General features: G+C 49.4%; 5 protein-coding genes across 12 annotated transcripts; 4 read left to right on the top strand and 1 right to left on the bottom strand.

Moving 5' to 3' along the window:
- The first annotated feature begins 70,896 nt into the window (after window positions 1–70,896).
- On the top strand, window positions 70,897–230,407 carry COL27A1 (collagen type XXVII alpha 1 chain). 2 transcript variants are annotated; one of them, XM_037400496.1, is made up of 62 exons: window positions 70,897–70,991; window positions 72,106–72,404; window positions 81,346–81,416; window positions 86,219–87,660; window positions 97,040–97,093; window positions 105,212–105,265; window positions 110,372–110,425; window positions 112,498–112,551; window positions 117,465–117,509; window positions 118,410–118,463; window positions 120,850–120,894; window positions 123,243–123,296; window positions 124,501–124,545; window positions 136,017–136,070; window positions 140,508–140,552; window positions 144,158–144,211; window positions 144,587–144,631; window positions 152,416–152,469; window positions 153,185–153,238; window positions 153,393–153,446; window positions 155,509–155,562; window positions 155,871–155,924; window positions 157,835–157,879; window positions 159,207–159,260; window positions 160,660–160,704; window positions 167,754–167,807; window positions 170,548–170,601; window positions 171,428–171,481; window positions 174,694–174,747; window positions 183,395–183,448; window positions 184,408–184,452; window positions 184,622–184,666; window positions 184,890–184,943; window positions 185,724–185,777; window positions 188,194–188,247; window positions 189,907–189,960; window positions 190,739–190,792; window positions 192,281–192,388; window positions 206,454–206,507; window positions 206,626–206,733; window positions 208,184–208,237; window positions 208,545–208,598; window positions 213,367–213,423; window positions 213,573–213,626; window positions 214,571–214,624; window positions 216,068–216,121; window positions 217,676–217,729; window positions 217,805–217,912; window positions 218,303–218,410; window positions 219,886–219,993; window positions 222,175–222,228; window positions 222,825–222,887; window positions 223,368–223,421; window positions 224,165–224,200; window positions 225,239–225,256; window positions 225,640–225,675; window positions 226,009–226,035; window positions 226,278–226,343; window positions 226,725–226,893; window positions 227,063–227,172; window positions 227,944–228,162; window positions 228,664–230,407. In XM_037400496.1, the coding sequence occupies exons 2-62, from the start codon at window positions 72,349–72,351 to the stop codon at window positions 228,808–228,810; spliced, it is 5,244 nt and encodes a 1,747-aa protein (XP_037256393.1). In that variant the 5' UTR covers window positions 70,897–70,991; window positions 72,106–72,348; the 3' UTR covers window positions 228,811–230,407. The 2 variants fall into 2 exon arrangements, with proteins under 2 accessions (XP_037256393.1, XP_037256394.1); XM_037400497.1 differs by lacking the exons at window positions 70,897–70,991; window positions 206,454–206,507 and having other exon boundaries at window positions 71,841–72,404.
- Window positions 230,408–233,058: 2,651 nt separating this feature from the next.
- On the top strand, window positions 233,059–235,520 carry LOC119153904 (alpha-1-acid glycoprotein 1-like). Its single transcript, XM_037400875.1, has 6 exons — window positions 233,059–233,210; window positions 233,849–233,991; window positions 234,233–234,303; window positions 234,626–234,727; window positions 234,993–235,093; window positions 235,267–235,520. Exons 1-6 carry the CDS (start codon window positions 233,100–233,102, stop codon window positions 235,321–235,323), a joined length of 585 nt encoding a protein of 194 aa, XP_037256772.1. The 5' UTR covers window positions 233,059–233,099; the 3' UTR covers window positions 235,324–235,520.
- Window positions 235,521–235,607: 87 nt separating this feature from the next.
- LOC119153903 (alpha-1-acid glycoprotein-like) lies at window positions 235,608–241,910 on the top strand. 2 transcript variants are annotated; one of them, XM_037400873.1, is made up of 6 exons: window positions 235,608–236,737; window positions 237,271–237,413; window positions 238,056–238,129; window positions 238,927–239,037; window positions 239,804–239,907; window positions 241,765–241,910. In XM_037400873.1, exons 1-6 carry the CDS (start codon window positions 236,633–236,635, stop codon window positions 241,876–241,878), a joined length of 651 nt encoding a protein of 216 aa, XP_037256770.1. In that variant the 5' UTR covers window positions 235,608–236,632; the 3' UTR covers window positions 241,879–241,910. The 2 variants fall into 2 exon arrangements, with proteins under 2 accessions (XP_037256770.1, XP_037256771.1); XM_037400874.1 differs by lacking the exon at window positions 238,927–239,037.
- A 1,895-nt stretch (window positions 241,911–243,805) lies between these two features.
- SLC25A25 (solute carrier family 25 member 25) lies at window positions 243,806–270,621 on the bottom strand. Of its 6 annotated transcripts, none has more exons than XM_037399203.1 (11): window positions 270,310–270,621; window positions 250,872–250,998; window positions 250,696–250,783; window positions 250,212–250,247; window positions 249,801–249,912; window positions 248,917–249,075; window positions 248,004–248,156; window positions 247,773–247,880; window positions 247,358–247,525; window positions 246,792–246,942; window positions 243,806–246,348 (listed from the first exon to the last, which is right to left on the bottom strand). In XM_037399203.1, the coding sequence occupies exons 1-11, from the start codon at window positions 270,598–270,600 to the stop codon at window positions 246,164–246,166; spliced, it is 1,578 nt and encodes a 525-aa protein (XP_037255100.1). In that variant the 5' UTR covers window positions 270,601–270,621; the 3' UTR covers window positions 243,806–246,163. The 6 variants fall into 6 exon arrangements, with proteins under 6 accessions (XP_037255100.1, XP_037255102.1, XP_037255104.1 ...); XM_037399205.1 differs by lacking the exon at window positions 270,310–270,621 and adding an exon at window positions 259,333–260,038; XM_037399207.1 differs by lacking the exon at window positions 270,310–270,621 and adding an exon at window positions 253,521–254,710.
- Window positions 270,622–270,995: 374 nt separating this feature from the next.
- Window positions 270,996–273,311, top strand: NAIF1 (nuclear apoptosis inducing factor 1). Its single transcript, XM_037401331.1, has 2 exons — window positions 270,996–272,061; window positions 272,742–273,311. The coding sequence occupies exons 1-2, from the start codon at window positions 271,551–271,553 to the stop codon at window positions 273,203–273,205; spliced, it is 975 nt and encodes a 324-aa protein (XP_037257228.1). The 5' UTR covers window positions 270,996–271,550; the 3' UTR covers window positions 273,206–273,311.
- The last annotated feature ends 1,897 nt before the right edge of the window (window positions 273,312–275,208 follow it).

Raw genomic sequence — 275,208 nt, 5'->3', positions numbered from 1 at the left:
CCCGGGGGGAGCGCCCGGGGGCTGCCCCCCGCCCCCGGTCCTGCTGGGGCCGGGCACGGCAATGACCTTGACCAAAGCCCCTTGACCCGGAGGAGCGGTCGGCGGCGCGGCGGGGGAGGAAGCACGGTGACACAGATATTAATTATTTATGGTACCCAACTGGGCGATCACTGGTTGACGCGCGGCGGAGCCCGGCGCAGGCGTGTGTCACCGGCCCTGGCGGGGCCAACGCCGCTCGGATCGACACAGCGGCACGTGGCCGCACGCCGGGATGCGCCGGAGCTGCCGGCTGGGCCATACGGAGCCGTACGGGCAGCAGCCATCCCTGCGCATCCTGCTGCAGGAAGGTGCGGAGCACGGGGGCGTGATGGGTCAGTGCATGGCACTGCCAGCCAAGGGGCTGACGAGTGGCTCCTGGGGATGCTGAGGAGTGTCCCCTGGGGACCAGCCAGCCCCACCTTCACCCACCGCACGGCTCCGGCTGCAAGTCCCCCCACGTGGTGTTTAGGGGCTGCCTGCGTGGGGAGCGCTGCCCGGCATAGCTGCTGTGGGCTGATTATTCTGCAATAACTCACTGCTCTTCCCCCATACCCATCCCCTTCTCAGAAATAAATGGGACTTTATTCCTGCATAATAATATAAATATTATTCCCCAGCAACTATGCTGCGCCATTTCCCCCAGTGAGACAAACCCACCTGAGATTTGCTTTTCACAATGGTCGCCAGCCTCTCCCTCCCCAGCGGGACCCTCCGGTCAGGGGACTGCAGATGGCAAGGAGGAACGATGTTTTGCCAACCAAGGCTCTCCTCCAGCGATTCGCACAGGGTCTGCTGGAGCAGGAAGGAAGAAGCCACACAGAGGAACAACTGCCGAGGAAAGAGTTGTCCAGAACAAAGAAACCCCTTAGTTTTGGATAAAAGCAGTGCAGCCTCGGCAGCCAAAGGATGGACCCTGCGCCCACCTGCCAGCTCGGGGCTGGTCCCCACAGCAGCACAGGAGCCTGCACAGCCCAGGGTGCCCGATCTCTTCCTCCCATTTCTGATACATCGTGTTCTTCCTCTCTGCTTGGGAGGAGCGGTTAAGCATGTCATGGCTTTTCACGGGAAGGTCCTGCCTGGGTCAGACATCCTTGGGGCATCCCCATCCGAGCAGGACCCGTGAAAGGGGACTGGCCACTGTCGGATGTGGGGGTCACACGCAAAGCCAGAGACTCCTGCCCAGCTGCTTATGTCGGTGCTGATTTACCAGGAGATTTGTTACAAAGAGCTGCAAAAATAGACTGTCTCTGCCACGCTGGGGGCACGCAACCCAGAGCCTTCGTGGTGATGCCACGGCCTGGTGGCAGCAGGGGTAAGAACCCCGAGGGGTGAGTGCCTACGTCGGTGGAGATCCCCGCCAGCCCCCAAGGCTGCCAGTCCGCGGTGCAGGGGCTGGGCGAGGGCCGGACCCCGGCTGGAGAGACGCTGTGGAAGGTGCCGGGGGAAGGATGGAGGATGCGGTGGCATGTCCCGGGCCCTGCACAGGGACAGCTCCAGCAGGACTCGCCGCTCCCCCTGTTGATGTCAAATAGAGTTGCAAGTGCTCCACAGCCCCGAGCACCGCACCCCGAAAAAACAAGCACCCAAAAATCCGCTGGCTGCTTTCAAAGGCATCAAGCCGGGGATGCCCAGGGCACGGAGCAGATCTGCCCTGGCACCGCGCCACCGGCACGCTCCTGCCTCCCTTCTTCTTATGTTGCCCTTTTGCAATGAGAAGGTGAGAAACACACGTCTGAGCAGGATGGATCCTCCGGGAACAAGGAGGACTGACAGCCACAAGCAGGCAGCCCAGCCTCCATGCCTGCTTTTTTAGTAAGTTTTAAGGGTATCGACATCCTCCCCAGAATTGTTCCTATTTCATCAAATCAGCAAGATTTTCTTCCCCAGTGGAAGGTTTCCATCAGATATTTAGCAGCCAGCTCTTTCTCTGACCTATTTGCAAGCCCCAAGCCACTCTCCACCACCCACTGCTTGAAAGCTTTGATAATTCAATAAGATGTTAATTCTGACACCCAGTATAACTCACGAGACAAAAGCTTTTTCTTTTTAATTATTAGCATTAATTGCAGTACAGGAGTAATGAATCCTCTCCGCAGACTTAGTTTTCAAAGCACCCAGCAGCATTTTGCTGCACAACTCCCATTAAGTCAATGTGCATTAAGTGGATTCTGGCAGAGCCATGTGCTCCGGGGTACGCAGAGCCCAGACACGATGGGACTGCACGAATCTGCCGCGGGGACCAAGGAGCAAAGTGAAGTCGCAGCCTGGCCAGTGCGTGTAGGTGTTAGTGCACAGCTGCTTCAAAAGCACGCAGAAAAGGGGCACTGTCAGTTTTGAGCATGTCGGGACCATCTTTTAGGGCAAAATTATGCTCTTAAGTGCAAAGGATTGTTAGTGAGACCCCACATGTTTTATCAGGCTGCCCAGCCTTGAGTCCGACCTGTACACAGTGCTGGAAACTGTTCCACCTTCATTTAAGAGCCCGCACCAGCGGGTCTTTGCAGGGCTTGCCCCTGAGGAGCTGCCCTCCACTCCCTCTGCAGACCCCTGTCAAGCATTGCCCCAGCTGGAGGGAGATGGAGATATCCTTTAGGCTGCACTTCCTCAGTGAATATTTTCATTATTCCACATCATATTTATCATTTGTTTGAATCATCTAATAAAGAGTGGTTGAGAGTAAAAATCCCCAGGACCGTCCCTATGAAGCTGTGAATGACATGCAGGAGCTGACTGAACGCACAAGCAGAAGTCATGGCTTTATTTTGACCGCTGGAGCCAAGTGAACAGCATGTGTGATGGGAAGCAAATAATTTTTAAAAATCTTTCTGTTTCCATGACCAAGCCGGTGTTAGCAATGAGAAGATGGCAGTTAGAGTGCAGAGCTCTGCATCTTCATCTCTTTCTCCATGTATTTTAAAAATAACACACCTTCTTTGTGGTTGTTCTGAAACGGCAGCCTTGCCTCAGCTGAAGTGCACGCACTGCCTACATTTATCCTCTGATTTGAATATAAATGAAAGCGAGTGAATTAAAAGCAGAGCCTGGAGAGCTGTCCCTGCGGGCACAGGGCTGCTGGTGGTGGGGCTTGGTGGGCAGAGGCCAGGAGCCCCCCCTTGGATCTGCAGCATCACCGAGCCCCTGAGATGACAAATTCCTCCTCCTTTGGGGCCCAGTTGCCTCGTACACTGTGCTCATGCAGAATTTACCCTTGTACATGTCTGTGAAATCATTATGTTGCTTTAAAACCACCTTTGGCTGACCGCTTTCGGTGCGAGCCCTGCACAGACCCATCACTGCAGTGCCGAGCATCCCTCCCTCTGGGACCCCCCCGGGGAGGAGCCCCGATCCTGGCTCCCGGGCACAGTGGGCAAGGGGCAGCCCTTTGCCCTGGCCACAAGCCGCCCCGCAGCCTCCGCTGGCCTCACACACTTTTTATATGCACAGGGCGACTGTGGTAATGAAATAGCAAATGTTTGGTGTCTTTCTTGCAACTTCCCAGACAGCAGCAAAACTCACATCCCCGGCCAAGGGGGCTGCAGCTGCCACCGCTCCTACCGTGAGCATAAACAAACCCAGCATTAGCACAGGTCTGTCGTCATTTCAAATGAATGCAATTAGCAGCCAGGCCTCCCTCTCTTGCAGAGGGTGAACGTCGACAGCAGGGAGCAGGACATGGCAGTGGCACAGATACCACTAATAGGTCCCAATTCTGCACACACTTAAAGAGCAGCTTAACTTTAAGCATGTCAAGGTCATACAAATGTAAAGCTAAGCTCCTTTTAACATTTAAAATGTCCTACAAATGCAGAAGACCGTATAAATTGGTTAGTGCATGTGTTTATCGCTGCTCTCTGAGAGGTTGGATCAAAAGGGCTGAGCAGGAAGGGGCAGGCGCTGAGGACTCAGATTGCTCAGAAAGTACAATTTCTTCCTTCCAGAGGCAATTGTGGCACTTTCAAATGTGCTTTCATCTCCAAATCCTACTGTCCATCCTAAGTTTCCTGGAGAAGGTTTTGGGAAGCACTGATCAGGAAGGATTGCATTTGCTGCGTTAATTGAAACATGGTAGCAGAGGAGGGTGCCCTGAGCGCCACTGGAGCGCAGCGGTGGTGCAGCCTGCCGGGGCACAACCCAGGAACCAGCGGTTCTCACACACGTGGATAACATCAAAATGAAACCAAGAATTTGTTGAAATGAAATGCTTTGGAAAAAAATTATCCTCTGAAGGTCAAGACAAGTGGTTCAGATTTTTTCCCTGTCAATAATTTCCTACATGTTCCCACAAAATGGTTTGATTTCAGCAAAACTGCGCTCACCAACAAAAATCACTTCCACTGAAACCCCTTCTAGCCTGCCCACTGCCGAAAGAGCTTTGCTGGCACCCGAGTTCCCTGTGGAGCTGCAAAAGGGAGCAAGACCCCCAGGGCTGCTCTGTGCCTGGGGGTGCCAGCCGCGGAGCATCTCAGCCACGGTGCCTCTCGACTGGCACAGGCAGGCTGGGTACGGCTGCCATCACACCCACGTGCAGCTGCTCCGGGCTCCCACACGCACATTTTCCTTCCCACCCCGCTCCTGCACACACACCTCATACGTGCACACATACGTGCACACCCCAGCCCAGCTCCCCTCTCTCGCACACCGTCTCCATCCTGGAGCAGGATGGTCCCACACCAGACACACGCACACACACACCCTGTCCGTGTTGCACACCTCAGCCAATTCTCTCACCACCACGCACACCTTGTCTCACACCCAGTTGTTTTTTCTTGCCCCCGGCACAGCCTGAAACAAGCCTCTGGATGTTTCCTCTCCAATGCAGCCCCAGTGGCCCCCAGCATCACCCTGGCCCCTCTCCCCAGTCCCTGGCTCTGGGGGTGCTGCCCTCAGGACTGTGAGGGGCATCGCTCCATGGCAGGTGCTTTCTGCTTCCCTTTTCATTACTGACTATTTCTGCAAGTGTGGGGCACAAAATAGGTGCAGAGGAGCATCCCTTCAAACGAGATTTAGAAAAGCCGTGTGGGAAGGGTTTCCATCCTGCACATCCACAGACGGGAGCAGCAAATCCCCTCGTTGTTTGACGGCAGATAGTGAAGGCAAGTCCTTGAGTGTGAGACACTGAGCTACCAGGGATTATACAACTCCTTTGAAAAAAGGCTTTTCTTCCAGATCCCTTTAGTAAATCTCCAGCTATTACCCACCCTAAAGCACTGGTAACACTTCCAATCTCTCCCGCTTTCTGCCGCATACGTTTTGCGTTTCACTCCAGGGCTCACGTTTTTTTCATTGAATATTGAAAGCACGTTATTGCCGGGCACGGGGGGGCGGGAGGGGATACAGGGTTGGGGACCCTGCCCAAATTAAACAGCTATTCCCACATTACCTAATGCAGGGGACTGGCCACACAGAGCCAGGTGCTCTCCCCAGAGCCCAAGCTCCCACTCAAAACGCTCAAGGCCGATTTTTGTGTTGGACTTTTTCCATGTGTTTGTTTTAATGAATCCCAGGAGGCTCTGGCAAGGCTGGGGCTCGTCCCAGCTTGCGGTGGGGACCGGTGCTGCAGCATCGCATGGGGAGTTGGGGCTGGGGGATGCCACTGGAGCTGGGATCAGGATAGACCGAAGCCCAGATAAGCGCAGTATGTGGGACAAGACAGCATCAGTGTTTGGCCATTTCAGCTGCCAAACCCCGCATCCCCTGCGCAATGGTAGGGAAGTCTCAGTGTGAATGCAGGACAGGAGGTCCTTCGTATTCACAGAGGTGCAAGTGGGACATTTAGGGGCTGTTTTGGCTTTAACCATGGACAATCCATCAACCAACAAGGTTATTTCTGCTTCTTCATCAAGTGCTTGGGACTGAGCTTCATCGCCATGAGAAGGAGCCACCACATCCCAAAATCCAACCATGCCCAGCTGCTCTCTGCTGCCAGGAGCCGGGGACGTCAGCGAGCAGGTGGATGTAAGGAGCCTGGGAGCAGGCAGTGGGATCGGCTGAGCAGGTGGGAACAGGGCCAGGCATGGCAGCAAGAGCAGGAGCACAGAGGAAGGGGCCTTCCCATTGTCCAGAACAAAAGACCAGATGTGTGCCCAGGGTAGGGAAAATCCCACCCTCCGAAAGCCAGATCTGGCATTTCCACTTGGAAGAGCCTCAACGCTGTCATTACGAGTACATTCTACACCAGCGCAGCTAAACCTCTTCTTAAACTGGTTTCATTAATTCGGGACAGCTACTCATCCAAGCGCTTACAGCAGGTCGTTGGGACCAGCCGTACCCTGGCCAGCCGCCCTGCACCTGGCAGTGTTTGTGCCAAGGGGGTCCCTTTTGACTACCTCTGATTTTTTTTTTTTTTTTCTTAAAAGGAAATAAACAAAATAAAACCTTGTGATGGATTTTTTCCCTTTCTTTTCTTGACTACATTCTTGCTCCCAAGTTAATATTCATCATTAGCCCTGCTCTGAAGCCTGGTGGACAAGGCTGAACATAGGTGTTAATGTGTCCTTTTGGGTGCCACTGCAACGCTGAGTGTATCCCTACCATCATTTTAACCCAATGATCTCCACACGAAGCCCTAGTCATTAAGTGTCCCAGCTCGTGCCTTAACTAACATGGGTCTTTCAGAAAAGACCTTAGTCTTCATTTCAGGACACCAAGAATGGAAAAACCACCACGTTCCTATGTTTTTTTTCCAAAATATTGGACCTGTTGGGGGGTTTTAAACAATGGTGATTAATTTTCATGACTTCATCTGGCTTTTGCTTCCAGCCATCCGTTTGTGTTTTTTCCCCCCTGCTAGATTACAGAACCTGCAATGCCTGCTCTTTTCTCCCCGTGAACATATTTATACACTGTCATCAAGTCACCTCTCAACCTCTTTTTTTAATAATGCAAACAGATGGAGGTCTTTAAGTTCTCCCCCCTGTAAGGCCATTTCTCCAGTCCTTCAATCATTTTTGTAGCTCTTTTCAACACTCTCCAACACCCTCTCTTAAATGCAGACACGTGAACTAGATGCGAAATTCCTGAATCAGTCTCCCCAGTCTCATAAAAAGGTAAAATCCTCTCCCAGCTCCTACTCACTGTTTCCCCTCTCACACATCCAAGAATCTCATTCAGTCTTTTGGCTAAAACATCACACATTGCCAGGAAGATTCCATTGAGCTGATGCTCCACTATAACCCCCCGTCTCGAGTCCTTATGCAGAACCAAACCAGCCCAAAGCTCCCCCTTTGCTGAGGTTGGGGCTCCTTCTTCCTTCCTACGTGTTCCTCACTGAACTGCTCTGATTTCACAGCTATCTGGGCCATAACAGCATCTTTTGGTCTCTTACTGTAAATGCATGGTTTGCTAAATGCTGGATACCAACTCACTGCCTGGGAAAAGCAAATATTTTTGCATCAGATGTTACAATTTCCCTGTTTTCCCTTTTCTCCTGCTCCCTGCCATCACCATTCCTGGCTTTTGGTGCTCAAGGGTGGCGGACATCCATCCATAGCTGGCCTCAAGTCTGAAGACCCTTGCAGCGCAGAGGACTGAGCCGGCTGGCCTCAGCTGGGGCATATCCAGGTGCCACCTGCGCTGATGTTACCTTGGCCGTGTGCTGGGCAGCATGGTGGCAGTGTTGGGGAGCACAGCTGGCAGCCAGGGCAGCCCCAGCCCCATGCCATTTCCCTGGCCAGGTTTCCAAAGTGTTCAGCACTGATAAAAGGGAGAGGTTTTCAGCGAGGGCACCTGGTATGGTCGGGCTCTTCTGAGCAGCATAGTTGCCAGCAGCACACCCAGAGCTCCTGGGAGCTGAAATATGTGAAACTCTTCCCCTCCTGTGTTCTTTCCCAGTTTGTCATTGCAGCTATAGTGTATACACACGCTTTTGCATGCGGAAACAACTGTCCACCAGCACCCTCTGGGCTGCAAGCAGCATGGTCACACAAGAAGTATTACGGGACAGTGTCATAGTTTAGCCCCAGCCAGCAACTAAGTACCATGGTGGGATGGGGAGCAGGATCAGAAAAAGGTAAAACTCATGGGTTGAGATAAGAACAGTTTCATAATTGAAATAAAGTAGTAGTAATAATAACAACAACAACAATTGTAATGAAAAGGAGAGGGAGAGAGGAGAACAAAACCCAATGGAAAAACCCCAAGTGATGCACTCTACCGTTGCTCACCCCCTGCTGAGCGATGCCCCGCCAGTGCCCGCGCAGCGAGGCTGCCCCAGCCAGCTCCCCCGGTTCCTATACCCAGCATGGCGTTCCATGGTATGGAGTAGCCCTTCAGCCACTTCGGGTCAGTGTCCTGGCTCCGCTCCCTCCCAGCTCCTTGTGCCCCTTCTCACCAGCACAGCCGGGAAAACTGAAGAGTCCTTGATTTAGAGTAAGCCTTACCTAGTAACAGCTGAAATACCAGTGTGTTATCGTCATTATTCTCATGCTAAATACAAATCACAGCACCGTACCAGCTACTAAGAAATTTAATTCTATCCCAGCTGAAAACAGGACAGACAGTTTAAAAAAAATCTAAATAACATGCTGGAAAAAAACGTGCTTCTTGCTGGAAAGCTGATGACAGTTCCCTCCCCTTTAACCAGCAGGTGATTTCTCCATGGCAAACATGGCTTTTGTGGGAGGAAGATCACCAGCCAGGGTGTTTTTTCCACTGGGACCTAACTAAATACTTGGGAAGCGATGCAAGGCTTGGCCTGCATCCTTCCCCGGGTGTGGACGGGCCGCGGGGTGGGCAGGGGGAGGGGGGGAGATGGCAGCAGCCGACCACTGCATGTCAGTGTTGCTCCATGCAGTGCGCACAGCTGGGCAACATCTGCCTCCCGCGCTGGAGCAGCTCTGCTCTCACCTAAAGCACTGAGTTACTGGGGGAACGGGGATCTGCGGGCTCTGTGGCAGCACTGCCTGGATGGAGGGACAGTCCTGGTTGTGTGGCACGAGTGGGCAGCGGTGCCCGGCTCCTGCTGAGGGCTCAAGGCGCAGGGGTTGCGTCCCCTGCCCAGGAGAAAGTGTCTGGCCAGCAAGCAGATACCCAGGGGACCATGGCCCTGGGCTGCAGGGACACATCTCATCCCTGTCCTGAGACTCATGCAAAACACAGCACCCCCTGAAATCCCACCATCGGGACTAGCTCAGCACAGTTGCAAGGATGAAGGATCATCTAACGTTCCCACTCCTGGTTTCTGCAGGGGCCAGGTTCAGAAGTCAAAGCCCACATGAGGCTGGGCAGGTGCTCCCCACATCGCCCTCATTCCCCAAGCCCTGCGGTGAGTCGTGTCCCCCCACCCCCCCGAGCACCTGTCAGTCCCCTGTGGGCTCAGCTGCTGCCCGGGGCAGAAGGGATGCTGTGCAGAGCATCCCACTGGGACTACACAGGGCTGCCCACAAAACCCCTCCATTTACACAGAAGAGAGACAAAATCCCTACGTGATGAATAACTATTGCCAGAGCCGGCAGTGTGGGGTACTCAAATGTCCACTCCAGCCTCACGCAGCTCTTGCTGAATTCAGCAGTAACTCATGTTTGTGACTCCCCCTCATCCCCTCCAGGTCCTGCTGGAGAAGAGATATATAATTTGGGGCCTGGATTTTCCATTGCCTTGGTAACACGTTTCCTTGTTGTGCCCGTCACCTCAAAGAAATATATACTGCAGGTGTGAAGAGAAAGGTGAACAGTGGCGTGGCTGCCAGAGGAAACATTGTCCTGGGAATCCAACGTGCTTCCCACCTGCAGACCGGGTCTGTGACTAATGCGCAGGTGGCCAGGGCGGTTTCATGAAAAGGGCCACAAAAGATAAGCATGTTGCTCTGATTTCATGGAATAACAACAGTACTGATGGTGCCTCACGCCAAGGTAGAAGAGGGGCTGGATTTATACAGTGGAAATACAGCTGTCCAGAGGTGAACAAAGCTCTTGTTGACTTTGGGGGCAGAGGGGGGTGTTGAATTCAAAGGCTGCAGATTTGTTGGCTATATGCCCGAGTCCTACAGGCAGCCAGGAGGGCTTGCCCAGGTGTTCCACCAGGCACGAAGTGAGCTGGTTCAGCTCAGGTGTCCTCCTCCTCCTCCATTCAAAAAGTCCAAGATCGGGCTCTGCAGGAGACGCCATCCCCTCAATCAGCAATGCTTCCCTGTGCTTCGTTTCCTCATCTCCAAGAAAGGAGAGGGTGGGAGGCTTTCCAGCCTTATGAGGAGGTCCTGAGGATTTACTTGTCCTGTCTCTCAGGAGCAGCATTTCGTCAGGACTTGCCCCAGGAGACCCCCAGTGCCTGCGGGTTTGCTGAGCCCCACTGCACCCCTGGGGTGAGCTCGACGGGTGCAGCCCGGGCAGCATGAGGCAGCAGCCACCACGACAGGGATGTTGGAGAAGGGGCATGGACATGGATTCAGGGTAATGACCAGCTAAATAGCTTGGGTCTTTTCATGTGGAGGTTTAGTTTTAGCATTAGAGCTTGTTATAGGGCACCATTCGTTGCAGAGGAAGCACAGCAGCTGGCATGGCCATTGCCCTGGAGGGAAAGTGCCATGACGCCCCATCACACCCGCAGCCACACAGGCGGCGCTAGAAGAGAGTTAATCAGCTCTCTTTTTTTCTTTCAAATCCATTTGCCAGAGCAGTATCCACAAAATGCTGCTGTGCTCCAGGGAGATTACAGGCCAGATCCTGGCTCACTTCAGGCCTGAACCCAACAGGGAGCAATCAAGCTGGAGCCGTGAAGGGAGCAGTAATTCATGATCCTGGCCTGGGTGGCCCAGGAGGCTCCGTGACCTGCTAGAGAGGCGCCGGGGCAGATTACTCACACCACAAGTATGAGCAAGCGGGGAAGGACGCTGTGCAGGGCTGCATCGCTGAGCTGGAGATCGAAGGCGGAGGCATGGAGAGCCCGTGGACATGCTGGGAGAGCCCCTCAGCACATGCTGGGCTCTGTGCATCGCCCAGCACTGGCAGCACCCAGCACCCCAGAGCCTCGTGAGCAGCTCCATGGTGGGCAAGAGTGCAGAAAATTAGGCCCTGGGCATGTAGTCCTGCAAGCCTTCCTCACCCGGCCCCTTGACGAGCTGACCTGCATGAACGCTGCGAGCATCAGCTTTGCGGTTAGCAGCGGACTTCCAAGTGCCGTACGGGTGCCAGGGAGCAAGCAGGAGGCCCCAGCCTGACAGCTACCGGAGGGCCGGAGTGGTTTTGAGGCTCAGACCCATGTTTTGGCTGCAGCTTGGCTCACTCTGCTCTCTAAGCTGGATCTGAGCTTCCCCTCCCCAGCTCTGTACTACATGGATGTTTCTGTGCAGCCAAGAGATTTGCTCAGTGACTGTAACATAAATTTGGGAAATATTCCCCCCGCCAGGAAGTTGTATAAAGCGCATTCCCTACACTGCATGATTTCTCTGTTGGCACCGATGTGCCTGTGCAAGGGATATCCATGGTGATGGTGCCCATGGCATCTCGCCTGCACTGTCTGCAAATAGCAGAAATGCAGCTCTGATACTTAAATGGGTGCAGGTGTGTGGAAAACCCACTTAAACAGAGTCATCATTCTGCCGGACGATGCAAGCATGTCAAAATGAAAACATCAAAAGATGTCAGCCATGTCACAGAAACATCATGTCAGGGACAGAAAGAGAAACAAATTGCTCCTACCAAGTCACAACATCCTCTTCCAAACTCTTGGAATGAGTTATCTTGAGTGTTTTCATTTTGAAACAACTTCTAATATCTAATTTTAGAATACAGATAAATCATCATGAAAACAAAAATGTTTTCAATTATTAAAATCTGTTTGACCAAGCACAAAATATTTTTTCCAGCCTAACTCTCACAGAGAGTTTTGAAACTTTCCAATGCCTCTCCCAGCTGGAAGAAAAGTCCTTGCCATATCTCGGATACCCCCCGGGTCTGTGCGCAGCAGGCACAGAAGGTACATGAGCACAGCGAACAGAGCGTTGCATTGAAACCCGCTGGCTCTGCTACCAAGGCTGAGATGCGATGACATTCACCCTTGTTATGAGAATCAGCACAGGCCACTGGAGTTATTTTATTCTTCAGAGCTCATGAGGTGCCATGGTCTTGGATGGGTGACAGCGCAAGGGCCATCATCAGCTGTTCGCCTGAAGAGGAGGTCCTGGCTCAGAGACAGCTTTTGTTGTCACAAAACATCTCCAGTTCCTTGTGCTTGAAGAAAAAGCTCCTAAAATGTGGATTCTTCCTGACATTGTCCCAGATTTCCTCTGTGACTTCAGGAAGCCATTTAATCTGGATGCCCAACCACATGGTGAGCTGGGCTGGAGGGCAAGGAAGGAGATGCTGTTTCCAAAGAGCGAGTGGGTGCTGTGACTGTGCTGGGGGGAAGGATTAGCCCCCTTTTCCAGCCAAAACTCTCATCAAGGCCACTAACATGAAGAACAGTCCCACAATGCCGAGAACCTTGGCTTCATGGACAGGTTGCAAAACTGCACGTGAAAAGTGTGTGCTGGTATTCCCAAGATTTTTCCACTAGTATTTACTTCATGCATCAGCATAGTTAGGGCTTGCAAGGAAAAATGTCAAAACACCTTCTCCTGCCCCGGCCCTTCCCCATGCCTTTTGCCCGTGTTTAAAGCGAGAACAGCAGCCCTGGCTTCTACAAGGGACTCATTGAACCCATGAGCACGGGACTGTCATTTGCTTATTATGTTCAGGTGGCTGAGGGACTCAAGCCATCGAGTTGGTGATGGCTGAGCCATCCCAAAGGGAAGAAGGAAAGTGAGGCTTTCTCTTTTTAAAACCAGGGCTTTGCCTTTCTGCCTCATGCAGACACAGAGCTCTGCCATTCCCCTGATCTGGGGCTCCCCGGTGGGTCACAAGCCCAGATGTTCGCTGCCCAGGGAACAGCCGCATCCTTCTCAGCTGCACTCGGCCAAAGAGAAGTCCTCCCTTCCTGCAGTAACAGGCTCCTTCCAGCCCCTTGCAGTACATCTGTCCATCAGTTCACCCAGAGCCACAGTCTAGCCACATGTTTCTGAGAAAATCCAACCTCCCCTGCTAGCAGCCAGTGTCTCCAGCACTCCCCTGTACATTTTCCTGTGCTACAGACAGGATCGCTTGTTGTTTCCCAGCTCTTCTGGAGCGGTCTCCACATGGTTCTTCTCCTTCCCTACCTTCCCCAGCTGCTCCCACCCCACTGCTCCATCCCCATCCGCTGCACAGAGCCCCGCAGGGGACAGGCACCAACCAAACAGCTCCACAATTCTTTCCTCAGCTTTAAAACCAGAAACTTTTGTTGTTAAACCTCTTGAAAAAATAACCGAATCTTTATGAATGCCATAGGAGGAAAAGTCCCTATTCAAGATCTAAGCAAAATCAGGACAAATAATACAGAGGGGCAGGAGAGGGTTACTGTGTCCAAAGGGCAAGTGAGGGGGGAAAGGCAGGAGAGCTCAGAGGAAAATGCTTCCTTAACTCCTCCTGAGGTTATCTGCTGGGTCTAAAAGCAACTGGCTCCTCCAAAAGGGCACAAGACACCAGCTTGCAGCCCGGTTCATTACAGGGCTGTTCCGTGCAGCTGGAGACGCTTCCAGGGGCCTCCCTTCGGGTTGTCTTTGACCAGGGCCACCTGCGCCCACGCAGCTGAGCTAATGACCTGCCCCTCCGCTGGGCTTTTCATGGTTGCTGGAATCACCCAGCTTTATGATTCCGTTCTCCGATACCTAGGAACAGATCTGAAATTAAAAGGCTGCAGTTTATGGGGGGATATTTTTCTCCTAGTTCTTCCTCGAGTCCTCGAGGTTTTTCAGCTAGACCGAGCCGTTTCGATGAGCGTGGCAAGAAGCCTTGGTGTGGCAGCACTGGGGAGGAGTAGGTTTTATGGGAACTGAGGTGCTCTGGGGAATAACCCCCCCTGGACGGTGTCCTGGAGCTGCCAGCAGCCCCCCTCGTTGACGAGGCCAGGGCTGCCAGCATCCCTCCCGCGCGGCTGTACCCAGCAGGCACCAAATGCCCCAGCACAGACGTTTGTGGCTGCTCCAGGCAGCTCATTCCTGCAGGGTCTTGTCTCTGAAGCCATTTCTTCCTTCTCTCTCAGACAGCTGTTTACATTTTTGTTTGTGTGAATAATCTCAAATATGAAGGCACTGCTTTGCTTTTCACCCCATTAGATAATATTAATTACTGTAGGGAGCCAAGCAGCTTGGAAAAAGAGGTGGGGGGAAAGAAACACTCTGGAAAAGTTGCAGGCCTTGCAAGTACTTAAAGGGCCATCTGTGTCTCCTCCAAGGCTGTAAAGACAAACCAGAGCAGCAGTAGCGCATATTTATTCAGTAGACATCATGGCAACATTTCTGCTCCTGTCTCAGCCAAGAAGTAGCACCAAAAATGTAAGGCTTGTTATTCCTGAGGCCCTCCTCTCCACTGGGAATGCAGCGAAGGGCTTCTCCAGATGCATGGTGGGACCCAACCTAGGGAAGGAGTCACCTCCACTTTGGAGTCAAATGCCAGCTCGGTGCTCTGCCTCCTCCCTCCACACGCACCGCACCTCCCGGCCTCCCCTTCAGGCTGCTGAGCTGGCTCCCGAGGTTCCCAACAGCATTATGGGCTGGCCGCCATCAGAAAGGTGCCTGACTCAAGCAGCATCTTCTGGTGGGCAGGGACGTAGGCAGAAATGCAGGTTTCAGATCCTTACCTACTGCCCCCGTGCAGGGGTGCCCCCCTGCGCACCTCTCACCGGGGGCTTGGGCACCATCCCTGGGAGAAACATCTCCTCCCTTCACATCTGGACACAAATATGTGTTAGGCATAATAAGGAAAGATGAAATCCATTTTAACCTGTGCAGTGAGACAAGCTGTTTAAGAACGATAATAAATAACAATAGGTTTATTAATAATTCATCCATTTCAAGCGAACATCTTCTCCAGCCAGTCATTCCTGCCTATTGCCTCTCTGATACTAAGCAGGGCTACTTAGGCCTGGCCTGGATTTTTCATTTGGATACCAGCCAACAAAGCTTCCAGGTGGATGATGCTGATTTACAGCCCATCTACGTTTGCTGCTATATTTACACTGTTCGGTTTGGGGGTTTTTTTTGTGAATTACCTTTCAGGGCAGTCATCAGTTTTGAAATATAGGAAGGAAACAGCAGCAATTGGAGGAAACCTAAAGTGAAATTCGGTCACAAATCTTGTATATTAATTCCTGTTCCATCCCTCTGCTTCCCCAGCACTTGCCTCGGGAAGTCGTGCCTATTACTGGCATGCTTTTTGCCAAAGATATTATATTGCTATAAATGTCAGACATTTGAAGAACAATACTATCTATTAGCATGTAAAAGAGTATTATTGTCTGCAAGTTACTAGGTTCAAAGGCGGCATTGTGCTTGGCAAATTGCTGTCTGCAGCTCCCAGCAGACACGTCTCCTCATACCCGGCTCGAGGAGCTGATGGCACAGAGTATGGAGAGACCGAGGTTCTCACCCAGCCGAAAACACAGCACTCAACGGGAGGGGAAAATTCGGTACAAAACCCACACAAAGGCCTGCAACACACTTTGGGGATTCTTTGAAGTTACTACCAACTTTGAAAGTAATCTTGGCTTCTAGATCTTTCCTTCTACTTCTGTACTAAAACGAGACACCCCTTCAAAACATAACCTAAATCACCTGTTGCAAAGAGCGAGCTCTGCTCGGCCCCCGGGAAGGAGCCAGCCTGGAGCACCCAAGCAGCTGGCTGTTGACTTGAGGGGCTGGTGCTCTCCCAACCCAGATGTGCTCCATCTGACAGGTGGGTGATGGTTTCCAGCTGTTCCTCCAGCAGTGACTTGTAGCTGTTTCCCACCCCAGCCCCTCGCAGGAGCCAGGGTGTTGCTGTTATGCTGCAGAGCCCATGCAAAGGGCTTTGAACTTGGTTGTCAATGGCATCTGGGCACGCTCTGGAGTGCCACGTATAAATGGTGCTCAGCTCCTACAGTCCTGCTGTTGCCCCATTAAGCTCAAAGCACTTATTAAAGAAGTGTGAGGAATGCTTTGTCTTGCAGAGGGAAGCCTCCATTTCCCTGGCCTCGTAATTCCACAAGGTCTCAGCTCCACGGGCGTCTCTGCTCTTGGGCCACCTGATTCTCCCCCTCCCTTCCTACAGCCCCATTCCTCCACAACTGCCATCTGCTTCTTCCCACTCAGCTAATTCGATTTGTGGGTGTCATGCCCACACTTTAGACTTGAAAACTGACTGTAAGATGCATGAATTGCAAGTAAAACCCTTGCTGTGCAAAGTATGACTGTAAGTGCCCAGCATCGAACGTGGCAGCTGGATGTCTCAGCTGGGAGCAGGTGGCCCAGCAGAAATCGCAGGGTTTGATGCCAGCTCTGGCCACACTCCTGTTGGAAACAAAGAAATGTGGTGAAGGATATATGGCTGGATAAAAAACTATATGCAATGCCTATACGCTGTGGTTTGCCCCAACAAATCAGGGTGGCACAGGCACCCTCCAGAGCTGCACCGGCCCCTCGCTGCACCTTGCAGCAAAGAGAGTGCAGCACTTCACCCTCGGTGTGGCGAGGGGCTGGCGCAGGAGGTGCAGCGCGGGTGGCAGAGCCCCAGTGCAGCGCGGGTGGCAGAGTTTGCGCCTGTGAGCAGCTGATTAGAAAGGAGCAATAAGCCCAGCACCTTCACAGCAAGAGGCTCTGGAGCAGAGGAACCGAACTGGCTTTGAGGCAGGGACTTGGGGGAAGCCAAGGCAGAGCAGGTGGTTAGAAACTATGTTAACAACCCCGTTAACAAGCGCTGCAGATGAGACCAAACAACGGCTCATCAGCATTCAGTCCAAAGGCCACAGGCTGCAGAGGGAAGAGAATAGAGGAACAACAAGAAGGAGGGGAGATGAAAAGAAAGCGGAGATGGGAACTGGTTTTAATAATATTGTTTCCTAATTACAGCATGGCAGAGAGAGCAGATGCAGTCTGCTTTGACGTTTCTAATTCAGCAAAGGATGTGCCAAGAACACGGTGAGTGAACTGCTAACATGCAGGAGGCACCAGCAGCACCTGCAGCAGTGGTGGGGTGGGGGGAGCGGGCGTCCCAGCATTGGACCTGGGGCTCGTGTCACCCCACGTGAGCTCTTGCTGCTGCCCAGCACCCTGCTGGTGTTTCTTTTGAGGCTACAAAATGCAATCGGAGGGCGTGGGCAGGAGGTGCACCAGTGAGGTTTGTAGGGCAGGGGTGACATCTTCCTCAGAGCACCCAGCGTGCAGGGTGGGGGGTGGCACGCGCTGCGCCTGGTGCGGAGAGATGCGCTTCTCCAGCAGCTCCGTGCTTTGGGAATGGGAACACCTCTACAGCCAGTGCAGATCCATCCTCCCAGCACAGCAGGAACCTGTGGCTTTTCTCATTATGTCCTGAAACATTTATGATGGGAATTCTGTATCATTATCCCAATGTGGGAAACCAAAAGGACTTACTGCACAGCCCGGCAGCAAAGTGGGGACCACGGGGTAGAGCCTTGAGCCTGCCCCCCACTGCCCCACAGCAAACTGGGCAAGGATGGGAGGTATGGGGCCAGTCTGGACCTTCCCCAGCACACGGGGATCCCCGGGGCCCATTTCTCGTAGCGCTGTGTGCCTAGGAAGGAGACGCCAAACTCCTGAAAAACTTCCCTCCAGCTTGCTATGGCGTCTGTGAGCCCCTACACTCACCCGAGCTGTACGCTGAAACCCACAGGATGAGGAGCACTAATGCATGTTTTGGTCCCAGTCCAAAATAAACGCCAACTATAATAACCCTCACGGGAAAGCCAAACAGAGGACCCCTTTGTTAGGGACAACTCGGCACATTACGCTTCATTTGGGCCAACAGCACTTCCAGCACGAGGCGTGGGGCACCATCTGCTTGATGTGGGCAAGGTGGGCTGAGGCCAGAAACCAGAGAAAAAGGGGAATCTCGGGACAGGGAGCTTCAGATGATGCCTCTTGTGTCAGCCTGGCCCATAAAGACTCAAAAAAGCTTGGAGGAAGAGGGACTGGCAGGTATGTTGGGCCCATTATGGTCTCTGCTGGAGGTAATGGTTTCTAATGGGGCAGGGAGCAGTGGAGGTGTCTCCTGCCCCACTCTCCTTTTCTGCTCATGTATGGAGAGGTCCTGCTTCAGGAGCCCCTGTCTCTGGCTAATTCCTGTCTGGTTCCCTTAAAAAATAGAGGGAAAGAGGAACAACAGCATCCAATGAAACCCTGTGGCTCCCTGCTAAGCCCAGCACAAGCTCTGGTCATTTGTGGAAGCTTCTTTACTGGTGTAACCATGATGAAATGGGCAAGGAGAAGGTCTGCCCTGCCCTGAAGGGGCCGGGAGGCAGGGGCGACCTGCAGCTCCTGCAACAGCTCCAGCAAGAGCCAGTGGATGCAAGGTGATCAGAGACACCTGTGCCCCATGTCCTGCATCTGGCAGATGGGCTGATGCGTGGGGCTGGCCCCACCTGGGCATCATCTGGCTGATGGCAAGGGGTTGTGCTGGGAGAACCTTTCAGAAGGCAGCCCTTGGCTGCTAGCACGAGCTGCCCTTCTCTCTGAGCCCTGTGCCAGATAAAGGATGTCCTTGCTGTCCCAGCTGCAAGGTAGGGTCATGCGATGGGGGTGAAATGGTTGCGTTTGAGGGAAGCGTGACGTGGGGGCTGCCGGGGTGAGGAAAGCCTGCTGTTGCCAGCTTAGGGGGTGCGAGAATGTATCTCATTTGGTGGCATTGCTGAGTGTGGGCTACTGAGGAGGTAACCACCAATGTATAGCACTAGGCTGTTCCTGGGTGGTTTACCCCAGTGCCTGGTGGGCTGTGGCAGACATAACCCCAGGTGCTCCAGGTACCTGCCTGGGTTGGCTGGTTTTTGCTGTCTGAAACCTGAGAGAGTACTTCAGGGGGGGCTTAATCTCTGTGAGATATTAGAAACGGTCTTTCTGGAGCAGGTTTACAAATGTTGCAGCTTATGGACTTTTGGGGAGCAGTCCCTGAGTTGTGTCCAGCAGAAGTGGCAGTGGTGCTGGGGGCCCTGCCCAGGAGCAAATGTCCATACCAGGACCCCACGCAGCATCCTGTAACTGTCTGTTGTGTGTTGGGTTCAGGTTTGCTGGGGAAAGCCTTGCTGGCTTCAAAGGGAGTAAACCAGTGGGCATGAAGCATGGAGGAAGTGACTGTGGTGGGCCAGCAGCTCAAGCTCCTGCAAAGTCAGTATTGCTCCTCTGCTGCCGAGTGAGGTTTTCACTTAGCCAAGTGGGAACCCAGATAGGTTTCAATCCTGCAGAGAAAAGCAGCAAGAGGTTCATTTTTCTGACAGCTCACTTATGATGTACAGTCATCTGGCAATGCAATTTTTTTTTTTTCCCCTCCTATTTATGAGGGCCGAGGGAGTACAATGCTGCAGAGGAACAGTTATTTGCAGTCAGGATGCCATCATTGATGCTGGGACGGGGTGTCCTTCCCCCCACCCCCCCGGCCCACCTCTGCAGCCCTGGTCGCTGGGAGCAAAGGCTCCTGCAGCAGGCAGGGAGCTCTGACTCTCAATGTGCTACTGTCTTAATTGGTGTATGTGAAAATTGCATTGGCTTCTCAATGGTGTTTAGATTGTTAAGTCATGTTTGATATTGAACTTGTGGCTCAGAAAAAGTGTAGTGCTTGCATCCGTTTAGGGGGAAAGGAGGAGGGGGGAGAGGGGGGTTACTGCTGCTCGCTAGTAGATGTTGCTGCACGTGGCTGCGTATCGGATGGAGCTGGCACGAGCAGGCAGCCGCGAGGAGCCCGAGGATCAGGGATGTGAGTGGTGCTGGCGGGGGTTGGGGTTTGGGCCCCAAAACTGCAGCTTGCCAGCAGCCGCTCTGAGCCACGCTCGGGGTCCACGGGCACGCTGAGCTCCTGAGTGGCTCTGGGGACCTAAGAGTTATGGCTCCTTTATGCTTGTAAAATTCTCTGCTAGCTGGAAAGGAAACATTAGAGATGTGCAGGTATTTAATTACTAATTGGTTGGTAGATTGCTCACAGGGTACAGCCAGAGCCCAAGCAGTATCTGTGGAGTGGGCAATAGGAGATACCTGGGAGACAGAAAGAGGCGCTTTGGGAGCTGGAAGGGAGAACAGATGGCACTGGGAATGGCACGGTGCCCTTCGGGGGGGATAAGAGCAGTCAGAAATGGGATCAAAGACTCGGTCATGGGCATCCTGAATTCTCCTGTGAGGATCAGATTTCCCCAGGGGATCATTAAGCAGAGCCCCATGGCTGCTGGAGGAGCAGGGACTCTTCGGGGAGAGCCGAAGTGGCGTGTGATGATTAGAGGTGAGTTGCCCCCAGCTGGGCTGGGCTGGAGGCGATGTAACACCTGTCCCTGATGTAACACCTGTCCCTGGGCAGCCAGAGACGGGTCTGGGGGGCTGGCTCTTCCGGCAGCCCTGCTCCAGTCTCGCCTCCCCACAGGGGGGCTGCCTGGGGTAAGCACAGTGGCGGTTTAGCTGTGGGAGCTGGTGTGGAGGTGCCCTGGCTGGGGTGGTGCTGGGGTGATGTGCACTGGTGCCAGTATGAGCTCTCCCCCCAAAATGGGGGGGGTAATGAAGAGCTCATGCTAACAGGTCCCCAGAGGTAAGGGCAGAGGTGCAGCCCGGTGGGCAGAGCATCCTCCGGCCTGGCTGAGGGATTTGCTGTGGGTTTGTAGGGAATTTGTTTCCCCCGTGGGAATGCCTGCCCGTTTCACACCTCTGAGGCTGGGTCAGTGGTTGCTGGTGCCGCTAAGGGTAGTGATGGTGAAGGTGACAGAGGACCTGACCCAGTCTGTTACCTGTACATCTGCTCTCATTAACATGCAAAGTTTCCCTAGTTTCTTTATTTATAAAAATCTTTGCTGTTGAATGAACCATCATGCTAAGTTAAACCAATACCAAACTGGTGGCAAAGATGCAAACTTGAAGCAGTCCCAACCTTTTTCTGTTCTGCCGGCTGTGCTGGCCCTGCCCCATGACAGGGGCTGAGCAATGCTTTTCCACCGGTTGTTTTAACCCCCCGTGGCTCCTGGCCTGGTTGCTGGTGGAGGGGATGGCCAGGGTCCCAGGCAGCAGCTGACATGGCTCCTGTTTGAAAGAAAGCACCTTCCAGATGGACATTTGGCTCTGGTTTAACTGTGTCAGTCCCGAAAACATATACCAGCGAAACATGCCCAGCTCCTGCTTTTTCAAGCTGTTTGGTTGCCCTCTGAGGACAGCAGTTGCTTGGGTCTTGAGGGATGTCCTCCGTGTCTGAAACAGCAATGAAAGGTGTTTAGGTTTCAGTGCAGAAAGGGTTAATGCTCGTGGGTGGAGGTTGAGTTGAGGCTGCTTACCTCAGCCTAAACCAGGAGATCTTCCTGCCACGAGCAGCTTCTCCAGCTTCAGTGTGGGAAAGCCGTAAGAGGCCCTCTACCCGTCCAGCTAATGATCTGCAGTAACGAGAACTTGGCCTGTCTGCTCTCTGGGCTGCCAGCAAGGGCAGGGTCTGGGCCCTGGGTGGGTCTGGCAGCCGGTGGTCCTGCCCTGGTGGGGTCTGTGCTGGTGGTGCTGGGCCTCCTCCTGCTCCAGCGCTGACGTGGGGTGGGTGAGGAGGGAGTGGGGATTTTGCAGTGCAATAGGTGGTCCCGATGGGTGGGCTGAGCCGGTCAGGCATGTGGCAGGAGCCAGCAGCAGTGCCATGTGCAGCTGGTGAGCAGCTTGTGGCATCGCTGCCCGGGGCTGGTAGTCCCCAGCGGGCATACCTGCTCCGTGGGTTGCTTGGCCTTAGCTTTGCTTCGTTGAATTTCAGTTTGCTGCTTTGCCAGTGAGGCTCTTAAGCTGCGGTGGGTGTAAATCTCAGGAAGGTCCCTGCAGACCCGGGAGCCAGAAGAAGCGTGTCCCTGCAGCAACCGCCTTCCTGTGGTGCAGCATCAGCTCAGCCTGGGAGCAGCGGTGGCTCGTGGAAACTGCCATGTCCCTGGCAGGGGGTGCAAGGAACCGCTTGCTGTTGGTTGTTTTCCTTGTTTGCCCCTGGTTCTGGCTGACATCTTGGTGGATGATAACTAAGGGTGTAAAGAGGTCCTGCCCGTTGCCTCCTGCCCGTGCGGGTAAAAATCTAAGCCTGTGTGAGCTACCCTCTGCATGCTGAAGCCCCATTAATGTGCTTGGTCAGGTCTGGAGAATGAAGGTCCAGTCTGAACATGTGCGGGACTGATCCTCATGTCTTGTTTGGTCAACTCATGGGTGAAGCTCAGGAAAGAGCCACCTGTGTCCTCCTGCCGGGGCCTGTTACCTCTCCTCCTGCGTGATCAGAGAGGACAGTGCCTGAATCTGGGGAGCAAGAAATGCTCCAAGGAGGTCAGACTGGAGTCCCCAGCAGTAACAGCAGGAGATGCTATTTAGGGAGATCATCCTAAGGACATCGCACGTGAAGCGATCTTCGCCCTTCGCAATCTGCCAGTGGGTTTCTCTAACTTGCAAAACACGTGCAGCATCTGCCAGCAGGTGAGGCACAGGCAGGTTTTCTCTGTGTGCTTTTACCCCGCGCACTGGAGATGGCAGCAGAGCACTGCTGGCTCCTGTGCATCTCAGGTGTTTAAATGTGCTTTTTCTCCCTTTGTGTCTGAGACAGCTAAAAAGTTGGAGTATTGATGATTTTTTTAAAGCCCTTGATGTGCTTGTGATGTTCTGGTCAAAATATGGATTGGCTTTTATGTCTTAAACCATTCATCAAATTGCGTTTCCCTTGATTTTCCTGGGATTGTTGTTTTTTTCTGAAATTCCAAATCTAATAGCAGATCTGAAAGCCAGAGGCAGCTATTAAATCATCTGGCCTTACCTACCGTAGAAAACAGGCCGTGCAGCTCCGTCCTCTGGGCTCTGTGCTGAGCTGGCGTTTAATTAAAGCAGATTTCTCTGCCTAGAGACTGCGTTGTTCTGGGGAATGGGAAGCCACCTGGTGACTTCCCTCATAGGGTTTGCATGTTGAAGTGTCTCACACTGACTTGTGACTGTAACTGAAATGTGCAGCTGTTGTTGGTTTTAATCCTGTTTCTTGGTTGGCTTGGTGGGAGCTCACAGCGTCTGCTGTCCAATCTTCTGGCCTCCAATAGAACCAGTGAAAGGCAGGAATGAAGCGGGTCAGGTGTAGGGCGTCCTCGGGGACGTGCAGGACCTCCCAAAGGCTGTCCAGCTCGGTGGTGTGACTGAGTCCAAACACACCCTGCTTCATCCGCTTGGGTTGTTAGCTTCCCGCAGTGATTGTAGGGTTCTGGAGAAAGCTGAGGAGGCGCAGGGAACTGCGGGTAGGTGCACAGACTTGCTTCAAGGCCTTGCAAACAAGAGCATTGCAGGGTGTGAAGCTCTAAAGATACGATCTCCAGGAGATTTGCCCTACCTCAACCTGTGTTGTGAGATACAAATTTATTTAAGTAGCAAAACATCACATCATGAGGTGCCAAGGGAGGGATGGCTGCAGATGTGCCTGTTCTCATGTGGTTTCTCTAAACATCCATTGGTGGCCACTGGTGGAGAGAGGATGCTGAGCTGGGGACCTCTTTGGTCCAGCTTTTGAGCTTGTGCTGCAGTGAGTGCTTGCAGGTGCAGGCTGGCAGCCTGTCTGGCCCAGCGCTGGGGAAAACGTCCCCTGACAGCACCTATAAATTGGAGGTGACATGTTCAATACAACGTGCTGCCTGCAGTGGTATATCACCTCGGAACTTAGCTCAAGATGCACAAGGCTCGGTGGACCCGGTGTCTCACTTACCCTGTAGAGATGCATTTAGCTCGCTCCGAGGTAGTGCTGCGAATTCGGCTGCCAGCCTCAGTGACAGATCCGGGGTGTCTAACGGTTGCTGACATTGTCCACCTCCTGCCCTCATAGCTTATGCTGCTGAGTGAAGAGAACAACGTTTCTATTTAAAAACAAATTTTAATTAAACCTAGAGCCAGTCCAATAAAAGATGAAGTGTCTTTGTAAGTTGAAATGATAAAAGTGAAAACAAATAATCTTTATTTGTGGTGCAGCTTTCGTTTTTGGTTTGAAAGGATCTAGTGTTTCATAGGAGTTATTTGTAGAGGGACAAGAATAACTTTCTGGTTCAGTTCTTGGCTAAAGCAGAGTTTGTTTTGATTTGTGTTTTTTTAAAAAACAAACTTTTAAATAGTTTTTGGCTTGAGTTTTTATTGGAAATCCAATCCCCTTACACGCAGATTTTTTTAATTGTTTCTATGAAAACCAGCATTGAGTGGAGGAATGTTGTTCTAGGCTGCGCACATTCTGCAGCCCAGCGCAGCCGGCTGTGCACCCCCGCCCCGCTGCCAGCCGGTCCCAGGAGGTACCTGAGCAAAGGAACTGGTGTCACTGGGTCTGGGGCATGCGGAGCCCCCTGCTTCCAGCGCGGGGGGAAATACAGAGCGTTGCTGCAACGTCTCACTTGAGCTGCACCACGAGAGGGCAACGCGAGGCCACGAATCCTCTGCTCCTGCCTGGGGAAGCTGGTGGGAGCCTCGGGAGAGGGAAGCCCCCCCCCGCCCTGTGCAGAGCAGGACCTGCGGGAGGGGGGTGGCAGTGGCAGCCCTGGGTGCCCGCACAGCAGCAGTGCCACTTGCAGGTGGTTTGCTCAGTGGGGAGCAATTTTGTTGGCATTTGTTACGTTCCTGCCGGATCCTTCTCTGTCTGCCGGATCGAGGCGGAGGATGCTGCTGTGGGCCTGGGTAGTGCTGTGGGGCTGTGCCCTGTTAATTAACGTCCGCCAACATCCAAAGCAGCAAAGGGGCTGAAATTAGTGTGAAATGCATTTCCTAGCAGAGCTTGCCCAGGTGCTATTGCTGCAGGTCTTAGAGCAGGCTTGAGGTTTCTGCAGCCGAGACGTTTTACACCATCCCCTGCAGAGTAACTGGGAAGGCTTCACTCCGTACGCAGAAGGCGGCGACGCTGATGTGGGGTCCCTGGCAGCCTACAGCCCACCTTGCCCAAATCGTATTGCAGCCACGGAAAATGCAGTTGGGTGTGGGGTCAGAGCCCCCCCTGCGGAGGGTGGCTGACCGGGAGCTCCGTGGAGCATCCCAGGCGGAGCCAGGTGCTGAACCGTGCTGTGCTGGTGGCATCCGCTGCTTCAGGGCACCCTCCTGCTGCCCTGGCAGGGCAGGGGATGCAACATGAGTGTAGCAGGATATTGAGCTGGAATTGAGAGCAAAGAAGTAATTCCCAGCTCATCAGTGGCAACGTGAGCAGAAATGACCCTGTGGAACCAGGCAATGGCTTTAAACTCTTCTGCCGTGGCTCTGGAAATGGGTGGAGTAGGCTGAAAATGCCTTAAAACTGGCCTTGAATGGTTGGGTTTTCAGAGGGGGGTTTGAAAAAAAGTGTGTCAGCTGGAGGAGGGATGAGCAATCCCTGTGTAACAGCCGCACTCCTGCTGGGAAGGGGATTCCCTACCGGAGGCAGCTGCTGACCGGCACCCCTGGTCACGCTGGGCCGAGCTGTGCCAGGGCCACCATGCTCACGACCTGGCTCGGAACAAGGGCTCAGTTAAACAGTAGCAGGAGCTCAGGCAAAACAGGGCCACTGTCAATTCAAAAGTATGCAACGGCAGGAAAAACAACCCATGATGAGTTAAAGAACTGACTCAGGCCAGCAAAGGCCAGTCCTGAAATAGACCTCGAAAGGGGCTTGTTGAAAACTCTTCCATCAGAACAGTTTCCTGATGGAGAATTTGGCATTTCTGCTCAAAGAAATCTTTCAAGAAAAGCATCTGCTTCTGTGGAAAATTTCATCTTTTTGGGTTGGAAAAATGGAGCATGTGAAAACTGAAATCTTTCAGTCCAGCCATGCGTCGTGCCAGCTTTCAGGCAGGCTCCACCTCTGTGTTAAGCTCCATCTCATTCCTGTGGTCCTCCACTCATCTTCGCAGGAGGGGAAGCCCTCCTAATATTAAATCCACCCCTCCCCATCTCCCCACTTCTCTTAGCAACTGCCCCGCGTGCTGTGAAAGCCTCCCCCTCCACGGGAGGACTGTAAGGTCAGCTTTTGGAGCAGTATGTGTGGCAGCTCCTCCGGGACACCAAATGCTCTCCACTGCCTCCACACCCTGTCCCTTCTGACACAGGCTTCTGGGAAACCCATCTCCATCCCATGGTGATGTTTTGTGCATCCTGGGAGGTGGCTGTGACTGGACAGCCAGGAAAGACAACTCATTCTACTGGACTCATTTGTGACTTTACCAAATTATTTTGCAGCGAATGGTTTATTTTCCAGGTGTCTGTATCTGCTTGCTGCCTCCTTCCTCGTTTCTGTTCCTATCCCTGAGCACCCACCCCTGATGGAAATCTAAGTAGATGGAGAAGTTGCCTACCCAGGTCCATGCAGCAGGGTCCCAGCAAGCCCTAGGACCTGCGCTGGCCAAGTCGGGCTGTTTGCCCTGTGAAGCCAGCGTTGCTGGACTCCATTGTCCCTTCCTTCACCAGCAGTGAGAACTTTTCAAAAAAAAGTCCAGAAAATGGGAAGGCGTGGGAGGGAGCAGCATTACTGGTAGGAGACCAGGGTGAGACCTGAGACAGGGTGTTGAGGAGGGCTCAGAAGAGGCTTCTGCTTTATAAGCATTAACCCTTCCAGTTACAGGGCCTAGGATAAACGTGATGAAAGGGAAGGAGGTCGGTTTGTGCTGGAGATGGAAACAAACAGTTTAAAGCACATAAATGGTCTAAAACCTGTTAACTATGCAACTGCCCTTCAAAGCAGGCTTGCTGCCCCACGGCTGAAAGCTAAGGCTGCTTCTGGAGGCAAGGTGTTGGGCTCCAGCAGTGCACCGGGGTTCACTGTGGTCGGCAGTTCCCGTGTTTCTCAGGCTATCTTCTACTGGTGTGTTGAGCTGGAAAAACCATAGGGCAAGGGCTCTTTGGTTTTTAATGTCAGTTCTGCTTCTGCATTCAACTGGTCCCAAGAAGAGGAAGCAGTCATAAAGGTGCTGGAGGTCCAGAAGACAGTCTGGGTGTCAGAAGCGTTAGTGTAAGGCTTGGGCAAGGGAGGGTTGGTTTGCTTTTCTGACGTAATTCTGTACAAAAGACCAAGCTGTAAAAAAGGAGCTTCACCTAGCCCTGGAGGAGACCTGCACAGGAGATGTGGGTGGGTTTGCGTTCTCATTCCAGTTCCCACTGTCACTTCTGCCTGGTTTTCTCCTCACGGTCATCGCTGTGGGTAGATGCTGCTCACTTGATGGTGCTATGATGTGCCACGTGCCTAAGACTATGCAAAGCTTTGAGGTCCTTGGGCAGAAGGACTTGCAAAAATGTTGAAAAGAAACAATCATATGGAAGGATAGCCATTATAACATAGAATAACCTAGGTCTGAAACATTACTTTGATACACAAATGCTTCTGTCCATTTTTGAAATAATGCCTTCAACACTTTTCCAAGACTGGAAAAACTGCTGGGCACTTGCAAGAACCTTATGTTCACACTTAAGTGCCTGGACCTGAAAATAGTGGGGGAGAAATGCCTTAAATCCGCTGTTCTCCGGAGCCCCCTCGGCGGTGGGCTGGCTGGCTGCAGTCGGCAGCAAGAGTGCCCCATGTTGGGGTCCCCTCACCCAGAGAGCCGTGCTAACAGCATTGCTGTAACCCCTAGCAGCTCTGTGCCTGCAGAAAAGCTTTGTAGAAAGGTGGGTTTGTGCATGTGTGTGGTTCTTCGATGCCTGGGCATTGTTGTGAGATGGGCTCGCAGCTGATGTGAGCCGGAGGCTGAGCTGAAAACCTGCTTGGACCCTGGGACGAATGTGTTTTCCCCACGTGAACTTTATGAAAGGACTTCTCAGTCCATTTAAGAAAACAAAAACGTGTTAGGAGCAGAGGCTTGGCCAAAGCTTGGGGTGCCGGTGTGGAGACTGGAGGGAACAGAAAAGCTTCAGTGGAGAGCATTTTCTAAAAAAACAACCCAGGTACAGGCCAGGCTTGTGTTTCTGTACCAGCACAGGGTCTGTTTACCAGCCTTCCCCTGCCTGTAGAGAAGCAGGGAGGCGTTTGAAAGAGAAAATAGGAAAGAGCCCTCTGTCCCAAGAGCTGCCGTGTCCTGGTTGCTGGTGTCTTGGCTGATGAAGGCCGGCGAGAGCACGGGCACAGCGCTGCAGAAGACAGATGCATTGTTTAACAGCAAGACTGGTGTGAGAGCTGTTGTGGGAGCCAGCGCTGGCCCCGGGGCAGGAGCAGCAATGATGGAGAGCCCTGCATGCAGCTCCCTGCTGTCCCTGTCGGATGTGCTATGCCTGTTGGCAGGAGACAAGGTCTGATGAGGGTCCCAGGAGGCTTCCCTCTCATCCCCGCAGTGTGGGCCTGAGTCTATATTATGATAAAGCCATTCAGTCGATTGTATTTATGTGCCAAATTTCCCTATAGCCCTTGGGAAGGTGTGCTGTTGGTAAAAGCAGCCCCTTCTCTTCCAAGTGGCCAGAGCACCCTCTAACACCGGGGAACTATTGATTCTTCCTCCATTGCCAGGACTTGAGAAATGAAACCAAGACGGAAGGTACCAGCTTAACGAACTGGTAACGTCCCAGTTGATTTTTATCTGCATTTGCTTCCTGCAGGCTCAGAGCGCCAGTTAACCCCCCCACCCCCCACCCCCCCCACCCCCGTGCCCTGAGCAAGGCAGTCCCGAGGTCAGGCTCTGTTGTGCTGGGGGCCATGCTCCCCTTGACAGTCTGCAGCATGAGAAAGGGATTCAGTCCAGTGTATTGGCATTCGTGTGTGGTGGTTGTATTAAAAGTACTTGCTGTCAGCCTAGCCATCACTTATAATTGGCTTTTATTTTTCCGTGCGCCTCCTGGCAACAGCAGCTCTTCCCAGGCTGCTAGTGGGGTGCTGGGTCTGGGAAGGCTGCTCTGTGCATGAGAAGTATGTGGAAGCAGTCAGAAATTGCTCAGAAAGGGTAACGTGGCCCCTTACTACCTGTCTCTAGGTTTGCCTGAGCATCCCACCAGGAGCATTTCCCACTGCAGACTCGCTGTCGAGCACTGGCAAAGGTCATCTGTGTTATGGCTGGGTGGCTTCTGATGCACTGGGGAAAGTGCATCAGGCTTGGGGTGGGCAAGTTTGCAGTTGCTTGCTTACGGTGCAACCAAGTTACTATGCAATCACTTTATTTTGGGGAAGGTGGAGGGAGGCTGCAAAAAAAAAAAAAAAGGGTTTGTTGCATTGCTGCATGGCCATGCTCAATGGAGAAGTGCTCAATATAATGTGTTTAGGCCTGAAAATAGCTCTTTTTTTAAATTATTTATTTATTATGGTGGAGTTATACATCACAGCTACATAAAAAGCAGCAAAATGCGTGGACAGTAGGTGAGTTCATAGTATATTTATACTAACGATGCTGTGCAATGCAGATGGGCTGGGAGAAACTTTTGCAGTTGCAATTTCAAATGTTAAAAGCATAGATCCCTTTGGCTCAGGGCCAGTGAGCAGCACATGGGGGTAAATTTGCCCCCGAGAGGTGGCTTGGCCAGGTGGGTGCCACTGATTTGCACAGTAAGAGTTACATCACCTGGGCCAGCTATGTGTCTTCTGTTTTGAGGAGATATGCTAAGTTTTGGGGTATCCTAAGATACAAATCTTCTACTAGTTCTGAGCTGCTGTCAAGAACCCTTTTATTAGTTTGGGTTTTTTTATTTTACCCCTAATACTGGAGCAACTAAACTTGTGAGCCCCTGAAAGTCAGACCAAGATTTTGTTGAAATAATTCCCAGAAGAATTTGAGATGTCACTGATGTCTAGGATACATAGACTAGACATTACCAGTTCCATTTGATTGAATTTTTATGTTTGCAAATAGAATAATCTAATGACCTAATTTCTGAAGGAGGCCTGTTATTTATTAACAGTGATGTAAATTCTACCAGCATCAGAATAAAGAGCATTGGGCTTTTGAATTTCTGCTATTTTTAAAGATCAAAATCTCTAGGGCAATTAATCATTTTTCTGACATTGAATTCAGTCATGTGTTATAGCAACAAAACCTCATATGGGCAGTTTATGATGCAACATTAACTTGTCAGCAAGAAGGACAATTCATGACTGTCTATGAGTAGCAAGCGGCAGGCATTTGGACAACTGTCCTATAGTTTTGCAGGCATCAGCAAATTCAGTCTGCAGAGTCGATGTAGACAGAGCATAATATACACTTTTGCTCATATATATTAAAAAAAACCAACAAAAAATATAATCCCCTGCCAGGAGTTTCCACTTATTTTCCATAACGAGAGCTGGAGGGTCTGTAAAAGCTAGCCTCATAAAAAGAAATTGCATTGGATTAATTTTTCCTTTACAAGGAAGATGGAAGAAATTTGAGTTTGTTTGGATGCACGAGTCTTCCTAAACCTTCGTTTACCAGCAGTGTTCGTGCAGTGAGGAGGGCCCTTGCTCACCGGCAGGGACGGCGCGAGCAGAGCGGTGGTGCCACCGTTAATGCCGTGATGCCAAGGGCATGGGCAAACGGGGTGTGGGAGCACCAAGAGCCGCGGAGCAAAGTGTGGTTTTCCAAAGAAGCGGTGGTCTTGGCACGCCAGCACAATTGGCTATTTTCAGGAGGGGGGTTGAGATACGAGCGGAAAGAGCCGCAAAAGCACGGAAGGAGCAGAGGGGATGCTTTGCTGCTCTGTGGTGGGGCTTTGAAGGGTCCTTACGAGTGTAGGGAAGTGACTTTGCTTGGGTGCTGTAGAGAAAATCAAAAGATAAATGCAAAAGGAGGAATTACCTGGGGGGAAAGCAAACATTAAAAAGTCTTTATGGTACTGTTCCAAGCCGATATGCACTGAGGCGAAGCTGCTGCCAAGGCCAGAAGAAAGGCAGTTGCAGTAATGTGACTGTGAGCTAACACATGGACCTGAATGGGGATTTTGGCCGGGTGGAGACAGGGATTTTGGCAGGGTGGGGGAGTGCAGGAGGCCACATTCTTGAAGCAGTAAACCCTGTGCAGCTACTGTGCTTGGGTCTAGTCTGGGAGCAGTGGGCAAGCCGAGTGAGTCGGAGCAGCAGCCAGGTCGTTGGCAGGAGGACTGGGAAGGTGGTGGTTCACTGCAATCAAAGACATGGTGGGGAGGTGTTCTGGGATGGGGGGGGCAGAGAGGTAGAGAATATTTAACCGCAGTAAGGCTGAGTTGAAGCCTCTGACTATACTAGAGGACATGGGTGGGAAATCAGAGGCAGGTGAAGTAGCCTGGGGTTGCTTGATGTGTTCCATGAGGCAAGATGTTGAAAATTAAATGTTGATGGAGGTGACTACAAAGTGCTCTTCTGCTCATAAGTGGGTTTGGTCTCAGCCTTAATACAGGAGACGATGAGCTAGTGAAAGTGCGGGGGTAGTGCTGGCCTTCACCCAGACACACAGAGCAGGCTGAAAACGCCCAACCTCGTGGCGCCCACTCCCCGTCCGTCAGTGGGGGGCTTGGGACAGAGTGGAACAAGCAATGCTACGGAAGCCCGCTGTCAGTGGGTAGCAGGGTTTTTGAAACATAGCTGGAAAAGAAAGCATAAATGCCGTAATGGGAGGCGATGTAACGCAGATGCACGCACGATGCCATGTGCACGGCGTGGCTCCGCGGCACTTCTCCAGCGCGCCGAGGTACCTTTGTGGCCTGGGAGGAGGCTGTGCGGCTGCTTCCATGCAAATGGCTGCAGTTTGAATGGGATCCGTGGGCCATATGTATGGCATCTCCTGGCTGCTCCTCCCTGACCACAGATCACACCCTTTTTCCAGCTGGGGGATGCTGGCCTCATTCTGCTCATTGGGAGCAGAGACACAAACTACTTAGGTTTAAGCTGGATAAAAGAGGCTTCTATAGCAGCAACTTATGATGGAAAGCATAAGTTACATACCATTCGGGGACGGGAACATATGGCCTCCAGTGTCTTCACATACCTCCCAGAACACAGTCGTTTTTGTCTTGTTTGTCTCAGATCAGTTGATTGCTGTAATGTGTCGAAGACTGACTTATGAAAGACACAAAAGCAAATTATCCTGATCAAAGGAAACAGAGGGAGCATAATGAGAGATCAGCTTAGTGGAGCTGGGAGCTGCGCAGTGTCCCGAGACTCAAAGAGGAAAGACAAGAATAAAAGTAGAAACTAGATCAAACAAATAGGCATGCCTCCAAAAGTAATAGAAGGAAGAATCATTGTGAATGAGACCAAACAGGCAGCCAGCCACTGCCTACTGCAGCAGGAGGCTGATGTTCAAAGATGCCAGAACATTTCATGACTTCAGCATGTCCATCCAGACCTGCATGGCTGCACTCTGAATTGCAGTTAGTGCTCCGCAGTCACTGGTGATGGTATGGGCTCACACTAGAGGTACTTGGATAGTTGGCTGCGATAAAGTTTACCCTGAAGTACCCGGAATAGGGCTAAAGAGGTTTTTGAGCACCGGTTTGTTCTTGGCTCCCTTCAAGGACTCCTGGGGATGAGTGAGGTTACATGGAACTGAAAGGGCAAACCTGGTACTTGGCTTTAAAAAAGGCAGGAGGGGAGAAACCAGGAACTGCAGAGCAGGGCAGCTTACCTCTGGTTTCTGGAGTAAGGGAATGCCTAAGGGATAACAAGGATTTGTTGAAAACTAAACCTGTTAAATCAAGCAAGTTTGCTTCAGTGATACGGCATGAGGGTTTGTGGGTGTGGAGGAACAGTAGGTGATGATGTAGGCAAGATTTTTTTGATGGTTGTGTTTGATGTTCTTGTAAACAAGCTAGAAAAACGTGGTGTAGACTGTGACAATGCATATATGCGTAGTTCGTTTTTACAAATTACGCTGAGAGACTATCACCAGGCTGGAGGTATGAAGATGCTCCAAGGAGGTCCAGAACAGTGCAGTGGTGCTTGGCCTGGGTTTTAGGACCACTTTATATATGAATTAATGAACTGTGTGATGGGATAGGACATTGTCTTCTACAAGTTGCAGGTAACCCCGAAGTGGAAAGGTCTCAGCCATGCTGGAAGATGGAATTTGTGCTTGATCCTGAGAGAATCCCTCCTACAGGAGAAAGAAACCCTGCGGGTCTCTAAACAAGAGTAAATATATGCGGGAGCGGTCTGCCGCACAACCGCAGGGTGGAAGAACTTGCCACTGCAATCCTGCAGAAAATAACCCAACATTTCTGTGAATCACAAACAGAGCATGAGTCAAAAATGTTGTACCCCTGTAAGAAGGGGAGGGAGCAAATTCAGCGCCATATGGAGGTGTTCCCCACCGGAGCATGGTGCCTGCGAAGACCTGTCCCATGCCCCATGCTTGGGAAAGACTGAGCCAGCTTTGAACTTGTGCTGAAGGAAAAGGGTGTGAAGTCGGTCCCGAGGCACGGAGGTGAATGGTCGGGGTGCTGGCTTCACCGCAGGGTCCCCAGGAACTGCCAGGGGGTGGGAGGGGAGATAAAGGGAAGGTGCCACAGTCAGAACCGGGAAGAGTTCATGGGGATCCCTAGGTGAATGAGCTTTTTCAGCTCTCGTGCTGTCGTTTGGTGGGAGTGTTGGGGCAGGAGGAATCAGTAGTGTGGCAGCCAGTGCTGTCTCTGCTTCTGCTTACCACGGTGCTTGGGCAGGGAGGTGACAGTGGTGTCTTCACCTGCTTTTCCCCCAGTGGACTGCTGGCAATGCCTAGGGTGTAACTCCCTGCACCTGTTGCTTGGGAATTTCTCCAGATCCTTCCCGGTTGTAATGAAGTGGCTCTGCCCTGTGCTTTTCCAAGAGATAGAATAACTGGTGATAATATACACACACTGAGAGACAAGTTAACCTGTATAATGTCAGCGGTTGTCAGGAGGTGTTAACAGTACAGAAAGAGATTTCACTGTAAATGTGATTGAGGGAAGCAAACTAGCCACCCATACGGTTAGCCTCTTTCAAATGCAAATCTAGATACTGCTTTTATTTTTGGGGGAAGCTGAATTTTGGTTCAAAATGTATCAGTTTGGGCTTGCTTTTGGTCAAACCCAATAAATGGCTATGGATTAAAACATTTGTTCTGAGTTGGGAAAGACACGAGTTTTTTCCTGAAGTTAGGTGGTTTTCAAGTAGGAGTCACAAGTGAAAATCCCTGTTTCAGTTGTACTTGTGAGGCTTTTCAGGCCTACCCTTCTAGTCCCAGAGGCAACCAAGAGTAAATGTTAAGTGGTGGATTTTCAGAACAGAAATAATTCTTTCTCTCGATGAGTGTTTCCTTTGTGCACCAGCAGTTTATTGTCTTGTGAAGCCTAAAATGGATTAGATAGAACTTCTTTTTTTTTCTTTTCTGAGGTCTTACCTAAAAAAGGCCTGATTCAAAGCAGCCCATGCTGTATTCTTAAATATAATAAGTCATAAGAGCACCTCCCTCACCCACAGGTTAGTATGGTGTGTCTGTTATTGCCAGTTAGCGAGATCTGTTCTAAGCACTTTTGGAGCAAAGTCAGATAAAAATGTGACCTCAGAAAGCACCGCTGCTGAGACTGCTCCATGGGTTTTCCAGGGAAATGTTACTTTTCAATTCTGCCAGGAAGAAAAAGCAGTCCTCCACTAAAAGAAGAATGAATTATGCTCTCTAGAGCAGTTCTGGTAGAGCCCAGGATAGGGGCATGCTGATGTTGTGCAGATCTTCTTACAGGAGAAGATATTGCTGTTTATTTTGTGTCTGTTTAACAATGTGAGTAGAGGTGCCATCCTGGCACTGCAGAGTATCACCGACAGTCTGCCTGTGTCCACCTCTGTGTGTGATGATGGTGCTGCTGCAAGTGTTTAGGGATGCTAGAGCACCTGGAGGCTTGTGCCATTATCTGCGATTGCAGTGTTAGCTTGTTGGGGTGCAGGCTGGCTGCTGCTAGGAACTGGCTGCAAAGCACAAATGCTGCGCCTTACGTAGTGAATTAGTGTGCAAAACCAGGCACCGTGTACATCTGCAGGAACCTCTTTTTGCACAGTGTCAAAGAAAGTCTCTCAAAGCCCCCATGAAGCTTTGCTTTACAGAGCCAGGACAAGCCAAGTAAGCGTAGCGAGGTTATATTTTAACACAGATGAACTATTTCAGCTTTTGGTATTTCTCCAAGAGATGCCAGCTACTTGGAAACAGAGGAGCTTGCTTATTCCTGCATTCCTCTCTTGTCCTGTGCTTCAAATTCCAGTGCACTGATGGCACAGCCAGAAATTACCTGGCTGGCTTCTAGCAATATAGCAATATATTTCCCTGTCTACATATTTAACGTTATCTGCACATCTTCCCCAGCTCCTTCACCGCCTGTTCCAAAGGGCACAAACGCAGACCCTGTCACCTGCAGTCTGGAACCTTATTTTTCATCATCAGATTCACACTGAAGGCAGTGAGTTTGCACCGCAATGCCTGACTTCCTCGCTGCTCCTGGTTTGTAGCCAGGGGGCCTCAAAAAGCCACCTTGCTGCACGCCAGGCAGCTGACAGCAAACCTCCTGTCAGCCCACTTGTCTCCTCAGGGAGGGTTTATCCAGCAAATTCCATAAAGTTGCCTGTAAAAAGCAGCTAAACAACGTGCCCAGAAATGTGTGAATTTCTAACATTTTGCACTTTACTGTGCACCAGTCACTGCTGGCTGGTTTTGTCTGAAAGCTTCCCCCACCTCCTGTCTCTGGGCAATGGTTGCGCCCTGTGAGCATCCAGCTGGCTGTCTTAGGTGGGATTGCGGGGGCTCCAGTTTGTCCTGATTCTTTCCCTGTTGGCCAGTCTTTTGATAGAAGCCTTCCAGGTTGGAGTAGGAGGATGACCATCTCAGGGAGCTGGCCTTTGCTTAAAGTCCAGTTCTTTCATGATAACCTATTACCCTTCCACGGCTGGCTAACGGCGAGCAGAAGTGCTGAACCCACAGCAGAAGAAGAGAACGTCTGTAACGTGACAGTCGCTTCAAGGTCAAGCCATTTGTTGGCACATGAGTGCTTTCCTGGTGGACGTCTTTTCCTGAACGTGCCTTTTTAATTTTTTTGTCTCTGGTGGATCGTGTTGGAGCATTCCTTGGCTGTAGCATACGAACCACAAAATCCCTTGATCCCCCCCTGTCTAGTTTTGGACTTGTTTATGGAACAGAGTCTGGGTAGGTATTAGTGACTGCATTAGAAATGGAGGAGCAGAAATGTGTCATAGTATCAGACTGGATTTTCAGCAATATTTGGCATAGGTCAAAAAAAATCATGTCCTCGTGATTGCTTGGAGGTTGTTCCAGCCTGATTGCTCTGGAGGCAGAGCGGGGCTGAGCTGGATAGCCTTAAACACGGAAAGTGAAATTTTAGCTATGGTACCTTGGCCAATTATCCATGTTGACTTGACTGTGGGACCTGATGGTGCAGCCGCTCGTTCAGTAAGGTGGCTTCTGTCATCTGACAAGACAAGGGTGGAAGTCTCATCTAGCCTTGCACCCTTCCCTCCGTGTGTGTACGAAGCCAGTGGGGAAATGCCGTGTTAACCATCAACGTATCCGTTACCAGAGCTGTTTTCCTTTCATGTAATTCAGACATTTCAGCCTCCCTCTGTCTAATGGAACAGCTTGTGACGACGCATAGCTAGCACCTTCTGAGAGAGGTGATGTGCTTGGGAACATGTGAGTTTCTGCATCATCTACCATGGGCTGTTGACACAGTGTCACTGATGTATCCAGCTGATGGATCTCATGCTTTTCTATCCAGCTCCACAATACATTCAGACTTGCCAATAATATTACTGGGAGGCAAGCTAATGCAGGGGGAGGGGAACCTCTTGTGATCTGATGACAACACATCCAAAAGTTGTGCTGCTGCTTAGGCATGCCATGAAATGGTGGTGGTCTCTGAAATGTCAGAGTCTGTGGCCTGCTGCAGGTGTTGGGACAACCTGGGAGAGCTGTTCAGCTGATTTGGCTGAACCCCCTGATGCAGCAGGGAGGTAGGAAACACTCTCCTCTGAGCAGAGATGCCAAGTCTGTTCATGTTCTGATTGGACTTAACTGGAGCTCCCTGCTGTCATGGTTCAGCTTTAATTATCCTGAATCTTGAAGGCATATGTTAATTTCTGAGTTTGTGTTGCTCAAGAGAAGAGCCCAGCATTCCTCTATAGGTTCTCACTTCATTAATGTATCATCAGCCTATAACCAGAGCATTCTCTGGTATTAAAGTGGCTCCAAGAGCAAGACAAAACCCTTTGCGGATACCAGCAGGGCTGAGCCAAGAGCCAGAGGAGTCCCCAGTCACCTCCCTGTTAAGGGAGTCTCAGAACAGAGATGGTCACCTCTCTGCAAACCCTTTCCCCCTCCTTTTCCTCCCTGTTTAAAAGAATTTTGTGACAACTAGGGATAGAGAAAAGCTCCTGCAGGCCTCGCTTCTCCTCCCTGCGTGATGCTTTCGTGCAGTTCATTCCATCTTGGTGTATTTTGGGTTTCTGGGTCGGAAGCAGTGGGACATCACCACCAAAGGCCCCTGTTGGCGAGGGCTTTGTCAGCTATAATAGAAGGATGCTTTAGGTGTCTTCTACCCCTCCCACCCCAACCTTCTGCATAAATCCTCTTTTCTTCCCAGACTGAAAGAGCTGCCTGATGAATGCTGTGGGGATTACCTGGTTGTGGTCATGAGCTGGGTGATATTTTGAGCAGGGGCACACGAGGGCTGGGTGCGGTGGGGCTGGGGTGAAGGCTGTTTGCCTGGGCGATCTATCGTGCCTGTGTAACTCTGCAAGGACCTCGCCATGTTACACAGCAGCTTTGTGGCTGAGCAAAAATAAATGAGCGACTTATCCCACTGCCAAGGACCGTCAGTGGGAGGTCAGTGTTTGATATTTCCACACCCAAAAAAGCAGCCCCAAGCTAGAATTACAGTACAAAATACCCATTCAGACCTCTCCAGCCTTCTGTTTTCATTGACTTCCATCCCCTGCTTGTACACATAGAGTCCCTTCCTTTCCAAAAGAAAACAGTATTGCTGATAAGGGACACTTATCTCGGCAAGTTGTTACAGAACAAGTGAGCTTTTGTGTTTGCATCTGATTCCTGTCACAATGTTAACAAACTCCTAGTATGGAAGCTTTATTTCCACTCTAAAGATGGCCCTTAGGGTACTATGTGAGGTGCATTATATGTCTCATAAATACTTCCCACAGATGTTTCTTCCTTCCTTAAAAAAGAAAAACAAAACAAAACAACAAACTTAAGGTTTCAGCCTTTCATTTGTTCTGTAAAGGGCTTTGAAACAATGATCCTTGGCTACATCGCACAGGGATATTTACCCTTCCCGTCCTCTCTGCTGAGAAATCACTGGCCTTTGTTCCTTTCAAAGGATTAGCTGGTGCTGGAGTCTCCTCTCCCATCCCAGTGGATTCCCATTACAAACCGAACACTTACCCACAGCTGCAGGAGGTTGAATTTAATGTATTATTTCCAATCGAAACTGTCAGGGCACAGCACTTGCCGCAGGTAGGAACTGTGGTACTGTGAGACGGGTTCCTCAGCCTTTGCCCTGGAAAGGCTTTTGGACCTAAGTGAGGTGCTCAGTACCTTCCAAGGTAGTCCCTGACACAGAGGAGTTTGTGGCAGAAAGAGGTTTTCCAGGGCAATTTCCAAACTACATCAGCCTTCTGTAATTCCGTGGGCTTCCTGCCGAAGGAGGTTGGACTGCTTCCTGGGTGCCAAGGAAATAACTTCCTCGCCCACCTGGGGAAGCACATCTTATAAAAGTGTCACCAAGAACCTAGAAGTCTCAGGGGTGGAGGTGGCTTTCCTATGGACTCCTGGTGAGATGACAGCGATGCTCAGCAGGCAACGCTTCTGCCCTCGTGGCTGGTGCCCCAGGCGTGCTGTATGCTGAGGCAGAGCGGGGCTGCCCTGCGACTCCCCAGAAACCCCCTGCAGCCGCACGGCATGGAGCAAAGTGTGTTCAAGCTGAATGGCGAGTTGGTTGAAGCACTGCAATAGGAGGGTGGGAGATGGCTCTCCCAGCATGGTGTTGAAACAGTGACTCTGTATCTCCCTCCTGCAGCCAAAATCTGATGCAATTCTAATTTTGATTATCTGCGCCAAACAAACTGGAGTGAGCTGTAACTATCCTTGACAAATAAACTAAAAATGAGCTAGTTGGAAAATGTTCTCCTTCCAATCAGATATTTTTTTTTTAATTTTTTTTTTAGGGAAAACTCAAACCCAGAATATTCTAACTCTTCTGTGTCACTTTGTGTTGTGCTCTTCCTGTTCTTCAAGCAACCTCCTTGCTTGCGCTGAGTGTTCCCCAATGCGCTCCGATCTCCGCTCGTGTGGCACGGGAGCCCAGGCGGTAGGGTTGTGCGGGATGCTTTGTGCCTGGGAATGCTGCCTGTTGAGAAGCAGAGGGATTTTGAAGAACTGATTACAACTTCCCATGAGATATTTCATGTTTTGGGTTTTGTTCAGAACTTTTTTGTTTCTCTGGAAGGAAAGGTCACACAACTCTTAAATCAGAAATCTGATTTTCCACTGAAGAAGTTAAAATGGGTTTTCTTTTCTATTCTGTTTTCCTTTGCCACCTTTTAATTAAAACAGCCCAATTTAAAACAAACTACTCTTTAAAGAAGTGCTGTTGACATATCCGAAATATCCCCCATCTTTAATCCTTTTTAAATAAAGATTAAGCCTGTGGCCCTTTCCAGACACCTGCCCAAATACGAGCCTTGCAGTATACTCAAGGGTTCAATCATTCGGACAGTTTTGGTCAAAGGAGAATTTCTATAGCCATCGTTAAAGTGTCTCTGGTCAAAGGGAATGAGAACATGAAGTCGTTCAGAGGAGTGGGAGGCTCAGTGCCTGCTCGGGGGTCTCTTTGGTGTTGGCTGGAGCAGCAGACAGAAGCAGGTCTTAAACTGCTGGGGTCCTACGAGTGTGCCCACCTGGCTGGTTATTCCTATGGCCCGCTTCGTATTGGGTGTGCATGTAAAGGTCTGAGAGACTGAACTAGCTTTCTCTTGTACTGGTAGTTTTCCCTGAGATATATTTAAAAGTACAAATAATTTTAAACATTTAAGTAGTCTTCAGAGGGATTACTTGCATGTCATGGCATGTAGGTTGTAGCTCACAGAGCTCTTCGTGAGGAGTTACGTATATTTTGGCCTTGCACTGTAAAAGGGAAATTGCAAGTGTAGTAAATGGCAGAGCTGGGACTATGTCCCAGATGACTCTATTGCTCTCGCTGCCTGTCCCTCACCCAACTTGGTGCCTGCATGTTGCCCTTTTCTGTCTGTAGCTAACTGCTGCTGCTGCTCAGGCTTTGATTGACGAGTGAACCTGGAAGAAGCTGACTTTTGGAATCAGAGCTATGAGGAGATGCTGGATTTCTGTAGTCTTCTGGCAGATGTTTTATGCCTGCCTCAGCGTCCCAGTTGTGCTCCAAGCCCTTTCCCAGCAAGGGGAGCTCACCCCTGGGCTGCAGTGGGAGCAGGGCTTGTTTTGGGGGCAGTTTCTTGAGGTACCGGTTGGAGCTCAGCAGATGCCTTGTGCTGAAAGCCAGGGCGTGCGTTGGCAGCTTGCAGTATTCAGCAGAATAGCTTTGTTTGTTTTTAAAAAACAAAACCAAAACAAAGGTCTGTGATACTTTTGAAACAACTCCTTTGCTAATTTTGACTGTTTTGGCAGAAACAGCTTTAACACCCTTGTACACACTGTACTGCGTTAGCTGTAATGACTCTGCTGTTGTATAATCTAATTGCAAAAATGGACCAAATTCTGCCAGTGGCGTGAAGCCAGAGCACAGAACGCGGGAGCCCTAATCTCCCCAGCTTTATATCCTCCCCTCTTGCATCTACTTTTTTCATCTCCAATGAATAGAAGGCTTCATCTTTTTAAACTCCAGCAGGACAACACACATGTGGGCTGACTCTACCACAAACTCCTCAGTAACACTCTCACTGTTTGGGGGAAGTAAATACACAAATTTCAAAAGTCTTTCTGTGTGGAGAATCTGTTTGGGTTTGCACAGGAAGTGGGGAGCAGGCATATAGGTAGCAATATTAATGAAGTTTTTTATAAAGACTTCATTCAAGGCTTTCAAAGAAAATATAACTCTTATGGGACCCACAGTTTATCTGCCAAGTCCAAGAATCTGGTTGGAATTTAAAATATATATTTAAAGGTCTCTGAGAAGTAGAAGATTAGAAGTCAGAGCAGCTTGGGAAGGGTACATGGGAAATTACTGCTGGAAGAGGAGGCTGGTCCTTGGGGGCTGAGCCCTGCAGTAGGGTGCACGAGCCATCAGAGAGTCAGCCCTTCTGGCTGCAGAGTAGCAGGAAGAGGGGGTGACTAGTTCAAACTCAATCACCACCTTAAACTGTTGTGCCGTGTTAAAGTGGGGAAGTACATAGAGAAGTCCTCCTTCAGCTGATGGACACACATATGTGTGAGACCTTGAGTTCAGATCTTTTCCTCCTTCATCCCAGGTGGGAGATGGCGGTGTTGGCTCATTTGCTGCCTTCAAAGTGCTGTTAAATGGTTTTGGTTCATATCCTGCATTTCCTTGAAGGGTCCCCAGGATGCTTGTTGGAGGGATTAGGAGAAAAGAGCATGCATCGGTCAGGTAAACTGGTTGGAAAGGGAGGAAGGGATGCCCAGGCAGGTGGCAGCCCAGGGCAGCAGCTTGGCATTTGTAACAAGCCTTTTCCATCCCTGAAGTCCCTGATGTGTCTAAATCCTTTCTCTGGGGCGAGGAGAATCAATCTGAGAAGCTTTTGCTTATTATTTGGGGAAAACGGGTCCCCTGACAGGAGCACATAGGGGTCCAGTCATCTTGCCCAGGATTAGGCGGCATGTTTTAACGATCTGGGAGGGTCAAGAGGTTTTGTTCCCTTCCAGCCTTGTTTGTCTCCTGGGGACAGTAAGCTGTTTCCTAACCTGCGCGGGCCAGTGAGCAGTGACCAAGGCCGGCTCGCCCACCCCGTGTTCAGCCGGGGCCGGGGCTGGCTTTGCTCAGGGGCCGTACAGATGTAACGCTCGTGTCTCCTTTGGGACATGAACCTGTGACTTTCTCAAAATCCAGTTCTGGGGCCTGGGGTTTGTCTGTGTGCTTGCACCGTACGAAAGGCGATGTATTTGTTCACTGTCATGGGACAGATTGTGTTAGCCTGGACAAGAAGCAAACAAGTACAGCCTGTGGAGGATCACTGTTAAAGTTGGCTGTTTACAGTAAAAGGAATACACGTGTCCTATAGCCGGGCGTCCAGGCAACATGTGTGAGATGTCAGGCGTCCTGTGCCAGCAGGATGGTCCCTGCCCAGAAAGCTTTACCAGATGATGTGCAAATGCACTGTTTATGATGATTCTGCTCTTACCTGGCAGTGATCCCCTCTCTATTGCCCCTGCGCTTTGGACTCCTCGTGCAGGCAAAGTCCTGTCGATTCAAAGTCAAAAGGCAAGAGCACAAAGCTGTGCATTGACCTTAATCTTGTTTAGAAAAATCAGCAATGCTGATTTGGAGTGAAGGCAGTCTCTCAAGGGTCTTTGACCCAGGGACAGAGTGTAGGAGGACTCGTAATGTAGGTCTGTCCAGCCTCATGCTCCCCCTCCTAGCAATAGCAACAGCAGCTAGGAAAGAGGGTAATGACCAGTATGTAATGATAATTTTTCCCCTGTGTATGTTTTTCCAGAGATCTCAGTCTTAAGGGGTTTCTCAGCTGGTGATAGTGCCTTTTGGATTTAACACCCATTGATGGATTTCTCTGGTTGCTTTCCACGATGTTCCGTAACAGAGGGTTTCACAGTTTAATTGCACGCAGTGCTTCACTGTGGGGCTGCTTCCCACTCGGTCAGGGTATTTTTTTGAAAGCTCTGCCCAGTTTGCAGGCTTGTATTGATATCATCAAATTAGTCATTCTGTATACTGGATGTGAAGCTTTATGTACATCAATAGCAGTTTAATGTGGTGGGAAGGGCCCTGTGAATCTTGGCTGTGTTGGTATCACAGCGTTTTTTCACATAGTATCTCTATTCTACCTATTCCACCACATTTTCACCTTTGCTGGGTCCTGGCCAGGTGTCACTGGTTAATGCAGTGGCTTTGTTGACATGTTACTGATAATCCTCTTTTCTTCTACCAACCTCAAGCCTTGCTGTTAGCAAAACAAAATTGTATTTCTGCGACAGAGGGATTTGCAGGAGAATTCTGGCTCTGTTTAAGCTGATGACAAAACTCTCAGGGATTTCAGTGTGACCTCGGTACCATATTTCCATGTAATCACGAGACTATTTCAGCGGCAGCAGGAATAACTACCTGGAGAACAGAATCAGACTCATTCAAAGAATTTATCAGGCTTTAAATAGCAACAACAAAATGGGACTCCTGTTTTTCTGGGTTTGGTGAGGAGGCATCAAACAGCACAATCCAAAGTATATCTTGAGTTCCCATCCTTTCCTGACCTTCTTTTCACTGAAGAGCAGATCTGTACACTTCAGGTCACTGCAAGACCAAATATCAGTGTTTACAGAACAAAAATAACCCATGGGTTTTTGCTGCAGCATCAAATGAACAGAAATGATTTCCAAAAAACCTTAACTTGGAAACAGATAATAAAATTACGAGGAGGCTGCTCTCAGGAGCAAGTCTACAGGGAGAATTCAGGATTCTTTTTCTTTTTAAAGGCTAAAGCAAACTCTGAAAATGCCCACCCTGTTGAAGAAGGGTTTTTTGGTGACTCGAGTGGCTGAAACACCCAAAAGAGGGTGGATATTTTGGCATGCAGGACAAGCAGCGGCTAACAGGAGCAGCAAACTTGTGACTCTCTCCGTGTATAAACTGGAGGTGATTCATCCAGGTTTTTATTTTAATAGCAAGGCCACCAAGCCAGCTAAAATACATCTGAGGTGAATGCCATGGAATAAAAGGATCAGCTGAGGACAGCGGAGAGGTGACCGGCTGCCCACGCCCCGTGGTGGGTACCAAGACTCGAGGCTTGTCCGACCAGTGGTCAGGTTGCCAGGCACAAAGGAAAGAACGGGCAACTGCTGCTGCTTTGGCAGGGAGGGAACAAAAACAAGCACTAAACACTCCGTCCCTTTGGACTTTCATCACTTTTGTGTGTGTTTTGTGAAGTTTCCATAGCCCTAAAAACTGGAAACAACCTGAGGCTCTTTTCTCCCCCAAACCCAACTACTTTTATTATTTGGCTGGGGAGAAAGGAAGCTATTTCAGTAGGAAACAGTTATTTTAAGACAATCTAGAAAAGGCAATGGCTTTTAGCCAAATTAATAACATAATGCAACTGAAATGTTGCTTTTCGTGCAATGCTTCCAGTGCTAACACAATAACGCAGCACGGTGAGTTTATGGAGCTGCTGGTCATTAGCCTGAGCGTAACTGTGCTCCCTGCTCAGCTGCTGCGGCATCCCTCTGCGGGGGCAACGCTGGCCAGCAGAAGGGTGAGCAGACGTACACAAAGGGCTACCTTGAGGCTTTGGACCTGCTGAAAAACAGCAGCTTTCCTTTGGAAAACTGAGCACAGCTGAGAGCCTCATGCACAGAAATTAATTTCTGATTTAAAAATAATTTTAAAATCATATTTATTTCAGTGGACGCATCTGTGCTTCTTACTATTGATAAATAACACCCAGGACGGGTGGCAAAAGGGAGAGGCAGCTGTGTCACGGGCTGTGTGGCTGCTGGCAGCTATGCCGATCCACACTTCAACCAGCTTTTGAGGGATCTCTTTTTCGTACTGCTTTGCAAGTCAAAAGCACACCAGGATTTTGAGGGTAAAATTAATATTAAAGATTAGAGACTGAACCCAGGTCTGCCCAACCATTCTGCCTGGACACGGGCTGATTGTGAATATATCTAAATGAGATTTAAGCTCCAGATTCCTGGCTTTTTTTGTGTGTGTTTTTTTCTTAAATATATATAAATGAAGGTGTTTATTGCTGAAGGAAATGCAGTGGGAAGAGCACAATTTTTTTTGGCTTTCTGTCTGGCCTCCACAACAGGGGGAGACTGTGAAAAATACAAATAAATCTTTATTTCTGGACTAATTGCTCAAAGCCAGGAGCTTACAACAGGCTGAGAATAATTTGATGCAAAATACAGTTCTGTCACCCTGTTTTCACACTCCTCGCTGCTCTGCACAGCTCTCTTCCCTCTTTCCTGTTAGTTCTTCCCGTAGCCCTGTCCAGGCTATTGAAATCTGTAAGCTCATCCAAAAACTACTGAAGGACACAAAGCTTTCTTTTGACTTAATGAACTTTAGGTACCAAAGGCCTAAACTAACAGAGTCTTGCTCTCAACCCATCTGTGGAAACAAATTCAGACACAAATTCAAATGATGGTTTGGAAGCACTTTTGACTGTAGAATATTCTGAAATCCTCAGAATTCTGGTTTTTGTCCTTACTGCTGCACAAGAGTCTTCAGTAACAGAGGAAGATGGTAGTTGATCTGATTAGTTTTGGGAACGTACCTTTTGCCTGGATTTTCAGAAGCTGGGCTTGCAGCTGGTGCAGCCGATGCCCTGTTCCTGCTGCGCGAGGGGCCGTTGAGTTGTATGCCAACCACCCCCAGAACCCCTGCTGCTTCATTTAAATAGTTGCACTGGAGGGAATAAATAAAAATTTAAAAAGTGTTTTTCCTCCCTGTCAAAACACTGTCTGATGTATTTGGCCTCTCCATCCTGCCTTGCTGCAGCGTACCAAGCCGGTCCTGCTGTCTCTCACCGAACAGCGCAGTCACAAGTGCAGGCTTTCAGCCGAGGACAGCTTTTGCAAACGCTTCCGCAGGGACCTCTTCCATAAGAGAGACGGTGAATGCCCAGCTTAACCTAGTGGGAGGAAGTGGTGTAATTTAATAATCAGTTTTCTTTTAAATGCATCTGTTGAGAGTCATTTGTGTACATTAATATCTCATCATCAGTTTAATAACTGAGGTGGAGACCCACATATAATTTCAGATACGGAACAAGGATGAGGACAGATGGGAATTTTCCCAACAGCCCCTCTAAATCTTCACCTTGGTTTGTGGCACAGAAGCAACTCTGAAGGCGGAGAGCAGTCTCAGTATCGGGTGTTATTATGGGACAGACTTGCAGAGTCATTTAGGCACCGTAGGAGGTAACAGAAATATCCCCTGTGATTCTGTTCCCTTGCCTCTTCCTCTAGCCTCCTCCCAACCCATGCACTAAGTAGTCTCCCACAAAAGCTCTGGAAGCACCAAATGGGAGTTTGGTTTTGAAATCTAGATCTACTTTTCTTCCCCCCACCCCGGCCCCCTAAAGCACGGTCTTCCACCAAATATTATAGGTCATATGGGCTTTGGAGATTCAAGACTGGGAAAAGCTTTATGGTTTAGAATTGTTTTTCTAAATGATACTTTAAGAGATCTTTTAAATTATTTTAATTTTTTTTTTTTTTTTTTTTTGCTTCTGCTCTATTAGTTTAATGTATTAATTTGGCACAGACGAGGTGGAACCCATAATATCCTGTTCCTGAGGAAGGAGTGCTGGGTAACACTGTGAGTCACTGTTCCAAGCATGGGCTTATTTACTTTAATTAGAAAGTGCACTTGTTAAGTCCTCAATTAATTAGGTAGAGCAGCACCTATTGAGAGCAGATGAAAGAGCTACTGTGTGAGAGGAAGAAGGGAGGGGGAGATGTGAAGGACGAAAAGAGAAAGATAATACTAATGCTGGAAAGTAAATGGTGTTAGAGAAGCCAGAAAGAGATCACAGGTACAGCCCTGTTGGACCCTAAATTGTAGCCACTGCTCATAAATTGGCTTCAGGTATGGCTGCTGGTGCAGGCTTTGTGGGATTATTTGGAGTCAATCTGCAGTTTTAAAGCAGATCATTGACCAGGGCTTTGAGATGGATTTACTCTGAGGTCCTGCTCTGTACCCTGCACAACTGACCGTGTTCTAGAGGCTGTAGGTTAGTCAGGGATATCTTGATCAACCCGTAGTCTTTCACAGAGCAAAGAACACAGCAGAACAAGTGCAGTATTTTTTTTCAGAGAAGGAATAATTCATTCCAGTTTAGAAGACTTCTGAATGTTTGCTGCTGTTTCATACCCCTTTCTCTCCTTTCGCTTTCTTCCTTGAATTAATAGATTCAAAATTTCAAAGCAAACAATGTCACATTTTCGAAAGAAAATTTTCATGTTGTGATTCCAGAAACACACTATTAATACCAGATGTCTAAAAAGTCATAAATAAGTTTCCCAAAACGGAGGAGACTTAAATGATACGTCATGTATATCTGACTTCTGAAGGTCTGTAGAAGGCATGTCTCAGGTCTGCAGAACGCTTACATGGAATAGAGGGTTTGGGGTTTTTAAGCAGAAGTGAATTTCTTGCACAAGATTCCAAGAGCTGGGGTTTTAAGCAATATGCCAAGCATCATGAGACTTTTGATAAAATCAGGCAGGGTTGCCAATTTTAAACTTAAACCCATCTCCCCATTTAGAGGTTCACTTGAACTTCAGCCCAGAACCAGTGGAACAACTTCGTGAAGCTGGGCTGAGTCTTGGGGCTGACCCTTTGCCTGGCAGCCCAGTGTTTGCTGTAAAAGTTTGTGGTAGTTTTAAACAACGTGGCTAATCAAAAATCCATTTAGTGAGTGGCTGCAATACTCTGCAAAAGGTTCTGTGTTGACAGATCAATGCTCTGGTGCTGTAGATGGATAATAGGTTTTCTGTGATCTTCTGTGCATATGAGGCTTTTTTAAACTTCTCCTGGAATGTATATGCAGGAATGTTTCAGAGGCTTCTGATGAAATTTTATGCTCTAGCGATGACTACGTAGCAATTTCCAGGGAATTGTAATAACATAATAAGCCAGTCTTTTCAGAGGTTGAGGGAATCTTTCCTCAACATTTCTGAGGTTCACTGTAATTCCCTGTCTTTTCCATGTAGGAGTGCAAGTGTGGTTCCACGATGGATAAAGGCAGTGTTCGTGGTGGGCAGCAGGGACACTGTGAGCTGTTGTAAGCCTTTTCCTAAAAGCTTGGAATATTCCTAACAAATTTGTGTAATGGTACAGGATTAGGTAATGGCAATCTTTGGAGCCTGACTCGACTTAATAGTCATTTCACTCGTACTCCACTCTTCAGTGCCTCTGAAAGCAGAAGCTTGGTGTGAAGCAGAAGCTTTTGGCAGCTGAGCCAGTGAAACAATTACTATGAAAATATGATTATTTGAGGGAGAGGAATGAGGTTTGTACATGTTAAAATACACGTTTAACAGGCACCTTTGGAGATGTGCTTTCTGTCCCTGAGTGTAAGAAGGACTTGCTGCACTATTCCTGCCGCTGTTCTTTCATTTCTTTCTTGGCTTTCTGAACGGTAAAACAAAATCTGAACACTCAGATCTGAAGAGTCCCTGCTGTCTCTGTCTGTTTCCATGCTTGGTCCAGCTGCTTTCACTCTCTTTGGTTTTATGCCCCTGTGCTGCTGGTGCTTCAGCCCCTAAAACACTGTGCTCCCTTTTACTGACTCTGTTCCACCAGTCTGTCCTAAAATCTTTCCTTTCTTTCCCGCCCCCTCCCCCACAATATGCAATTTAACCTTAAATAATAATTGTGACTTTAAATATAATAACTAACTCGTGTGCAACTTTGTAAATCATCCTGGGAAGTTTTGTATGACAGGCAACTTCTGAACGATAATGACTGAGGTTTCTGAGGCAGCATCAGCATTTGAATATAAACCTTTCATTAATTTTAATGAGGACCAGAAGTCTGTGTGTACATCTCCAAAATTGCTGCAAAATACTTAACTGTTAATGTGTGAACCGTCCTGTCGCCCCTTTGGTACCATGGTCTCCTGAGCTGATGCTGCTCTTTTGGAGAGCAATAGCCAATGTCAAAACAAGGTTTGCTTCCTTTGTGGAAGAGGAACTTGTGATGTGGGCTTAGCAAGTGGCTTTTGTGTCCCCACCAAACAGGAGAGAGATGCAAACAAACATGACTGCTGGGCGCTTCAGCCTGACGGTGTTTCTTGGGCTGCAGGCATTAGCTTTGCCTCAGGAACTGACTCTGAGCTGAAGCCAAGGCAGCAGGGGAACGATCTTGCTCCTAACGCCGGTCCAGAGTCTCGCATGTAAGTAGTAAATATTCCCACCACAGATATTTCTTCCTCGCTGCAGGCCCACCTGCACTATGAAAAATAACGTGGAAGATATGTAGCTCTGGAACTGGGCAAAGAGTTCTAGATGAATCGTTTACATGCTAGAAGTTTTTCGCTTTAGGTCAACCAAAGGTATTTGTGAATCTTGCCCAACTCTAAGTGCTTCTCTGCTGGAGAAGGAAAAGTTGAAGCAAACCCAGGAGGTTTTCTCCAGCATTTGCATACTGAAATGCTACCTTTTTTCATTTCAGAATTTTCTGAAACAAACTTTGAGAAGTGATTAGAAAGTTCTGGCTTATCATGAAATGCTTGGGGCTTTACAGTACACAGAGTATTGTCTGTTCTCAGCACCACTTTGGCTACAAGAACAGCCTGACTGCGCTATAGAACTGGTGAAAAACTCTAGAAATACTTCCCATTGGCATTCCCATGTTTCTCAAGGGGAAGCAGTTTTTCAGCTTTGTGTTAACTTAATGTGACTAAAATGTTTTTACTTGCACAAATGCTGACGGAAAGCAGACATCCTATGGGATGGCAGCGCTGACTGGTACGATTTCAAAACTAGTTTCCCCAAACTTCTCATTGCACCTTTTGCACCAAGGCAGTGCAGCCTGGGGAGGGTCTGCCGAGCCCCGTAGCAGCTAAAGCTACGTACCCATGCAGTAACTTTGGCGATGAGAGACAGAGAACCAACCACATTTTAAACTCAGCATTCAATAGAGTTAATCTTTGTAAGTTACTGGTAAAGCAACCCTAACTTTTCTAGCAGTGACTGAAAGGAAGCCTGTTTGGTGAACTAACAAATTATAAAAGCAATGTAAAATTCCCCAACACTGTTTCTCTGATTTGTCTGTACTGAGGGATTCAAACAGCAGGGGAATAGTTCGGGGGTTTTAGAGTGGTTTTTTATTTTTGGTGCCATTCTGAAGAGCTGCCTTTATTGAAGTACCAAAGCTAGACCATTGGGCTTGTGTAATTGGTCACAGCTAAATTCAGCCTAGACTTCAAATCTCAAATGTTGAACTTGCACGCTGTGCAGGCTTTTCAGAGACAGAATATCTATTCATGTGTTCTAAGATGAAGGAACTGCCATGCCTTCCCAAAATGATAATAAGCAGATTGAGAGGCTGGGTTTACATTGTTGAGCTTTGCTCAGCTCTCATGAACCAGGCTGGGTTAAGGAGATGCTAAAATGAGTTTGTGTAGATTCAGCTATAGATGGTAGCGAATGACGTCTCACAAAGGTTATCTTGTTCTTTCTGCTTATTTTCAAAGGCCAGCGGCAGTATCTGAAGATGTTCTGCTTTAAAGATGTTTTGATCAAAGGCTAGAAAATTGAGCCCATTACAGTATTGATTGAGGCTCAGTACTGAAGTGACTGTTGTTGGATTTGGAGGCGCAGTGTGACTCTGCCCCTTTCTGCCGTGACGTTCAAAGCAGAGTGAGCTAGGAGTGCTAGTACTGGCCTTTCTGCAGCAGAAACAGCAGAAGGGAGACAAACAGCCCCAGTCAATGCACTGCCAAGTAGTGGAAATGGAAAAATCCATCTTTAGTTGTGCCAGAATGCTGGAGACCTTGAAGGGTGCTGCTGCAGGACAGGCAGCGTGGGCCGGGGGGTGGCCATGGCCCCTCTTCGCCCCGGCGTTGTATCGGTCGTGTTACAGCTGGATGCTCGGCTTCCCTTCCAAAGAGAGAGAGGGGATCGCTGAAAACAAAGTAAACTGACGAGTCTAGGGAGAGAAGTTGAAATACAGGAAATGCACCCACAGAAAGGCACTTAGCAGGCTGTTGTCTCGGTCAGAGATGCCTCATGGCGTCGGGTCTCTTCTGCATCACCTCAGGAGCGGCGGATCCCCTAGAAACATGTGGGTTGCTGCTTGGAGATGCAGTTGTCCGGGGAAAATGAGGCGGGGGGACCAGCTAACCAGCTGGCAGGCACAGCCATGGCCTTGGGCAGAGCGAAGGGGGCTGCGGGGGGCTGCCCGCTGCTGGCAGCCCTTCAGAGCACTCACCCCATGAGGCAAGACCTCAGCCCGGTATGACCAAACTTCAAAACACCAACATGCCGCGCTGGCTGGGAATGCCGCTGCGCCTTGCTGGATCCCCACAGGTGCTGCGTTGGACTGGCTGTGTGCGGCAAAGCCCAGTTTGGAGACCCGTGCCACCACCGGGGCGGCTGCGGGCTCGCCAGCCCCATGCCTCGGCATGCCTTCACGCTGCCTGAGGGGGACTCGCTTAGATTCCTCCAGAATTTTGCTTCCTCTGGAAGCATAACTAACGTCTGAGGGTGTTTCTATTCTTGTCTTGCAAAGACAAGCCAAAGGGGACAGGAATGGTCTGTCCACCAGCAGCGCTCGGCCGAGGCAGCCAGGCAAGGCCGGCATCTGCCTTTGCGGGTGGGTTACAAGGCTGGGGAGTGGGTCGTGGGCTGCCCCCGGGCTGCAGCCCCCCATCTAAGGGCCGCTGGTGGTGAGGTGGGTGTGGGACGAAGGACAAGGAGGAATAGCTGCAGGTGGAAACGCGTGGAGCTGGGTTGGGTGAAAGGGGCAGCACCAGGGACTTGTCCCCAGCTGGTGCCTGGCAGGTCAGGGCAGCCCGGAGACCCTCGGGATGAGGTCTGTGGCGCTGCCCACTTCCACCCGAGCTCCGGGCAAGCCGGCACATGAGTGTTTTCCAAACCCTCTTTGCTTCAGCTTGAGAATGAGTGCTGTGCATTGAGGTGAGAAGCTTAAAAACAGAAATACCTCATGCTGTGGGGTGGTGGGATCTGCACCGTGCCGCCATGCAGCCTGGTGGGGTCCATCCTGCACGCGGCAGCCTCCTTTGGTCCCCAGCCCCGACGTGTGCCAAGGGGATGCCACAGGCAGCCGCCCCGCAGCCTGGCAGCCGGGCAATGGGCACTGGGCTTGGGCTCGCTGGGCAGCACCTGCGCCTTGGCTGGGGGGTCTCAAACAAGCCCCCATGGGTTTGTGATGTGCCATGTCAAACTCCATCGGCTGTGATTAATTACTCGCCAAGGCACAAGGGGGCACCCATGGCTAAAGCTTTAATTACTGAGACCCGGGAGCCCTGATGTCCCGCGGGGTTTCCCCTCGCCCCCCTGTGCCTGCCCCTTGCAGGGGCCGGCTGAGGCTGGGAGGGAGGGATGGGGAACCCAGAGGGTCTTGGCAAGTTGAGGACATTTCCAATTCCCTTCCACAGGGAAAAGAGGAGGGGTACGAAGACATTTCCCTTTGTCTGGAGATTTAACTAAAGTCTGCTGAACTCATGAGATATTAAGGTAGGACCACCAAAATAATGCTTTTAGGCATTTTGCTTTGGTTTTTTTCTACAGACGCTGTTTTGAATCCTTGCTTGTGACATGTTCAGCACCAACTGTTGCACTATCAAGAGACAGTCTTTTATAATTAAAGACAGGTTCATATTTTTCCAATTTAAGGATGAAATTAGATTTCTGGGATAAAAGTAAAGCTTTTCAGGATTTTTCTTATGATGTTTACAGAGCAACCTAGAATTTTATAGTGTCTTTACAGTCACATGAAAACTTCAAAATACTCATAAGTAAGCAGGTACCTCCTGTGGGTTGTTATTGTTTTGATTTTTCTGTTTATTTTCAGAATTGTTGATTAACTCTCAAAATTGCCAAACACCTTTATGGCCTTGTGGCCTTCAGTAAGAAATACGATGTTCTGCATTTCTAATATGTCTTCTAAAATGGAAGATTGAATGGAGATCCTGGCTGTCTTTCTCCACTTTCTTCCCTTTCTGCTCTCTGGACTGTGCTGTTTCCCCACCTGCATTAGTGTGTCCTTCCAGCGATGTTACCCCCCTATACATCCTTACAACTGCAACTTTAGAAACTCCATACACAGAAGATTAATTGTATTGGTGAGCAATGCCAACAGCACTAGCAGTTGTTCCCTCCCCTGCACCAAGAATGGAAAGAGCCTTTCCCACTTGGATCAGGAAAGGCCTGAGCAAACAGATAGGCTCTGCAGCACACCCCAGGGTCAGGGCGCAGGGGCAGGGATGGGGGTCCATGCAGGGAGCCTCCCCTCTCCTCCTCCCAGGCACAGACAGCTAGAGACCGCAGCTGTCCCGCTGCTGCTGCTGCTGGGTGTCTGTGCAACAAGGGAAATGAGCCTGGAGAAAGTATTATGTAGGGAAGAATTCCTGGAGCTTGCCAGTAAGAACTTCGCTAGCTGTTGGGTACCTGGAGGCGCCTGTCACCCCACAACCTGCCTCTCTGCCTTCTCACCGTTGTTCTCACCTGGCACACAAGAAGCCCAGCAAAAGCAGAGGTTCCTAATTGCCCTTTTTTTAAAGCAAACCAGTCTAATCTCTGCTGAGTGAGCAGAAAGTCTCATTAATTTGGAACAGGGAGGGAGGAATGTGTAATGGGTGAGGAAGCATGGGTGAGCTCAATGCTTGTCTCCACAGTAAACGCACCTGCGGTGAGGGCGAAAGCCCCATCACAAGATCTGGAGGAAGGTGCCGTTACTCTCTGTAGCTGTGTGGCACGCTTGCTGTGCGCAGCACCGGACCTTCTCCCCCTCTTGCCCACAGCAGCTTTGATTTTTGCAATGGTGGAATGTTGTCTATGTTTATATTTTAGTGCCTTTTTATTTGTTGCTATTCTTTAAATATGCTGGTACTGTGAATAAGGTTTTCTTTGGGACAGTGGATCAAAGCTAAAACTATTAGCTTCTACCAGACACTTCCCAAAAATAAGTTGGGAAATTTGTGGCGACTCATTATCTTCAGCACATGGTTGATGTGTCTAGAGCCTGCCAGACTTGCATGCATACAGCCTTAATGATGTTAAAACAGGCAATAGTCACTGTGATATGATACTCTTGAGTGGCCTGAGGAAGTTATAATGTGTATTTCTTACATGTCAGTGTGCTAAAAAAAAAAATGTGCTGGGCAGAGCTTGCTCAGTTTGTCAAAGTCTTAGGTTGTTTCTAAGCTTGCTTCGTCCATAAGTACGGAAGTGAGGTAGGATGTGAAATTTGTGGTTTCTGTGATCTGGGGTTAGTGTCCCCTCAGGACTCTTTTCCCTGTTTTCTTAAAAATTTCAACTGTGAAGTCTTCAGTGCTGGGAACATTTTCTTTGCACTTGTCCAGCTTGAGCACAATGAGGGCCTCAGCTGGGTGCCTGGGATTGCTATAACATGTCAAATAATAGAGGGAGGCTGGACATGACCAGGCATCTTTTGGTACAAGATAGAGGGGATACGCTTCGCTGTATGCACACACATGTCCTAAGGAAACGAATAATTTCTATTGATGTGTATGGTGTAAGAGGACATTAAAAAACAAAAATATATTGCAGTTCAAAGGATGTGTGGAAAAGATGTATATAATAGAAAAGGTGTTAACACAAGGATGCAGAAGTGAGGAAGAGGCTTGTGTTAAAACAACCATAGTTATTGCAAGTCCAGGAAGAAGGTGTAAGTTCTATTTTGAGCCTCCCGAATCCATTGTGAATGACTCTTGCCATCTGGTGTGATCTCTGAACTGCAGAAAATCCTTGTTTGTGTGTTCTGGGATGCTCCAGCCAGGAAGAAACTTGTAGAACCTGCAACTGCTGAGCCTTGTACTGAGGAAACACCTGGGTCACTTCAGGCTGAAATGCAGAGATCGACTGATATTCTGAAGTGAAACCCTGGATCCAGTCTGAGCCGATGAGTAATGGGTCAGAGTATGTCCTGGTGTCCCAGGACAGCCCCAGACCCGAGCAGGGTGAAATGCTGTTAGTTTTACCTTCCTGCTGCGTTTGGTGAGGGTGAGGATCGGACAGTCCGGGAGGAAGGAGCAGCGTGCCCAGCATGTGAGGTCCGGTGCGAGTCAGCACCGCAGGCTGGCAGTCAGGGGATGTGGAAAATCGAGCTGGATATGCCGCTGTGTGCACGAGTCTTTCATTCCAGAGCCTGTGTTTGTCTGGTGGCTAAAGGGAGGGCAGAAAGCCAGGAGGGAGCGGGGATCTGCTGAACCCAGCCAAGGCATTTATCAGGGCAGTTGTTGTCTTCATGTCAGCCCAGTCAAACCAGGGGGAGCATCCAGTTGTTTGGGGGGAGTAATTTGTAAGGAGGGGGAGAGAGCAGCACCTGGGCAACAGTCTTGGAAATGACAGTCATTTTAGCTTGCACCTAAGCTCTAAGCTATTGTGCCTGTTGCATGTAGGAGAAAACTGAGGAATCTCAGATCCCAAAATTGTTAAAATGATGCTCAGTGTTTGCCAATCAATGTTTTAGAATCAGAAGAAAAAAATATGGGATGAATAGAAAAGATGGATGTCTTTTTAGGATATCAAATGAGTATTTTTGGGTGTAGGAAACCCTCTCCTAGGTACAGGAGAATTTCTGGGTGCGGATGCGGAGTGCTTTTGAAAAATCAAACTGTTGGAACAATGGGGTTTGTTCTGGGATTGAAAGTGAGGTTACAAAGGTGGAAGCACCTTGAACCAGTTGTTTTCAAAATCTTTGGCATTAGCATGTTAGCCTCCATCTGTGTTTACAAACTGAGATTAAGAGCTTTATTTCCATTATGTTAATGAAAGCTGGTTTTAAAAGCCTTACAAACAACAAAGACCCAAAAGCCCTTTGTCAAATGCAGGTCTGCGTCCACTCTCCATTCGCAGTGACTTTAGAGTGAGCTGTTGCTCTCCTTTCCCCTTCTGGCTTTCATCCCAATGTAAAACAGTGGTTTAATTATCCAATGCCCTGCACCCAGGGTTTCTTTTTCATTTTCCTTGATATTTAAAAGCAAGTTGGGCAGGACATTAACATGTCCCACCCCCTTAGTTTATTGAAAGCCCGTCTTGCTCACATTTCAATGAAACTTAGCAGAAACTCTCCCCTTTGGAACTGAATCATGACATACTAACCTCAGGGGTTTCAGCTGAGATTTGCTTGTTTGACTTTTCCCTGGATTCAGTGACCTAGTTCCTCTGTGCTCCCTCCCTGATGTGAGGAGAGTGAAGGGCACTTGAAAGAGAGATCTTTGAAAGTTGCCCGATTTTCAAAGGGTCCCCTGAAATTGTTTGCACTGGCTTCTGCTTGTTTCTTACCTTCCCTTGCTCCTTGTGAGTCCACTTTGAAAAAGGACTGTGTAAACAGGAAATAATAATATCAATAAAGAAAAAGTCTTTTTATTATAGTTGGAAGAATTAATGGTGAATTCTTGTAGAGTAGGCACTGTAACAGCTACAGTTACTGAGCAACAAGCCCTGAGCTGCTCAGGCACCCTTTTGCTCATCTGTCCTGAACACTGTAAAAGGCTTATCCAAATCCATCCCCCGTTTAGTGCCACAGGGCAGCCTGTTGTACTCTGGAAACATAAAAGCGTTCAGGAACCTAACTTCAAGAACTATTCCCAAACTCCCAGGCTTTGTAACTTGAAGCATTAAACCATTATTGTAAAATCTTATTTGAGAAAGGTGTTGGAGCCAGTGGGCACAGCAAGGGCTGGGAAAGTGTGCTAAAACACCTGCCCAATCCCTGGGTCAAAGGGCAGATCTCAGGGTTGGCTTTGTATCCCCACGTGGGAGCAGGCAGTGTCGGGACAGGAGCCACGGACCCAGCGGTGGCTCCGTGGGCCAGCGGCAGGGCACGGGCAAGGGCGGGCAGGACACGCTCCGCTGGGCTGGCCGGGCTGCTCCCCACTGGTACCAGAGGGGCTTCCTGGAGCCTCCCAACTGCCCTTTCTGCTGGGAGTCGGGATGTTCTGGGCTGGTGTCTAGCGGGGAGATACTTGGCAATGCTGATTTTCAGATGGGCTGAGGTCATGCTCACAATGCCATAATAAAGACAGTCGATCTGGGGCTGCTTTTCTTTGCCTTCTGGCTTGCAACTTTTGTTAGTAGTTGTCTTTTCAAACCTGACTTTTTCATTTCTCCCCTCTAGAAATACAAATTGCTACCAACACATTTGGTTTTCTTTGAATGAGTAACGGATGCTCACAGTCCCAGGGCCTTAGGAAACCTGTACTATTGCACACTAAGAGTTAGTAACAGAGCACTTGGTTACTTCTAAGTGTTAGCAGCAGAGCGCTTTTGATCCATAACACGTGGCCTGCAACCACTGCTCTTGAGAAGATGCAAGGACCAAACCAAACTGTTGATGCTCTGCATCGGCATCACCTGTCGGCTGCCTCCCCAAGTGCTGCATGCAGCTGCTCTGCTGGCTTTGGCACTTCAGGACGGGGAACACTGCTAAGATTCACTTTTCTCTTTTGGATGGCTGCTCGAAGTCTGTCCAATACTTCCTTGCAGGGCTGAGACAGACTTGCAGTCTTCTCACAGACATGTGGAGATAGCCATGCCTGTTTCTCAGCCAGATTGCTTAACATCTGGTGATCTTGTTTTGCTAGAGTCTCTATTGAGGACTTACAGGTACAGGTGGCCTCAGTTCTTGGCACCTTTGGCACATCTGTGTTCAACCAGGTGCTTTGCTCCTGACTAGAAATCCCAGCAGATTGGATTTGCCCTCCCAGACTCCCTCTTCCTTGCTCTGCTTCTCTGCTTGATGCCTGGGAATCCTGCTGCCTCGCTCAGACTACACTGGGAAGTCTCAGATGCTGGCTGATGCCGGGAAGGCAACCGGAGCTGGCAGAACTGGTTGGTTGTGATTTGTGTGGTCCATATTCTGCTGCCTATCGCCAGCAGCAGGCTCTCCCTGCATAGCATGCCATATTATTTACATTTTTGCTCAGTGTGTTCTTCTCTGGCACAAAGAACAAAAGCACACTGGTATGGATGGGTGAAAATGCATAGCTTTGTTATTAAAATCGGGACTTTTCCTGCTTGGACTTTTGCATTGGAAATAGCATCCAGTGATTAATCTCCTCCTGGCTTTGTTCTTTTTATGACTGAGGGATTGGCTTTTGGAGGACTTCCTGCTTTTTTGGAGGGGCTTTGCAAGGTTGATTAATCTGTAGTAACAGTGGCTGAAGTCACCAGAGTTTCTATAGTGACCAGATGGAGATAAGAAAGTACTTGCTAGTGGTAGTTGCTGAAGATGCTGGATGCCAAAATTGCAAACTGTTTTTAAACAGACCAGCCGAGCAAAAGAGTTCCGTGGCTCCGCAGTCAGCTTGGACCTGAACGTCCTCTTTGTTTGGCTGAACAAAAACCAGATAAACAAAACACTGAAGGCAATTAGCTTTGTTTGCTCGCCTTTGTCCCCTCTTCTCCCAAATCATTGTAAAATTAGGAATAACGCCAGTGAATTCTGTAGCTATTCAGTGGACTAAAGCTGGTGCACAGAGGATGAGAGACAAATAAGTATAATACTGCTGTTTTCAATAACCAGCCCATTCAATTTTAGCTCTTAGTCCAGCTATTTCTCTGTCCCAGATTTAAGGAGACGTTTTTGATCACTCTTGTAAATGAGAGTACAAGCATTGCTGTAACCATGTAGCTAGGTATTGGTACCACACTTATCTTGGGAAGGTCTCTGCTTTGCTCAGCTCTGGCCACCCCCTTTCTTTAGAAGTTTTACTGCAGCCTCTTGATTGTGTCGGGGGTTGCAGATGTCACCTGTGAATCAAATAGCGTATCAGCAAGCGGATGTGCTGGGCACTGGACCGTGCTGTTAAGTGACAAATTTCCTGGATGTACATGCCATGAAGTTCACTGCAGAAGAGTTAGTATTAACCTCCCCCTTCTGACAAAAGCTTTTTGTCTGCTGTGTGCATCAGCTGGAGAACAGCTCCCATCAAAGCTTGTCACAGGAACACTGCTGCATAAAACATACAGTGTGGAAACCCACCCGAGGGGACCAGTGCTGGCTGAAGCAGTGCAGGTAACACCCACGCTGTACAGCACAAAAGGCAAAGGCAGCATCCCTGGATGGGAAACATGCGAGTGTGTGGACTTTCTGGGTGCTGGAAGCACCCAGGGTGACACCAAGCCTGCCTGAACTTGCTGTCCCTGTAGCCACGACCCTCGAGCACCACGCAGCCCAGCCTGCAGTACCGTGCATCCAGCCCTTGCTCTGTACATGGTCTGTAACCGGCACGTGGGAGAGGTGTGAGGTGCTGGGGCTGAGTGTGGAACGTGTCCATGCAGTCAGCTGTTTATTCCTACAGGTCCTGAAAGCTGCACTGTAGGTTTTTGTGGGAATACACTCGCTCCAGCCTAAATGAGGGTTTTGTGGTCCGGCCTGTTGTTGTTTGCAATGAGCGCGGGGAACTGCTACGCTGCTGTGGCGAGGTGATGCCGTGGAAGGTGACAGGCGTGCAGCACCCTGGGGCAAATGAAGCCCGGGTTGAGCAGCCTTCCCCATCCCCTCAAAAAACATTCTGTGATTTGTGGGGACAAAGATGGGGACTTCCCATGCTGATGAAATGAAAATGAAAGAGGTTGTTTGGCTGCGTTGTTTCTGGTAGCTCTGTGCTTTGTCTCCCTGGCTCCGTATCAGTCTTTGCCTGTGACAATGACCAAGCCCTTGCTGCTGCCTCCGCCTTGTCTCCCTGGTTAATTGGGCTCCTCCCTGCCTTTCCAAGGCTGTCACAAGGTCATTTTCACAGTTTGAGGGGCTCAGCATGAGCAGGGCAGCAGGACGGGCCATAAATCACCGAGAGCTGTGGGGCCGCTGGGCCCATTCACAGCACACTCAGCCAGCGCCGCGTGGCGATGCTCTGGGTCCAGGATCCATCCAGAGGGGACTGGTGCTCTGTAGCCTCCTTGGGCTCCCTGGGAACACCCCAGTCGATGCTTCACCTTCTCTAACCCTTTTAGCATCGCTTTAGACATACGGCCTTTGATGTGACTGCAGCTGTCGGAGGCTGGTGTCTGCCCGGAGGGCAGCAAGCTGCCCACGCGCACCATTCCTGCAGGATCTGCCAGCACAGCCTGAGAGCAAACAGGGCTGGGCTGGGGCAGACCGGTCCAGGCATTTTCTAATTCCCAGGAGTGTTGCACCTCTATCTGCAAAGCTTTCCTGTGGCTGAAGGCTGCTTCCCTCCAGCGGCTGTCACGGGTGCCTGGGAGGATGGGGCACGCACAGCATGGGTGCAGCACGGGTCCAGCACAGGTGCGCTGCGCGTTACTGGTGCAGAACACGGGTATTGAATCTCACGGCAGAGGCAGGAGCTCTTTCAGGCCATTTCTTGGAGAAAGACATCTGGAAGAGGGAACTGGTGCAACCCTACTCTACGGGGGATGAAACCCCTTAAGCAAACCAGGTCAATACCGCTGATGGGCTGACAGCAGCAGCTGCCCAGAGCGCGCCATGCCTGCCTGCCCCCTGCGCTAATAAGCTGTCCCTAGCTGAGGCTGTTTGATGTCACTTTGCTACCTTCACTTTGTGTGGTTATTTCTGGCCAAGGCAAGATTAAGCCTTCAGTGGGCGTTTGGTATGTCAGTAACTATAATTAAGCTTTTGTGGTTCTCTTGCAAACTCTGGAATCTATAATTTTCAGGACAGTCCCCTCCTAGTATTGCTAGGGGGAAAGGGTGGTCTTGTTGGACTGAAAAAAAATAATTAAAAATCAAAGCTATAAAATAAAACGCCGATCAGTATCATTTACAGGTATTTTAGTTCAATAATATTTCCCCTTTAAAGGAGGAGGAAATAAAAAAGCTCGTCATTTCTTGCTATCTTCCACCTACTTTGGGGAAAGTTTTACCCAGAATCTGGTTTGTTCCTGTTGCTTAATAATGACATGTCAGAAAAAAGAAAAAAAACAGCTCAAGACAAAGGGGTGAGGAGCACAGAGAAACTTTATTTATTCTCTGCAGGGTCCCTTTGACCACGTATGTAGGACCAGCGTGTTTTACCAAGGGCAGTGATGGCGAGAGGAGGCTCTGTGGACTTGTGGCCTGGTGGGCAGAGATTCCTGGGGTCTCCTTGCTTTGCTACTCACTGTGACGGGGATGGGACAGGTTACTAATGGTCTGATTTTATTTCTGAAGTTGGAGTGATGTGGAGTTGCTGGGAATGTGCAAGTGCTCAGGCACTCTTTCAGAATTGCACCTTGATGTATCTGTATATCTGTATATCCAGCTGGTGAATGAGGGAAAACTGCCTGGGTGGGTGATGAATTAGGGATCACATTAATAACTGCAAAGTGCTTGTAGGATGCTATAATGAAAGGCACATTGGGGCATCAAAGTGTTTTTTGTAGTAACGACCTGTTCATCATGTGTTTGATGGGGATGGCTGGTTTGGGTGTTTTCTGTGTGTGTTATTTTGAGGAAGGCAAAGGTGAGAGCCGCATTACCCACATCAATTAATGGCTGAGGCTGCATCAACCATTTACAGCGTGGCTGTCAGGTGCACTGCACCAGTGTTACAGAGAAAATAAGAGCAGGAGTACCTGCTCCCTGCCTAGGGCGTATACACTGACAGGAAGATTATCAAAGTATTGTTGCCTATTCAAGATTTAAAGGATGTAAAATATTAAATTGTCTCATCTCTTCCATTCTACTGATTAGTGCAAGTCTTGCAGAGGTGAATGTTGGTCTGGTTCGTGGGCTAAATGTGGGATTCGATCAGAAAAGAGCCACAGTCAGAGCCATTTGGAGAAGACCACCTCAAGATACACTGAGCAATGGAATGAGATTAAAAGTTGTCCTTTTTAATCTGAACAAGAAAGAGTGTAATGTTAGCTCATAATGAAGAAAAGCCAGAGAAAAATAATGTAACATGAGAAAGGCAGGTGTTCAGGCTGGCTGTGAAGCAAGATAACACTGAAAAAACACAAATTTTGTTTGTGTCGGAAGCAAATATTGAAACATGGCGACTTTGCCAGTGGAAAAGTTTGCTGATGACACATGAAGGAGATGTTCCATATGAAGAGGGATTTAACTGTTTTCTGAGAAAGTGGAGAGTAAACAGTGTTCCTTCCCTGGGTTTTGGAGTGTAGAGCTTGACCCTGAACTAACCCTCACCAGTGACAAGGCTCTTCTTCAGTCCCACAGACTTTGGGGGAATGGCAAATGGGAAGCAGGTTAAAAATGTCTTGATTTGGTCTATACAACGGTATGCTCTGCAGTGATGCCACTGGATGCTGCAAATGAGGACTTACCCCTTTGGTTACGATTTTGAAATACATAAAGGCCAAGCTCTCTGTGCTATTCCACAAACATCAACTTCAGCTGAACACATAGAAATTCCTTGCGGTTCTATTGCTGTAACTGTGAGCACTGGAAGTTCAGGATTTTTATGAATTCTTTACTAACATTCGGCCCTTGCTTTTTTTTTTGCTTTTTTTTTTTTTTAATCTCCTGAAAGCATGGCGAGGGTGCTATTGAGTCTTGGCAGTATTTATTTATTTATTTCTATTTGCAAGTACATATAAATCTGCTCCCACATCTCTACATGGCGAATGGGGGATGCCCAGCTGCAGTCAGTGGCACGCTGTCAGTTTATATCAAGAACAAGTTTGGCAGTTTAAATCCCCCTAAAGCACACGAGGAAGGTCGATACACTGCCTCCTACAGAGCAGCTACTCCAGGAAAGAGTTTTCTGGCAGCTTAGTGAAGTGCGTCCCAGTGACTTTCCTCTGCAAAAACTTAAGCTATCTTGTGCAAAAGGATTTGGAATTCTTTTTTAAAACAACAATAATAGGAATAGTGACTTCATTATGTAGGATTGAACAACAGATACTCTTGACAGAAAAATCCTCACTAAAAAATCCTAACTAAAATAAAGGCTTTCCTGATTAACCGTGCAGGGATGCCAATCACGCCGCACACATAATGCTCTGGTTGGCTGCTGTGGGGTAGCTCACGCTGGAAACTGAAGCATTGCAGAGCTGTGTGGGATTTGGTCCAGGTATATAGTTCAGGGGGATTTGCCTTTGGCAGAGAGAAACTACCTTCAACAGATGTGTTGATGGGATCAGAGCCCCTGATGCTCTGATTATTGCTTTAGTAAAGGGATTTACAAATCACACGGAACAGACAAGCTCAAGAGCCTGAGGGAGAAGGACCAGCAAAGCAGTTTGTCGCAGAGCAAAAACCAAATCTGTTAGTGGTGATCTTTCCTGTTCAAAGGTTACCCATGGGCAAGTCCTGGTGAAACCAGAGCATGTTCTGGAGGCCTGAGAAGTCAGTATAAGTCTTTGTGGTCCCTGACAGGCTTTAGGCAGGATCTCCATGCTGGGAGAGCCATAACAATGCTGATTAAATTGTTTATACTGTATCTAACTTGCTGGAACGTTAACCGCTTTTCATTCAGCAAGTTTGGCCCCATCAGGGCTGAGCTGAGTGCATCCCGAAAGGACGTTTAGTGGGGATGGAGGTGGTCCAGCCCCTGACACTCCTGAGTCTTGTGCCCCCCAGATCCAGTGATGAGCCCAGCAGTACACAAGGGCTCCTCGGCTTGGGGTCCTTAATGAAAGGCCCTATGGTGAAGCCGCTTTGATGCACTCTGTACAGTACAATTGCATTTGAATTACAATAAAATTAAAAAATACCCTAATACCTCCCAGGCTCTGAAAACAAATAAGCAAACAAAGTCTCCTTCCATGAAATCCCATATCAGTCACTTAATTTTATTTCCCCCTTCTTTGGGGAGGAGGGGATTTATTTCACCGGTAAGGTGTATAAATATTGACTTTAAAAAAAAAATAAAAAATTGGAGGAACAGAGACACAACCAGGTCTCTCATTAGTCCTTACCCAAACATCAGTAAATACAGTCTTTCTGCAGTGGCACCAGTTTGGAGAGCTTTACCAAATACTATTGCTGTTGAAGTGGGGAGAGAGCGAAAGAGTGCAGATATGCAGAAGTGTGTTTGCTGGAAGAAAAAAAGCCTGTTAGCTTTGAAGCAGATTTGTATACTGTCAGTTAACATACTGAGTATGTCAGAAGAGAACCTCTCTGTGAAAATGGCCTGTGTTTCTGCTTTATGTGTTAACAATTCAAGCGAAGTATGAAGAAATCAAGCATTGTTCTGCTCTAAGTGGCACAGATTGCGTTTCAGTCAGTGCAGATAAAGTGCTAAGGATTGTCTGCTGTGCTCCAGAAGATGTATTTGAATTGCATGTTTAATCGGCAGGGTTTTTTTACGTGGGCCTTTACAGCCAGATAAAACTGAACAATCCCTAATGAACTCTGCATCTGGATGATGGCAGGTTGTGGCGAATATAAAAGCTGGTTGGGAAATAGATTTACACTTTCTCCTTCAGGAGAGGCTGCTGCCAACTGCACAGTAAAGTAATAACAGTTCACTGGCAGCACTGTATGTCTGAAGGTCTTAAACCTCTTTACACATAAGATGATCTATATCACAAGCTTCACTCTAGAGACAAGGAAATAATGGCACAAAAGCAATGGTTTAAGTTGCTGCAGGTCACGCTGCAGGTCACTGGAATAGTGAAAACCAAAACCGAGCTCTGCTGAGCTCTGGGGTAGTGTGTGATCCTTCGGACACAACTGCCTCCCCGCAGAGGAGAGCTGCCTCCTTTGGTCTGGGACATCCAGGACCAAAGAGCTGTTAAGCAATGAGGTGATGCCTCTTTCCAGCAAACGAGTTACATCACTTTTCACCAGAATAGTGATGGCCAACTGGTTGCAGAAATGGCTGAATACCATTGCTAAAGGAAATGGTGTCATGGCAGTACACTGTAGCTTAGATTGTTAAGCAATCCCCCTGTTATGGCTGTGTTGTATCTTAGGCTACACAAAATGAATTGCAGTTATTTTGGTGCTGATAACTCAGAACTTGGTGAACTACAAGATTTTGCTTAACGTACACATGTGTGTACATGCAAAGGGTGTCTCATCCTCGTCACTGCTAAAGAAGCTTTTTTGGTGTCGTTAGTGAGCCCAGTGCAGGGTGGAGCACAAGAGATGCTCACCTCAACTCTGTTGAGTCTCACCCTTCGTTCATTTTGCCCTGGACTTACCATTTCCACTTCAATTGCTTCCTGACATAAGGCAGATATGATTTCCCTTTGACCAGTAAACTGCTCCCACAGGCTTGCCCAACACCAGTACACAGGGTTGTCTTTCCTACAGCAGCTGAACTGGTTGTCAGTTCCAAAACAAAAAATACATCTTGTTTTACTTTTAAAAAAACCTTTTTGTTTTACATAGTATTACCTTAAGTGTTACTCATAACAAAAAGTTGTTTTGATTTCTAAGCTCTTCTTCCTTTCCCCTCCCTGTTGAAACTACTCAGAATCTGACTCAGGCTTAGTTTCTGTCTGTCTTGCATGAAATCTTTGTACCAGGCATTTGCATTGTAACATGCTGTCTCTTGAAGGCCAAGATCTTGCCCTGATTCCTGTCTCCCTTTTGAACTCGGCCCTGAGGCTTGCCGGGTGTGCAAATGAGCTCCAGCTGCTATAAGCACCATGTTCTCGAATTTAAGCACATGCACCCGCGGAGCAAACAGCACCTATTCTCTGAAAGGACGTAGCGTGACTCGGTAGCCTGTACCTTCGGGTGCTTGTTGCCTGCAGCCACCTACCCGTTGTCCGAGGTGTTTGGGACAGCTCGGGCTTGCTGCTCCTACCTTCACCAATTCTGCATTGCCTGTGCAGGGACTCTGGCACGAGCACTGACCCACACCTGAGTCAGTGCTACCGGGGTATCCAGAAAGCTGACAAACCACACTAGAATTTGGCAGTGCTGCCTAAAATTCATAAGCACGATGTGTGTGAAACCTGCAGGGTCCAGATTTACATTTTACATGCTGGTTTATGCTTCTGCCATAGTAATATGCTGCTGTTGTTGCTGTTGCAGTAGCAACCACAGCAGCAGCTGTCCTTAATATGCAGGAAATTATTTAGATCGCCAGGCACTTTTCCTTCCTGGTGTAATGTCCATCTTTGCCACAGGAGAAGGCACACTCAGGGTGGTTCTGTTTCATGAAGAAAAGATGTGCTGTTTCTTTAGAGAGAGATCACATTACCTGCACTCACGCGGGACAGCACACCTCCATCTGCACCAACCCAACAGGGTCCTTTAGCATGTGGGTGGGAAAAGCACTTGTGGTTGCTGATGCATTACTGCATTTAACTAGCAAACTTCCAGACTGTTCCAGAGGAATTGCTGCTCCACGTGCAGCAGCCAGTGGGGATTTTGATGGTAAAAGGGGGAAACTGGCTTTCTGCTGTGCAGTTCAAAATGGAGCACAGGATCCCCACGCTACGCCAAAGACAGCCTGCTCTGCTCTGTAGGCTGGAGGGCACTGCCCGCAGCTGCCCTGTGTTGCTGGCTCTTGTGTTTTCCAGTAGCACTGGTGACTGAATAGGTCCTAAGCAAGGGATAGGCTGAACACAGCTTAGGAGCAGATGGACAAACACAGAAAATAAAGGGTTGTTAGCAAAACCAGGCAGCCTTTGCCTGGTATCTTAAATACAGCTGGGATTCAGGAGCTGTAATACCTTCCTGTCAAAGTGTGCCGATGCGCTGCTCCCATCACGGCTTACCTGCCAGCTCAACACTGCTTGCCTGGAACATCTGCTGGACAATTTGCTTCACAGCCATCCTGTAAAACTGTAGTTCTCTAAATACCTAAACAGAAGTGCGTGACAGAGTTGTAATCAGCAGGCGACATTTCCTTGGGAAGGGTGGGCTTGGACTTGTATCGCTGCATGGCGTTTCCTTTCGTTCCAATGGAAAAAGGTTCCGTTTAACGATTAACAGCCATTCCTGCCTCTCGGCTGGCTGGGCAGCCCGGTGTGATATGGTATAGTGGGAAAGCACAGAAAGATCAGTCTTTGCCAGACATGGCATCCCCACAGCACCAGTCAAGAGACAAAAGCCTTTAGTGTTCCCGAAAAGAATTTAAAACATTTTACATCAAACAGCTGCAGAAGTTCAAACATGTCACCGCTAGCCTGTGGCACAGGATGGGATAGGGTCTGTTGGAAAGGCTGCGGAGAGGGGAAAATAGTGCTGGGCAGTAACTTGGTTACATACGTGATTTCTGAGCTTTCTGTACCATCTCCTGTATAATTAATGCCCTCCCTAGTGAACTGGGAACCAGAAACATAACCCACAGCAGCTTTTGTATCACCAAATAGCTGTCAAACAGCAGTCTCGGAAATCAGACGTGCTGCGTGTTTTGCTCCTCAGCTGAAACCTCCTGTTCTTGCGGTGGTGGCTGAAGCCAGAAGGTGAAAATGAACAGGAGCACCAGCTAACTGGGCCCAGCAGGGCCAGCTTCTGCTTCCATGGAGATGTTGGATCTGCCATGGGTGGAGAGACTTCTCAGGAACCAAATGAAGCTCATCAGCAGGTTTTTGCTCATGACCAGGTCCCTACGGGGTAGGGAAGGCTTTAGCCCAGGGCTTGAACTAGTGCCAGGATTCAAACAGTGTGGGAAGTGTCCGTGCAGTCATGTTCAATGCAGGATCCGAACAGAAAAGTCATGTAGGGATTAGGGGAATTACATACCTGGGAGAGCGTTGCAGTGGAGCGTGGAGCACGTATAAGGGTAGAGGGCCCGAGCTGCTCTCGAAGGCAGCAAGAAGGGACAGAAACAGTCGCTTTGGCACGAACGTTTCCGCACCGCTCCAACAGCCGCGGGTCGATACCAGACCCCCTGCCTAATGCTTTGCAGGGGTTCTTGCTGCCAAGGCTGCTGACATTTGCAGTATAGGTGCTAGTCAGCCCTCAATAAAACATCCCCAGGAGGTGGAAACCAGCGCAGCCAGTCCCTCCCGTGGGCTGGGGGCTGAGCCCTCTTACTGTGGATAATGAATTTTCTGTTCCTGCTGGGCTTACAGGTGTGGATCCAGCCCTCGAGCAGCCCTGCTCCATGTGATACGTGTTCCTGGGCCATGCCACATAGCTGTGTCCTCCCATGATTGCAGGGACCATCACCCTTTCGTGCCGGTGGCACTTCGCACAGAGTGGGTTCCCTTTCCCTGTGGCTCCAGCAACTCTTAGCCAGGTACCAAGTTTAGATCCTCCCGCCCCAGGCTGGGCACAGCATCTCAGCCCAGAGGGGAGTGAAAGGCTCTTTATCCCACCTCTCCTTCTTGTTTGATCTCTCCCACAAGCTTTTCCTGTGCCTTAGGCTTCACGCTGCCTGTGCCTTCTGCCCGGTTTTAAACCTGAATAGGGTATTTATCTAAATATATCCAAATATATTCCTATAATTTCTTGTGAGTTCTGAGGGCAGCGAGTGATTCAGAATACTGTTCTGACTTGTGCAAAGGTAAAAACGATTGAACTGTAATCCAGCGTTGTCCTTCAGGCCAAGCCATAGTGGGAGGACAAGCCCAGGTTGGTGTCTGGGATCCTTCTGGTCCTTGAAGCTGGGTGCTGTGAGCCGTGTAGCACAGCTGTAAAGCACGCTCGCCATGCTTCTACATGCCCTCACGCTTGGTTTTCCAAAAGGCGCAAAGAGACAAAATCATACTAATAAGAGTCTTGATGCTAACCAAGCTATGGATCCCGAGGAGAGGTGGGTACTGATCCTTCTGGAAACTGGCTAAATATGGATGAATGCTTTAAAAGCTGTATTTATTCAGGCAGTAATGACATGCTGCTTTTTTGGAGAGGTGCGTTTTGTCAAAAGCAAGTGTTCTGTTCCCTGTTCCCGATGTTGTGTGGCGTGTGGTGGCATTTCCTCCTCCCCTGTACTTTTCTTATTTTGGCTAATTAAACTAGAACAGCCAATGCCAATTCCTTTTTTTTTATTTTTTTTTTTTTATTTCACTGCTGTGCTGATTTACTTCAGTTTATTTAGTGTTTTAAAATGGCTTCTATTTAAATCTGGAAGGGAAGAAAAATAAATCTGCTAAATAAATTTCTATTCAGATCATATGTTGTGGCTTTTCTCTTTTTGAAGAATGAGGTCTAATTTTTGAACCTGAATTCACTTGGCACTAGTCTTGGCTTGAGCAACGTTGGGTTTCCTTTTGTTTTAAACTAATTCCCTTTTTCCTACTGCTGGGCTACATTTATGTCTCCATGCTAGCAAAGCTTTTCTGCATGTGTTTGGTTTGAAAGTGCTCATCTGAGTAAAGTATGGGCAGAGTACTTGAGGATGGGGCTCTTAGTGTGTTTTAGGGTGGTCCTTGGTGCAGTGCTGTGGACCTGAAGCATTGCCAGTCCTTACCAGCTATCCACCTGCATCCCGTTGGTGTATGTCTTTGTGAAAAGATGCGGCACACCTTTTTGCTTTGTCTTTTCGCTCTGGTAAGCCAGGGCCTTGTTCTCAGGGTAGAGCGGAGCTTTTTGTGGGGAAGGAAGGTTATTTAAATACTCGCTGCTTTTGGAAGAGAAAAAAGGTGTAAAAAGAGCAGGAGGATGTAAAGTGTATTCAACAGTGTAGGAATTTCCACGCGCTTTTTTGAGAAGTGTTTGGTTTTTTTTTTATAGATTAAAGCTTTATCTTAAACACTTAGGCTTGGCTAGAATCTGTTTCTCAGCGAGGAATGAATGACTGAGAAACATGGGAAAAACAGCTGGGGAAAAAAATAGCTAAGAAAAATAGAGATTTTATGTGCTTTCTGACAAGCTATGTGATTGCCTCTTGTCCCTAAAGTCCCAGTCCTCGGAGCTGGTGTGGGTAGGTTGTCTCAGCTCCTGGGCCTTCAGATGGTTTTGGGACAGGTTTGTCTGCACAGAGGAGTTTCTTATGAGTATCTGGGTGTGTAACTTAGCTGTACTCTTCTGAAAAGGTTTTTTTGAGGGGATAGTGGATTGTGAGGCTGTTGGTTATCTACCCCAGTCACAACACTGCTTGTTTCAAACTTCTTTGTTATTGTTACTGAAAGCTTTATCTATTATAGCAAGCAAGGAAGCAAAATGCAGATGCCTCAGAGCAAAGGTATGAATAAAATCTTATGCCTATAGAAACAGGGAGATGCAAACCCACAGACTAAGAGAGCAACCACAACTAAGTCAAATACATGTATTAAAGCAGGAAAGTCCTTAGCATGCATGGTAACAGAAGACATCATGTGTGCAGATCTGATTTATGGGGGAAACCTTGATTTTTGGCCACATTCTGAGGTCAGTTTTTTGAGTAAAACCTGTATTGCTGAGTCAGCCCAGCGGCTCCTTGAATTTTCTGCTCCGGGTGTTACCATCGTTCCCTTCTGCTTTCATCTTCAGGTACTTGGTGGGGTGACCTTGATCCTACTTGTGGCTCTATTTTTATTTTTTATTTCCTGAGGAGTGTGTAAGTTTAGTGCCCATACCCGGGTTCGAGGTGCTTTAGTTCTGCCTGGTCCTTCCCCCTGTGCCGGGAGGGGGGCACAAAAGCCCTTTGTGGAGCGAGACCCTGGGGTGGCTCAGCTCCGATGCCCAGACCCACGCAGGTGCCTCAGCCTGCTCAGCACCTCGCAGGACCTGTCCTTCGCCCTCCAGACCTCGCAGCCCGCCCTTCCCCCCCGGAGCAGCCGTGCCAGCGGAGCGCTCCCCCCCCGCCCCCAGCGGCCGCCCCCGCCCCCCGCGGAACCCCCCCGGCGGAACCTGCCCTGGGGCTGGGTCTGCGCCCGTTACCGGCTGTTTGCTGAAACCGGACACCTGGGGCACCCCCGCCACCGCGGAGCCCCCCGGCTGCGGCTATTTAAAAGGACTCGGGCAGCCTCGGAACTTGCACCGCTTCCACATCCATGTCCCTCCCAGCTCCCGCTCCCAGCCTCGCTTCTCTCCCGGATCCCTGCAGCATCCATGACCCACGCGTGGAGCGACGGCCCGAGAGGGACCTGCGGGCGCGGGGGGAGGGTTACCTGCTGAGCCCGGGGGGGTGTCGGGCTTGCCGGAGCGCCGGGGCTGGCCCCCCGCCTCGCCGGGCAGGCGCCCGCTGGCTCCCCGCGCAGGAGACACCTTGAGCCTGAAGGGGAAGGAGGGAGGAACGGGCTTTGCTTTGGTTGTGGTTTTTTTTTCCTTCCTCCTTTTTCTCTCGCTTTTTTTTTTTTTTCCAATCGTTATTATTTTTTTAAGAAGTAGAAATCGCCGTAAGCTGCCTGGGCAGTGAATGCCCGTGACCACGGGGCTGCGGGGAGATGTTGCACAGCTTCTCGTCTCGCTGCAAAGTAAGTGCCCAAGGCAGAGCTGCGGTGCAAGGGCGAAGGAGCAGGGCCGGGGGGCACCCAGGGGCGCCCGGAGGAGGCGGGGGGGCTGGGGGGCGTGGGCTGCCCTCAAGTGCCTGGGGAGTCCCGTAGAGCTAAGGGGGTTTGCTGTGAACTGGTGTGGACAAGAGGGACCTGCCGGTCACCCTGGGGTGCTCACGGTGCTGGCCCCCAGCTCGGTGGGACTTTGCAAGAGCTGGAAGAGGAGGGGGCACAGGGACGCAGGGTTTAGCCCATGCAGGAGTCGTCCGTGCCCCCCCGGCAGCACTGGCCAGGTGGGACCAGGTGGGCTCTGGTTTACTGTGGTGGGCGCTGCGTAGGGAAACTCCTTCCCCGCCGGGCTGCAGCTCCCATCCCTCGGTGCTGGGAGGAGACGGGGGGGGGGGGGGGTCTGGAGATGCCCCGCACCAGTCCCCTGTCCCCCCTCCCTGTGGAGGCAGGGCAAGGAGGGGGAGGCTTTTCTCTTGCGAGCCTGACCCCCCCCCAGCCGCCTTTGCCAGGCGCGGAGCCCAAGGAGAAGCCGTGTCGGGTACCCTGTGAGACGGGTCCGTCGATGGGTCGGGCCCCCCCGCCGGTGAGCCCAGGCGGGCAGCGCCCCCCCGAGCAGGGCCCTGCGGGGCATGGAAGGGTCTCCCTTAGCTTCTCGGCAGCTCTTCTGGCCAAAGGAGTTTCTTTTTTTAATTATTTATTTACTCTGTATTATTTTTTGTAAGTGCTTCGATATTAACAGAGGAGGGCAGCAGAGAGAGGCGGCGGCGACATCCTTAAATAATTTTCATTTCTCAAAATCTGCCTTTTCCTCTCCTCTCTAAGTCCAGAGGAGAGATCCTTGGGGGGGTGGGAGGCACATCTGCACTGCAAATAAAAATAATAATTACAACCACCAATCAACCAACAACAACAAAAAGTTAACAGCTAAGAAAAAACACTTTAAATCAAGGACTTTGGAAATCAGAGATCACAGAAATTATACTATTAATAAGGAGGGGAAAAAAAAAAAAGAGGCAAGAAATCCAGCGACCATGGGCCAGCCTGGCTTCCTAGCGTGTACTTTGTGTTCTCTCTCCTTTTTCCCAAGGTAATTGCAGTCTGCCGAGAGGGAGTTAAATGGGATTAAAAGATCTGTGTAAGCAAAAGGACCCAGAAGAGAAGGAGGAAGGAGTGAGCCGTCCGGGCCAGGGGGTGTCTTTGACACAGCTGAGCCCCTTAGAGAGGCAGAGAACTGAGCTCCTGGGAAGGATGTACCCACAAACCGGCCTGTCCCCCTTTTTCTGATGGATTGCCGCAAAAATTGCCCGAAAGAGACAATGCACTAAACGTGATGGAGCCGGAATCAGAGCCGGTCTCCAGACTCAGAGCTACAGCAGCAGGCAGGGGGTGAGTACAAAGTCCGACTTCTCCCGGGCTGGGGAAGGGCATCCCGGGCGGGATGGGGGTGCCGGGGGGTCCCGGGAGGGCTGCGGGAGGGGAGCGCCGGCCTGAGCGGGGAGCTCCGCTCCCGGAGCCCCGGGATGGGGTGGGGGAAGACATTCCTTCTGCCAGGGGGTGATGTGAAAACTCCTGCGCTGGAGAGGAGAATGGACTGGGAGAAGGGAGGCCACGCTGGAGCAGGAGGCTGGGAATGGGGCTGGGGTGTGCGGGAAGGGGTGAGAGCCGGGGGCAGGAGGACCCCCCCCACCCACCCCGTTCCAACGCTCCGGGGAAAGGAGCCCCCAGCCCAGGAGCTGGTCCGGGGGTGGGCGCCGGCTGCACCCACGCGAGATGCAGGACGGGGCAGCTCGGCGCCCCGCTCCCCTCGCACGTCTCCGGGCACGGGCGGGGGCGGCTCCTCGGCTCTCCTGGGGGCGGGGGGGGGATGCTGCTCCTCGACCCCGTCCCGCGGGGACGTGGGGGCAGGAGTACCTGGAAGTCGGCGCCGCAGTCCTCCGGGAAGCGGTAGAGCCGTGGGGAGGGTGAGGCGCGGCCGGGGGGAGCCGGGTGCGGGGGGCACGTTCTTCGTGTGCCCCCGGGCACGCGCACAGACCCCTGTTTCCCCGTGGATGTACAGACGTGACCCACTGCAGCCCGCACCCCGCCCGTCCGCATTCACACGGCCGGGATCGGCTTTTCGATTCTCATTGTTAACTTCGCTGCTGCTGTGTTGTTATTTTCCCGGGGACCAGCAAAGGGTTAATCCCTCTGGTTGCGTTGTCGGATGTAACGAGGATTTACCGACACTCCCTTGGAAGGGCTGGGAGGCTTCTGCCTGGCAGCCGGAGAGTTGTGTACAGGATCCCTCTGCTGCTGCCAGCCTCAGCTGGGCTGTGAGATGGGGTGAAAGAGTGGGAACGGGGTGAGGGGACCTGGGGCGCCCCCCCGGCACCCCGAGGGTCACCCCGCTGCTCCCCCGCCCCGCAGCGGCCGGGCGGGATGTGCTGTTCCCTTTGGGGGCTCCCGGCCGGGGCCCTATGGGGAGAGACCAGACCCCTCCCGGGGTGCCAGCCGGCTCTGCTGGAGGCCCTGTGTGTGTGTTTATATACTCACAAAGACTGAATTTCAGTGCTTTTAGGTTTTTTTGCACAGACGTGGCTGCGGCATGTCTGGAGATGCTGGTAGCTGCAGCGTCTCCCAGTTGTGCCTTCTGAACGTCGGGCAGGGTGCAGAGCGTGCTGCCTGCGACCCTGTGAGGGTGGCTGCTTTCAGACCCAGAGAAGCCCAATGGGAACAGAGAGAGAAAGATCCGTTTGACAGACCAAGAGCAGCGCCACGTTGTAGCGAGGCGAAGGGCGCCGATGCTGGGGAGCCACTTGGCATGAGGCACAGTCGCGGCACAGAGCACCCACTCGTGAGCATGACGGAGAAGGTGATGGCAGTCATGCTACAGATGAGGACCGGGAGGTCCTGCTCGAGTCCCAGGGCAAACTGGACCCTGCTGAGGACAGGTTTAGGAAATGGGAACCCAGGAGAAGGCAGCGTGGCTGCCTGCTCACTGATCTAGATCTGGGTTTGTATCTCGGTGTCCCGGGCTAGCACCGCGTATGGCCTCATGGGTTTGAATGTTGCATTGCCATGAGAAATCTGTGCTTTGGTCTCTTCTGGTGACTCTGAACATGTGTGCCTTTTGTTCCCAGGATCTCCTCTGGCTTAAATACCTCACCAGCATGCTGCTGATCCGTTCCCTCCTCAGCAGAGGTCGCTTGCTACCCTTCACATTATCTCCCAATGGGCTTTTTTGGTGCTGGGTTTTGATTTGCTTGGCAGAGTGCTGTGCATCCTACCGTTTCCCGCAGCTGGATGTTCCTGTTGAGGCCATTAGTCTTGGAGAGGGTCCTCTGAGCCCAGAGCTGGCTTGTGCCTGGGTTCACCAGGCCACCCCTGTGCTGCCGAGTCTTTGTCAGGGCGGGTGAGGGTTGTGCTGCCTGAAGGCAGCTTGTAACAGGAACTTTCTGGTGCGTTCCCATGTGGCACTGGGGGTCCCGCTTGTCCCAGCGCTCCTGCAGCATCCTCCGGAGCAGGGCTGGTGGCTGAGGAGATGCCAGGCATGCAAGAGAGCCATGGACTGGAGCAGGAGGGCTGGCTCGTTGGGGAAGGAGAAGCAGTTGCAGAGTGTACCCAGGCCTTGTCCCCACTTGAGCAGGCAAAGCTTGTAAAACCAGAACGCAAAGTTTTACAGGCTCTGCAAGCTTAAAATACCCCTCTCGATCATTCCCATTGATGCATTTTCAGTGAATGCAGGTTCACTAAAGCACAGAAGAAGGTTTTGCATTCAGCTATTTATTGAGCACATGTTCAGACCGTAGCATTTGTGCAGTTCAGCTGTGGTGGTGCCACTTTGGCCTCTTCCAGCCCTGGTGCCACATGCTGGCTGTGGAGGAGAGTTGCTTGGTGCTCCTGGTGGCCTCCGACAGGAGCCTGCGTGCTGTCACAGTGCCATGGTGCTGGCCTAATGCTGTTCTGCGGCTGCCTGGCCCATGTGCTGGCTGAGAAAGCTGCACGCACAGTGGTACAGCACCCGCCTGGCACCACCAAGGTTTGTCAGCCCCTGGGAAGACATGAAAGGGCTGGAGGAAGGTACGACTCCTGTTTTAAGAGGAAAAGACCACTGCATGCAAGCCGGGCAGGTGATCTGGGCACAAATTATGGCACTGCTAGACAAAATCAGTAATGGGAGCAACAGGCAGTCAAGTGGTGTGTGTGTTCTGGGTGCCTTGGGGTAGAGAGGAGGCAATTGCACAGCTCCCAGGGCTCCAACTTTATTCCCTTTCTGCAGTGGGTTGAGGGGATAAAATTTGCCCTGCTTGAAAAGAGTGTTTATGGAGGTTACGTTACTGACTGAGGGTTGCCCAGGTCTAGTGGTGAGGGAGTTGTAGGAAATCTCTGACCAGAGGCGGGCAGACGGTATGGGGTTTTTCCCCCCCTCTTTCTTTGCCAATTTGTTGGGCCATAAGTAGAAATGATGGACGCTTACTGAAGTGCAAATGGAAACAATGGGGAATTCTATACGGCTCTGCCAAACCCCATTCACAAAATGAAGGAATGCAAAGGCGTTTGTTGGAAGGACAAAAAAGGAGTTAGATGACAGACCATGCTTAGCACTTCTGTTTGTCGAGGGCTCCAGTTACTAACTGAGAACACAAAGGCAAGGGCCAGTAGTGAGTGTTGTCACTTCACACAGCAATGAAGTCAAAAACCCAGACAGGCAAAGGGCGGTGAGCAAAGAGGAGACAGAGTAATGGGTTGTCAGGAAAGTTCCCCTGTTATGGAATGTTGCTGGGAGGTATCGGTGAGGGTATTTGAGGCATCACAGCTGTGTCAGTTTGGCATCTAGAGGTGAGGAAGCAGGTTGTCACCAGCAGGAGCTCAGAGGAGCTGGTTAGCTCTGGACCAGCTTTGTGCAATGAACACGCAAGCTCTAGCTCCCAGTAAGGAGGACAAGGACCAGTGGTTTGAAACCCGTCAGCCCGCTGTCTGCAGATAACAGCATAGACCTGTGAAAGAACAAGGCGCCAGGTGTCTGCAGGAGGGAGGGTTGGCCAGGCTGACACTTCACGTTCTGTCTACCGCAGATCTGCATTTCCCTCCTGGAGAAATCCTAAGGGGAGCTATAGGTGCTGGGGGAGCAAATACCAGCCCTTTAAGCATCCTGACTCTCCTTGTGCCTGGCTGATGTGCAGGCTTTCAGGAGAGCAAAGCTCCTTTGCAGGACTTGAGATCTGCTGCTGTACCGCTGCCGGAGCTGGGGTCCCTCCTCTGTGAACGCCCCCCGCTCAGCAGGCCCCCGTGGGTTGCTCTTTCACTACCAGGGGCATCCTCCGAAGGAAAGCAGCAGCTTTGTCTGTGCCACATTGCCAAAGCCCTGAGATAAACCTTTACAGGCACAGCACTAAGGGTGTTTTTGTCCTGCATTGAGATTAGATTTGGCAGAAATGGAGCCAGAGAAACCCTAGAAATTTCCGGGTTTGCATGCATGCTCCAAACTCTGGGGCAGGGTGGAGGAATTCAGACATTCCTGCTCAGGATCACCGTGAGGATGGGTTGGAGTCTGGCCTAGAGAGTTTCCCACCCTCGGGAGTTTCCCCATTTGGGCTACTGGAATCTCCAGTAATAACAGTGAGACAATCTTTGAAACCTTTGGCTTCGAGCTGCGCTCAGCGTGCTGTTAGCTAGAGCTCAGGTGGCCGCAGTGATGTCCCAGTTCAGCTTCTCCCCTTATGACTGTGTCTGCAATGAATTCCTCATTGTCATCTGAAAATCTATTTTGATGAACATGTACCTAGGGACAGTGGGTTGAATTCTGGATGTCTTGTGTACTAGATGCTGGGTGATATTCTGGGGGAGCTTTTTTGAACATTAAAATCATGTAGAGGGGTGCTGAATTTCATTCTTCCCTACTTAATACTGACAGTTTATAGATCACTCTTAGACTTCTCAGTATTTTTAAATGACCATGGAAATGTATCTATCTGGGCTGTACCTGCTTGTCTGCTTTCCCCTTGTTCTTAAAGATGTAGATGCTGAGTGGGGGTTAAATGAATACCATTTCAGTAACTGCCCTTAGCCTGTTGGGGAGAGCATGTGGACGCCACAGCACCTGCATACACCACACAAAATCTTTGACTGGAGGTGTGAGCTGATAGCTGGCTTATGCTGCAGAAAAGGTCCAGCAAAGGATGATACAGGGTTGATATGGGCACATCTACATAATCATATGTTTCCATCACTCTCTCCAAAAACTGAGGGTGAGAGGAGAAATACCATAGTTTCCAGGAGCCCTGAAAAGGGAGCCAAAGTCTGATCTGCAAAGGATGATACAAAATAAGATTTGTACCCCAAAAAGCTGGGAGCAGAATTGATGCCATGGTGCTTTTTAATACTCAGTATGTAGTCTGTGATTTTTGTTTCCTGTTGACTGTCAAAACTGCTTGGGAGTCTTATAAAATATCACCTCCAGACATGTGCAAAGGATTTTAAGCAACAAAGACATTTTCTCCTTTTAAGACACACTGTCTGATCTACAGCTAGAAATGTAGATTTGCTTTTCTTGAAAAGCAATTTTCAGCATCCAGCTGTCTTTTCTGGTCTTTTGGACAGAAAAAAAAATACATGCATCTGAATGGAGGAAAGTGGGGGGAATGGTTTTTCCACACTGCAAGAATGTTTGCAAATTCAAAGATATCTCCCCACCATAAATGAGGGAGAAAATAAAAATTAAATGCTGCTTTGAGCCCTTATAACATTTTCTTCAGCTTTAACCCAAGCAAACAACATGTCAAAATTGTTTGGACTTCTTTTTTTTAAGGCAGGGGCAAGTCTTTTAATTTAAAAAATCTGGAGTCATTCCAACCAATTCCAGAAATTGTGAAGTGGAGAATTAGCTGATCACAACTATTTTACAGATTGCTTCAGCTTTGTCAAACTTGCATTTTTTTGAGGATAATACCTGACCAAGTCTACCCTAGAGGCTATTGTCTTGCTCTTGTCCTTAGTTCAGTGTAGTGCTTTATCTTATTCCAGTGGCTGTCACATAGGAGCCGACACGTTCAGCAGGATTTTTCCTTTACTTTTGCCTTGAGGTTGCCGTGCTGAGCATGACTTTACTGGGGCAATAGCAGCAAGACATACTGCACAAGCCACCTGGAGGGACGATAACGCTTCTTTAGCCTCCAGGTTACAACTTGCCACGCTCAGGAGTCTGATCTTTCAGTGCTCAGTAAGAAGATGGCAAGTGAGTCTGGAAGCTGAAAACCCAGGGCACAGTTGGGCAATTGTATGTCAATTAGCAGGCATGATTTCATCAGGTCTCCAGTGATGCAAGTCACCATGTGCAGGGACCTCCTGCCTGTCCTGAAGCCCCAGCAGAAGTGGTGCCCAGATCTTCTGGTTGCTTTTTGCAGCATCCTCAGGATGTTCATTCTTGGCTGTTACCTGCATGCCTGTGGTCCTCACTGCGAAGTTGCTAAAATCACCGTTAAGGCTGAGAAGCCTCATTACCTGTCTTTGTGCTTCTGTGTTGTCCCTCTCTGTTGTCTCCTGCCTTGCACTTCTGGCACTGGTTAGTTCCTGTGGACTGATCACAGGAGTTGGCAAAAAGTAGTGAAGCAAAACTGACCTGTAGTCAGTAGCTTTGGTTTGCTGTAAAGGGAGTTTGTTTGCACTGGAAAACTTCTAAGGTTCCATCATACATATTCAGGGGCACTTCTTCACCTAGCAGCTATAGCAATGGGATACTCATTCTGGTATTCATAGACCCTATGCAATAAAATAAGTAAATGCCTTTATTTGGTACCTCTTGATAGAGTGTCTGCAGAAATCACTGGTTGTGGGATAAAGCTGAGATAAAGGCAAGGTGGGTTTGATACTGAGATAAAGGCAAGGTGGGTTTGATACTCTGTATAAGGAGGAAGATGTCCCTTTACTATTGGTACTCAAGCTACTTATGCAACCCTGTCACTGCAGAGTTGTAACGGAAAAAGAGCCTGTATTATAAAATTCTGCAATAATTAACAGCCCCATCAGTCACAGGTCTGCCATTTGGAAGCTCCTTTTGCTTTTTCCATTAAGTTGGTAAATTTTGCCAAAGTGTTTTTCTTCAGCGTTTTGGCTCTCGGCCCCACTCTCAACTCTGAGAGTATTGGCTGTGTGAGGGGTCCAGGAGCAGGGCTGAGGCCAGCTGGATCCCACGCTGCGCATTCGTCTCCTTTATAGCCCCGTCAGTGTCACTGGAATGAAATTACGTGCTGCATTTTCCCCTAAGGCTTGTTCCCCTCACTGTGTTGGTCAACTGATCTTGGAAGCGAATTTGGGTTGTGAGGGTACCCCTTCAAAAAATCTGGACTTAAGTTTGGTGTGTTGTGTGCACCAGCATTTGTACGTAGCTGTACAAATGGGATCCTCACCAGAGAAAAGGCGTTCTTGACGCTTGGGACTCCTGCTGCCCTCGGTGTCCATGTCATATTGGTCACACCCTTCCCCTCGTCTTCCCGTGCTCTCATCGGGCAGTCAAACCCAGCTGATGATACTCAGCAAGGTCTTTGCTTCATGCACACATGGAATTGAGTCTCTGCATCTTAAAATTTAATTGTTCCTGTACTCCTTCCCTTCCCACATCCTCTGACTGACCTGAGACAACAGCTCAGCCTGGTCTCAGCAGTGTCTGTAGCCTGACAGCTCTGCCCCCCGGGATGGGGTGGGCAGACAACCACCAAGCCCCCCCACTGGAGATCTCTTGGGCATAGTGAGCGTTTCCTGGTTAGCGTATGGTCGGCTATAGGGCATGGCGAAAGAATACCGTGATTTGGCTATCCAGAACTCCTGAAATGTGCAGCCCAGTGTCAGGGTAATGGAAACAGCAAAGAATGATGTGATTAATCTCATTTTGTTTCCCAGCCGATGCGCGGCCGCTCCAGTGTTTTGTCCCCTCAAGCCTTAAAATATTAGTTAGTGGCTGGGTTCCCGCATGGATTTTTACGTTTAAGGCCAGGTTTCCCCAAGGATGCGTAAATCACTGTGGTTTCATTTTAGCTGTGGGAAAGGGTCTCCTGCCCTGAGTGAGGATCTGGCCCAGGGTAATACATTCTCTCAGAGGATGCTTTCATGTGCTAAAGCTGAGGCTTGATGGCAGGGGAAGAGTGGTCTCTCATCCCACTGGACAAATTCTTTGTCTTTGTGGGATCTGAGGAGACGAGCAAGCTGCACTTTGGCATCGCTTTGCACACCCCAGCATTCGGGCTGGCTTGGTGAGGTGGAGGACAACCTGTGGATGTCCTGCGATGCTTGCTTCTGGCTGAGGACTTTCTGTAGTTTACATTCTTGTCTCCGTTCCCTCAGCAGCCCTTGTTGATCAAGCTGTTAAATATCATCTCTAGAAGATGAGGGAATTTAGTCTTCAAACTTTCCACTGACAGTTTTAAGTGAGCTTAACCAAGGAGTTTCCTATGTTCGTTATTTGGCTACAAGTCAAGGAAGTTGGTGGGGGAAGGGGGGGCTTCAGCTACATTTCTGGCAAAAGTTTTGCTCTCTGCTGCTGTTTTCAATGGCATTTCAAAGCTTAAAATTGAGCTAACAGAAAGGTTTGTCCGATTCCCTCTCAGGCATGAAAGGGTCTGCGAGAGCACTGTTCTCAGGAGTCTGCAGCTCTCATGCTTTCTGAAATTTCCTGCCATACCAAGCTAATGAAAAAGTTATTAGTGGCAACAGCACGGGGTGCCGAGTGGTTAGAAGCTGCTCCCATCTTTTACATCTGGGTGTAAAAAGAGGAATAGATCCATGTAGGATTTTGTATGTTTAGGATACTTTTTAAGCATTAGAACTCGGAATTCGTTGGCTGAGATGCAGGTGATATGTCGCTGCCTGTCAGCCCATTTTCCATCTATGTCCTCGTAGACATGCACATGCACTCCTGGCATGTCTTTTGACCTTCCGATTTTGAATTACTTCTCCATCCTCTTGCGTTTCTGATGTTCTGTCCTAGATGGAGCGAGTGCCAAAGAGCAGCAGCAGTAGCAAAGGGGCTGCTGACCTGGCGCTGATGACCCTGCATCTCAGAACACGGCTCCGGTCCTTGTTCAAGGCTTGATCAACAGCTCCTAATACCAGTGGGAAAGCAGACTACTGAATTCAGTGGGCTTTAGATGACTTTAAAGTAGCAAAATGAGATCTCAGTCAGAAGCAAGTGCGGTTCTGCTGAGCACTCGCTCTCCATTTTCCAGTGGACACTGCCACCAACTGCTAGACTTGTGATCAAGGAGAAGACCCTTAACAGGGGCAGGGTGGTGGTGGTGGTTAGTTTTTGTTAGTGATTTTGTAGAAACTAATTATTTTTTTTCTTTTCCAATTTTAGGGGATTCTGCTTTCTCTGGGCTGTATTATGTTTTACCTGGTTCCTGGGATTCACACAAGGAAATTCTGAAGGTAAATTACTTTTTTTTTTCTCTTCGCCCCGCCCCCGCCTCCTCTTTGAACCAAAGTAAAAGCTAAGTGCTTTGGTATCACTTTAGGACCATCAGTTAATAATGTCTGAGCCTACTGCACAGTCAGGTGCATTTATTGCTGATCATTGCAGTAATGATGATATAGATGATGCAGTTAACAGCTGGCAAAAGAACCAGCTTTTTGCAGGTGATTATGTGCCCCACAGGGTTTTCAGAAGTGCCTGCCTGTCTGGTAGAACTAGTGTGAACGAAGCACTTTGTGTCTAAAATGTCATTGGCATCCACCTGCACTTGTTAGGACTTAACTAGAAAGTGCCCCTTGAGGCTGGGGCATTAAGGAATTAAGCGTCTCTGGCAGACGGCTCTTTCCTTGACTTGAATGCAGCCCAGTCATGCCTCTGCAGGCACATAGGATGTTAGGCATACAGAAGTGATGGGAATTCTAAAAGTAAAAGCAAGTTTGAGGACTAAAAATCCCAGAGGAGTGGTTAATAGTAGAATGACTATGTCTGGTCCAGTCCCTGTGCTGTAAGGAAAGCATTCTATAGGGGTGTGATGAGACCCCTCCACCCTGCCTTTACACCCCTTCTCCAGGCATCGCCCCCCTAGTGCTGCTGGGGGCAGGACAAAATTGGGGTACAATAGTCAGTAGCCCCACAAGAGGAGATACAAAGCTTCAGAGTATACAAAGTAAAAAAAAAAAAGTAATCTTTTACAGTTGGTAGTGGGAGCTGAGCATCTCTGCAACATGTGTTTGTAAAGGAGATATCTCCTCTTAAAACAGCAACACCTCTTCCACATGGATGCTTTAGATAGATACGTGCTAGAACCGAACAGTTTCCTCTGCAATCAGTAGGCAGCAATAAGCGGACTAGCAGGCTCCAGGGCTCTCCTCTTAGCCTCTGAAACATGAAGGAAAAATAGAAAGTTGGTCAATGCTCAGCTGTAAGCCAGCCCACAAAGCACTTTTTACGTGGGGGGGAAATACATCCCTGCCATCAGCAATTTTGAAAAATGTAATATTTTCCAAATTCTGCTTCAATGCAAAAGAGGTGAACATCTGGCTGAATTACTTAGTCAAGCAGTTTTCAGAGCAAGTTTTATGTCAGCTCATAAAGAGGCAGAATAAATACTGTGTCTTGGCGTCCCTCTTTTCAAGCAGATTTTAATACGCTGTTTAGATTCATCTCTATCCATCGTTTTACTCCCATGATAATTACAGGATGGTGCCATGTCTTTTGTTACCGTCAGTCTAAAGGAAACTCTTGCTTTGCTTTTATTGCATTACCTTAGCATGGTACATAACTTCCCTCTGAGATACTTTCTTTGCAGTAAAAGACTTTTTTTAAAATCTTGCTTGGTTTCCTCGCAGTCAGAGACAGGCTGTTCTCCTGGGTACCAGAAAGGAAAAACTTTCAAGGAAGCTGTAAGGAAACGCTGGTGACTTGAGACTGTATTCTCGCTCAGGATTTTCAAACACAAGAGTTACAAAAGCAGTAAGAGCTTGTTCGTAGGTCTGTGTAAGGATGAAATGAAGCCAACACTGTGGGCTTTGGAAAACACAGTAGTTCTTACTGTAAGGCTTAGGGGTCTTCCTGTGCACTGGAAAATCAGGGAATGCAGAAGATGATTTTTCCATAAAAGAAAGATTGTGAGGTTAGTGAGTTCATCTGATGTGCACTGACTAAGGGTCTGGGCAGTAACTTTTGGAAATGTGGCATTTGTTCAACCCCATTTTAGCTGTAGGCATCGCATCTCAGCTGCTGGATTCTAGGAAGCTGCAAGTTATTTCTCTCCCACTTTTTGGCTTCTTTTTCCTATGAAGCTTTTTGCATGGGGAAAGGGGGAAGGAAAGAAAGAGTTGGGAAGGAAAGCCATAAAACATTTTATCCCCTCTTTCAGAGATGGTCATGTGGTTGTTCAGGAATCTCTGCATCTCACTTCATGCACAGAGTCTGCTAGAAAAGTTTTTCCCAGTTGCTCAAATGTTGCTACAGGAGTGTTGCAACTAGCTTTAAGGCACCTGGGACCAGGCAGCTCTAAGTGAACGTTTTTTTTTAAAATGTGTTTTGATGGAAAAATCTACAGAGGAAAAAATTTGAAGGGGAAAAAATGCTTTGCTAAACTTGGAGCTACTTAAGGAAGCCAAAATTACCTTGCATCCTGTCATCCCGGGGGATGTGTCCCACCAGCCCAGGACAGTCAGCATGGGATGGAGAGGCAGATGGGCTGGGTGCACAGGAGTCCTGAGCTGTGTGCCTGGACCTGGTGCTGGAAAATCCACATACATGTCCGGCATGAGGTCTCTCTTAATCAGGTTTTGCGTAGGCATCAAGAATTTGGCTCTACCTTATTGGGTTGTGAGGGAAAGGAGTGGTTGAGTTGTGATTTTTTCTTTTTTTAAGCACTGTTGGATGCAGCTGCTAACGAGGCAGTTGGCTTGGTATTGCAAACAGGAGCGGCATCCTCTGAGCAGGGAAACATCCTCGTGTCTTTGAAGAGCAGCTACCAGATGAATAGCTCCTGTGGTGTAAAGCATCTCTGCCTAGTAGAGACGCACCACTGTCTGTCTCTGGGAGAGAACCTAAAAATACATGTAGAAATTGGAAGCTGGAGTCTAGCTCCTAGTTTAAGTGGTAAATTTATTTCCTTAGGGCTAAATCCTGATGCCTTTGAAGTCTGTGGCAAGGGTCCCACTTAACTTCACTAAAGCCAGGCTTTGGCCTTTACTGTTTCGTGGGCTCTGGAGATTATCCAGTATGAAGATATTGCTGTGATTGCTCCATTCAGTGCAGAGAGGGGAAGCCTCCACCTCTGCTGTGCTGAGGGACAGCCCTGTTGGGCAGTATGGCAGAAAAACTGGGGGGGGGGGGGGGGGGCAAGGATTTCACAGTATGGGAGAAGCACTGTTATTAACACTTGCAGATGCTGTGCAGTAAATGATCCCCTCTGCCTAGAGTGGGAAAATTTCCATCCCCTTTCACATCTGACACAGCTTCTCCAGGGTAGTCTCTGCTAGGAAATGAGTCAAGCTGCCTTAAAAAAGGGAGGTGGAAATAAAGCTCAGCTCAGACAAAGTAAATATTGATTGACTTGTTCTTACATACAAAAATGGCCAAGGTTTTTGCCAAAGTCAAGGAACAGAGGTTTTGTCATTATTCTCTTCCCTTCCTAGCCAGCCACATTACAGACCTCAGACTGGCTTGAGTCTACGACCCTTATGGCCAATGCTGAGGATCTCTTTTAAATGCCAGTTCTCCAAATATTGGATATTGTGCTGAATATTCAATAGTTAAGGGTGAAAGAGACCAAATTCCAAGGCCCCTTTACAGGAGAAACTTGTTTTTTCTTTGGACAACCTTTGATTTACTTTTAATCTAGCAAAGCAGCAATCCCATGGTGTTAGCTGACGTGCAGCCATGATTGACACTGCTGTATTTCTGATTGTTAAATACTTACCTTGTGAGGTCAGCATCTGGGTTGTACAGCCCAGGCTAGCTTCCCGGAAGAGCACTTAAATACAAGAGTTAGCTGGTCATCGAGTAATGGGGATTGCATTTGGGCAGGGAAGAGGGAAGGAAATCCAGTTATCCTAGCTCATTTTCAGCAGCAGTGGTGTCATGGTAATCATTATAGCGTTACCTACGTGGTATAGATGGATAAAGGTAAGATCTTTTATTAGACAAAGTGATTGAGCTGGATCAAGAGAACAGGCTTTTGGGTGCATGAGCACCTTTGTCAGGTCTGGGCATGTTCACCTTTGCAGCTTTTCTCACATAGAACTCTGCATCTTCCCCACTGAAGTAGTTCAGCCGAGGCTGCTGCCAGCTGGCTCTGGTTCGTGTTGCTGTTGCCTGCTAATCTGCCTTGGACTCCAAGCTGTGTGTGACTCCTGTTAGACCTCAGGGCCAGAAACCAGAGGATTCTCCTTGTCTGTCCATTGCAGACTTCTCCTGGAGTTGATGGAGAAAGCTGTCTCTGGGCATCGGTCCCTCTCATTCTGGCTGGAGCAGGCACCTCGCCCCTAGGTGACAAACACTGGAGGCGAGTCTCACCTGCTCGGTGGCAGCCATACCTAATTTCTCAGCTCTTCACAAATCAAGTCTGGTTCCTTCAACCTATTAAAATAATTTAAGGATGTAAGTTGATCTGCTGGGAAAAAGTACTGCTCTTGAGAACCTTGAGTGGTTCAGCAAAATCTAGGTGCAATTTTTTCGTGCTGGGGGGCACCTTCGCTTCCCTAAACTCTTCAGACTCTCAAAGATCAAAAGCTGCTTCTTACCAATTTGGAGAGAGACAGATACAAGGCTTTTGCTCCCTTTGAAAGTTCTGTTACTTGCCTTCTGGGGATATAAAATTTTGCAATCCCAGCTCAGTCTGTTGTTCAAATTCCTTTCCAGCTGTGTGGTCAGTACTCGGAATTAAATCCCAGAGAAGTGGACCATTGGTGCTCAGTGGGAAATTTCCTTCTGGTGAGGTCAGCTCCCTCCAGACCATCTGGAGGTGGTCTCTGGTGGGACAGGATAGCTAGCCACATGCACCATGGGCCTAATGCATTTCGGCAATCACTGGTAACTAAGTTGAGCGTGCACTTGCACCTCACGCAACATGCGGAAGAGCTACACGCTCTCCATTCTGATTATTTGAACGTATACATGTGAGAGGATGGTTGGGTGTTCCTGCAACCTGCTGCCTTTTTGCATGGACTGGTTTGGCCCCCCCATACCCATCCAGACCTTGGGTTGCCCAACGCCTCACGTTTTCTTTGTGCTTCCCTTTCAGGTGTGGATGTTCTTCAAAGACTGGGCCTGTCAGGGAAAAGGCCATCGAGCGGATGGTCCTCATCACGTACAGTTCCTCAAGGAGTCATTCCTTTCAAATCAGGGGTCATCTTCACTCAGCGGGCACGTGTCGAAGCACCAGTCAGCACCATCCTCCCCGCAGGCTCCAGCACTGACCTGCTCCTAGTGCTGAGCCTCTGCTCCCACCGCATCAACAATGCTTTTCTCTTTGCTGTCAAGAGCAAAAAGAAAAAACTGCAGCTGGGGGTCCAGTTTGTGCCTGGGAAGATCATAGTATATGTGGGCCACAAGCGCTCTGTATATTTTGATTACAATGTCCATGATGGCCAGTGGCACAATATGGCCATCAACATCCGTGGCCAGACAGTCACTTTATTTACTTCTTGTGGGAAGCGCAGAGTACATGCGGATTTGCATTTTAAAAAGGACGAGGCTTTGGATCCACATGGATCTTTCCTCTTTGGGAAGATCAACCAGCACTCCGTGCAGTTTGAAGGAGCCATCTGCCAGTTCGATATTTATCCTTCCGCCAAGGCAGCTCATCATTACTGTAAATACCTGAAAAAACAGTGCAGGCAAGCAGATACCTACCGGCCGAACCTGCCCCCCCTCATCCCGCTCCTGCCCAGGGATCCCAGCACCTCCCTGAGTACCCCACGGCATGTGGAGCCCTCGCTGCAGGGTCTGAAGAACCTGACCACTGCTGCCCCATCCTTGGAGTTTGGCAGGGTCACTGCACCCCTCAAGACTCGGGGTTCAGGTGCAACAACCATCACATTGGCATCATCCCCGCCATCACTGCTCAGACTGACAACCAAAGCCACAAAGGTCACGGTGGCCTCATCTTCTGTTCCATCAAGTACTGAAACACAGCCACCCACCCATTCTCTCCCTCGGGGGACAGTGACCACCCCCAGGGTGTCTCGGCCCACTCCCAGCATGCGCATGGAGAAACCCCCCCTTCCCACTGCCAAAAAGGCCCCACCAACAAGCCAGAGCCCTGCCACAGCCAGCAGGAAGGAGTCCAAGCAAGAGACCAAAAAGAAGATCAACCAAAAACCGACCCTGGAGCCCTCCGAAGCACCCATTACTGTAAAGCCAATGAAGAGGATGACTGATAACACAACCAGCAATGTCCACTTTGTCACCCTGAAGCAGACTCCGCAGAACCCAAGCAACGGGCCTGTTCCAAAGAAGCACGTGCCATCACCTGCCAGGAAGGTGGATCCTAGCAGTGTCCCTCTGGTGTACAGCAAACCAGCCCTGGGGTCTGCCCGTCCCACCTCCAGAGCCAGGGCTCTGGCCTTCAACCTCACAACCCCAGCTGCGACTGATGGCTATCAAATCTTCGATCCCCTCGGGCCCACTCCGTTTCCATTTTTACTGGGATATCCAGGAGTGAAAGGAGAGAGAGGACCTCAGGTGAGTTCAGGCTCTTGATGCTGCTGTTCAGTCACAGCTCAGCCCAGCAGTGGGCAGACCCTCACCTGCGAGGGTTTCTGTAGAGCTTAGCGGAGTGGGACAGCTCGACAGCTGGAAATAGCAGCAGCCAGGCACTGTGACACTTCTGATGTGCACAATTTTAGCATATATCTCGGTGTAAACTTGGGTGCTCTTAAAAAGTCTGTGATTAAAGTTGCTGCTTAATGTTAAACTTAAGAAAAAAAAATTTCCTTCCTTCCTACAAGTTGCTGGTTAAAATTTTGATGGCCAGGTTGGGGCTCTGTTCCACACCCCTGGTTTTACTCAGGGGCAAGAGGGCAGAACTGTTGGTCACCTTGCAAAGAAAACGCAGGTGCCTCAAAGACATGCTGAAATTAACTATTAGTAACACACTGCTTATTAATTTGTGTTGTGCCTGAAATTCACGTTTCCAGAAAACTGCCCTGTTTGAGCGAATGCAAGTACAGAGATTGCTTCAGGAATTATTTTTTTAAACAAGCTCTCTTCTATTTTTATGATATAAGTTTGGTTTTTTTTATTTCTTATAGCCTGCACTTAAAACGTGCAAAGAGTTTCCCTTATAAATTTAACTGCTGCATTCCACACAATAACTACTCTCCGGGTGTATATCTTGGCCATCATAAAAGTATATACACATTTTGTAATGCTAAAAGCAGTCAGACCACACTAATTATCTGCTAGCTTTTTTTTTTTTTTTTTTTTTCCAAACACAAGAATGCAAACAGGATCTTTAAACTGGCCAACTTTTTGGAGGATTTGGTGTTCCAGCCCCAGCCTTTTGCTATATTGTGTATATGAGAGAGAGGGATTGTACATGTAAAATAGGTTTCTCCCAGACGGAGACTTTGGTTGCCAAGTTCCAGCCTAGAGCAAATTTTTACAGCTGACTTCTTAAAATAGTGAAAGAAGGGTTTACAATGGAAATATTGAGACTGGCTTGCGGAACACAATCGACAGCACTCGTGCCTGCAGATGTGCCGCTCGTGTTGTGAGTAACACCTGAAGTGAAACGTGGGGTTTGCCTCCCCAGAGCCCCCAGTGGGTGCTTACCTGGATGGTTTACATTTCCCGCCCGTCCCAGTTCAAAGCAGTGTGGTGATTTCTCTCCTTGTCATTTGGGTAGGGAGTCACTGAGGGGGTGTTTTGCTGGAAGGTCCCCCTGTGGGAGGGGTGGGCGTGCTACGCGGGCAGGGGATGGGGCGCAGGCTGGCGCAGGCATGCGGCCCTGGTGCGGTCTGTCTGCGCGGAGGAACCGTGGTAAATCCCTGAGTAGACGGACTGAGCTTCGGCGATTTTGTCTTTGGGCAGCCTGCTGTGTTGCATGGAGAGTTGTTTTAGGCATATTTCCAAGAGGAGAAATTTGGTAACTGTGAACTTCTCTTAAAACACGACTTACCTGTAGGGGTGGGTGTGGGTGGCCTGCTCTGAGCCCAGTGAAATCCCGACCTTTTCCACCCTCTTACCCTGCAAGTGTCATGAGGGTGACCGAGCTCCAAGCCCCCGGTTCCCCCTGCAATGTAAAGTGCTTATTATTGAACTGGAGTGGAAAATCCCTTTCAGCTTGTGAATCATAGCAAAGAAACAAATTCAGGCTGTAGAGGGCTGAGGGAAGAGATGGCAGGGTTTTTCCATCCCGTCTGAGAACAACGGGAGTCCTGAATTGAGGGAAAGGAGAACATTTTGAGGCTCTGTCTGGCCTTGTTATCCTCTTTGACTGCTGGAAACAAAAGTTGTCACTTTGGAAGGGAAAGGTTATGGCTTGGCTGCAGCTGGCTGCCATGCAGAGCTTGATAGCTCCTGTGACTCACTCAGATCTCTGCACCGTACTTCGCTGGATGTCTCTGACGTGTGAAGAAAAAGAGGGGAAAAGACTGGAACAGGGATGACATGTTGAGAAATTAATGTAGCACTTCTATGGCCAGACGAGCATGTTTCAGAGCAAGTGCTGATAAATGTTCTGTGCTTGAGTAATTACCTGGCGCCGTCCCCGCGGTGCTGGGCAGCCGTTGTGGATGAGGTCAGTGCAGCCCTTCCTGCTCTGCTGCGTGGTACCGCAGCCCGGCGCTTTGCCAGGACGGGACAGGTGAGGGGCTGGGAACGTCACCCACGGTGTCTGGTGCACGGGTGGAAGGGTACGATGATTCATTAGTTTTCCCATTTGTGTTGCCTGATACAAGGTCTCTGAGAACGCTGTCCCTCTGGGCAGAGAAGCGTGTATGGGAAATTGCCTTTACCTTTTCAGCAAGGACTGGGGCCACCTTGGCGAGGTTCTCTGGGGCAGAGGCAGGCTGGCAGCCGGCAGCACCCTAACTGTCTGGCTTCTGCTTGGAGAGGAAGGACCGTCTTTCATCTTGATCATCCCATCCCAAAACCAGGATGCGAATGAGAGCCACGGTGCGAGGCAGTGATGACTTGCACATTGTGGTCTCTGCAATTCTGGCTTTCCGAATGCTACCAGAGTAACTGGTATACCTTAGCTGTGCAGAAGGGCTCCATCCCCACAATGGAGGGAGGTGTCCACGTGGTTAGGGGAGTGCAAGCAAGGGGCTAAAAGGATCTGTTCACCTAGCAATGAAAGGCAGCACCCTGGGTGGATTTATCTGTCCCGACAGACCGCCACGGTGCTGCGCAACAGGAAGCAGAGATGTTGCATCCCACATGCAACCAATGGTAGAGGATTAATTCTTCAGGAATGTTTGGTTTGCTGGGTGGCTAAGGAAGGGAGGATAATGTGTTCTTAAAAAAGAAAAATTTCTTGGGAACAATTAATAACCACAAACATTTGGGATCTCGGTTCTACATTTCTTTTGGAGCGGGGGAATAGCAAAAAGAACACCCAAACATCATGCTAAGTCAGTAACACAGCACTGACTCAGCAGCTGGCAGATGTTCCTCTGAATCATCCCCACGGCTGCCTGCAGCACCTCTGCGGAGCCTTGCCTGAGACCTCCAGCCCCTGCGCGGGGCCAAACGCACCTCTGCGCAGCTTGCAGAGCAGCGTGACCCCAGCGCATGCCTGCAAATAGCTTGGACGCCCACAAAAGGAAAATATATTGAAAAAAAGCATTTTGTTGCCAGCATGTCAAGCCCTGGAACCCTTGCAAAGCTGCGATGTGCTAGGTGTTTGACTCCTGTGGCGGATGAGGTATCATTTGCTTGGCTATACCAGCAGCAGGTTTGACGGGCAGGTTTAGGGGGCGGTAGCCGCTCCCTGCCCACCAGCCCTGCCCGCTGGGATGTGTGTACTCGCCGCAATGTGGGAAAGCTGGAGCAAACCCCTTGCTCTGGGCACAGCTGGGGTCTGGCTGGGCCGCCCACAGCGTACCCCAAGTTGGACCTTTCTCCTCCTATATAATAAGGCTGTAATTCTATAGCTTTTTGGACCCGACAACCAACTATTGACTCTTTTGACAAGTGCTTGAGGGTTATTTTTAGAGCAAGAAAACCATACCTAATGCTGAGCGCGCGGAGGAGTGGGCTGAGTTCGCTAAGAGGCTGTGGAAGCACTGAGTAACGCAAGAGGAGTGGGGAGGGAAGGAGGGAGCATGTTTCAACCAACTTCACGAGCATCTGAGTGGGAAGAGCCCACGGGTGGGTGTGCCAGCGGCCCCTGTCCCCCAGCACAGGGTGGTGTGTGGCCAGGAGACCCAGGTTCGAGCCCGCGTGGCAGCAGCCCCCTTTCAAAGGCGGGTGTGTTCTGAATGTCCCCAGTCTAGACTGCTCCAGCTGCCATCTTCCGCACCAGCAGTTTGTCTTGGAGCCCAGCTCCTTTCATAAAGGAGCAATCCTTGCCAATTCAATCAGCGGGTAGGGGAGAGAGAGGTGATTGGGAACGCTGATAAAATACGAAGTGCCTATTTCCAGTCCTCCTTGTACCAGAAAAGGCTACTCGAGCTGACAGCCGATGATAAATTGAGGAACACACAATGTGTTTGAATGTCTCTTAATGAATGAGTCATAAAAAAAAAGCGATCACATGCTTTGTATAATACATGGGAAAAGTTTTAGCCTCACACACACAGTTGGATCACAATTTTTTGCTAATTTAACCAGAACTATCCCCAAAGGGAAATCTTGTTGCAAGCAAATGACTAAGCATCAGAGAGCTCTGTTTGTGTAAAACAAAGTTCGCTTTGACGAGCAGTAGTTGGAAGTGTGATTGAGATAAATGTGCTGCAAAGAATGTGGGGATGTATTGTATAAACATATACAGGTATGTTTATAAATCTTTAAAAATAGAAAGCGGGTGATAGAACAGGCGATCCTTTATTTCTTCACGCCCGTTCAGACTTCTTTCCAAGGTCTGAGATTGCTCGGGAGTCTGAAGCGTCTCATGCAGAGACTGTTCCTGAAATGTCTCTATAGAAAAGCTGCTTTCATCAAGCTGGAATACTAGTGTTTTGTTACGCATTGTACTGCCACTCTATCAGGAATCCAGTTGTGGACAAGGACTTTTCTGTGATAGGTGCTGTATGGACCCAGGATAAACATCTGTGTCTATTGAAGAAATCATATTACAAGACTGGCTTTCCACCAACGTGCCTGTCCCTGCCAGAATTATGAGGCCTTTTTCTTTTCAGACTGGTTGAAACCCAGATGTGTCCAAATGTAATACGCTGAGTCTGTATGGCAGAAGAAAGTAACTGAAGTGCTGGATTTCCTCCCCCGCCCGCCCCCCCCCCAAAAAAAAAAAAAAAAAAAAAAAGAATTCCAGATTTTTTTAGGCAGTATTTTAAGCCAGGTTTTAGTTTAGGTCCTGTCTCCCTCTGTGCGCAGTTCCTGGCAAGGTCGGCACGGTGGGGAGGGGTTGGCGTGTCCTTCGAGGATGAGGTCTTCTCCTGTTCTCCTGAGCGGGGTATTTGTAGTTCTAGTGCTGCCCCTGTAGCTGCCTAGCACCTCTGTGCTGGTGCTTTCCAGACGTACAAGGCTGAACGGTGGGTTTGTGGCAGTGGCCTTGCCTATGGAATGTGCCTTGTTTTCCTCGGGAAAGAAAACAAGACAGGTTCTCTATCTGCAGGGGTAACATCACTGCTCAGAAATTGATGCCAATGTGGGGAGAAGCTTTTGATGCATTTTCTGAACTCCCTTTTAAGTTGTTTTTTACCACATGCATTAGCATCTAAGAAGGAATGTTTTGTCTTCAGTCCTGGCAGTGTTTCGCACAGTGCAGGATGCCCACCTCTGGAACAGCCTTTTCTGGGATAAAGGAGAACTGTGGCAGTGATGCTGGGGGGGGGGGGGGCGGAGCAGATGTACAGTGGAGAGACCCTAAAGCAGAGTATCAGCGTGCACTGGAACATGAGCTGAATTGTGTCCTGGGTAATAGTCAGCTGTTTGCTACTAGTCTGAGTACTTGCCCCCTGGGAAACTATGACAGGAGTACTTTGCTATCTGAGTAAGTTGATTCAGTAGTCATTCAGAAGGAAGCAAGTCATTTCCCAAATCACCAGCACCAGTTCCTGTACCGATTATGCTTTCCTTCAAGCTGTCTCCCAACAGGTTCAGCCTTGCTCAGGTTTGGAGATCTGAAGGCACACGGCTCCCAGTGGCATTGCCACAGGCAGAGGAAGCAGTGTGAGGAGGGTCACGATGTGGGAGAGGCAGAGGTATAAACTCGCTGATCTTGGCAGCAAGAGGAAATGGTGAGATTTCTCTTGTCCTCAGGGTCCAATGTATTTCCCTTTCAGACAACTTAGCTTAATTTTCCATTTGCAATCTGAAGCTCAAAAAGCTAAGAAAAAAAAGTCCCTTTTGCGCCAGAAAGTTTCCCAGCAGCAGCTTAGAATAAATCCTGTAATCATTTAGCGGGATCAGTCATCGTTGCTAATGCTACCGTGGGAAACTGAGAAGGGTTAAACTTTTATGTGGCTGCCATTAGCTGTTTCACAGAACTGTTCGGGCTGGTTAACAATTCAGCTGTTTGGCTTGAGAAGAGAGAGAGTATCTGCTTCTGCCATGTTTCTCCTTGATCTCTGATTTTGCGTTGTGTGATAACGGGGTGTGTGTTCTCTGCCATCGGTTTGCACAAAGGAGTAGGCAAGAAGCCAGGCGCTGCGGGAGGCTCTCAGCTTTGCGGTCATGGGGTGTCTGTGCGATGGGAGGGCAGAAGCAGAGAAGTGGTATCTGCCTCCAGGTGCCAGGCAGAAGGAGCCTCCCTGCCTCTCGGAGCACTTCCCGCTGCTCCCTATGGAATTCCCAGGGGATGCTCTAAAGAGAACAACGGAAAGATCCAGACAGCCTCTGTGTGATCACTGTAACTCTTCCCCGCACCCCTGCGTTAGTGGCGGGGGGGGAAGATGTCTCTGGTGAGCGTAGGGACTGCGTGGGCACTACCTCCAGGAGGACTCCTAGCAGCTTGCTGTGCGGTGGCTCGTTGATGGACGTCTTGTACTCTCCATGTCTCGGAGCCTTATGTTTTCAGTGGGACTGCATTCATCATCTGTAAGTAGCTGGGCCCTGCTCCAGTCTTGTTCTTCTCTGGCTGCCTCTTCGGATGTGCATTTTTCTTCATGTGTATTTCAGTGTTGCTCTCCCCAGGCAAAGGCAGTTGTCTGATGTGGGCCTCATGCTCGAGAACCGGAGCTGGATGCTGTAGAGGCGTACATACAAGGCAGAGGAGAAGAGAGTCACTAGGAGGGCACAGTGCATGTCCCAGCCAATCCATCTACCAAGGAACCATGTGAGGAGCTAGAAGGTGGTCTTGCAGCGTGTCATGTCTCACAGCTACCCGTGTCCATCTAGCTACCCCAGTCCTCTTCCACCTTGGCTTGCCTGTGATTATATGTGGTCACGCTCTCGCCTTATGCAGTCACTGTAGCGGCTGGCACCTTTTGGCCACTCATCCCACAGTCACCTTATTCCTCTTACCCTTCAGGGGAGGAGAGAAAAAAAAAAAAAAAAGCTGAAGGAAAGGAAATTTAAACCAAAACAAAGTGATAGGGGCTTTTGAATTACGCACTGCTCTTTCTGTGCTATTCCAGCTAGATGCCTTTCCCTTAACTCCATATTCCTACTCCAGTGCAGGTATTAACTCTCTCCTTATTTTTATGTTAGCTTTAGTTTATTCTGAACAACCCACATTTTTGGAGAAGGTTTTTACTCAAGTGGCCAAGTACAATTGCAGCTGCTGTTAGCAGGAAGGTGGAAAAGGTCACCTAGATTCTGGTACGCAGGGAACGCAGACAGTTGCGCCTTCTCTTTTACTTCTCCTTCCAAGGGTAAACGGGGATGGGTTTTGATGGAGAAGAGGTTAAGGACTTGAATTAATCTTTGGTAAACTGTTAACTGTCGCTGCATCTGTTGCATTGGATTCACGTTTTGATAGTTACCTTCCCAACTAAAAGGGCAAGGGGGATTTTTTTAATAAAAGCTTGGATTCTGGAACACAATTATACATGAGGCTTAAAAAACCCTACAATCATGTGTCTATTTGCACAGCTGTATAATTGCATTATGCACGGGGCCCTGGGCTAGCACAATAGCAGGTTAAAACGCTGTGTATATTGCTAAAATGAAGGTCAGCTGTATCAATGAGGGTTGTTAATACAAGGACCAGTAATACTGTGTTAGCCAGCAATAAGAAACTTGCAAAGGGATCAGATGAAGTGTCCCAGGCTATAGAGGCTGGAAACCTCCAGAAGAGGCAGCAGCGTTGGGCAGTAGCAGTGAGTGAGACAGTGGTAGAAGTCCCTCCCCGTGGGGCATTAGCTGTTCTATGCTGTGTAGGCTCTTAACGCTTTTAAAACAATCCTCTTGTCATCTTTACTACAGATAGAACTAACTACAGGAAAAAAAATGTGGTTCGTTTGATGTCCTGACAAATTGGTAGCATAGAGAGATCTACTCTGGGTTTTGCTTACTGCTCCTCTGGTTTTTTTTCTGCTGTACCAAGTTTGGCTGAATGTCTGGTTTTTATAAAGATCGCTTTTATACAAATTAATTTGCTGCTTTTCTATAGGAGGGTTCGTAATATTAGGGGAGTGTTTATTCATCAGTTACCTGTATGGTTCAGGCAAGTTTTCTCTGTTCAAAGTCTTATCCTGGGCATGAGATTTAGGGTAGGGATCTCCAGGGTTTATTGTTGTAACTAAATCACGCCTTGATGGCTCCTGAAAACCACACTGTAGATCATGAACTTTTTGCTCTTCCTCGGGGCCGGTAGCCGGCTGCGGAGCCTGAGTGGGGCGGCTGTGCCTGGCCCTCCCGCAGCAGGGGCAGCCCCGCGGCAGCTCCTCGGGGCGTCGCACACGGCAGGTCCCGCTGGGGTGGCCCACGCTGCACCTGCTGCCAGCGCTGCACCCATCTGCCCCGCAGAGCATGGCTCCCGGGACCTGCTCTCCTGCCTGCCGCACCATCCCAGAGCTCGGGCTGCCTTCCAAGCAGCCGGCAGTCTGCTGCTCTGAGCCGCTCTCTCCCCTGGATGCAATGAAAGGTCCTCTTTTGTAACAAGCTACTAGAATATAAATCCTCTGGGAGACACTTTAATTAGCAGTTATTCTTGCTAGGCATGTTTTGCTTGGGGGGAAAAGAAGTTTTGAAGAGTTATGAGGAGCAAATGGCTCTCCAGAAATCTGAGTTATCCAGTCCATTGAAAAAATGAATAAATAAATTAATAAATTCAAAGGGGTTCAAACTTCATTGGTTAAGTATTTTTTCTTAACCTGTTTCAGATCAGTGCACAGCTGGGCGCCTGATATCTCCACTTCGTTCTCACCCTCTTCCAAGAACCCCCACTACTCTGACGTGCATGAGTTGACCTCTCTTATGTTACAGAGCCGTACTTAAGAATTTCCAACATTGACACCAATTTTATTATGTTTTATAAGACACCACTTTGAAATATGAAATGCTGGGATGTGATTATGTGGTAACTCATGTAGGAACCTACAATACCATGAGCTATATATCCTCAGCTGATACATATTACAAAACACAATGTTCTTCCATTGCCAAGATGCTAACACGTTACTTCTGTGGTGTGCTAGCACGCAGCAGGAAACTGAAGCGGAGAGACAGTTGTGTTACCCTGTGTTACAGCACGGGTCCGGGAGAAGTGAAGGCATGAAACACAGCTGTGATCACGGGAATGCTGTCCACAGCAGAAAGACGTGAACGCTCCCTCTCTGTGGAAATACACACTTCTGCAGGTGTTATTGTGCATGGCTTTTTATCCCTTTCTAGTAATAGTGTGAGTTGGAGGGAAATTCTGGCTATGGTGTTATAACTGGCCCTTGTCCTCAGGTCTTCTCCAGATGGTCGTGTTATGGGTCTCTCTGAAACTGCCAGGAGCACCATCCTGTTATACAACTGTCATTAATACTTGATTTTATTTTTCTAGGGTCCACCAGGTCTGCCGGGCTTACCAGGACCACCTGGCAAGAGAGGTTCCCGAGTAAGTGATTTAAAAGTTTCTATCCATTTGTGCTTGCGTCTGCCTGCCCTACTGTTCCAAGGGCTGTCGTATGTTCCTGTGGCTGACTTACGATCACTGCAAGCCCCACTGTTGAGGTCTGGCCAGCCTCCTTTCTCTCATTCCCCGTTAAAGGTTTTCAGGAGGCCACACCGGTGATTTGCAGCCTCCCTGTGCTGTTTGGCACCAGGAAAGGCTGGGGATGAATGTTTCCCAGTGGCTGTCAGAAGTATGAGCTCTGTCTGTCTCATTTTGTTTCCGATATCCGTTCCTTCTTGCAAGACCAGTGCTGAATATTAGTTTTGCTTGCTTTTTGTTCTGTCCTTCGCTCTCCCCAGCTTCCCAAATCGCTTCCTTCGAGGTCCTTCACTGGCAGTATGCCTTCACATGGGACCATGATCTAGGACCAAGGACTCAAACACAAGGATGAGCTCTTCTGTTCCCCAGACTGAGACCTGCTCTCTGACTCCTTTTCAAGATCTAGAGCAAAACCTCCTAGCTGTTCTACGAGGTCCATTGCAAATTCCTGAATTTCTTCCTCCCCACATTAAATTCTGATGCAGATCTTTGAACGCTGAGTGCTATACCAAGGAAACATCTGGTGCTGAGTGCTGCAGTGAGCTGTGGGAAAAGCTTCCTGCACTGGCCTAGCTGCAGGAGCAGCCTCCCAAAGCTGGGCAACGTGCCTGACCTGGATACGGTCAGTGTTGGCACCGTTTTCATGGTAGCATGGTGCTGTCCCACAAGGTGCAGTCATGGAGCCCATTTCCTGAGCACTGAACTGATGTGGGTTGGGAGTCAAAAGATGCAAGTGTCTGAGGCTGGAAGAAGGGAATATTTGGATCCGTGATCCAGGCAGCATCCTGGCCTGGCAGCAGAGGGAGATTTCCTCACACATACTTGGCTAAAACTCAACCCCATGTAATGTCTTTAAAGAACAACCAAGAGGCTCAGAGCTAGAAGGCTGTGCATTCCCTGAGGACACTTGTTACAGTCCTGTGAGATCTTGCAGTAACCAGGAAAGATAAACGCACCTCCTTTCTACAACAGTGAGATCCAGGGGGTCTGCAGGGTGCCCTGCAGCCTGGGATGGATGTCAACAGTCCCAAACACTGACTCGGGCTGTAAGTGTAAGGTCTTCGACAGCACCAGGCTTTTGTGTTTTACAGACAGAACAATCTGCCCCCCATTAGATACGTTCTTTAGTGAAACATCAGTACGACTGGTCATACAACCCTGATGCCCTCTGTTTACAAATACCTGAGCAGCAACCACATCAGCAGGCTGTCTGGAGCTTGCAGTTCTTAGCGAGTCCCCATTAAGGCTGAAAGTTTGTTCTTACCCCAGCTCATTACTCCCAGGAGGTGTTTGGTGTTACTTCTTGCAATCCTGTGGTGTCTGGAGACCGCAGCTGCATACCCTGCCTGCTGTGTGAGTGACCAAATTTCAGCCCTACATCTGAATTCTACTGCCTACCAAAACCTGAGTTTTTCTGAAGAAAAAAAGCATTGTGGAAGCAGTGTCATAATTTCTGTTATTCCCCAGCTGTGGCCTGCTCCATCCTATATTTAAGATGAACCTCTGAAAGACAATAAGCAACAGAGGATTTCTGAGTCCAGTCCCTGCCAGAGGTGCTGAGAATCGGCCCAGGAAAGAGTTCCCAGTTAGCAAGTGCTCGGCACAGCTGAGCCTGGCTTGGCTCAGACCTCTGCAAAGAGGCTGTGCTAATTTTGGGAGGGGGCAAAAGGGTCACTCTGCAAATGTCTGGCCTGAGTACTGGAGACAGAACTGCTCTGTGCATACATTGTTTTGACTTTGCAACGTGCTGCTTCTACTATTTTATTTTTTTTCTTGTGGTTCTTTGGGGTTTAAGGATTTCATTGCAAAGAAGAGGAGCTGCCAGAAACTAAGACAGGCTTAGGGGAATTATTGCATCTTCTGCTTTTCTTGTGCATGAGCCACTTAAAATTAAACATGCAATACTGCAGAGGTTACGTTCTACCTCTGCCTAACCTGATCTCAAACAAAGCAGCTGCAGAGTTCTTACACCAGCCCAGCCCATGGGTAACCCATGAGGTGTCCCATGAGGCTCTAGCCCAGAACTGGAGCTCCTGAGGGGAGGTGGGTATTGCATGCAACTTTGCAGTGCCAATGCCAGGGGGAAGGAAGGATTTTTTTCTTGTCACAAATGCAGTTTATGGCCTAAAGCGTGAGCCGTAATTGCCTTTGTAGCGTGCATAATTTCTGCATTATTAATGCTTATGCAATTACTTGGCTCATTTGAAAATATAGTAGCAGCATTTGACTCATGACCTTCTGTAGCTGTGAGACCGTAAAGTTGCTCTCTTGCTGATGTAGCGCAGCATTTCCACTCCTTTGAATTCTGTGTAATCTCTGGGGGTTTTCCCCCTTTCTCCTCCCAGATTGATCAGGGTAAATCAAAAGCTCTGATTAGCTTCTGCTTTGAGGGTGGGATGGTGGTCAGTGACAGTTTGTAAGAAAAGTTGGCTCATCCCATGGTTCTGTCCCCTTGTTTCCAGCAGGTGAGTACCGTGAGGCTGGCCTGTGCAGCTGGAATGTTGCTCTTCCGTGTAAGCAATGCTACCCTGGTTGGCAGTAACAAACGCTTGTCTTTGTAGCAGCATGAAAGAGGTTGTGTTCAGGGTGCATCTCGGTGTTCCAGTGCAACCTGCGGTGGGGTAGCTAAGTGGATACGGGCAGTCATCTTGAAAATGGTAATTTCTCAGGTTTAGTTTAAAAGCCAAACCCCATTTTAGGAGCATGGAATTAATTTTACACCCTATCACACAGCATCAGGGACCCATTGAGACAGATGCAGACTATACCTGTGCTCCACTCTGCAACTACGAAGGCAGAGATATATAACAAGTGAAAGCTGGGTGTTTCTCCTTCTCATTATTACCTAAGGGACTCCAAGGGAAAGGAGTAGAAGTGTTGCAGTTCTGATGACTGGAAATGACGGCTAATAACACTTGCTCAGGAGCTCAGCAAACCTATGTAGGTGTTGCTGTGTTGGTCAAGCATGCCTGACAGGAAGGTTTTCTCTCTGTCCCTATCCACCCGCAATTGTTTGTGGCTTTTATGTCTGCATTAAAGAATTTGAGGCATAAGCAAGAGATCTGTCCACACCACTTCTCAAATAAATGTGCCGTGTGCCTTCACAAGTGTCTGTGTAAGATCTGAGGTGCCTCTCAGGGGAAAGGCAGATTTAGCAGTGAAGGCTTTCCCCAGCTTTACGTGATGTGAAAGCACTTTGCTGGGCATGTAGTGGGACCGCTCTTCCGTGGCTGTGTGCGTGAGTGGTGGCACTTGGGTGCAAGCACAGCAACTCGAGCAGAGCAGTTCCGTGCAAGCGACGTGTGTTGTGCTTCATTTCCGCAGATGACCTTTGCATTTCTTCAAACACGGAGGTTTAATGGGGGGGCTGTGACTGAGGCTGGGTTTTGCTAGCAGAGCTGTGCTAACATAGCTCTACAAGTAACTGTCAACAAAGGGCTCCCGGTGGAGCAATAACTTCTGTGCCATTGTAGCCTACTCCTGCCTCACCCAGGAATCAGTGAGCTTCGCTCCCACACTGGCTGTATGAGGGGCTTTTGCCAGCACATCTATGTCGATCGCAAGTTGTGACTCATTCCAGTCCTCACCAGTATGGTTAGAGCAGCAGGCTCCTCACGATTTAATCAGGGCTGCAGAAAAGTACCGTGAACCGTGATACTTGGTCTTATGTGCTGCCTTCCAGACAAGTGCTGGATAAATCCTGGTTATCTGCTCCCCTCCTACGTGAAGGAGACAGCAAGCTTATTCGTGACAGTCTGGTTGTTGGCTTTGCTCCCAGGACAGCAAGAAAAGAGTTATGGTCGAACTTTCCAAAACACTTAAATAATTTAGGAAGCCAGGTCCCACTGGAAATCGATCTCCCTCTCTGAACAGGTAAGCAAACTCAGGTACAAGGGCTGTGTTTTACCCATGTCCGTGCAAAACAGGTCAGCGGCAGAACTGGGAGTAAAGAGCCTGGCATGCTGCAATCGCTCTTGTTTTATTTAACCCCTCTGCTACAATACAGGAGGGATCCACATGGATGGGTAAAGAGAATGTGTATGCGCTCCCTGATGCTTTGGGATGCTCTTCCCATCCTCCTGTGAACCTTAGCAGCTTGAAAGATTGCAGGGTCCTGGTGTAACATGTCCCTGTTACATTTGGTCTGTGGCTGCATAAAATCTCCCTTTCCTTCAAAATGCAGGGCTTCCCTCCTAAAACAAGCAAGAACTTAGTCAGCTGTAGAGGTTCCCCGGTATCCTCATTCCATTAGGAAGATTTTCCAATTTCTGAAAAGAAGTGTTTAAAGAAACAGTTTGTTTGGCTTCACTTCACATATTTAGCTCATTTCTCAGCAAGCTAGAGGTCAGAGTGGGTTCTCTAGGTCAGAAGCAGAAAAAGTTGCTTTACACAGTGAAACCCCAAGACATAATGAGTTTTGAATGAGTGGTCATTACTCTGACTGAAGCTTTCTAACATTTAGCAGGAGTTTGGAGGATTTTTTTTTCCCCCTCCCTGTGAATGCTGGAGGGATGGGGGGAGCTCTGCACAGTTACACTTTTGTTAATTTTTGAGAGCTGTGACCATTACTCATAAAAGCGCTTCTGTGAGCAGGGTCCCATCTCCAGGCACGTCACTGAGATGAACTGGATGGCATAGTGTAGTTCTGGAGTAGCATCGCTCACGTAAAAGACATTCCAGGGAGATTATGAACCCCTCACCTTTGGGAAGCCCCCCCCCCTCCCCCCACTTGGAGAACACACTCGGATTGTTCTGGTCTCTGTGCCACAGAGCCTCGGGCTACTGCTGTCCCATGGTAGAATTTTCCATGAATTTCTGGTGCAAGGCTTGGAAGATTTCAGATGCAAGTCTGCTTGCCGCTAGATCGGATTGTTTCAGCAATTGTGAGGGAGCCAAAGCGAGTGGGAAAGCAGGCTCACGTGCAAAGAGTAATACATGCTGTGGGATGGTTTTAGTTAGTGGCCTCAGCATTGTCCCATCCTCTGCATAGAAAAGATGAGCAATACTAAGGTATTGGTGATAAATATGTTCAGGAGAATTCTAATTTCTAGATACGAGTGGGAAACTGAATTAGATCAGGATAGCATGGGTAAAATATAGCGATTACCTATAGAACTACAAAGCAATTAACTCTTGAATCGCTTCTCCACAAAGAGAGAGCTGTTTCTGGGAGCACTGTTTGGAGATGGGTGATTCTGCTGGGTGCAGTAGCAGAAGAGGAATGAACATTGGCTTGGGTTAATAAAACAGGGGTGGGTAGCCTAGGGGCATGATGACTGTTTTTGGGGCTTGCAGATTGGTGTGTGCATTAATTTGTAAGGCCTGCCTGTTCAGATTTTCTATTGCTAACAGCTCCTGAGGCGGATGCTGTCCTGTACCTTTTGTTACTCAGCCCATCTAACTGTACCACACCGCATCTTTCTACTCTGCCAAGAATGTGGGTGTAATCACAGATTCAGGACTAACCATGTTGGAACACATCAAGATCAGGTTGGGGTTTTTTTACCATTTTTAGGTCTACTGCCAGACTACGCCCTTTTCTCCCTACAGTTAGGAGAGCAGTTTAAAACGTCTAGCACAAGCCCCAGACTGGGTTACAGCAGTTTCTTGTGCGCCAGACTGGACTTCCCGCTGTCACTTCATCAGCAGGATGTGGCCACTTCTCACTAGGATAAGACCACGCTGGTCTGGAACAGGATGGCTCTCTGACCTGCCTTTGCCTGAGTTACAGGCTGTAAGTCCCATCGAGTTCAGTGGTAGGGCCCCCCCCATCTTATGTCAAGAGCCTGTGTTTTTCATAGTCACGTGTTTTATCACTGGATACAGGGACTAGATTCTTCCTCCCTTCTTCCATCCTTTTGCTTAAGGCATTTTATAATTTTGATGCTGTGCTTTGGTTTAGCTCTGGAAGAGACTGCATTAAATTTTGCTGGAGGTGTGATTAGTTGCTTATCCAGGAGCTCTTGATCGGGAGCTGAGCTTCCTACGCTCCAGGTTTCCTCCTAGAAACTCATTTTCAGCTAGGAGTCACACTAAACTGTGCTGCTCCCCCCGTCTGACACTGTTTTAAGCCTGCCCCAGGCTATGGTGGAGCATGGATTTCAACTAACTGCGCTGAAATGGGCTTTGAGCCAAGCTGCCCGACTCCAAAGCTGAATAGCAGCTGAATTCCCTCTTCATATCTAGCAGCAGTCTGAATTTATGAACCCTGTTCAGAGCTACCTAGATTATTGCTTACGTGTAAGAGCTTTTTAGGAACTCATCTTTTATAGAGACGTTACTGTTCTGATTTCTGTCACTTAATATTAAGTTTCGTATGTATCTGAGACTTGGAAGACTTGGGTCGAAGCGCTTTTGCTACCACAGATTTGTTGAATTACCTTAAGCAGCACATTAAGTCCCTGTTTCAGTGACCCACCCGATGAGCTGAACGGATGATGCCGTAGTTCGCTGGGAAGATGGATTTATTTAAGACTGCTCAGCGCTCAGTTACTCTGGTTACAGCAGCTGTATTTTTGTTTAATGGCAAGCTGATACTCAAATGCCTTAATTTTAATTAAAATTGTTTCAGTTTCATTGGAAATTCACAGACAGGCTAAACTATTGGAGAATTTCTGGCTGAAAATTTGGAAGGAAATTAAGAATGGGGCAATAAATATATTTGGGTTCAGGATGAAATTTTTGAAGGAATTTAAGAATGGGACACAAGATTTATTTGGGTAAAAGATGCCATTTGAAAAGTTCATCCTCGGCCTTTTAATTGAACAGCCTCTTACAGCAGAGCAGCGTGTGTTGTAAAATAGCACTGAGCACTCGACAGCTGTCTATGCCACAAGATACAATAGCTAAATAAAAAAAGCCATCATTTTATAATACAGTGCAGTAAAACTAAACTGACTAGACATCAGTGCACTGATGTTCTCTCAAAAGAGAGCAAGGGCACTGAACTTGGATGGCAGTCATGTCTTTAACTGCAGTGATTTTCCTTGGGAATCAAACCCTGAAGATTTTGGCCCCACGTGTGCTGAAATGCTCATCAGAAATACTACAGCTTACCGAGAAAGTGTGTGAGTAGCTTTTTATCCCCTAACCTGTACTCCTCCTCACTAGAGGGTACGTTGAAGTGCTCCTCGTGGTGGTGTAAAGCTCACATAGAGCCTTGGCAGAACAGGAGCCCTTGGAATTGGATCTCCAGGTTGTTTCATCTCCCAGGAACATGTTCAAGAGGACTTAGAATTGTTATTACTTCTGCCTGAAAGGTTAACGGATCTTCTGTGCTGTGTACAATCCTAGGATAAACTATTCGTAGCTGCTTATTCCAGATAACTCCTTAAATAGTCTTCGGAAAATATGCAGGGTGCTTTCAAAATACGATGTAAAAGGAGATACTGCTCTGTGTGATGTGAGGTAGGTACTCTGACAGTGCCATTGGCTTGTGAGACCTATGCAAAATACAGATTTAAATGGTTTAAACAGGGACTGACTTCTGCTCCCCCTGCTTTACTGTCTGGCCATCCATTCTCCTAACCTCTAAAGGCAAAAATCTGGTTGCCTTGTGGGGGAAATGAGTTCATTCCAAATAGCTGAAGAATTTCCCATTAGTAATTACTTCTGTTCTCTTCTGTTTTGGCCAGAAAAATTGTTAGCACCCCCACGTGCTTCTGCTCCCCTCTGCCCGCCTCCACCTCTTTCTGCTGGGGCTCTGTGCAGGGCTGTGACTCCCCGCACCCCCAGGCAGTTTCTGTTCTGGTTTTGCAGTATTTGGTGTACCCAAATTCTCTCGTTGTCCTGACAGTCTCACGGTGACAGACACACATCCCCCTCCATTACGGCAGGTGGGCGCTGGCAGCCGAGTCTCACCACTCCAAAGGCGCGAAGGAGGCCCCGCTGGAGCTGCGTCCCTGCCAAGGCACAGGCTGCTGGCGCTGGCCACGGCGCCACCAGAGGCTCTACCACTCCCAGGGCTAACGCAGATGCTACCGACTCCTTTTGACTCTGTTTTGTGTTTGTTGTGTTTTTTAGGGTCCCCCAGGTCCCCACGGAAACCCTGGCTCACCTGGCCCCCCAGGCCTGAAAGTAAGTATGAATCGGCACAAGGGGGTTTTGCCTTCCCATCTCAGAGGGCGTTCTGGGTGGCGTCCACCTTGGCTTTTATCCTGCTCCATACGAAATGTTGAGTAGCTGAAGCCATTTCTCCCCTCCCCTCCACTCGCATGCGGGCGCTGCAGCGGCACAGCCAAAGACTTTTCTTGTGCTTGTGTGAGACCCTGCCGTGCGCCTCGGTTCTCGGGTCTCCCTAATTTCAAAGACTGCCTAATTAAGATCCTGCTTCAGCTATGCCTGTGCTAGGGAGAAAAGTATGTTGAGATGAGGGCAGTGGAATCCTCCTACTCCAGAGCCTCACCAGATCTGGATTTCTTGGCTTTCTCATTTCTCTTCTCTGGGTTTGGCAGCCTGCTTCTCCACCGTTGGGTCCCGATAGCACTGGGGGAGCTGGCAGCACCCGGCGGCTTCCCCTGCCTTCCTCCTCCTCCTGCGACTCACTCGCCTTTCCTTCCCTCTGCAGCATTTCTGGGAACCCTGACCTCCATCAGCCCTCCCAAACTGTTCCCGTTGCTTCCTTCTAGAAGTCCTCATCTCTCCGATAGGTCTCTCGCACCTCCCCGCGCAGTGCCAGGGCCGTGTGGTCTGTCCTTTCTCCTTACGCCTGCTTCCCAGGGGTGCTGCAGCCAGCAGCAGCTGGGGCCGTGCAAGGGGGGAGTCACCCCCCGCAGCCAGACCTCCTCCCTCCGCCTGAGCCCTCGGCACAGACGTGGCTCCAGAGGGGAGCTAATCCAGCGTGCTGCAAAACCCTTCAGAAAGACGTTTTAATTCCCAGCTCATTCCTGTGTGTAAGGCATTGTGTTACCTATAGACTGTGAAGTTCCTGGGAAACTGGTTTGGATTGTTTTGGTGTCATTGTTTACACAGACATAGATTTCTATTTTATAACACCTACCAGGGGCTGAAGAACAGTTGTTTTGAAAGGCAATGCTTGTGATGCTTCATAGAGGTTTTTGCTACCAAGGAAGCTGTGGGATGTCTCAGCCAAATGTAGAGAAAGGTACAAGCAAGAGCCTTTCTTTTCATGATCTCATGAGTAGGCAGAGATGTTATGAACACTATTGATGCTCTGGGAAAAAGATTCTGGAAACTTGGCATGCTGCCTCTACGTGATTAAAAATTAGGCACTGGAGACATGCTGGTGAACAGCAGCTGTTTTAAATTCTGAAGTGCAGTTATATGGCCTGAAAAGTGAGGCTGTAAAAGTTCTACATCTTAGTGTTCTGCATTTATTCTCCATCAATGACTTCCAGATCACACTTGTTGAGTTTTATAAGTCAAATCAAAGTTCTTTTATCTAACTTCCAGTCCTGCAAATTCAGCCTGGTCCAATCCGTAGAGTCAAACTATGTTCTATGCTATAACATATTTTTTTTAAAAAAAAACACTTTTAGCCTAATGTCTTGTCATGAATTAATCATTTGGCTATAAAGTTGTATTCAGTTGGTCTCCTACTAGAAATAAAAACTTCCTGTAAGCATTTTTCCTCCATCCTGATACACAGTCTGGCAGCAGGAAGCCCTCAGTGGATGGATAGCTGTAATAGGTTGCAGCAGAGATCTGATGTCATCAGTCCGTGCAATATATTTTAATTTTGTCCAGCCACCATTTGCAGCATTAGGTTGTTCTACATGATGCTTCATCAAAAGAAGTATTAAGTCTGCAATGAGATGTGAGATCTGTAGCTCGGCCCAGGCCTCAACATAACTTCATCTCGAGCAGGGAGTCTGGTAAGCCATGACTGCAGGATCTTTGCATAAGAAGCACTTTTTTTTTTGAAGGTGTGTATCAGATCCCAGAGTTTTGACTTCCCTCCTTGCCTTCATTTCTCTGGTGTTACACCAGTTCCAGACGATGGACTTTGCACACGAAAAAAGGTGATGTTTCACCCCCTTACATTTTAAATGCCTCTACCCTTCACCAGGCTTGACGAGCCTGTGTCTGGGACCTGATAGCTTCTTCGTAGACCCAGCCCACTGCTGAAATCATGGACTTGTGAAAGCTCAGCCTGGGTGACAGGGCAGAGCAGCCCCAGATAGAACTTCTCTTGCTGAGAGCCTTCGGGTGGCTGCTGGGCTACGTCTTCCCTAGATAGCAGTTAATGCCATGGAAAAAACAAGCAATCCAAGCAAAGGAACTGAAGTTTCCCAGATAGATACAGCCTGGAAACAATGACTAATGCCAAGTCATTGTCACTTAGGAAGTAACCCAGGAGCATAATTTTTATCAGCTGAATTAACAGAGCACTCATGAGATCAGGCGATCAGCTGTGTACGGGGCTGTACGTGATGTGGCACTGCAGCCGTGCGTGTTTGTGCACATCCCTTGTCTGCTTGCACCGCGCTGGGGAGCACCAGTGTCGGGCTGTCGGGCTGCTGCTTTTCTGAATCTATCCCGTGCAGAGTCCACCTTATTCTCATGGCTGGAGCTGAGCACTGGTACTTGCTTGTACTTGGGAAGCTGATCTTCTGCACAGAGTTGCATGTAGCTGTTGAGCCAAACCCCGCTGATCTGCTTGGGCATGGTTCTGCTGACTTCAGCGGCGTGTTACACCCACTCGTGCCACCTGAGAATTCAGCCCATGGTGCTTTTCTCAGCAATTTATGTGCAACTGCTTAAAGGGGGCTCTTTCCCGCTTTTTGCATTCTGTTTGTTGTCCTTGGCAGTTCCAAAATTGCTCTTATGTCTAGTTAGCAGAGATTGATTATAGCAGATAACCTCTCAAATGGCTGTAGACATATGCTGGGCTAGATTTGTGGTTGGCTGTGCGACCTGAAGCTGCTGCAGCGGGCAGGAGGGGCGGTTTTGTTAACAAGTAGACATAGCTCTGAGAATGGCCTAATAGACTTCGGGCTTGGGAGGAGGGTTAGCTGTCAGGGTGTGTTTTCGAAAGCCATTACAAGAGTTGGGTTTGCATCTCTCATCTGGAGGCTTTTGGCGTCAGGCGTCAGTATGGTTTGCGTGGTTAGCTGCTCTGGATAAATCTCTCTTGTTATAGCACTAGGAAAAACTGAATTTTCTTTTTAGTGAGTGGTTTGGTTCCAAGATAGCTCATCAGTTTGGCTCACCAATGTTTAAAATACTATTACTGGGATTCTAAAGCTGAGGTGTTTAAATTGCACAGTTCTAGACTTCTCTCAGGTAGGGAAAAAAGAGAAAACAGTTTTTTCCTTTACAAAAAGGAAGCAGTGTGCTCAGTCAGTTGGGATGAGAGATAAGCTTGCGGGCGAGGTGCTGTGGCTTAGTGATGAGCACGGCTTAGACTAATTCCCGTGTTGTGGTTGCTGTGTGAGAAGAGTTGGGCAATTAATCCACAATTCCAGCCCTCACATCCAGGCATCCCTTCTCTCTAGCCCTGATGTTGTCTTGCTGATTAATCTTAGGGACATGTGATTCTGCTTGTGGCTGACTTCTCCACCTGTGTGATGGTCTCGGCAGCGTTGAACACAGAACCGTGATGCAAAGCACAGCTTTTGCTAATGTGTTCTGGAGCTTCCCAGGGAAAAACGCAAGAGGCTTGTATTCCTTCATGTGGCTCAAAGTCATTGTGTTGAGCACATGGCGGGATTTAGGGAGAGTGGTGGGTGTCTACCTGCTGCAGAGTAGAAAAATTAATTTTGTGGAGTAGAAATTAACACCCTGTATCCTGAGGACTGCACTGATCTGTTCCAAGCAGTCGTAGTACCCACTGACTGCTCTGAAGTTCAGAGAGTGGGAGAATTGCCCTGATAACAGCTGCATGCAAAGCAAGATTATCTGCATGACTTCATTTACTGTTTGGAAACCAGGCTGCCTTCATTCAGAACTTGTGCAGATACATCTGCCTTGAATCAGCAGTGCTCCCTACAGTCCATAGCCAAGTAGTCTCACTCCCTGAACCTTGCAGCTTGTGGTGGCTGGTGGAGGAGGAGGAGAAGGGGAGATTTACGCTCTGTGCAAGGTGGGAAGTACGTGTTGAATGTAGTCGCAGTGAGGCTACACGGAAAAGCTGTTCAGCTAGCTATAACTAGACCTTTGTGCTGCTAATGAGAAATGCCAGTTAATAAATACTATTACTCCTTTGTAGGGCCTCACCTTCCCTCCAAGCACTTCACTTGACAGCCAGTAATTAGCCCTCATACCTGGCCTGTGCTAGGCGGTTGGACTTGAATCCCGTGCTGCTGATGTGGCACACAGATGTTGTGACTTATTTATGATCCCAGGGGTGTTAAATAGCCAGTGGCTGATACTGGGATACCTGTGCCCTAGCTGTGCCAGAAGACCTAAGCTTCTTTGTGTGCTAAGCTTACCTCTCCCCTGCCAAAAGAATCTGGCATGCTTCAAACCTCTTCTAATTTTTCCTTCTTCTATCTCTCACCCTGTTAGGTGCACACATTACCTTTCCACCTTTTAAGAATTTGGACTGGTATTTTCAAAGGATTTTGCCTGAATTAGGTGTTCAAACACTGCTGAAATTCCAGCCTGTGTTTGTCAGAAGATCACAGTCTTAAGTTGTAATTTCTGTCATCACAGTTCTTAAAAAGAAAAATAAAGAATACAGCCAAGAATACAGCCACTTAAGATAAAGTGTGCCTCTCTCTTTCTGCCAGCCTGAAAGCCTCACAATTGCTCCTGGCTGTTGGTAGTGCCTAATTAGTGTAACTTTCTCTGCAGTTTCATCCGTTCCCCACAGTTTAAAAAGCAACAGCATCTAGCAAGTTGTTAAGAAGGATGGTTTAGCCACAGTAATAGGCTTGGTAATTATTTTTGCGATGGTAGTTGCAGACAAGGAAGAAATCGCAGCTGTCCTGTCTAATAAGCATCAAAAGTCCTGACATTGCCTTCTTCCAGTTATCCTTTCTTTAGTCAATTTAATACTGTCAAATGGTATTTAAAACTCAACACTTCAGCAGCCGCAATCACTCACTGAAATCACCCCCAGCAAAACAGCTATACCTGGGGACTTCAATACATTTGGGATGTTGGGGCGAGGTGGAGATAAGCAAAATGTTTTCCTGATTTGGGGGCTTGGTGGAAGCAGAACAACACCTATGGTCTGGGTCCTTGGATTATGTCATTAATTTAAGTTTTCCATTTCAGGGCCAGAAAGGTGATCCTGGGCTGTCACCCGGAAAAGCTCGCAATGGACAGAAGGTAAGACTGGCCCAGAGTGCAGAGGCATCAAGACCCCCATGCGCTCTGAGCTCTGTGCAAACACATGGAGGGATCCATGCTGCAGCCACAAGCATCACAGCTACTCAAGTGGACCTAGGACTGAAAATAAAGCTGTAGACCCCAGATTCAGGGCTAAATAGTTAACTAAGGTATTGACCACAGTGCACAGACGTGCCTGCCGCCACAGCTTATTGTTGTCCAAGTGTTTATCCATTTTACGCACAACCTGCAGCCCAAACTTAAGTCCCTGCTACTGCTTGCACGTGGCTGCTTAAGCTGAGTATTTAAACAAGCACATATGAGATCCAGCCACATGTTGCCAGCTCTGGGCATGCATCTGTAGAAAGAGGCAATCCCAGTGTAAGTAATAAACCCCTTGAAGGCAAAGGGAAGGATGTTCTTGCCAAGGAGCTGAGAAGCAGTGGTTTGCCTCGCATCGCATGTGCAGCCCTCAGCAGATGGCTGCTGACGAGCAGCCTCGCTGTGCCGCCGGTGGGGAAAGGGAGGGAAAGGGAGGCTGCTGGGGCCATGGCACTGCCAGCGCATGGACCCTGCTGGGTGATAACCAGAGACCTCTCCCCCAAGCTCTACTCAAACCCACACAGAGCGCACAACTGGGAAGTGTATCTTGTTTCTGGATTCAGCACTTGTTAAGGATCAGAGTTCTGCTAATTCTTTTCAACAAGTTACGACTCCTGTTTTCGCTGTTCCACAGCTGAGTGATTTTTACTGGAGCAACAAGGCCTCACAGAAGTGTAGAAATGAATAGCAGAGCAATCAGGACTCCACAACATCTACCTCAATTAGTTCTTTCAGTGGTGTTTGCACAATACTTCATAACTCATGTCCAGGGCAAGAAGCCTGGTTCTCTTCCTTTCATCATAAGCCTTGCTCTAAATGCACAGCTAATAGAAAGTGTCAGCCATGAAGAACTTGGGCCCTTTATTTGAAATCAGATGCCTCCACAAAGCACACACAGCAAGCCACATGAATGCAAGATGGAGGGTGATGCTAGAAAACATTGAGAAGGCTAAGTCTGAAATGATGCTTTTAACCTAACAGCACGAGATGCCTTTTGAAATGTCTGGTACACTACATCGGCATGGCATCACACGGAAATCATCCACCCGCAGAGTCTGGAACTGTTTTCTTGCAAGCATGCTCAGTGTAAGCAAGGGAGAGATCCACATCCCTTTTAGCTCATGTTAACAAGGCTTTATTCCTGTTAGCAGTAATAGAAACAAGGAGTTTCCAGCGGGAGTTTGGAGTGATGCCTAATTTTCAAGCCAGATACTCCAAACGCATTTTCAGTAAGCAGGCACAGCACAGTGTTAAGAGACTCCAAAGGGTTTTTTGATCCTAATCAGAGGGGGCCAAAATGGGCTTGTACAAACAGATTGGATGCTAGAGAGGTCTCACAGCAACACACTTACCCGTTCCTGTGATGATCTGGGTATGCCAGCTGGGATGCAATGCAATCAATCCCTGTTCAAAAGTACAGGCCACTGAAAAACCCTCCCACCCACAGCCTGCAAAGGTTCAGTCCCCGTCGCACAGGCGGGTTAAACACTGATACCCTCAGCACCATCTGAGCTGAGCTGTGGGCTGGGCTGTTGCAGTAGTGTGGTGTGAGCACAATCACAGGACTTGGCAGGAGGTACCTGTTGTTTTTATTGCATTTAGAAACTAAAATTTTCCTGCCTTGGTAATTTAAATGCCTATCAAAAGGCAAATGAAGCATGTGACTGAATGAGATCATTGAGAAAAAAAAAGAAAAAAGACCAAAAAAAAAGCATTCATTCTGCTGGCAAAAAGCTGGACTCTAGCAGCAGCTGCCATTAATTAGTTGGGTTTATTATTTTATATGAGCCTGTTAATAGAGATGTTGTTTAAATCTACACTTCTTATCCAGTCAGTTTTTGAAGAGTTGTTACTGAAATTAGAAATATCAATACTTGGGTGCTACCGGCAGCAAAATGATTTCAGTAACAGTATGCTAGTCATAGAGAAAATGTTGCTGAAAACTAATTAAACTTGCTTGCTTCCTACAGGGAGATGTGGGCTTACCTGGTTTGACTGGGTTCCCTGGACCACCTGGTAGAAAGGTAAGAGTATTCTTTTCTAGTGAATTAGATCAGTACTTTTATTTTAAAATTTTCTCCTCTGACTCTACCTAAAGATTTAATTAAGTCATAGTACCAAGCAAAAAAAGTCTTATGCCTGTTTCGCAGATGTATAAACTGGGATGTAGGCTGAAGCAACTGCCTAAAGATTGTACCAGCAAGATTATGTAAGAGTGTGAAATGAAATTCTGGATCCAGATTTCTGTTGCTTCTTTGTATTCCATGTCCCACTGCACTGCGTCATCCGTCTGCCCCCTGGCACTGGCTTTCCATCAGCAAGCTGAAGTTAGGTCTGGTTCAGCCAATATGGTAACGAAAGGGGTCTACAACCAGCATCAATACTCAAAGGCTGGATTCAGAACAGGTTTAGACATTCCAAGGAAACCTTGACGTTTGCACAGCAATACCTCAGCAATCCATTCCTTGAACTCACGTCTTTTACATATCGAGGACATTTCAGACCTTCCAGATCCAGGCTATGTTGGTAGGTTGGTTTGGCTTCTTGGAAGCTGGACCTGTTGCAGGGACCTGTTTGATGGTTGGGCTCAGTGAGCATGACTCCCCTTCCCAGCAAGCCAATATTGACATAGCTAAGCTGAACAGTTAAAATTAGCGTCTTGTTTCAATCACTTCATCAGTCAATGGGCGGTCGAAGATATACTGTTCCTCAGGCCAATTAGCTGCACACAAACACACACTCAGGTATGCTTTAAGACTCTGGGGAGAGAAAGGAGGTGTGGAGGAGTCTGAAAGGAGCCCTCCCTCTCCATGATTGTTTGTTGTCTGCTTTATATTGGAATAAATTGCCAAGAGTAAGGGCTGGGTTCCGTTTTCTACTCCCAAGGCTGATCACGCTTGGGGTGCTGTGCAGGCTAGGAGCTACAGCGTGATTAATTACCGGTCTTTTGCTGTCACAAACAAGTTCTAACAAATAGGGTGCAAAGGATACCATTCTCCTGGTATAACAGCTCATAAAACAAAACCTTGTGGTTATGATCAGCAAAATGCAGTGTCAGGAGTACAAGGACTTATAGTGGAAAAAGTCAAGAAGGAATAGGAGATTGAACAAACAATCCTGAGCCCAGCATATGGCCTTCGCATCTGATCTCGGCTCTCCCCGGACAGGGCAAAGGCAGGAGTATGCTTCTGTTTCTTCAAGTAATGAGCAGGTTGGATGCTGAAATTTTTCCTTTGGTGGAGCTTAGAAAAAACCACCTCCCAGTAGCACTAGTCTGGCAGTAGTTTTGGTGTAACCTGGCTTTTATTAGCATCCTGCATTAAGAATTTACAGTTGTTGGAGAAACGTTTGGAAGAAAATCTTTTTTTATCTGGATTTCCTGCTGGCGTTTTCCCAGTGAAAACATGCTGGTGTCTGGCTGAAGGTGGGCAGCACATCTTGGCTACCAGAAAACAGCAACACCTTGGAAATGGGCATCCCTCCTGCTCACACCATGGAGGGACTGTGAAAAGAGCTCCAAGGGCTTTGATCTCAGAACGCCATGTAGAAACTTTCAAATAGGCAAAACATTTCACCAGAGGAAACAAAATACTTTTCCCACTCCATGAAACTGCTTCGGCAGCGTGAGCTGGAGGCACAACCACGTAGCACATGGTTTTGAATAGCGTGGCTGCCTTAGAATGCAGAGCTTTGCTCTTCGTAGGATTGGAGAGTCTGATCTCAGCGCACCCCAAAGTCATTTTGCCTGCACCTGTCCACAAGTAATGAAACTGCCTTTCAGCCCCTAGATGTAATTCCCACCCTCTCCACCCAGAGCGAATGTGGCTGGTGTTGCCCAGCAGTTTGGGACCAGTGGCAGGACATGGCTGCCCCCCCGCCTACGAGGGGGACTTTGGCTGGGGGCTGTGCAGACCCCCCTCAGCAGGGCATTGCGGCGCGGCTCCCAGCCTCAAACGCTGGGCAGGAGAAAGTGGTTGTAGCAAAGTACAAGGTTGTAGAAGACGGCAGCAGTGAGAGAGAAGAAGCTTTGTTGAGGTCACTCAGAGAGTAAAGACAGAGCTGGGAACTGGTCGGTGCTTCAATATACGTGCTGTCCTGCAGATCTCGGTCGCTGGCCTCTCTGCTCTTCACATTTCCTCTCAAAGTGCAGGATGATCCTTTTTAGCTAGGAGAGAGTGGATTATAAATATCATCACAGATGAGTAAATCCTTCACTGGAGTGCAATTTCCTTTCTAAATCACAGCCCTTTTTTCTTGAGCACCCTGTAATCATCAGGGAGTGTTTGGATAAAAGAGCAAATGCAGTTGTTTTCATAGCCTCTGCCCTGTCATTTTAGTGCTATTTGAAGAGGATTTTAGCAGGTAAATATTTCCACGTTGCAGCCAGCTTCAGCATAGACAACCTTTTCTGCTCTCTCCTTGCTATAATTAACCTGAGGCAGAAATAACTGCAGCACACTATGAAGAAACGCAAATTTGAAGCTTCCCAGAGCTCATTATTTGTAGTGAGGAGGATGTTTAATAGGATGTAAGAGTAGTAGTCTACCTATTTAACTTAAGTGCCATTCACTTACCATTACAGAGCTACTAATGCAGTGTCTGGGGCATGTTTTAGCTCAGGCCATGCTTTGAGCATCTCAAAGGGCTGTCATTACCCACCTGCTCTGGGTGGACTTGGCAGGCTTGAAACACCTGAAACACCTGTCCTGTGGGAGCCCAGTCGGAGCAGAATGTTTGGAGCAGCCAAGCTAGGCACCTCTTCCTTATCGGTGCTGGAGTGAGACAGCCCAGTGTTTGTAGCCATGGAAGTAGGTGCTCCAGCTCTCTGGAGACAAAGGTAGTTCTGCTGTAGGCTGTGGCTGGACAAGCTGGGCAGCAGCTCCAGGAGGAAAGCCCATGGGCTCTGAGCTGAATCCCAGGGCATGTCTGGAGATGCTGAACCCAGGGCTGCTCCCGTTGGCAGCACTCTGGTGGGGCGAGGGCCAGAACAGGCGCCCCCTGCTTGCACAAGTGCCCCGCTGGTCCGTGCTCCAGGCACGGGTGGTCCAAGTGCTGGGCCTCCCACAGCCAGGTGGGTCTGGACCTTCACAGCGTGCCTTCACCTTCGGGCCAGACACCTGGCCAGGTGGATCATCCTCCCTTCTTTCTGCTGATGCTGAGCCTCTGCCGAGGAGCCAGGGAGAGGATAGGCAAGAGGAAGATATCACGGGGCAGGTTCCTGGAGAGGAGCAGGGAGTCCTGTCATCCAGCCCTGCTCCAGGAGCTGCTGAGGCACTTCCAGTTAGGAGCCCCTGGCCAAAAGGCACTAGCAGCGTTCGGAGAAAGGACCTTCGGGGTGGTTCAAGTAAGGGCCAGCCAGTAGCCAAATGGTCTTTCGGGTCAGCCGCTGCCTTCTCTGGAGGTGCAACTCAGTCAAGAGTGGGGCATGCTACCTCAGCCAGGTCAAGCAGGAGAGAATTGAGAAAAAGGGAATCAATGTTTTTCCAGGCCAAAATGTCTGAAATAACGAGCGAGGAGGAATGCAAAGGGGAGAGGGTAGTAGCCAGGATGGCTGAGCGCATTGCATACCTCCGCCAGCGAAGGCTTAGGCTGCGGGTCTAGAATAGCCCATGGGAAGAATAAAAAAGCTGTTAAGCAGAGGTGTGGACCTGGGAGCAGAAACAGGCCTGGGTTCATCTGGTGAGTGAAGCAAAAGGCCGAGCCTTCGGCCAAGCCTGGGTTCGGTTACGGCTGCCAGAGCAGGGGATGCTCCCTGTGGGCTTCGCAGGCAACGCACGCCAGGAGCCCTGGCTGGGGACAGGGTGAGTAGCGGAGGCTGAGTTACAATTCACGGTTGTAACCCACCCTTAAAGCATTTTGTTATTTCTGTAGTATCTTTGCAAGGATTGTTTCTTGTTTATTTTCTCTCTCCCATTTGTTTCAAGTTAAATTTTCTGCCTTTTTTTAAAAATCTTGCTAGTAGCCCAGCCAAACAGTCACCTCTGTAACTGAACTCAATCTTCTGATCTGCTCTGACTGCACTTGATGGAAATAAGTTTGTTTCAAATAAGTGAAGCAAGATAATAAGGGGGGGGGGGGGGGGGGGGCGGAGGAATCTGAAGTGCCTGTCACTTGCAGAATTGACTCGGTGTTTGAAGAGAGATCTAGGTAAATCCTGGAGAAAGCAAACTCTTAAAATACATACTGATCAGTCTGCAGTGGAACAGGCTACCTTTGTCCTGCTTCTCAAAAAAACCCTGAAAAACTGAAGCAGGTTTATGAAAGACTGTGAGAATGATTTGAAGCCTGCAACACTTGCCAGCTAACAAGCTGGATTAAGAAACTCATTCTAATTAATTCAGCAGAGAGAGAGCAGGTTAAGAGATGGCTTGCTCCCTGGTTTAGGTAGCTTCATAATGAAAGACTCTGAATCTTGTCGTACCTTGTAGTAATTAGATTAGAAAAGCTGGAAGCTAGACAAATTCAAGCTAAAAACAAAACTGAACTTTCCCATGACAGTAAACAGTTATTTTGATGTTTCCTATGGTATTTCAAGTTCTGAAGTGAAAGTGAGCACTCTGAAATGTGACTCATGTTGTGTAGTCCCCCAACTGGCCCAAAGCCAATATTTCATCCTACAAGCCTGTGGTTTCCCAAGGATTAAGGATCACTTTGCTAAAGGTGTAGATTACAAGTAGACAGATCTGAGTGTAGATACAAGTCCAGGTCTGTTCATGGAGCGTCCTGCTGGACCACCCCCAAGGGCAGACCCCAGTGGGTGTGGGCTGCTGCTGCCACAGCCTGATTGTGCAGTGCTATCCCATACCTAAAACCTGCTTCTCCTCAGAACTTTACTCCCCCCTGCAAAGAGGAATTCAAAACAAAATCAGAACATTTTATTACTCCTTTCCCCCCATCCCCTTCCTTCATATTCATCTCCTCCATCCTATTTCAACAGGGATATAAAGGCTACCCTGGACCACCAGGCCACCCTGGACACCAGGTGAGTCTTCCCACTTTCCAGCAGTGGACCTTTAACGAGGGGTGGATTTGCTGACTCTGATGCTGGTTTGGATGCCATACGTCCCGCTCGGTGTGGACAGCCAGCTGCTTCCAGGGGCAGCCGGGGACACACGGGGGATGCGCAGTGAGCTCCCGTACTGCCGGCAGCTGTGCGCGTAGGCTGGCTGCGCATCAGCAGGTTGGTGGGAGGAGACTGCCTCAGAGCTTCTAAATTTAATTTCTGATTTTTATTGCTCAGCCATGTTAAGTTTACATGGTGGAAGACATACCAGCTTACTCTGCTCCCCCTTTATTTCTCCTTTTACATTAATTTCGTCTGGAGTTAACTAACCACATCATATTAAGTACTAACATGTAATTCCCCTCCCAAAGCCGATTCCCCCTCTCCCCATTTCTCCCCCCTTTTTATTTGGTTAAGTCTGATGTTTGCAGTTCAGAAAAAAAAAAAGGCAATGAATAGCAGGCCCTGTTAGCAATGATGTTAAAGGATATTATACATGAATCCATTTAGTTCTGAAGAATTTTGGCAGAATTTCCTCACCAGTAAAACGGTTCCATATGCCAGATATAGATGTAGCCTTACACCTTCTCTTAGCCTCCTTGTTTCAAACTATCTGCTGCTTTCACTGCAGATGGAGGGAGGAGGAGAAATAGCGACACTTGCTTAATGCATGGATCCTATTGACTTGGCTTCTATGTGTTTCCCCCCTCATTAATTTATTCCACTGTGTACCTGCAATGTTTTCTTATTCTCTATAAATTTGCATCAGGTTAATCTGTTCCACCCTCCTTAGCCCCCAGCTCAAAGAATGAAGCAGCTAAAAGGGCTTCCCAAGTGTGACATTCACCTTCTGTGCCTTTTCTTTTTTTCTTTCCGAAGGGCGAACGAGGACCAGATGGAAGCCCAGGTGCCAAAGGTTATCCTGGCAGGCAGGTGCAGTAAATCTCATCGTGCTGTGCACAGACTAGGGATTTGGGTGTGCAGGTAGCTGAGTACGTGCCCCACGAAAGACAGTGCAGACCTTTAGAATACGTCTGAATATTTTCCTTCTTCCCTCCCCAAGCTGCTGTATCAACGACATGGTCTTTCAACTCTGAGGGCACTAAGGTTGTTAGAAAGTATTTTATGCTTGTGATAGATAAAACCTGAATTTCTATAGCAAAATCTGACAGATTTTTGCTTCAATATAACAACAGGGCAGGGGAGGAAAACCCAAAACAGCAGAGCAGAGAAACGTACCTGCAAGCTGCTAATAGAATCACAGAATGGTGATTCTCGTCACTTTTAGGCACATTTTGTATCTGATGTTGAACAAGTTAGAAATCTGAGACAGCAAAAGGTATATTACTTAAAGAAATTATTTAGATGCCCTCTCACTAGTAAATTTCACTAGCATAATCATATATATATACACACACATATAAAATCATGCATGGACCATAAATATATAGAACATAATATTTGCAGCTGCAGAAAAGATGATGAAAGAAAACCAAGTCTTTGTTTTCATTCTGAAAAAAATGAAAAATGGTGACTTTAGGAACGGAGGAGTGGAGATTAAGTTTGGATACTTTATTGTCTTACTGACGTAAGATACTGAAAAGTAGGAAGAAAAATTAAGAGGAAGAATTTGTAAAACCCTAAATGGAATCTGTTAGAGGGCAGAAGACCTGGCCCTGTAATGTTTTAGAGTGAAATGAATTTGTCATGGTTTTCTGAAATGAACACGTTACTGTTGGGTTCCGTCCCGTTTATCTGTCAGTGCATGGCGGAGAGGCCAGGTGGGTGCCAAAGACCCCAGCAGCCTGTCAGGGGTCTCTCAGACTTGGCATGAGTTTGTATGTGTGTTTTTACGCAGCTGTGCAATGTGAACTAGACGTACAGAACAAGTCTGCATCCCCCTGCCTCAAACTATCAATAATGTATGATCCATTTAAAACTGAAAATTAAGTTGATACCTTGCTTAGCACACTGGGGAGTGCAGATGGTAGGACTGGAGGAGAGCTTTATACACCTGACTAAATGCTCCGTTCATACTCTGAAAGGCTCTTCAAGATTTGCATACCAAAGAATCTGTGTTATATGACCAATATATGACCAATATGGAGAAGTTCAAGCTGTTTTGGACATACAAGGTTAATGAACGCTGCTTAACATTTCACAGCAGTGTTGTGCCCATCAGATAAGCAGGGTGAAATATTTGTGCCCGACATAGGAAGAACAAAAGTGCTTTCTTAAAATGTGGTTTGGGTCAGGAAAGTGACTTCTTTTTTTTTCTTTTTCTTTAAGTCACCTTTTTTCAGTATATCTGAATGCGGTGTGTATCCAGCATCAGAGCTGTTTACTTTACTGAGATTTTACTACTTGTTACTGCTGTCAGCTGTGCTGGCTCTGCCACACGATGGGAGAGAGAGCTTGGCTCTGTTTTGATTTGCACATCATAGGCAGAATTGTTAACTTCACCCGGATGGCTGAAATCTTTGGCGATGGTGCATGAGCCAGGAAAGGCACAACCTGACTTTCACATCCCAGGCTGAGTGTGCAGTGCTGCCAGCTAAAGAAAATGTGGGCTTAGCCTTTTTTATTTTTTTTTCTTTTTTCTTCCCCTTTTCCAGAAAAGCCCGACAACATTTGGAACTAGAAAGAAATTGACCTGGAAACTTGCTAGAAGACAATAAACATGAAAATTCATTATGCATTTTTACAGGGTTCTTTTTCACAGTACTTTTAAGTGAGCAGCAATAGGCATAGCAGTAGAATGGGGAATGTATTTTCAGTTCTTTCTATAGCTGTTGATGCTGCAAAGGGATAGAGATATTGCAGTTCCAGCACTGCTAAGTGACTTTCTAAGCTGTAGAAATTGGAGAGGCTTTCTCACTACATCAGGGCCCACCTGTGCTCCCTAAACAGGTATTGAAATACATTTGTCATTTGTTGTGTGTGTGTTCACTTAGGCAGGAAAATGACTCGAGAGCTGCTGGGTACAGAGCATCACTGTACATCGCATTGGAGGTGTAACGCAACCTCCGTGCACCCTGCTGCGTTAGCTCTTTCGGTCTTTATGATCAGAAATCTCGACTTCAGCCCCGGGGAAGGCTCACTATGTGCAGCAGTTTCAGGTTCTGCAGAGCCTCAGCTCCCCAACAATGGGAGATTTGTTATTTGTATCATTTTGTCCTTTTTTCTCCTTAGTTGATAGGCCTTGGACTTGGCCCTGAAAGCAGGACCACGCAGGGACGGTGCTGGGGATTTGGCACTGCTCGTTGGGTTAAGTTAAAGCCTGTCCACATTTGTCTTTGTTTTTTCCCTTCTGTTGTAGGGTTTACCTGGCCCCATAGGGGAAGCTGGCCCAAAGGGCAGTCGGGTAAGCAGCCTTTCATTTGTCTTTTCTCTGCTTGTTTTTACCAAAGGCTTCTCAAGAATCTTTATGCTGAATTTTGCAATCTTGAGACTAGTTGCTTTAATTTGTTGAATTCAGGGGATTTGAACTGTGCACTGCTTGTTTATTAAAACACTGCTAAATATTTAAAATTAAACATGGAATATGTACCAAGATGAAAGTTCACCAATAGTGCTGATGATACGAAGCCAACCCCTTCAGAGCTCACATTGCAGGAAAGAATGGCATAGAAATTCCTACCAAAGACCAAAGTCTGAACTTTCTGTGAGCCCCATCTCCCAAAGGCCTCTTTAGTTTCACTAAGTGTGGTTCAGCGGTCTTCGACCATGCTGAATATGAGCTCTTTTGGGTATAGTCCTGGGTTTGGGAGTGATTTATATCATTATGCAGAGTAGCAAGCCAGCATCTTGAAGCCATGTGCAAATACAAACATTAATATCTCTGTTCTGCCTGGTTTTGCTCACCAAATTGAATTGCTGGGGGTTCATTCTCACTGCAAAGAATTTTTATTTTTATTTTATTTTACCAGTTGAGACTCTAGTTAATCACGTTTTGTTCTTTTCCTGCAATTATAAAATCACAAAGAGATTCAGAGCCAATAAAATCCCCCATTTCTTTACCATGTGATACTTTCTCTATATGCAGTGAATTCAACCAGCTGGCTTTCATCACTAGGCAAACTGCAAGGAATAAACAAATGCTGGCCCTGTAGCTAGCTGCACTGCTGAGCTGGGAGGGGAGATGGCCTGTTCGATGTCCTGCAGGAGAGAGGCAGATCTGAGATAGCGCAGCTCACCTGGCTTCTGCAGGTGGTGAAGTTTTCCCTGGTCCATCTGTCTCGCTGGCCTCACCAGAACTTCACGTAATTATCATGTGGTAGATGTGCAGAATGTAAGACTTGAAAATTACTTTCCACTTTGCAGCCCTGAGTGCTGAGGACTGAAATATCGATAGCTACCCGAGAAAGCCATTTTTCAGTTCAGCTGCAGTCCATCAGAACTGAGCACTAAGGTGCACGTTGTGGGTTGAGGGAGCCAGCTGTGGGCTCTTCTCCATCCCTCACCTCTGCTTCTGCTTCTGCAGGGAGTAGTTCAGGAGCTACCTGCTTTGTCTTGGGATCTGGGAGGCAAAGGCATCGTTTTGACATTAGCCGTGTTGCCTGGCTACATGTTATCCCTAGAAGGAGCGATGGACTGGTGAAAAAGTTTGGTGGGGTTGACAGTAGGAGATTTAGTGATGATGGAGAAAGAAAGATGAGAGAAAATCAGTGTTAACACTTGGCTCTTGTAACAGTGAGGTGCCACTGTGAGTGGGCTCCCTGCTGAAATTCACTTCCTCTTGGTTCTGCATGTTTGGCACAAATTAGTCCTTTGCAAAGGACCAACACACAAGGTAACTTTGTGCTAACTGCTGAGCAAAGAGGATTAAACACAAGGCTTTGATTGTTGCAAGGGCAGGGGAATGTAGCATTTTATGCAGCATGTCTTGTCTGAGCAGGATCCCCAGGCGGTAGGGAAACGCCGCGTCCTTGAAAACGCGACGCCTGCGGATGAAAGGAGCAGGTTTTGTGTGAGACACGCTGGTGCGAAGGAGGCTCCTTTGTAGCTGGGTGTCGGAGGTCTGTGTGTACGCACTGGTTGAGCCTCCTACACCGACCCGAAGAGCCTGGAGCAGCATGCTCAGCCTCTCCCTGCCGAGGCAGGGCCCTTGCTGCTTGGGCTGCCAGTGTGTTTGCAAAAGGTCTTGGTGTTGCAGCAGTTTGCCGAAAGGCTCGAGGCAGAACGGTTTTTGCTCCTCCTCAGCAGCAGGGTGGTCGGCAGCCTGGCACACTTGGTGCTTGGGTGAGAAGGAGCTGCAGTGTGCCACCACTGAGTGACACAAGCAGAAAGGGCTCGGTGCAACAGGACATTTTCACAGCACAGTTTGGAATGAGTGCGAAAGGCAGGAAAAGAGCCCTTGGAGAGATGAAAGGAGGTGTAGGCTCATGGATTGCTTCTGCTGTTGCTCTTGCTAACTTTGAACAAAGCTCCGTTTCCCTCAGGTACACTTAGAGCCAGCCCAGGTAAGGTTCCTTCTTGCTGGCCTCTTCCTGCCTGGAGTCCTCATGATCCCTGGTGTGAGGGTATGTGCCCTTGGACTACATCGTGGAAGCCAGCACCATGCAGTCCATGGGCATATACACTTGCCTCAAGGTTTATTTCATCATGCTGCCACTGACCAGCGCTGGAGGATGCTCTGCTGCTCAGGAAAAACAGACTGCCTGCTAGCTAATAGAGAAATGTATCTGACTAATTATTTCCTCTTTTCTTTAGGGATATATTGGTCTCCCAGGATTATTTGGGCTACCAGGGGGTGATGGAGAACGAGTGAGTATTTTGCGAAGAAAACCTTGGTGTGTTGCTTCAGTACAGTTCTTCAGAGCTCATTGTAACCTTTCCTTCGGCAAGCATGCCGAATGTTTAACCATGCCTTCATTAGCCTCTTTCTGCCCTTGCACGAAGACCTGTGTCCCTGTATAACATTGACGTTCAGCTCAGGAAAACCTAGGCTTCAGGCAGAGCCATCAGAGCTCACTGTTGAGTAGGGAGGAGTTTTTCTGTATTGTCCTTTGCTTAAAAATCTGCCTTCCTCCTCCCCCTTAATAGCTGATCTTAGTGGGATGGGACAGGGGGGGAAATGTATGTGGAAATTCCCTGCCCCCACAGGAGTGACATTGCAGCCACAGTGTCCCAGCATTTTGGGTGTCTAGCTGGAGATGTCTGGAACGAGCCGGCTCTTGGAAAGGCCAGTGCCTGGGGCTTTCTGGCAGTGGGCTTTCCTTCCAGTCGTATCGAGCTGGGCAGTCAGGAGAGGGACCTGTGGACGGGCAGCTGTGGCTGCCGTTTCCGTGTGTCCTCCCTTCCCCCCCCCCCCCTTTTCATTGTGCCTTCTCCAAACCCACGTGTTCAGAGCTTTGCAAGACCACCCTTGCTTTTTTTGCTCTTCTCCCCCACGTCCCCCCATCTGCCTGATCTCTAGCCATCCAAGGACCCCTTCTTCCCACTGCAAGAGCTCCTAAGGAAGGTTGCTGTAAGATGAAGACTGTTTTATTCCAGCTTTTTCTCCCTCAAACACAAGCTCCAGAAACAAGAGAGGCCCCAGGAGTGTGTGGGAGCGAGTGTGCATGTGCCTGCCTGGGAGGGGACTACCCTGCGCGCTAGAGTCGCTGATTTAGTGCTCGTATAACTAAATAAGAAACACAAACAGAAGTTCTCCAGCGAGTGCCTTGGCGGTGGCCTTCGTTCGGTTCCAGACCAGTAGCTTAATGACTGCTCCTGCTAAACACAGCTCCAGCCAGTTGCCCTGGGTGTGGACGCTGCCTGTGTGTGTCCTCAGGGAGGGCCGTAGTTAGTGGGTGAAGGTTAATTGTCTTCTGCACTCGCAGCTGACATTCTGATTCCTGAACAATGCCGCAGTCATTAGCCTGTTTTGCATTCCCCTTTCTCTTCTAGCTTTGTTTTTTATTGTTGGTTGGCTGTTTGCTTTCTCAACCAGACCTTTTATTTTTCTCTCTGTGTGTTTTCCTTGCAGGGGATCCCTGGAGTTCCTGGGAAGAGGGGCAAGATGGGTAGGCCGGTAAAGTTTTTCCTCATCTATTATGCAGACCTTGTTGAAAGAAACTGAAAACAAAACATCTGGCTTTTGGCTGGATCCCTTCATATCTTCTGATGGGAACTAAATGGGGAGATCAAACAAACCTTTCCGTGTATCTCTTGTCAAGCAGTAAGAATACTGAAGACACATACTGTTCTCTTCCTTTCTTCCATGCTCCGCATGCTTCACAGACATTTTTGTTCTTTCTTGCACTGTCTCCATGGTCCCTTGGATCTTAAAGGTTCTCAGATTCTCTTCTGCAATGTCCTCCCCTCTGTCCTTTCTCTGGCCAGCCTTTTCCCTGAATGCACTTGCTGATTCCCCACCGTGGCTGGAGCACCCCAGGTGTCTGCACTCGCTCTGTTACATCCACTGCTCTGCACTCCCACCAGTCCCATTCACCGTCACCTCTTTTTGCTGTGATTGTCTCCAACCCTGGTACCATCCTGGTTTGTATAATGCAGGTGCACTTTTGTGTAGCAACCCGTTTGTCCTTGGTGGTGGTACAGAGTTAAAGCAGTGACAGGTCAGGGGAAGACGTGTTTGAGGAGCAAGGAGGCCAGGGAGATTGGAGAGCTGGGTCAGGAGGAAGAGGTGTTTGCAGGTAGGGCTGGATACAAGGTGCAAACTGAGAGAGCTGCCTAGAACGGGGTTTGTGCTGACTGTAGCAGAAGGCGAAACAAAAGCAGGTGAGAAAAGTGCTGAAATGAGCAGAAGAAACAGGGAAAGGAAAGCCTTTTTCACATCAGCTTTCTTCCAAGCAATTCTGTGTGCCTCCTTTAACAAAATGTCTAAAGTCTTTTGCTGCAGGAGTCAGCAATCAGGCATGTTCATGCTCTGGTGTGTCTCATGGCTTTGCACCTTGTCATTCACGTTAGCCTGAGTTTCTCTTGATCTCCTGACACCATTGCACTCACAGGCTCCTTGTGAAATGTCCACTCACCCACACACAGAAAAATCCAGTGCTTTCCCCTTGTCACCCCTGCTTGCGAACACATGCTTTTCAAGAGTCCCACACCTACCTACCGCTCGCTGGCGTTCTTGCAGTAAAAGCCATGCAAACATCCCGACAGTGCCACATTCATGCTGCCTGGCTGTTCTCTCCTTAGGGTGGGGGGAGATCAAGCAGATTTTTTTTTTTTTTTTGGGGGGGGGTACTGGAAATCTGTACAGATCTTAGATTTTTTTGTAAGCCACTGGTTGCACCAGAAACCTCTGTGATGAATAATTGCAGAGAGTCCATCGATGTAACGATGACTCATTGACCAGAGTAAAACAAACAAAGCAACTGTCGTTAGGTGCAGGGTTTCTGCTCTCTGCCTTGTTCCTGCACAGAGCACGCTGGAGGCTCAAAGTGTTCCAGCTGTTGTTTGGCTAGCATGTGCAATCTTCCAGGCAAGGGCTTTTGTCTGGCGGTCACTGTTACAAACAAGGGGCTCCCCTGAGATCAGTGGGGAATCTCTCAGCCATGGAGGCATTTGGGCTGGGATCTAGAGAAGGGATTAAATGGCTGTGCATGAGCACCTTTGTTCTACTCAGCTCTTTCAGAGAGTTCTGGCTCCATCCCCGTCTTATGATACCTGGTTTAATAAGAAATCTTGAATGGACCGATGCTGATGATTTGTACTTCTGAGCGTGAACAAACGGATTAAGTGACATCCAGGGTTATTCAGGAAGTCACTGGGAGAGCGGAAAGTAGGAACCAGCTGACCTGGTTCCCTTCCCAACACTTATCTCCTGGCCCATGCTGTCTCCCAGCTGGTTTGCAGTGTTAGTGAGCCTGCTGTGATTTTCCGGTCTCTCGCATCCCCACGCTGCTAGGTTTGCTGGCGCAGCTACTGTTCCTGTTCTATTTCAGTGTTGTCATTGCAATGGAGAGCTCTTGGAAGCCCTTACTAGCTGCCATCCCAAGCTGGTGAGTGCTCTGGAGAACAGGGAAGGAGTTGGTATTAAATATATTCCTCTACCTGGTTTTGTTTGGGGTAAGAGGCAGCAACAGATTAAGTGCTCAGCAGAGTAGGAGTGGGGGGGGCAGGGGGAGTTTGCATGTGACACCATGGGCCTCCTAGAATGATGTAAGAGGGAACGATTAAAATAGAAGAACTGGACATGAGTCAGATCTTGAATTCCTTCCAGGGAAGTTAAGTTTTGCAGAGCTGTGAGGGACATAGTGAATCTGTCGTGGAAGCATCTGGCTCCACCTCCCGCCCTGCTGCATCGTGCAGCGAGCGAGTGCATTGCTAACGTACGGCCCTGCCGAGCTCCTGAGCGAGGAGAGGGCTGGGGGCTGTGGTTGAAGTACAATGCACTAGGGAAACTGAAATAATGTGAGTCTGTATCTCCAGGTCTGCTGCCTGGTTTAGAGGTAGGCTGGAGGTCTGGAGCTAAGGCAGCTGGTTGCTTAAACCTTCAGCCTTGCCAATGCAGTGGCTGAAAAGAATGGCTCTTTATGGTGGTTTTGTGGATTTTTATGGTGTTCATTTGAAAGGCTGGGGGGGGCGGGGGCGGGGAAAGGATTTCATAAAGGCCTCATTGCTGTGAGGGCAGCAGGGCTGTGGTCCGCGCTGTGCGGGGGAGAAGGAATGGGAGAAGCTGTTGTTACCTGCTATCTTGGCATCCACAGGCAAAGTACCAGTCCTGGTTTGTCCTTAGAAAGGAGATGCACTGGCACCGAGGGAGCTGGCCCACAGGAAGAGGAGCTATAGCTAGGCATCAGTCAAGAAGCGCAAAGCTGAAAGCGATATGATTTTCTCACACTGTGGGAGATGGGTAGCTACAATCAGAAATGTCTGCACTGCAGGTTATATTAAACTTTAAATAGAGCGTAATATTTTCAGACCTTCTCAAGCCCTGTTAGAGAAGGATGCTTAAAGGCAAACTTTCAGGAAACGTATCTGAAGAGCTTTGAGCTCTCTTTTCATTCACCTTTGTTGTTGGTATGTGATTATATCTTTTTTTTCCTGTGGAGTATCAATACTTTACCAGCTGTGCTATCTTATGCCTGATTTTTGCTTACAATGTCTTTTATTAGTGGTATTATTTTAAAAGAGATAGAAAGGAAGGAGCAAAGTTCAGTTCCAAGGCATACTTAGTAATTCTTGGGTTTGTCTGAGCTCTATTAATAATTTAGACAAACACAGCTGAGATTTCCTTATATTTTTCCGAGAACCTGTTGGTGCTGCTGGTCCCATGCCCCGTGTCAGGTACCTTGCAAATACCTTGTGAAAGAAAAGCCCGAGCCCAAAGGGTCCATCAGTTGGAGTTACACAAGCAGCACAGGACCAGGCCATCCCCAGGGCTGAAAGGTTTAGGGAACAGCAGCATGAACAAGTCATTAACACCACAACCCGTCATTTTGGCTTCCCTGCCTGCCTAGCTGTGCTCATCGCTGCTCTTCTTTCTTTTGTCCTGTAGCTCATGTTTGTGAGCGATCCGCAGCTGTGTCCCACCAGCTGTCGGGTGCCGTGATGGGGGCTCCTGCCCACCTGCTAACCTCAGGGAAGGGAGGCAAACACCTCCTGACACACAGGCTCTGCTGTCGGGCTTTGCACCGCCTGTGGCAAGTGCCAGCGTGTTGTGAAGGGCTGCTCCGAGGGGATAGCCTGGCAGGAGGAGCAGGCTGTGTAAGCAGCAGGCATAGAGGGAGGGTTTGTGCTCAGGGTGCGTGGCCGGGAAGGCTGACACTGCTGCCTGTGAGAGTGGCTGAAGCCTGCCAGGGCAAGGTGGGGAGATGCTGCATCGCTTGATGACTGCCCACGAGGGGGAAGAGGATACAGGACCTGCTTTCTCCCCGTGGCATGCAGCTTCAGACAACTTGTTTGTCTGTTCTTGGCTGTGTGCAAAACAGGGATAACAGGCTTGATTCTCCTTTGAGTTTAGTAGTTGAAACTTTGCATGTAAATCCCGAGGATTACTGCTCAGGTGTCAAGGAAGAGGTGCTATAAGGTAGCATGTGGATTTTATGTATTGGGGATCAGCACACAGGTGAGTCCAGAAGTCTCCTTTCCCTTTGCCCATCATCCACAGCGTGGAGGTTGTGGGAGCCAGCAGAGATCTGGCAGCCACTCTAACGTAGCCTCAGTATTTGTTGTGAGCATCAACGTGGTGGCAAGCTGCCGAATCTGGCATCCGTTTTCCATGAGCTGACCACAGGCGGGGTCCCCCTTGCCAGCTCTCAGCTTGTAATGCGGCGGCACTTTCTTGCCAGGCTGTTTTTCATGTCTGCTGTCGTCTTCCATGTTGACTTACAAAGTTAATGTCTTAACTCCTGCTTCCCAGTGAACACCAAGTCTCAACATACTCTTTCCTTTTCATCCGATAAATTGTTAGAAGTGCTTGTGATACCTCTGCACTCCCCACCAATATAGGTGGGCTGCTGCATCGCGTGAAAAGGCATTGCCTTGTGGGAGACACCGGATAGCAAAAGCGGGGCTGCTTTTGGGTTAGGAAGGTTTCGTTTTGCAGGTTCCCCCAACCTTTTGATGTACAGCTAAGATAACTTAGTGGTGAACGTTAAGTGCATGGGACTCTGCCAAGGTACGCAGCCTCAGCTGTCGTCCACACAGACAATGGGGGCACATGGTTTGCCATGTGTCTGGAAAGGCTGGCATAACCACAGATCGCTGAGAAAATAAATTTTGCTCCTCTCTGTAGGGACTAAGACGATAAACAATTCCTCCCTTCTTGCTCCAGTCCTTTCTGTGCTTTGGATGCAGCCGAGGCCCTTCCTTGCATTTGGAGTGAACCAAGCGAGAGTCTTCTGCACCACACAAGTTGAGGTTTGGGAAACTGGTAACAGCATTTCACAGTACCTCTTCTTTAATGAATAACTGCCATGCTCCAGTGATGTTTGGCTGAAGGGGCTTCAGGGGACTTTTGCTTGTGTTTGGGTGGAAGGGCTGCCCTGGAGAGCTGTGCCCCCACAGATAGAGGGATAGTTATGTTTAAAAATGCCATGAAATCTTTATCAAAAGGATGTGTCACGGAGCTGTGAAGCCTCCTGGGGAGACAGCAAGCAAACCTGTGGCACAGGAGCAGCCCTGCAGCAGGACCGTGAGCCCCGTATCCAGCTGGGGATGGCATCTCCTGCTTTGCAGGGGTGGAAACTGCCACGGTCCCAGGTCTAGGCTGAGAAGAAGGCAAAGGCTCTTGTGTAGCGGTGTGGAGTAAAGGCAGCGAGCAGGGGTTTGCCAGGCTCCCTTTAGGGTGACTCTCACCGCGCCAGGGACCGGTGCTGGGTCCGAGCCAGCCTGCCGGCCTTCGCGCCCACCTGTGGAGGGGCTCACGTCTGCGCTTTCCACCAAGAATGCTCTCGGAGGCGTAGACTGCCAACATAAGCTACACTTGTTTATTTTATTCTCCTACTTTTTTTTTTTTTTTTTCCAGTGAATGCCTTCTCTCAACCTCAGCCCTGCTTCACCACCACCATTTTTGGGGGTGGGGTTTTTTTTGGTTTTGTTTTTTTTTTTTAATTGTTTGACTTGCAAGCTCTGTCCCTGGGGAGACTCCTGGGCAGCGATACACCTGGCCAGAGCCAACTGGCAAATAGAGTCTTTCACAGACAAGACAGGAGGGCTGGTTGGATTGAGCAGCTTCACCTTCAGCCAACAGGAAAATAAAATCCTATTTTTGGAGAAGGATTCTGTTGGCGTGAAGATCCGCCAGGATTCCTCGGAGCAGCAGCTGCCAGACTGCCTCCCTTACTCCATCAGGGAAAGTGTTTTAAACTGAATCAGATGCTGTATACATACAACACACCCACCCACATGTGCACACCTGAAAAGGCCTCGGGGAAGCAAAGGACACAGTGCATCTCGCCGGTCTCTGCTTCCCCAAGTACAGCTGCTTCCTGGGACAAGAGGCAAGGAGCAGTGGTGTCTGCTCGGACCAGGAGCAGCCTTTTAGCTGACAACAGCAAGGAAGGGCAGGCTGCTTGGTTTGTTTTAAGCAAAGCAAGAAAGGAAGGGGAGGTGGGGGGGATGTAATCCCCTGGTGCAGGAGGAGCTGGTTCCAGTGTCTGCCTGGGTCTGGTTGTTCTCAGCAGGAGTCTCCTGGCACATGAAAGGATGCCCTTTGCAGGGAGCGTGGGTGAAAAGGAATTAAGGCACTATTGTAGGATCTCAAAGACAGAGATTTAGTTACTAGTTCAGCTTCAGACATCTCAGTGTTACCTGGGACAAATCAGTTTGCGTCTCTGTCTCTGTTGCCTCGCTAATTGTGGTTCCTCGGCTTCACTGAGTGCAGTGAGGACACACTGTGCAACCACTGCAAAGCTCTGCTTGGGGTGGGAGCAGCAGGGCACAGGAGCACCTGGGTCTTGCTTAGTGCAAAGCATCTGCTTGTATGCTTTTCCTCCAGCTCCTCTTCAAGCTTCATCTCACTTCTTTCATTGAACTTCTCCTTCAGACAATGTGAAATCCATTCAGCCCAACCCTTTTTCCCTATCTCTTTTCTGTGTTTCCCAGCTGTGAGATAGAGCCAAAAGTTTTGTCATAACCTGACTTCAGCCGCTGTGGAGGAGCACCCCGCTGGCTCTTGGCCAACAGAGCTTGTTAGCTGAGCATTCTTCTCCTAGCTTTGCTGCCCTTTGCCATCCCTTCCGTGTCCTGGTCCTTCTTGGCATGTCCTCTCCCTCCCACAGAGCGGGCAGGGTGTGTGGCTTGATATTTTTCACTAGGGTGTTTTTCCTCGCTGTCCCAATTCTTGAGCATAATTTCCAGGGACCAGTCGTCCTGGAAAAACAGCTGCACCCTGAAAAACGGTGGATTTGCTGTACCAAAAAACCCTCTGCACTCACTTTGGGAAGGTCAGGAGACTGAATGTGCTGGGCTCTTCAATCTCTTTCGCAAGTCTCCTGTAATGGGCTGCCAGTTGCGACCTGCCTGTCCGCCAGCACCGTAAAATGCGCTTCCTGCCCTGAGTGTTCTCCCTCAGTTTGGGCTCCTCGGGCTGCTGGAGCAGTTCACAGGACAGGAGAGGTGGTGTTGCTTACAGGAACGAAACAAATGGAATAACAAGGTTGACTTGTAATTCCTCAGCTGCTTGTTTCGGTTGAATAGTGCTAGTTTTGGTTTGGGGGAACATCTCTATCCTTTAGGCTCAAGCAGGAGGAGAGGGTCACTGGAAAAAATAGCTTTTACAGACATGTGAGATCTAGTAAATTAGGACACTATGGTCGCTGGAACTGTTATTGTGGTTTAAACTGCTACTGCTTACCCCATGGAAAGAAAGTGCTTGCTCTTTCACTGGGGGCTTAGAAGATTGATTGTTTCCTGCTGTGCACAGGGCTGTGTTGGGATAGCTTTCACAACCTGGTTTGGGTCTTTGGAAACTGTACGGATGCTGAAATATCCTCCTTAATGCCACAGTCACTAGCTTTGGTCCCATTTAACATGCAAAAGACTTAATACATGTGTTGCCAAGCTCAAATATTGGGCTGGGATGCCTGGGGTTAGCTGAATTGAAGCTACTCTTTCCATTTGTCTCCTCTGGGTTTGTTTTACAGCTTGGGCCAAAATCTACCAGGGGACCACCCACCACCCCAGAGATCTGTGAGCCCAGGCTGGGAGGGGTGCTCATGCCAGCGGAGCAGATGGCGTGTTAAGGACAATCAGGTGTTGGCAACGATGGGGCTTCAGTGCCGAGTGTTGTTGTGGGCCTGGCTGTTGCAGCAATGATGCCAGCCCACACTGTTCTGGGTTTCCTCTGTTGCCTCCCGCTCTGACCCTTTGCCATCCCATCCTGAGGATGGGCAGAAACCCTGGCTCTGTGGGGACAGTCACGGTGTGCTGTGAATGGGTGTCATCGCTGAATCTTCTGCTTACTGGGTAGCACTGGCCAAGTGACCTCAGGTGCTCAGCTCTCTGCCTTCCAGACAGGGGTAATCTGCTTTTCTAAATACTTGGAGATACACTGTTGGAAAGCCTGTTTAAAAGCTAGATTTTTTTTTTGTTACCTCTATTACCAAGCACCTCAAATCTCCTACATCTTTATCTTTAAGCAACAAGGTCAGTACTAGACCCTGAGACATAAAAAGAGATTAGTGGGAAACATGAATTTAAGTAGCTACTTATCCGGACACTTTTGTTCTGGCAGAGGAGTGCATTGTTTGTGTTGTGTTGGAAGAGGTTTAAACCAAATTTAAAAAATACTTTTAGTCTGGAGGAAGCATTCCTCTAGACGGTATTATGCTGCTGCAGCAATATCAGTTTAATTGTACTATTAAAAGTAGTAAAACCTTCCCACATTGGCAAGACCTTAGCTTGACAGAAGACACCTCAGCGGCCCCAGGGCCAGGCTGCTCAGTGGTTATCCATGGGTCACTCTGCACCCAGCTCTGCCCTCGGAGAAAGGAAGGATGCAGCTGGGGGAATGCTGAAGGCTGGGGCTGAAATCTGCAGCAGCGTAAGTACAGTATCAGTCTATGCACACTCACATTTTCCTTGGCAAGTTGTTTGACTGTAAACAGCAAAATATTCCAAGGCAGTCTTTTTTTTTTTTTTTCTTCCCTGAGCAATGAGTTTTTCCTACACATTGCTGTTCTGATCTTATTGATTCAGCATGTAGCAAAGTTACTTTTCCCCTTTTTTTCATTAAAGAAAATTGTAGCCCCCCCTGCCTTCTTGTTATATTTGACGTCTTTGTCTCTAGATGGCAGAAGGCTGTTTCCAGTGGTTGCTTACCACAGCTTCTTGGCATGTGCACAGGCTTGAGGGATGTAGTGCCCAGCTGGAAAAAGGCAGACAACTTTCCTATTTGCAGTGGTGCCTATAAAGTAGACATATTGAATCCAAGCAAGCAAGCGATAGCTTGTGTCCGTTCAGAAGTGCATACTGACTGCTCTAGGGGATGGGTACAAAACAGGCGCAATGCTGGCTCTGAAGTTGGTGGCAAAATTTTGGTTGTCTTAAACAGATCTCCCATCTCTCACTTTAGATTTGACCAAGTATCTTTTTACCTAGTTGTGTTGACCAGGAGTTGTAAACCCTCAAAGGTGAAGGCAGGTCTTGGATGACATCTTTGACTGCAGAGCTTCCCAGTATAGCTTTTCCTGTTCTGTCTGTTGTGATCATTTCAGTTTCCAGCACCGATGGGTTTCTAGATAGCATGTTTCTGTTGGCTGTTGCATTTTGCTTCCCTCAGGTTTGCTTTTCCAAGGTGCCCAGTGTTCATATAGTATGCAGAGGAGCAGGCAGGAAGAGAGAGCATCCTTCTGGCTCGCAAGGGCTGTCCTCTCCCCGTCTGCTCCGTCCCTGTCTCTTAAGCTCAGTTAGCCCAGAAGGTGGTCATGTTGTCCTTTGTGTCCCGTGGTCTGGTGGAGCCAGAGAAGGGTGTAAATCACTTTTACTGTGTTTGAGTCAGAAGTAACTCACCCGCTAGCAGTTGCAGCTTGTTGGTGTGTCTCTGGAGCACATCTTCTGGTGTAGCCTCCCCTAAGCAGCATTGCCTGCTGCCCAAGACTGCCCCACCGCGAACAGAAGAGGGAGCAGGGGTGATTAGGGCTTTGCTTCACAAGTTCCTGCTCTGAACTGAAGCACAAGGTAGACGCTCTGGCTAGGAAGCCTTTTACATGCAAATATATCCCTTAGCTTTCCATCCTGATGGCCACAGCCAGAACAGTGTGGGGAACAAAGCAGGATTTTAACCCTGGCCAAATTAACCGAGTCCAGGAGTCAGAGCCTGGGGTTAGGCTCTGCGTCCGCTGTGTCCATGGGGAGCTCCTCCAGCAGGGAACGAGTCCCCTTTTGACTCGGAGTCGAAGGAGGTGGATGCTGTGTCGTGTTTTATCTCACTCCATCTGAAGGGGTATGCAGGGAAAGGCAGGGGAGAGTCACAGCGCTCTTACCTCAGTGTCACAGCCTCCCCCAAGCACCCTCTGCTGCAGCTGAAGTTCAGAGTCAGCCCTGAAGCTGCTGCTGTTTGAGCTGGTCCCTGATCGCTCCTGGCAGCCTGCTCCCTGCCAGTCATTTGCTGAACGAAGTTCAAGCTCAGGGGAAAATTGAGGCCAATCCATCTTAAACTCGACTGCTTCCTCCTTGAAAATGCCGCTGCAGTGACTGGGAGGGTTTGCTAACACCGGAGGTTGTGTACCCCGCTGCTGAGCGTCCTGAGGGAGGCTGAGCACAAGAGGACAGGGAAGAGCGAGCTGCACGATGGTTTGTTTGCAGAAGGGAGCTGGGGGGGCTCGGGGGAGCGCAGGCCCCGTCTACAAGTAAGAGAGAGAACGTGTTGCACCACCATGTTCTGGCTCTGGCTCAGTACCTCCACTCCCTTTTCTATAATTGTTTGAAGTCTTCCAAATTTGTATCGGATATAATGAGATGATGAAGAAGTCTTTTGTGGTGACTTTTTCATGTAGTAAACATGGTCTTTCACAGCTCTGGGGTGTGGACCGTAATGAGCTTGGAACCGTTTGTTCCTCTGGCAAGCTGGAAGGTTGTGAATGCATTGGAGTGAATTCACTAGGCATCTTTGATCAGCTCCATTAAGCATCTGCATGGGCTCCAACAGGCATTATGCTATTCAGCTATCCTATGAGAAGGGAGTACTGTTAAAGTGATTGTGTTAGTAGACAGGATGAAATAATTCAGATTGACAATCCATTTTTGAGGATAGTCATTGCAGTGAGGTTTATGAATTCTGTCAGAACATCAAGGGATTGGGGACTGACTTTTAAGGAAGTATTGGCTTTTAAGGAAGCATCCTATCAGTAGGATATTTCTTCCTGAAAGAGGCTAGAAAGCACCGTATCTTCCAATACAGAGTTTGATCTTCCAAATGTGCAATTGTCATTTCATGTGTAAACTACACAGCGTAATCTTCAGGGCTGCATATTCCTTGTTGGACATACTGGAGTACTTGGGTGAAACAAAAAGAGGACAGCAGCGCTGATTTCCACCCCTTCTCTCTTCTGTGCATACTCCTGTTGTCTTCCTAAAACGATGCTGCAAAAGCCTTGCCTGCCGTGTGGAGCGTGCCCAGGGCTGACAAGGGTGCTTAGAAAAGGCATGGCTGATCGAGGGCTGGACATAGCCTGCAAGACAAGGTGGGAACAACTCAATCCAGCAGCCTCAACATTGTGCACTTCTCATAGTGTGGCCAAGGGAAATCCTTCCTGTGTCCTCACTGATTCTTCCTCTCCAGGCTCCTGTTAGTTAATGTGCAGCTCGCGGCTGAGCCTTGTAAACGGTACTTCTGGTTACCCTTCATTGGCCCCAGGAGAGAGCAGTGAGTGAATCAGAGCTTTTGGCCTTGCAGAGCTTCTCGCTGAGCACATGTGCTGGTGGAACAAGGGTGGTTTGGATGAGGACAGGCAGGCTGGTCGGCTCACACTTCCTTGTGACCCGCTTCTACCACAGTGCTGCACTGAGCGCAGGGGGAGCAGTTCTTAAGCTGACTGTCATTACACCAGGGTGCGTCAATAACTAATACTTGTGTTTGCCTCCTCTCCTCAGGGTTTTCCTGGTGATTTTGGGGAACGAGGACCTCCAGGCATCGATGGGAACCCGGTAAGTTGGTAGCTTTTTCCTTTCTTCCTTTCTATTGCAACACACAGCACACTGTACTGCATCACGCTAGTTAGTGTGGGAAGAAGCTTTTAAGTTTGGGTTTTGTCCCTCCTGAAAAACAAACGCACATCCCTGCCCGGCTCAAGCATGCTGCAAATTCTTACATTCAGTTCAGCACCCTGTAACTTCAAGGTCATCATGTTGCCATTTGCTTTCTGTCTCCACCTGTTGCCTTTCTTGCACCTTGGTCTGGATAGATACTTTCTCATCCTGAGGGTATGACTGGAAGACAGATCAGGAGAGAAGAGGTAGGGCTGTTGCTCCTGAGGAGCAGGCAGTGGTGGGAGCGTGTTGTCCGTGCCACAGGGCCTGGTGCAAAGCCTGTGACAGCTGCAGGGATCACCTTGTTGACTGGTGTGCTCTGGGTGAAGCTTTGTATGAACGTAGCAGGGAGACATGGGCCCACAGGCAGAGGGACATGTCATCGTGAGGCACCACAGATGGCTACTCGAGTGCACACGATGCACGTGAACCCTCAGAGGAGCAGGCCATGCAGGCAGGTGCGTAGAGGTCTGAGGTACACAGAGAAGGAGGCGTGTTCCTGTCCTTTTTGCCACATTCCATTTTGTGTTGCAGGCTGGTACTGCTTGGTTTGCATCTCGCGAGTCTGTAGGAGTAAGCTGCTGAAGTACCAAGCTTGGTACCTTGCCTCATCCAAAGTGGTTGTTAATACTGGTGCAGAAAATGCCACATTCCCTGCTGCAGTGCCCGGGAGCGCTGGGAGACAGGCACCATAGCCCAGGCTTCTGCTGCCCTGCCCTGTGCCCCAGCGCCCCGACTGCGCGGGGAGAAGGCTCCAGGCTCTCCTCGTGGCCTCTCTCCGATCTTCACCTGACCCCTGCTGGCTTTCTAAGAGTGGGAGATGTGTCTCCTGGGAATTCGATGAGGATGGTCACAGAGACCATTTAAGCAGCTGGATGCTGATAAGTTTATTTTGCTCTGTCCTTGTAGCACTTTGTGCCAAACAGTTGGGTGTGTGCTGTGTTTTCCACTACTCACAAAACATGCCCTTGTGGATTGCAAAAGTTCTCAGATGTATTAATTATTCTAAATTGTTTTCTGAATTACTTTGTTGGTTCTCCCTCAATTAGCACGTGAGCAGTACTGACCAATCTTTGAAATTCCTGCTGTCTTGGTTATTCACACGTAATCACAGTGCTGCTCTGGGTGTTTGATGGAATCATTTGTTTAAAGTAATCCACTCCGCATGTGTCTTCCAAGTTCCCATTTGTCATATATGCAGCCTAAAAGTTATTTTCATAAGCAACTGTAATCACCGTGCCAAGCTCAGCTACACTCCAGCCTTTGTGGGAATTCAGCACAAGAGTCACACATGCAGTGAACTGAAAGAATTAGATTCCCAAGGAATACTTCTGTAGGACGTTTCCCATCCTTCAGTCAACTTAAGTCGTGGGTCAGAGTGGAATCACTAGTCTCAAAGCAGAAGACTTTCTAGATTGTATTGCTATTTCCAGCCAGCCCACCAGGAAGAGAAGGAATCCTGGAGGTCAGAAGGACTTTTTTTATCCAAATAACTTGTTTTGTTTTCTTTTAAATTCGCAAGTTGTCTAAGCCCCATTCAGAAGATGCGCTCAATGTTAGCTGAATGCCAGTTCCCAGAACATCGGAGAGAAGCAAATGTCCCTTCCGTTAATTCATCCAGAAGGATTGCTCTTCTTTCATCTTATCAACGGCTTTTAAATATTAATGTGCCTTGGAGATTGTAGAATGAAAACAGACTGTTTCGGCTGACTTAAAGGGAGGTTCACAGGGTCACAAGTGGAGTCACAGACGCAGAAAAATGCCAGAAAGTCTGTTTGTGAAACACACAAATATGCCGAGTTTGCTAGGTAGACTGTGCAGATAAATGGCAGGCGGGCGGGCTGCCACGGGTCCTGGGCTGCCCCGTCCTCTTCTGATCCGCTGCGCGCTTACTGCCACTGCCGCTGCCTCTGCCGCTGCCTGGGGATGGCTGCAGCCAGCAGCCTCTGATCTGCTTTCCGTCGCGTCCAGACAGAGCAAAGACTTCCAGCCACAGGGATGTTTTTCCCTCCTACTAACTTGCTAAGAACTGTTGAGCCATCACATTCCTGATCCCCCGTTCCCGGAGCACTTTAGCCACTCCAATTAGTCTCTTAATCATAGGAATTAGACATGGGAAAGGACCGTTGATTCATCTCCTTGTCTCTTGTCCCAGTGCCCGGTTCACACACTGAAAAAAGAAGAACAGAGCCCGGTTTCCCTTGCAGGTCAGGGACCAGCCTGTCGTTACTGGTAGCCAGGGAAGAGCACCTGTAAGTCTTCCACTTCCCAGGCCAGGGAATGGCTCGAATTAACAACTGATCCTGTCCACATCTCCCAGGGGAGTCCCCCCGTCCTCTTCCAAGAGGAAATCCTCTTGTGCTAGGCGTGAGGCCATGCATTTCCACATCTACCCTTTCTCTTGAGGAATACCCACATGACATAACTTGGAAATCTAGGCAGTCCCTCCTACGTCTGGTGGGACCAAGAGCTGACCGTCCACCCAGTCTGCATCCCAGCCACCCTCAGAGCCTGCAGGACTTACTGGGAAACCCAGGCCACCGTGCAGCTCCAGTGCTCAGCATTCCCGGGGACGTTTCCTCTTCTTGCTGAGCACAGTAATGCCAGGCCTTGACTAAAAGCTTGAAGCCGACCTTATTACAGTAGCTCAGAGGATGCAGAAATCCCACCCATGAGGAACAATTGCTCCACAGATGTCCCAAGTATGCAGGAAAGGAACCAGCCATAAAAAAGCAATTTTAAACTGGTTGAGATTATGAAACGCTTTTTGTGTGTGCTTGCCCAATAGTCCTTTACTCCACTTCCCATAAAATAAACACACGTAACCCTTTACCCAAGGAGGCTGAGCACGTTTAGTCACGCTGCGTCCCCTTCTTTTTCATTCTTTCACCAGGCAAATCTTTCCATAAAAGGGGAGCTTTATTGCACCGAAGGGGACTCCACCAGATGTGCACCATAAACTGAGCTGGTCTGTCAAAGAAAGTAGCCAGTGTGATCCAGAGCAGGGGTAGGGTTGCCTGAGTCAACGGGAAGTTTAGTATTTCCAGTGCACTTGTTCTGAGAGGCCCTGCTGGAGACGGAGGTGTGCGAGAGCAGGTCTGTGCCCTGACAAGCATCCCTCCACCGAGGGAGACACAGGGACAGGCTAAGCATCACATGTTTGCTAAAGTACTTAGGGACCTAGACAGGTGACTTGTGGGTCTGGCACAGCTTCTCTGCTGCACTTCACCTGGAAACGCCATCAGGCACCTGCCAGCACTCCTGGCACCTGTGTGTCTTCGGGAAGCTGGCACAGAGGGAGTTTGTGGTGAGGCTGACGGTTCAAACCAGCCCCAGAAGCACAGGTAGCAGTCTGTCCCTCAGAATGGTGAGCTCCGAGGGGCTCTTGAAAAGCCTCTAAGAGGAGCTGGTGCTTTCCAAAATGCCCTGCTTGAGAGCAGTCTGTAAGAGATGGCAAATGAGCACAGAACCCGAGGTGAAATCCCTGCAGTCCATCTCCTGCTCTCTGCAGTGTGATTAAAAGCAACTTGTCCTCCAAGCAGGCGCTGGGTTCCCTGCAGATTGCTCCCTGCTCCAGGGACAGGGGTACTGAGCCACCTCCCCACAGACCAGCTGCAGCCTGATGTCTAGAGGCTTTTTCTGAAAAGGAAAGAAATGGCAAGTCGATGGTCTGGGCGGGAGCCCAGATGGTTGAAGCAAAGTGCCGAGGATGTTGCCAGTTCCTCACCCCAAACCAGCTGTTAGATACAGGAGGAGCAGCCTCAGAGCATCCCATGTGCCAAACACGCTCCAGGGCCCATCAGCCAGCACCAGAAGCTGGCATACCCTCTCCCCAAGTTATCCAGTTTAATTTCCATCCAAGTACTCCTTTTCTTATGAGTTTTATTGTTCCTTAACCGTTCCCCAAAAACCTCACCTTTCCCATGGCTAAGCAGCTTCCCTCTCCTTCCCACCTTGGCTTTGCTGCCCCATGCCCGCTCCCCACGCTGGTCCCTCTCCCTGCCTACACCTTCCCCCCACCTGGGGCAGGCTCCCACCCGCTGCCCTGCCTGCACGGTGAAATGCGGCTTTTATCCAGCCCGCTGCGGGGAGGGGAGCTCAGCCCTGCGAGGAGCTGCAGACCAACAAGCAGCCCTGTGTCTGGGGATGTGCTGCGAGCAGGCTCGCTGAGGTGGAAGCTCTCCATCGCTTTGGCTGGGGAAGGGGCTGGAGGGGGGACGGAAGGGGGAGGGATGATAGTTTCCCTTCCCTCGAGCTCCTGAAACACTGAGCTGCCTTTCAGCCTCTGTTTGTCTACAAACTGTCCTGACCATGTCGGTTTGTCTTTCCTTTTAGGGAGAATTGGGAGCCCCAGGTCCTCCTGGAGTCCTTGGACTCATTGTAAGTACAAAAAACAAATGGAGATCTGGCTTCTCGGGGCTTTAACCCTTCCAGCCGGCATAACTACGCATAGATTTTCTTCTTCCCGTGGCAGGGCAGCGAACAGGGTGGCTGTTTGCATGGGGGGGAGTGACGTCTGGGGGGAAAGGAGGCTGCCTGGTGGACTGGGAGGTGGAGGAGGGCAAACCCTTGCTAAGCAGAAGGAAACAGATTAAAGGTTTGCTGTTAGTGCCCTTATTCCTAGATAACATACCCTTTTGATAACATTTACCAGGGTATTTCTTCAAAGGCGCAATATTCATTCCACACCAGGGACTGTTGTCTTTTAAAAGGCGAGTCCCTGTAAGCAGTAATCTCAGGAACATACAGTTCCTGCTCACTGGAGAGGCCATGGGTAGGAACCGTCTGTCCTCTGGGTATACAGGAATTTTATGTGCACTCTCATCATCCCATCACTAATCCAGGTAATTATGTACACAGCCAAATTCCACCCTTCGTTGCACGCTTCCCCAGCAGAAGATAAATGGCTGTAAAGATGGGTGGCAACTCATCCTCTGGCAGCTGTGCTGGGGGTTAGTGAATGCCCAGCTGAACATATTATGGTTTATTTTTAGGTCTCAGTACTTGTTTCAGGTTATTTCCTTCCACTCACAAGAAGTGGTAGGCTCTGTTAGTATGACAGTATTCTTTCAAAAGTATTCCTCCTCGGCTGTGATGATCCATGAAAACCTGACTTGCAATGAATGGTTAAAAACCTTCTCCTTTTGCCTTTCCATAGCTTAAATTGCAGGATTTCCATCAGCCGACATGGAAACCCCAATTGCCCTAGACGTTGCACAAACATAGAACAAAGAAATCCAGAAATCAATCACAAATAAACCCAGAAATCTTAGAGTCCATGAAGGAAAAGCAGAGAATATGGTGGAACAAGTATGCCTGTCTTGCGGGTGGGAAGCTGGGGCACAGGTGGATTAAGGCTTCAGAAAGTTTTTCGCGGAGCCAGGATTAGGTCTGCGTTTCCCCTTGTTAGCAGAGCTGAAAGCAGCTTCTTCAGCTGCAGCAGCAGAAAGGATGTGCTCTCGGCAAAGAGCTGTAAGGGGAAGGTTGCTGTTTAAAAGGACACGACTGGAGGTATTGTCCGAATTGCATCACATTTCTCCTAGTGTTTGGAAAGATTTATCTTAACCTGGTTGTTGTTATCTCACAGATACTTGTTAGAAAGTGAAAGGTCAAACACTGTAAATGTGATTAAGATCCTTCCAGAGATGATGGAGCCAGGAGGCTGCTTGTCCTGCTGTCCTCGCTGGCCCAGCCAGTGCCATGCTGTGATGTGCTTGGGGCAGATCACAGGGCCAGGAGGGACAGGTTTAGCCTGGAGCTGATCTGAAATGAGGAGAGGCAGCGTGTGGTTTCTAACCTGTCTTTGTGATCGCGATGTTTTTGCTCCACATTGGCTCCAGCTACCCAAATGACACCAAATTCTTTGTGAGGTACAACTAAACTGGTTTGGTTTTTCCCTGACTGGCCCCAAGATCTAGCATTGCATGTCCTAGACCAGGATTCAGCTCCATCACCAGATACCTGGAATCTGTTACCTTTTCTGTCTTGACCTTTTGTGTTGGTCTCTTACTGACATCCCAGGTTGTAATGCTTTTGCTGGAAAAGGGCAAAACCAGCAGTTCTTATTTTGCTGCTAAGCCTGGTCTGTCTTAAACTTTGAATATTATTTCTCTCTGCCCATCCATGGGAAGAAATAATCATGCCTGTTGTGAGCCTCTTCCTAGCTTTATTTCTAAGGCAGAAAGTCGTTCCCTTGCAGCTGTTTTTTCAGGAATCACTTGCTGCAGCAGTAGCAATCAGCTGCTGTCTTCCCCTGTTGGGCTGCTGGTACCACCCAGAGCTGATAAAAATGTCAATCTGTGATTCAGGTCAGACTGAGTCAGATCATTTGTCCCAGGGTAATATGCTACTCCTGAATTCAGGATGCTGAAGCATCTCTAGGGGGACTGATCTGAGAGTGACCTCTCCCATCCTGAGGAGAAGGGAGCGCATCCATCCTCCATTCTCTCCGTAGGGCAGCACCAGGCTCCTTCCCCGGGATGCGCAGCACCGGGCTCGCGCTGCGGGGCACGGAGAAGGCGGCCGGGCGCCTGCTGCGGGCTGGCCCTCCTTCACTCGCTTCCTTCCCTCCCCACTCCAGCGGTCCCCAGGGCACCAGCCGCGTTCCCAGCTGCTGCCTCGCACACTGCAGGTGTTTGCGTTTACTGTTTAAGAGAGGCTGAAGAGCAGAATTAGATGTAACTAAAGCCTCTTGCTCTCCTAATTAACTGTGTGGGCAAAGCTTTAAGTAAACGTGTTTCTACAAGAAGCCTTTATTCTGGGAGGTATGAAAAGGGCGTCTGTTCAGGCGGCCAGAGCCCAGCGTGGCTGCGGGCCCAGCAGTGCTGACCAGAGGAGCGCTCCTTCAGCTGAGCCCTCCCTGTTTGTTCACAGGTGGCAGGCGAGGCTGGTGCACTCCGTCACTGCTCTCCTCACGGGCAGAAGGCAGTCAGAGCGTGCCCATGCCAGCCACTGAAGGCTGCTTTTGTGCCTGTGCAGGCAGGTCCCGGCAGCCGCCGTGAGCTCCTGTGTCCACCGGTGCTGCAGGTCCCTGTACAAGCCCTGGGGCACGATGCCATGCTGACTTCTCCCTGTGGAACAGGGGCCACGCTGATGAGACACCTCTGCCCTTACCTCCTCCCCATATCGCTTTTAGACATCAGAGCTTGGCAGTGACCCGCGTTTCTTGGCTATTGCTTTTTTTGCTGTTTGGGTCTGTCCTCTTTTTAACACACCCTCAGACTCCCTCCAGAGAACTTGGGAATACTGCAGTAGTTTCTTTCTGATAACACAGATAACTTCACCAAGAGTAAACAAACTCCAGGATTGTCCAGCCAAAAATTTTAATTTTTCAAGTAGTGGAAGATGTAAATTAATTGATTCAAAAGTTAGGAAGAACATGAGAAAAAATTCTTGGATCCTACCACAGTGGCAGACTTCAAGGTGGTTTCTTAATTAATTTTCCACTATTTTGCCATTAATTTACCAGCCTAAATTCCTTATCTAATTTTTTAAGTGGATCCAGGAACTCAGGCTCCTGGTTTTGGAGTCTGACCATGCTGCCCGACACCCGTATTGCCTGTGGGCAGGAGCGGGATGCTCACGTTCTCCAGGCACCGGGCACTCTCTGCCCGGCGGCCGTGCTCAGGCACAGGAGCAGCAGCGCAGGGCGCTGGGTGAGCCGATCCCGGGGACAGCTCACATCTCCAGTGGTTACTGGTGGGGCACTTTGGGATCTCTCTGTGGCAAGAGCAGGGTGTGAATAGGAGCTGCCCTTCCTCCCTCACATGCCTGCAAGGCAAAAAGCCCTGTGCTGCTTTTGCTTAGAGGTTGTCTACACATTAGAAGTCTCTCAACTTGTGCCAGGATGCTGCTTCTGCTGCTGTCAGTGGTGCAATTCCTCAGGGATACCAAGAGACCAGATAGGAGAATGGAATTTCACACCACATACAGCTGTCTGTTGGGTTTGCACCTAATGACGTCAGTAATTTTCTTTCTCTTACTAGGGTGACATGGGCTCTGTTGGACCGATAGGCTATCCAGGACCAAAAGGCTTAAAGGTGAGTGATGAGCTGTGTCAGCTCTTGTCCCTTCATGGCAGGGCTGAAGATTTTTCTGTCCTTCCTTCGGGTAATGATAACTGTCCCGAGAGAAAGGATGGGTAGCAGCAGTGCTTGCCCATTGACCCAGGCACAGGACTGGCGAACACAACATCCCACTGGTGGTCTGCAGTAGGTCTAAGTGAATGGAGAATCCCAGGGGCATTTTCCCTGCAAACCTCCAGGCCATGAAGGGTGTTGAAATAAGGTGTGATGGAGCACGCTTTGGGAGCAGTCTGGCTCTGAGCCACCAGCTCCATCAGGGACATCGATGCCATAGACCTGAGCAAGTCTTCACGGTGGCTCAGTCTCACTCTGAACTTTCTTTTGTTTCAGGGGCTGATGGGAAACCCTGGAGAACATGGACTGAAAGGTGATAAGGTGATCGGAATACTCCCTTATTGCACTGTGTTTTAATTTTGCATGTGAAATCCCCTTTCTAGCTTCTCTTTCTTATTCAGCACCATGGTACTGGTTCCACTCTGGCTGTCTCTTTGCCCCCACCCTCCCTCTTTCTTGGCACTCCAGTTTTGATTTTTCTTTCCTTTACGATATCTGCCTCATCCCCCTTTTCATGGAGTTCTAGTATAGACCAGTTATGCTCAGATCCTCTTTGGAGCTTCTGTCCCCCACTGATGATGACAGTAACTGTAAAGTTATCTGGTGTTTCACTGGTCTTTTATGGTTTTATATTGGTTACATGATGGGATGGGGAGGGGAGGACAAGGATGAGGACATGACAGCACTGACAGTGAGTTTGCATTAATGCATCTGGGGGAAACACATGATGTGACAAAGCAGCACAGCTCATGGATCAAGCAAACCAGCTGGATGCCCAGGAAAAGCTGTTCCATGTTAGGTACCTCTGCTCCTGTTCAGAGGCTCACCTCGGTTCAGCTTCTTGCTGAGAGGAAATTGCCTTGTGCCAAACTGATACAAATTACTTTAGAAAAAGAAAAAAGGAGAAGGGCATTGATTGCGATGATTTAGTGCTGCTGGCACAAAGACATGCAGCTTGAGCTAAATCAGCATGAAGCTGTGTGTGTAAATGTCTTACTGTCATGAGGACCATCATCCTACAGATACTCGACTCTAGGGTTTATTTAGTCTAAAAGAGTGGGAGGTGCAGTCATTTATTGTTGGCTCTGGTTGCTCAGGAGGGCAATGGAAAATGACCATTAAGTGTATTTTCCTCCTCCTGTCTGATGTTTTAATCTTTTGTTAGATGTGTGCTTTTAAAGAATGATTTAGCAGCCCAGAACTGCACATGGGGGAAGCAGTGTTCAAGCCAGTTGATTCCACTCTCCTGATACTGTAGCAGCACCTTGCCAGGGCTCCTGTGTCTGCAGTTTCCCTTCCCCCCCCCCCCCCCGTACCACCTTTTCACTTTGGCAGAGAGGAAGGACAGGGCAAGAGAAGGACCTTTTCTTTAGGACAAGCTTAAGACATTGTAGCTGGTTTCTTGACTCAACACCTGTTCCTAGAGCCCGTAGGCTCTTCTGTCTGCTCCCTGGAGTAAGTGGTTGAATATCTTAAAAATTGCCAATATTTAAATCATTGTTTAGCAAAATAAACCTTCCTGGACATTACAGTCTCCATCACTTCACACATACTGCTCTGTTCATCCTCAGCGTTTCTCCAGCCACTGCTTTCATATTAACCAAATGGTTTGCAGCTCTTCCTAGAGTTATCCTTAAAATACTCCCAAGTGCAGAATTATCCATCCTCCCCCAATAATTCCATGCTCAGTCTTGCAGCTTCTCTCCTGAGGTGCAGGAAACCTTCCCTCTCCCTCCCCAGCTACCTCTCCTACGGCATTTTCCCTGGACAAGGCAGATTTCCTTCCTGGCTTTCATTGCAGCCCTCCCCTAATCCAAGACTGACAAACCGTCCCTCCTACTCAAGCCTTCTCTGTCCCTATCAGTTGACTTTAGTTCAAATATCCTGTGTGCTATCAGACACTCAGATCAGACTGATGATGATTTCAGAGTCAGAGAGAGCTTCCAAACAGCTTGCGTGTATCCTTTCCGGAGCCCAGCAGCCAGAAGGCTGGGAGATGGAAGGCAGGAGGATATCAGACCTACCCAGGCGCTGCTGGCCACAAGTCCCAGCCGCTCGGGTGAAGGCACGCAGCTCTGGCATTGCAGTTTCTAGCCAAAGCATCCCAGTTTGCTACACTTCTTTGCATGAGTATAGACAAAGTTCATCAGCTCTCCTTACATTTGGGAGAGAATTTGGCCTGAAATAGCATTGTGGTTTTATCAGTTATTTGGTTTTCTGACTTGTTGGTCTTGCTGTTCAGCTCGTCGGCCCTGCTTATAATACATCCCTTCTCCAACTGATCAAAAGGCTGTTGTGTTCATTTACTCGCTGCCACATTTCTTTAGTGAAGGGCACCTTTAAGCCTTTTTATTTTCTCTCACTCCAACTGGAGCATCATGAGAAAAATGCTCATCCCTTCTTGCAGCTTGTTTACATTTGTGTTTTAATTTACGTTCTGGTACCATGAGGAAATTAAGTGATATCTGGTCTTGCTGCTTTTGCTCAGTTTGTAGCAAGGGAAAAACTCGGCCTTAAAAGAGCTTGTGGTCTAAATGCATGTGCGGTAAAAGGAAAGGACATTTATGCCCTTCATGTCATCTGAGTGCTCCTGAGTTGCAGAAGTGAGCGAGGAGGAGGTGGCTGGAGGTGGGGAGTACCCCTGGCCTCTTGGACCCTCTTCTTGCCAGGACCATCTTTTGTCTTGCCATTTACCTTGTTTCAATGAAAATGTTTCCTATTGCAGCCTTTATTAAGAAACCACATCATAAATCTTTCTTTGCCCCTCTTGGTTTTGGCCACATGCTTTTCAATTGAAGCTGATCTTAGAAATCTCTGACTTAAGGAAATCCCACATACAGGAAAGAAGAGCCAGGATCTCTGTGTTCACTTAGTGCCTGGCTGGGCTTGGGTCACAGGGAGGACCCTGCCTAAAGCAGAGGGATTGACTTGTGCTGGAGGCTTCCTTCTGTACTCTCTCTCCAGTCCTGTCACTGTTAGTTTCTGCTGCTATTTCTATTTTCAGGCTGTGGCATCTTATTTGAAGGCTTTGTCTGGTTGCCTACTATTCTTTTCCTCTCCATTAGATTTTGACTTCATTATAACCCTCCATCCTCTTCTTCAAACAAAATTGCCTTACTGCTATGACCAGAGGAAACATAAGCAGCTGCCCTGAATCTTGTATTTACTCTCTGTCTGTCAGTTTGAAAGTTTGCCTCTTGCCATTTTTGAAACAATTCCAGACCGCGGTTGTATGCAAACTGCCTCTGCAGAGATCCTTATTCATGGCTTGGTCACCTCCCAAGTAACAGAGTTCCCCTCTCTGCTGGATGTTGAAGATGCAAGTACAAGGCTGAACTTAGCTAAATAGTTGGGGGTGACAGTCCAGCCAGCCTGCAGAAACCTTCTCCCTGCACATCTGTGTCCATCCCACTGTACCACTCTATGAGCATATAAGGCCCCTGAGTTTCCTTCAAAGAGCAAATTATTTCAGAGTTCCAAGCTGGTGCTGCTTTCCTGCGGTGCATTCAGCAGGAGTGCTGCAGGAGGAGGAAGGGCTGGCAGCGTCCCGTGCAGAGCCGATGCGCAGCCCGTTCAGCAGAAAGCAGTGCTAGAGTCCAGGAGCCCTGTTTACACCCTTGAAGACGCATGATTTTTCGCAGGGCTTGAATTGCCATTAGCCAACTGTGCAAGCATCTTTCCTGAGACTGTAAGTGGGTGCCTCAAATGCCTCTGAAAGACCCGAGCCATATGCTAAGCGTGGTGAATGCATGAGATGAATGAATCCAGGTACTAACGAGCAGACACGATGCCCAGGCTCAGCCAACAGTAGCTGTCAGCCTTACTAAACGTGCCAATTCTGGCAGCAAATCAACCCCTTACACCAGAGAGTCCCAGCCTACAGAAAGCTAAATCTTGTACGAAGATTCTCTGGAAAGCAGTTTCTGATAAGCCCATTTAGAAATCGAGGCTTTTCCCAAAGGAATGTGAGGGATTATTGCAGTAGTGCTGTTCTCTCCCATTACAAGGCTGGGGGGGGGACACATAAATGTACTGGCTCTCCCCGCTTCTCCACTGTGGCTTTCAGAAAGCTGTTAAACATAGAGTTAAACTTCATGTTTGGGGGGCAGGGGAGGTGGGGGGAGAAAAGAAAAAAGAGAAGCCCTAGGCACTTGGCAGCATCTGAAATGCTGGGTCAGCAGGGGCGGAGAGCAGCAAACCTCACTGCTCCGTGCTGACAGTAATCAGTAACCTTTTGTAATTAGTAATTCACTAACGCAGCAGATGAGAGCAGCCTTGGGGGCCTCACACCTTCCATCTGCTGCCACTCACGGACCAGCTCAGGTCTGAGGGGGAACAGGGATTTCCAGAGTCCCCCGCCTCCTCCCTGGCAGGGGATGGGCTTTTTCCTCACGCTGTAGTTCTGCAGAACTTGGCCTCTTCTGCATGCCTGCATGTTGCTGCCCATGCTGAGCCCAGCGCTGCTCCCCTGGGACCCCGCAGGGCTGCGGGAGCTGCCGTAGGTGCCGGTGCACAGGGTGCCTGGAGCACAGCCCACGCCTGGCCGCCCCGCCACTCCAGGGTGCCACTCACGGTGCCTGTCTGAGGGTGCGCTGATGAATATTTGGTTAGATGTCTGCAGTTCCCTGTGAAATCCACCTCTCCTGGTCACATCCAAGCATGTGGCCTTGTACAGGTTTGTCTTTTTGTAGCTGAGGAACACCCCCCTCTCTCAGCAGCGGTCAGGCCAAATGCTGGCGAAGCCTAGGCATGATGACTGGGGGCTGGGCGGCAGGCACGTGGTGACTGAGGCTGCCACCTCGGTCAAGCCGGGAGAAGGTCCTCACGGCAACGCTGCATGTTTCAGAAACGCTGCTACCATTCCCCTTTGCCGTGGCAGGAGGAGAAACCTACCTCAACACTGAGAGGGTTTTCCTCTTCCACGAGAGGGTGTTTCTCACTGCTTTTTGGACTTTGTTTCCTATGTTGCATTGCTCACTATTCCACACAGCGCAGCTTGTTAATCCCAAATGCACGCATCATATGGTGGAGCCCAGGCATGAACTAGAATAAGGGGCAATGTCCCACTTCTCCTGCAGAAATCACATCTTTGTAGCTAGCAGCTAGAGCAGCAAGTACAGAGCACGCCGATGCTAGCCAATCCCTTCAGCATGACCCATCAAAACTTGGTACCGCAGAATTTAATGATGTTTTTCACAGCTTCACTTTTCCCACAAAATGAATCATCCTTTTATTTCCCTTTATATGTTTTCATGGAGGCAAAGATAGGTGGCAGAGAGTGTTCCATCTGCTCTTACAATGAGAAGTGGAATTACTGGATAACCCTGAAATAAAGAGTGGTCTTGAGAAGGCTACATGATGTGATGAGTGCAGAGGAAAGGTGGAGGAAGGGGAGGAAATCCTAGCTACTTGTTCACATAAAGGAGTTTTATGAATCCGAACATCTGTAACTAGTGAAGGACACGGCTCAGTAGTTTTGCTGTGTTGGCCCCCCTTGTATTGCTAAGCAGAAAGTCTCGGGAAAAGAGATTTCCAATTGAGAGCAAAATGAGGCTTTTGCACAGTGACCCCCCTGCATCCTATGGACAGCAAACACACCTCTTGCAAATCCGTCACTTCCCTCGCAGCCCCGTGGTGCCGTGTGCCGTTAAGAAGGGCCTCAGGGTCTCTGAAACTGCATTTCTTTTTATAGGTGAAACATGAAACATAGGCAATATCCCATGGGCAGAGCCTGTTTGTAATTTCAGATTGTGCATTCCTCCTCCTCCCCACGAGCAAAGTCCTTGCAGCCCCTTTTCATCATCTCAGCGCTGGGTTTTTTTAATAATAATAAACGCGCTGGACCTCTTTCCTCCTTGTTTTTTCCTTCACATTAAAGGCTCACAGCCTGAGATTTACTGTGCTCAAGGCGGGTCAGAGGGGATGCCCTAGTCCTCAGTTCTGGTTTAAGATATTAATGGCCATTGCAGATGGATCATTCATGCCGTGACATTTTGCTGTGCTATTGCAATAGCATGTGACCATCTAGCGTGGAGCCCAGCTACAGCTGAGAGATGTGTTTTGTCTTTCCTTCTTACCCTCTCTAATGCCCGTTTCTCAGAGTTGTTTGAAAACTTTTCTCTGTCATGCCGTTGCTATCCCGCTTTGCTTAAAGGTTAGTGATAAAGGTTTGTTCCTGCCTTTTGCTATGCTCAGGAAAATCTTATAGTAGTCATTTCTTAATGTCCAAGTATTTCTTTCAAAACAGTATTTCAGTGTCCACTTGTACTGTCAGGGTAGAAAACTGCTTAAAAAAAATAATCTTTTTTTTTAACCCTCAACATAGGTGATAAAGACAAGGAGTTTTCAGAGCAAACCTCTCGCTTTCAAAAAAAACTGTTTTCCTGCTGTCTTCTGGCAGGAGCCAGAATTAGAATAGATTTCAGCATTTTAAGCTGTGGACTAGACAAAATAAGTAGAAAATTCAGAGAAGATGAGAGAAGTGTGGCAGTGGCTGGAAACGAGCTGGTCATACAGTAGTTGTTTTGCAATCTCTGTTCTATCTAATACTTGGGGTTCATCCGAACCGAAGCTGTGTAAATAGCTGATTGGTTCCATTTGTTTGCATTGCCAAAAAAAAAAAAAAAAAGATGGAAAATAGTTTGAAGCAAAATGTTGGTTATTTGACTAAAATTAAAATATTTTAGGTTAAAAACCAAGTGAGTAAAATTAATTCAATGTTTTTAAGAGCAACATTTCAATTTTGCTATATAAAAGACTTGTTTTGAAGATGGTTCAGTGAAATGTTCCGGGAACATTTACCAAAACATTTAAGGAAATTTAGCATGAATCCATTAAATGTTTCCATCATTGAATCTGCATAGTTCTTAATTATTTTTCTTCTGAAATAGTTGTCTCCAAAAAGTCTTTCCCAACTCAAGCCTTAACCATCCACAATTTCATTATCCCCTGCATGTCACTGAAGTAGCCAGAATTATTTCAGCTCTCTGATAACCAGTGGGTGGCTTTTGCTGGGGTAGAAGCAGGCTTCCTCTGTCAGCTCCGTGCAGCCTTTGGCTCTGTTGCAGGAATCCGTATGTCTTCCATGTGGACTGTGTTTAAACATATAGCTCTCTGCTCTTGTATGGCTTGTTCCCTTCCTAGGAGGCCAAGTTTGGAGGCGTGTGCTTCGCATGGGACAGAGTTCCTCTAACAGTTATTTCTGTTGAGTCTTGTCATTGTACCAAGTTTTTACAGTCATTCCTCCTTTGACTTCCCAAGTAGAATTTCCCTTTCTCTACCCCCTCATTGACTCATTCTTTAAGTAAATTGCTAAATAAATGAGGGTGGAAGGGCCATCAGGGGGTCATCTGGTCCAACAGCCTGCTAACAGCCAGGCTAAGAGGCAGTGGAAGGTAGCCCACCGCTCCTCAGAAAACCTTCAGGGATCCTTATTTCCTACTCGGGGAGTCAGAATCGGCTACCACGGTCCGAAGAGGAGAAGGAAAGATAGGTCCGTTGGGAAATAACTGTCAGTGGTGGTGTGCTCAAAGATGGGATCCCCGTCCCAGTGAACACCAGCCCACCCCTCCCAGGGAATCAGCCTAGATATTGGCAGCAAGCTGGTACTAAAGCATTACTAGAAGTACTCTTGTTTTCTTATGGAAGAGGATTGATCTTTGATGCCAGCACTAGGATATGTTCACATAAAACCCCGAGTATTTTTTTCTTTTCTATAGAGCCTTATGAGAGGAAAAGGTCTGTTCATTGAAACCTAAACTAGCTCTTCTGTTCAGCTGATATTTGACGCTTCACCACCTTCACGGTTGCTGTTAGCCAGAAGAACATGGTCTCTCTTCTTGCAGCTTCTATAGAAACACAATGCTTGGGAATTCACATTTTTGTCTCTCCTGCAGTTTCATTTCTCACTTTAGAATCAGTGTTGGCAAATACATTTTTCGTTCGGGATTGTTGTTACAGTTAATATGATCTACGGTTTGCCAGCAGTTCAGGTTTGAATGGGGGTAGCAATGAGACTTTTGCTGTACAACGCACCGTCTAGCATCTGCCTGGGCATTTTGGCCAATGCTGTTGCCTATTTTAACTCTCTGGTGATGTGTATCCAGGGTGATCAGGGAGGAGCAGGTGTTCCAGGAGATATCGGCTTCCAAGGAGACAAGGTAATTGTTTTTCTTTCCTACAGTTCCGCCCCCCCCCCCTTATGTAGTAGTATGTGTGGCCACCAGCTTTCTCAGCTCATCTTAAACCACAAGGAGCTGGAACTAGCTGCAACCTGCTCTCAGGTTCCCCTGCTCGGGTAGCTCTCATCTGGGGTCGGCTGTATCTTTCTAAAGATGTAGATTTTGTGGTTACTCCTAATAAAAGCAGTTCTGCTGGGGGCTTTCTATAAAAGGGGCCACATCTTCATGCAGAAATTGGAAGTGATGGGGTGGGCTTGATGGGGATGGGTGTGAACGTGGGTGGTCCAGCTGCTGCAGACTCAGAGATTTTCTCTGCTCAGTGCAGCAACTTAAACCCTGACCCAGTAAAGCACTGAACGCCGTGCATAACTTCCAAGCAAATTACTTCTCCCCTGTGACTACAATATGATACTGACCTCAGCAGACTACCACAGTACTGAGCACTGCACTGGGGCCGACATGGCGCTGAGCCGTAACTGACTGCAGCAGCCCCTGTGTTCTTCGGGGCTAAATTCAGCCCCAGCTTTAGCAGAAACACCTCCCTGATGTTGGTGCCGTTAGTCCCAGCTCCCTGGCGGGCTGATCTCAGCCTTTAGAAGGTGCTCCTTGCTCTGCTGCGGAGGAGCTGGAGCCTGCGCAATTGGTATGTTTTGATGCTTCATTGTGTTTTCTGAAAAAAATGTGTCTCTCTCAGGGCAGCCAGGGTTTGCCTGGGGTCCCTGGGGCACGAGGGAAAGCAGGCCCCCTGGTAAGTAACCAAGCATCCTCTGCTTCCTAATCTCCCTTTCTAAAGGTTCAGCGCCCAGCTGGGAGGGCAGCTTGGCAGGGGTGTGCTGTTCTGATCAGGAAAGCAGTAGCCAGGAGCCAGCTCACTTTTCTCCATGTTCTTCCGATTTCTGCAGGGAAAAGTCGGTGACAAAGGTCCAGTTGGGTTTCCAGGACCACCTGGCCCTGAGGTATGTCCCACCCCTTCCTTCTCACATCTTTCCTTTCCTTGGTAACTTCTGCAGTATCCTTTCTTCCACAAACCCACGTGATACCACCTCTCTCCCATCTTGTTTTGCCTCTGCAGCAGTAGTTACTGGATGTCTGCAGCTTGCCACCCCACTGAGAATCAGCTGGCTGAGCAGCACCCGTGTGCCATTTGAGAGGCTGTTAGAGATGCCAATCTCCTTTCCCACTGGAGGCTTTTAGCTCCCGAGCTCTGCACAGGCAGCCCCACACAGGGTTTTGATTAGGAAGCACATGTATATAGCTGTTGTGAATTCACATGGAAAGCAAGAGCCAAACACCGCCTCCCATGTGGGCACCCAGCCTGACAGAGGGAGGGGACAGCTGCCACCGCTGCTGCTCACCATGACACCTGAGCTCTGATACATCTACCAGCCCCAAAGCGGTGTGTTCTGGGGTCAGAGCCTTTGCTAATGACAGGCAGATGGATTGTTTTAGGACTAGGTCCCACCAGGCCTCCAGAAATGCCGAGACAGAAAGAGCTTTGCTGTGCTGTGGGATTTACTGTTAATTAATGAATTGAGGTCCACTTTTGTTCAAACTGGGAGACAGGGCAAGCTGTCCATCTTGTACCTTCTGACCACCTGTGCTCAGATTTCCTGATCTCCAGCTACTTTTCCAAGCCTTTTTTTTTCCAATCTTCCCGTGCAAATCCTATATGTAACAGCATGTTCTGCTGTTGTTCAGAAAGGTCGGTCCCCAAAGATTGTCTTTAACCTGGCAAACAGCATGTCACAACCTATCACCTCCCCCCATCTTTCCTTTTTTTCTTTTTTAACACCTTGGCAGACACTCACTGCAAAGCAGAGCATCCTATCATTTTGTGGAGGGAAGATCTCAAGCCCGGGAAAGCAAACAAAGCTTCCAAAAGATGTGAGAGAAGCTGGTGATGCACTGGAATAGAGTCCCAGACGGTGTTCCAGCCACCGGCTATCTCTGTCAACACTGGTGTTTCTACTCACTGTGGTGTTCTCTGGCCCTTTTTGTTCTTCAGCAGCTTTTGTGGGGGCAGCACATTCATTTCTTGAATCTTGCATCTCACTTTCCACCCACCCTCTATTCAGGCTAGGGCTTCTCTTCCTTGCTAGGGTATGACGTACATGAGTGGTGACAAGGTAAGGAGGATCAAGATGAGCTCATGACCCATCCTACATCTCATGGTTTCCTGGCTTTTCCTTCCACATCTTATCATAGACATCATGGAGGGTTTTTTTTTCAGTTTTTCCCCCACAAAATACCATTTGAAGTAGAAAAAGACTTACTGCCCTTACCAAAAAAATTGTCACAGTGATACATTAAATGCAGGGTCATCATCCCCCAGCGCGTTGCCATTTCTCTCCTTCGTATCCAACCAGACAACATCTGTAAGATGCTTGAGAGCCACTTCCAGCACAACTGATGGTCTGTTTTCCCTTCATCAGTGCTCTGGTATTTTGCTGGCTCTGGAAGGGCTCTTGGTCGAGTGCTGCCACTTAGCAATCGTTCCTCTTTGTTGCTGTTGGAAGTGAGCACAGACTCCTTTGTTTCCTCAGCGAAGGGCTGGTGGGTGGAAAGGAGTCGCTGCCTGGCTGAAGGCAGCAGCTAACGAGCATGTCAGCACCTTTCCTAATTCCTCACCCGCTCCCCTTCGTCGCTGAGGCGTGCAGTGCAGTTCGCTTCTTGGAGCCAGTAAGATTATGCGCTGACTCATAAAGATTAATTAAAACCCAAATTGCTGTTTTTAGCTGTGTGATGACAGGGAGGCCCTCACAGCAATAACTCTTGCAAGAAGATGGACCTAAAGGGAGCTGCTGGGAAAGGCTGCTCTCGAATCAAGCCCATAGCGCTGCTCCCGTTGTCCTGTTTCGTTCCCTCTGGAAGATGTGCAGTGGCCCACGCGCGGACACTGCCGGCACCTAACAGATGTCTCAGCCCTCAGCCTTGAATTAAAACCCTGGCGGAGGGTCTCCTCTGAAGCTGGCTGCAGGGGTCCACCTCCGCACCCTCACTGTCTCTCGTTTTCTTCAGGGCTTCCCGGGAGACATTGGCCCCCCAGGAGAAAACGGTCCCGAAGGCCTGAAGGTGAGCGGAGTAGAGACTGCAGCTCTGTGTGGGGTGGGAAGCAGCCAGGGAAAACAAAGTAGTGGGAAGGGGGGAGAGAGAAAGCCCTGGAGATTCCTAAAGATTGTCCTGGCCAGCGCTTCAACTTGGTCTGTTTGGCTTGAGGTCCCTCCAAGTGCAGGGTTTTCTTTTTTTCATTATTTTTTTTCTGTAACAAAATTGACATTGGATGATTTCCTGTAGCTGTGAAAGAGACTTTCTCTTTTTAATTGCCCTTCTGAGCTTACGTTTCTGTTTTCTGAGTGTCTTTTCCTTTGGCTTTTTCTCAGGGAAAGCCAGGAGCACGAGGTTTACCTGGGCCGAGAGGACTGCCTGGACAAGAGGTGAGTGTCTTCAGACTAAGAGCAGATTGGGTCTAAAGAATAATGTTGAGTTTTGAAGATTAATACGTGCTGAAATGGTGCCTGTGACTTGAAATCCCCCCGTCCCTCTGCATGTGGAAGCAGAGGCTTATATTCAGTGATCAGAGACCCACGGAAGAGCTTCCCCAAACTGCAGTCCTGCCATCTTGGCTTGCGGTCACTGCGGCACCTGCTGATCCTGACCTCTGCACCGCTTTGTGTTTAAAGCCTGTTCCCCTGCACCCCAAGTGGGTGTCAGCGCCCTGTTCCCTGCACACCCCCTCGCCCAGGCAACCCTGACCTGGCTTTTGCTTCCCGCTCCTTGTAAATGCGTTTTCTTCCAGCCGTGAGCCCTGCAGACCCCACTCGCTTGCACGAGCAATGTCCTTTCGTACTGCAGAGTCTGTGAATTGAAATCGCTGCTCTGCAGAGTCACCTGCGCCAGCACCTTGGAGCTCGCGGCTTGCCCTTACCGCTTCACCTGCACACGTGAAGCCTCATTCCACCCGCAGTTACTGAGCAGGGCAGTTGTCATTGAGCTCATTGTCCGGGTGCTGTGAGTGCGGCAGCGGCAGCAGCAGCAGAGGCGGCCCCAGTGCCCTCCTTTACCCCACTGGACTCCAGTGACTTCAGCGCAGTTTTGTCTCATTTACTCCAGCGTAAGCTGTTTGTCCAGAGTCGTGAGACATTTTGCAAATAATACTTGTTGCACGCGTGGGCAGGAGCTTGTTCTAATAGCACTAATAATCTAACTTTTTCTGGGAACTCTTTTGCTTGGTCTCTAAATGGGATTAATGCAAATCAGCTCATTTATTTGCACTGAAATTGGGGGGGGGGGTCGGTGGGGGAGAGAAATATTCTAGGCAATTTACAAAGGGAATCGAAGCCTTGCATTCCAGATTCAGGCAGGCATGACCAAGCTGCCTTCAATTTGCTCTAGTTAGTGAGTGTAAAAGTAAGACTGAAGACATGGACATGGAGTTTGACGTAGCTGCGCTGAAGGACTTTGAAGGCGCAGCAGACCACACCACCACCTCTGCCTATCCAAGGTTGAGACTGTGGGTTACCTCTTCTTTAGAAATGTAGCATATGGGGGTGGGGGGGTGGGGGGGAGTTGCCTGAGCCTGCTGAGCTGGGCTCCTGACTTCCAGTCCCATCTTCAGCCCGCCAGCTCGTGCCACTTCATTACCACGGCTGACCACCTAAATGAGAACAGCCAGAACTGTGGCTGCCAAGGGCGCTTTTAATTTCTCTCTTGGCAGTTGGTTTTAGACACTTGAGATAATTTTTGTGAGGCTTAATTGAAGGTCTCCTAGAAACTGTAGTTCTGATCCTATCACATTAGGATTTGGTGCAGAGCCAAGGGAGAGGACCGAATCCAATTGCTGTGTGAGATTTTGAGATAGCTCCATCCTGCAGCATGTGTAGTCCCATTTGAAAGCAAAAGGGAAACCTTCATACAGTTGCCAAATGGTTCTGTGGGAAATTTTGCAACACCCTTTTTGTGGGGCAAAAAAAAGAAAGAAAAAGAGTAGAGCGCCCTACAGCATTCGTATCCTTGCCAAATCAAATGAAGCAGAGTCATGTGAGCGTGTCCACAGTACCCTATGGGCCAAATCCACCCCACGATAAGCCAAATCAACTGGTGTAGGCTTTGGTCAATTTTTTTTTTTTTTATTTTTTTTTTTTGTGAGATGAGGAAGGGAGATGAGAAACCTGAGATGCTGAGCTCCCAGCTCTAAGATTCTAAAGGACTCTGTTGTTAAAAGTGACAGCTGAGTACACAGCCTGTGTTTAACTGCTGCTCATGCTGCAGACCTTTCATTCTTGCTGCTGGGTGGGTGCGAATTGTGTCACTACTTTCCTTTTATTTTAACTTCTTTTCACCTCAGGGAGATGAAGGACCCTTAGGACCACCAGGAGTCCCTGGTCCAGAGGTAGGTTTCAGTCGGTTACTCAGTTACTACCAGCTCTGACCTTGCAATGGAATTGTAGTTAAACTAGCATAAAGCTTCAAGCCTCTTGGTTTGGGGACTGATCTGCCCTTCCAAGAAATATTGTCTTGTCCAGGGCTTGGTCCAGCTGCTTGATCCAGGATGGCTGAAAGTCAAGGAAGTATCTTGCACAGGGCATTGAGTGGGACTCTAATTTTGTAGCCTGCTTAAAGTCTTCAAACCTTGAAAAGCCCTCTAACATTTAAATAGTTCATCCTCAGGATAAAGCATGTTGACTGGAAACCCTCTCTGTAACCAGCCCTGGTGTTTCTTCCTTGATTTACGGTGCTTTTCAATGAGTAGAGGGAAAAGCAAGAAAAAGGACCAGACAGTGAGAGAGAGTCCTTTTTGACCTCTAAGTCACTCTGAACACAGTGATGTATCACAGAAACAAAGTTAGAAGAAGCAAAAAGTTTATTACCATAAATGCGAGCTTGCCAGATCAGGCTTTGGTAATGGTTGTGTACATAATTGTCATCTCAGGTTAATAAAATATCTTGAAAATTGGTAAGTGTGCTGGAACTTCTCGGTGGATCAGGAAATAAATGTTTTCTCTTGAATTTTCTCCACTGTTCTGGTAGACACGTTCATTCCTTTCCAGAGCAGCATGTGGGACAGCACCATAAGTGTTCTAGCCAAAGGGAAGGCTCAACATGAACCTTTTGGTCTGCAGGGGTTTTTCTGCTTTTCAGAGCTGTAGCTGTGAATGCTAGCCTGGCTTCCCCCCACTGTAGGGACAGTTCGGCTCCCAAATCCTCTCTGGATGCCGGGATGGAGCCCATAAGAAGCTTACATGGCCAAGTCCCTGCCAGCGCTAGGGAAGTACCATCTTTGAATGCTCAGGCTGCTGATGTCCTTGTTGGCATTCCTACAAGAAAATTGCTGCAAGTGGGGTAAATCAGCTGAATGCAGCACGTGATAAACCGAAGGGTAGCCACGACGCCCTTGATATGGTTGGTCATAGTCCAGGCGTTACGTTTCGGAGGCAATGTTTAAGTAATGGAATTGAGCTGGAGGGTCAGAAACGGGCTGGACCTTGGAGTAACTGTCTGGGCATGTTCCCTGTGGAGCAAAACTGGTGCTGCTTGAGGCACAGCACTTTCCTCTTGCTGTCTTGCCTTGGCCTCGGTAAGGGCTGCTACATCTCCAGCACCCTGAATTCACAGGAGGCGTTTGGTTGTAAGCTGCACCACACAGGTTCACAGACACGCTGCTGTGACCAGAGGCAGCTGCAAGCTTTTTCTCTTTATTGTTTTTCCATGTATTTCAGGGTCGATCTGGCCAGAAGGGATTTCCGGGAAGACCTGGTCCCAATGGTCCAAAGGTGAGGAAGGAGTTCACTCATGATCAGAGAGGCAGCGGGTGGAAGGGAGGAAAGAAAGAAGGCAAATGGCTTTTCTCTCTCAACTTTACCGCGCTTCGAGCCTGGGGTATTCATTCCAGAGAGGACAAGGGGACCTGAGAAGTTTCTCTTTTTCTCTGAATTTTGGGGTCTTAGCTTCTGTTTGGTGTCTTCAGCAAAAAGAACGATGGTGCATTTTTTTTTAAGCCATGTGCTTTATTATAAACAAGTGTGTTCCTCTGATATTAACCAACTCCCCTCTCCATCATCTCATCTTATTTTCCATTGCTTCTCCACGGTTTTGTTCTAAAACAATGCACATCATTCCTATCTTTGCTGCCTAATTAGCAGCTGGAGCCATCCCAAGGCAGTTCGCTCCACAAACCCACACTCAAAAGGAAAGAGAAAACCCAACAAAAACAACCTCTTCAAACAATAAATAGCAAAAATGTGGCCTGGCAGCACATCTGGAGTATCTGCCTACTGAGAAAATACAGCTGCCATCACCCGCAGACAATACTGGTTAGCAGGGAGCAGCCACTGGATGGCCCATCCAGGGGTGCTCCGCTGGCCTCCGAGCACTGCCGCGGCTGCCCTCATCCCTGGTGGGTCTGAAATTCTCCTCTTCACCCCTCATGTTTCTTACTCTCTGAACTTCTCTCATCCTGCACTGTGATTTATCTTACGTAGGGTTTTTTCTGTGTTTTTCATCCGGATGCTCCACGTGATAGTAACATGATTATGTTTGATATTTTGCAAGAGCAGAACCAGGATGCAGCATTGCCTGGGAATATTTGGGTTGTCTTTCCCACTAGCAGGTGAATTTTCTTGGATCCTTTCTCCTCTGTCATTCAGGAACTACACCTCCCCATGGTGTCTGCACTCTTGCTTTCCTCAAATCCTTTGGTTGATCGGGGTCCTTCCCTACTCTTCCCTGCTGCTGCTGGTTTTGTCGTCATCTATTTTACATAGTCTTTCAGGTTGAAGTGTTATGGGTCAGAAACACCCTGCTTCAGGAACATCCCTCTTGAGTGCTCGTGCCTTTTCAAACATGGGGATAAAGCAACCAGGACTGGGCTATGCCACAGGGAAGCAGACAGCTTAGATTTCAGTATCTGAGTTTGGTTTTGTGGGGGTTATTTTACCACAGCAGGACCAGCTGCTTTTGGGGCATTTCAATCCAGAGCAGCAAGGTTTTGCTCCGTCTTTATCAGCCGTGTTTCTTGCCTTGGGTTATCGTTCGAGTCACAGCTGTTTTTGTCAGGTGGTGTTTCTTGCAGATTTTCCACACTCACGGCAGCAGCCCAGATCACGGGCTGCCGGGAGGGTCTGGCTGCCAGCCCCAGGTAACCCGTGTGCCTTGTCTCTCCTTGTCCTGCAGGGTGAGCCAGGAAACCGTGGCCGACCAGGGAAAGTTGGTGAGCAGGTAAACTTCCTTTTCCTTCCCTGTTTGACAATCTCCGACGTACGGTGTCTCCTAGCTGACCAGAGTGCAGGCAGAGGACAGGGGCCAGGGGCTTTTTGCCACCCCAAACCTGTCCATAGCCCTGGTGCTACAGCTGGGGTGCTCTTAGTCTGGCTGAAGCTCTCTGTGAACACACGGGCTGTGACCATGGTGTCTGATTTAACCTGGAGGTGTTTCCATAGGCAGAGTGCTCTGTTACAGCCACAGTTCAAGCAGATGTGCTGTCAGGGACAGCAGCAGTGTGGCACGTGCAGCCAGATGTGCTCCTCAAGGAGGCACAGCCATGGTCAGGAAAAAGATTGTGGATTTCTGTATACTCCTCTTACCCCTAAAAGGGCAATTTCCAGACTTTGCCTAGGTGTGTTTTAAGGGTAGATTCCTCTGCTTTGGGTGCTGTGCTGCTTTGACTCCCACTGGATTTTTTGGGAGCAGAGGAGATAGCCGCTGAAGAAACCAGACCCTGGGGAAGAGAGGGACTGAGCTGCATTTTGTTGTACCGCAAGAGAACATTCTGCTGGGGTAGCAGGGGACATGTATCATTCCTGTAGGCTTCAGGGGAACCACAGGCATCAAGGAAAAAGAAACAATTGTTCCCATGTCTCTGTGATCGAAACCAACCTACTTGTCCACCACCAACCCTGAAATTGCAGCCACGGAGCCTCCAACATGTTCCATGTATTGCTCCATGACCACACCAAGCTGGCTGCAGCAGCTGGCCCTGGCAAAAAGGGTGTTGCTTCTCAGCACAGCTGCCCTTACCAACACCTTCCCTGCCGGATCGTTAACGAGTTTGGTTTGGTTTGGTTTGATTTAGCTCATCAGCCTCTTGGGCTCTTCTTTTGCCATATGCAGCGATTGAAGACCACTGCTCCCATGGGTTTCTGACCAAACGACCAAAAAACCAAGGTGGATCCCCTTCAGTACCAGCACTCTGATGAGCCTTGGTATATAACAAGGGTAGTTATTTGTATTTGGAAATTAGTCATTTCTATATTACGGTTAATAATTTACTCCATGAAGAGCAACAACTGAATAAGCAAAGTTGTTCCACACATCTGAGTTCTAGTTGCAGCTTTATCAAATTCTGCACAATGTCAGGCAACATCTTCCAGTGCTCTGTGCCTCAGTTTCCCCTTCTGTGGAAGGCATGAGGCAGCTCTGAACAGCGCTTAGTACAATGTCTCCTATTCTCAGGTGGCACCTATGGGCGCTGTTGTATATACAGTTAAAAATGAATGTTTGAAGAGCTTTGAGATCCTTAACAAGATTTATCCTTGAAGGACAAAACATCATTAGGATTATTATTCTTTAACATCCCTCAGGACTAACCTTGGATGAAAACTGTAGGCACTGTTCACCAAAAAGAAAACACAGCTGGCCTCCGCTGACACTGAAACCAGCCCAGCGGTATGAAAGCTGCCTGTATTAGTCAATTAGTCTCTGTCTAGAAATATCACCCAGAAAGAATTTCCGTTTCCATACCAGTCAAGTCATTAGAACAAAAATGTTGCACCAGGTTAGTGAGAAATCACCTCCTTTCCCGTCACACCTTTGCTGAACGATGCTGGAGTGTTGGGGTTTCATCCCTCCCTCCACCTAAGCCTCAGCGTGGGATTTTGGGGCTGGGCTGGTTTTTTGCAGAGCTCTGAGAGGTTGCGCTCCCCAGGTTGCTTGGCACTAGGAGACCCCCTCGCCTCACCACTGGTTTTTCTTGTGGAAGCCTTGATGTTCTCTGTTCCCTGCGCATGTAGGAGTGGTCAGACCTTTCAGACTTGCTGCTCTGCCCTCCATATGGGCTCCCTCTGGGCAGAAACCCTCAGCGTAGCAGCATGAGGAAAGATCAGCCGTCCACGTCCATCTCATTGGATCTCACTTCCCTTTCGCTGGGACAGCTCATTAGGCAAATGTGGGAGTTTCTGTGAGGTTTCCAGTGACACTTGAGCTCTCATTGGAAAAGCCACAAATTTAAGCCACAGGGTAGTCCCTGGTGTGTTGGTTTTTATGTTCCAAGGACACTGACTCAGGAAGTTCATTCATAAGGTGCTTGATGTCTTCACATGCTGGAAGGATTTCAGCTGCTGGGCTCCCCTGTACCCTGGAAATGTGTGATTTAACCCTTCCTTGCCAGTAGATGGAGGCAGGAGAGTATGAAGAAGAATACGGGACCTCTGCTCCAGGCCACCAGCCTTCCTGTTCCAGAGCTGGGAATGCAGAGCAGAGAATTGACTGAAATGTCCACCTTGGAGGTCAGACAGCCCTGCGGGAGAAGCAACACCCTGCAGCAAATGGGACAGCAAACTGAGGAAGGGTGACACAAGCCCAGAGACACACACCCCCCGCACTAGAGACTGAAACTATCAATGGAGTGTTCCAGCTGAAAGAGGCCATGGTTGACCTACATCCTTAACAGGAATGAGGAGGTCCTGTCATAGCAGGAGCAGCCTTTTGAATCCCTCCTCCCGTACAAGAAGTGACAGCCCTGCTCACTCACGTGGCCATGCCAGGGTCACCATGCACCCATTGCACCGTGCTGGGCAGGCAGGCACTCCACGGCCCCCTGGGGGTCTCTCTCCCTGCGAGGGAAAAGCATATTGTCCCAATAGCAGATTTTATTCTAAAATAATTTGGCAAAGGAAACCAGCGGCATCAGTTGTCACCTTAATGTGTTTTCCTTGCAGTTCTTTTACAAAGGAGGGCTGGGCTGTAGCGGCATTTTGCCGGTGGGGTCTGACCTGCAGAGATACGGATTGACTTGACCAAGGTCAGACGGGTCACCGAGACCCAAGCAGGGAATTGCACCGGCGTTCCCCACGTCTTAGAGCAGTGCCTTTCCCAATGCACTTGCCTTCCCCTCCGGAGCGTCTTTCTGAGCTGCAGCCCCCTCGTTCAGGGATTTACGGGCACTGTAGTGCATGGAGCCTCTTTGATCGCACCCGGTGTTTCTCCCCTCGCCCCCCAACACACGGTGGGACCCCCACGCAGCTGCAGGGTACAGCTGAGCCCGGTGCACAGGGGGTTAAACCGCATGGCTTTTCTTTGCGGGTCAGAGCGTCCTCCCTTAAACTGTGATATTTACTGTTTTACTTTCCCTTTCTTTCATCTGAATGGGAGAATTGTACATTTACTCCCTCCCGTCCTTTGTCCCTGGTTTGTTTTGTTTTGAGTTCTAGCGAACCAGTAAAACAGAAAGGCCATGATCGGTTCCTGCTGGGAGCAACTGGCGGTCCCGTCCCTGGGAGACCCTGCTCACGCTGGGCTCGCCTTTCGGTTGTTTCTCTCAAATGGGCTATGATTTATGCAAGGCTTCATTGCTGACTTGCTCTCTGTTGATGCAGCCAAGAGGGGGGGCTTAATTATGACAGGGCTGGACAATAAATGGGGAAAGCCAGACAGGAGTTAGGAATTACAACCCACCAGTCCCCCCCCTTTCCTTCCCCCCAAGCCCCCAGCAACTTTTTAACAATCTCCATCCCTTTTCCACCATGCCCTTGGCTGAGGAATACAGCAGACTGAATCATGAGCGACATGCTGAACTCCCCATCTAATATAAATGTTTTACATTCTTTCCTGTATACTGTGGGCCTTTATCTGGGCAGCCACCGCTGCTGGGACTTCACGTGCATCATTACACACATTGCCTGGAGTCGCGTTTGATGCAAGGCTTCTTTTCAGCCCTGGGAACCTGGGAAAAATATGTTACGCCGCAGCCATTTTAGCGTAATGGCCACGATTCAGGTCTGCTTTGATTTAATGTTTGCCACTGGTGGCTTTTCTGGTTCTTAAAACCTAAATCTTTTGCTGCTTGTGTTCCCTTTAGTGTTGATCCCATTTTGGTCGGTGAAGAATATCGTTACCCAATCTCCCTCAGTTGTTTCATATACTCCCAATAATTTATCAAGATTTATTTTGCCTAGACATATCTCTCTCGATTTGTGTCTGCTTGCAGACACAGCAGCATTCGTTAATGTAGCCCAGAGCAGGCAGTATTGGCTGCAAGCACTACAGAGCTACTGTGCTGGAAGCCTGGCCACGTCACAGGGTCCCTGCTGTGCTGCCTCGCTTCGGTCCGTACCCAGCCACGGACGCTCCCCTCGCCGGGTACGCGGGTACTGCCACCCATCTGCCAGGCACCTGCGGGCTGGCAGGGCAGCACAATCAACGTGCCTCACTTGGTGACCCAGATTCCTTAGGGAGTTTTTAGGGTGGTAGCTGCTGTGGGGGGCGGGAAGGTTGGCCTTCAAGCCTGAGTCTGGATATGTGATGTCCCTCAGAGATGTTTTTGAAACAGTCTTGTTCTCCACTGTAACATTTGCTTGCAAGAGCAGGGATCTCTCTTCTGCAGGGACTGACCTAAGTAACCCAGAAATATCTTAAAGAGAGCATCTTCCCTGGGGGGGAGAGAGTTTTGCAGCTTTTCTGAGAAATTCTAAATTAAGGAACATATTTATTTTTTCTTGCTTTATTATCTTATTTTTGCCTAGCAGTGTGTTTTCCTGTTTCATCTCATTGCTTTGCCATTTTCTCTCTGCCTTAACGTTTGCTTTCTTCGTGGCCTTGGGCTACTGGAAAACTTCAGTAACTGGATGCAGTTATCAGCTATGCTTCTGCACTTGTGTCTAATTGAAGAGATAATTGATTCAGCCGCCTTCAGCAATGCCACCCAGTGGCAACCTTGAGCGTGCAGATATTGCAAATTTGCCTGCTCTCCCTTTGGCTCCTGCAGGGCAGCCTGCTCGGAGTCCAGCACCGCTTTGCCCCCACGTGTGTGCGCCGTGTCCGTGCTGCCTGGCCACAGCAGCACGCTTGTGCACTGGGACTACTTCAGCTGCAGCAAAGCCCATTTCAGTGCTGGTATCAGAAGGGTTGGTGACATCAAGTCCCAGGTGGGGTGGTAGAGATTTCCTGGTGGTCGCTGTCTTCCTGTGGTTGATCGGTATTCCCATCACGGCGCAGTGGTGTGCCGGTTTCCTGGGACATCATCTCTGGATGAATTTCTAACGCAAGCATTTCACTCCATGCTCTGACATACCCACTGAGCTCTTTGCCTTCTCTCATGAGTTTTTTCAAACACTTTTCACCTGGGTGTTGCTCCCATACCAGAGTGTGACACGGGCTGCTCTGAGCAGAGAGTGTGTGGCTGCTCCCTGCAAGAGGTGAAGCCAGCTGAGCGTCCAAGTGAGAGATGCTTTTGTGGAACCCATCAGCATGCCTCATTGAGGAGCCTCTGTCTCCAGTGATGCTCAAAGGACGGCATTTAATTGCACCATGTGAGGAATGTTAATGCATGAAGTCTCTCAGTGTTTGGAGTCATCGTCAGAAGCTGTTCCCTCCGACGACTTTTAGAGAGGGGATCACATTGTGTTTTATGTCTCTGAATGGGTCTGCTGAGCCTCACGCGTATGGGAAGAGCAATGAGGCTGGTCATTTTATGCTACAGCTTTACATTGTGAGTGTAACTTCATGGAGAGAGGCTTTTGGTGGCAGGAGGAGCTGCACAGCCTGCAAGGAGGCGGCTCTCTGATGCTGGATGCTCCTCTGTAGCTGGGTGGTACATGGTACATATAGGTATATGTAGCTGTGAACAGACCCACAGCGATGCAGAGTGCAGAGAGCTCCCCTACAAACTGCATGCATTAGGCCAGCTGGGAACAGAAAAAGCAATGAAGCAGGAGTACAGAGGAAACTTTTGCTTCTTTTCTTGCTGTTCCACCAGAAAGGAGATTGCAGGGTGAAAAGCTCTCCTTTTTTTTCTGAGACCACTCTCCAGAAGCTGCCTTGATAACGTCGCTTTTTTCCCGTTATGTTTGTTCATGCTGAATGTTTTCTTGAGCGTGTCATTTGAAAACTTCCTTGATGTTGAAGTGAAAAGTCAGATGTATTTGCATCGACGAACTTTTACAATTTATTATGAAGGTTTCAAATTATTCTAAAAAAGAGGAAAAGTAGGATGATACCACTGGAGAATCCATCTCCTGTCTCTTGACTTGCTCAGCAACCACCTCCCAGTACCCAAATGAATCTGTTGCCTCAAATCAAACAAGCTGGGGTATGGCTTCAATTCACACCACCCATGCAAACTGTGGGCAGGTTATGAAGTGTTTCAACAGGAGATTAATCCCTTTAGCTACAGACTCATTGGACGAACTAAATATACGTATCTATCTCTGAACGACCCTTGCTGGGTCTAGGGATGAGACTAAGAGAATCACACAGTGGGAGAGTGCCTACAGTGGCAGAGAGGACAGTCCCTTGCACGTCTAGAGCCAGAAACCCACTGAAGCTGGTAGGGAAGCTGCTGCATTTCAATTCTCAGGAATCTTAGCTTGAGATTCCATCTATTTCCATCTTCCTAATTAAAAGCAGTTCTGTTTGTTTCTTAGTTATCCCAAACGTTGTTAAATGCTGACAAATCCTGAGCTTAAACTGGGGTTTTTTTTCCAGGATAGTTTCTGAGTAGTGTGACAGATCTGCTGCCCTGCTGGCCCCTCTGGCTCTGTCCTCAGACCTTTATTTTCTGCTGACATCGCAACAGCATGACACTGTCCAGGGCAAAATTAGTTTGCACAAGGGTCTGAGGCAGCTCAGATTAACCCAGAGGAAGCGTACCCAGTACAGCAGCTAAAATGATGGCAACTCTTGGAGCCTGTGCAACCCAGGAGCTCCCGCTATCGATAGTCTTGGGGAAGCTGCACCGATGTTTTGGGAAAACAAAGCCATGCTATAGACTCAGCCTTTCTACGAAACGTGCTTAACTCATCCCCTATACTGTGTGTTGTGGCTCTTGCAGATCCTAGTGCTGCTGTTCCAGCTGGCGCCTAAAGCAGAACCAGCTGTGGAGTTAGACGTTCCCATGGCCGGGAGCAACTCTGTCCGCTCTGGTAGCCAGTAGGAATTACTGAGCGGTGTACAAGGGATGCGGTGCTATTTCAACCAGCAAGGTGGACCAAAGAAATCATTTACTTTCTCAGCAAATAAAACTGAAAATTAATTGTGCTTTTCTCTTTCCTCAGGGTCTAATGGGTTTCATTGGTCCCGTAGGGGAGCCTGGAATAGTGGGAGAAAAGGTAAGAACGCTTGCAATGAATCGGTTGTTAAAACTTTTGCAGGATGAGGGAGACTGGGATGGGAGGAATATTGCAGATTAAGTTCTCGTGTCAGTGCAACACCCAGTGGGAACGCAGCGCATCCAGGGTCATCCACTTTGCATTTAGGAATTAACGTGCGTTTGCTCTCCAAGGAGATGCTGTCAAATATCCTTTAAAAATCTATGCTTTATTCATTCAAAATCTGCCAGAAAGCTTGTATCTGACAGTCAATTCTGTTTATTCTGGGAATGGGGGACCCATCGGCCCTGCATTCCTGGTCAAGGGAGGAGTCCAAGGAGCTTAGCCTACAGGCGGGTTTGTGCAGAGATGTGCTCACAAGCCCAGGCTGAGTTGCTGGTGGGGTCACACAGGACCAGGGCTAAGCCTGTGTTCAACAGGAGCTTTCAGCAATTTCTCAGGTACAGGGAAGGCGCAGGAGTGCAGCCACCCATTTGAGCGAAGGCTGGTTCAGATATTTCCCTTTTTGTTTGATGAGGACCATCCTGTCCGGCTGCCCCGGTGGTTGCATTGGGCACGCTGCTAAGGCCTGGTGCCCTCTTGTGTGCAGTACAGATACATGCTTCTTTTGGGAAGAAAAATGGTTTTATTTTCCATAAAAATGTAAATGGACATTAATTTGTTTTCTATTAGCGTAAAATTTTATTCAGGGGTAGCTTCCAAAGACAAATCATCTATGTCATTCACTATATCTCAGTTGCAGACTGCTGGTTTTCATTGGGGGTTTAATTATTCACAGTCCAGCTATAAAGATAGTAAAGAGCACAAAATGATGCATTCCACACATCGGTTCTCTCGCTCGCTTTTATTACTTCAAGCCCTGTCCTCTGGGTAATGATGTCAGGACTCTGTGACAGTTATACTGTGTTCGCTGCAGATGCATTTTATTGCCTGTCTGCAGCAGGCTTTGGGCAGCCCCGTATGCTGGATGTGCTCTGGTGGGGCAGTAGCAGAAGCAGGCTCAGTCCAAACTGTCAAGGCACACAAGAACTGCAAGGAATGACACGATGTGGGCTGTGATTTACAGAAGGAAAACGGAGGAATAAAGAGTCTGTGATGTGTCCAAGGTGGTTACGCAGAAAGCTGGTGCCTGAGTGAGCTGTCTCAGTGGCAAGTGCAGCCCTGAATCCCATGAGGAGTGGAAGGGTTTGCCATGCAAGAGGCATGGGGAGATCTTTTCCCCTACTCCAGTAAATTCACACCTGGCCCCATGTTTTCCATGCCAATGCCTTGACCGCACGAGCTATCCTCATCTCGCAGATCGACTCTGTAACATGATAATGTGATAATGTTACATTGGTGTCAAGGCAAACCTGGGCTGTCCTTTGAAAATCTCCCCTAGGAGATCCTCGGCACAGCTGCAATTTCTATCAGACTTCTTCTCTACCAGGAGAAACTTGCAGATGACAGAAATAACTATCATCAAATCAAAACCTCAACCAGGCCTCCAGTTGGCATAGCATCCTGCAGCTTACTATGCTGTTGTGAGCTAAATGAAGTGGGAAATATGCTTTCATTAGACATAGCTGAGTCAGCAGTCTTCGTCCTGAGAGCTGCAAAACTTAAGACTGAAGCCAGTAGAGTCCAAAGATTATCAAAGAGAACAATACAGTTAATACATACTTAATAAAATCCATGCATTCAGGGAGAAAAAAATCCTTATGCTGGTTTACGAGGGCCAACTGGTGACAACACAGACTCTGGGATTTGTTTTTAATAAGATGCTTAGAGCCCAAGAAGTATTTCCCTTTACACTTTAGCTCTTGGAAGGTAGGTCAGATTTTGGGTGTAAACTACTTGGCAGCATTTGCTAACTCCTCCTTCCTCATCCCCCCAAGCGCACAAGTGTAACACACCTAATTCCCGGGGCATTACCAGGGTTGCGAGGGAGGGTACAGGCAGCTGTGGTGGGAGCTGCCACCGCCTCCGAAAGGAGCGGCTGATGCCCTGCCACTGAGTCTCCAGCTCACCCCGGTGGCAGCAGGTCCCGGTGCTGCTCACAGACATCTCCCGTTCTTGGCTGAGCTGTAGAGCCAAGGATGCGCTTGGGAAGTGAGATGTTCTGCAAGTGGGGATAAGTAAGACTTTTGGAATTTGTAAGTGATTTTTTTAGTATGTCGTTTTTTAATGCCAAATGGTGGCTTGTTTTAGAAGGGGCAGTATCTTTAGGGTGGGCCATGGAGGAACCCCTCATAAACACAGGGTCATTGCAGGTTGTTGTTGTTTGCACTGTGGTCTCAGTATGAGCCACAGGATAGAAGGTCCCCCAGAACGCCTACAGTCTCCTTCTGAAAGCACCAGCCGCCTGTTCCGGGCAGCAGCGTCCGGTGCCTTGGGTGGGAAGGGCTGGAGATCCCCTGGGATCCAGTCCTAGCAATGTCTGGGGTTGGGGGTGGTCTCAGGTACATTGCTTGTTTCTTGTTCTTTGGTGGTTTGATGGCAATAGTAAAGTCCTCTCTCTTGGATATAGAGGATTAGCTAATTCTCGCTGTAGCCCTTTAACTACTTTGATGAGATGGATACTTGAAAGAGGATGAAGATTATTCTATACTGGGAGCCTTTCTGGTAGAAATCTGGTGGCACAGGCTGCGATTTACGGCTATTTTAGTTGTTTCCTGGCTCTAGATCCCTGTCGCTGCCAGCTCAGAGTGCTTGTTAGCAAAAGTCCTTACTCTTCCCCATGTGCCTGTGTCTCTTCTAGGGTGACCGTGGCTCAGTGGGACCCCCAGGGCCTCCAGGAGTCAAGGGGTCGATGGTAAGGAGTAAGTCTGCATTCTCTCGCTCTTGCTGCTGCCTCTTTCTCTCTGCCCTAGTGAAGGGTGCAGCTTCTCCCGGCATTTAGTTAGGTGACAACAGCTGAAAATTCTTCCCATCTCTGTGGGGATGGGAATGGCCATTTGACTGACTGGATATTGAGGTGTAACCTCTCCCCAGCAGCCATCTTCAGCAATTCCCAGCCCCAGTGCCATGCTAGGCTTCAATGTCCTGCACCTCGGCCAGCTGAGGACCTGTTGTGTCCAGTAGAGATAACCAGGCACGGCAAGCTGCAGCTCCTGAAGGGTTGCCTGTTTCCGAGCATCCTGGCTGATGAACAGGCGGGGCCGGGCAACAGGAGTCTGTTGTTCCCATCTCAGCAAGTTGCAGAGGGAGCTGGAGACACGTGGCCGCTGGGCAGCACAGCACGCTCGTGGTGGTTTGCTGTGCTGTGTGCACGGCCATGTGGGGATCAATCCTCATTTAGGAGTTTACAGGGGGGACCTCAGCAAGGTCTTGTCTTGCTCTGACACCTCCTGTCTACCCTAGCACAAGAGCCAAAGACAGATTTTCATATTAATTCAGCCCATTCTCTTCCGGGCTGTTGGGAGCATCTCGCTGCTTATATGGCTGGCAAGGTTGGAGCTGGGCTTCTGACAGTTTGGCCTTCTCCATCTGCCCCTGCACGATTTTACCCTCACAGATAACAGACCTGCCTGACCTTGCCAGCAACCCACAATGGCTTTTTTCCTCTCTTCCCACTTAGAGGAAGAAGGGCTGAGCAGATCCTGGGAAATCACACCAGGCATGTTCTTCTTCCCTTTCAGGGGCACCCCGGGACACCAGGAGGAGCAGGTTTTCCTGGGATCCCTGGACCAACAGTAAGTAAAGGCTACCATCACTTCGTAATACCACAGACCAAAAATCAGCATCCCCTATCCCGGGCATTTATGGGCTGAGTCAGGCAACCGTGTCCCAGTTGATGTGAGTTTGATGTGAACAAGAGATATGGGGGAAGAGATGGGGCATGGGTGGAGCAACATGGAAAGAGATGCTAAAATCAGAAGTGGTGCTTAATTCAGACTTCTGTAGCCCATCTCCCTAATGGGGGATCCAAAACTCACAATCCAGACTGAGTCTTTTAGCAGGACACAAGCACACTAGCTCAAGGTGTTATTGCAAGGCCCTCTGTTTCCTCTGGGAGCTGTTGGCAGCGTGGTGATCACATCACGCGCTGCAGCGGCTCTATCATGCGGTGACTGCATGGTGCATTTTCAGGGATGCTCGCTGGAGCGAGAGGAGCAGCAGAGCAGCTGCCCCCAGGTGCACCCTCCCTCTGGATGGGCTCATTTGGTGCACGTGCAGCTGTGGCTGGAGCCTGCAGTTGGTGTGGAGGTAGAATTCAGTGTGGCTCCAGTTTCCCACAGCCCTTGCTCGGATGCAGCCCTGGCTCTCCTAGCAGCACAAATGCTACTGTGTGTCGTTTGCTGGAACCAAGAGAAAGGCAGCTCTAGGCGGGTACGGGGAATGGATTTTGGTCAGCGTGTGAATTCCCACAGTGTTGTTAATTGGGAGGGAGATCACAGCAGTGAAATGCCCAGGCAGTGCCAAAGGTCTGGCCGGCAGCTCTGCCCACAGTGGGGAGCTCGGTGATGCGCTGGGCCCACCAGCTGCAGCCAGCTGCTGCCTGGGGAGGGACTGCACAGCTGCAAGGAGCAGCTCCAGGCAATGGACGTGAGGGAAAGAAAATGTCTGAGGTCAAGCAGCACCTCGGGTGACCCGTCCATACTGGCAGAGCAGCAGCACGGCACTGGCCAGGAGCAGATGCTGAGGCAGCCCCAGCAGGGAGCTGCTCTGTGGCCCCTCATGGCAGCGCCTGCTGCTGACAGAAGTCCAGGAGGCAGCAGATATCTCTAGATGTCCCTTTTTTAGCAGCTTTCTCAGCATGTTGGCTGCTGCAAGACTTAGGGATAGCTGGAGCATAGGCAGGCCCCCTGCTTGCTGCACGCCTGTGAGCTGGGGAGGGGACCGGGGGGTTCTCTGCACCAGCCCTGGGCAGAGAGCTCCTGGGGGTCCTGCAGCACTGCCTAGTGCACTGCTATCTAGTACCATGAGTTGGGGCTGAGTTTTGTCTTCCTTCACTGGGGCATGATGACGGCAGTGTGAGTTGAGGCGTCAGCTCCAACTGGAGATGCCAAAAGCTCTCTGAAGAGCTCTGGGAGCTGAGACCATCCCCAGGTCCTTCTGCTTCCTTCGGTCCCCTGTTCTCCTGCAGGCAAATAACAAGTTCATCCAAGCAAAATATTTCCTCCAAGACTGCATTTTAAAAAGTCATAATTCAATAAGTCAAACTTCCACACAAAGCCAGTAAATCAAATAATCCCCTAATATCAAATCCCCGCTCATTAACTCCAGCTGTTTCTGCCTGTTTCTCCACCAAAAAGTCGTTATTTGCTTTTCAAGCCAGACCTGAGGCACGCTGCTGTTGTTTGTCCTAAACTGTTAAAATCTTTGAGATTAAGTTACCCAGTGAGCCTTAGCAGCTCTGATGGCTAGTTCAGCAGAGGGTGACTGGGAATGGGACGCAAAGGTATAGTCAATGGGAGGAAACTTTGCCCTTAATTTCAGCTCGCTGACACTTGAGAATTCCTTTTCCCCTCTTCTTGCTCACCATCACGGTACATCTTTTGTCTTAATACACAGTTTCGAAAATAACGCATATGTATAGGTATATTAAAGGTCACTCATCTTCTCCTAAACAGTTCCTTGAAATTCCCAGCATGGTATGTAGTTATTCCCTCAGCATTTTGCCATCACAATGAATGTTTCTGTGCTCGTATTTCCATAAGCTATTTGGGATAGGCTGAGGCTTCCAGGAGGATATTCCAAATACCAACAAAGAATTTCATTTCAGTGTGTGTTTATCATAAAAAATCTCTATAAAACAGGCATCTGACACATCTACTGCTTGTCCGTGCCAGTTGCTACTGACCTCACTAAGCAAAACCAAGATTTACTGTGATGACAAATATAGTTACAGTCAAGTAACTTTTCCATCTTGAGTGAGAACAGCTAAGCATTTGTATTCTGAACTTACATGCCATGCAGCAAGATGCCTCCATTCCAAAAGCAAAAGCTTTATTAGTGGCAGTGGTACAAGCAGTAGGAAGATCACAGTCCAGTTTTGTTCTGATCCTTGGTGAAGCTTGCAGGGTTGACAGTTGGTAAAAGCTATTAATATATAAATAGCAAAACTTGATGTGGAATGTTTGAGAGAATAAGAATGGAATGTGTCATTTTGAGGTTTTCTGACAGCAGAAAGGCACTAACTTTAAATGTGGGTTTTGAAAGTTATAACACAGAAATAATTCCCGTTAATTGAACATATCCTTCAATATTTGAAACATAAATATTCTAACAGACAAAAAAGCTGTTTAATTTTCTTCTGCATTTTCTGCATGCACATTAATGAATCAAGTGTGTACAAATCCTGGTTAAAACCTGAAACCTTTCTGTAAGCATAAGAAGAACAGGCTCATCCACAACACCAACAGTCCAAATGAAATTAGCATCTATCTGCCAGTATGAATATTTATGCAGCACTAACAGGGCAACAGATACTTGAAGATAAAATCATCACTTGGCTAAAAAGGTCAAACTTGGATACCTAAAATGAGGTGTCTGATTTTGTATTTGGACAACTGAAAAACAGATCCTGGTTGTTATTATTTTTGTACAGATACTGAGCAACAGCTGTTTTTAATAGCTTTGGAGGGAATTCTGGATGTTCGACTTCTCTTCAGATCACACCACTTGTACAGACAACAGGCTGCAGATAAGTTAAGCATACAAAACTCAGCCAGGATCCTTGGCATAAATGTTCATAACCCAAAGACAATCAGTGCATTTAAAAAGATACCATTTATAGAGAAGTAAATATGGTAATGTCTTTGGCAGGAGTTTAATGAACCAACCTGCTGGTCAGGTGTCTGCGCCTGAGGCCCCTGCAGACCACGTAGGGATGTGGGGTCTTACCAACAGCTGCTGCCTTCCTCTTCCTCCATCTTCATTTTGTTTCCCTTTTCCCTTCCAGGGTCCGGCAGGAGTCCGTGGTGCACCAGGGATAAGAGGGGCGAAAGGCCGCAGGGTAAGCGCTTTTCAAAAGCTTTTATCTCTCTCCTGTTTCAGCCACTGGAAAAGTAATCTGGTGGATTCTTTTGGGGGTGTGAAGATGAGCAGCAGTGGGGGCAGAACCCCGCAGCTGTGTTTCTGCTGCGTGCAAAGGCTGCAGTCGTTGAAGCAAGTCAGACCAGGGTTGCAAATGCAAGTGATGTGTATGGGCAGAGGGGTGTCCTGGTGTAGAGTTTGTCATGGAAGTGGTCCAGATTGTGTTTTCCAGCCACCTGCAATGCCAAGGCGGGACTTATGGACACTTCTGGCGAGGATGGTGAGGATTTAGCCATCTGAAGATGTATCTGGGCAGGGTGAAAGGATGCGGGTAGAAGACCAGAAAAGATGTCTCTGCTGCCAAGGGAGAGAGAACAGCTGAGACGTGAAGTGTTGCAATTTAACTGGAGGCAGATAAAGGAGGAAATGTTCCTCCATGTCATAGAATTAAGAGACAAGGCAGGCAGAAACAGAGCTGACACGGAGCTGAACAGCCTACTCTTCCTGTGTCTCCCCTTTCAGTCTCACAGGGTCAGTGTCTTCCGGCAGCGTTCCGCAGGGTTATGACAAAGGTGTGCTCCACGCTGTCAGCAGATCAAATTGTAAGAATGTCCTGTGTCTTTTTAGGGTTTTTTCCAGCCCATAACACAAGGGCCTGATTTTACCTGTACATATCTAAACAGTACCACACTATAAGCGTGTGTGAATCCTTGCTGTGCCTGGAAAGGGCAGCCCCCCAGCCTAGTGCTGGGTAACGGTACTAAATAGCATCACTGACAGTGCTACAAGTACACATTACACTGGATAAATGTTTCATAAGCACTCTGTATCAGTTCATGGCATGGTTCTTCCTGCTCTGTTTGGGTGACAGCCGACAGCAGAATGACCTCTAGACCTGCCAAAGCTGCTTGTTTTCCTGCCTATGACATCCAACCCATGTCCCGCTGAGCTCTTCAATCTTTCTTCTTCTTCAGCGGGACATTTATTGCAGGAGCATCCTTGCTTTGGGTTGTTTTTCCTTGTCCAGCTGCTTTGCAAAGTATTAATAGCGAGCACGCATGGGTTCTACTGAAGGCCCCAACAACAACATATTTTGCATTTCTCCCTCCAAGGATCTTATACCTGCTTTCATGTTTCTTTTTCAAAGATGTAGTTTGAAGTAAACTATACATTTTACCCACCCCCAGTCTCTGCTTCTACTGTAACTCCTGCTTGGGGAACTAGGAACAGCTAAAGATTGCGTGTTTCCCTCTGCCAGAGATAATACTGTCCTCAGATAGCTGGGACTGGCAAAAGGAAATGGAATAACCGACTAGGAAGCTCTATAACCACAGAGTTACGTACCCTGGAACCGCTTTAAGCTTTAAAAGCACAGCTAGGACACCAGTAACGTCCATGCCTGGCAGATGTATATTAGCGTTCAACTTCTAACTTGTGGCTGGGAAAAACATCTTCCCTGCCTCTGTCCTCCTTGGTGGGAAGAGCCATGGATCTCATTCCCCAGTTCCGCTCTCAGAGGGTCCCCTGGGGAGCAAGGTTTCTCTGTGCTCCGTAGCACAATTGACTGAGCTGTCCAGGACATCCATGACCCTGATGGATGAGAAACTGGAGGCGTTCTTTCACGGGAGGCTTTGAATGGATGGCGGAAAATATCTGAAGGTAAATCTACAGCGCAGAGCCAAACGGGAAACACCTTCTGAACAAACCCAGGCTGCCGACCTGGCGGGGTCCTGGAGAGGCGAGTCCTCTATGGGGATCGGACATTTCTGCCCGTGCCTTTAATGTATGCAGTGGCAGAGGAGGAGTCCCAGCCCTGCCTTCTCCAGCTGCCAGCCAAGGATGCAGCCGCATCCCCTGGCATGGAGCCTCTCCTACAGCAGGCAGCCGCGTGCAGATTGTGGCGTTTGGCTCTTGGGCTGGGTGAGATTCGCTCGTATAAATCTTCTTTGGCTTCTTACATCTGCGTTAGCCTTAAGTCCTCACCCCACAAGGAGAGCACAGCTGACCAGGCTGTTTTCAGCTCCACTTGTACTGCCAGGAATGACAAAGGTGATATTTGTTATCACACAAGGTAAAACCAAGAGCAAAGCTGGATGCAGCTTCTAAGAAAGGAGGTTGGCTGGCACAGCAGGGACCTGCCTTGGGTGTAGCTAGACCCAGAGCAAGGGTGCCAAACCCTCAGGAGAAATCCTGCAGGACGCCAGCTGCCACCAGCACTTTCTATCCTCAAAAGGACACGGCGCGTGGTAGAGATGTTCAGCTTCATGGCCTTGGACTGTGTTTCCTCCCCAGATGTGGAGTCCAGCAAACCCTGTGCCAGTCGCTCCCCCTGGACATTCCTCCACTGAGGAAGCCCAGACTTCAAAGTGCATCCCAGCCCTGGAAACCAGAAATGCAGCAGTGGCTGTGCCCCAGCTGGCCCCAGAGCCCTGCAGAAAGTCACCCCAGGAAGCGCAGCACGTGGAGGTAGAACAGGAGGTGATGCCCGGGGAAGAGGGTCTCTTACAGTCTTGGTCTTGCCCTGAGGACACTGGCACCGGAGAGGGGTGAGCCTCTGCCAGCGGGCACTGGGCATCTGGATCTGCTGCTGGTGCCCTGCACTGGTCCTGTCCTCAACACCCGCTGCTGGGCTGTGGCAGCATGGAGGTTCAGTGCATTTGAGCACCACAGTGATATAATCCATACAGAATTTGCGAGACAGACAGGCATCCTTTCTCAGGTCCCCAGCAGAGAGGAGGGACTTGGGCTTTGCTCTGCAGTCCTACAGATTTCAGTGAATATGATGTGGGAAAGTCGGTATTGCAGGGACCAGCAGATCTCCTGCCTGGTGGATTTCTGGTTTGTATGTATCTCTCTTGCGCTTTCCTTCTCTTCATACTCTCAGAAGATATTCCAGACACATAGTATTCTTTGTTTGCTTAGTTTGTCCTGCTATGCCGGCTCTTGGTTTTCTCAGGATGGGGAAATGATCCCCCAATTGTAATTTCAGGCATTACCCTCTGTCTATCCTAGCTTACAAAAGGGACGTAATTCAATTCAGAGTGGAAACATGAATGCAGCCTCTGCCAGATGTTTGTGGATTCCATGAGCTCTGTTTGTGGATACTTCATTAATTTTGCTTTTGAAGGAAACGTAAATAGCAAATATGGTTTTGATTGTAAAGAACAATGGAGACTTTTTGGGGTCTGCATTTATGTTGTGATAGCTTTTGTATTGTCAAGATATAAGTACAAATTCTAAAAAGAAAATTCTTTTAAAATTGTAACCTTCTTTTTAGTCATAACAGGGCTATGGTTCCTTCCCAAGCCTTTGTTTAGCCCATCAGACTGATACTGAACAATCTTCCACAAACACAGTTTCCCCTCTCCTCTTCCTTAAGGACAAGAAACTTGGCCATGTGAGCCCAGGCTTATCTCCTTTCATCTGTACTCAGTGTAGCACTTGGACATGTGCTTAACATTCAGCTAGTGACAACAATGCACATGTTTAAACCTAATTATTTAACCAAATCAAGGTTTAAGTTTGGAGGCAGCTGATTCAGCAAGACCCCTCACCCTATCTCACTTAAATGCAAAAGTACATTTCTGTTCGTCAGCTCCTCGCAGCAGGACAGCATATGGTCTCCAGCACACTCCAGTGAGGATAGCGATACCAAAAATGCTGAGAATCTCTGCAAAGGGTTAAATATCAACTGGAGCCATGGCTTTGGAACTCAGATCCTAAAGCTGGACCCCAAATCCTGCTCTGAAGTGACGTACCTTGCCCCATGCTTCTGGCCAAGGAGTCTGTCAGTATTTCTGGAATGTTGTTCTCCCACTGGAGGGGATGCTGAGTACTGACTCAGGCGACGGAGAAGCTTTTCAAATCCCAAAGCATATTTCTCTCTTGCACTGTACCATTCGTTCGCCCAGCTCCTGCGTTAGCTGCTGCCCAGGTGCAGCCTGCAGAGGCAAGATAAGGCAAAGACACCTGCCCTCCCAGCGCCCTGCGGGCGAGGGGACCGCTATCTCTCCGCCACACGGACCCAATGCTTCCCAGCATCACCGACTGCAGGAATTTGTAAATGCTAGGGATTTGTAAAGTGGTGTTATCTAAGCAAACCTGAAAAGACTTGCTTTTTCCCCAAACTAGCTGAGAAGTTGTTCATGGAGGAAAAGCAGAGGAATATTGTTTTGCTCCCAGCGATCATCTTTCTAGTTGGCTGAAAAAGCACTAGAAGTGTTTGAAGGAAAGTTAGCTACAGATCTATGGCCAGCGATGTCTCCCTTCAGCTCCAGTCAAGGCATCTGCTTGCTTTTCTTTTGGCCAGATGGTGATAGTGGAATATCAATATTTGGATAAAGGGGTAAGGAAGAGGCTTTGGATTTCTGGAAGGGAGCTACTGACTGCTTGTTCATGCTCCTGCTTCTGCAGTCCAGAGGCTGGTTACTGTCTCTGAGCTCTGAGTATCTGTTTGAACAGGGCAAAATGCAGCACTGCTTTGCGGAAACACCTTACTGAGCATTTAGCTGTGTCCTCGGGAGCGCTGTCAGTGCGAGCAGCAGGTGTATCTCTGCTCCCTCACAGGGACTGGCAATAGACCTGACTGGCGGAGCCTGGAGCTGAATTCCCTTGCGACTGTGAGCTGACAGTGTTCATATCTAGCCGACATCGTAACAGTTTATTTAGTCTGGGGTTGCTGATAGTACTGCTCAGTGTTGCACTCTCTGAGAGAAACACTGTCTCGGCCTGTGTGCCCACTGTCTGTGTGGCACTATCACCAGCTTTGCTGCCGCTGCTGGAGCCTACGTTAAAAGTAACTCATGGTTATAGGGGGCAGAATGTGACTGCAGGTGAGGCTTGCGAGGAATTAATGCTAGCTTCCACCTACGTAGCTCCCTACGCAGGGATTACAGCACAAAATGTACCCACATAAGACATTGAAACTAGAATTTAAGAAATGCCGGCTCTGCCCAGCCCTGAACGTCTCGCTGCCTGCTGAGACCCAGCACCTCTCAGCACAGCGATGCTGGAGCATCGGCGTTCAGCCACAGGGCCGCAGAGCTGCCATTTCCTGCACTGTTCCCGTTTGGCAGCTCTTGCCTGACAACACAACCAAAAGGGAAAACTCATCTGTTTAGGTAGCAGTGAGTGATGGCACTTGGTCTGGCAGCTCATGTGCTGCAGTGGGACTGCGCAGGTGCATCCCTGTGCTATAACGCTCTGCACAGCCTCGGGTGAGCTGCTTTGAGATGGGCATGGCAATGCCTTTGAGCTGCACATTCATGTCCAGCTGGCTTTGGTGAAACAGTTGAGCAGGTTCTGAAATGCTCCAGCAGCCATGAACCTGTATCTCTCTGTGCCTTGGCTGCCCACATGCAAAGGAGCGGGCAGATCTCGATTTAATCCTCCTTTTTTCCTGTTTACATTTTAAAGCTACTTGGAGCTTGCACTGTTTGTACAGTCCTGGCCCAGTGGGACCTCTCCTGAGCTGTGTACTGTCATATAAATACTAACACAGGCGGAAGAAAAGCTTCTTTCTCTTTTTCATGGGCTCCTAGAGATGCTGACACCAGTGATAAAGCCATGCCATTCTGAGGATGGGTCCCTGCTGCATGTGCCCTTAGGATGATGTTCCCCAAGACCCTCTGTACACACTCACCCTGGTCCCTCTGCCCTGCCGTGCTCAGGGTGGGCACGTCTGGCTGTTCAGTTAATTCTGAAACACTGAGAGCCCAAGGGGAGCCCCGGGAGCTCTGCTGAGCCCTGCGGGCAAGGCAGAGCCGCCAGGTCTGCAGGGGGAAGGTACCACGCTGTGCCTTGCAGCATTTGGCACGGGATGCTCCCTGGAGAGCTGCCAGGACCTCACTCGCTCATCTCTAACCAGCGTTGTCAGTAAAAGAGAGTTTTAAAGATTTAACTAATTGACTAAATGTAGCCTTGCCTGTCAGGGTGAATTAGGGGAAGCCTTTATCCTGGGTTTCGGCCCAGGAGGCTGGAGAAGATGAAGCTTGCTACATGCATTTGTGAATACAGGGTCACTTTCTCCTCCTTTAGGTCAGATGCCGATGAGATGTGTTGTGATGGGATTAGGCAGGTGACTGCTGTGAAGTGAGATTGCCCTGGCAGATCCTGCAATGCTGGTGACAGGGCTCTGCTGGAAGAAACGAGGATACCATAAACACTTCCCCAGCCAGCCAGCCCTGCTGGGTGGGACTGCTGAGAGCCACAGCCATCGCTGCCCTTGCTGCAGCGCTGCATGAGGGCTCAGGGCACCCAGCAGCCTGCACCCAGCTCAGAGCAGCCCGGCACTGGCAAAGGGGCTGGGCAGGGCAGGGCAGGCTACAGAAGGTGGGTGTGGAGGGGCCAGGTGCATCCCACTTTCCTTCCCTGGCAGCAACAGTCCAGGAATGGAAGGAAAACCTCTAACCTGAGTCATCACTGTCGCTTCCATGTCCCACTTGCCTCTGATCCCTGCTCCCTCCTACCAGTGCTGAGCTATCGCCTCCTCCCTCTCTGCACCGCCTTCCCCTTCTTCACAAGCAGGTCACTCCATCGTCTTGGCTAGTAAAGAGGTAATTGCACAAAATACCTGAATGGCTGCTCAAAGAGGGGAACAGTTTGTTTTCCAGGGAGGATGAGTTGGGTGGCCGGGTGCTTTCCCAGGGTGCCAGTGCCATACACTCGCTGACGCCTCCCTTCTCTTTGGGCAGCCCAGTCCCCAGCCCCGGGCAGGTCTGGGTTTTTGCTGGGTGTCGCGGTCACCCCAGTCAGCTCCCCAGACGCCCCCAAGCCCTGCTGTCCCCCTGCTCCAGCTTACAGCCCTGTCTGACTTGAGCTGTCCGTAGCTCTGCTTTTAAATGACCTTCTGGTTTATGTCATTGTGCTTTGAGGTTTATAGGGACATGGATTAATAAAACTTTTGGTCTTCACTGCTCTCTGATGTAGTGGCCAGCATGAGCCAGGGGACTTGGGGTCGAGGGCTGGTGAGAGCTGCTGCTGCTCTAGTGTAGCCAGCGCCAACCTGTGAAGCGCCCCGTTGGGCTGTGGTGTTCCCATCTGGTGCACAGTCCTCCGCTGTCCATCTGTCCTGGAGACCAGGCTGAGCATTCTTTAGAGCTGTGTCTTGCTGGCATGCAATGCAGGCTGTTGGTTACTTAATCTCTGGTACGCTCAGCGGCACAGGGTTTTGCCAAGCACAGTAGAAGTTTTTGCATAATTTTATATTGACAGTGTTTGTCTGGTGTAATAATTTGGCTAAGTTTCCTATACATCTTCTGCTGTTACACTGCCTTTCTTTGTGAGTCTCTCTCTCTTCGCCTGTCATACTGGAGCTGCTTTTCTGACGCATTGGCTCCCTAGCCCTGTTATTACTTTTGGCACTCAGTTTGCATCCCGATTAAGCACATTGGCTCCTGTTTTCTCTATTTCCGCATTGGCCTGCTCTCAGGATTCCTCTTACCACTACATTCTAGCACCACTCTGTGTTTTTATTTATTATTTATATTGCAGTAGCGCCTAAGAGTCCCAACTGAGCTCATGGCCTGATTATGAGCATGACATGCATTAATAGAGTCTCTTGATATGCCCTTTTTTTACTGTTTTATTTTCCCTGACTATGGCTCTGTTTATCCTCTGTCAGTGTGACACACAGGTTTCTGGGGTTTGAATCGTGCAGAGGGCTCTGTGTTCAGCTCAGCTGAAATTAGCTTGAAAGCTGGGTCACAGCTAACCTCTCTTCCCAGGGCTCTTCTTGCTTAGAACCCTCTGGAAGAACAAGGACCATCCCTTCCTCAAGGATGCCCGAGCCGTACCATGAACTGTGCACTTTTAGCTTATCACATCCAGGATCGCTCACTGTCGGGACTCTCGTACGTGCTGTGAGTGTTTGCAGCAGCGTGCGTGTCCCGTACAGCTCCCCCAGGTCCTCGTGCCTGGTGCACGCACGCCCAGGAGCAGATGCCGGGTGTAGGACCAGACGTGCCAAAGCAGGCACGGCAGGCTGCGCTGCTCCCAGCACGCACATGCATGAGCACCTGCCTGATCCTTCACAGCAGCCGGTTCCTTAAATAGCAGGTAACTCCAGCAGAAGGCTTGGTCCAGCTGCCAGCAAATACACCTGCTCCTTGTGAAGGTACTAGATGGTGGGGGCTTGTGTGCCTCTACGTTCTGTAGGTTTATTGCCTTGACTGTGACCATGAGACTGCACGGTATGCCAAGAGTTAAGGGCAGGGGCAGGTGGAAAAGCAGAGTTTCTAGGAAGGAAGAGGTTTGCTATCAATAAGACCAGAACTGCAAGGCTGTGCATTGCAAAACTGCTGTCATGTAACTGTTCTCTGGAAATAAGGCTGTGCCTGGCCTGCTTTTCTCCTCTGGCTTTTGTTTGTGGCTGGTTGTTGGTTTAACGGAATAAAAAATATTTTGGTGCTGTCTGCTGGTAATGGTGAGAAATGAAGCAACAAACTACAGAAAGGATCTTTTGAGTCCTGGGCTCCAGGCTGCTGTGCTCAGCCCAACCAGGTATGGCTTGGCTTAACCAGGACTGAGCTCATCAACTTTGCTGGTGGCCAAAGCTAGGGTGACTGCTGTCTTTTCCAGTGAGACATATACTCTGTGTTCTTATTTTTGCCTCTCTTGTTTTTTTCCAGGGTGCCAGAGGGCCTGATGGACCAGTAGGCGAGCCAGGGTCACGAGGTGCCAAGGTGAGTGCCAGTGGGTGCCCGGGCTGGCCAAGGCTGCTCTTGGCTGTGTGGTGAAATGCTCTGGGCAGGATTAAGGTCACATCCTCCTCCAGGAACAGGGGATCGTCAATAACGCCATGAGGGTCAACCAGCAGGGATGGGTCTTTCGTGCAGCCAGAGTAAAATCTGTCCAACACGGGCATCAGAGCCCTTGCTGCTGGGGTCTGAGACGCTGAATACAGAGGCAGTCCACAAAGATAGAAGGGCCACTGCTAAAATAATAGAATCCCTCACAGGAGTGGGAGTAACTTGAACCAGCGATTGAGTGTGCTTGACTGTCACATCTGAACGTAGCACTAAAATCAGAACAAGTTAACAGTACTGGTTAAAATATGACCTAAGGAAATGAGTGTCTGTTCTGATGCACTTCATGTTGGTCACGATAGGCAAAATGCAGGGCAAGAGAAAGAGAGCCTGGCAGGCACCCTGCCCAAGCAGACCCTCGTCCAGGGTGAGCCTGCTGCACCATTGGCTCTGAGATGGGTGCATGGGAGAGTTTCTCTCTTTGGCAGCAGCCTGATGTAGTAGTGTGGCAGAGCTGGACCCTTGTCCTACCATTGAAGGTCGCAGACTCCATCCCCTGCACAGCACGCATGGCCCTCTGGATGTAGTTTTGATGGGGAGTTCCCCTTGTTTCATGCACCGCTAGGCAGGGATGTGCCAAGTCTTCCTGAGAATCCCAGCTTCCTCCAAAGCCGTGTTTGCTCAAAAAAATTTGAGTCATGCAGCTCATTGCCCACACTCCCTGCTGGTTGGGGTGTTCCTCAGGGCAGGATGCTGGGCAGTTGGCCTCTCAAAAGCTTCAAGGAACTGGAGGGGATATTTGATGCACTAAAATCCAAAAGCAGATGGGCTGGGGCAGAAGAGCATCACCAGTAGTTTGTGCCCCTGCCACGTGTCTTTGTCTTTTTGTTTTGCAGGGCCGCCCAGGGGAGCCAGGCAAGCTGGGGCCCGAGGGGCTGCAGGTACGTCCTCCGTGAGAGCCAGTGCCTGCCAGACTTGGCCTGGCGTCACTCCCCTGGGGGGCACCCACATGTACACAGTGCCCAGGGGACTGCAGCTTCTCCGGGCCAAAGCGCCGCAGGTGTCTCGGCACACTGCCGGCTGCTGACTGCTGTAACTGTGTGTTCACAGGGGAAGATGGGTGAGACTGGGGAGACAGGAGCACGTGGCTTCCCAGTAAGTGTCCATCCCTTGCGCTTCCTTTTGTTACCTCAGTTTCACTCGAGTCCGTAAGTTTTGAGTCCTGGTCCAGGAGGAAGCATCTGGACAGTGTCTCACACTTAGGGGGCCATCTCTACACTCCTTTTACTGGATCGCGTATGAGATGCACGTTACTGCCGAGAGGCACGAAGGATTGCTATGGGGTTGGAGCTGACCTTGGTGCTTGTAATTTTTCTAGGGTATCCAAGGACCTTCTGGACCTCCAGGAGCAAAAGGGGCTCCAGGCGACCCGGCAAGTGTCTTTTCACTCTCCCTTTGTCTGTCTTTCCTTAGACACACACAGAAACTTCATTTATTTCCCTCTGTCTTCCCCACCACTTACCCCATTCCCAGCTTCTCTGTCCTTGCCAACTCCAGTGTGGTCAGAGAAGTGAAAGGCTTGGCTAGAGTCCTAGGATGCAGAAGGGAAGACAAGGTCAGACCCCTGGAAATCAAAAGGGGGCCATGAATCAACCGAGGAGAGTGTAGGATACAGCCTGGGCTGGATTTTGGAAGGGAAGGGAGAAAAGAAGGTCCAGGTTGGGTCAGATGCACAGGAGGAGTTGGACTGCGTTGGTAGGTAGAGCAGAAGGGGGACCAGGAAGGAGGCTGATGGTGTCAGAACTGAGCCCACAGCTTTGGGGGAGGCACTGGGAGATGACAAATGAAGACAGAGATCCCACGGAGCGCCAACAGGACCACAGAAGCCAGAAAAGGGTCATCTCCTGCTGTCTATGTCTGTGGGAACTGACCTAGACTATGAAGGGAGAGGGTAAACAGGTGTTTTCAGGTTGCCAACTGCAGTTGTTTTAGATGGGAGCCAGAATGACAAAGGGCCTTCTGAGCTGTTTGCCTGCTAAGGTGCCCCAGCACACCCATTGCCAGCCTCTCCAGCTCACTGGCCATCTCTTGCATGCTGCATCGCTCCCTGTGATGTGGGAGGGAACTGCTGTTTTATCTCACAGACCATGGAAATGATAGCCCTTCAGAAATGAACACTGTGTGAAAAGAGCCTTGTGTCTCTGTTTTTCAGGGTCCACAAGGACCACAGGGGCCACCTGGACCTTTGGGAGAAATTGGGCATAAGGTAAGTCTGATCTTTGCTCCTATTTGTTTTCCCTGTGCATCAGGAGTGGCGGGACTGAGGGAGGAGTAAATGTGCAGTGGCACATCCTTCCACACCGGGGGATGTGAGCAGGAAGGATTGCCCTCAAGCCTGAAAGTCAGCTTCCAAAGTCAACAGCGAAAATCAGAAATTTGAGTATTGTTTTCATCACAGGCTATAGACACCCAGTTGGTAGATGCACAGACCCATCTTCACAACAAGAGACACATTTCAAAGCTGACCACGCTGACAAGCATGTCCCAGGCATGGCTCTGTGACCACTCCAGGGACCACCTTTCTGCACTAGCATGCAGGGTCAGGGACCTAACACGACAGCAATTCAAACCGAAAACTGGCTTTTCCTTTCCCATGCGCTGGTGCTGGTGCTGACCAGCCGCAGTTCTGCTGGCCCGCCTGGATTGCTGTGGCAGCCCCATCACAGCCGCTGCAGCCAGCGGAGGAAGCTCAGAGAAATGCCTTTGCTGCTGACTCTGCTCTTGGGTTGCTGTTGCCATGAAGCAGTGGCACAAACACACCATAACCAAAGGAGCAGCAGCTGCCAAACAGTGCCCCGATGGAGCGCAGGAGATGCCTCTGTGGTTTCCCCCTAACTCATCCGCAGTCTTGGCTGGATTTCACTCCCCTTGAAGTATTATAGTCTTGGCTCTTTAGACCAGATGTGCCAGTTCCCCTTGGGTAGCTCCTTTCCATAGGTCCCGCATGGTAATATAGACATGATGTTTCACTCGGTTGTGGAAACAGCAGCAAAGGTGGCTTTTAATGTAGTCTACTGCAAAGTGTATGAGTCATGAAAGTTTCCATTCTCATGGCTGCTAGACTGGATGGAGCAAGCTCTCAGCGTGGTAAACCACACTAGGGAGCTGGAAAGCTGCTACCGAGCCGCTCTGGATGTTGCCAACCAAGAAAGCACAGAGCTTTATTCAAATCTGTGTCTCTTCCAGGAGCCTTTCTCTGCACTGGCACCTCTGGAGAAACCAAAGCAGGATTTTTGCTTTCATTGGAGCTTGAATTTTCTCATTGCGTGACTTGACCATTTGTTCATAAACCCAACGTGCACCCTACTCCCTCCTCTGCTTGAATCCATTTCAGCAAGCCAGGAACTGGCTTTATTCCCTGGGCAGCAGAGTGCTCCCTGGACTATGTGCTCTTTTTTCCTTTATTCCCAACTGTAAAAAGAAGGGAGGTTGTTGTCCGGAAAGCAAATACCATAAGTAAATAAACCACTCAAATCCTTTAAAGACAAGCTTTGCTGTCCATCTTTGGGCTTGTTTTACAGATCCTCATTCCCCATGCTTCCCAGAAGTAGTAGAAAATGTACAAAGATTAAAGCTCCCAATTGATCTTGATACTAAAGATAGCTGCTGAGCATGACCCCTCCATCACAGGGCTGCACGTGGCGGCTGGACACTGTGTAAGAACAGTTTGCAAGGTCATTCTCTCCTCTTCCATCTTTTTGTCTTACTTCCCATAGTTTTCCAGGTCAGGCATTTACTTCAGGCTCTCTGAGGGATGCCAAGCCCCTCTAGCAGGGTCCGTGACCAGGCAGGAGCCAGCCACTTGCTTTCAGCTAGTGCAGCCTGGCGACAGCCCTGGGCTGTGGGTTTCTGGTCCGAGCCCAGGCGCTGGCATTCCTGTGTTTGCTGGCCCATTACAGCCAGGGAAAGCGGGTGATGGATGTCAAGACTAATCTGGCCAAGGTTTGTGCTGGAGGGTTTGGTGTAACCTTGCTGTTCTTGGCTGCTTTAGCTGTCCTGGAGCTGGCAGCGCCGTTGTGCCCCTGCCTCCCACAGCCTGAAGCTGTGTCCTCTGGGGCAGCTGCTCCTGCAAAGGCAGGGACATGCAGGGCGCCTGCGAACCCCGAGGCTGTGTTAAGGCTTAACCCTGACCAAAACGAGACCGGTGGTGAGGAGAACGTGCTCACACCAGCAGTAGTGGAGAAGCGGGGCTGCAGGGAGCAAGAGCACAGCTGAGCATTTTTGTTATCCACTGTGTCAGCCAACCTGCTGAGCCCTTGTGAAAGGGCTTTCAAGTATAATTCTGGATCTTTTCCCTTCCTTCCCAACTAGTCCCAGTGCTGCTCCCCAGTGTGATTGCTAACATTAGAAAGCAGAGAGGCTGGAAGGAGTTAGAGGTGTTTGGCAGAGAAGGCTGGGGAGAGGGAGGGGGCATGGCCGATGAGCAGAGCCCTCCCAGGAGCCAGGCACGAGGGGTACTGGGCTGCTTTGATGCTGCGTACCCTGAGCCAGCTCCAGGGAGGTAATTACATTGCAACCAGGGCTCTGCTGTCCCAGGAGAGCTCTGCTAAAGGAATTATGACTTTGATCTTGCTTTCTACTTGGTTACAATGGGGTTTTTTCATTATCTTTGTTTTTTCCAGGGACCGCCTGGCTCAATGGGACAACCTGGCCTTGCAGGTGAACCTGGCATGAAGGTAAGAAAAACCCTTTGTGCAATTTCTGTCCAACTGGGGAGATAATAGCAACTGCTGTTCCTGCAGGACTGGGTAACATTGCAGGTTCACCCTCCAGCAGTCATGGCAGACAGCATATTCAACGAAAGATAGATTAAAAAATAAAATTGGGTAGAATTTAAGCTCTTAGTTACAAATTCCTGAGCCCCATAGTGAGGGGGTTGCTGTCGGTGCTGGGGAGAAGCACCGTCCCAGGGGTCTTGTGCCTCAAAAGCTGGGAAGGGGCTTGGAAATGAAGCTTGACTCTTCTGCAGATCCAAAATCTGAGGGGAGAGGGAAGTCCTCAAGACCCAGAGATCCCAGCAGCTTCTAACTTCAAACAAAAAGAGTCTTAGGAAGGCCTCAAACTTGAAACTACCCTCAGACAAGGTCCTGCCACAGTTTCCAAGCCTCAGCAGTGTGGGGACTGAGCTCCTCTGACAGTTATGGGGGAAGGGTGCCCTGCTGAGAGCCATGAATGCACCTTCTTGTCCACATGGAAAGGCCTATAAAAACCATCTCTTTGTTTGAACAAGGTCCCTGTGCTGAGCAGTTCAGAGGTGTTTTTTTTTTATCCTAAGCCCCTTTCCGCTTGGTTTGAAGGTTCGCTCCTGTGTGCAGAGCTTTTGAACAGACTCTGTGTGGGGATTAAATGCAATTTCCTCTTTGCTGTTCTTCACTCCCCACCCCCAGCCCCATCCTTTGCCATGTTTTCCTTGGCAAATCATCTGACACTTCTCTGGAGCTACCGTGTCTTTGGCGTCCTGATACTGCAGGAGCATTTCAGCTCCTGTGCTCCTGGCTGCCCTCCTTGGGAACAGGACGCGATGATTTGCACAGACACCCCTTTACCCGCTGGCAGCACAGCACATCACTGCTGGGGAGTTGGGGGGCAAGAGTCCCATGCTGCTGCTCCTCCTAAGACGGGAGGTGTTGGGACAGGCTGGGGTTGCTTTGGGCAGGCATCACTTGCAGACCAGTTTTCTGCAGGATGAGATGTATGGATCGGTCAGACCTTTTTCCTCTTTATGCCTCTGTTTCCTGAGCTCTCTTCCTGGCAAAGCAGTTCGCTTGGACAGGCACATATGGGAAGTAGCTGCCCTATGGCTATTGTACCCTCTGGGCTAAACTGCAACCTTGGAGCCTGTTGCCAAGATCCGTTTGTTTGCCAGCTCCAACTCCTTTGGTTCCCTCGTTTTGGTGCCATCAAAGATTCATGTCCTTCTCCGCCCTCCTCAGTCGCGCTGAGGTTCAAAGAGCAGCCAGCTTCCTGCCCCCTTGCTCTGGCTGTGCCTGCTCCCAACATGGCGTTGCACCCGGCATCGCCGCTTTCTTGCTGAAGGGCCATGCTGAGGGAGCATCTCCTGGCCCTGCAGGTGCAGGCAGCACGAAGCGCTCCTCAGCCCCTGTTCTGCTGAGCACCACTGCAACAGAGCCTGTGAGCTGTGTGCTGGCCCTGGGCAAGCAGAGGTGCTGGTGATGCCAACCTGTCCTTTGGACACCCTTGCAAACTGAAGTGAAGGTGTTTGTGTGGCAGAAGGAAAGAAAAAGTCAGAGTGAGGGGTGCAATGGGAAGTGCTTCATTGCTGGCTCACCGTCAGTGAACAGCTTGTCTCCATATCTGTGGTTCCTTCTTTTTAGGGTGATCCTGGCCAGCTGGGAGTCCCTGGAGAGCAAGGCCTTATTGGACAAAGAGTGAGTACGGTCACCTTCTGGTAGGGCTTCTGTGCCTTAGCAGTTCCCCAGGGGCTCTGTTTGCCGTTCACCCTCAGCCTGGGCAGCCAGACTCAGCTCGGGGCATCCCATAACCCTTTACAGCCCTTGTTTCTTCTGCGGGTGGTGGAAGCACCTTCCTTGCAGAGCCTGTCAGCTTGGGCTCACCACCCTATGTGAGCCTCCCCGGTGCTGCAGCGCTGCTTTGCAAAGCGCGGTGACAACCTCGCCTATGAAAGGGGCAGTGTGGGAACAGACCCGTCCTGTTCCCGGGAGCCTGCATCCGCGCGGGGCAGGGAGCCGCCGGAGCAGGAGCAGGCATTAAGCAGGGAAACACTGGCTACACTATGCAGGCATGGGCAGGAGCCAGGGATGGGATGAATGCATGGATTGAAGCCAGCAGTGGCTCATGTCCCTTCTCAGGACTAAGGTCAGTTGTTGAGGCAGGATGGGGAAGCCCCAGGTTAAATGAATGCAGACTGAGCCCCCTTTTCAACGCGGGGAAGGAGGTCTTGCTGCAGGACCAGCAGCGGGGGCTGTGGAGCAGGAGCTATGGCTCAGAATCAAGCGAGAGGTTGTATTCATGCTCTTGCTCCAGGAAGAGCTTGTTCAGCACTAGGGTATGAGATGGGACATGTGTCAAGGTGCAGGGCTGGGCTCCTGCCGCGGCAGCCGCACTTGCTGCCAGGACTCAGCCGCAGAAAGCATGGGGAAGGAGCACGCTTAGGCACAGCCTCATGGCGCTGGTTCTGCCTTGCAGGGAGAATCAGGGCTGGAAGGGGACGGCGGGCCACCCGGGCCAGACGGCATCAAGGTAAACCTCACTCTCGTGGCACGTTGCGGCTCTCACACATCTCTGCACTCAGGCCCCCGTGACTCCCGGGGCCAGGCTGAAGCCGAGGGGGTTATTGGGTCCTCTGTGCAATAAGCCCCTGCCCTGCTCCCACCAAGGATTTTTTTCTGCAAGCACGCATAATGGACTCCTCCTGTTTGACTCCTCTACCCACATTTTTGGCATCTAATCAGATCTCCAGAAAGGTCAAGTTCTTCAAAATATACTTTCCAACAATTTGTCTGTTCTATTTGAGTTGTTACAGATTAAATTTCCAACCAATCAGGAATTCCTGGGCCTGGCAGGGGAAATCAAGACTTGTCCATCCCTCTCCCCTGGGCCACTGACCAGAACTTCGTTAGCAAGTAGAGAAACCAGAGCCCCTTCCTCTTGGCAGAGCCCCAGGTGCTCGCCCAGGGCTTGCCCTGTGCTCTCCATCTGCTGCAAGCTGCTACCTTGCCTTTGCAACGGGGCTCTGATTTCTGTCCCTGCACAGCCGGCTTTCCCCAGCAGGCCAACAGTTTTGTTCCATGGAAAGAAAAAGCAGCCATTCCCACAACAATGCAGTTTATTGCTTCATTCTAGTTAAACTGTCTGCCATGTGTCTCTGCTTCTGCTTATCTCTGCCCGTTAGACGAAAAGACTCTTCCTTAAAGACTGACTTCTCTATTCTCTTGCCACTGCTACCTGTCCCGAAGGGCTCTTGAACCAAACCAGGTCTTCTCGACCTGAATGTGTCCCTGGGCAGTAGAAGAGCCCAAGCTGACTGCAGGAGCATTTGTTTAACCAGAAGAGACATTGCTGTGCTCTCTCTAACGCAGGTGCAAGGGGAAAACAACTCTGTCAAGGCTGGCTGGTTGCACAAGCGTAGGTCCTGCTGTCAGTACAGAATTGCCCTTTTTTATTGTCTCCATAAAATTTTGTGCCATCACTTGTAAGAACAGTGATTTGACATGATACCTACTGCTGGGACCACAGATTCTTCGCGGGGCTAGATGACACTGTTTCACAGTGTTCGTCTGAGCCCTGGGCTGATTCCTATTTGGCAGCAAGAGCCAAGCGGCTGCTCCAGACAAACCCATCCTATTAAAAACCTTTCAGCATCCCAAGCTCAGGGCTTCTGGGTGAGGCAAGGGAGACTTTCAGGTCTTGTCTGCCTGTCTCATTCATGTGGGAGGTTCAGGCCTTGTTGCAAGAGAAGCAAAGTGGTTCAGATTACCCTGTGTAATGAGGGAGTTCCTTCTCCTCCAGCCAAGAGTTTTTTTAAAAAAAAGAAACCTGGTTTTGCTCATTTTTTAAATGTCAAGTGTATTATGACTCATCCTCATTCATCCTTTTGCTTGCAGGCTCTCTTCCTCTCAGACTCCTGAAATATTAATTATGTGGTGGGTTTTTTTCTTGCAAGAGCCATGTACAGTGACCCGTGTGTTGTGTGGGTATGAAAAGCTCCCATCCTCCTCTCTTCCGCAGGGAGACAAGGGGGAGCAAGGCCTGGAAGGAGAGAAAGGAGAAAAAGGCAACGAAGGACTGAAGGGAAAAGAAGGGCCTCCTGGATATCCCGGCATCACAGGTGTCCGAGTGAGTCTGCGAAACCGCTCGCCCCCGTAGCCAGTCCCTGAGTTCCTGCAGCACTTGGGCTCCCCTGGCCAAGGCGCACAGGCAGCGTGTGCGGACCTCGGGTCACCAGGGCACGGCTCTTGGTCCCGCACAGCTCCTGGGCGCTGCAGAGGGCCACCTGCACCCTGGTTTCCAAAGCAGCCATTGCATCTTGCCCCAAAGTGATCAGCAGGGTGCTGTATGCTTTTGTCAAAATCCCTGCGTGCGGGACGATGGTCACCTTCCCAATGGCGCAGCGTGAGCCAGAGGTGCGGTGCTGCTCCCAGCTGGGGCATCGGCGCAGAGCTGGCACGCAGCGAGCTGAGCCCTGGGCGGCAGAGGGCAAATGGCTCCTCTGGAAAGATGTGGTCCTTTTGCAATAAGAAGATGAAAGAAAGTTTGCAGTCTTGTATCTGAGAGGCTGGATTGCATTTAAACTGGATTGCATTTATTCCAGTAAGGAATAAATAAGGGAGGTGGGGGGTGGTTTTGTTTTGGGGTGGTTTTTTTTTTTGACAAGGGCAGTAATTGCAGCAGACATTAACAATACTGCCACAGGACATGCTGCGTTGCAGCAGAACACCTGGGGGCAGACCGAGAGGGAGATGCAGGCAGTGAGCCACACACTGCTTAGGGCAGGCAGGCATCTGAGATGTGACTTGTTGCAAATGTTGTAAAGTATGATATTTTGCAAAAAACTACATTCAGGAGATGGTTTGGTCTTTCAGTCAGGATACACGCTTGAGATGTGGATCGCTTCTCTGGTCTGCCATGGCCTTTGGGACACTGTGCCTCTCTGCTGCGTCTGTAAAACGGACCACCTGCCAGCGTGTTAGAGAGGGATGCACAGGGGACTGTGAGGAGCTGAGTTTCCTCTGGCTGCCACAGCTGACCTTGGCCTGGAGTTTGGAAATGGCCAGCTTTTGCCTTCCTTCGCTTCTCTTTGGTGATTTCTTGCTTGTTTCTGGTTTTCCCTTCTGAGGTTTCCACCTTAAATAGAGAAAACAAATAGAATAAATTAGCAGGACATTATTCCTGAATCCTCAATGAATATCCTAGGCATCTCTGGCTTGCTTGGAGGTCTGATCTCAGTGCCATAGAAAGAAAAAGTGTGATTCTGGCTCTGGGGTGAGAGCTGCAGGGCCGGAGGAGTCGGTCAGGGTCTGGCCTGGGGCTCATGAGGTGGTGTCAGATGGAGGATGGCTCTGCCCAGCGCCCTGGTGGCTGCTCTGCCAGCCAGCTCAGGCCCTTGTGCTTGAAACGTGGAGTTTATCAGTTTGACGACATGATTTATTCATTGTGTTTGTTGTTGCGGATCACAGTTGCCAGCAGCTCAGACTGGCGAGGCTCCTTCCATGAGGGGCTGGCCAATGGAGCCGGGTGCGGGAGCCTGGCCAGCGCGGCCGTGCCCCCCCGCCACACGGGTCTGACCCCTCGTGCAGCCAGCAAGCACGGCGGCTCCCACCCCATCCCATTCCCGGGAGGCAGGCGGGCATCCCAGCACCTGAGAAGGAGCCAGTGGCACAAGTGTGATGGTGGCTCTGAAAGCCCTTCCCAGGCTGGGTGGTGGCAGCAGAGCAGGCAGGTACCTCTGAGCGCTGGGTGGATGCTTGATGTTGAGGCATGTTGTTTTTCCCTTTAGTGACATTGTGGCTGGCTAAAAGGAGAACAGGGAGAAGGGTGTGAGGGGATGGAAGCAGCAAAGGGGATGGATTTATGTTATTTTTGGGCTGAGGTTAGGATTTGAGCACTGACTCGACTAGAAAGTGGAAACATTGGCTTAATACTGCAGTGCAGCACCATAAATGTGCATAATAAGGCTGTAGTCCTGCCCCAATAAGGCCATCCTTGGCCACAGCCCCCTGTACCCACAGGGAGCTCTGTGCAGGATTGGAACCAATACCGGGGCGAGGAGTGGTCCCCAGTATCCCAGGTCCCTCCCAGCTGCAGACTGGCACGGCCAGTCAGCTGCCCTCAGCACCGGGTCCTCCATGCGCAGTGCTTCTGGCTGGTTCACGTGTTTATATTGTGCATGTTTTAAGAACCAATAAAAATACTAAAATCATGCAAAAGCCATATTAAGTTATAGAGTATAAAGTATAGATTCTCTCAGACTCCATCCCTGCTGTTTGCCAGCATGTCCCTGGGAACATGATGCCGTTTTCTGTTTTATTTAAAAAAAAAGTCAATAGAGCCAAGATTCCTGCTCATAATCACTCCCTTTTGTTTTTTTTTACTGCGGAGTGCTATATTTCCATCTACTATTTTAATATGCTGCTTTGCTTGAGTTTAGACATAAGGCTATACAGGCTTTGAGACCTGTGCGGGCTCCAGACAGCCCTGCCTGCCCTGCCAGTGCCTGGCGTTACCTCATCTGCAGGCTGCTGTTCCTGTACTTGCTGGGGGAATTTAAAGATGGAAGTCTTCTGACAGAAGTACAAACAGGTTTTCTCTTTCCATTTTTTTCTTTGAGACTTTTCTCCTGCCTTTCCGTGGAGAAAAGGTACAAATATTACTGGCATCTTCCTTAGATTTCTGCCGAGATAAAGCTTGCAGCTCCGAGATGCCAGCTGCTGGAGATAGCTGCAACCCGCTCCTTTCCAGCTGAGGACTGGAAGCCGGAATACCAGGTCAGCCCACCTCTGCAAGACATGCCCAAAAGCCACCATGGGCACAGCCCACCACAAGCGTGTACGATAGACAGGTTTTTAAGGCTGCTGGACAAAGATAACAAAAATCTTGTCAGGGAAATATCCTGAAGGTTTTCACCCAAAGGCGAGTGCCAAGGTTACACGGTGACAAACTCCTGTCCAGGATTTGTTGAGCACATGGAAATTGCCTGGGGGAGGTGTGGCGGCACTCGCATGGCAGGGAGGAGCATGTTGGGTTGGGTGTGCTGCAGACACTTTGTTTATGCGTTATGTGTGTTGCATATGGTTTCAATACATTCGATACGATAGTGTTATGCTGTCCAGTACTCAGTTTATAGATGGTTTTAAAGAGAACTTCGTCCTTAGCTATTGCGTCTTCATTTGGTCTCTCCTGGCATGACACCCAGGAGTCCTTACACCTGGGCTTCACGGCATTCCTCCCTGGATCCGCTGACTCCTCCCTGGGCTGGAGATGTTTGCTTCTGCTCTGATACTGTTGGGATACCCCGCACAGCTACGAAGGGGACAGGGGAGATGCTGTCCTTCTGTGCCATTAGCGGGAGGCATGCACAAAGATCTGCCCAGTTACCTGTGCCACCAAACTGACCTCCATCTGGGAGTGTGTAGCTCCTCACCTGCTGCTGGGAGACATTTATATTAGCCTGAGGAAGCCCACCTGCAGTCACAGACGTGTAGGCAAGCTTTTCCTCTGCTTGGCTCGGCCCCGTGTTGCCCTCTGCCTCGCCGTTAGAGGGGACCCACAGAGACACCCCCTCCACAAACAGCGGCAGCCTCTGCACAAACCCTTTCCATCACAAGTCCCTGCAGCTACACCACTTCTTGAAGATTTTTTTTCCTTAGGTTAAACATAAGGATATGTTTAGTCTTAATCTTTATTTTGCTTATGTCTAAAGGAACTGACACTTCACTATGGAGTGTCCTCTTGGCAGATGTAGGAAATGAGGTGCCTAATTGCTCTGAAATGATCTGCCTTTATTGCTGGTACATTTTCAGCCTGTTTTGCACCTCCTAGCCTGGGGCAAAGGCCTGGTGCCGGCAGCGGCCCGTGTAGCCGCAGGTAGAAGCTGGGGAACTTCGCAGACGTCCAGCCGCGCACACGGCGTGGCGAGAGGCCAGCGCCAGGGCTGGGGAGCAGGGAGCTGCTCAGTCTGCACGTCATGGTGCTCCCTGGGAGGTGGCCGGTGCAGGGAGGTACTGGAGCACCTTCGCCGGTGCTGAAGCTGGGGGGAGCATAAAGGGTCTGTGCCACCCTTCTGGGTCACGCAGGAGAAGAGACGTTCGCCCAGTGATGGGTCCCTGCAGCAGGGACACGTCTGGCTTTACCCAGTGAGGTTGCATTTTGCAGAAAGCCACCCTGATGCCGGTACCACATTACCGACTGAGCACAACCAAACTTTCCTTGGTGCTCAAGGAACGTTTTTCAGAGATCATTAGCTTTAACTTGGCTCAGCTGTTCCCAGCATTAACCTATCTGAAAACCAGTTTCCACTGTGGTTTTAAATCTCAAACAAAAGCAGCAGGGAGGCCCCAGCCGAGTCTCCAGGGGTAGTTTGTACATGTTTCAAAGCCAGTGGATTTCAGCAAACAAACCTGGCAACTGAGATGGTCCATGAGTCTCACAGCTGTGGCTGGCAGGAATCGAGGCAGCTGGAGCTGAGATATGCAAGTATCCTCTATCTTTGGTCACTTTGTCCAAGTTCACACTGCTCCGTTCAGTTTTAGTTCCTGCTCAGCCCAGGGATGGGCCAGTTGTCCCCCTGGTCATAAGAGAGAAATCTGAGTGCCTGAAGCATGAACACACAGTGGAGTGCAAGAACCCCCTGAGACTTCAAAAATCTCATCAGAGATGTGCACCTTTCCTGAGCTGCTGTCTCACATATCATCTCCTCCCAGCAGTTTCCATCTTCTAATACAAACTTGTGGCCTTCCCTTGATCTTGACTCTCTTCTGAATTTGGCCATTTGACCTCTGGTTGGCTCATTCGACCAGCAAAGAGCTGAAAATCTCTTCCCCTTGCAGAGCAGGGACCCTTTGGGCATCTCTGTTCAGAGAGGCAGCCTGAAGATGCAGATCCCGGGGTCGACAGTGCAGGGAGCAGGAGTTGCCTGCTGGAGATCCCGACTTTCTGTACAGGCAAGGCAGGACAAGGGTATGTCTCCACAGCTTGTGGGGAGACGGGAAGATACGACGGCCCATCGAACCCTGGCAAGGCATCCATCAGCAATGCAAGTGTCACGGTGTAGTTTGCCAAAATAAAAAGGTAATTTATCTGCCGACCTGTAAGTGTGGGAGAGGCTAGTGCTACAGAGCCTGAAACACCCAAGGAACGTTGCTGGAGAGTAACGTGCGTTTGCAAAGGACCTGGCTGCCAGTCAGCCCTGCTCTGCGCAGCACGGGTTGGTAAGAGCCAAAGGTTGAAGTCACTGGTATGCAACCAACAACCTGGACGCAGGCAAGCAGTCCCTTGGAGCAGCCCCTGCAGAAGTGCTCCTCTCCACTGCCTCTCCTCTCCACCTACAGAAAATACGACATTTCAGCCTTTCCTCGGAGGACAACTCTCCGCCGGTGGCTGTGCGAATGGCCCAGGCCAGTTGGCAGGAGGGAGGCGGTGGGTTTCCAGCTGCGCTCCGTAGCTGTGCGTTGTGGTTTTTGTAATGTGCTGGTTGTCGTACAAGGCAGACATCTGATAGCGAAGTTTTTACAGTTCCAGGAAAGCAATTGGAGAGCCTGTAAGTAATGAAATACAACATGCTCTGAAACAAGAAAATCCCTCGTTGTGCAGCAAAACTGGGAGCTGAGTTCTTTTTCCACTTCCTTTTTAACCTGAAATCCTATCTGCAGTGTCATTCAAGCCACGTCAGGACTCGGAAGGCTTTGAGCCAGATGCTCCAATAGTATAAATCGCCATAAATAATTACATCAGAGAAGACCTGGCTGCATGTGCCGGCACTGCTGCCTGGTGCAGATGTGCACCAGCAGACCAAAAGAGCTCTAAGGGCTGGTAAATCATTTTGCTCTGATGCGACAAGGTCCAAAGTCCTTTGGTTTGCTCTCCAGGAGTGTAGAGTGACAGAGCTGGGCTGGGGTGGAGATCTGAGAAGGTTTTTTGAGGGAACTCACAGTGCTTTGAAAAGGATAAAGCCACGGAGCAGTGGGTGAACTCGTGGCTCTTGGCTCCAGCACTGGGGTCTCGGCCACATCGCTCCCCAGAGCGGCTGCAGCTCCGCACACAGCGCTGGGTGCTGTCCTGCAGACAGTAGCCTTCCCATTGTGTTCTTGTTTCTCCATCATCTACAGGCTACACTCCTAAAGTGGAAGGAGGACTTGCTGGCCAGGACGGACCTTCTGCTTGGAGCTAGCAGAGTTGCTCCAGAAACAGCGTGCTGTGGTGACAGCTGAGATGGGGCTGGTTGCCGAGCCCTGTGATGCCAGGGCAGAGCAGGAGCTCATTCTCATCCGACACACAGCTCTATTACTAAGTTGTCCAAACATCATCTACAGCAGAATTTGTCCCAGAATGGTTTTTTCTCTTTGTTCTTTTCTGTTTCCTGCCACTGAAACATGATTCAAAGATTTTCTGCAACAAAGTGCCTCGCTCTGCTGTTGCTGAATCCAGCCATTCACTCCAAACACATGAGCTCAGCGACAGCTGGCAACGCCACACCAGTTGCATGGCATTCAGCCCCCTGAAAACACTGGGGCTGCTGAAGGACAATCCTGGAGTCACTGCTGGTTTTAATCTCTGCTCTCCACGCAGGAATCTATGCTTTTTTTGATAAAATGCTGAGCTGTTGTTTCCTGGATAAGCTGGTTTTCATGCCCTGGTCTATGGGCTGTCTGTGGAGCTCTTACTTGAAAAAAGTTTCTTAAACTCCCTCAACTGGAAGGCATGGAGTTACCCTCCGACTGAGCGAAGGAAGGGATGGAAAATACTGGGCTCGGTGTGCAGGGGGGGCCTGTGCCAGCCCCGGCAGCGTGTCAGTGGTGACAGCGAGCTCCTCACACCCTCGCTCTAGGAAATGAGTATTGTTACTCCTGATCTTGCCCTTGAATAACGTGTGAACAGTAGGCACACAGAGCAGTGAAGTGATCTGCCTGGGGTCGTGCAGGTCAGTCAGTGGCAAAGGGGGGCCGGGCGCTCCCCAGCCCTGCTCCCATGCCCCGCACAGGGTCTCGGGACAGGCTGTGTTGGCTCACGGGCCACACAGCTCAGTAGATCTTTCCAGAGACGGCTGTGCCTGCCAAGGGGAATGGCCCTTTGCTGCAGAGCTGAATGTCTCCTGGGCTTGGGCATGATCCATATCCTGAGCCACAGCTACCCCTTCCGCACAGGAGGAGGGGACACAACAGGACAAACTTTTCCTGCCCTACAGCCTGTCCTTTCCTGTTCCTGCTACATCAGCAGGGCCGGTTCCTATAGCTGAAGGTGGTTGCGCTTGGCCGTGGTGTGTCAGTGTGTAACAGCCTTGGAGCATCATTGCTCACGTGGACCAGTATCCAGAAAAACCTGAAGCAGGTATTTGCTTCGCACCAAAAATCAAAGGCAAGTGAGGTTGTTGCTCAGGAATGCGGTCAGGCTGCTTGAGCTCTGCTTGGGATGGGGCGAGGGTCAGTGCCTCTCCAAGTGCTGTAGCTGCAGCCCACAGGCCCGTCTTCCTTCCCCTTCTAGAAGCCGTGTTGTCATCCCTGGGCAAATCTGCCCTTAGCTGCAATCAGTTTCTCCTTCTTTTGCTTTAATAATCAGTGCATCGCTGATATCCCCAGGTTCATTCAGCCTTTTCCGTGGAAACCTAGCCATCCCATTTTATGGAGAGATACATGCTGGATTTTGTTTGGGAGATTTTATTGCGGGGGGGTGGGGGTGGGGGTGTTCCCTTTTTTCCTTGTCTGCTATGCTGGTATCTGTGACTCAGCCCACCAAATCCATTGAAACTTTTGGAGCAGACCAGGGCTGCCTGTGAGCCCTGGGAATCCTGTGGGGAATCACAGAGCTCTCCCAGTCCTGGGGAGCCGCTGCCTGCAGCCGGGGTGCTCACCCTTGCAGCGAGTCAGCCAGCTCTGCCTGCTCTCTGCTGCTGGGGCAGGCAGGCTGATCCCAGCTGGTCTTCGTTTAGAGTTAATAGGAGTCAAAATGAGCCAGAATTTGAAATAAATCCCATTGACTTGGCACAGTTTCTTTCCTGACTCAGACGAAGGAGATGCACTTTTTGGGCAGTTACGCCGAGATTCCCCTCCTTATTGCAAGAGAGGATTTCATTCCCCTCCTCTTCCACAACCCCAGGGCATCTGTGTCCTTCAAAAGGAAGATATTAACCCTTCGTCTCTGGGGGAGGAAGAAAGGAGCACAAGCACTGCTGTCAGTGTAAATCAGAGCTATCCTGCCCAAGTGCTCCCGCTATTCCTTTCTTCCCAGTTGTCAGCTCCCAGCACTGGGAAGTCTTCGGAGCATTTTGGTGTCATTGAGTATGAAAGCTTCACAGCTCAGTGGGGATGTGAGGGCTTGCACTTTTCCCACACTTCCCACCCAAACATCAAGCTTTTTGGTGGCACTTTTTTCTCCTGTCTTCCTTAGAAATGAGGAAATAGGCACAAAGGAGGGGGGGGAAAGGTATTTTCCCAGAAACAGCAAATTAGAGGCAGTTCAGGGCTATCAGACTGAACCAGACCAGCTCAGAGCACACAGCACTACTCTGTACCTGATGCTCTTTGCTGCCTTACACTGGGACTACTTAGAAAAACCAGGTTAAATAGACCTCCTCGTCCACAAAATCAAAAGCGATGTATTTCAGAGCAACATCTGCATGCAGATAAGAATTTGCACTAAAGCAGAGAGGTTGGGATAAGAGATTTTGGGTTGGATTCCACATTTTAAGCTGAAGAACTCAGCTGAAAAGAAAGTCATAGTGCCGCTAGCTGTAGTCTTTCCATCTGAGATCTTTTTATAGGATTTCCCCATCACGCTTTTACTGCGGGTTCAGCCAGCCAGCTCTACCTGCACTCACCACTCGGGTTTCTGCAGGCAGGCCAAGAGCCCATTGCTTCCCAGCGATCCCATGAAGCCCTCTGAACCTCGCAGTACAATCAGGTCTTTCTTCCTGAGAACAGTTGAGTCTTTCTTCTTTCCCCAAACTCATTCAGGAGCTGCTGCCCTGTCTCCTCCCCTTCCAAACTACTGCTAGGCAGAGTGATTATGAAATGTGTTTCTTATAAATCTGAAACATTTATGTCTTCAAATGCCCAGCCCCAATAATCCCGCTAATTTCCTGAGTGCTTGTGAACTGTCCTCCATGGGGGGAGGCTTCTCTCGATCAAAGTTTATTAAGTAGGGGTTCTCATATGGAGACATTGCTGAGCAGTAGGAAATTATATGGGGCTTTTTCATTTCCCTTTAAATGAGCTCGCTGGCTGGGCCCTGAACAATATGGGCATGCTCGTCCTATGTTTCATGGTTCCTACCTTTATTGCTGCTTTAGCTTTTCTGCCCTTTCTACATCCAGTGCCTAAACTATCACCTTTTTTTTTCCCCATCACCATTGGCACTTTCTTTTCTTTACTCAGTAGCTGCCTCCTGGTTCTTCTGTTTCTTCCTGCCTCATTTTTGGTAGGGAGGAGACACCTCAACCCTTTTTGGTAGGGAGAAGACACCTCAACCCTTCACTCAATGATACCCAAAAAAGTAGAAAATACGCTTCTGCTCCACAATGGTCCCAAGTAATCCTGAGCCTGCCTGAGCTGGGCTTTGGGAAGCCATCTCGTCAGTACTGCGCCCTCGCAGAGCTTCCCTCCCGCACCGTGCTCTAAGTCTGCAAGCAAAGCCGGAGCGATCTATCCTCCGGAGTGCCAAGAGCCACCGTTCCCCTTGGGTCAAACTAGGACGGTGAGTCACATCGTGTAGCCGCTTCCCCGGATGCAGGGCACGTAACAGCATCCTGGCGGTGGGGAAGTTTCGGGTTTAACGCTGTTTGATGCTTGGCTCCGTTTAGGGCATATCTCTCCACAGTTCATTCAACTTCCTCCTTTTGTTGTTGTGGATGTTGTTGTCGTAACATAGATTGGAACTGTTGATGTCTTGAGAATTCAAAGCTGGGCTGCTCATCTCTTTGCTCCCAATAAACATTACTGCTGTGCCGTGCAAGAGACTCGACTTTGCTGCCAAGGCCAGCAGCAGCTGAAAGCCTTTTTTTACCTTGAAAATTAATCAATTTGCATTGGAAATTAAACCATCCCGCTTTTCCCTTAGGGGAATATCTAAGACCATACTAAAAAATATATTTGTAGAATTGTGTTCTTATCAAAGCTGGCAATGAAATTTAAAACTTGATTAGACCTAAGGTGATAAATTTTTTGCTTTCCTTGGATATTTTGGCATACCTGAAGGCATGTAACTTTGTAAAACCACTGCTTTCCACTGTCCCTGTTCACAAATACCATCACCTTCTGGAGGTGCTGCTATGCATCTGTAGTGAAGAGCACAGTATACAGAGAGAAATAATCCCACTCATAGAAAAAGCTTGGAAAGATCTGTTTTCTCAGCAAATGAGTAACCCAAAGCATACAACAAAATGTGTACAAATTCTGAGAGTAAAAGCAACAAATGTGTAGTGCCTTGGCACAGTAACCCAACTGGTTGGAACCCCACAAAAAGAACTTAGAATTAATTATTCTTATTTATAGACTTTTGTACATTTTCTGCCCTTCGTTGCTGTCTCTGCTAAAGAGAGTAAGAATACTAGGAACTTCATGTTGCAGTGACAGAGGTACCAAAAGATGCTAGATTCCTGATGTACATTGGAGACCCTGAATGAAGTTAGAATCTCACTGAAGTTTATTCTTATCCTTATTTTTTCCCCCCCTGTTCTGGCTCTGATTTTTCCATCCCTCAACAGATGAGTTAGAAGAATGGAGAGAAAAATGATCTGACCTTTTTTGAAGGCTGCCAGAGTTGTTGCTGGGCTTGTCGTTGCCTGTGTAACGTGTGGCATGTGAGAGTGCTGTGATTTCTGGGAACCGTGTAAACCCCACTGCGTATGTGCCCTGTGAACATCTGGGATTGCGACAAACAGCAACCACATCTGGAACATCACAACTAGAGATATCACATATCTGGGAACCCCAGACAAGTGTTGAACTGCCTCTGAATTCATCTGGGCAAAATTCCTGCGCCATTGGAGAAAGCACATCCAGGAAAATCAGACATGTGGTAGGCTTCCCGCTCACCAGCAGAGCTCTGCTGGCCAAAGTCCTAGAAAGCGTGCTGGTAGAGCACAGAAATACCCTTTGCTGATAGAGCTTTCTCCGTTCGAGGAGCCGACTCAGGCTGTAAGATCCAAGCCACGTCTCTGCTGATGGCGTTGCCAGCGGTTTGACCCATTTATTTATACCAGCAAAGCTTTTAACCAGCAGACGAGAGCAAAGAGCTGTGAGGGAGGCTCAAAGGAAGATCTCCATGGCTTACTGCAAGTGACAGCTGGTCTCACTATCACTGACAAGAGCTGGAGATGCTGCCAAATTTTTTTTCTCCGGCAACGTAGAAGGAGCCACACCCCAGCTGGAGGACCCAGGAGAGCCTTCTGGAGTGGATGAACATCCCTCTCTATGAGGCCAATGCGTCATAAGGGGAAAACCCAGTACAGGGAGTTTACTGGAGCCCGTATCAGTGTTTGCACTCCATCACCAGGGAAAGGCAAGCTGAAAGAACCCAGATAAAATTGAGACCCTCTTTGAACATGGCACAGTCTTCTGTGGATCAGGTTTATTTTTGTGAGCAGGGCTTGGACCATCAAGGACCCCATCAAGTTGGGGTTCTGTTTTGTTTTTTTTTCCTCTCCCAAGTGACTTTTACCCAGTGTCTACTTCATGATTAGGGGTACAGGTATGAAGTTGAATGATGGCAGATTTTTAGGAGCAGTGTGGAAATTTTGTCTCTCAGATGGGAAGATTTAAGGCTTGAACCTGTCTTCTTAAAAAGCAAAGACATTTTCCAGTACAGGGCAGAAGCAAGTTTCAGTCACTGCTTCCAGGGGAGCTGTGTCTGGGTGCGGGGAACCAGGCTGTACTTCAGACTCTTCTGAAGTAGCTCTGAGATCCTCATGACCTCCCCCTGTGATCAGGGTCCCTCTGCCCTGCACAATAAAAGGGAACCATCAGTGCACTGGTGTCTGCATTTTTTACAGACAGTGTAACGCAGCATCCTGGGGATGGAAGTATTTGTTTCAAGAGCTGTTACAGCACCGCAGTTCAGGAGCATGTCTGAGTGTGCAAAGTTACTCTGCCAGAGAAGATCAAGGCCTTGGCCATCACTGGGGCCAGGAAGAGATTTAGCTTAAAACCGGCTTTCTCCCATTTGCAAGAAACATCTCTTGCCCGTGCTTCCAAAAGATCTTACTGCACAGCCGAGGGAGGCCAATGGAAAAACACTATGCAACTAATTAGAAATCCCAGTTGTTTTCTTATTTGTTCACATCTTGTGTTGACAAAAAACTTTTGTGAGTGATTCCACTATTCGCTTTCCAAATTTTCAAGCCACTAAGCATCATGGTCTTGCTGCAGAACAGAGTCTGTGAGCGTTATGGCTACTTCACTACACCCATCACAACCAATACATGCAGGGAAGTTGAGCAACCTGGTACCAGGTCCAGTGGTGAGCCAGCTGCGGAGCTGCGTGGGCATGGCCATCCCTCAGGCTGATGCTTTCCTTGGTGGGCATTTCTCTGTACTCATGACAAAAGTGTAAATCACGTGGGTAATGCTGGAGGCTTGGCACCCACAATTCATCTTGTATCGCAGCTGCTCAGCATCAGTGGGAAAATAATTCCAAAAGCAATCTCTTGGAAAGGCAGCAAAAACTAGCAAACAAAACCCCCGAGCAGTATGGAAGAGATGACAGAACGGGACTTGTGTACTCCTCGTCACAGACCTGTCCTTTAGGAAGCTCTAACAGTGTTGGCAAGGTAGGTTCTTGAAATGTTTGACTTAGATAAAATGGAGCTGTTCCCTTTGGGGAAGTGAAGGACCGGCACAATTCTTTAGGGCTGTAAGTCTAAATTACTCCTTTGTGTCACAAGCAGGCACTTAGGAGGCCCAGGTTTCAGATCAGAGTTGGAAAACCCTCCGATACGGCTGCCTTTGTAAGTTGCTTTTGTTCAGCTGAGACTGCAGCATCAGTGGCGGTGACAATTACACCTTAACTGGGAGGCGGGAGAGCAGTGGGAGAGATGCCGTGCTGGTGTGGAGATGCTGTTGAAAAGCTTGTTGCAATTGCCAAAAAACATGAGTTATTTTCTTCGGTGATGCTTGTGCTTCTTTCTGTCAAATCTAAAATATGTTGTCTGCCTCACAGCCAACGGGGTCAAACACTGAAGAAATGAACTCCCTGGGCTCCCTGAGGAGGGTGTGCTATAATTAGCTGCTCATCACAGCTGATTGCTGCCATGTGCGTGCAAGGAGGGGTGGCAGGTTCTGCTGCCTGTGAGGCACCCACACTAGGTGTGCAAAGCCAGCCAGCATTTCCGTCTCTCCTTGCTGTGGGTCCCGCCTGAAGTTTTGCACCCCGCTCCGTTTCTAGACACCTGATCAGTATATTGCAGTTTCTATGTGCTGTGTGTTGCAGTAATAACAATACAAATAGAGGGAAGGGTTTTGCACTGTGAGCAGAAAGCTGTGTGTGGCAGGTAGATGGAAAATGAAAACATTTTACAAGGTAAAAACAAGGAGAATTGCTGTTGAGGCAATGGTCCCATTGCCAGTATCCTGAAACCCTGCAAAAAGCATTGATATCCAACCCAGCCGTAGCTGAGGGTGAAGGATACAGCTCTGTACAGCAGCCGTGCACAGCTGGCAGCTCTGTCTGCAGACCAGAGGAAACGCTTTGTGGGGGGCAGAGTGAATGCATTTTCCACATTTCAGCCCTTTCTGTAGCAGTGTCTGGGTAGGTGCCATTTTGCGGTTCAGCGGGTGCTGTCTTCAAGGAGCACTTCTGAAAACCCTCTTTTGCATCCCTGAGGACAGAAGGGCACATCAGATGAGAGTTCTCCATCACCCACCTATATTTGATGTGTGATCTGATGATGAAGAACATCACCTTTCAGCCATGTAGCCCTATAGCCACGTGGGCACAGAGACCTTTCCACCGTTAAGCAATGGGATTTCCTTCTGCATGGGTTGAAGCAGCTCAAGAACAAACTCAGGCTGTGGTACTGTGAATCGTGGCCTTAACCTTGTGACTTCCCAGCCTCCTTGTTAGCTGCCACGGGAATAGCGTAGGATGGCTGAGGATGCTGTCAGGGTTGAGTGTACCAGGGAAGTGGCCTGGGAGTGGCTGGCTGGGATGGGACTGCTTTGCTTTCCCATTCCAACAGCTCTTTTTGCTCTCCTAGGGACCAGAAGGGAAACCAGGAAAACAGGGGGAAAAGGGCAAGCCTGGCCAGAAGGTAGGAACATCTGCTGATAACGTCTCCTCCTCTGGATCTCCCTTTCTTTGCTCATCTTTGATATTTATCTGTAGAAGTGGTTTTGTCCTACACTGATGCCGCTGCTTTTGTTCTGCAGGGCAGCAAGGGCTACCAGGGGCAGCTCGGCGAGACAGGATCTCCAGGGAAGGAGGGGCCAAAGGGAAACCAAGGCCCCAAAGGATCCCGAGGTACCCTGGGACCTATGGTGAGAAGAGCTCTGCGAAGGGTTGAACGCAACACACAGAAACGTGACTAGCAGTGGTGGACACAGGCCTGAGTGAAGCAGAGAGCCCAGCAGGGCTTCAGAGCACAGAAGTGCTGTGAGCTGGGTTTCACCAACCCGCAGGGTGAACCCTTGCGCAGTAGACCCTCTGTGGGGGTGGTTCTGGTGGTGCCCCGTGAACCCAGCTCACGTTGCATCGTGGCGGTTCTTCACCACTCCCCAGATGGGCTGGAATATCGGGGATTTTTCTTGAGAAGGGAGTGAGCTGATAAGCTATTTTTTACTAAGATCTTTCCCTTTGAGACTGCACACTCATAGCAAGAGCTGCTTCCAAGTCAAACTATGTTGTTATAAGGATCTCTGCCTTGGACTTCTGCCCTGTTTCTACACCCACTCTTGATCTACTTAACTAAAACACTTGCAGCAAGAAGAAATACAGCATGGGAAAGGGTTTGAGTTAGGGACTGAAGGTGAGGCTTGCAGGGAGAACAACAGCAGTATGGCGGAGAGGGAAGAAAGTTTATTTGCTTTAGGCACATGAGGCACTGGGACAGCGGCAGTGGTGAGTACCTCCTCACGCATTACAGGCTGGTAAGGAAACTAGATTTGGTAAACTTTGTGAAAAAGCAGGAGTTATTTATGAACAAGGAATCATGGTGATGTTTCAGAACAGTAGCAAATGAGTGATATGAGTGATGGAGTAATGGTTCTGCTCATAGTGTTTTCCTGCACTAAAAATTATGGCCTCCTTATATATCCTCCCTTCATATTCCTTAGCAAAGCCTCCATGGATTATTTCATAAGGAAGCGAAGCAACATCTGAGCAGCAGTCTATTGGACTGAACACGTCTCTGTCTTGTGGAAAGAGCTTTCTTCCACACTAAATGGGATTACATGGAAAGTTTGCGATTCACTTTAATCTGATGATCTGACTTTAAACCCTTTTGTTCTGTCTGCTAAAGGTGCAATAAACAGCTCTTGCAGTGCCCTCATCACAACCCAGAAAACTCCTGGCCTCCGAACCACCACCAAAAGTTTTCTTCCCAACAGTTTAGGATTAGGTCATGCATGAGAAGGGTCTTGCTGGTGGACTTCCTAGCACAAAGCTAATTCGGATATAAAAGCATCCAGAAGGGCAGATGAAGGGCACACACTATGCAGCCATTTCTGGTAGCAAATGTGAATGAGGTGGGGGACCTATTGCTACAGCCTGGCAAAGACATAGAAGGGACTCCTAGCATCACTCCCCATGTATGAGTGGGTGAAGCCAAGCAAGAGCACTTCAGATGGCCGCAGCAAAGCTCACCCGTGGCCAGGAGAACAGGTGGCTGCACTCCCGTGTGGAGCTGAGCTTTGCATAGTCCAGCGCATCCTCTTCTTAGGTCATACCCACAGGCTACTCTCATGGTGCTTTCTGTGCTTGCCTCTCCAGGGTGCTCCAGGAAGGATGGGTGCTCAAGGCGAGCCTGGCTTAAAGGGTTACCAGGTAAGGATTTCATTTTCATCCTCCAGCTCCTGTCTGTTCTCAAACGCAGGAAACCTGCCACCCCAGAATGCAAAATAGTTCTTAACCCATGATTTATTTCTGATCTTGAGTTCAGTTTAGTTCTCTAGTCTCTGTTTGCACCATCACAACTTCCCCAGATGTGTTTGGTTCAGCTCTGCCATGACCCACATGTCCCTCCAAAGCTGGGATGCACAGCACAGGGCTTGCAAGATCTGGCAGCAAAACAGGGAGGACCTTCAGTCAGGCAGCTCTTTCCATCTCCTCATGTGCTGTCTGCTCTCCACAGGGGCATGCAGGACCACCAGGGCCAATTGGACCACCAGGGCCGAAGGGGGAAAAGGTAAGTTCACAGACTTTAGCCATGTCCTCTTCCATGGCATGGAGGCTGAGCTGAAGACTCTGTCCTGCTGCCGTAACACCCATGCGTCCGCACCCTCCTCCTCTGCCTGCGGTAGAGGCAACACCCCGACAGCAGGGCCACCTACACAGCTTGTGCTGCAGCCTTGCTGCTGCAGATCCGCACAGGACACCCACGCCACTAGCACGCGCTTTCCAAACACCACGTGCCCTTGCGCGGCTGGCTGAGCCAGCCAGCATGCGTTCTGGGGATGAGTTTTTCCTGCATCCGCAGAAATTCTGCTCAACCCCCAAGCCAGAAGAAATCAGGCTAGTAGCTTTCTGTGATGGAGCCAGAGCAACACCCTGCACAAACCAGCTTATCTTCAGCTGCCCATCTGTGCTTAAACCAGCTGATACTGTGTCGTAAGCAAGGCAGAGCTGGTCTCCTCTCTATTGCCCTCGCTCCATTTTCCTCATTGCCTGCCGCCCCCTTACCTTGCTCATCCCCCCCAGCCACTTGATGAGCTCCCTTGCTGCAGCTGGCCTGAGTCAGAGCCCTTTTCCCACAGTGGCTTTCCCCTTGTGTTTTTCCCTTTTTGCTGAGTCAGCACAGCCATAACCAGCTCAGGCTGGAGAAGTGACTCACGCTGTAATGGTTTCCTGTCGGAGCTGGCTGCGGGGCGCTGAGGGACAGCCCAGCTGGGCTGGCCGGACTTGCCGGAGCCCCTCGCGTGCCTGCAGCAGCGACGCTCCCTCCCTCCGTGCGGGAAGGGGAGCAATGGTAACTGGGACTGCTCGGGGAAGCGATGGTAATTGGGACTGGTCGGGGAAGCGATGGTAGTTGGGACTGGTCAGTCGTGGGGTCCTCATGAGGAGGAAAGGTGCACAAACTCCTTTCGCACATTTTCCACACCCCAGCACCAAGAGCGCGTTCGGCTTTCCCTCGGCACACGGTGCGATTGCAGCTGTACATGTGCAAGCCGGAGCTTCATGGCTTACAAAGGAGTTTGTGGAAGAGATCCCAAGGGCTCGTCTTTGCTGGGGCTGTGAATGTGTCCTTCCAGCTCAGGCTCCTGGGTGTCAGGACACCCTGTTCACGCTGCTGCCTGTGCTCTGCCCCCAGACCCCTTGCGCAGCAGTGGATCTTCGTGCTGATGGCTGGGAGTCCGTGAGGCAGGGTGAACCGTTCTGTTCCGCTAAGATATTCACAAGCCTCAGAAATTTTGCTTTGGGGATGAACAATGGTCATGCAGCTTTTTCTCTCATTTCCTGCTGCTGAAACGCATCCATGGAAGAACAGCTGGTGATGTTCCTGCTGCTCCACACCTCCATCGCTCCCTTGCTGAATTTCCTCTCCTCCCCCAGCATTTCTAACGCTGTCCCATCCGCTTCCTGAGCTGCACCGCTTGCTCTCCCAGACTTCAGCAGCATTCCTCCTCAGGTGCATTCTGCTGAGTGGCCGTGTGGGAAGTGGCAAGTGTTAACCAAGCACTGCCAGCCCAGGATAACAATGCCAGAGCTCACGACAAAGCACGTTGTCAGTTGAGTGCCTGGCCAGAAAGCTCCCATGGTTTCAGTAGCAAATGATCCCCAAATTATTAATCTAAAGTGCTCAGTGAAGCACTCTCCCCTTCACCAACAAAATACTCTTCTGCAAATGGACACTAGAAGAGCACTCCTCAGAAAAAACATGTATCTGGTGTCATCAGAGCACAGCAACGCTGATGATAAAATGAATAAACTGAAGCCTGACAAAGACACTAAAGCATCTAACGCATCCTGCTGAGAACAGGCAGGTCCATTAATGACCACTGACAGCCAGATCTCATGTCTTCCTGGAAGGTCATCAGGTCTGCTGGCAACTTGCTGGGGAGAGCTCTGTCTGAAGGAGGAGAGCACAGCGTGGCATGCTGAGCCTCCAGCACCGTTTCCTGCAGCATCCAGGTGCTCCATAAAAGTCTTGCATCTAAGTTTTCTTGTCCATTCTTCCTTCTTATCTCCTAAGAGTTGCCTGGATCCCAGCCTAAGGATAGATGGGTTCCTTCCCTCCAGACATCTGTAACTTTGCACACACATGTGAACATGAAAATGGAAGCCTGAATCTGAGAAGTGAAGAGGAAAAAGGGACCATGACTGCTCTGTGAGCTTCAAACAAAGTGGTAAACTTAGCTGTGCCAAAGGAGGATGTATAATGGTGGGGAAGGTCTTCCCTTTTCCAGAGAAGAAAGCGCCTTAGTGAGAGGCATGTATTGTGGAATCCAGCTCCCTTGTGCCATGCCAGCCAGCTACTCCGCCGCATTTAATACATTTACAGCTCCTCAAAGAGGCCTTGCTCAGAGCAGACGCCTGCACTTGGCAGCTGCTTAAAGCAGTCCAGATGGGATCCTTTTAAAAATTACAAACTGGTGTATCTCACTTTGGGAGAGGAGCCAACAACAACAAGCTTTCCCTTCTCCATGCATTTTCCATTTGTATCCCAACATGTTTACTTTGCTGCCCTTTACTCTAACTTTTTTTTCACTGCAACTTTCCAAAGCATTAGCGCAGACCTTTCATCTCCCTCTTGAGCAGTTGAGGCATCAGGAAGTCCTGGAGGAGCTCAGTCTCGCAGTCCTAGAGCTGACCAGGCTGCAGGATTTTCTCAGTCAGAAGACAAAGGACAAGGTAGGAATTAGACTCAAGAGATCACGAAGCCACAATTCAGCTTTGGGGAGAAAGTCTGTGAGTCTTGATGCTCTTCAAGGGTCTCCAGAATTATGAGCTTTCTTTGTGTTCATGGTGCTCATCACAGCTCCCAGATGGCAAGGTGTTCACATCGCATTTGGGAAGAAGCAATCGGTGCCAAGACTTCTGCATAGTAGCACGTATACTGGGATTTTTAATTTTTTTTCTCTGAGTCTTGAGAGAAGCGGTGGCTTTGTTTTCCTTCTAGCCTACATTCCTTTGATAGTGGCTAGAAAGCAAACCAGTTGCCAGATATTCTGCTGCTGACTTCAACCGGCAAGTTCAGTAGCACTGGAAACTGTTGGCAGAGCCTGTTAGGCATTGCTTTTCCTTCTCTCTACTCTGCTACCCAAATTTCTCCATCCATGTTGCTCAGTACTATGTTCTCAAGCCATCCTGGCACAGTTTCTCCCTATATATTTCTTCTACCGTAATACCTCCTCAAAACTCCAGGCAAGCATGCTGGAGTACCCCACCCAGCACACGATCTCTTAAAGGCAATAACCGGTGCGTACATATGAAATCCTGGTGACATTCATCCAACACGTCACAGCTGCAGAGAAAGAAAATGCCGCTGTCATCAAGCGTGTAATGAGAGGGGTGCGCTGAGCTCTTTGCTATCTGTCAAGGTTCACTGCAAGAGATTTTGCCAGATCCTAAGCCTCATTCCACCAAGCTGTGAACATCAATCCTAGTGCTCAGCTGTGAGAAGTCAGTGTGGGTCAGCGTGTCCCTCAGCAGTGGCACAGCCCAGATTCCAAGCCGTGACCCAGCTCCTACAGAAAAGAAGATACGGGCTCCACTCTCTGAGCTTTTTCACAGAGGGTTATTCACTGCTCCAGGTGTGCATTACCAGACATCACATACAAGCAAAGCACCCTAAATGCCTTCTGCCAGAGCCAGGATCACTGAGAAATTGCTGAAGCACCCTTACTGTCAGCAGCTGCAACTCAAACAGAAGATGAGAGTAGCCCAGAGAGAAAGTTAGACAGTCGTAAATACACCAGAAAGGGCTGACACAACCACTGAGAGTTACAGAAGTCTGTGGAAAACTTGGCTCTGCATAGCTATGGAGATTTGGATGTTCAAGGCTCTAGGTGAACCCCAAGCACTCCAAACACAGCAGCTCTGCTGTGCCAGAAGCCCCCCAGACCTCCTCTCTCCAGTAGCTGCAACATCAAAGGAGCTCTGAGGCATGTTCATCCTAAAGAGCCAGAGTGCCGAGGACTCAGAGATATGAAGTAGCCAAAAACTGGAGGAGCTGGAATGTAGCAATCCTCTATGGAGAGCAAAGAAACAGCCGCCTCTGAGCCGGACTCCAGAGAAAATAGGACACCATGACCCTAAGTGACTTATACAACAAAATTAAAAGAAATAGTGTCTGTGTTAAATCTTGAGGGATCTCTCTGTGGATGTTTTAGAGAGACCTCAGTTATAAACAGTTTGGGTGACGTTATCTGCCAGCCAAACCATGAGCTCTGAGCTCTTGCTGGGGAGCAAGTGGAGGGGCTCATGCAGTGAGTGTGCAAGGGGCTGACCCTGTCACCTGAGCAGCCTAAGAGAAGCCCACAATGGTGACACAACCAGGGAGCCCATCCAGACCACCCTGGTTCCCATGACAGCCTGGACAGCACTCAATGAGGGTGGGGAAGTCCTTGATGAAAGAGTTTGGTTTAACTGTCAGCAATAAAATTCAGAGGCAGAGAACCATTTCCCATGTTGTTGTAATTATGTGCTTCTTGCTTCGTTTTCAGAATTGCTGAAAATAACCCTTTGCACCTGGTTCCTTAGGGAGGATGGTTCGACCGGGCAGAAACAACCACTGTGAAAGCCATGTGAAGAGTCCGTGTAGTCTAGGTTATGAAAAGTAAAAAAAAAAAAACAAACAAAAAAAATTGTTTAGACTTTCTTTGGATGAAAAGTTAATAAGTCAACAGAGACTTTGACTTAGAGGCCCACAATATGGGAGGAGTGAACCGGGTCTGTACAGAAGCACCTGCCATATAGATGCTGCCTATATTAATAGTAGCATTTTTTTTTCACAGGGAGAACAAGGCGATGACGGGAAGGTAGAAGGACCACAGGGACCACCTGGAGACAGAGTAAGATGTTAAATCCCTTCCCTACTCAATCCTGGCCTGATTTTTGCAGGTGGATTAGTTGGGTTTCTTCCTTACTTGTGGAACATGCACAAGCCATTGCGATATTGCAGATTGCATTGTTTCCGTCCACCTTAACTCTTGTGTTGTAGGGCCCTGTTGGTGACAGAGGTGATCGAGGGGAGCCTGGAGACCCTGGTTATCCTGTAAGTATTTGCAATACATGATTCAGAAATGTTTGTCTTGAGGAAGTGCTTCCAACCTGCATCAGCCCGCAGAAGGTCCACCTTTTGCCCAGTAGTCACAATTCGTAACTCCCTGTTGTCCCTTGTCAGCCGCTGCACGTGGCCGTGTTTCAGTCGAGTAATTCAGGTAACTTTACCTGAAATGGTAAAAATTTTGCTGAAGGCAAATGTAGGTCCTGCAGGTCAGCACCTCACAAGGCCATGCACCTGCCTAAGCACACTAGACTGAAAATGAGCAGGACCATCTCATCAGAGATATCTGTGATTATCAAGAAAATACCTTGGGGAAGATGTGCACAAGAGTGGTCATGTCGATGCTGGACAAAAGTCAAGACTGATGTGCCCATGGCTGTAGACTTTCTTGGGAAGATCTCTGTTAACTTGGAGGTTTGGAAGCTTCCGAAATCTTACCGAGATTTCTCTCAAAAGCAACACCAGGGGTATGAACTGATCCCCTGTGCTCCTGATGCCCTCTGTGCGGGACAGCTCCAGCCAGCTGGTGCTGATCTGCAAAGGCTCTATGGACTCCTACCTCCATCCAAAAGCAGCTGGTCAGAGCGACCCCTTACAGGAATGTACAGAAGAGTTTAAATTCACCAGGGTAGCAGTGCTGCTGCCTGATTTCGTAGAACAGCAGTCTCCAACTGTTTGCTGACATTAGTGCTTGTACTTAGGGGTGCATTGGAGAGCCTTCTTTACTGCTTAGATGGTGATTAGCAGTTCCTCTTAGCTAGTTCTTTCCAATGAGAAATCATGGAGGACGCACAGTCCAACGTTTCTGTGTTAGCAGGATGCAGATATGTACACCTTCTCCTGCCCCGTACAGCATGTTGCATCCATTTTTGTTTCCCATTGCCACAAAAGTATCCAAGAACAAACATGTTCCCTCTGTTTTTTTATTTAAGGGTCAAGAAGGGCTTGATGGAGAAAGAGGAAAACCTGGACAGCAAGGCTTACCTGTAAGAGATACTGCTTCATTGTAAGCTACCCTATGTCACGTGCATGTGAAAAGGAGATGCAAAAGGGAGGGAAGGTAGGAAGGGCTGCAGTGAGGGGCGTGTGGTGGCTGTGAGACACAGCATTTCTGTAAGCCAGGCCCACGGAAGGGGCATTTGGGGCCACATGTTGAGACTAACAAGTGGGTGACGGAGCAGGGGGTGCTCCCAGAAGCCTGTCTCCAAAACTGTCTTTTCTGAACGGTCCAAGAGGGACTGGAAATCTCAGGTGATGGGTGGTGGGAGGTGACAGTGACAGTGAAAGGGTCTGCTTGGAAATGATACATTTGGCACACTGCTGGTGAGAGCTGGTCCTGCACAAGGTGAGAACGTATTATTCTGCCCGCATGGTGTTCCCTCTCAGACCAGTACATTTATGAAAAGCTCAATTAAATCAAAATTTAAGGGAAGGACTTTTTATTCCCTTGCTACCCATGGCAGCACCTAATTTGTGTGAGGGACTATTGCAAGTGTGAGTGCAGCAGCACATTAGACATGGTTTGTATTGAGAAATAAAGTTGAATCTATTCCCATTCTTTGTAGGGCTGCTGGGAAGAACAAATGCTATTTTGGGGTAAAGCCTTAGTGCTCTGTCTTACGGCCTAGAAATGGCTAGAGCCACTGCATTCCCCAGTAGATGCAGTTTATCCTGAGTGGTGGCAGCCCCTCAGATGTCACTAGTTTAGATGGAAGCGGGAGCTCTGGATTGTCTTTAGTAAGAGTCACTAGAAACACATGGCTCAGAAGCAAGCGGAGGAAGGAGAGCTCTGCAAGTGGGTCCTGGCTTACCTCTTCTTTGATGTTAGTCCAGAAGTTGCCCCTGACACAAATACACACAAGAAATCCCTGGATGGCCAGAAGAAAAGGACATGAGGGAGGACATGCATGATGCGGAGGAGACCACTAAGACAGCAGTGAAATATCCTCTCCACTTTACTCCTCCGTTGGCAGCTCTCTAATAGCTGACATCCAGGCGAAATAAGGAAGGGCTGCAGCGTGCAAGAGGGAGGTAGTACCAACACTGAAGATGCCATCCCTGTATAAACTCCTCACTCTGCACGTAGCTTCTGCAGTACCTTTCTCCAAATGGGCTCCTTCCTGCCCACTTCTCAGCACTGTTTTCCAGGCACCATCTGGGAGTTAGTGAATGATTTCCACGAATGCAAACACCACCCAAGTGAGGGGGTAGCATTGCTGCTTCCCCAGTTGACACCCTGTTAAATGCTCTCTGGAGACAGTTCCCTGCTCCTTTTTCCCCAGGGGCCCTGTCTGAGCACAGGCTGTTCCCCTGAATTGTTTCCATACAGTCAGCATTGTTAGGGCACAAAAAATGCTGTTCTTTGTACTTCGTGCAAGGTCCTGCCAGAAGAGAATTTCAAGCAGATTTCTCTTGCTTATGTTTTGTAGGGGGATCCTGGACCACCAGGCCAGCCAGGAGCAAAGGGATCCAAAGGTGATGTGGTAGGTTTCAGTAGGGTGGATTTCTAGTGTCCCAAGTTTAAAGAAAACGTCTAAGAGGACTCTCATGTTTTTCCCCAGCATGTGTGATTTGGCCTATGGTCTACGCCTTGAAAGGCTGTGGAGAACCTAGTGGGAGGGCTGTAAACATGTATGTGAGTGTCCAAGCCCAATAGTTTGTTGGCTTTGTGGAGCTGGAGAAGATCAAGAGAATTACAGCTCCAGTACGATGGGTGAATCTTGGGCAGGTCTTTAGTCACTGCCATGGGTTGTGTCCCTTTCCCGTATCCCTGTTTGTGGTGCCTCCAGCCACAGCTGGCTCGTCTGTCCCTAAGGAGGTCTGAGCCAGGCAAGTGTCTCTCTCTTTCACTTGAACTGTAAATTTTTCTGGCTTGAAACCTTCCAGATTTGGAGCCCATTTATCCATGCAGTTATGTTTCTTGGAAAAGTCCCTCTAACTTCTTGCCTTTATTGAGCAAGAAAACACAGTACACTTGGGTCCTTCAGGGTTTACTGGGGTATCTCATACCTACTCCTGCCTCCACATCTGGCTATAATGACAGCTTGCTAATTATTCTCACAGATCAAGGACATTATTTGCTAAAACATAAGCATGTGATCTCAATACTCAGCAAATTCTTGCACCCTTTTGGCAGATGTCAGGATTTTTAATCTGACGCTGCTGGGGTAATGCCAGAAGATAGTTTAACCTACAGTAGGCGTTCTTGGCAAAAAGTGCACCAGGTGATAAGATAAATAAACTCAACGCATCGATGGACAATGTGGAACTGCCTTTGGGTCTAATGAATAGCAGAGAAAGCACCCCCAGGAGCATTTCTTTCGTGTAGCTGGCCTGTCTGGTCCTCTGCAGATGGAGAAACAATGCACAGAAAATGCAGTGCTTCAATTTAAAAGTGCTTTAGTGCATGACCTCACTCAGAGAGCTCTGGTGAAGGTGATGAGGCTGAGTTTTCCATTCATTCTGCAGAAATTAATCCTTTTTACAGCTAATAAACCTCAGGAGTATTTCTTTTATGTCTTTATTCACAAAGCAGCATTGCAAATTTTAGACACAAGATAGCCTTTGCATTTCCATTAACTTTCCAAAATAGAGGGAACTACCTCGCAGAGAAAAGCTCTTTACTGAACGGCCTGCAGAAGAGTTGCTGGGTCCTTGGTTCAGCACGGTGCTGTCAATGAACTGACAGAGGATGCAGGTTTTAAGCATCTTGTTCTAATGTTTGCCAGTGCACTGAGTCCTCCCTTGAGTTCATCCTGCTTTATTTGTCCTCATCTGCTCTGTATTAGGAAAAATGTAGGTCCTTGCCTTCTAGCTATTCATTCCTGCCCTAGAACTCTCAAGACGTACGAAGAATCACTTGTAATAAAACCAAATAGCAGTTCATTCCCCTGTGTTGGAGCAACGTACTTTATAAATCTCCTTTTTAGAAAACTCTTCCCAACCACTATGCAAAAGCACACCCTGAAGTCAGGCTCCCAAGTGGAGTTGTGCTAGAACTGCTGCAATTTTTGATGTCTTTCTTTTTATACTTGCAGGGTCAAAAAGGAAAGCAAGGAGCACGGGGCAATGCAGGGAGCAGAGGCTCACCGGTAGGTAAAAATTCAGTTTTCTGCCCCAGGAAATGCTGTCCAGGAGCTCCATCACTAACACCTTTATGATTTTAGGGCATCCTTGGGCTACCAGGTCCTCGAGGAGTGGTGGGAAGGCAGGGTCAAGAGGGTGCCCCTGGAGTGGATGGAGTGCCGGGGAAGGATGGCGTGCCTGGGATGCTGGTGAGTTTGCAATTGTAACCTTGTAACATCAACAGCAAATGCAGCTTAGGAGCTGGAAAGCTAAAAGCACAAGAGAAACAGATCCAGTCCAGCTATAGATATTCCAGTTTACATGTACCCAGAGTGGATCATATACTCCTCTTCATATCTCACATGCACATAGAGGCAGCAGCTGCCTTTGCATGGCCGAGTTTGTAAATAAACCTGTGTTTCTAGCCTGACAGATACTTGCATGCACTGACTTCTCTATGCATCGCCGCAAATGCACCCATGCCCAGATGCACGGTGCTTGCGGAGGGCAGAATCACACCACTCCCCTGTCACCTCAGAGGCTTTGCAGAGGTGGAAAAAACATCTTGTTTCATAAACTATTTTGGGTTTCTTTTCTAGGGAGAGCAGGGTGATGATGGGGAAGAAGGTGTGACAGGGATGCCAGGCAAAAGAGGGAACCCTGGCATACCAGGACTCCCTGGGGCCCAGGGACCACCAGGATTCAAGGTGGGTTTCTGACTCCCTAAGATACTGCTACGCGCAAACCAGTCTGTGAGCCTGTTGTCTCTAGAGCTTGATTCTCCAAGGTCTAATAAAGTCTCAACTCCTGTTGCCGTCTTTCACATAGCAAGAGGCTCAGTAGATCTTTCTCTCCACCCATCCATCCAATCCATCCATCCATCCTTTTCCACAAGGTTCACAGCAGCTGAGTGTCCCAGAGACCTTCCTCCTTTGTCAAAGGTCACTGAGCTCAGAAGCCTACAGATACACGTACCCACACTATGAACACTAACCTTCTTTCATTAGAAACCTGGCTACAATACCATGGTCTTGGAGAAGTTGCAAAGGAACTGTAGGATGTCCGGGATGGATGGCTCCGTGGGCAATCCAGGTGTCCTCTAGCTGCTGCTCTGCGAGGCCTGAACTGCTGAAGGGAAATTTGTGCTGCTTGGTTTTTAGCAGATATATTTACAGGTTTGGATTGGCTGGAACCGGTATGGGCTTGGACATCGCTCTGGGTGGAAGCCGGGACAGTCTGCTTTAGTGACCCTGAGGTTTCTTCCTGGTCCTTGCCCTGGTCCAGGCTGGCCGCAGGATCTGAACTGGGCCAACAGCAATTCAGCCGCTTGTAGAAAGACTCTGTAAATAGGAAGACTCCAGCTGGGTTTGGAGGGGTGATCGGCTCAGATGTAAATCACGCCTCCCGCAGCACATCGTCCTTAAACTGTCACTTGCTGCCCTCCAGCTGCCTCGGTCAGAATAACAGGCTGCCACCAGGCATGGCGGAAGGACCCTCGTGTCACTGTGACAGGCTTGTTCCCTGCCTCCAGGGAAATGTGCCCCTTTCCCAGCTGCTCTGCCATCCCAGGCTCTCGCCTTCTTTGCTCCTCTCTCCCAGTCTGCCCCAGATGGAGCAGCTGGGGCTTGTGCTGCTCCCAGCGCTGGGCAGCGGGAAGGAGGTGGGGAGCAAAGCGTGGTGGTGGCTCTCGGAACCCCTCTCCTGTCCGGGGGCTGCGGTGTTGGTGCTGGGGAAAATGTTGGCTTTGCAGCCTCTGGATTCAAGTCCTCCCGCTGAAGGCTTGGCATGTCTTCAGCATTTTAGATGGATTAATTATCAATTGCTAGCCTGCTGGGGGAAGAGATGATGGGAAACTGCAGGGCAGGACAGACAGCACACGGAAGCACAGACAGAAGCGTTTCACCCCCTCGCTGTCCTTGGCCCCGATGCAGGCAGTACAGCTCTGCTGAAGCTCCTGCTCTGCGTCAAGCTCTGGAGGGGACCTAGCCGTGCCCATCGCTGGTCTCACACTGTGCATCCTGCAACAATCCGCCTTAGCGGACCTGAGGCGTCTCCTGATGAAACCGCATTCCTTATCCCAATGAACCACCCTTTTCCAGCTTTCCATCTATGGCTGTTTCGGCTGAGTGTTGTTATATTTAGCTCCTGTTCTTTGGAATTACTTGAATTCTGTTATTTTTAGGGTGAAAGAGGATTGCCTGGACAGAGTGGCCAAACAGGGAAGCGAGGATCATCGGGAGGAACGGGCCTTCCAGGGAGCCCTGGCGAGCCGGGACCCAAAGGACAGCCGGTTAGTGATGGACCGGGCTGGCCAGACCTGACTCCAAGCTGTCTCCTGAAGGAGGGGGTGCAGATCCACAGGCTGGGGTAGCAGGGTGAACCCTGGGAGGGTCTTTTACAGGGGAGCCCATAACTAGCTTGTGTGTGAGTGCACAGCTCTCCCCAGTGTGTGTGCTTCCCTGCTCTTCACTGCTCGCTTGCGCGCAGAGCTGCCCGACCCACGGCCGCGTTCCCCAGGACAGCACGACTGCTCGCGTCATCCTCACGCCTGTGGTCACGAGGCTGTGGGGTGTGCTGGCAGCCGGGCTGCAGAGCCACCTCAAACACCCCTCAGCAGCGTCATCAGGAGGGCTGTTACGGGAGCAGCACATGGAGCCGGTGGGAGGTCGTGGGTGTGCAGTGCGAACTGTGCACCCCCAGCCATCCAGAGGTGCGAGCCGAGGAGGGTCTGTAGCCCTGCTAGGACATGCAGGAGGTCCAGGAGCAGGCGTCACCAGCGCAGGTTTGAGGGCGGTGCAGCTGCGAGTTCAGAGCACCCCCTCCAAGGCAGGCTCCTAACCCTGCTGCTCCCATTTGCGGTGCAACGGGATTGCCCAGGTTAGTGCTGATGTCGGGCTTTGCCATTGGGAACACTTCAGCTATTTAGATTGGGACCACCATTGGGGGGGGCTAGTTAGGCCATGGGTATAAAACTAACATGAGGAAAAGAGAGATTAGGACTAATACAAAACAAGGAACAAGGTGAACCCCAACTACCTCAATTAAAATGTACTTGTTTGTATAAGTTATATAAAACCCTGTGAGGGCGGTATTCAGGCTGAAAGCCAGTAGCCAACAACACAGCAACAATATTGCTTTGCCTCTTGCGTCCACAAGCAGCAGGTTCCTTTGCCCAGCGCTGCCGCTGCCTGCCTTGCTGCGTAACTGGTGACCAGGTTCCCTTAGCAGAGAGGACTCCATGGTGTTTAAAGACTTGTGACTTCCCATTTACTTTTGCCCTAAATTCCTTTAGAAAGAGGGCTTGGTTGGTTCTCCTGATGCAGGAACATCCTTAGTCCTCCGTTAGTAGCAGTTTTCCTTTCCAGGATCCATAAATGGGCAGTTAAATCAATTTGTATCCTTGGAAAGTTTTTTATGCTCCACTGAGTCCAACCAAGCTCTTTCTTGCCAAGCAGTTTCTCTCTGTCGTGGCAGGAAAAGCTCCCTAACAGTGAGGTCTCTTGACTGACTCTGGAATAGCCTTGTAATAGAGGTGGTGGAAACCCCATCGCTTGACTCATTTACAACTGGGCTGAACGAGACATTGTAAAACATCCCATAAAGTACAATCCAGCATGGGTCACATAGTCCTGCCCAGAGTCCAAACAAGCCTTTTCCACCTCTCATGTTCCTAAGGCTGTAGATGAATCATCTGGTGTATGTTTCTGACCCTTTTTTTTTTAATGTTGAATCATTTTGCATTTTGACATCTGAGAAGCCCACAAATATCGAAGGACGTACATCTCAAACATGGTGAAATGAGGGTGTTTACGTAAGGACATGCTACCCAGTGTGGGGTTTTTTGTTCTCAGAGTGCATGCTATGTGCTAATCCAAGCTTGATGGCCTTCCAAATATTTTATTTTTATTTTTCCTCAGAAACTGAGCAAAAATCCCTGCACGGTTTTCCTGGGTTTGAGTGGGAGGTTATGTTGTAGGAACATGCACTTCTTTGAAAACTTGAATGACCATAGTTTGAAACTATCCTTTAGTGGGTCAGTCCAGCTGGTATTAGAAACAAAAGAAGAGCTTGTTGAAAGGTGCTTTGAGGCTTTTTTTTTGCAGCATGAACTTCCAAGACCAGTCTCAGAGTAGATCCTCTCCATCCTGCTTCTGCTGTGGTCCAAGCTAGGCAAGCATCTGCTAGAAATAGCGTAGCTATGCCTCCCATCTCGGGGGGGGAAAGGGCTTAGTCTGTGAGCTCTGAGTAATCTACGAGTCTATGAGATCTTCTGGAGTTGCTTCTAGCCCGATGTTTGTTTAATTCCTCCTTCAGATTTCTTTCATACCTCTTCCTCATCATTCCTGCTTAAACTGAAGAATGCTAATGGATTTCTCTTCTCTGAACGGCCAAACTCTTGGAGTGACCAGCCACTCGGTGTGAACTTACTGTTGTTCTTTGTTCTTGTGTTTGTCTTGGCTGTTGTTTGCAGGGAGACTTTGGCGAGGCAGGATTTCCAGGGATTGTGGGCATGTTTGGGCCAAAGGTAAGAGGCTGTCTTGTGACCAGCTGGCTTTCTAGCCTCTCTTTGCTGGAGGCGGACAATGCAATACTTGTTGCAAGGACCTTATTAGCAGCTCTGCAGAAACGATTGAAATTGAATTGTGATTCCAACTTTAGTTTATTATGCATCTTCATTTGTTAAATGAGTATGCATTTACACATGCTTTGTTGGAGCTTATTCCTGTTAAAATGGGTTGATGGTAGAGGGAAAAGGGCTGTCCTACAGACCCTGGAGCTGTTTTCCCCACCTGAATGTCTTTCAGACACTTGTACTTCCACCATCAGCCATCGCCCTGTACCTGAGACACTGATATGCATTCCTAATGTTGAGAGCCTTGATTTGAAATGTAGACTCATTTAATCAGCATATAATTTTTCTGGTGAAAGAGGACAGCTTTGTTTTCTGTAGAAAGTAAAGGGCTTGCAAAACAGGAGTGGGAAGAGAATTTTTTAAAATTTTGACCTTCCCATTCCCATATACAAGAGACAGCACCTCGGTCCTTGCAGCAGAGCTGTAAGCAGGGGCATAAACATGGGGTATGTTTATCAAGGGGACCCAGCATCTCATTTTTCTTGCAGGGCCCCCCAGGGGACCTTGGTTTCAAAGGCATTCAGGGACCACGTGGGCCGCCTGGTCTCATGGTGAGTGGTTTTTCAGTTTGTTTGGTTTCGGAGGATTTTCTTCCTTCCTCCCCCCTCTGTTGCTGTGAGGCTGCAGGGTGCTATCAGGCACACAGCCCACTCACTGTTCACCGCATGCCCAGCAGACAAGCTGTGGCCGTGGCACCACCTCTGGGCCACCAGAACGTGGCTGTAGGCAACCAAGCATGCATGGATCCCTTCTGCCTTGGGGACAGTCGTGCTGCTGTGAACCACTGCACAAACCACTCCAGCTACACTGAAATCTTTCTGTTTCTGGAATTTCTGAGGTTTTACGTGGGTTGTCATGACTGTACTGTGAGGGCTTGTATCTTTGGACTTGCATTTTGAAAGTTTTTTATTTCAGCTACAGCGAATCCTACGATCAGCAGCAAAGCGATTCAGTGTCTTTACTGAGTCTGCCATGGCAGAAGCAACCGCCAGCTCCCATGTGAGGGTTCACACATACTTTTTCTTTTCTAGGGAAAAGAAGGAATTATTGGTCCACTTGGCATTCAGGGTCCCAAGGGAAGTCCAGTAAGTATCGGTGCTTTTTTCTGCCTGTATTTTTTAGAAGAGTGCAGTGTTTGAGATCCAAGATGCTTGAGGCCAGCATAAGTAAATCCCAAGTCCTGCTGTAATGAGGGAAGCGAAACGGACTTTAAGATGAGCAGCTTGAAAGAAGTGCAGGTTTAGTCTCTGGCAGTATGTGTAGTTGCAGGGATGTTATTAGCTTAAAAGTGAGGAGCAACTCTACCTAAGTGCCAGTGTGTCAATAGATTGGCTCAGACTAGAAGACAAGAATGTTATTGCAGTTTTTCAAAAGCAAGCTGCCAGAATTTCCAAAGAACTTGGCCTGAGGGGGGACAAAAAAAAACCAGAGAAAAACACCCTCAAAAACTGATAAATGTATTAAACTGGGAAATTAAGCTCGGTTCTGGGAAGTGTTGAAAATCCCTGGCTACCCCAGAATGCCAAAGGCACTGAGCAGAGACTAAAGTTGAGGTCAGTGCTTCATAAAAGCATGAGCATGACGCTACTCAGAGCTCGGTACAGAGGCTGCTACTGGCAGAGATGAAAGCCAGTGAGATAAACTTGGACATTGCCAAAACATCCAGTAATGGCTATTTTTTTGCCTTGGGATGGGTGGACCACTATGACAACCTGGGCTGATTTGTTTAAAGATGCACTTGGGTCCTTGCAAGGGGCTTCTGGGTGGCAGCACATCCCAGCAGCACAGCTTGCTAAGTCACTGACAGCTGCCTCGTCTGCTTTAACAGGGGCCCAAGGGAGACAAGGGCAGCCGTGGAGAAGTGGTAAGTGCTGGTCTGCACACTGGGGTGCGTCCTGCGTTAAGAGGGTCCCTCTCTCTGAGCAGCTGAGTCATGCTGGGCTCCACTGTACCTGCTTGGGTTCTGGCTCAGCATGGTGGTGGCATCAGGCTCCCACAAGGGCAAGACATACACGTCTAGTCACGTATGTGCATCCACATATGCACATACACACCCACTCTGTTGTTGAAGTTTTACGTCACCCAATGACACCACAAAAGCTAACGCTTTACCCTGTTAGCAGTGGCTGTGGCATCTCTAGGAACAAACCACAGTGAGCGGCAGCTCAGGACACCACAGGCCACCCAGGCCAGGGGCACGGACCTGTCTGGGCAGCCGGGGTGCACCCCCACAGCTGGGGGAGCAGGGCCAGGGCATGTGCTGCCCTGCTGCGCTTCCTCCGGTCCCATCCTTGCGGCAGCTCTGATGGACTTGTGCACCTGCTCATAGCTCCTTGGTGTGCTCACTGTGCAGGGGACGTGTGGGGTACGCTGGCTACATGTTGATCGTCCTCCTCGTTACCCATAATGTGGCTCTGGGTTGCTTCCTTTAGCAGCCAGTGGTTGTTCCAGTACGCAGGGCATTGGTCCAGGCGTCAGAACCCAGCACGCACAGCTAGTGCAGAAGGCTGTTTCTGTTTCATGCCTTCTTCAAACAAGACCTCTTACAAGCACATGTCCCACAGACACCAAAAGTCCCAGTGCATGTTTCTAGCAGGCCAGGGTGCTGCCTCTCTTTCTACTTGCTCACCACTGTCCACCCCCGGGGGCACAGCAGAGGACAGGGGGCTGCGGGTACCTGAGCCCCAGGGCAAGCGTTTGCTGGTGCCAGGGCCATGAGCAGCCCTTGCCACAGCCACCTCTCTGCTGTTGGCCCACACTGCTGGCCCATGTTTTCCACTGTCCTTCCAGCACAGCACCCAGCCCTTGCACAGGCACCCTGGGAGCAGCTCACAACCCTACAGAGAAATTCTGGTTTATTAATGAGCATCTTCTGACAGCTTTTGCCTTTTTTTTTCTGCAGGGTCTACAAGGTCCAAGGGTAAGTATTTGAAATCACTTTTTCTGACTAATATATTTAAATAAAACAGTTGCTTTTAGCAAATGTAAAGCTGCAGGGTAGGTAATTATGCATACAGGGAATGTGATAAGTGCCTGGGGATATGGCGTTAATGATTGTTAAGGAGCTACGGGCTGGGAACAAGGGATACAGTATGGACCAAGTGCAGACAGATGCACCTAGAGGTGGGAGATGGATGAAGTGGGGCCACCTCCTGTCTTCTGAAAGGTTTGAGGGAGAAGATGCTGTAAGATGTCAAAAGCCTAGAGGATTTCAACAGGGAACAGATTCAGGCTGGTGAGAACCATGAGAAATGGAAATGTAAACTGGAGGTATTTCACTAACTGATGCCACTCTGTCTTTAGGGTCCTCCAGGCCCACGAGGACACCCTGGCCCTCCGGTAAGTATATGTGGAAAGAGTTCAAAGACATTATTGAAACAAGCTAAAGTTTTTGCCAACATACTCTCCAGAGGGACTGTTCACTCACTGGAAATTAGAGCTTAGCCCCATTCCTTGTATGCAAAAACGTGTGTGTGAATGGTCTAGTGTTTCTGGTGCTTTAGCCTGCACCATCTCCAAGTACTTTATAGAGACAGCATTGTTGGCTGTCTGACTCGTCTGCATTGAGGGACTCCAAGGGAAAGAGGGTTTCAAAAGGACACAACTGAGTATCTTTGCAATAGTGACTGCCCATCTTTCTGGCTGATGCACCTTTTTTGCTTTGATTTCTAGGGACCGCCAGGAATTCCAGCCTCATTTGTAAGTTGCTGTTTTCTGTATGTTTTTTAACAATGATAATAAGTCATGCAGAGCCAAGGTGCTGATGGGACACCCAGAAGGAGCTGCTGGGACCCTGGAGACACACACTTGGGTCCAGCAAGAGATGCTGTGTTAGCAGAGCAATGCTTGAATTGCAGCCCTAGACTGAGAAGCATTTGCTTGCATCAGGGTTTGTTCAGGTTCTAACAATATCAATTACCATCTCTTTCACCCCCCACTAGCAACAAGATGGCTTTGGGGCAGCTTTCCAGACACTGATCGACTCAAACACCGCACTCAAGACAGAGGTATGACAGTACTTTTGAACTCGCTGGTCCTTGCTGGAGCTGGAGGCTGGGAACGGTCACAGCGTTGCTTGTTCTTCCTGTGTACTTAAAGTTTATACACAAAGCTCTGATTTGTCTCTGTTCTTGTGGAATACCTGGGGTTTATGCATGCAAAGATCCAGTTAAAGGATATGGGTTTGTTTATGAGGCTTCAGACCTCACGACTTTGCCAGCACTTCAGAGATGCCCTGTTCCAGGCAAGGGCTGTAGCTCGCCGGATCCCAGCCAACACAGCCTGGCTTTGACCCACTGAGTTTTCCCACAGAAAAAGCAGAAACCCTTGTGGTTACAGCACCCGGTGCCCCCCAAGACACACCTGACTTTGCCTCCTTTTCTCTCCAGGGTTACCAACATCCAGACCTTCTCATGCTGGACCACGGAGGGGAGATCTTTAAGACTCTACACTACCTCAGCAACCTCATTCAGAGCATCAAAAGACCCCTGGGAACCAAGGAGAACCCTGCACGCATCTGTCGAGACCTCATGAACTGTGAACAGAAGATGAACGATGGTAGGAAGCCCCGAGAGTGCAAAGGCTGCATCCTCCACAGGGCTGTTCCACATGGCCCAAACTGGTCTCCTTCCCTGGAACCAGTGATGCAGAAAACAAAACTTCCCTTTTCTCATCCACAGAAAAGGTTAGGTGTCCTTGTTAATCCCAGAATCCTCCGTTCCTTCAGGTACCTACTGGATTGACCCAAATCTTGGCTGTTCCTCGGACACCATACAGGTCATCTGCAACTTCACCAACGGCGGGCAGACGTGTCTTAGCCCCATCACCGTCTCCAAGGTACACACAGCTCAGCCCCAGCATGGCATTTCCCATACTACTATTCCAAAATATTTACCCAGGGGTGTGTTGTCCCGGGGCACTGGACGGTGACCGCTATGACACAGCACACTGGTTTCTCCTCGAGACAGAGTTGGTGTAGCTGTAACATTCAGAACTGTCCGCAGGCAGTTAAAAAATATGCCCAAGACTTATTGACTCTTGTCAAGACAAAGCAGTACGTTTCCAGCAATGTTTAGTTAACACATAACCTTAACAGAGGCCAGTAATTTTGCAAACATTCTGCTCCCAAATGCTTTGTTGAATTAACTTATGTTCAGGTCACTATTGCATTTTGTTTTCTGCCACCTGAAAAAGTGAGGTCAGCTTAAATATTTAAGTTTCCAGTGAAGTTAATGCTATAGGATTTTTCCTGAGGGAGCACCTCTACCAAAAATACCAATGACAGTACCTGGGCTCACCCGCAGATGAACTAGAAACCTCCTGCTTTGCTGCATTGCTGCTTTGCAGAAGTATGTGCTCAAAGTTTACATTAATTTCCTCCTACTTAAGCACCTGACAGTTTGTTCTGAAAAATAAATGACCCGCCGTGTCCCCACGAAAACTTTCCAGATTGACTTGGCATCTGGCTCTTATGCACACCCTCACCCCAGCCCCGGACACGGCGCAGGGGCACTGCCAGCTGAGGCGCAGCACGCCCACCCCGCCGTCGCACCTCGCGCTGGCCCTGCCGCTGCAGCCACACGCCCCAACACCTTGTCCCCTTCACAGCTGGATTTTGACATCGGCAGAGTCCAGATGAACTTTCTCCGCCTCCTGAGCTCAGAGGTGGTGCAGCACATCACCATTCACTGCTTGAATACCTCCGTCTGGCGGGAAGGTTCCTCCGAGAAACCTTCGGAAAAAGCCGTGCGTTTCAGGGCCTGGAACGGACAGATGTTTGAGGCAGGCGGGCAGCTCAGGCCAGAAGTGGCAGCGGATGATTGCAAGGTACGTTGCTGCGGAAGAGGCGAGCGCTGGAGCGAAGTGCCCAGCTGCCCCGCTCAGGGCATGCAGCGGGCTCGAGTCCACCCGCGCCGCTTGTTCCACCAAGTCCAGGGGAGCAGGCTCCAGTCTACCGCTCTGGTTTTCCAGGATGCTATAGCAGTTCCTGTTAAGTAAACAGCCTTCAAATAGAAAGCAAAATACTAAATTCCACCATGAGATGTCACATGTAGCAGCAGTTAAGTGACAGCCACCTGTGTTTCGGGTTCACTGCAGCAGGAGCCCATGTTGGCTGATGCCATTCCAAGCTCGGGTACCATCCACTTGACCAGGATAAAGGTTCCCCAAAATGCTTTCTAAGCCTCACCCCAGACCTGCCCAGCCCAAAGGGCAGTCCCTGGTCTCACACAGGGCTTTTCAAGCTTACACCTCCTGGAACGCGTTCCTTTCCAGCAGGATTCACTCCCCAGTTAAAGAGCTTTTTCTCTGTCCCTCCTCTCTGCACAGATCAAGGATGGACGCTGGCATCAGACTCTCTTTTCGTTTCGGACACAGGACCCTCAGCAGCTGCCAATTGTCAACATCTACAACCTTCCCCCATCCGAGCCAGGAATGCAATACCACCTCGAAGTCGGCCCCGTGTGCTTCCTTTGAACAAAGCCACCGCCACGGGGCTCCGAGGCTCTGACCCCACGTCTGGCCGGTGTTTCACACGGGCTCTCCCACCTCTCTGCAGCAGGGACAGCTGGGCTGTATCTCTTGGGTCAACTCTTGCTCTAGCCTTCGGCTCAAAGTCTCAAAGAACCCGTGATCTACTGAACTCAGCAGGTTGTTGGAAGGAGGAATAACAAGGATGTAGGGGAAGCGGGTATCAGTCGGGATGTGAACAGTGAAAAGGGGTCAGGGGACTAGATGTTGCAAGCAGTTCCACACACAAAGCTTTTTTCCATGACCAAAGAAAATATTGAGAGAAACCTCAAGCAACTTGCAGCGTGTGTTTTTTTGGGTTCCCCCCACCCACCCCATTTTGTCTTACCTGGTTCCTGAGTTACCAAATGTTCTTTCCATTGAAAAGTAATTAAAAGATAGAGCTTCCCTCTCAGAGCTTGTCGCCTTCTGGATGGCCACGTGCTGCATCAGGTCTCCCAGGCGGAGCTGCAAGTTGAATCTGGCTGCTCTGTGTACCGGAAGCATTTCGATGTGCAATATTAGAAGAAACAATATATATATATTATATTATTTAAAGCAAAAAGAAAAAGAGGAAAAAAAAAAGGAGAGAGAAAAAAAACATTCTAAGTTCCCCCTTCCATGGGTGAGTTTAATCAACATCCCTGCTCATGGGTGGTGTTAGGGTAGGGGAGAGTCCCAAAGCCAATAGGGGGGAATGGAAGGAGGAGAGGGAAAGAGATTGGTGCTAAAATCAAGAGAGAGGATGGGCTCGTCTGATTTGTTTCTACCTCTCACTGTGAAATCTCTGGTGCTCTTAAAAAAAGTGTGTTATTTTATATATATGACTTTATTTAAGGTTGTGAAGGTGCTACAGTGTCTTGCCACAGACCCAAAAAAAAGCCCACAGGACCATCTCTCTGGGAGGAGAGGAGGTTACGCTCTACAGCTAAATCCAAGAAACAGCCACCTTTAAAGGGATCCCTTCATCGCCATGGATGTCCATTGTGCACAACAACTCAAACCGTGTCCAAAATAACTTACAGGATATTTTAAAAGCAAATTTCCTTATTTTTTTCTTTCTTGTTAATCAGCACTTCACTGCTTTGGGAGGGGAGTGAGGGATGCAGCTCATCTGTAAGCATTGAGCCTCAGAGAGCTATTTTCGAGTTGGTTTGTCACGTACTTTGTGTTGCTGTAGCGGCGCTGGCCACGTCCATGCTGGCTGGTGCCTGCAGCGAGTCCCTGGTCTAAGCTCGTATTTAAACCCAGCGCCACAGTCCTCCTGCCTGGCCGCTCCGCCAAGGCTGACACGATGGTACCGTGTTCCAGAACCCAGCCGGGCTTGGAGGGGTTTTGTTTTGTTAAGTTTTGTAGAAATTTAGTCTCTATATGTAAATTTGGAGGATTTTTTTTTTTTTTTAAGAGGATAATTATGGTAATCTTTAATTCTATATAAGGAATAATATTGATGTAATCAGAGCTGTACTGTATCAGAAATGCTTCAGTGCCTGTTTGGAGTTTTCATGTCTCATATGGACTATGGATTTTATTTTTTGAGAAAAAAAAATTATATGTGAGTCTCTTTTTGTGTACTTTTTTTTTTTTTAACTACTGCCTGCTGGTTGGTTTCCAACAACCATCAGAAAAGGTTAACAAGATCTGTCCCAAATACCTCACCCTCCATGCAGCCCTGCCTCTGCTCAGAAATACCTCACCCCCACCCGGGGCAGCTCACCCCAGCACCCCCAGGCCAAAAATCACCATCGCTCATCAGGCTTGCTGCCTTCCCCTGCGCACACTCCCACACTCCTGGTTTTGCCCTCTCTCATCCTCTCACCATCAGTTTTCCATGTTTTCTCAAGACTGGAGTTACCGTTTGTTCTCGTTAAAGTTTTTCTTCCTTCTCTACTTCTTTTCTTCCTTTTTTTTTTTTTCTTTTTTACTTTAAATAAATATTTAAAACTGAGGCAATGAAATGGGACTGGTTTGGGTCTTTTGCTTCTTCATGGGAAACTAAGTGGGCAAGAGGTGCAGCAATACCCCGCTGCTTGGGGATGCCGGTGTTGGTGTGAGACACCCCCCCAGCCCAGAGCCCCTCCAGGTGAGCCAGGGACCCCAACCCCCAGCCCAAAACCCTTCCTCGGCATGACCTGCCCACCCCTCAGCACAATGATTCCAATGCTCGATGAATGACAAGGCTGGGATTCTGGTGCCTCCCTGCTCCTGCGCGGCGCCACGCTCACCCACTGCCATCGGCGCAGTGCTGGGGAGCAAGAGGAAAAGAAAAAACCATAAAATTTAAAAAAGGGGGAGGAAAGAGCCGAGCTGATTTTTTATTCATTGCTGAAACCCAAATCACATCTCAGTTGCTCCAAGCTGACTTTGAAACCCAACATCTCCTTGCTAAGGAGGTCACCTGGCCCCAGCCCCAGGCTAGATGGCGGTGGCTGTCCCTGCTGCCACCGGCAGCACGTTGGAGATGGCAGCAAAGCCAGGGAAGGGGACACAGGTGACCGCCCCACACCCCATTACACCACGCACGGGAGCTGCCCTGGCCGATCCCGGGTTGCGTCAGGAGTGCGGGAAGGGGCCACACTGTGTTTGCTCACCTGGGGCTGCACCCCTTCCCGGCAGCACGCTGGGACCCCCGGCACAGGGGGGGCTGCATGATGGCACCAGCCCAGCTTTGGCAGCGCAGTAAAACCTGGCTCGGTTGGGGCTGACTCTCGCTCGTGTAAGCCTGCTGCTCCTGAAACAGGTTGCTTGTAGTCAGGGGAAAAGCAAACACAGTTAATAAATCAATCAATGCATTTAATTACGAGGCCAAAGTTAGAGGGGAGAGAAGACACTGTTAAATAGAGAGACTCTGCATTTAAAGAAGCTGTAATTTATTTTGTTAAAAGCCTGAGTCCACTGCACTGGTGTTTCCCCTGCCTCATACCACACACCACTCCACCACCCACCCCAGGAATTATTAAACAAGTCCTTGTCTCTACTAGCTATTGTAGATTACGTACGATAATCAGCTATGTATGGTATCGGCATCCACAGCCTAAAGGCCACTTCATCACCACTTCATCACTGGGCTAAGATAAGCCACGAGCACCAAAGGCTGCCAGCACACAAAAGGGAGCACAGCAGGAAAGGGGGACAACACACACACACTGCCCCCACCTCCCCAGATTTCATGGATGAAGGGTCCCACTGAGCTGCTCAGACAGCAAGGCTGGGCCGCAGCACCACGGGTGAGAGGAAGGCGATGGTGGGTGGGTGGGCGCAGCTTGTCATCAGAGCACAGAGTGGGTTGGGTTGGGAGGGACCTTCAACGGCCACCTAGCCCACCCCCCGCAGTGAGCAGGGACACCTTCACCTAGACCAGGCTGCTCAGCGCCACGTCCAACCCAAGCCTGAATGTTTCCAGGAATGGGGCATCCACCACCTCTCTGGGCAGCCTGTCCCAGCACTGCTTTATATCTAGTCTGACTCTGCCCTCTTTTACTTTAAAACCATTCCCCCTTGTCACGTCACTACAGGCTCTGCTGAAAAGTCAGTTTTCTTGTAAGTCCCCTCCAAGCACTGGGAGGCTGCTCTAAGGTCTCCCTGGAGCCATCTCTGCTCCAGGCTGAACAGCCCCAGCCCTCGGGTGGGTTTTGTGGCCCCTGGCCCCGCTCCAGCAGGTCCCTGCCTTTCCTGTGCTGAGGGCTCCCAGCTTGCAAGGGGCCAAATCCTGCTGCGGACACCGAACTGCAGCACCAGGTCCCAGCCCCAGCAGCACCCACGCGGTGCCCCCACATGAGAGCACACGTGTGCCCAGTGCCAGCCCTGTGCCCAGCAAAGAGTGAGGCCGGTGCCCACCCAAAGCCTGCACAGCCCCAGCCAAGCCATGGCCAGGGGATTTCTTTGCCCTGGGGAGGAAAGCCACATCCAGGTGCCATTGGATGCCCCCGAGGCCACCAAACACACCTGGAGCCAGCCAGGTGCTTCGCCAGGCACCCACAAAATTAACTGCAGTTTCCGAGAACAAAAGCCTGTACTGGTGAAACATGGGGTTGCAGTTTGGGGTTGGTTTTTTTTTTCTTTCCTGCTGGAGAAATCCAAGCTTTTGCAAGTTGAATTTCCTCCACCTGCTATTGCTTCACGCCTGAGCAAACAGCCCAGCCACTGAACAAGCACAGCAGGGCTGGCGACGCCCAGCTTTGCCGGCGGCCGTATATAAGGGACGGAGCTGAGCAACAGCCCATCATAGCAGGAGCTTCCTCCTGGCCGACCCAGCAATGCTGGCCACCCTCACCCTCCTCCTGGGGCTGCCGCTCACCCTTGCCACCGAGCCCCCCACCTGCGCCCCGCTCGTCCCGGTCACCTTCGACAACTCCACCATCCCTGGGGTAAGCCCTGCCCTCAGCCCATCCTCTCCTTTCCCATTGGCATCTCCAGCCCTTACGGGTCCAGGAAGAGGCTACGAACCCAGTCGGCAGCTCAGCGCCGATCTCGCTGCCTCCCTGTGCCTATTTTCCTAACAAAACCCAAGCCTGCTGGCAGGGCCATGGGGAAGGGGTGAAGCCGTGCAGCTCTGCACCCATAATCTCACAAGCAGGCGCTTTCGGAGGGCTCCCTCTTCCATGCCCTGTGCAAATGGGGCTGTCAGCTCCGCCCTGGTGCTTTGCCGCTATTTTAAGCCCTTCATGTGATGGGGACTCGGGTCACAGTCTCCATCTGCAAAACCCTTCACTGCATAAACAGTATTTAGTCCCTTGGGGATGTTTAATGGGAGGAAAGTGAACGAGCGCCAGGCGCAGAGCAGGAGGAACGCCACCGCAGAAACTAGCTGGCCATCCTGGGAGCTGGAGCGTCGCTGTAGTGGGGAGGGGACAAAGCCAGGAGCCCCTCACCCAGCCCGGCTCCTGCCCAGCGTGTTCATGGCCACAGGACAGTAGGGCACAGCGTCTGCTTTCACTCATGTCGTGGCCATGGGTGAACACAGCCTGGCCCCCCCAACCCTTCCCTACTCTGCTCCTCTCTGCAGCTCCTGGGACACTGGATCTACATTTCTGGTGCCTCCAGGTACCCGCCTCACCTGGCAGAGCTGAAAGCGCTGAAACACGCAAGTTTTTCCATCTTCCCCAGCAGCCATGAGGACGAGCTCAATACCATCGAAGTCCTGAGACTGTAAGGATGAGGCTTCACCCCCTCACTCAGCTCCCCCATCCCCGGGGGCATTTCCACCCGCTGGTGCCAACCTCCGGGCTGAGGCACCCTCACAAATCCGGGGCTGCAACGCGGCGGCTATGCCAAATTTATTTCAGCTGTGCAGCCTGGCTCAAGTTCTGAATCCCTTGGGTTTGGTTGGGGCAGTCTGGGGGGATGGGGGGCGCGGATATTTGCCCCATCTGACCTCTCTGCCCCGCAGGAACGAGACGTGCGTGGTGAAGAACGTCAGCAAGATCCACGTCTTTTGGCACAACTCCACCCTGATGCACGGTAATACCGCAGCTGCAGCGCCGGGGGGGAACCGCAGCCGCACCTTGCACCCTCCCACCTCCATCCCCCGGTACTGGGCACCCTGCGCCCCCGGCACCCAGCCCTTTTACACCTGAATGCATGGCTGGAGGAAGGGGGGAGGGAGGAATTTCTTCTGCTCCATGCAATGGATATGGCAGCGTGTAGGACCAGACTGGTCCCCACTGGGATGGGTGCCCTGGGGACGAGCAGCCCCCACCACACTGCCAGCTCTGCCCCAGCTGCACCCCGACCCCAAGCGACCCTCGCTAACAGAGGACTCTGTTCTCCTTGTACCTTCCAGTTGATGACCAGACGGTTTCCATAGCCAAAGTGATCCAAAGTGACAAAGACCTGCTGATCCTGAAGCACATCAGCAATGACTTCACGAGCCTGAGCCTGTCAGGTGAGCGGGTGCTGTCCTGATTTGTGGGGTCTGTCCCTGCCTGGGGACACCCTGAGGGCATCCCCAGCCCTCGCAGGCAGGGCACAAAGCCCCTTCTGCCCCCCCCCAGAGGGGAAAGGTGGGGGTGGGCAGGCAGCATGCTCCCTGTCCACATTATGGGCACCACCAAGGAGCAAAGCACCCCCTAAAACTCCCTTCTCTCCCCACCCCCCCCACCCACCCCGCCGCCTCCCCTTCTTCTTTTACTGCCCCATTTCTCTGACAGCCCGGACACCCAACGTGAGCAAGGAGCACCTGGAGGAGTTCAAAGCCCAGCTGCACTGCCTGGGCTTCACAGAGGAGGAGATTTTCTCCACTTCTGAAAAGGTACGAACCGCTCCCCAGGGCGGGCCAGCCCCTGCCCCTGCTGGGATGGGGCTCCAGCGGGGGTGTAAGGTGGGTGCCCCCCATGGCTGTCCCTCTCCCCCGCGAGCATCCACCTCGGCCGATCCTGCTCTCGGTGACAGAGCACCGACAGCCACCCTCCCCATCTCCCGCAGGATGCCTGTCCCGGCGAGGAGACGGGCGAAGGCAACACGGATCCACAGCTGGAGTAACCCCCACGGGCTGGGTCAGCCACTCCATCCTCATCCTCCTCCTCCAGCCCCTCCACAGGGAACTCCCTGTCCGCGGCCCCGGCTGGGCTCAGCACAGCCTCAGGACTCGCTGTTGAGGTTTGGGCCTTTCCTTGCAAGTGAAACGCTCAGTTTCCCTGTTTTTGCCCAGACCTGAAATAAATGCCTGTGTTACAACCGCCTGCCGCTCCTGCTGCATCCCCCCCAGGACCGCTGGCAGGACCCCTCCTGCCTGCCCTGCCCACAATGCTGCATCTCCAAAACCCCTGAGAGCCGTGAAAAGCCCCAGATGAAACCCCCCAGGTTCAAGCTCCCACCAGCTCCGCGGTGGCACCGGCACCTCCCTGCCACCCCACCCGGCAGGTCCCCTCCAGCCACGGAGCATCAGGAGTTGAGTACCCCCCCACCAGCCCTGACCCCACATAAACCTGCCAACCACCTCGGGTCGTCCCGTCCCCCCCCATGACTCAAACTAGCCAAGGTGCTTTTAGCACCTGAATATCCCACCCGAAATTTTCAAGCCCACGGCAGGGGCTTGTGCAGGGATCACAGCCAGGTGGGGTAAGACAGGGTGGCATCGTGCCTTCCCTGGGTGTCTCTGAGCCAGGAAAGGGGGAAAGGATGGACACACCATCCCCCAGGGCCACGCCGAGGGACGCGGGGAAGCTCTGCTACCAGAGGGGAAAAGGAAAATAGAAATAAAGCCAGAAAAAGGCAGAAAAGCCCCGGCAGCATAGGGACAGCAGCAGGACAGAGGGTCAAGGAGCTGCCACAGGGGATGCATCCAGCAGGACAGAGGTGACCTCCTGGGGCCCTTCAGCCCATCTCTGTGGCCAGTTTTGGCAAGGACAGTAAAAATACCTGCCCTTCTCTTTGAAGGCCCCTGGGCTTTGCCCAAGGTGCAGGGAGGGCTGCAGCCCAGCCACTGCACCGTGCTTCATCAGCGGAGCAAGAGGCAGCTACAATGGCAGCTCACAGGGGAAAAATAGGCTAATTTAGGGCAGATTCAAGTCTTAAATGCAGCAAGTGCATTGCCCTGTCACCTCTGGCCACACCAACTGCCCACAGCTCCGGACACTCAGCACCAGTGGCCCCAGCCAAGGCCAGGGCCAGCACCGGGGTCAGCACGGGGCACGCGGCTCCTCTCTGGCCTGAGTGGTGCTGGTTGCACCAAGGGCGCGGGGCCAGCAGCCCCCGGCAGTCCCATGCCCCCCTGCAGGGCTGCAAGAGCAAACAGCTGAGCGAGCGCGTCAGCCTGCCCCAGCTTCACTCGCTGCCCACTGCTGCAGCCATGGCCACGGCCACCATCGCTGCCGTCCTCAGCCTCACGGCACTGCTGCCCACAGCCTCCTTCCCCTGCGGAGCCCTGCGCCCTGACAACACCACAGCGCCAAAGGTAGGAGAGACCCGAGCCCCGGGGGTCTTCCCCGCTCCTGCAACGAGCCCGTGGGTGCTCTGCTGAGCCTCACTGACCCCTGGGAAATGGGGGAACCCCCCTCGTCCCCCTGGCACACGTGCTGAGGCACCCTCAGCAAAACATCTGCAACAAATGGAAATCTTTGCTTTCCAAACCAGCCCAAATTACCCAGTTTTCTCACAGCCCCCAAGCCAGTGCCAAAGGTCACCCTGGAACAAGGGGGGCTGGCTGGGTATTTTTTGGTGCAAATCCCCCACAGCAGCACAGGGCTGTCCTGACCATGCCCCACAGCCAACACCAGCACCATTCCCCAGTCCCCAGCTCCACCATTCCCCCTCGGCCACACATTTCTACAGGTTTCATTTTGTTGCTGGTGTGGCGCAAGAGGGAGAGCTAGCTCCGGCTTGAGGTCAAAACCAACCGTTTTGCCACGGGGAGGGTGGAAATCTCTTCCCCAAAGCTCCCCCTGCAAACCCAAAAGCTCTCGCCACCCTGCCCCTCTCTCCCCACAGCTGCTGGGGATGTGGCTGTACGTGGCCGGGGCCGCTCAGCTGCCCCAGCACCTCCTGGAGATGCTGCTCATCGACCACGGCCACCTCTGCGTGGAGCCCCGCACCAGCGAGCAGGAGCTGCTCATCACCCAGCACCTAGCTGTGTAAGGTGCCCCCCCGGGTCTCTGCCCCCCACACACAGACCCCCACACACAGGCTGCAGCCATTTCAGCACAAGGTACGGGCACGCTTTCAGTTAGTCTCCGCAGGGAGGGTCACTCCTGGCCACTCTGTGCACGCTCTCCCATCTCCTTTCTTCCTCGCCCTCTTTATCCATTTATTTATGTCAACAGCCCGCACGGTCAGGCAGATTTTGCAGGGCACAGAGGTCACACAGGGGCTGAGCCCTGTGGGCACAGAGGACATGGGTGAGGGGGGGTCTCTCCAAGGCCCCTGCAAACTCCACCAGGCACCGAAAGTTTCTTCCCCCCATGGTCAGGCTTTAAGGGGATGAGTTTTTCCATGCCGATGCAGGCAACTCTGTAGTTTCAGTTATTCTGGGGTGGAAAAGGTCTCACCAGCAAGGAGCAGGGCAAGGGCAAGGCTGAGACCCCGAGCTGCAGGTGGAGGTCAGACAAACGCACAGGAGGAATGGCTCAACTTCAGCAGCGGGAGCAGCTCGCCCAGCCGCATAGCTGGCGGGTGCCCATGGGGGGCCAGGGCTTTGCCAGTCCTTTCCAGTCCATGGCAGGGGGTCTCCTGTTCCCCTTCCCTGCATCACCCCCTTCCCCTCTCTCTCTCTCCAGGGGGGACCAATGTCTCACCAACAACTCCACCTACTTCGAAACCACGGCCGATAACACCACGCTGGTGAGGCACGGTGAGCAGCGCCTGCAGGGTTATCACCCAGTCCATTTTTTGGATGGGCTGAGACACGCAAAGGGGCCGTATCCATGTTTTACATTGTCTGGTGTGTTTATTCCCCCATCATTTTGTCTGTTTGAAGCCTCGGTGGGCTCCACGCAGCCCCCCAGGGCCAGGGCACCCCAGGATCGCTGCCCTGCCATGTTGAGCCCTATGAAGCAATGCAGTGCTGGGGTCAGGGAGCAAACCCGCTCCCATCCCCACAGGAGAAAACCACCTTGTTTGTAAAGTTATTTCCTCAGGGAAAGGAGGGGAACGTTTATGGCAGGTTTCAGCGAATTAATGAAGCCTCACATTCAGAATTGTTTCCTCCTCCCTGTAGAAATGGGGTGGGAATTGCAAACCCCAAGACAGTTAGCAGTGGCCCAGCCAGGACGGCACTGCCATGAGCGGGGACAGCTTCCCCCCAGTTTTGCAGCCCCCCAAGCTGCCAGACCAGGCACTCGGGGCTGGGCAGACCCACCCACACCCCCAGCAGCAGCGAGCCATGCCACCCAGCATTGCAATGGCAGGGTGGGAACTGAGCAACTTTGGATCCTCTGCACCCCAGACCCACATGTCAGAAATACAATTCAAATAAACCAAGAGCCCAACAGCTCGCCCTACATCAGGACATCTGTCCTCACCCACTGCTAAGGGCCGGATCCCGGGGGCTGCTGGCATTGCCCACACCTGGGCTGCAGTTTAGCACTGCTGCAGCACTGAAATCTGAATGTTACGGCTCTTCCCAACCCCAACGCTGTTCTCTCAAAGCCAAGACCCAGCAAACCGTGGGGATGCTGATGAACTTCAGTTCTGAAGATGTTTTACTCATCCAGTACCAACTGCAGAGGGAAAGGACGTATTTGGGACTGTATCTCTACGGTATGCAAACTCCATCCTAAAGTAACTTAAAGTTATTGTGGGAAACCAAAACACACTCATAGTTATCAGCTAAAACCACACAGCAGCTTGGTTTCACCAAGAGTCAGTGATTTCCCCAAGATCGCTGTCCCGGGGTCACAGGAATACTTACAAATCCCATTAAAACCAAAATCTCTTGGTAGAGCGGAAAGCACAAGTTAAGGACAAAACCCACTCACGACATAAACATTCAAAGAACAGGAAGCAAATACAATTCAGCATTGATACCATTGTAAAATCTCAATATTTTCAACCCAACTGTAGTTTTTTGGTATTTATCTCCCCAGGGCAGAGCATGTGGTGTTGCAGTACCAGCAGAGGCAAAGCCGATCAGATCTACCCACAACCCTGTAAAGCAGCACCTTAGCCCTTGAGCTTCCCAGTGCTCCCCTGAGCCCCACGACGGTGGCTTAAGAGAGTTTGAAGACACATAGAAAAAAGCCCCCGCGCCCGCCTCATCCCTCCCCATGCCCCAGGACTATCAGGCTGTCCCGCAGCCCCCCACAGCAGGCAGGGACAGAGCTGGTTGGGGAGGGGGTTACAAAAAGCGATGCCCAAGGTTGGTTTTGTTCAGGTGTGTGCGCCAGGGGGATAAGAGACCCTGGCAGAGAGCAGGTGGGTGGGAGCACTGGGGAGGGAGGCGGGCAGGGCAGGGATGCGGCACGAAGGGCCGTGCCAAGGCCACCGATCCCTGTTTAACACCTGGAAGATGCTTCTCCTTTTCCAGCCCGAAACCTGAGCGTGAGCACAGCCCACCGGGAAGAGTTCCAGCGCCACGCCACCTGCCTGGGGCTGAGCGAGGAGGCAGTCGTGTACGCGCCGTGGAAAACGGTATGTGGCTGTCACGTGTGGGCGAGGGCTGGCAGAGCTGCCGCAGCCCCCACCCCGGGCAGGGGTGCCAAGACCCCCGGCAGGGGTGCCAAGACCCCGGGCAGGGGTGCCAAGACCCCGGGCTGCAGCTCCAGCCACCAAAACAGGGTCTTGGAGAGACATTTTTGAGGTGATGGAAATAATTTCAGGACTAAATAAATGCAGGTTTGCTTTGACAATGACAGTGGTTTAAAACAACAACCCTGTTCCCCCAGATACGCGACTCCCCAAAGGAAATACCTGCACCTGAGCATCTCCGGGGCAAACCTGCTAACTGCCTGCCCCCCTACCAGGGGGAGATAGCCAAAGCACAGGACTTTTTCTCTGAAATTCTTGATTTTGCCCACCTACCCCCCCCCTCAGAGGGCCAGCTGCCCCCAGCAAGGGGCGAGAGGGGCCGGAGCCCTGGGGCGCTGCATGGCCGTGCTTCAGCCCAAGCTACAACCAGACTCCTAAGAACCTCGGCTTGTTTTCAGGTTGGGATTTGCTTGTCTGGCACCCCGAGGTGCTTTGTGATGAGCGGGGTCCCAGCCTGGATAGCTGGAAGTGCAGGAAGATCACACAAGCCAGTCCCCCCCTGCCCCAGCGAGGGGTGTCCAGCACAGAGGCTCCTTTTGAGCTGGGGTCCCACCCTGAGCTCCTGGCCCCACCAGACATCAGGAAAGAGGCAACACCACCCACTCCTACAAAACCAGCCTTTTTCTTTTCATTTTTCCATTGACACATTAACCAGATGCAGCACTAACCTCTGCCACCTGATTTAGGACATTCTATCCTGAAAATGACCCTGGCCCCAGGGCAGCATGGCCAGGCTTCCTCTTGCAAAGCAGAGGTGAAAAATGTCTTACCTTCCCATCCCGTCCTGGCTGCCTGCTCATCCTCATCAGGAGGCTCGGAGCTTCCAGAGATGCCCAAAACCCCAGTCCGAGCAGCTTGGCCAAACCCAACGTAGCCCCCAACACCCCCCTGAGCCCCACGATGCTGCATTTAGGACCACCCTGGCCAGGTTCAGGGAGCCAAGGAGGAGCACAGGGGCAGGTTGAAGCCCCCGTGGTGGGGCAGGGGCAGGGCTCCTCTCTTCATTAGGCAACAAGCAGCACCTGGGAGGCAGGGCCCAGCTCTCCCTAACTAGCAGCAAGCACCTGCTGACCCAGGGGGTTGCAGAGGTGTCTGGATCACATTTAAATATGGGCACGGTGAGTGCAGTTCAGAGAACAGTAAGGTGAGAGGAATAAGCCAGAAATGTGTGTTCTTACATGCTCTGGGACAATTGCTGTTGGCAGAGAAGGGGTCTTTGCCTGGCCAAGAGGCAGGACATATCCGAGGAGTAAAATGAAACTGATTAAATGAATGCAGAAAAGATTTTTGGGGACGTTTAACATCAGGCTGAAGGAGATGGATGTGAACAGAGCACCAGAGCAGAGAGTTGTGTGTACCCTGCATCAGCGCAAGGCAGTAAGTAGCAGAACTTAAACCATGCTGATTCCAAGTACCTGGGTAGCACCAGCTTCTTACTTATTTCTCAGAAAGTTTGAATCCCTCTTTCCTGCAGAGCCCACTTACTGAGTGCCCAGCACAGCACAGCTTTGCCTCCTTCCCTCATTACAGCACAGGTGTGGGAAATGGCAGCAGCAGCAGCTCAGCACCTGGGCCAGACCTTCTGCAACTGGGGCAGCGCAGGGAAGCCCGTAGCTTCTCTAGTCCCTCTTAGACTTACAATCAGATAAAAAGGAAATGAAAAATACTTCTTGCTTCAGTAAATTCTCTCCTGCTGGTGCACTGGCCATTTCACTTACCCTGTTATTGTTGTTTTGGAAGGAGCTGTGTCAAACGAAAGAAATCGAAGGAAACAGCCCATGCACGGAGCCCACAGCTGCTGTCACAGCATCCCCTCCTCCGGGTACCCACCCACCTGGGAGCGAGGGTAACTGATGCCATGTTACACAATAAATGTTTTCTTCAAATCTGGTGCTTTTCTTGCCGAGGTGTTGGAGAGCAGGGGTTCTGAAGAGATCAGCAGGGCTTGCAAAAAGAAACTGCACACCACATACACCTTGTGGGCCATTCAACTGGGAGTTGAGAAAAGTCAAGTCTTAAGCAATCAGGGATGCGAGACAAGGTGACACGTGGAAGTTTTTTCGGCACTGACTCAGTTCACTCAGCTTCACACTAAGGTTGCACACGAGCTCTACTAAAAAAGAAGTATTAAATGAAGCAGTAATAGAGGCTAACCAGGAGAGGGCAATCATTAACTATTGTAAATGAGCGCACCAAGCATTTGGTGAGTAACGAGTAAACAGAAGGCTGGAAACATCTTTAACTGTAGTCTGAGAGGAGGAGGGTGCTTAGCTAGGAGCAGCCACCCAATCCTCCTGGCAGCAGCTCGACTGCCAGAAGCAGCCCAGCTGGGGCAGGTGTTCTTGCCCAAAGCCTTCGGATAGGGCGAGCGCTCCCTGGTAGTGTTCGTCCACAGCAAGGTTGGCAACACAGTATGGTAATGACAAATTACTCTCCTGCCAGAGAGGGAAGGGGTGCTAACCAACCCAGGCTGGCTTTTACTTCCCCAGAGAAAAAGGCTGTATTTCCTCATTTCCCCAATAAGCCCAGCACCCCAGAGGCGAGAAGGTTCAAGTGCCAGGATTCGCATGGACTCTCCATGCCTCTGGCACTACCACCCCTGCACTGTCAGGCATCTCACACATCCCTTATCACGCCCCCAGCCCCAAAGGGAGGAAAGCACTGTCACTCTGTTTGTGAAAACAGGGAGAGTTTACCAAAAAAAAGACTGCTTTTGCTGCGTGTCTGGAAAGTAATTCAGCCTCAGCTCTAACCTAGTAATTAAGCACTGAAAATATCTCTCTTCCTTTATAAGGAAGAAAAGGAGAGAAGCTGGAGGGAACATAGCGAGGAAGGGTGCCCTGCTCCTCCCGCTGGGCAGCACCAGGGTGCCCTGGCCCCACAGAGCAGCGATTACAGGGCAGCATTTCAGTGCCCAGCCTTTGCCTGATCGCTGTAGCAAAAATGAATTTTACAAGGCCAAGTACAGCCGATTCCCCCCAGGTCTCAGGGCGCAGGTACCCGGCCAGCCCTTGCTTCAGACACCTTTGTCAGCTTGTGACACAAAACGTAACGCCCTGCCTCAAGCAGCGCAACAGCTAAAGGGCAGGCGAGGGCAGCGGGCGAGCGACGCCAGCAGCTGTCAGTGCTGCCATCCAAGGGGCACTGATAAGCGTCTCAGCTGACTGAAGCAGACACCGCTGGAAAGCGGCAGCTCAGATTACCCAGGACCGAGACTTTATGAGCAGATTTATGGCTGAATAAAAGCCTTGAATTGCAGTCAGGGACTTAAGGAACCAGCAGACCTGGTCTGGCCCTGCAGCAAGTTTTATTAACCAAATCAGAGGCTACTGGCACCACCAGCTCTGGCTCCTGAATGACCTTCAAGAATAGCTCCTGGTTGGGTATTTTATTTAAGAAAGGAATTGTACAAAGCCTTTATTTTGAAAACCCTATAATATAAGCCAGGTTCCTTCGAGGGCATAATTGAATGGCAGAGCTTCCAACTTTCCTGTGAAACTCGCTTCTCTGAACAGAGTTATGGATACTGCACAGATGAGCAAAGTCCAGCAGCACTCAGACAGGTTAACAGAATCCAAACGTCCCTGACTCATCACCATCATCACTAACCTTGACCTCAGCTTTGCTGGTTTTGCCTTTTAAGAAGAATTCTGTTCTCCCAGGTCCACATAGGGATGATCCTTCCCAGTGCCAGCATCTTTGGTGATAATCATCCCAAGAACAGTCTGGCCACAAACAGCACCAATAAACCATACCAAAAAAGAGATGCAGACACATAGTATCTCTTTGACAGACCTTTATTAGCAGACTGTTCCCTACATGAAGAATCCAAGTTAGATTTGCATTATAACAATTTGTGGTTATAGCTACAAAGATGGTTGTCATTTTGCATTGATTTTTGCATTCTGATATTCATATTCCCATTAGGCCACACTGGTAGGAAGGAGCCGCTGCAGAATTTATGACTGATCTCAAGAAGAGGGGGGTGGAAAAAAAAATCATATCGCTAATCCAGATAGGCTAGATTTCCACGTGGCTAACTACTGACAGCACTAGAAAAGTCAAGGCAGAGCCTCTCCTGAAAGGCTCTCCACAAACCACCAAAATCTGTCAGCAAAAAAAGCAGCTGCTGAGTGCTAGCAAGTCCTTTCCCACTTCCTCACACACTTCCCCACGGTGCCCACCTTGCATGTGAAGAGCACTGGCTCAGCAGCAGGGTCTGCTGATTCAGCCTCAAAGCACAACTGCAGCAGCTTGTGTCCAAGTGCAAGTCTCCTTCTCTCTCTGGAAACCTGTGTTTTCTTCAGTCCCTGAGATTTCTCCCCGCCCCCCTTACCTAAAAATTCCCCAAGCTCACTCTCAATTAACCATTGACACCCAACATTCACAGACCTTCTACTTCCCAACTTCAGCCATTCACCTGAAAGCCTTCTAGCCGTGCACAGAGGCAATTCCAAAGTAAGGCGAGCCTCACAGTGCACCCTCTTCCCTCCTCCCAAGGTACTGCTTCCTTACCTGCTCCCTTCTCTCCTATGGCTTCTCGCTACAGAATTTCTCTGGGCCGAGGTCCTCTAGCAACAGCCCCAGGCATGGGAAAGGCAGCTCAAGCCCCAAAGGGAAGGTACACAAGCAACTTTAGTGCCCCTCCCCATGGCTCAGCTGTGTGATGTACGAGAACAAATAGAGAACTTCTTAAAAGAGGAGAAAAACAAGCACAGTAACAATATTTAAACAAGTCTATAAAAATAGTCTGACATAACTCTGTTCAAATAAATACAAAATAAATATGCTTTAAGCAGTAAAATAGTGGAATGAAACGCTGGTCCATTTTGCTCAAAATGAAAAGTTGTGTGAGGATCTCCCAGGCCTCAGAAGCCAGATCCTATCAACTAAAGTAGCCCATAATGTGGTCAGAGAAATTTTAAAGCCATCTCTTTCCCTTAGCCTTACAAAAAGCACCCTTTGAAACAAAAGCAAGCATGTCTTCAGGACTAAAGGCTCACCTCCCCCAGTGACAACCAGCCCCTAACACCCCTTCCCACAGCATACTCCTGGCTTGGGGACTCCATTCCGCTAACGCAAACCTGAACACCAATCTACAAAGAGGTCTAAAGAGATAGATAGCAGCGTAGGCACGGGGCTTGGTAAAGGTCCACCGGCTATCCTTGGCAGCAGGCAGAATGGAATTCAGAGGTCCATGCAATGTTGCACAGGGGCTCATGTCGTGCTGGGAGCACGCCTGCACAGGAGCTGTGAAACACTGTCTTTTGTTCACTAAAGCCATGCATCAAGGTGCCAGTCCACCCAGGGCTCTCCCGCCTTCCCCTTTCCAAGCCCCTGCTGAGTATAAGACAAGCCAATCCCAGCATGCAAAGGATACAGGCATGCAGGCTCTAGTCTGCTGCTTCTGTTAGTAAGTGCATCTTGTTAGTGGATTTATGAGACACACTTAAACCTATAAAAAATAAATAATCCTAATTCTTCATCAGGCTGGCCTAAGTAACCTTCAGCCTGACTGGATAAACCACTGCCCACCAGCCCTCAAAACCGGTATAGTTCAAAGTTATATCTCATGTCAAGTCTTGGAAGCAGAACATTAATGTCTCCTACCCAAAGGAATATATGTAAACATAATAACAAGCCTGGTGTGGCAGCAGCTCCTACACAAGGTTTGTACAAATTTAAACAACAGGTAGGAAGTTAACAACTGAATGGAAAAAGAAGCTCTTTGAATGGAAAAAGAAGCTCTTTCAGCAAGTCAGAAGGTGCTCATCTGCAGGCGAACAGCTCTGTACACACAACACTGAAAGCAGATCTGTTACCCAAATCTTTGCTACTCTGCCATACTGCTGGGAACTGACCTCAGCAACCTGTGCCTAGAATTCTCCCAGGAGTTCACCTCCTGGTCTCCCAAAAGGTCCAAAAAGGACCACGTGATGGTTTATTGTGGAGCTCTGAGTAGCAAGATGGCAAAGGACACCAGATCCTCCCCTTCCCCTTACTGACTCACAAACTATCTGAGATTTCACAGCTTTGCTTAGTCAGCTTAGTGTCAACACATTCACAGAATGAGAGATGGCTATACGTCTTGGGATTGCACCCCAAGATTTCAGAGTTCAAAGTCCTCAGCATCTTGTGGTCACCGTGACTGCACGCCCAGAGTCATCTTCAAGTTCTCATAAACCACGTAGCTGATGCTTACAGCTGGGATCACCTTCATAAAGTTCGGCGCCAGACCCCGGTAAAGACCAAACGCTCCCTCTGTCTTCAGAATGTGTTTAAACAGTCCCCTCATCGTCACTTCGGGAGCACCCTCCACTGAAGCTGCAATAGCAAAACCCACAATAAATAATACAGCCTACATGGTGAAAACACTTTAAAGGTAACACCTGTCTCAAAGAGCAGTTCTGATTCACATGCTTCCTGTGGATGCTCACAGAGCAAAGGTGCTTCATGGGGAACAGCACCTAACTTCTCAGCAAGCCATAGCCATGCTGCACATCACAGTCATTTTGTCAAACTGCTCCACAGATGCCCTTAGCCCAAAACTCTTGATCTGAGCAAAACAGAACCTCTGTCCTGGAGGTGGCTGGCCCCAGATGCTAAGGGCAGCACAAAGTCCATCCTGTCCTCTTACAGCACAGCAAATAGCCTACTGCTTAGCTGCACGGGCCAGTTAAGGCTGCTGTTGCAATGTTTACGCTGGAGGACCTTTACCCTGCTCAGAGACCATGACACAAGTCCCCACAGTTCCCAGAAATTCTCACCTTGGGCCTGCATGCGCGTCCTCACAAGAGCCAGTGGGTAACTGGCAAGCTGTCCACAGGTACTGGAGATGGTGCCACAAGCCAGCAGAACAAAGACTCCAGGGTCAGCGCTGTTGACAGCATAGCGTTGCAACCAGGCATTTTTTAGTGTCTGGAAGGATCAAGCCAGATGTTAACAGTGAAGAGGCAATCAAAAGAACATCACGTTACATAAAAGATCTAGTGTAAAGGCCCGGAAAGCTGAGTGCCAATTCAGCCAGAAGCACATGGCTTCTCAAATCTTTTTGAGCTACTGCTACTTTAGTGCCTGTGAAAAATCCCTTCCTTAATTTCATGCTGCAACTTTCTCCTAAGAAACAAGGGACCATGCATGGTGTTGACCAGGAAAGGAGAATCATTGTATCAGATTATCTTTTAGGCCGTTTTAGGTTAAAAAAATCTATTTGTGCTCCATCAGGCTGATCAGGAAAGCTTCAATAAATTATTTAAACTGTAGTAACTGACAGGTCTGACAGTGATAAAGCTACACAGGCAGCACAGCCCTACAACAGTTAAAGACTTCATACCTCGTAGACTGCCAGGTCAATACCAGCATACGGAATGATTCCCAGCATGTTGGGGATGTAGCCTTTGTAGAAGGCAGCCATTCCTTCCTTCGAAAGGATGTTTTTGGCACAATCCAACATGCCTGAATATTGTCCTGTCTTCCTTAGAGCCATCCGTGTTTTCAGAACCTAGAAGACAAGAATAAATACCAATGAAGGCCTACAGGAGAATCAATAGGAGAAAAATCTATAGACAATGTCATTCTTCAGAGCATGATGGGCAGGACTACAGCAAGCGTCATGTCAGCCATATTACTCCACATCACCACGAAGAATTCATTAATTATGCTATCGTAGTGCTGACGTGCTACCCACATTTTCCCATTGAACCTTGCCATGACCCCTCACGGGCTGGACTATCAGCCACCCGCCTCACCTCCATCGGGTAGATGCTGCTCTGTGCAATGGCCCCAGCCAGAGACCCAGCTAACAGCCGCTCATGAATCCTCAGCATTTCTTGGTCAGTACCAATGAACCGCTTGATCTGTGGAAGCCAAGACAGACATTGAGGCTCGCTGAGTACTCTCAGCCATCTTTTTTTTTTTTGTTAAGCTTGTCCTTCTGCAAGCCCTTCTGCAGCCAGACTTGTCTGTGCCCCTTTACTCACCTGCTCATAGGCCATGAACTTAATGGCAGATTCTGGTGCAATCTTCAACACATTGATGCCATTCCCTCGCCACAGTGACCTTGGTCCACCCTCTCGGATCATTTGAGTAAAACCGCCAATGATGCACATGTTGTTACTGCGGGAGGCATGAACCTGGGGAGAGACAGCATGCAAGCTTGGATTATTTCCAGCCCTGATTACGACAGTGTTACGTTTTTTCTGTAATCCAGGGACAAAAGGGCGCTTTTTTGTTTACCCAGGGATTTGCCAAGGCTTTAATCCCTTCCAGATAACTTCTACAATAGGAAAGCAAGCTTCTTTTCTTTTTTGCAAAGTCTAGTGTTAACTAATGAAATTAATCAATATCTCACTCTGGAATGGGAGGAAAGGTTAAAACAGGCAACACCCAGTGTAATATCAGCTACCCAGGGTAAACTTCTCAGCTGGCTCAAGAGCAGGTACAGTGACAAAGCCGGTCAAATTCAAGTTTTTCTAACTCCTTTCTAATGATGATAATACTTCTTATACTGAGTATGAGCTCTGCCAGCTGACCATGCTACAATGGCCTCAGGGTGTCTCATAGCAACACAAGACTAAGAACTTGTTTCACCAAAACCCAAGTTTTCCAGTACTCTGAACCACAAAGCCCTTTAACTATTGACAGTTTTCACATGTCTGCCTCCCAAAAGATTCTCTATATTTTTTTTCTAGTCAATGAAAGATAAGTTTTTAACATTACTTTGACCATTCAAATAACCCAAAAAGTCTTCAGAAATAACAATACAAGAACAATGAGATCAATCCTGGACAGCCCGCTGTACTGTGTCAACAAACATTATCACCTCCCAGGCATCCAAGAACATTAAAGGAATCCGCCTGGGTATTCAAACAAACCGGAACTGCTCCATCATACCTGCATGAGCACTTTCAAGCGGTCCAAGGGAGCTGTACAGGTTCTGGACACGGCGCCTGCACCTCCACCTGCAACCAGATGTCTCCACCACATCCCTGTCTGCCTCTCTTCCACTGTGAACTCATCAGGGACGGTCAAATTCTCTCCTACGTCAAAGATCTGCAAAAGTATAAAGTGTCAAGAAATGTTTCAGCAACTAGTGATCTTGACAAAGTTTTACTGTTCTTTATCAGTGCTAAGTGCTGAAGTACTGGCTATGCTTATTCCAGCAGTTTATCTATAGTCATTAACTGCTGCGTCCGGCCACAGGAACTGCCACTGCTATAGCATGTCACGGGGGAACCTGACACTATTTCTGTCAAAGCAGCTTCAACTGCTCAACATTCATGTGCATTAAAACACTACAGATCATAGTGAGGAACAAAATTACCAAGTGCCGGCAGCTGTACGGCAAAAAAGCTGGACCTCTCTGGAACCTTCCAAGCTTGCAACCAGTTTAATCTCGTCACATGCTATTTACACACCCTGAAATATCTCCAAGAAGGACGGCTGCCTGTCAAGTCAACTTCTAGTCTTAACAGGTCCTGAACCAGCAGGGGCTGGCCACTGGTACGAGCTCTCGGAGGTGCAAGCCAAGTCAACACCCTCATCTTCTTGCAGAACGTGCAGTTGTTATCACCTGTGCCAGAGGCTTCAGAGCTGTGCCAGTGATAGGTGGCAAGATAACAGGACAGGACAGGAAGCAATCAGGCTTCTAGGGCTACAAGGCAGCTATTGAACCATGAAGAGAAAGATAGGGACTGCTGATAGCAGCTCCTGGGGGTCAGGACTGACTGAGAAGCTGGGGAAGGACCAGGACCTGTTGCAGAGGAACTATTTCATACCGTGGAGTGCTTCCAGTACAGGATGATTTCAGGAATGTTCTCTACTGGGTGCAGCAGGTGATAGTCTCGCCACTCATTCCAGTCAATTGTCATTGTCCCATTTTTATCCATGCTGAAAAGATTTATCATTAGATGAGTACAGGCTCCCACTGGGTGACAAATTCCTCCTTCCCTTCCCTTTGATTATTCAGGCCTACATCAAAAAAAGCTTTGCAAAGCAACTACTAAAAGACTTCTAAAGAGACACAAGACAAAACTAGGAAAGCTTCTGTTCACCAAACACTACAGAGAGGTAAAATTGGGCTCCCTTTCTCCTTCCCTCTCTCTCCCCTTTAACTGACCCACAGTAGTGGCACCCCCTCCTATCAAACTTCGGGACGTAACTGACACTGAAGGGAAAATAATACTTACTAGGTGACAGGACCCCAGAAGTGTCCCGTCCTTATTCTGACACACAGGCAAACACACAGAGGGAAGGTAGCAGAGGAAAGAAAGAGGAAAAAACAGCACAAATAAGTGGTTGTTAACGTGTTAGTGCCACATGCATAAAGCACTTAGCATTTCCAAAGAGCAACTGCACAGTCCGTGTCCAAAGCAGCAAGCCCAGGGCAGCAGGACAATCAGACAGGGATGCAAATCAGGTCAGGTGCAAGCACTTCCCCACAACAGGTCAGGAAGATAAAGAGACTGACAATAACTCTCCATTAATGCATTACAACCTTACAAGTGTCAATTCATGGGGGGGGGGGGGGGAATCAAAATTAAGAGTAACAGGCAAAAGAGCTGAAGCTTCTGGAAAGCATGTACAGGGTAGAAGGAGGAGATGAGTTCCATATCCCTACATTTCCTTCTAACCCCCTCAACAGTAAAACAGAAAAGCCAGCTGAATCCTCACCTCTTCAGTATTTTCTCAGCCTGCTGTTCAGAGATCTTGACTCCCAGGTCCCGGAGAGACTGCACAATCTCCTGGGCATCAATACGGCCTGCAAAGATAAGCCAGTGAGCTCAAGTACACATATTACAAAGTAACACATGCAGTAGTCTACTCATGAGCATGAAAAAGGTGTTTACCATCATTCTTCTTATCCAAACTCTTGAAGACCAGTCTCAGCTTCTTTTCATGATCCTGGAGATAGTGAACAAATTCCTCAAAATCCAGTTGTCCATCCAGGTCCTTGTCTCCAGCCTTCACAATTTTCTGTTCAGAAAACAATCAAAAACTGTCAGTTCTTCTGTTCATTCAGACAGATCTGTCCCTCCTTCTACCATATTTAAAGATCATTTCCTACACTACTTTGACTTTTCCTCCAGAAAGCAGCCAACAGAATTATGATAATTCCTCAAAGAAATTTGAGCAAAGCGGTAGTGCAGAAAAGTCACCTGATTCCAGGCAACTGTCTCCCAAAGAGTGACACAGATGAAATGCCTCATGCTTATATCAGAGATACTCTGCCAGTATCACGTGTCTAATCTCAAGCCTTGTGTCCTGATTAACACCTTACAAAGCCCTTGTGGAGGTTTTTGAACTAAGTACGAGGCAACAGATCTGCATTAAAAAAGTGAGTCACAAAACTTCAGGCAATAAAAAAACCTGAACAGGAGAAGGAATTTCATGCCTACTACGATCCTTAGAGAAGTCAACTCCCTCTGGCAATAACTAACTCCAACCAGAAAAAGCCTGTCCAGCTCTAGTGGACACAGGCAAAGATAAAAACCCCTATGAACTGGTTTAGGCACCCTGAAGCTATATGCTTTAATTATACAAGTTCTCACAAGATGCATATAGAACAAGAAAAGGTTCTTAGTAGGACAGCTGAAATCTACATCAGACTCTGTGCCAGACATCTAGGACAAGGTAAACGACTAATTAACTCACCCCAGCATGGGGCAATAGCAGACGGACTGTCCTATCTAAGGGCACGTGGCTACTTGTTGACAGGAGAGGTGATCTCCGGGCTGCAGGAATGCGGCTCAGGGAGTTCCTATTCCCCTTCTTGTTCAGTCACTTGCCTTCGACAGCTTGTAAGTCTTTTTCAAGATGAATCACTGAGCTGCACTAAATGAGGTGTGTTTCAGCCTACTGCAGCACCTAAATTTACGTGAATTTATGTAAATCTATGTGAACAGCAGGTGGGTTGTTAAGGAAGCTCTGAGCCGAGATTGAACACTAAGCTAACCCTCTTTTCACCAATATTTTGTTCAATATGTAGACTTTAAAGGTAACAGGGAAACATAAGCTTTTGTGGTGTTTCCTTGGCCTGTGAGCACCAGTCCCCTTCATAAGCCTTAACTCTTCTGTTTCAATGGCATTTAATTACTTCAATACTAAATACTTCGCTATTAAAACTCACTCTCTCTCACTCCACCAAGTCCTGTCACTTTAGCACTAATGCCATGAGGATTATTCCTAATTGTTTTCTGAACCTTAAATAAGAAAGTGCTGCCCCAGCTGTCCTGACCTTTGAGGTATGCCTGGTATTCCTAACCTGCAATTTATCATATGACTGTTTTAAAGTTCAGATATGACCCCACATTCAACTTGTGGGCTAAAGATAGACCAACACCCCTCACATGTCAGCAGATTGGCCTTGAACAGCTGAATCAGGGCTTCCCTCTGACTGGCAACCCCCATACCAGTTGACAGGCATTAATAATTCGAAAGCACTGTAAGAGAGATGTGACAGTGTAACTGCTCCGGCTCTCTCAGCACGCCCCTAACAACCGCAGAGATGTGCGATGAGTGATCAGAGACCGCAGGTAATAAAGGCTGCCTTGCTCTGCTGGCCTTCTTCCTCCACGATCGCAAAGGAAAAATGCTGCAAGCCTGTCAAACAGTAACCCACAACATGCGTGTGAAGGGTGAGAAAGCCAAGCTCCCAGCATCTTCTCCAGCGATACGAACAAATATTTGCCTGCAGGTCTTCACCTTTAACAGCAAATACAAAATCTCCATAGACAGAACTGGTCATTTACAGCTATGCTGGCTGCAGATGTTTCTATGGTCACCTGCATAACACACAGCCCTTGCTGCGCACTTTGGGTCCTTATACACCTTAAAGCCTGCTACAACCCCTGCTTGTATTGTCTGCACAAAGGTACAAAAAGCCTATCCAGCTTTGCTGTTCAAAAATCAGTTGCCTAGGCTTTTGACAACCTGGTCACGAAAATCACACCAGCAGCAGCAAGCTGAAAGCAAAGGCTGTGACATAGAGTCAGCCAGAGCGCTCCACCGGGTTAGTGCATCTCCCTTCTGCAGCAAAGGAAACACTTGCACAACCTCCTTGGCTCACTCCACCACCGCCACACCACTCGCACAGAGCTGCCCTCCTGCTCACAGCACAAACCAGCTCACTTCACCACGGTGAGACTCGCATCAGCTCAAGCTGACACGGGATTACACGCCCCTTGTCAGAAGGGAGGCAGGCAGAAAGGTGCAAGAAGGAGGAAAAGGAAGAGGATGCGAAACACCATATTTGCGCAGACCAGTTAAAGCAGAAGAAAAACCACCTTTTTCTATTTAACTTGCATCAAATCAACTGCTTTAAGCAATCTTAGAGGCACTGAGATCTCACCCAATTCAAACCAAAATAATAAAAAAGAAAACAGTTGGCTCCACACTGCTTCAGCAATCCCTGCCAAGGGGCAAGGGAAGCATGTCTATGCTGTCCATGACCACTCCTCCACTGCTCGCTCCCCCCCATTCCTCCCTCGGGGCCATACCTGCTTCCACTGGCGGTAAGTGGAGAACTCCTGGGAAGGAATGAAGAGGCTGAGTCGGAATATAGACTTGAGTTCAGCTGGCAGCCCCTTTGACTCAAAGTATTGAAACTCCGTCTGCGACTCCCCGAACACCGGCACATACAGACAGAGGCAGAGCATCTTGCTGAGCCACCCTGCTCAGACCAGCCAGGAAGGGAAGTAAAACTGAATGACTCCCCTGAGCTAATTTCAGCGCTTAGTGGGAAGGAAATGCCAGCAGAGCCCCATGACACATGCCTATGAGGCAGCTGGCTCCGGTGGGATTGGCTGTACAAGCCCAGCCCTTCTACTTAAAAGGGAAACCGTGGCTGTACAGTCCTGTCCCACACTGCCCAGCTGCCTCCCATTGCTCAACACCAGGCTCCCATTAAGCCCAGAGACCTTACATCACCTCACCACAACTTAACTCTTAACGATAGTCTCCTTTAACCCAAGAGGCTCTGGCCAACATCCGAGACACTCACTTGCTGTTCCCTACATCCGATCAGCCCTTCCTGACCCCGTTCTCACCCCTCTGAGGATTTACACACGCAGCACAATAGGGACCAGTCTTGATCATAACCTCTCCCATCACACAACACGGAAGGGCTCTCACTGTCTTCCCCTTACCAAAAAAATTCTTCCTCTAAAACCACCTTAGGAGCAGGATGTCAGCCACTTACTGCTTTCAGACGTATTCAGGACATCCAGACTAAGCAAAAGCCTTGAAATTCCACTTTTCTAAGGTTACTTTGCTATGCCCGAGTTGGTTGGCTTTGCTTGCAAGTTCTCCCAAAACCACTTGTGCCAGCTTGGAGCAGGCAAGCCCTCAGACCACGCTCACCACCTCTGCAGCACGCCAAGTTATTAACACAGGCAGCAATAAAGCCTGTGGGGAAGGTTTGCCATTGCACCAAACACCCAAGAACCCACCAAAACCAAGGGCAGGCTTCAAAACAGACCCAGCTGCTTCAAAGCCTCATAGCTAAGCATCTGCACAGCAGTTACCCCAGCCTAATAGTTTTTCCTCCTCTTCCAACTACAATTAAACACTGCAGTCAGATATGCGCTATAATGAGAAGTGGCCTGGGCAGAACAACGTTTACCAGTCTCTACCATTTAACCACTTTGTAAGCGAGTTCCTGAGCTTTCATCAGGAGAAGGCCAGGCTGAAGCAGGAGCATGGCACACACATCATTTAACGCAGATATAATTAAAGGCTTCTGAGCATTTAGTGGAGTTTGATGTACAGGTTAACACCTGGCTCTACAGAAAGAGTACCAGAGTAGTGCAGTAGGTAACAATGCTGCTCAGTACAGAATTACTAACATTAATTTTGAAATATAGTTTTGATATTCATCAAAGAGAAGCTATCATACCAGGAGTACACAAAGAGCCATAGCCAATAACCAACACACTTTAATCCTGCCTGCACTTGAAGTAACCCAGCATGTTTGCTAAACTGGTCTAAGCCAGTCCAGCTAACAGCTTTCCCCACTGCTGGACACAGCAACATTTTCTTGTGTTTGCTCTGTTCAGACAGATTGCCTGGCCAGCACAAAGTCCAATAAGCATTTCCCTCCTCAGATCTGAATGCACAAGGGGCCTCTACGTCTTTACCGTGGTATTTCATTCTCTAAAGAAAAGCCAAGGTCTGTAATAAGCTGTTTGTGGAGCTGCATCTTAATCACACAAATTGGGAATATTTTTTAATCTGGGGGTTTATTCAAGGATATTTTTTTTTCAAATCTTAATAGATCACAACTCACGGCAATTCAGTACCCTTGAGAATCGTGCCCTACAAGGGTTTCCTACGCCCTCTCCCAGGCACCTCACCTACCATGGCACTACTGCTGCGTTACCTAACCAGGCTTAACCTACTCCCTGCTGACGTCTCTCCGCACGAAAATAGGATCTTCTCAGACTCCAGATCCTCTTAAAGATCAGCTGCAGCAGCTCACTACATGCACACCAACAGCACACCCCAGCCTTCCCAGCAAGTCTCACGGCAAGCAGCATGCTAATTGCTGCACAACACCAGCCAGCAGCAAGCACCTTCCAGCCTGACCGAGGCGAGCAGCTCTCCCCCAGCTCCCGGTAGTAAGTGAACAAATGTAACTCAAATTGCCCTACCAAGCCTTAACACTCTCTGTAGTCCTTCCCACGAGTTGCCAAGCATCACTATTATAGCTGCTTGGCAGTTCAGTTGCTATGCCAACGTGATGCAGATTTTCCTAATAAACTCTGCCTGGAGTTGGCAGCCAGAGACAAAAGGCAAAATCTGCACATTTTAGGAAAAAAGCCCTACTACCTACGTCAGAGGAAAAGAGAAAGGTAATGAGGTTAAGAAAGCTGATTTTAAGCAGGGTATTAATTACAGAACAGCAAGCTAAGAAGGAAAGACAGATTACAAATGAAGTTTATACCAGCAATTCTGGTTCTAATGACAAAGGGAACTTAAGCATTAACAAGGTTTTAGAATCCACCTAAGAAAAAAAAAATCTGATAAACCTGGAAGACAGCTCTCCAAAGCTGCAGGGATCAGTGCTGCTGGAACATGACCAGCGTGGGGTCAACTGTACCACTGCCCCAGCCCCTGCAGGCAGCAGCACACCCACCCCAGGCCTTCAGACATGAGCTACGGACAGTACATCCCTCATTAGCACTGTCTATTCCTGATCAAACCAAGGACAGGGCACAGATCTCCAAAAAAAGTCAGTCCTTTCAAGTCAGTCCTCCCTGATACTTCTTCTATCCAAAAATTCTGCCAACAAAGACAGAGCTGGACTTACACATTTTTGGTCAATGTGAAGCCAGCTAAAAGCCTCCTCTGCTAAAAGGAACAGTAGATGCATCCATCTTCCTTCTACAGAAGACTCACTTTTCTTGTCATCAAGGAAGCTGCAATCTCATTTTCGTTTTATTTATAGGATTTGGTAAGAATTTAAATGCTGCACCAGTTACCTGTTTCAATACCCTGCTGTTCCAATGCTAACTTTCCCAAGCCTTTTAGGCTTCTGCTTCATCACTGGTTTACTACACCAGCTCCAGAAGGTACCTCCCCAAAGGGTTAGAGGATGCAGCCATACAAGGAGCAGAAAAGTATGCTGCTTAATTTTGAATTCACTTTGCTTATTTAAAAAAAAAAATCTAAAAATATCAAGTGCCAGTGAGCGTCACAGCTACATAACAAACATCCTCCTTCACCAGTGAAACAGCTTTCTGGGTGAGGACACCGTGGGCCAGAGAGAACCTTTATTGCTCGATTTTTTCACTAGGTTCTGCTGACTTGTTTTTCTTTAATTTGTGGAAACTGGCTTATAATTAATTGTACAGTACAGAAAGTCCTCGGAGAGCACAAACAAAAAGTGTAAAGTATACGAAGAGGGGAGTTAATCATTTAAGAGACTCCAGCAACGTTAAGAGCTGTAGCCAGCCACGACTGTGCAAGGGGAAGCACAGAGACCAGGGAAGGCAGACAACACTACATGGTATTTGACATAAAGGTAACCAGGAAAGGTGACCTGTTCCACTGACAACACACAGATCCAAAGTTACAAGTCCAGGTGGTGGCGTCAGGGGCAGATCATACCTCTCTCCTGTGTACACACACCCAGGGGCCAACGCATCATATTTGCAATCAGTGTTTTCTCCCACATTTGCAGAAACAGCCTCATGTTGAAATCGCTATCTTTAAGCAGGATCTGAGCAGAAACAAGCCAATAACACCATGGAGATTGAAGAGACATGGCTAGGATGCACTTTTGTCAAGTTTATCAATACGTGTCAATTCCTTTCAGTAACCCCAGTATCAGGCATGATATTTTGCTTGCTTTTAGCAAATAGATACTTACAGGTGTTTTTACAAAAAGTGGTATACCAGTCAAGAGACATGTCCCAAGGTCACAGACCATCAGTGGCAAGAGAACAAACACCATGTATCCCCCATGTTTTCTTTAATCACCAAATAATAGTTTGCTCACAGTGGTTTATAATCTATCCCTAAGGCTGTACAAGACTTTTTGCAACACTTCTCCTTCAGACAGGTAATTAGAACACAGATATCTGATCAAGCACAAACAAGTCATTGCAGCTTAAGAAGTTACTGTCCATCAGCTGAGCCATGAAGGCTGGATGCAGTATTAGCCAGCTGGAACCGCAAGGTAAAACATATCTGCATAATCCTCAACAGAAGAGCTTTACAGTGCTTTTTACTTTACAATCAGGACAGGCTAAAATTACACAGTCACAACCTCCTAGCAGATGGACAGTTACCTCCTAAGCGTCAATAACTCCATTTTACCACGTCCTTATCCTCTAGGTATTTCTCCATTAGCCAGTTTCAGGATTCCAGTGCAGTAAAACTTTCCAGGGTCACACAGGAAAGAGGAGACTGGTATCAGCTTTCAGAGAAGGCTTCATTTGCAGGTGTGAACAGATGGACTCTCCCTGACTGAGGGACCATTGTTCCCTGGAAGACACCAGAGATTTTCAGCCCTACGCTTTCAAGGTTTTCATCATAACCTACTTCAGTTCTGAGGCTCTGTCCTTCTTCAACCTTTGTGCACAAAAGTCCTCCTCTTGTCAAAATGCGCACGCTCTTCTTTTTGAAAAGGATGCACAGTGCTAACTGCCAACAATAGGGATGAAGGCAAAAGTTCCTGAAGGTGTTTCAGGCTGATTCAAGCAGGGAGCAGCTTCTGCTCCCCAGAATGCAAAATGCCACCCTGCCTCTTTCCATTCAACACAGCAGAACAGACATTAGTCCCCTCTACAAGTTAAACCTGTTTGTCCCCTATTTTAGAGGGAAAGCTTGCAGCAACAACCAAGCCCGACTCCTTGTCAAAGAAGCTGGACCCCACAAGTCATGCACCCCTACCCCTGCTACAGCCCTTCATCATTATCCCAATTGTGTTCCCAGTGCTTGCAGGGGTTATGCCCAACTCCCTCTCCCCTAATCCCAGGTCACACCCTTGGTTTTAAACCACAAGTGGTCCGAGCTGACTGCACCATCCTCAGGGGAGACAGCATTCCCCCCCATGAAAAATAAACCAGAAGTGCAGTCAGCCAGCTCTGTGCTAGGAGCCCAGGCACTGAACTAAGCAGCTTTTGTTCACCTCCCCCCCGACAAAGCCTCACCATTTATTCTCTGCCAATTGCACGCTCCCACCACCTCCCACCACCTCCCTGCTCTCCAACCCCTCGGGAAGTTCCCAGTCTCACGTGGATTTTGGTCTCTCCCTTATGCCACCTTCTCCTCAGGGACAGACTTTACTCTCTTCTGGGCTGTGCCATTAAAATAATACAGCCAGCTACTCATTTGCTGAAAACATGCAAATTTTTCCAGACGCTTGCCAAATTACCAGAGACTGAGCCTGGAACATTTTAGGATTTATTTGATCTTTTGCTGATCTCCAGTACAGGGGTGGGACTTGCCACTAACCTGCATTATCATCCCCTGCCCTCTCAGTCACGCTTCTTACAAGTTGCCCAGGAACCTTCAAGACCCCGTATTCCCTTGTCCCTAAAGAGCATTTTCCCCCCCTTTGAACATCACGTCTGAATTATTAGATGACCTCCTCTCTTCACAGTCATTCCCATGGCCCCCCCACGTTTCCTTGCTAGCAAGCACACACGTTGGACCCCGCTCCCTCTTCCTGTTCCTCTCCCCCTCCCCAATACACACACACATACCCAGCTACTCACACACTCCACCTGCAACACCCCTGCTCCCGGCATGCCACACACACACATGTGCGCCAACCCCTCCGCAGGCCCCTGGATATCCCGTTACCTTTGGAAAATGCTCTGCGGGTCCAACCACCAGTAGGATAGTTGGTCTCCTTTCAGTGGGATCAGTCCCTCTGTCCTGTGGCTTCCCCAACATCTTTGGCCCTTTCTCCCCGGGGCCTGGAAGCGGGGTGGTGTTTCTGGCCTCATCCACTTTTTCATCTGCAGGACCTTGGCATACGGCCCTGGGAAGGAAGCTAGACAGAAAATGCCAAAGGGTCTGCACCATTGCTGCTCCAGCGACCATCCCAGGCAGGCAAACCCTGCGTGCTCAGGAGCTGCCCGCTGCCAAGGATGATGTGACTGCACTACCAAGCACCCCCAAGATGGGAACCGGCCCGGCAGCCAGCAGGAGGTTCAGCCCAGTGACTCCACGGGCTCAGATCCTTTACAGACCGCTCCTGCGGACGCTTCCTGCCTTTTGAAATTGCTGCTACTGCAGTCGTGCCTGGCCTGACAAGCAGCTCATTGTACCAGAGCCTCAGAAATCTGATGGCAACAGACAAAGCCCAAGACCCCTGGCACAGAGAAGCCAAGACGCTGAGCTTTGGAGACTGCTTGGACAGCGAAGCCAGGACGCTGCGCTTATGAGCAAAGCTAAAGCGGAACCTCCCCGAGAGAAGCTTCTCGGAGCTGCCAATGAACCCGCGCGTCCCGGCTCATCCTAACGGCACCTCAGGCGAGCGGCGCGGCTGATCACCCAGGCTGCATCCCCACTGCAGCAGCGCCCAGCCAATCCTCGCTCCCAGCACTGCGGTGCTCCGGTGCACGGCGGCGCGCGCAGCCGGGCAGGAGCGCGCCCGCGGCGCAGGAGACAGCGCGCGGAGAGGCCGCCGGGCGGCGGGGCGGCGGGGCGCGTACGCACCCGCTTCGGGCTCTCGGCAGCGGCGCTTTGTTAGAGCAGCAGATGGTTCTCCGGAGAGAAGCCGGCTTTTCCCAGCCACGGCTGAATTAACCTCTAACTACACCCTCTCTCCCCGGTCTATTTTAGTCTCATCCGTCATTACAATGGCCCTTTGGTGCTGCATTGTGCTTCTGCCATTTGGTTTTCAGCACAACACAGCGACACGCTTACACAGCGTTTATGGCTATTCATCTGTGCAAGATGTAATACGCTGTGGTTAAACTACCGCCTATTAGTCAAACAGGCCGAGTTCTGCTGAAGGAGCCGGTCACCGTACAGTCAAGGGCAGGATTAGCCAGAGCAGCAACACAAGTGTGTATCAATATATCAAGCACGGAACACACGACATTCCCTGAATTTCTACAAGGAATGTCGTTTCCCTCTGCTACCGCAGCAGCAACTGCTCAGAGCCACTGCTGTAAGGCTGGGGCTGTTGGCCGCCCAGTCTGGGCACCACTGGCAAAGCCAGCCCGCCTTGGTGGAACCAAGCACCCACACCTGGCACAGCCCAGCAAGGCAGAACAGCAGCCCAGAGACAGTAAGGGCTCATTTTCCATCTCAAAGTACTGACAACTTTGTAGTCCAAAAAAATCTACAGACAGAGGGCACTGCATGCCTCACTTTCCCATGCATTATGACTTTTCCATAAGAGAACAGTTTGGGGGTTTTAACATGCAGGATAATTAAGTAGAGACCACAGATTCCATCACCTGGGGCTCCCTACTCGCAGTAGCACAGCAAGATCCACAGGGAGCAGAGCACCTCAATTTCCAGCTTTTAACTTTTGAGAGTGACAGACTGTAGGAAACATTTTCATAATATAATATCTGTAAAACAAAATCCAAAACCTTGAAGGACTGCAAGCTTTAAGTAGCCAATGTGCAAATAAATTTGAGAGGAAGAACAGTGAACATCACGCTCAGGAACCTGCTGATGGTGAATTCCTTTGACCAACCTGAGTAATGGAAAAAGTGAGACGCCAGTACATAGAAGACACCACATTAAAAAAAAAGAATTCTTCTGCAAATACATCTCAGAATTACTTAAGAAGAAAAAATGCTGTTCAGTTATAAGGCCTACATAGACTACGCAACAACGTTTTTTACCTTTAAAAATAAAAAACATAACAAAATAGAAAAAATTTACAGAATTCAGAGGCAGTAACACTGGGGTGAGGATGTGGGAAAGCCTTGTCCCTCTCTGAGGAATGGCACAGTCCCGTTCTATTTGGGATGTGGTCAAAAGCCCAGGGGAGAAAAAGAGCGAGGAATTTTGTCATGTCTCCATTACCTTAGGCTGCTGCCAGTCATCACAATTACAAGCACAGAAGTTAAGTACTTTCTAAAACGCAGTAAATCATACCCTTTAAGATGATATTTGAAAGTTTCTAATGCTCTCAAGCCAGAGGAGGAGCAAAGCAGATTTTCTGAACGGGGTACAGTTCTTCAAAATCAACTTCTATTAGCCTAAGGCTGTTGTTTCACAAGAAGCAGTAAACCGATCAGAAGCTTAGTGCTGGCTGCTAAAAGAGGTCCTCTCACATCCACATCAGCTCTGCACTTACCTTGCTCCCCTCACAACCTCATTAACCCAGCCAAAAATTACAGAGCTTTCTGCTGGGGTAACCAGTTGAGGATACTTATGGATATCGCCCAAAAAAGCATGACTGCACGTGGAAAGGGCACTGGAGCTGCCTGCTGCGGCAGCAGGCAGACAGGCCCCTCAGCCTCAGAGCTACAAGCCACCACACGGAAGGCAAAGCACCCAAGTGGGACTTCAGATTTATCCTCAGTGGCCACTTAATGCTGGGCTGCTCCTCGCAAGGACCCGTTAAACCAGCTGGAGTTACCTGACACGATTGCTTACAGTTTCTCTGCATAGCTTTAGTGGTGCATGCATGGCAGGGACCCCATCTTCCTTTGTTTATGCAAAGATTCCACAGTAAAATAATAATTTGTGCAAGAAATTACATGCCTGGGGTGCAATTAAAGCAGAAACTCAGCAATGCTTCCTTGGCCTTTGTCCTCACTAAAGAAAACCTCAGAGGAATTCTGCCACAGCACTAATCCACACAGCTCCTTGAGAACTACAGACTTTTCTAATCATGTTTAGGGAAGGAAAAAAAGCACTTCTTTTACCAAGCGGGGAATTTTATTAGGTCAGAATAATAAACCTAGTAACGACAAGATGATTATAGCTAGAGGCAAGACAAATGCTCTCCTACAGGGAATTTGCAGGGAAGTATTACCTTACCAACCCCACCACAAAGCCAATCATTCACACATAAGAAAAGATGCAGTAAATACCCTGAGTCCAGCTGGCACAGTGACACAAAGGAACGGATAAGGAACAAAAATCCACTTTTTCTAGAAATCATGAACAAACACCTAGGCCACAGTGAAACAGCTTTCCCAACCTAAGCTTCATTAGGAAACAGTCAGCCCTCCAATTCCAGTGTTTCCATGAACCAAGCCCAGGATTTTGAAGGCAGAAAAGCACTAAGACTGATCTGAAAGCTGGCTCTCAGCCAGCACACCAGCCACAGGAACACAGGGTACCTGTGACAGGTAGCCTCAAAGTCCCACGCCACCAAAACAGGTAGTCATTAGATAGCCGGAGGAGAAGCCAACAACGAAGTCATGTAATCTATCCAAACAGAGACAAAGCAGAGAGGAAACAGCAAGAGAATGACATGTTTTGCTTAATTAAAACAGTATTTTACTCAGTACTGCAAGCTGTCAGAAGGAGGATCTGTTTTAAGCCACAAACCCAGGGTTTCTTGTATCCTCTTGCAGAGCATCATGCAGGCCACATCTTAGTACCTGCTAAGTCTGAAACTCCAGTTTTCAAACAGATGCTTGCCCTTTCCAGTCTGGTAGTACTGGGCAGAAATTCAGACTCGGACCATTTGCTTTAAGATGGCTTCTAGAAGACTTTGAGTAAATGCACGGCATTTTCCAGCAAGAATGCGAGCCTGGTCACCAGACAACTAGCTAACACGTAAAAAATGCAAGAGGGAGGGTGAAAAGGGAGGCAGAGGGAAGGGAGCTGTACTCAGAGCAACGACCCTTCTCCTCCTCCTGGCACAGGAAGAGCTGCCACTGCGGTCGTATTCTTCCTTAGGTGACCCCGTAGGAATCAGCCATGACTCATCTCCTTCGGGAGCTGCCCTGGGAGCACCCCAAGGAGCGCTGCCCACGCCTGTCACCTAGAGATAGCACCCAGCCCGCCCCAGCTGGGACGGGCCACCACAATGCTTTCAGTTAACGCTTATCTTTTAAAATATAATTTCTGAGGAAAGGGTAAGTAGTTCTCACTTTTTAGAAAGCCAAAGTTAACCCTGCACGGTGCTTCTTGCACCACGCCATAAAATCTAAGTGTCTTGGCCACCACTGCTTAAATAATTAAACTGTCCAGTGACACTCAACTATGTTAATATATTAAGGTGACACAGCATATTTCAGCGAACACTACAAAGAAACCCAGGTCACCTCGTTATAGGAACCCTGGCACAAGTGATTAGCAATTCTAGCTGACATATTAATGCAACCGGGGGGGCAGTGCCAAACACAGGGATACGGAGCGAGCTGGGCAGGGAGGGGGAAGTGCACAGCCATTGCCCAGAACGAGTTCCACTGAGGTCGTGTCGTATCACATGAAGAACTGGGGATTGACCAAGAGAAAGGGCATCCTTGGCACTCAGAAATTAGAAAGTCAATGCTTGCTGCACTAGAAAGTTAACCAGGAAAATAGCTAGTAAGAAATGATGGCCCTTGAGCAGCCCGGGCCCAGGCTTGCTCTCACACAGCCCACACTCCCCTTCGGCTAAGCGATGTAGGTTCACATACCAAACAGCTTTGCCTTTCCAAGCAACTCACAAACTAAAAATTTCAGTAATTTCTCTTACAGCAGAATTCTCCACTACAAGCCACTTTAACGGCCAGAAGCTTCCCTGCAGCTCACTACACATGACTTAAAAAAAACCTGACATCTCTGCTGCTTTTCCACATTGACACTAGTTATCACAGCTACGCTTCTCCACCCGAGACAAAGTCTGAGGCATCATTAAAGTTGCTCATGTCCCACATTTAGAGGGACGAATATAGCAACAGGACGTGAACAAGAACAAAGACTCATTTACCATTTACTACAAGTAGGTCTGAAAGGAAAAAAAATCCTCCCCTCTCCTCCTCCCAACGCCATATCACATTATAATATATGCAACCGAGAGCATGGAACTGCAGCATCGCCATTTTTAAGGCTCTCAAACAGGAGACCAAGTCTTTATTGTGGCTCTGACGTCATTGTATTAACACTCATCAACCATTTAAGGGTTCTGCTCAATATTCAGACAGATTCATCACTGGTTTTGTTTCTTTTTAAAAAAAATTAAACAGCAAGTATACTGAAGTCCTGGGGGTTTTTTACCTGCGTTTATTTCAGTAATCTAATAATCCAGTGCAGATGCGGATAAGACATTTTCCACCTCTTACCAAGGCACCTAGCCCCGGTAACTAAATAACACTCTACAGAACACAGTGCTGAAAAACCAAACCCTGCTACATATTCTACACAGGCACAATTGGTTGCTTTGGCTCAGTTTTGTGGTTTCATTTCACTCAGGCTCTGGGTGAAACTTTGCTAAGAGTCCAGAACACGCAGCATCTTGCGGGAAACAACACTGCAAGGCCCCATCAGCAACATGCAGGGTGCCTTTCTGCACAGAGGCTCTCACACATCAACATTTGAAATTTATATGCTCAAGTCAAAATTGCATCTGTGTCTCACAAAGGTCAGCCAGTATCCTTCGTTCATTATCACTCTGCAAACAGGACAAAGGTCTCTGCTAAACCTGAGCACCACCAGGCTTCTCCAATTTGTTGCCAAGGTAGGACAAAACGCAATCCTGGAAGAACGTTCCAAGATTGCATCTCTCAAGAGTTACATACCTAGTCCTGTACGTACATGAACATAAAGCAACACTTGCTTAATCCACAATTGTTTGTTTATATGCAAGGTAAATTTATGGAAGAGCAAGTTTCTCCCATACGATTTGCATCTAAAAACTTGCTTCTTATCTACCCCTCTGAACACCAAGTGGACGCACACTGCTAGTTTAATACATTAATCACACCAAGGCAGGTCTGATGACCAGAGACCAAGCCTGAGGAAAGGCTTCCACCATTGCAGTGTGAGATTCCCTGGTCTCCAGCATCACCCTCCTCCTGCCCTCCCCCATAAAACTGCTGGGTGCAGGCAGAGCCACCAACGCAGGCAGCCAGTGTGCCAGCCAGCCTCCCCGGGCAGTCATTGTCACAGTGCACCCTCCAACCCAGCAAAGCTCTCACTTTAGGAGGCTGCTGGCCAAGACTATTAATAACCAACACTGTGCTGAGAAGTTTCCTTGGCCAAAGCCAGCCCCTGTATTTCTTCTCACAGTCTTTACATCAGCTGTCAAGAACTCATTTGGCTGATCACAAAGAGGTCATTTGGGTCTTTAGCACACCTAAATCAGAGGAGGTCCCAGAACCCAGAACTCACACCAGCTCATCCACTTACCACAGATTTAAAGGCTTATCTACAACTCTATCACTGACCTACAGTTCTACTCTTGCACCAGGTTTCCCAAGCGCATCAGAATGAGGCCTTCAACAAACCACACATTTTGTAAGTTACAAAGAGCAAGAACAGGCCTCCACTCCCTACAGACCCAGAAAATATGATCTTTTTTGCTTGCTATTTTAATAAAATTATACATAAATGCATGGAGTTATTTAACGTGTTATTGAAAGGAGTTTCACCTTGTGTTAAACTGGTTCAGGGTATCCACACTTGTCCTTTGGGTGGTTGAGAAGCTGTTGGCAAATACCTTTCAGCAGAAGGAAGGGTATCAACTGGAACTTCAAACTAACAGGTTCATTTGTTTGATACGACCTTGTGCTGCACAACTCTTCATGATGAATTACAAAGGCCTGGCTAAAAGCTCCACAACTGCCCCAGCAGGATTCAAGACATACAAACCATGATGATGTTTTATCTGAATGTATATAGGTTTGGTGAGATATTCCAGTCTAAATTACAAAACAGTATCAGAATATTGCCTTTTTTTATCATAAACACACTTCTGTAACAGAATAAAAACTCAGGTCCTCCTTTTCTAGATGACCGTGAACAGAAAACAAGTGAAAACACCACACAGAAAAAATTCCCTGCTTCCTCTACCCCTTACAGTTGCTAGAATTTTAGTACATTATGCATAGTGTAATACAGAGTATTCAAAAGTCTTGGAAAGTAGAATAGTTACAGGAAAAAAATCTGAAAGGAAGAATTAAGTGATGTCATGACAGAAGATAAAGTATTGATCAGAAATAGATTAAACTTCTTTATGATTGCAACTGCTACAGTAGAAGAAGTTTCTCGTGATCAGCTCTCCCAGAACAGCATGGATACAGCATTCTCTGACAGCTGGAAGAGTCCAGAGACATACTTAAAAAGGCAAAACTGTTCAGACGAGAGGCCTGAAGCAAACAGAACACTGCAGGGTCCAGCTGCAGCAGTGCAGTTATGCTTCTTCAGTACATGTGATAGGTGAACAACAGAACTTGCATGGGAATTTGGACAGCCAGAACTTGGAGATCAAAGAGGAGATACCAGGCAAAGAAATAAGTGATGAAAGCAGATGTGAAGATTTCAGCAGAATGGGAGTTGATGCAGTTTCACATGGGGTAGCTGATACCGAGGGAGTAATAGGCAGTCACATATATGAACTTGGGAGAAGGAAGTATCACAAGGCCAAGGAGATGACCATCATTACAGCAGAGGCAACCAGAAACTTGTAACTGAAAAGAGACAAGAGTTATGTTTGCTCTGTTTCTTAAAGCTGAGAGAATTAGTCCAGCAGAAGATGCTCAGAACCACCACAGAAGAGGTAGCTGCAGACAAAGTTCACCATTTCAGTCTGTCTCTAGGCAGCTGGGAATAATTCCACCAGTTCAAACTGTCCCAAACTTCAGCAGCAGAGATGAGGTTTTAGAACAGCACTCCAGCCCTGCAGTTAATCGGGATCAGTAGAACAGTTATATTAGCAAATACACAAATACTACCATTACACATCCTTTCAACAATACGTCATCTCCAGATACAAAGTAGAAAAAATAGTTCCAGTTCAACCACTCATATTTCCATTAAGTGCATATTGCCAGTTCCATAATGTTCATGAGAGAGCTCAAAGTAGTAGTAACAGGAGACTGACTAGACCAGTAGATGTAATTTAGCAGTAGAAGACTACCCCTTTGCATAGCAGAACAAAGCCCTTAAAAAATTTTCCACGTGGTTATCACTTTACTGTTCAAGCAAAGTGAAGTATGTGAATTGCTTCATGCTAACCAGTGCAAACAGGCATTTCGTTAGAAGGCTCACCGATTTGGTACAGTGTATTTGGCAAATGGTTTAAAGATAACAGCATGGGTTTAAAAAAATGCATCGTTTACATAAGCAAATTCCATCTCAAAGAACATTTAAGTACAACCCCTTCTCTCCCCCGCCACAGAAGGCCACCTCTAAAACAGAAGGCAGCAATTTTCCAAGAATGCCACAAAGGGTTTTATCTCAGTGAGAACTCTCAGGCACTGAAGGAGCCAAAATATTGCTCATTTTCTTTTCAAGTTGCAGCCCAAAACTATTATTGTTACCACAAGGACTTTTAACCTACTGACGCAAAGAGATTAGCAACTCACAACTAAGATTGGTGATAACCTCACATTACGAGTCTAATAATTTCTCCATCTGTCTCCCAAACATTAGAAGGGAACTCCCATATCAAATATACTATTGCACACAAGGAAAAAATAAAATGCACACAGCCACCAAGTAATTTACTAATCACAAGCAACCCATGTGATTTATGTCTAAATGGGTCTCCAAACACCATGTCAGATACATCAAAAAGGTTTTCATCTTGATGCTTAAGCACTTCTCTCAAGCGTGACTTCAGATTAGTTACCCCAAGCGTCAAGATGCCATTATTAGCTAAGGATGGGGCAGAAAAAAGAATGACTTTATTAATAGAACTGCCTGGGAAACAGGAAGTTACTTGATTTTCCTAAAAATGACACAACGCAGAAGTTTTCTAGCCAGGTCTCTGAGGACTGTTCCCACATCTTTAACTGGAACTGAAGAGTTTCAAACTCTGCATCCTCATTCTCAACGGACACTTTCTACACTGTTGAAGGGGATTGCTTTGCAATACTAACAATGCTTTGCGAACTCCATTCATCTAACCACTCACTTCCTGCGCAGCGGAAGAGTAGGCAGAGGAAGCAAAGAGCTGAGGAATACTGACAGAGAAGGACTTCAGCAGAAAGACAGGATTGTTAGGCAGCATCCAGACAGCACTTCCCTCCGACAGAGCAGTTCTAGTCCCTGCAGAACGGTTCCTCTCTGCCGCTCCCACAGCATGGCGAGCAAAGAAACTATCTGCTGGGAAGTAAAAAGGCATTTGGTTTTATGGTGCATCCTCCTAGCCTGCAGAACGTCAGACTGTAATAAATAACATGCTCAGGAAGATAAGGGAATGCAAACTGAGACAGGCATGCAGGTGTAAGCACAGAACGTTCTGGTGGATGACAGACTTTTGCCAGAAGTAAAGGATTCGGCACCCATGGGTGGCAGCAGGTCAGCATTTCACAGGGCATGCACAGGTGATTTATATGATATAATCAGATTTCATTACCAAAACGCGCACAGCAGAAAATCACCATGGCACTAACGTTATTTTTAGAAACAGCACAACTAAACCACTCACAAGATCCTCACACTGCCAAAGAACTCTCATAGTTTACAGCAGCAAGGAAGATGCCAACCAAAAAGAAGCATTAGGTGTTAAAATGTTAGAGATTCAAAGTTAGAAAAGAACTAGCAACTCTGAAAGGACAGATACATGCAATTAAAGCATGGAAATGGGGCACCACTCCCAGAACCAGGAGCGAATATGAACTGTCACTTGAATGAAGTGTCTTTTCAGTGACTCAGAAGTTATCCTTAAGGTCTTCCTTCCTGCTGCAGGACTGAGGCATTCTGACATGGCACATCCCTGACTGCACCCATCTGTTTATCTACTACCCTCCCAAGATACTCAGCTTTTTTATGGTCCTTAGTATAAAATCCAAAAGACTAAGCACTGACTACAAGCCCATTACTCCAACACATACAGATGTAAATTGCACTAATTACAGTTAAATAGAGCAACATCACGTTGAACCTTGAAGCCTAGAATAGTCAGCATACAGCACCACACAAAGAGCTGTGTGGCCACAAAAGAGCACAGCTCCCAGGACTGAAGTAGCACATCAGTGCGCTGTTTTATGTACTCCGTGTGCAAACTGTACAAACACAGTGGCCTTCCTACGTTTTAAAATATTTCAAACCCTTTAAAATAGACAAGTGAGTTTGGCACATATAAGCCATCTTGGGCAAGAAACTTGAGTAGCAACATGGTGCTGAACAGACTAATGTGAGGAAACGCAATGATGCAATGAAAGCTGCACAACCTGACTGCACCTATCCCTTCCAAAAAATCTTTTAGAAATTTAAGTAAGCATGCAACTTCTAGTCCTCGGACCTGGAGAAAAGAGAATGTAGTTTATGGTTCTTCGTGCCCAAACAACACATTTTCAATCTTGATTTTCCGCAGTTACTACAGCACATGCCTACATGTAACAAGCAAGCCGATTGCTCCGGGTTTGATGTCCAGGTCAGCAGTGCTGCTTTCATGCAGATGCCGAGGAATGCTTAAAACCCCTCCGGTGCCGAGCCGCGGTGCCTGGTCTCACCCCGGCTCCCCCGGGCTGCCAGTGCTGGCATGCGACAGGCCGCTGCTACCTCAACCCGGCGGGCCCCTGCCCCGGCCGAGGCGCGGCGAAGGGGCCTCAGCGCCCACGTCCCGCTCCCGGGAACCGCGTAACCCGCCGAGCTCCGGAGCCAGCCCAGCGCTGCGGGCCGGACGTGGGACGAGGACAGCGGCCCGCCGCCCCCTCGGCCCGGCGCAGCCCCGCCGGGCCCAGCCCCGCCGCCGCTCACCAGCAGGTCCAGCTCGGTGCGGTGCAGCCCGAGGCGGCCCAGGCCCACGGCCAGGTCGTGGATGCAGAGAGCGCCATCGCGGTTCACGTCGAGCTTCTGGAAGAGGGCGCGGAGACGCCGGTCCTGCTCGGAAGCCTCGCACAGAGACCGCCCGCAGGACCCCGCGTTCCCGCCGCCGCCGCCCTCCGCCCCCGAGCCGGGCGCCGCGGCGGCGGCGGCCCGCGGGGAGCCACAGGGGCAGAGCACGCCGCTCACCACCGGGGAGGCCAACGAGCGCCGCGCCCCCGGCATCGTCCCGCAACCCGCTCCTCACGCGCCGGCAAATGGCGACGCTTCCGCCGCGAGGAACCGACACGGAGCGCTTCCGCCTTCGCGCCACGCGCCGCGACGACCAATGGCAGCGGCCCGCGCGCCCGCGCCTGCCGACACGCCCACGCCCACGCCCCCGGCTTCCACGCGCTCCCGCGAGGTGGGCGGCCGTGACGTCAGGGGAACGCCTTCCCGTTCACCAATCGGGAGGAAACACCGCCCGGGGCGGAAGGGGGCGGTGCAAGACCCTGAACCAAGCTCCCATTGATTAAAACCCTGAGGGAGGTGGGGATAAAGCGACAACGTCTCCAATCAGATCTGGAGTCGGCAGTCAGTTTGCGTTTGACGGACGCGGCGTGTATCCGGTATCTTTCACAGTGGGAGGGGGTGTTGTTCTGTTTCGATGGACGCGAGATGTACCCAATAGAGCTAGAGCGGGGAAATTCAGGGGCGGGCCCAGCCCCTCATCGGCCTCACGCAGGCCCAGACAGGCGGCGAGGCGGGGCCGTCTCTTGGCCACCCGATGGGCAGCGCTGCTAGCCAATGACAGTGCGGCACTGAGGGCGGGAGGCGAGGCCTCCACCTGACGGGCAGGCGGGCTGCCCTATCAGGCGGGGCAAGAAAGGGGGCTGATTCTGGAAGCCATTACGCCAGCGTTGCAGGGTGGAGGCCGTTGAGCGGGGCTTGCTGGCTGGCGGTGGTACGCAATTTGCGTATCGTTAGCGGTGCCAAGGGGGGAGCGGGGGGGGACGGACGCCTCCGGGCCCTGAGGGGCCTCGGGGCCCCCCTGTTGTCCCTGGCCGCGGGGGTGACCAGGCCTGGGGGGCCCTGCCCCCCCTCGGCCCTGCCCAGCCTCCCCCAGGGCCCCCCGGGCCTGGCCAGGCCCCCCAGGCCTGTAGGTGCCCCCCAGTGCCCCCTCCCCGGTGCCCCCCATGGCCATGGCGTCGCCCCCGGCACCCCCAGCCAAGAAGCGGAAGATGAACTTCTCAGAGCGGGAGGTGGAGATCATCGTGGAGGAGCTGGAGCGAGGCAAGCACCTCCTCATCAACCACTTCAACGCCGGTGTGCCCCTGGCTGCCAAGGCTGCCGCCTGGCACGACATCCTGCGCCGTGTCAATGCCGTCGCCACCTGCCACCGCGAGCTGCCCGAGGTCAAGAAGAAGTGGTCTGACCTCAAGACTGAGGTGCGACGCAAAGTGGCCCAAGTCCGGGCTGCCATGGAAGGGGGAGGCGAGGGCCAGAATGGCAATGGCAATGGGCCAGAGAGCGAAGACCCGACAGGCGCTGCAACCGCCCCAGTTATCCTCACCCCCATGCAGCAACGTATCTGCAACCTGCTGGGAGAAGCCACCATCATCAGTTTGCCAAGCGGGGACTGCAGTGCAGGTGACAGTACCGAGATACCCATCACCGCGTCAGCCACCACAGTCACCTTGACCCAGAGTGAGTGCTGCGCCTGCTGAAGATGCTCTGTTCTGAATTGGAAGGTCATATAGGGGGCCCTGACACCCGCCTGCCAGGAGCCGTGAGCCCTGTATGGGGAAAGCCCCAGCAAAAAGGAACCGCGGCACCTCTGTAATGAAAATGCCATTCCCAGTATGTCCTTGTGCTGTAGGGGATTGGCTGCAAAATACGCACGTGCCGAAAGTCAGCTTTGATAGTGGGGCTTGGCCTTAAAAAAAGGGAAAAAAGTATCCTTTGCACCTTATAGATTCTTCAGTCCCCCTCACTGGGGACAAAAGCAGGAGGAGAAACATCTCCAGGGCTGACTTTCCAGTCTTCCCCAAAGAGCAGCTGTCCTTCTGACAAGTGCCATTCTGGGTCTTGCCTTTGCCCCTATGTCAGTTGGTTAATGCTACATGGAAAGATTGTTCTGAACTGGAGGTCAAGAAATTATTTTGTCTAGACAGATATGGCATGCCCAATTACTTTGGGCCGTACAGCCTAGAAGGAAGCTCAATGAGGGTGGAGTAGACTTAAATAGGTCATTTTGTGCATTGCTGTTCATTGTATGTTATCTCACTGAGCAGGCAGTATTCCTGTGATATTCTTTGAATAGTCCTGTAGATAAAAATCCCCGTATGGCAGCTACTTCTTACTCCCTTTCTGTCCTTTGTTCTCAGTTCCTGCAGAGACAACCTACCACAGTCTGGAGGACGGAGTTGTGGAGTACTGCACAACAGAAGCCCCCACCACAGTCACCACTGAAGCACCCTTGGAGATGATGGCGCATCAACACGAAGTCTCTGCAAAACCCCAGGAGCTGAAAAGCCGAATTGCTCTGAACTCAGCCAAGCTCTTGCAGGAACAGCGAGTGACCAACTTGCACGTGAAGGAGATTGCCCAGCACCTGGAGCAGCAGAATGACTTGCTTCAGATGATTCGTCGCTCTCAGGAGGTGCAGGCATGTGCCCAGGAGCGGCAGGCACAAGCCATGGAAGGAACACAGGCGGCACTGAGTGCCCTTATCCAAGTCCTCCGCCCCATGATTAAGGACTTCCGTCGATTTTTGCAGAGCAATACACCCAGTCCATCGGTCACCACTGACCCCAGCCAGACAGGGCAGCAAGATGGCATGATCCAGTGAAAGAAACAGTGATGGAGGTTTAGGTTGGATATGAGGAAAAATGTCTTCACCAGAAGTGTTGTCAAGCACTGGAACAGGCTGCCCAGGGAGGTGGTAGAGTCACCGTCCCTGGAGGTGTTTAAAAGACATGTAGATGTGGCACTTAGGGACACGGTTTAGTGGTGGGCTTGGCAGTGCTGGGTTAACGGTTGGACTCGATGAGCCTAAAGGTCTTTTCCAACCTAAACAATTCTATGGGACATCTTTCTTGGAAAAAAACTGCCTGTGCTGCTGGTGGACACAGGGAGTGAGGGATGCTAGCTCTTGTCAATGTGAAATGGCTCGCCTTGGAGACTTGCTGAGCCTAGAAAGCTTTCTCTGCTAATCTTATGCTCATCTGCCTTTTCAGACTCATCATACAGAGTCATAGCAGGATGTGTAATAAACAAGGAACTTAACATTGGTTGCTTTTTTCCTCAAACAGTAGATTTATTTAAAAAAAAAAAGTTATTTTTTAATTTCTGTTTGGAAAAAGCTCTCCTGAGTATGACACCTCTCTATTTCTCTCTCTCAAGATCTGCAGCCTTTAACTGACTTCTAAGGTCAAGAGTCTTGTTGTGATATCACAGTACTGCAGCTGCCAAGGTACAGTTACCATAAACAGTAATTCACGGTAGTGAATGCATTTCTGTCTCTTGCTGAAAGCATTTACTGGAAACGTGGTACCGGATGTGGTATAACCTTCTCTCTGCACTGGGAGTTACGGCTACTGCCCTTACAGCATGACATCCACCCCATGCAGACCACCACCAAGCCTACATGCAGTTTAAATCCCACCCACATCCCCCAAGGATATGAAATAGTGCATTCTCCTCATGTTCCATCTGCATGCGGTCATGAAATTTCACTGTAAACTTGGTGGATGTGATGAAAATTTCATGTCTTGTTACCAGATACTGTCCTGGGATATGTATTGGAGCAATGTCTTGCCTGTCTCAGCGTAGTTAATACACAAGGGCCTGGGTGAGTTTTGCTCAGGTGGGTGTAACAGGTGAAACTCCACCTCTGTCTCATCTGTATCGTTTGTCACCTCCATAATACCTTGATTCATCAAAGTGGACCCGGACTACAGAGTGTCAGCCACACAGTAATTCCCAGCATTTAGGAGTTTGTCAGCAACTGTTTTAATTGAGTGAATTTTGAAGCATTATTTGGTTCTGCTGGTGGCAGCAGTATTTGTTCTGTACTTGTTAGGAGCTGGAAGCAAGTACAGCTAGCTGTTCTTTGTTCGTCTGCTAGCTGGCTTCAAGTGGCATTCTGAGAAATGGGTGTGAGGTTCACCTAACTATTTTCTTACCATTATACAGGGTGAAACAACATTGCAACCACATTTCTCTTCTTTGAGGTGTTCAGACTGTGGGGTTTGGTCCTCAATGAGAAAGCTTAGTTTCACAGGATGGTGAACACAATTCTCACAGACTTCATAAACTTTCAGATTAAAGCTCCACTTGTACATACATGGAAGCAAACTTAAAAAAGGAAGCATAACTCTTCTTCTCCCTGTACCTTGCAAAGTGTAACACATTTCACAGGCTTGTTGCTTGCCAGATACTACTTTTGAAATAGAACTTTTTGAGAGCTGGTATTTGCTTGCTGTTAAGTCTCCTTTAGGGCTGAGATGTGGTGAACAACAACTGATGAGGGAGTGAATTTGCACAATCAAATTAAACCTTTACACAGCCTTTTATGGGGGGATGCTGATGCGGGGGCCCTGGTTAGAGTAGCCGGTGAGGAGGCTACCAGTGCTGCTCTCTGGCCTTTACTCATCTTCCCTCACCTGCAAGTCTGACAGGGGAGAAAAGGATGGTGCAGAGAGAAGGATTTGGCCCCTGGAAGACTCCTGACCCTTTGGCACTGACATCTCAGTGCTGAGTCAGGGCAGCATCAACTGCGTCTTCCCACCGTGTCCAGCATCTCACTACATGAGTAACACTTGCCTGACTCTTCCTCTCAGACTTCACGGA

The sequence above is a fragment of the Falco rusticolus genome, chromosome 9, assembly GCF_015220075.1.
Source record: "Falco rusticolus isolate bFalRus1 chromosome 9, bFalRus1.pri, whole genome shotgun sequence".
NCBI lineage: Eukaryota > Metazoa > Chordata > Aves > Falconiformes > Falconidae > Falco > Falco rusticolus.
Note: the sequence above shows the minus strand (reverse complement) of the source record. Positions and strands in the feature narration are given on the sequence as shown.

Excerpts from the sequence above, each read along its gene's own strand:
- COL27A1 (XM_037400496.1), top strand. The coding sequence starts at position 72,349 with ATGGAGCCGGAATCAGAGCCGGTCTCCAGACTCAGAGCTACAGCAGCA. Across the intron at positions 112,552-117,464 it reads CTGGACCACCTGGTAGAAAG|GGATATAAAGGCTACCCTGG; the intron begins GTAAGAGTATTC and ends CTATTTCAACAG. Across the intron at positions 226,894-227,062 it reads TGAACAGAAGATGAACGATG|GTACCTACTGGATTGACCCA; the intron begins GTAGGAAGCCCC and ends CCGTTCCTTCAG.
- LOC119153904 (XM_037400875.1), top strand. The coding sequence starts at position 233,100 with ATGCTGGCCACCCTCACCCTCCTCCTGGGGCTGCCGCTCACCCTTGCC. Across the intron at positions 233,211-233,848 it reads ACAACTCCACCATCCCTGGG|CTCCTGGGACACTGGATCTA; the intron begins GTAAGCCCTGCC and ends TCCTCTCTGCAG. Across the intron at positions 235,094-235,266 it reads TTTTCTCCACTTCTGAAAAG|GATGCCTGTCCCGGCGAGGA; the intron begins GTACGAACCGCT and ends CATCTCCCGCAG.
- LOC119153903 (XM_037400873.1), top strand. The coding sequence starts at position 236,633 with ATGGCCACGGCCACCATCGCTGCCGTCCTCAGCCTCACGGCACTGCTG. Across the intron at positions 238,130-238,926 it reads CACCACGCTGGTGAGGCACG|CCAAGACCCAGCAAACCGTG; the intron begins GTGAGCAGCGCC and ends GTTCTCTCAAAG. Across the intron at positions 239,038-239,803 it reads TTTGGGACTGTATCTCTACG|CCCGAAACCTGAGCGTGAGC; the intron begins GTATGCAAACTC and ends CTCCTTTTCCAG.
- SLC25A25 (XM_037399203.1), bottom strand. The coding sequence starts at position 270,600 with ATGCCGGGGGCGCGGCGCTCGTTGGCCTCCCCGGTGGTGAGCGGCGTG. Across the intron at positions 250,248-250,695 it reads GCTGAGAAAATACTGAAGAG|AATAAGGACGGGACACTTCT; the intron begins GTGAGGATTCAG and ends CCTGTGTGTCAG. Across the intron at positions 247,881-248,003 it reads AGTTCATGGCCTATGAGCAG|ATCAAGCGGTTCATTGGTAC; the intron begins GTGAGTAAAGGG and ends TGGCTTCCACAG.
- NAIF1 (XM_037401331.1), top strand. The coding sequence starts at position 271,551 with ATGGCCATGGCGTCGCCCCCGGCACCCCCAGCCAAGAAGCGGAAGATG. Across the intron at positions 272,062-272,741 it reads CACAGTCACCTTGACCCAGA|TTCCTGCAGAGACAACCTAC; the intron begins GTGAGTGCTGCG and ends CTTTGTTCTCAG.